Genomic DNA, 221043 nt, shown 5'->3' with positions numbered 1-221043 from the left:
TGCTTCCTTGACTTTCAGTCTGTTCTTCACAGCACGTCATGATTTGCTCTCACAGAGAGGTGTGAAATTATCCCTCCCAATCTGGCTGGTTAAGATCTGGGATAACCCTGAGTTATAATCCAAAAGGATGGGGCTTGGAGCAACTTGGTCTAGTGGAAGGTGTCCCTGCCCATAGTGGAGAAGTAGAGTATGGGCTTTAAGGTCCCTTCCAACCCAAACCACTCTGTGACTCTGCACTGGGAGTGCTGTGGATTCTCTGGAGGGACAAGAGGCCTTGCAGAGGGACCTGGATAGATGCACATCAGGCAATTGCCAGTGGCACAGAGTTACTAAATCCAGGTGCTGGATTCTGCGCCCAGGGTGGAGCAACGCCGAGCACGAGTGTAAGCTGGGAGAGGAGCGGCTGGGAGCAGCCCTGCTGAAAGGATCTGGGGGTGCTGGTTGGCAGCAGCTCAGTAGGAACCATCGCCAGGAGGGCAAATGGCATCCGGGGGGCACCGGACACAGCGTGGCCAGCGGGTCAGGAGAGGGGATGGTCCGGCTGTGCCCAGCACTGGGGCGGCCTCACCCACAGCGCTCCAGCATTAAAGATGATGGGAAGGTGCTTGAGTGTGTCCAGGAGAGGAGAACCACGCTGGTGCTGGGGCTGGAAGACGTGTCCTGGGAGGAGGCTGAGGGCTCTGGGTTTGTCTGGTTTGGAGAGAAGGAGGCTGAGGGACAGCCTTATCCCCCTCTGCAGCTTCCTGAGGAGGGGGCATGGAGAGGGAAGTGCCGATCTCACGGGAATGCTGATCTCAAAGCAGGGCCAGGGGAGGTTCAGGCCGGACATCAGGAAGTGTTTCTTTAAAGAGAAACTCTTTCTTTCTGTATAATCAAATACTGCACCAGGCTTCCTGGAGAGGTGGTTGATGCCCCAGACTGTCAGTGTCTAAGAGTCATTTGGGCAATGGTGTCACTCTAGGGCAGCCCTGAACTGGTCGGGCAGCTGGACCAGATGGTTGTCCTAAGTTCCTTCCAGCAGAACTGTTCTATTGTAACATGGAGGGTTTTGTTGGTTTTGGGGTTTAGTTTTATTTGCTTCTACAAAGAGATTGTAATTTATGGTTTGTTGTACAATACCACATTGTCACCCTTCTACTACAGAGGACAGTGAGTCCTTCATCTTCCAGCTTACCTGCTGTTTGCTAGTCATATCCGTGTTTACCGACACATCATTCTTAACCCAGGCTCTCTTTTATCCACATGAAGCAGGTGATGATTAGAAATAGCCGGGGATTTGCCAAAGGTAAATAGTGTCACTAATCTGACAACCTTTTTCAACAAAAGGATGTTTTCTGTCAGCATGAGGAGAGCAGTGGATGTCAGCAGCACCTTTGATGCTCTTTCCCACAATCTTCTCCAGGCTGGACAGGGATTTGAGCTGCCTGGTCTAGTGGAAGGTGTCCCCTGCCCATGGCAGGGGGTTGGAACAAGATGAGCTTCCAGCCCAAAGCATCCGGTGACTCCATGATTCTCCTGGACTGCCTGGGTGGGCTGTGAGACAGGTAATAATAAGCTGGCTCAGGCTGGGCTCAGAGGGTGCCAATTGATGGCTTTCACTCAGGTGTACTGGTTTGGGAAGCCTTCCTGGGTGGCATGAGAGTAGGAAAGGTGATGTCTTACGCAGAAGCCATCTTCTCCACTACCTGCTTTAAGGTGATGTTGGCTCTTCCACAGAGCAGTGAAATAACTGTTCTATCCAGACCCTTTTTCTTTGAAGAAAAACCATCCTAAAGAGCGCTTTCTTCAGTTTTAAGGCAGAACACAATCTCTACAAGGCTGCACGCTGTCGGATTGCACTGAGGATGCTGGCTTGGGCTCAGCAATGTGTTGCAACACCCTTCTCAATACAGTTCTAAGATCACACCTCTCTCAGCTTGGCCACATGGATGCTTTTGACAGAAATACCTCCACATGTTACATGGCCTGGCATTATCTAGTCCTGCTCTCCAGTCTTGTCTGTTCAACCCTTTCTCTCCACTATAGCACACTCCCCACCTCTCCCTTCATCCCTCAGGACCAGTCAGAGAGGAACTGATCATCCTCTTCTGGGGTGAAGTGAGCAATGCCATCATCAGCAAAGAGGGAGAATTTTGTCATGGAAACAGTGGTCAGGCATTGGAAGGAGCTGCCCAGGGAGGTTTGGAGTCCCCACTCCTGGAGGTGTTCAAGGAATGCCTGGATGTGGCACTCAGTGCTCTGGGCTGGTCACGAGGTGGGAATTGGTCACAGGCTGAACTCAATGGTCTTGGCGGTCTCTTCCAACCCAAATGCTTCTGGAATTCTGTGGCTCTGTGAAAAGTTAGCCTGTGCTGCTTGGGTGTGGGGTGATGCACAAATATGGGAAGTCCATGATGTTGTTGGAAAAGAAATGTACAGGATTTGCTTTCTGCCAGGATAGGCTGATGCAGCTCGTTCTTTCCGGATCAGGCTGTTTATATTTTCTGCCCTTTTCCTACACCATTCTTTCTTTTTTCCCCTAAACTACTGACCATCAGTGTTTAAAATGCAGGCTTTCCACGTGAAAGGCTCTTTTTGGGAAGCGGAACTTTCCATACTTCTCTTTTTCAGCCATGTGTGGAGAGGGTGCTCAGAAGGGAGACACACAACTGTTCTGGCAGAGCTCCATTTAACCATCTTCCTTACATGTGAAGATCCTAAAGCTCCATGTAAGTTTTACTGTTTCACTAAACAGTAGAGCAGTTCCCTGAGGGAATACAAGGGAGGAGTTACTGTAGGGTTATTTTATAAAATCTTTCCTAGACCTTACTTCTGTGCTCTCAGAGATGCTTTTGCATAGTGGTGCACTGTTGTTTATAGGAGGGGGAGAAGGTGGGTACATGCACGTGTATTTTTAGGAAGAATCATTGTGACAGGAATTTCTTGTCCAAAATTCTAATTTTTCTGAGGCAGACATAAATACTAGAATGTTGTGGATGTTCCACACTTAGAACCAGTGGTCTTCTGGCACAGTAAGGCCTTGGCTCTCTCTATTGGTTTTGCCTCTCTCTGTGCTGTATATGGTTTGTGGCTGGGATAGAGTTAATTTTCTTCACAGTGGCTGGTCTGGATCTGTGTTTGGATCAGCAATGGAAGCACAGGAATGTTGTAGCTGTTGCTGAGTGGTGCTTGCACAGCGTCAAGGTCTTTCCTGCTCCTCACCCTCCCCCATCAGCGAGGAGCTGGGGTGTGCAAGGAGCTGGGAGGGGACACAGCTGACCCCGACTGACCACAGAGGTCTCTCACACCATAGGACACCGTGCTCAGCAATAAAAGCTGGGGAGGAAGGAGGAAGGGGGGTATGCCCAAGTCACTGTTATGCATGATGGAGCCCAGCTTTCCTGGGGATGGCTGAACACCTGCCTGCAGTGGGAAGCAGGGAATGAATTCCTGTTGATTTGCTTGCACATGCAGGTCTTGCTTTACCTGTTAAACTGCCTTTATCGCAACCCACAAGTTTTTGCACTTCCACCTTCTGATTCTCCCATCCCGCTGCACGGCGCTGACCTCCCCCAGGGCCTGACCCCCAAGAGGAGGCAGAGGCAGGATGGAGTGACGAATGCAGCATCCCACCCCAGCTCACTAATCCTGCGTCACCTGGCTGACTTTCCCTGCCCCGGTCTCCGAGCAGCCCACCCCCACATGCAGACAAGTACTCGTGCCTGGCACCATTTATTTTTTTTGGCGTAACCAAAGCTGATGATTCGTGTACAACACCCCAGGAGAGAGCAATGAATCAATTGTAAAAGTGTAAAAAATGGGCTTTTGTGATCCGTGGGCTCTAGCAGCTCCTGAGCGAGAAATGGCACAGCTGACGTGTGTAATGTAACAGGAGAAAGAGGTCGCTGAAATGTGCCCCCCCTGCCAGCAGCAGCTGGTGCTATGCCAAGAGTAACCCTAGAAATTCTCCATAAAAGAGCACATTGACTCAGGTTCTACCAAGAAACTCAAGAAAAGCAACCCTACACCTTGCTAATCTCTGCATCTTGGTAAGCACTGAATTTGGGGCTGGTCTGGGGAAGCTGTGATTTAAAAAGAAATGCTGTGTATTTGGGTGCTCTGGAAATGTAGCAACGTAGGTGAAGGATCCCAGAGTGCTGAGGATTTGGCTGTTGGCGAGGTGCATTGGGCCAACAGCATAGGAGGTTTAGAAAGGTGGCACTGTGTGTGGAGAGGGAAAGGAGACCACCAGGAGGTGCATGGAACGTGGCATGGCTGTAAAAGACCAAAAGCAACAACTCAATCCCCCCCCAAATCCAGGCTGGGAGGTGTGGGTACACTTTTTGTTGCCCAAATGAGGAGAGCATTGGCTTCATCCTGGTATGGGGAGCAGGGAGATGATCCCACCTCCAGACCTGCAGGACAAATTCTGCTCTCCCAGGGCGAACTGCAGCCATCAAACCCCGTTTGTGAAGTGCTGGTGTACAGCAGCCTCAGTGGAATCTAAAATTCCTGCATAATACGAATTGTAACAGTTGTTAATAACACCAGAGACAAAGCATAAAATAATGCCCCTTTAGGGGCAAGAGTTCTCCCTCCCAAGGCCTGGATACAGCCAAGTCTGTTAAGCTCTTAACCTCCAGCTACAGTAATTGCATTTTTACCAAAAAGTTTGAAGTCTAAATTTAAGAGGAATTTTCCGTAGGTGAACTCCATTCCTGTTTGGCTGTTGTCCCTAATTTGCTCTTGCCAAATGTATCTGGCAAAGAATTCCTGTCCTGAGCAAGAAGCAGAGAAAAGGGACAGCAGGCACTGACCGTGGCCCCTGGTGATGTGATATTGTGCAGGATGACGAAGGTTCAATGCCCTCCACCAGCCCCCTGCCCGGATCCTGCCCGGATCCCGCCCCCAGCGCCTCCCTCCTGCAGCCAGGAGAGAAAGGAATCCCCACTAAGGAATCCCTGTTAAACCTTTCCTTCCCAACAAAGCTGCTGCAAATGCCATGTCCCGAGGCACCTTTTTACCTGTGTCCTGCCATACCAGCGATTTTCATGGCTTATTAATTAACTCCCACCCACTTCTGGGAACACCTGGCCACTCCCTTTGTCCTCACCTATCCCAGCCATTTATAGCAGTGAAGGGATGCTAGAAATAGAGACGTGGCCACGAAAAGTCAGAGGAGACAAACAGGCACTGGAGTCAATTTGCAAAGGAGATACTTCTCAGCTCGCAGCAGCATGAAAAGCCCTGGGTGCACTCCAAGGTAAGGGCAGAGGGAGCTGAGTGCTCAGGGTGCCGAATTAAAACTTGCTTTGCAGGAAGGTCTGGTTCAAAATTCCTGGAAGTTGTTAATAACCTATGGAGTTAGTTACAATTTGCTCCAGGGAAGGGAACATTTTGCCATTAATGTTTTTGCCTGTGTTCCAGATATCTTAATTTAAAAGAACCTTGTTAGTTTGATGCTGATGTCTGTTATTTTCGGCTTAAGCCAAAGGACCAAGAAGGGGGTCCCAAGCCTTAAAGCATCCATAGCTGTACCTCTAACAGAGGTAGTTTTCCATGTTTTCTTCCCAAAGGGGAGATAGCACAGGCTGGAAAGGCAAGTGGAACCTCTGGCACCAGCCCTGCCAAGTGCTCCATAGGGTTTTTGGCTTCTTAAGAGTTTTGTGTCTTAGCAGTCAGCTCCCAAGTGCTTCTCAAAAGTCTCCCAGGCTCGTTCAGGAAACTTCAGCACAACATTCAAGTTGGGGTTTTCTCTCTTGAGCTTTGCTTTGCCAGATCTTAAAGGTCTTTTCCAGCCTAAGCAATTTGATGATGCTGTTCAGGTCAGAGACTTGCAGTGTTGTGACAAAGGCAGGGTGTGATGCTGAGGGAACACAGCTTAAGGCTCTCACAGAGATGTGCCAGGGTGGTGGGTGCCTAGCAGGGGTGAAACCTCAGTGCAGGTTTGCAGACATAGAATCAGAATATTCTGAGCTGGAAGGGATCCACAGGGATCATCGAGTGCAACTCCTGGTCCTGCACAGGACAACCCCAAATATCACACCAAGTGTGTGATAACATTGTCCAAATGCTTCTTGAAATTCTCATAATTTCCATGACATGTATTTGAAGCATAGAGAGCCTGAAATGTAGTTGTTGTTCTCAGCAGACTTTCAAGCAGGCTTACTCATTCTGGAATGAGTACTGGAAGCAAGGTCTGGTAGCAAATCCCCCACTGGCCCTGTGCTGCTGTCTGGGAGAGCAGTCACACTGTGTTCAAAACAGGGTGTGTATGCTCCAGGTGAAGATCCTATATGCCTTCAATCAGTAAAAACCCTGAAACATTTCAAGAGCTCATTTGTTTCCAAGCACAAGATCTGCAGATCTTGCAGAAATGATGGAAGTTTGTTGTAAGAGGAGGGAAAGGTGCTCAGTTTGCTCCGTGAGAGGTTTGTTTGTTCAGCCCCCTTATTCCCACAGTGTGTGTGTGGATGTCACACTGGAGGCAGTGACAACTCTGCAAGCCCAGGGGGTGATGGGGACAGGAGCCCTGCAGTGGTCAGGCACAGACTCTGTGAGTGCACTGACCTGCACCCTGTGTACCTGCAACCCTCCTCTGCTCCCCCCGGTCTCTTTTTTCCCACACTCCTCCCTGGGGATCTCCTCAATCCCTGCCCTTGGCTCTTCCCCTGGACACCTTCCTCACTCACCTTTGCTGGGCTGAGGTGCAGCAGAGTTCCCTCCATGTCACCACTCCCTGCTTGCTCCCTGGGCTGGAAGGCAGATATCTTTCCATCCATCCATCCATCCATCCATCCATCCATCCATCCATCCATCCATCCATCCATCCATCCATCCCAGGCACAGGAACAAGCACCATGCCATGATAATGCATTGTTTGTCACCCCTGGGACAAGAAGCCTGCCATTTCTGCATGGAGACTGGCACCTCCATGGACCATGTCCTGCAGAGATCAGTCACTCTTGCTTCTTAAAACTGGCCGTGCCAGGCAGTAACCATAGTTTTGGCCTGGCTAATTCAAACCTTCATTGCTCCCTGTGTCTCCAGGGACAAAATCTGGCTGTTGTTTGCTTTGGGGCACATCCAGACAAAATGGGTCTACTGGGAGCATTCAGTTAAGCTGGAGATGAGCTCGGTGTGCTGAACGTGTCTGAGTATTTGGAGGCAGAATGGCACTGTGTAATCCTTTATTTGAGTAAACAACTATTAAAATATTGTGGGATGCCTTGAGGTAATAAGATGGAGAGGTCTGCAGAGCCTGTGTTCTTGCAGCAGCAGGGATTGATAGTTCTTCCAGAGCATATTGTGATCCACATCTGCCTTCAGGATGGCACTGGGTGTGTGTGATTTGTTTGCCCCATAACACATCACTCAGAGTTGCCATTTTGGGAACACTAAAGAAATAAATGGACTGTTACTGCACCCATTAAACTTGACAGAAAAGGTGCAGCAGGAGGATGTCAGCTTAGGAAGGACCTCCAGGCAGGCAGGGTGATGTGCTTTGGAAAACCATCACACCAGTGGCAGCTTCAGTTTAAATGAAAGACCAAGGAGATTGGTGGGGTCTGCATGTGGCCTGCTCGCTGCTCATGGGCTCCTCTGTCTTTCTTCTCCCATCTCATCTCCAAGGACCAGGGATTGTCCCACTCCCATCCCCCTAACAAGCCTGGGGCCAAAAAATGAGGAAATCCTGATGAAGTCTTGCCTGCAGGTCTGTCTTGAAACTCTTCATGCAGAAGCTGTGCTGCAAATTCCTGTCAGAGGTTGGTTCCACCTGTGGTTGAGGGTCTTCCGTGGCTTTGGGAAGGGCTCTTGGAGGAAGGCTTGAAGGCTTGCTTGTTCTCTTTGGAGAGTGGAAACCACAGGTGTGACTATACCATACTGTAAATTGGGATTATATCTTCTCAAAACAGTGTAAAGCCTGAGCCAGATCTGCTGCATTTTGGGCATTCTGCAAACATGGAATTCACCCAGGGTTAAAAATCTTCTACGATGAGAGAAATCAGATCAAACTTTGTGGTGAAAAATTCCTTTTTGGTGGGCATCAAACCTTCAAAAGATCCTCTCTGTGTCCCAGCTGGAGTGCACTGCTGATGATGATGGTACCATAGGATGGTTTGAGTTGGAAGAGACGTTAAAGACCATCCCATTCCAACCCCCAGCCATGTGCAGGGACACCTTTGATACATCATGGTTGCTTAATTAGTGCTGGAAAAGACTCTCACCTCATTATTATCCAGCCCTCCCATTTGAAAGGGGAGTGTAATAAATCCATTACAGGTGCTGTTGGGTAATTTGATTTTCTGTCCTGAAAAATCGTATTTATATTGAAAAACAACCTCAGTTTAGTGGGTTTTTTCCAATCCTCATCTTCTGGAGTGATGTGATTACAGGAGCTGCTCAGGTTTCTCACCAGGGAAGTCTTTATACCCCTACAAAGGGCTCGTTTTCTGGTGAATAATCTAGGAGTTTGAATAGTGAATAAGCTCTAAAGCCCCAGAAAACCAAAAGAAAAGCAAAACAAAAGGCAGCCAAGCAGAGCAGGAGACTGTGGGAGGAGCTGAGGCTCTGTCTGAAGCACACTGTGTCTTGCCAAAGGCCAAAATTAGGAGAGTAATAGTGAAAGTGCAATTTCTCACTGTCTTGCCTCTAATGCCAGAGCTGCTGACACAGTTTGTGGGGTCAAAGGTGGCTGCCACCACTGAGATGTAAAACTGTGCTCACAGTGATGAAAGTTCCCAAGGGCAAGATACAAAATGTGGTGGTTTGGGGAAGGACTATCGGATAAAAATTCACTGAGACTCTTCTTTTTTTGCAGGCATGTCAGGTGTCTCATCATTTTCAGCCTCTGCCTGGGACTTTCCTGCCTCTCAGGATTCTTCCATATGAAGAATAAGAATGACAGGTAAGTGAGGCAGAAGCAAGGTTGCAGAGCTTCGTGTGCGTGGAGCAGCTAGGATGTGACCTCTGACACCTGATTTATCTATCATGAGACTTGGGCTAATGCTTGAAGGGTGGTGGCCCAAAACCAGGTCCTAGTTTGGACCATAGTTTGTCCTAGTTTGGATGTGGTCCATGTTTGGGGAAGGAATTGAATTAGCCAAAGCACAGCCTCTTTGGGACAAAATCAGCAGTGTGGGGAAAAAAAAGGGGATTGAGCTGGAGTCTTCGGTAAGTGAGAATCTGGAGAAGGGGAAAACTGTCTGACATCCACACTGGAGGGTTGGGGCTGGTTTGGATGCAGCCTTGGACCAGCCTGTGGTATCAGAGGAGCGCCTGGGTTTGGCTTTGCCAGGTCTCAGAGATGGGATGCAGCACCAAAGAGTCTCTTTGCCCCATCTGTCATCTTCCTGCAGCATCTCAAAGAGCCCTGAGGAGCTGCTGATCCCTGCCATGCCGTGCCATGCCAAGACAAATGTCATGTTCCTCAAGACCCACAAGACAGCCAGCAGCACTGTGCTCAACATCATGTTCAGGTTTGCAGAGAGATACAACCTCACTGTCGCCCTCCCTGCTGACCAACTCTTCCACCTGGGATACCCGAGGACTTTCCTGGCCCACTTTGTGGAGGGTTTTGAAGCCATAGGCCAAAATTACAACATCATGTGCAACCACCTGCGGTTTAACCCCTTGGAGGTAAGAAAGAGCCGTGATGCCTGCGGAGAAACCTGGTTGAGACAGCAGGACTAACCTCTTCTCCCTCCCACAAATAGGTAAAAAAGGTGATGGCAGCCAACACCTTCTACTTCTCCATCCTGAGGAACCCCATTCCTCTGCTGGAATCTTCCTACATCTACTACAAGAACAATGTGCCTGCCTTCAGGAGCTCCAAGAACGTGAACGAGTTCCTGGCATCACCCACAAAGTACTACCACCCAGCGGATTACAGGGAAAGCATCTACGCCAGGAATATCATGTGGTTTGACTTTGGCTACAATAACAACGCGGAGGATGACACAAAGTACACCCAGGCTGTCCTGGAGGAGATTGAGCAGAACTTCCACCTCATCTTGATAGCAGACTACTTTGATGAGTCCATGATCCTCTTGAAGCATGCTTTGTGCTGGGATCTGGATGACGTGATTTACTTCAAGCTCAATTCCAGAAGCCAGGACACTGTCCAGACATTGACTCCAGAAAGTGAGGAGCAGATAAAAGCGTGGTGCTCGCTGGACTGGAAGCTCTACCTGCACTTCAACCAGAGCTTCTGGAGGAGAATTGAGGAGACCATAGGGCTCGAGGTGCTGGCAAAGGAGGTGGGTCACCTGCGGACCAGACAGAAGGAGCTCATGGAGACCTGTCTCTCAGAGCAGGAGGCAGTGAGGAAGGATCACATCAAAAACAAAGGTCTCCTGCCTTTCCAGTCAGGGGCTGCAAATATCCTGGGTTACAACCTCAAACAAGACTTGGACAACAGGACTCTGAGAATGTGCCAGAAAATGGTCATGCCAGAGCTCCAGTACACGTCCTACCTTTACACTGTCCAACACCCGCACAAGAAGAGGAAGGAGCTGGGATTGCCATTGCTGTGGACCAGCCTCCAGGAAAAGATGGCGCTCCCAGTGCCCAACTAGGACATGTGGCAACCCGTGTAGCTTCCCACCACTTGGCATCACCCCTTGTCTGACACGTAACTGACCCACAGGACTCTTGTGCATTTGGGGACCTTGAGCCAAAGGATTTGCATTGGCTGGATCCTGGGTGGTCCTGCCTGCCTGCTCCCAGCTGGAGAGAGCCAGGCTGGCTGCAGCTGGCCTAGACATTCCAGCCTCTTGATCATTAATCACGAGCATGATCATTTGCCTTCATTTGATTTTATTTGATATCCATGGTTACATCCAGTCTGGTCACAGCTCACTGGAGCAAGTCCTGACTTGGAGGGTTTAGGGGAGGGAAATCAGGGGAGCGTGACAAGAGGATGCAGTGCTCAAAGGAGCAGGAGAGACGGTGGGTGTCCCATCCAGCACCATCCACACTCGGTGAGGATAACCACCACACACTGCTGGGGCTGCCTTTGGCATGGGAGCCCCAAGCATCCTGCCCAAAGCCAGGCAGGCTGGCTGCCTTGCCCAATGGCATGTGACTTGTGCCTCTCACATGTGTCACCAGGTGAATGAGCCTCTGTCCCCTGTGGGCAAGATCCGTGCTCCCCTGAGAGGAGGTTTTGCTCTCGGGCAAGAGTCTCTGGGCATGGATGTTCCTTTGGGTGCAGCATCCCCGAAGCCCGTTATCAGCAGATGCCTTTTTGGGGCTCCCCTTGCTCTGTTGGCCAAACTCTCCAGCATGGATTAGGAGGGGATGGAGTGAGGCACAGCTTTGGGCACACCGGTGCCATCCAGGTCCCTGCTGCCGCCCTCACCAGCATGAGCAGGAGGAGATGCTGGCTCAGCTTTAAAACACTGGGTTTTTGTCAGTGTCAGTTGGCAGTGACAGGTGTGTTGGGAACACGTGACAAGCAGTGACACCAAATCCATTGGGCTTGGTGCTGCCATCCTCACAAACCTTCCTGGCACTGCCTCAGCAGCAGGGCCCTGGATGGCAAGAGGGGGAGCATGGATCTGGGGCCACTTGGCTGGCAGTGTTGCCTTGGAGGTGAAGCTGTGGGGCAGCAGCTCCAGCCGGGAAGCAGGAATGATGCTGTCAGGGGGAGAGGGGTGAGAACCAGAGCCAGGATTTCCCTCAGCTGTGTTTAGCAGCTGAGGCAGGGGTTAACCAGCCCAGGTGTCCAGCAGGATCAACACAGATTAACCGCACTTTCACGGTCCCCTGCTACAGGAACCCTCACGAAAATTAACCCAAGGCTTGAGAGGCTTTTGTAGCAGGCAGGCGGAGCTGCTGGAGCCACACGTGGTCCTTCCCGGGCCGTTCTGCAGTCTCCGCCTCAGTTTTCCCCTTGGAGCTTTTGATCCGTGACTTGCCGTGTGAATTTTGTCAAGCCCTTTTAGCTAAACTGATGACAGAGATGGACTATAGGTATAGAAATAGTTTCTTAGTAGCTGATCTATGTGCAGGTGGGGGTCCTGGGAAGGTTGGGGGTCCAGGGAAGTCTGGGAGTCCTGGGAGGGCTGGGGATCCTGGGAAGTTTGGGGATTCTGTGGTGCTGGGTGTCCTGATAGGGCTGGGGATCCAGGAAAGACTGGGGTCTTGGGAAAGCTGAAGATTCTGGAAAGGCTGAGAGGGCTGGGGGTGCATGGAAGGTTGGGGGTCCCGGGAGGGCTGGGACTCTCTGGACTACGGTCCCCAGGCTGGGGAGCTCACGGCCGGAGCACCTGCACAGGGAGGTCTGGCGTCTCCCAGCCTGCAGGAGGAGGGAAACTGAGGCAGGAGACGCAATCCCCACCCCATGGATCCCGTTGCTTCCCCTCCCGGGGGTCCGAGCAAAGTGGCTCGGCAGCCGCGGGTGCCCCGGCCCTATCCCGGCCCGGAACGGCGCCTTTGTGCCACGGGCGCCGCACCAGCGCCACTGCTGACTCAGGGATTTTTCCCGGGCACCGCCGTGGCAGCCCCGTGACCCATCGGAGGGGGGACCCTGCGAGGGGAGGGGGTGGCAGCGAAGCAGTGAGGCGACAGCTCTGCGGAAAGCCGGCAGCGGCGACAGCCGGCGTTACCCCGTGGTGGGGCCGAGGGACAGAGGGGACGCTCCAGCTGAGCACGAGCCGGTGAGTGCCTTCGCTTTCTCCGGGGGGTATTGAATCAGCAAAAGCTCCCGATGAAACCACAGGTGAGAGTGGCTTGTGGCTGCTCCAGCTGAGGCTGGAGTGGATGGCCATCTGCTTCTGTGGTGATAATGTCCAGGGAAATGTAGGGACATGTAAGCTGGGGACAGCTGACCGTGGTGTCACTCCTGTCCCTGAAGGAAAGGCATCTGGGGACAGCTCTCACCCATTGCCACAGGGACAGCCCCGCTGGGGACCTCACTGTCCGTGCTGTGCAGCTCCGGTTCCCCCCGCAGAGGAGGGGGAACAAGGGGCCAGCTGGGTCCATTGCACGGGAGGCACCAGAGGCACAGGAACCCTCCCTGACGCTCTCACGATGAGCCTGGGCTGCTCCGGGGGTCTCGTCTGTGGGCTCTGCCCTCCCAGTGCCTGCTGGAAGAGAGCATGGAGCTGCAGATCTCACCCTGCTCTTTGCTCACTGGCCTTGGTTTTCCAGACAAACATTTTAAATATCAAATTCATTTTATTTCTTTTTATTTTGGGGTCCCCAGGTCAGCCTCCTTGCTGGTACCCTATGCCCTGACCCACCTCTGAGCTGTGGTGACTTGCCAGCATACCTTCAGCCCCTCTCCACCCTAGCCCTGCCCCTCCACCCCTGCTCCCGGTGGGTTACCCAGACCCAAGTTAAACCCCAAACCCTTCCAAGGACAACGCAGTGCCCCTGGCCACGCCCAGCACCCAGTCCCCCCATCTTCATCAGCCCACCGCATCCTTCTGCTGCAGCTGCCATGGGCTCCCGGCACTTCCCCGCTCGGACCGTGCTCTTCGAGAAGGAATCCAACGGTGTCACGTACCGTGTGCCCGCCCTGCTCTACCTGCCCTGTGTGGCCAAGCTGCTGGCGTTTGCCGAGGAGCGGCTCAGTGCCGACGACGCCCACGCCAACCTGCTGGTGCTGCGCCGCGGCTCCATCTACGGCAGCTACGTGGAGGTGGGACTGGGGTGCACCCAGCGTGGGGACACGCTGCGCTGGGGACAGACCGGGGGGCCTGTGCCCATCACTTGTGTGTGGCATAGCCAGGCTCCTGCAGGCAGCCACGTGGGGAGGGGATCCTGGCATGGGTGAAGTGAGTCGCAGAGTCATGGATTGGTTTGGGTTGGAAGGGACCTCCAAGGTCATCTCATTCCATGTCTTGCCTTGGGCAGGGACACCTTCCATCATCCCAGGTTGCTCCAAGCCCCATCTGTCCTGGCTTGGAACACTCCCAGGGATGGGGCAGCCACAGCTGCTGTGGGCAAAAAAGTGGGATGGTCCTTAACCCTTTCATCCCTCTCTGTCCTCTCCTCCTCTTCCTCCTCCCTGTGCAGTGGGAAGACATGCGTGTGCTGGAGACGGCAACGCTGCAGCACCATCGGTCGATGAACCCCTGCCCAGTCTACGATGAGTTCACAGGCACCCTCTTCCTCTTCTTCATCACGGTGCTGGGCAGGACGCCCGAAGCCTACCAGATTGTCACTGGCCAGAATGTCACCCGCCTCTGCTGTGTGACCAGTGCTGACCAGGGCCTGAGCTGGAGCACAGCCACAGACCTGACGCAGCAGGTCATTGGTGCGACCATCAAAGGTACCCATCCACGGGGGGTGAGGCGAGGGGAGAGCAGCCAGCAAGGGGGTGGCCCTGTGTTTTGGCCTCCTGGAGCCACCAGTGGCATCTCTGGGGGTGACCTTGATGTAGGAATCCCACAAGCATCCAAAAGAGTGGAAGAGGACCTCAAGCAGAGGGCAGAAGGGATGGAGGGAGTATCCATATCACTTATTGGAGGGGGGGAGAAGATGGAGAGGCCCCATAGCCAGGGGTAGGAGCATGTGCGAGGACAACCAGGCAGCACTGGGCTCTGCTGCCCTCCCACCCCACCACTTAGCTTTGCTTGACTGAGAGGAAGCCGTGGGGACCCTTCCACATTGGGCATGGCAGGGCACCATGGTGGTCACTCTCTACCCCATCCCACCTTCACCCCATCCCATCTCCGCTCCCCAGACTGGGCGACGTTCGCGCTGGGCCCTGGGCACGGGATCCAGCTGCGCTCCGGCCGGCTGCTGGTGCCTGCCTACAGTTACCACATTGACTGCAAGGAGTGCTTTGGGCAGCTCTGCAAGACCACCCCACACTCCTTCGCTTTCTACAGCGATGACCACGGCCGCGGCTGGCGCTTCGGGGAGTTCATCCCCAACCTGCAGACGGGCGAGTGCCAGCTGGTCTCAGTGGACGAGGAGGATGGATCCAATGTCCTCTACTGCAACGCCCGCAGCCCCTTGGGCTTCAGGGTCCAGGCGCTCAGCACGGATGACGGGGCTGTCTTCCACAGGGGGCAGCTTGTCCAGCGGCTGGTCGAGCCCCCCCATGGCTGTCACGGCAGTGTCATTGGCTTCCCTGCACCATTCGTGTATGTCCCCTCCACCTCCCGGGACACTGGGATGCCCCTCAGGGGTTCACATCGCTGGCTACTCCCTGGGGCACTCCGGGGGTTTAGGCACCTGCCCACCCGATGGGCAGGAGGTGCTGAGCTGCCCACCAGCAACCACCATGAGCCAGATGGGCCCGATGAGGATTGTCCCACCCCTGGGCATCACGATGATGCCCACAATGTCACCATGGTCCAGGGGGACTCTGCAGCAACCCCCCCCAGCCCCACTCCCTTCTTCCAAGCACCAACCTGGATCCTCTACTCCCACCCCACCAGCTCCATGTCGCGGGTCAACATGGGGGTTCACCTGAGCACCTTCCCTAGGGACGCGGAGAGCTGGACAGAGCCCTGGGTCATCTACGAGGGTCCGAGCGCTTACTCGGACCTGGCTTACATGGAGCTGCCCTACAGGGACGCGCCGGTGGCCGGCGGCACTGCCATCGCCTTCGCCTGCCTCTATGAGAACGGGATGAGGTCACCCTACGAGCAGATCTCCTTCAGCATGTTCACGCTGCTCGACGTGCTCCAGAACATTCCCCTGACGGCCGCTGCTCCGCGGCGGGGCCGCAGCCCCGCGTGCCACAGGGGGAAGAGGAGGCGAAGGAGCTGCCTCATCTCCTAGAGCCCCCCAGCTCAGCTCCCCCCGTCCCCCCGGTGCTGGATCCTGGAGCATCAACCCACAGCCTGGGTCCTGCCACTGTCCAGCACGGCCACATCACACAGAGGTGTGTTACTGTCCCCAAACTGGGTTTTATCTCATTTTTATTGCTATTTTTTAAATTCCATATTGGTTGGGTGGGGAGGCTTTTGCCCCCAGCACCGCCCCAGACTCCTCTCCAAGTGAGAGCCACCTCTGGAAACAGATACTGGGGGGCAACAGCAGCAGTGCAGGGGGGACGCAGCCAGGGGTACCCTGAGCCATCCCTGTGTGCCAGGTGCTGGCTCAGGAGGACATGATGCTCCAGCTGTGCCATGCCTGGTACCAACACCCTGCTCTGAGGGCTTTCCTCCCCTCGTCATAAATAGGCTATATAAATATGTTATATGATGTTAAATTCCTTCTTTTTCATGAAAAGACTTTTTCTCAATGGTCTCTCTGAAGTCACTGTGAGGGTTTGGGCTGGTGGAGAGTTCTGTTCCTTCATTGTAGCTGGGATGGGGCTGGGTTTTCTATTTGGGCTGATGATAAAGAAATGTTTGTGTTGCATTACTTGTCTGTCTGGGCTTTTAGTCCTCTCTCTTTGTTATTTTCCTTTTCATTACTATTTATGATTATTATTTCAATTATTAAACTGTTCTTACGTCAACCCAGGAGATGTCTCACTTTTACCCCTCCAATTCTCTCCCCCTCCCACGGGCTGGGGGTGAGTGGCTGGGTGGTGCTCAGGTGCCAGCTGGGGTTCAGCCACCCCAATGGCCCAGTAACTGTTTAATCTGGTCGGGGATTTGGTTTTTTAATGTGCCATGGCCATCACTGCTCTCCTCTGACCACTGTCAGTCTGGGGGCAAATCCTCTCCCAGCATGGGCAGGCATACCTTGGGTCCTGTAAAGCTTATGGGGATGGGGTTGAGCACAGGAGGGGGGTCCTGCTCCTGGGAGTGAGCAGCAGCTGCTCCTGACACTTGTGTGTGGGTGAACTTTGGGGGGCTACACCTCAATTCCAGCTCTGCCTCCGCCAGCATGACTCCATCCAAGTGCCCCAGCTCAGCTCCTTTGGTCTCCCTCACCTCTCCTGCCCTGTGCAGGTGACAAACACCAGCTCAACTGCCCTAAGTGTGAACCAATTAACAACAGTGTCCAGCTCTTCAGTGTGTGACAGGACCATGCCTCATTTTGCACCAGGGTGAGTGGAAGCTGACAAGTGACAGACAACACAGAGAATAGAAATTTTCAGTTCCCTTGAATTTGCAAAACAGAACTTAAAGACTACCTAGCAAATTAGATAAAAGGGTGTAAAAGCAGACACACAGGATGCTAAAGGTAGCTGGAACCAGTGGAGAAACAGGTAATGAGGAACATAGTGACTTCTGTGTAAAGTTATGTAACAACAAACAACAGCTCCTGCCCTGAGAGAAGTTCAAGGCAAGGTCACAATATTGGGGCACTCAGTGAGTACAACCACCAGAGACCCCTTTAGACAACCCTCTAGGACCACAAAAGGACTTCCAGGAAGGGGTGGGGGCATCTAAATTAATTCTAGGAAAGTGATGTTTATGTATTTTCTAGGATGTCCCTTGTAGTGAGTATGTCTGATCGCGATGGAATGAACACCCTGTTGTGAAGTTTCACGACAAGCATTCAATTAGAGGGGATAGCCTGTGTGTGTCCAGCTCTGTGATAAACAATGCCTGCTTTCTAATGCTTCAAATTGTGTTACAAAATTGGTTCTCTGCCTCATTTCAGTATCACAACGAGTGGCTGAGGCAGCTGCTGGGCTCATGTCAGGATGCTGGAAGCCAGGTCCTCACCTCCATCCCTTACCAGGCCAGTTTCCAACCCCAAACAGCCGCCAGCCCCAAGGGAAGGGATATGGCCCCGGCCAGGGCATCTGCACAGGAGCAGCCCTTGGCACATCGGCCCCACACGCTGCTTCAGCACCTGGGGTGTCTGTCCCCACCGGGGCTCTGTCCATCTCTCACAGGGCTCTGCACCAGGCTGGCGTGACAGCGCCTGCCGTGCCCCCTCCACGGCGTGTGCCAGCAGCCAAGTGACCCCCGGGGTGACCCCTCCTCCGAGCAGCAGCCTCCTGGCACCACCACCAGGCCCTACTTCCCCTCGCAGAAGCCACAGAGGCAGCCGAGGCAGCCGTTGAGGATTTGGAGCAAGGCCAGCACCATCTCGGCCACGCTGATGAGCAGCAGGAGGGAGAACAGGACAACGTGCCAGCTCACGATGCCCTCAGGCTCCATGCAGATATTCCAGGTTCTCCGACTGTACAGGTAGTTCTCAGCCCTGTGTGACAGGAAGGGGAGAAGGTGCAGGATGCTGCCTGCAGCAGGTCCAGAATCCCATTGCTTTCTACCGTGCAGAATCCCCCAGACACCCCATCCTTCATCCCGAGGATGAGCAGGGTTAGGGGGGGGTGATGGAAATGGAAAGCACCATGTAGAAATCCGTGGCAGGTGAGGACTCCTTCAGCTACCTGGGTCTTGCATCAATCACCACCAGCAAGCGCCCACCCACCTCACCACGCTAATTAATGCACTTAATTAGCAATAAATTGATGAGGCAGCACAGGTGATTCAGCCCCTCACCTGGCATCAGGCCCCTCCTGGTCGATGGCATCCACGAAGGGGTAACCCCAGAGGGCTCCGTGCCTGAGGCCGAGCTCGGTGGTGTTGTAGAAGCAGAGGGGGCCGTTGGTCAGTCCCACCCCAGAGAGGACAAAGCAGGCGGCAGCACCCAGGAGCGCCAGCTTGGAGAGCACCACGGAGATGAACGCCTGCAGGGAGCACCCATGGGGGCACAGAAAGTCAGAGGGGCTCCAAAAAGCAGCTGCAGGTTGTCAGCAGAGTTTGGGAGGGGGGAAAACTCCACCCCCCAGCTGAGGCTGAGGATGGAGCCATCACTGGGCTGGGCAGAAGTGGGCAGGGGGAGGCAGTGACCTGCAGAGCCCATCCCAGCACTCACATGGAGCCCTGTCCTCTGGGGAGGTAGAACCCTGCCATGGCCCATCACAGGGCCATCGGAGAGCAGCACCCTGCCAGGACCTGCTGTGGGAGAGGGGGCCCCCACCACACCCCACCGTGGGACCATGAGAAAGGGGCCTACGACCCAACACAGGAGAGGGGAGACCTGTCACAATCCACCACAGGGCCGTGGGAGAGGAGGATCCCTGCCACATCCCACTGCAGGGCCATGGCAGAGGTGGGACACGGCCACATCCCTGCTTTGGTTGGGGATCCCAGTGCTGCCTTACGTTGTGGCGGGTGCCGCAGCCAGAGCATTGCCAGCCCAGTGCCGTGATGTGGGTCCCTGCCAGCAGCACCTGCAGGGACAAAAACACAGCTGAGGGACAAAGGGGAGCCACCTGCCCTGCTCCATCCCTCTGTCCCTGCTGCAGAGCCGGGAGGAAGGATGGGTACATCCCGCAGTACTCACGGCAATGCCGCTGCCCCAGACGCCCGGCACGGCCTTGGCCTGGCTGCTGATGTGTCCCTCCAGCAGGTACTTGGATGCTCCAGCAGGGAAGAGCAGCAGGATGCTGGCTGCCATGGAGAGCGTGCCCAGCACCAGCAGGCAGGGACCCACGATCCGGCTGCACTTCCCCACACACATGGCTGTCCTGCACAGGAATAGGGAGGAAGAGGAGGAGAGGAAAGGGCTGCGTTTGGCCCCGCAGCGCCCCAAGGCTTCCCCACCCCATGCCCATCTCACAGTTGTGGGTGGATGGGAGTTGCTGGGTTGTGCTTTTGGCTCTCAGCCCACCCCACTGGCACTGCCCCTACCTGAGGGCAATTTCCAATGGAAACTCTAATTGCCAAATGGGCAGTGGAGTTCCCACACCAAACCCCAAGATCTGTGCGACCGCAGGGTTGGCTCTTCCAAGATGTGTCCCAGCTCATGGCAGGGGGAGATGGTCTTTAAGGTCCCTTCCAACACAAATGAGTCTGAGGTTCTATGAAAATGTTACTGCAGGGAGACAACCACCCACCACGGCTCAGTTTGGCTTTCAGTTTCAACGAGCAGGAGGGAGCCAGGAATGAGGCAAAATCCTTGTACAAGGGCTCATGAGTATTCTATCAAATCCACAGTAATTCCATCCCTGTCACACACTAGTCCTACCATAGGTCTGAGTATGTTGAAATGAATTAAATTTAATTAAGAAAACATTATTACCTACCCTCCAGCATCTTATTAAGTTATGAGTTTATATAGAAAGCACCTGCCCATCCCCAGGTGATACCTTGTCCAAAATTGCTTCTCATCTGTACCTACAAGATCCTCATCTTGTACAGGATGCCCACTGGTCACTCTGGGACTGCTGGAAACCACATGGTTTGCTGTTGTCCTGCCTCCCAGGTGTTTTCTACCCTGAGTTCTTTTTGCTTGAAGTTGGGCTTACACATTTTCCCCTTTCCTGGTAGATCTCAACCCATTTTGCACAAGCTCCCTGAGGTCGAGCTGTTTCCTGCTCTGGCTGATTTTTTTCATGCTCACTCTGGCTTTGCAAAGCAGAAGCAGCTGTGGCACCACGTGGTTGTTTCCGTGGGAAGAGCTGCCTCAGCCCCCTCATGCAGGGCCTCAGTGCCGGGGAGGAGCGGCTGGGGCAGCACTTCCAGCCCTGGCACGGCCTGAGGGGCTGGGGGGCACCGGTCCAGTGGGGTCTGTTTGGGACCAGCCACGCCAGTCCCAGCAGGACACTGGGGAGGGCTGAGCATGGAGGAACAGGGCTGTGAGACCTGTGTGGGGAGGACACAAGCCAAGACACCTGAGGTGGAGCATCAGCTCCACCCATCCTGGAATTCTGCTTCTCTTGATTTCCATCCTCCCTGCCTTGGTTATAGGGAATTTAGGGGCTCTTGCCCCCAGGGAGGTCCTGCCTGCAGCCCAGGGATTGTGTGGGGTCGTTCCCCCCCACAGCCGTGAGTACCCAGTGCTGAGTCCCACCTTCCCAAACAGCTCCTGCTCCTCTGAGCTCACAGCCTGGGCTCTCCCCAGCCAGAGCCTTTCTGCACATCTCCCCTCAACCTCTCCAAGGACTCTCCTTCCCCTCCACTGCTGCCCTCTCCCTGGGGGTGGCAAGAGGATTCTTTCCCCCAGGAAGCTCCCAGGGCATGCTGTCCCCTCAAAACATTCCCCTGAGCAAGCAACTCCTCGGCCAGTCCAGACAAACCCCTGTGCAGGGGAGGCAAAGCCAAAGTGCAGCTGGTCCTGTCTCCATCAGGACCCTTGAAAGCAGGACTCCCTTCTGTCAGCACATCTCCATGACCAGAAGCACAGAGATTCCAGCAAAGCCCAGGGAATTCATCCTCCCCACTTCCCAGCTTACCTGGAGTGATGACAGGCAGAGCCAGCAGTGTCCACCCCTCAGACAAGCCCAGTCCTGGAGGCATCACCCATAGGTCACAATTTATGACTCCCCAGCGTGTGCTCCCCTCCCCTCCTCCCCCTCAAGGGCCACCCACCCAATCATGATCCTCCAGCTGCCCCATCCCAAGGAAGGATGACTGCCTGGATGAGCCAGCTCCTGCCAACGCTCTGGCTGCACTTCTGCCTTGTTCTTCCCCATTTCACAATTTACACTGGCAGAGTGCGCCAAAATAGGCACAAGCTCAGATTTTAGGGCTTCTACCACATCTGCACTAAATGCCTTAACCAGTGCCCGAGTAGTGAGCACCGTTGCTCCTGGAACAAACTGGGGTCAATATATTGGGATAATACTTCCCTCTCTCACTAATGCTTCAATTAAAGCTCCAGAATAAACATTCCCAGCTGTCAACTGGTTCCTACCTCCTGCCCTTTGCTTCCTCACAGGTGTCTCAGCTTTTCCTCAGGTGTCGAGTGCATCCCCACCAGGTGAGTATCTCATGCCTTAGTAATAAGATTGAGAGAGAAAGGTTATTTCTGGATATCTTAATTATTATCAGTCATCAGCATTTCCTATCTGCCATGGCTGGCAGTTAACGTGCAATGAGGAAACTCCTGTTCCCACAGAGAAGGTCAGGAACAGGCTCAGGAGAACATGAACGACCCCTGTGTCTGAGAACAGGAGTCAGGGAAGCTGTAGCACCAGAAAGTGGCAAAAATTGGGCAGTTTTGTTGGCAGAGGAGTTTCAGGTGGCACAAGCAAAGAGAAGAACAGCTCGTGGGCTGTGCAGGCAGAAGAAAGAACCTTCTCAAAGAAGAGTTTTAGAAGGTTCCTATTCCTCCTGTGTTCATCATGAGGACCTGAGGCTTGGGATGTGCCATGGCCATGAAGCCGTCGCGGTGCCCCGAGACAGCCGCGCTCTGACAGGGGAAGTACAGGCAGCATTTGGGGTGCTGCCTTTGGTGCCCTCCCCAGCCTGCTCTCCCCACTGTGACCCACACAAGCAGCATTTGCTGACATTGGCTTTTCCTGCTTTCAAATCAATGGGTATGGGACTGTCAAGGGGATAAATCCTGCTCTGGGAAGAAACAGAAGGTGGAGTCGGAGCCCTCCAGGAGGCACATGGGAAAAGATGAATGGGTGAGGCCGAGTTACAGCAGGCAATTCCATTCCTCTGGCAAAAAAAAACTGAGGAGCAGATTATCTGACAGGTCCTCTGAAAGGAAAATCAGAGTTGGCACCAGGAGAGGAATTCCTGTTTTAGTCACAGAATCTCAGACTAGTCTGAGGGGGAAGGCACCCAGCAGGATCATCGAGCCCAGCTCTGGAGTGGTCCATGCAGGGACTGAACCTGTGGCCTGAGCATCATCAACACCATCCTTAAGCACCTGAGTTAATCCTTAAATAAGACAAATTATTCTCTAAAATGAAGACAAAGACAATGCATGCAGGATAAGCACAGTACAAGTTCTCCTTCCTCTCTTTTTTTTGCTTTGAAAGAGGGAAAGCTGTTCTCTACTCTGCTGGAAGAAAATGTTTTGCAACCTCATCCTGTGCCTTTCCTACATCACAGCAAGCTGAGGTTCCCACTACACATGATCTGCTCCATCATCTCGCACAGAAAACCCCACGCCAGGAAGTGTGAAGCGTCAGGGTGACAGTCTCTTTCCAGGATTTCTGATCTCCTTATAAGACTAATTCTAACAGAAGGCTAATTTTAGCCCTGCACATGAGGAGCCGTGTGCCTGCCTTTCTCACACCAGAGCTCAACTGTGAAAGTATCAGCACAGCAATTATGGGCAAGGAACTTGCTGCCAAGTCACCCAGCCCTGCTGCAGCCCATGTAATGCAATTCCAGCCTGGCAAGGTCCTCCTGCTGATTCCTCACAGCTGAAGAAATGCCTTCAGTTCCTGCTCCCCTGCCCTTCTCTTCCCCAGACTCCTTTGGGGCTGGGAAAATTGCACAGCAGGCTGGGTTTCAAGAGTGGTTTGGCTTCAAGGAGAACCAGAGTTGAGTTTGAATTGGTGAGAAGGAACCATTCTGTGCCAAACAAGTCTCCACCTTGGGCCTGGCTGGAAGATGTTCAGCATGACTCTGGTCTCTTCCACTCCTCTCTGTAGCATCTGCACACTACTTCTGCCACTACTCAGCCAAGACTTCTCCAAAATCCCCTTAGACAAGCCCTGCAGGGTGTTTGTGGCTAGAACTGACTGATCAGGGAAGCACCAACGGGATGCTGGACAATATTCGCTTGAGGGCTGACAAACGTTACCTGAATTTACAGTTCAGACAAAGCAACCCCGTGAAAAGTTGGAAGTTTACAGAAAGCAAAAGCAAGTAAATGAAACCCAAGAGGTATTCTGAGTTGGAGGTATCCCTGTAGTTCCTTGACCTGCAGACTGATGGAAAGATTCCCGACTCAGTTGGAACTGGAAATATTTTCCTAGGCTGCGTGAAGAGTCCAGGGCTTTCCAGCTTCAAGGCAGGGGCTGAGTTCCACAGTTTCAGTGGAGATCCTACCTCAGGAACATGAGGATGACCCAAAACTGGTTTCTTAATTTCTGTTTCTCTGCTGCACCTGCCAAGTCCTTGTCCAGAAGGGGCTCTGCTCATTGCCATTTCATGCAAGGCCACGGCAGGAATGGCCCAAGGAGCCCAAAGACAACTGCAGAAGTCAGAGGCTCTGCCTTGACACCTGCACCAGGAGGATGCTGACAGTTCAGAACAGAAAGCCCCATTTTCCCTGCTCTTTCATCGGGAAGGATGGCAAATCCTAGCCCTGCCTCTCTTTATTAGTTTTCATACGGGCATTTTTCCTGTCAAGGTCCTGTAAGTTTGTCTCACTTCAAGATTTTGTATCGTCTAGAACAGCCTGAAGCTTTCTTGGGCAGTGCTGTCATCAACAGTTCCTTATCCTTCTACCCCAGTATCCTTAAGGAAAAACTCAGGAACTCCCCAGATAACACGGGGACAGACTTTCATTAGAACTAAACCAACAAACAGACCCCAACCGCAAAAAAACCAAGAGCTGAAGGAAGCTACTGAAAACAGTTTGTTTTATTTCCAGGATCAAATATTACAATAGGACATTTACATATATTTATAAAAAATGCAGCAGTTGTGTATATAGATCAGAGGTTTCCTTGAGTTTGGTCCCTCCCAGCACAGTGAGCTGAAAACTTTCAAATTAATCCTCTCCCTCCTCCCACGTGAAGTTGCCATCACTGAAGAAAGTGGCCATTGTGAAAAGCTGTCCCTTAGAAACTGGATGCTCCCCAGTTCCAGGAGACAGCCTCATTTTTAAAAAATCATCTGTCCTAAAGTCTGGTGTCTCTGAGTTGAGTTTCACCCAGATGTTTTTCATATAAATCTGGTCTATAAAATAGCACCTCATCCCCTGCTCCACACAGCTTCAGTTCCACACCGTCAGTTCGGGCACCATTTCACAAGCAGTTACAAAGTGACTTTTCTCTGCACTGCAGACACTCCCAGCCATCAGAGACAGCATCCAAATCCCGAATTTCTGCCCTCACTCCCAAGGTGCCCATGGAACACAGTGGATAACCCGAGGCAGGCTGAGGCACTCCTGTCAGGGGCAGCAGTCTCTGACTAAACCCCTGCGTGTGTAAATACATATGGCTCTGTTTGTTGGGAGTGCACAGACACGAGGAGATGGGAATAAAAGTCATCCCAGAAAGGGCATCCATTAACCTCACCAGCTCCAAAGCCAAACAGGCCCGTGGGAACTCCCCAGAGTGCAGCCAGCACAGGGCTCAGCATCAGTCTGTTCTGTCCTTGAGACAGGAGCTGCTCCGTTTATAGAAAATCTCTTGTGAAAATAAATAAACAGAAAGGGTGAGGGAGAGCAGAGGCTGGATTTGAGTCTATGGGAACAGCCAGACAAGGCACAGCCAGTCCTTAAGGGACAGCAAGCACTTCACCCACCTAAAGCACATCTCTGCCACCCCTTCTCCTCTTGGAACACCAGAGTTATCAACTTCACTAAACAGGGATTAAACCAGAAGAAAGCACTGACATTTAATACAAACTAAAAAGGAATAAAAATGAAGTGATAAGGCCCTGAAATGACACAGATCTTCCCACTCACACGGACATTCCTACACAGGTCCCTGCGTTTATAGTTCATTTTTATGGGGTTTACTGAAAAACCATCACATTTCAAGCATCTCTGCAGCATTTGCTACCTGACCAACAGCCCAAATGCTGCCCTGCCCCCAAAAGAAAAGTGATTTGAATGTAGCCCTTGTTGCTCCAGTTCCAGTGAAGAAGCTCGGTGCTCCCACAGGAACAGGAATTTGAAACTCAGCAAAGAGGCTGAGTTACTGAAACCTGCACCAAACCCAGTTTCTGCAAAGGTACAAACCACAGCACCAGTCCCAGGGCAAGCTGAGTGTACAAATTGGCTCTGAAGGACATGGACCCTGTGAAACACAAGCTGGACAAAGGAGAGGTGTCACCTCCCCCTGACAGTGAGGAAAAGGTCAGGGATCTCAGGGGAGAGCTAATGGAAAATTCCTGTTTAGATCTACCTAGGAATAATGGTACCTTTGGATGCCTTTTACAGACAGCTGTATTTTACAAGCTACCTGCACAAAGTGGACATCCCCCTAAGACTGGTGGTGTTAACTGAGCTGATTCACCAGGAAAAGCAACGCACTGCAGTCCATGAATGCCAGAAATCGTAAAAATCGCAGACCTTAGCTCAAAGCCTGAAGAAAATAACACAAGTATGGCCAGAAATGTTTGGCCCAGCCTTTACCTGCCCTTTTTAGGTCCATGGGGAATGCTGTGAGGTTGAAGCTGGTCAACCAGCCTGACTTAAGAGCAGGTAGCATCAGAAAGATCCAAAATCCTTCTGTGGGCCTCTGAAGTGGGAAGTAAATGTGTCAGCAGCACCTGGCAGGGAAAGCCAGTGCTTGTTCCACCTGCTGTTCCAGAATTGTGGCTGTGACTGGGACTGCTGGACATTACATCCCAAAATGAAGCCGTGCTGGATGAAGAGCACAGGCAAAGGGAACATCTCCACCAGCAGCAAGGAGCTCCAGCTTCAAACACGAGAGCCCTGACCAGTTCTGCACTCAGAAGAATCTCTGCTGCCTACATGCACTGCTGCTCCTCCAACCCCACCAGTCCTTGCAACACCACATGCAAATCCTGACCAAGTGACACCCACAGGAAGCCACAAACCACAGCCTTTGAAGGATTGGTTTCCTTTGTCCTTCATAGTTCAACACGTATTTCCCAATCCAATTTAACACATTTTTTCCAGCAAAGGCAATTTGAGCTTCAGATTTCACATCTAGAAGTGACTGTTTAAAGGCTCTTTCAACAGTGCCCAACCAGCCATCACCTTCACTGCTATGAGCTGTCCCAGGCAGGACTTGATTCATGTTTTCCATATTCCTCAGGCCAGCAAAACACATTCCTCCAAAGGGATGAAGAGCTGAAGAGGTTCTGTCCTGGTTGGTGTAGTTTCTCATCAGCTTTCAGCCCCCACAGCACAGCTGATGTGTGTCACAGCACTGGGTTGGTTTGGGTTGGGAAGGAGAGAGGGAGGAATGAACAAAGAGAAGAGCCACATGCAGGGATACATATTCCTTAAAAATTCTTTTCTCTGTCTCTTGCCCTCAAAGCAAAGCAAAAGTGATAGAAAAACCACACTGTGAGACAGAAACAAAAAAAAAAAACCACCTCAACCCAGGATCACAGTTTCCTGGAACAGAACAAACTACAAGAAAATGCAGTTTTCAATGTCAATGTTCAGCTTCCCATTCTTCTTTCCCCTGTTTGAGCAAATCCTGGTCTCATCACAGAGCTCAGCCCAGCCCCACGTACACGAGGAGGCCCAGGAGGGGCAGGGGAGGGAAGCTGCCAATAAACCACACCTGGGACTTGTTATTCCAACCAGACAGCTGGAGCTGCTTCAGGAAGCTTTAGGTCTGCATGGAAATGCGAGTTAGGAATCTGGATATCCAGGAACTCAAGGATCCTTCAGTCTAGAAGTGCCACTGCTGCTTCACAGGCCAGACACAAGACTCCCCCCCCCTTCCCCATGCTGGGAGCAGCCTCCACACCAGGGTGTCTTTACAAACCAAAGATGACATCTGGTGTCACATCAACCCCTGATCAGGAAACTGAGATGAGATTCTGCTTTCCTGACACTACATCCTGCAGCAGAAAGGGAAATCAATTTATACAATTGCATGATTACATGCCAAACCTCAATTATGAGCAGGAGACAGCTGTGAGCTGAAGTTTCCATGGGGAAGGCAAGACATTTTCTGTGATTTCTTGCATTTAAAGGTTCCAGATGAAATCAAAGGCAAAATATGGAATATGTAAATTTCTGACTACTGAAGTCTTTAACAAGGACAATCATCTGAGAGTGGCAGAAAAAGTCAGCGGTGATGCCAGGTCCCATGTGCCTTTCTCCTCAGTGACTGAAGAGCACATTAAACTGAGTTTTTAGCTGTAAATACACAAATCCACCACACTCTGCTGAGGGCTGTGCTAGTTAACTCCTGTCCCACTGGAACAGCTGCTGAAACACCAACTGACCAGCAGCTCCATGGCTAGAGAACACACTGGAAGAAAACCTGGGCACTGACTTCTGGTGCCAAGCTTCCAGAGCTGAAAGGAAAGCCTGCACCAAGGAGCAGCTGTCCATGCAGCCCTCCAAATTTAGAGATAAGTGACAGTAGATGAACATGGAAATAGAATAAAAATTGTCCCAGGGAATTCAAGCCACCAGGCTGGGAAGTGTTTTATGAAGCATAAACTGATGCTCAATGCAGTCAGTGCTGTAAAACGCCTGCAAAGCCAACCAAAAACCGACTCAAAACCAACCACTGTGCCAAGGAAAAAAAGCCAACTGCCTGTCAAGTACTCTGTGGCAGGTGTTTTCAGAGAATCCAAAGCCTTTACAGTACCCTTGTCATTTGCAAAATCCTGAGAGCAAGTAAGGAGACACTTTGAGGATGCTGGAAGAGAACATGGAAAACTCACCCACTCCCATGAAGGAGCTGGTTCTGCTCCAGCACTGGACTCAGCTTTGCCTCTGGGCCAAGCAGTCAATCCCATATGGAGCACAGTTGTCTTTCTGGGGGGTTGGATGTTTTTTTTTACTATGTCCACTGGCAATTTAAAGCAGGAGGAAAACATGCAGGCAATCTAGAAGCCTTTGAATGAGGTGGGGCAGAGTATTTTACCACAGCTCAACCCAACTCCTTTCCAAAACCAGAGCGCTGTATGAGAGAAGGCTGGAAGGTTAATGGAGACCTTTTGTGTAGGGAATCCAAACAAAGGAAAGAGTGTCCTGAAGGTTATGCTCTCTCCTTACAGAGAGATGCCTCAGTGCCTTACCACACGTTCTTTTCAAAAATAAATTAAACAAAACAGATTTAAGAATAGCAGCGAGAAGGGTTTGTGTATTATGGCCACTCCAAGCTCCAGCGTGCTGGATACACAGATCACTGTTTTACTTTATTCCAGGAAAGCAGAGGAAAGATGTTCTTCCCAATGCTCTCTGCAGCTGTGGAAGAAAATAAAACTCTGAGCACTCTCATTTGGTCACTAGAGCGGGAGAAGGGAGGGAGAGAGAGGAGGAGGGAGAAGGAAGGGCCAGTCAGCTGCCTGATTCCAGCACTGCAATCCCATGACCCTTAACTGCATATTTAACGACTCTTGTCCCAGGCAAAGAGGAGAGGGAGGAAGGCTGGGAGAACTCAGGCCACAGTGCTAATTCCTTTCCTGCACAAAGACAGTCTCTTGAGGACACAGGCCTGCCTCCTGTAACGTGATCTCATAGTCCAGGTGGGAGAGCTTCCTCCGGGGGAAGTTGGTGAGCAGTTCAAAGCGTTCGTTGGGGTATCCTTTTGACTGGACGTGTTTCACCAGTGCCTGCAGAGGAAGGAAGGTGTCCCAGAATGTCACAAGTGTCACAGAATTCAGAATGTAAAAACCAAAAAAATCCCGTTTTCCTTCAAAAAGGAAGTTTGCAATCACGGACGAAGAAGATTTTAAAATCTTTTTAAAGATTTTTAAACTCACAGACCCTCTTTTACTTCAACATCTAATTTGGCCCACACATGGGTATGGTTAATCACAAAAACTAATTACCAGTCATTCCTTACCTAAACTGATGCTTTACACACAAGGTAAACGACACATAAAACTAAACATACTAGTGCATTAATCCAAGACAGCTGAATTCCACACCACACATTCAAGTCTCAGTGAAACAGATCTGAAAAAAAAGCCTTAAATACCCCAAAATAGAAGCCTCCTCATTTGTTTATCAGATAGTGTCCCTACCCTAAAGCTAAAGGCCAACAAAGAAGCACTTTTGTGAGGTAGCACTGACCAAAATAAATGCAGTACTTTTACTCTTTTTTTTTTTTCTTTTCTTCAAAAAGTAGGAGAGTTTGGGGTTGTTTGATTTTAGTTTTTTAAAGATCTTTTCAATTCACTGGCTTCTCTGCCTACAGAAGCAACTGGGGCAGGATACAGAGCATTGGGATGAGGGATACACCAGCCTTACACCCCAAGCCATGTCAGGAAGAGCCCATGTCTGTGCTGTGGCAAGAGAGATTTCTTAAGTTCACCAGGAAATACAGCAGATGAGAACCTAAAGCACAAACAGAGAGGGGCAGAGAAGTGGGGATTGGCAGAAGAAAAGAGGGCACAGAAACAGAGCAAGATGTGGGCAGAAGGAGGAGTTGTAGTTTTTGTAAGAGAGGAAGAAAAGATAATTTGTATGTAATAAAGTGTGAAAAAAATCGGGGGGTCCTATCAATACTGTTCACATTGTTTTGGTGGGCAACTTATGCCAGTAACTCACAGCAAATCACAGCAACAAAGATGATCAAAATTCCTTTAGAAACCACTGAATTTAAATATTCAGTCAACTTTCCTGCCCACATCCCTCCCTGTCCCTTCACAGGCCAGTCTTTCCTGCACACCTGAAACACCTTTGGCAAACCAAAGGTATTCAGGATGTGGAGGAAGGGCTGAGCTGCTGAACAGAGTAAAGTCAACTTCATTTGCACACAGTGAGCACCTCCTTCCATAAAAAGGCAGTGAGGCAGTGTTGCCTTTGCCTTTTTTTTTTTGGCTTGAGGGGAAGAAAGGGCATCATGGTAATATTGGAAGCATAAGCACCTCTTGGAAATAACGTGTGTAAAGAAGCCAGTGCTTCATCAATAACAACACAACAATTAAAAATAAAGAATTTTTAAAACCAGTGTTGGGGAGCACCATCAGTTAAAACTGAAGTGCAACTGTCTCCTTAAGCAATTTCTTTTGCTAGTTCTGTCCAGCTTTGAAATGGAAGCTACTGAGTTAAAAAAATCACTATGGAAATGGTGCCCACAAAGAAACACCTGAGACTCAGCCTGGATCAGACTGAAAGGCTCCAGAAGATCACAAGAGATGAGCACAAATGCTGCCTGCTCAGCTCTGCAACCAAAAGATGTCTTTACCCACAAGCCTTGACACAGCTAAATTCCTCTGCTGACTGCAGAGCAGAAGGGAAATCATATGCTGAGATAAATTTCCTTTCACTTCCACAGTCCGTAAAAGGAGTCAAACCAAAAGTCAAACCAAAAGTCAGGATTATCAGGGATATTTCAGTATTACACTTATGTACTGCCTGACTGAATTGCTTAAGTATTCAAAAGTGCTACATGTTTAACAATACATGCACATTTATTGAACAAGCTGCATTCAGAAAGCAGTCAAGCTTTTTTTTCCTTTCACTTTCAAGCAGGAGAGTCAAGGATGAGAACATGAGCAGAGGATACTGTACATTCCTAGAGCTGCTGACTCATTTCTGTAAGAGATAGGACCCTTTTCTTCCAAATCTACACAAAATCCTTCTGTGAGGTGTGCTGTTGCCTTCCCTATGGCTCCAGCTATTAGATTGATTACATTTAAATGAGCTTAACTGGCCACTGTGTCCTGAAACCTCATGGCAAACAGGAACACAGTGACCTCTTTACACTCTGCTTCCAGGTAAGCACCTGCAAAATTTTGATGGAAATGCCATTCACATGGACTTCTCCAAGGTAAGGAGCCCAAAGCACAGTTGAGACGCACACCTGAGGCACAGTAATTAATTAATATTGTACTAAATTTGTTTTGGGACTCCTGAAGGGAGGGTGGAAGTATGATGGGAGAGACAGAGAATGAGAATGAAGACTTTTGCCTTTGATTTTACCATGGGAACCCACTGCTTTTAGAAACAAAGCCCCAAAAGTGAGAAAGCTGAGAGGTAATTTTATGGTAATTAACGATTAATGCAAAAGCCATTTAAGAATGGCAATGAGCAATGTGGGGATTAAGGAAGACACTGGAGTGTGCACAAAACCCAAGCTGCAATGGAGACACACAGAGGCAGTAGTTATCAGAGAGGAATGATGTGGAACACAGTGGAATGACAGGGCAAGCACTCTCTGGATACACCTCTCCCACTAGACCTGACTTCAACACTGTCAGTCCAGGTACAGAAATTTTCCAGTTTTGGCTTTCCTGTGCTCAGACAAGGATTCCCATTAACTCCACTCACCAGAAGTTTAGCTTGTTCAGGCAGTGAAACTTGTTCCCTCTTTCCATCTGGATACCTCAGCATCAGCTGTGCCTTTGGTCCTACACAAAGAAGTCACTACAAGTTAACAACAGGGCAGCTGAGCTCCTGTGTAGATTTTAGGTGGGACAGCACAGCAGGGTGAGGGACTGCAGACAAACACAAAGATCCAGTCTGTGAAGATAAATTTCTACCTCAATGCTTAAAATACACACATCAGGCTCAGGACTCTTCCAAAGCAGCAGTGACTGACAGCAGCCAGCGTGCCCAGAGCACACTGCACCTGAGTTACACCAGCGTGGACCTTACTCCTGGGCAAGACACGAGCTCAGGGACCAAGAGGGCTCTGAGGCTGGGGCACTGCTGTGCCAAAGGGGTGCTGCTGGTGAATCACTCACATGTCTGCTGGCAAGGAGGCAGGAAATCAGAAGGGATTTTTAAAAGAAGGGATGAAACCAGGCTTGGCAGCCTATAAAGAGTTTCAGGCAAAAAAGCCACAACAAAAGCCATAAAAAGCGAGCACTTACCATTCACGTCGAGGCCCCGGAACGTACTTTCAGGCTTGTCAGGTGACTCCTCCAGTGCCCCCGCATCGATGCAGGGCAGGACTCTGTGGTTTGATGCTGTCCCAGGCTCAGTCCTTGCAGAGGGCTCAGGCTGAGGCCTCCGGCTCTCCTCTTTTTTATACCCCAAGTCCTTGTGTGGAGACTTCCTCAGCTTGGCTGGAATCTCCGACTCCTCCTCCTCCTCGGATCCGCAAACAGAAATAAACTCTTCGCTTCCAGAAAAAAGCTCCGACTCCGACTCCTCGTCCGACCGGCTCTCCTGCTTGGCCTGCGAGGAATCAAAATGTGTCTCCTGGAGCGAGGCTCTGATGGCAGCTTCCAGCTGGCTGTCCTCACTGGCATCGATGAGACTCTCCTGTGGGATGCAGACAACACACATACATCACAACTGCTTTCAAATACGTACTGAAACCAAGAGGACATCAGTCTTCCAGAAGGGAAGCCACTAAACCTGTCAGGAACACACAGCAGGGAAAGCCAGGCATGCTGTAATTACTGAATGGCTTCTCCCTGGAGTTCTGCATGGAGTAATCCATTTTCCTTTCACACTGTGACTGCTAAATCCAAACCAAGTGCTGAAAGCACAAGCAGTGACCCTGCGAGAAGGCATTCCCTGGCACGCTGTGTTTTTGTGTGCCCTTGCACTAACTCATGGAGTCTGTGAGGGAAATTGGGAGAGCTGGATAAGCACAGGTGTTCCTTCAGGTGTCTCCCAAAGAGCCCCACACTTACTGAGCGGGAGCATTTCTGGGGAGGGCTGCTGGAATGGCCGTCCAGCTGGCCATGCTCACTCAGGAAGCCGGTCACTTGGTCCAAGAAGGAAGTCACATCCAACTGATGCCACTCCACGAGCTTCTGGCCTAGGGAACAAAAGGTGGCATCACAAAAGTTGGTCTCAAACAAAATTTCAGCAAAACACTGCAGTTTAGTGGTCAAACACACCAACTCACTGCTGCAAGAGTCCCTGTTTGAGGAACTGCAGCTTCCCACAGGCTACCAGCTGATGATTATGGAGCTTCCTCCTTCCATTCCCTTGAAAAGGGACAGACATAGACACAGACCCAGTTTATTTCCATTCTTTTCTTTTTATCCATGGGAACGTGAGCACAGAATGGTGAATTTGGCCTCAAACTGAATAATCACCAAACCACTGAGCTCATGAAGAAGCATTTCTCCATTCTTGCATAGCTGATTCTAACCCTTGGCAAACAGCATTTGTTCCCAGAAGTAAAGTGCTAAGGAGAGTATCCTAACTTCAGCTGCAACATTAAAAAATAGATGTATTTTTGGATGGTTTAAGTCAGCTACAAAGAGATCTCAGCTCTGATCACAGATCACAGTCAATCCTTAGAAGCAGGAGACCAGACCAGCATTATATAACCAGACAGCTGCATTATATGACGATAAAAGAAGCTGTTGGATACAAAAGAAAAAGCAACACCTTTAAAAAAGAGCTGGAGGGAGAGGGAGAAGTTTGATTGTTCAGGTAATAAAACAAACAAAACAAACAAAAACTTGAATTTGACTTAATTTCAAAATTAAGATGCAATTTAAAAAGTCACTGCTGAGCCTCACAAAGCTCTGTGGAAGGAGCAGAAAGCAGATTCATGTAGTGCTTACAAATATTGCAGTTGTTCATCACATGACTTCAAGAAGCTTTTGAAAGACTTAAAAAAAAGAATTCAGAGTTTTTCTACCAGATGGAACTATTTTCACTTTCTAAGCAAAATACTTGCTTAAGCTTCAAATACACAGAATTTCTGCAATTTTTGGGTGTTTTATTCCCTTAGTTCCTCTGGGAACATGCTGAGTCAGTCCTTCGGGTCTCGAAGAGATTCTTAAGCCAAATGTAACACAAACTGCAGTGGAAAGTATTCCAGCCTACAGCTGTCAGTCCTTCCCATGGGATAACTCCAGGTAACCAGCTGCCACTTGTCTTACCTGTCCTGGGATCCAGGATGGACACATAAGGGAAGTCTGCTAATTTATAAAACTGTATGTACCGCTGTCCTTCCTCGCTGTCATGGTACACCTACAAAATTGGGCAGATTAGTGGCTGCAGAGGGAACACAAACAAACTGAACCTTGAAAATGCCCAGTTTTTCTCTCTTCTACAGTATAAACTGCAAATGGTACATGCAGCTCTCAGTAACTCTGACAAGCTGGAAGAAAGCCTCCAGCTCTCCATGTATTAGAAGCTACGTGGTAACATCTTGTTGCACAAGTGCAAAGGCAGTTTATGCCTTCAAATGCATATCCACGAATTAAATCTCCATCCATAAACTACATACACTCCATGAAATACACCTTTGCTGGCAAATGTGCCGAGAGAATTCCATCTTTTTCAAAGAAATCCTTTTTTTTTTTCCCACTGTCCCATCTACCTAGGCACCAAGTTACCCACACATCCATCCCCAGGTAATTTCTCACCTGCCAAAAAATGAAGTGGTCCCGGATGATGTTCTTCACAGCCTCGTTGCTCCAGACGTCACGGTTGAGGCACTGGCAGGCGAAATCTTGCACGTTCTGAATGTTTATCATGAGCCATTTGTTCTGCATCTGACCACACTCCTTGGCCTGGAAGCAGAGGGAAAAGCTTGGTTAGGTCAGGCTGAAGGGCCAGACACCACCGATGCCAGCAATGATCAGAGATGGCTTCTACCACTGCCAGACCTTCCACCAAACCCCTTCGCAGTGAGGAGGATGGACAGAGCTAGTGAAAAGGCACCCACAAAACAGAAGGCAGGGCTGAAGGATCTGCTTTAAATGAGCCTGGTTGAATTACAGAATCACATCGATGAACAGAGCTGCTGGATTTCAACAAGCCAAGCACAGGGTGGGAAAAGCAACTCGGAGGGGGGACACACATGGCGATGTTGAATAAAGTATTTATTCAGGGAAAAGTGTAGTCAGTCCCACTGATCTGACAACAATGACCTGCTCAGTCTAAAGATAAACCCATGGATCATCTAGTTAAGTAGGCTGCATAATTGACAGAGGACTTGCATTGATTCAACAGGACCCCTTCTCTGCGTGTTTTCTTTTTCTCTCCAAGTTTTGAGTTACTCTGTGACTGTCCAACTGCCGAATTAGGCATCCTTTTTTGATGCTGCTTATCCAGACTGCAAGTGGGGAGGGAGAAAGGAAGGCGCAGGAAGAAATCTTACTGGTTTGAGTCACAAAGCTGGCACTGTCTGATTGCTTGGTTGCAAGTTAATGGTAGGAGTTTGATCAAGAATGTAATTCTGATCGCTGAACTGTCATACCTGTTGAAAAAAAGAGGGCTAGATCAACAGCAGGAATGCTCTTACCACCTGGAAAGACTGGAACTGGCACAGGAACTCTCTTAGCTTTAAAAAAAAAAAACCCTTGCAAGTTATGCTCACCATCCTGCTGGTAATCTGCTATTAAGGAATTCAAAGGACAAAAAATTCAGGGGAATCAGGATGTTATGCAAGATTTTGCTGTTTGGGCACTACTTTGTTCCCCAAACCAAAGTTTTTACTTTTGAGATGAATTTTAGCCAGTGCAATTTGGAAGAGTCTGCCTGTCCACTGTGTAACAGACAGATGTGAAACCCACACACTCAGCTTCACCAAGGCAAGAACCTCAGCCTACAAACTCGGTCTGCGTGGCCAAGTGCCCTGCAGAGGCAGCTCTTGTATTACTCAAAGGAAAAAAAATGAAGGTAGAAGCATGGAATAGTCCTGTTCTCACAAGAGGCCTCACACTAACTACTTACCACTAATTTACACTGCCAGAATCCAGTATTTGGTCACCAGGTGAGAAAAGTGGGGCAGGTGACACCTAAGTAACTGGCAAGGATCTTAAATACAGTCATCCTGCTTCTATTTAAAGGACTTGTTTTGAGCTAACTGTGCATTTTGAGAATTAATTCAAAGAAATCAGTTTGAGATGAGGCCTAGAGGTACTGCCCAAATTTAAAGGGAACAAAAATCCTTATGTTATTTAAGTCAGTTGGATTGCCTTAGTCCTGTGTTCTCATGTAGTCTGTCTGTTAAAAGAACACTCCCAGAAAAATGTAATTAGAAAGCTGAGAAGTGCATCTTGCTCTTCTACCCTCACTCTGTGTATCTTTCAGTATTAATGAAAACCTCTGGTCCTGCCTCTCCTCTGTCCAGCTAATGGCCTTGGAAGGATGCAAGCAGGAAATTCCACACAGAAAATTTGCAAAACTGAGTTTTCACCTGCAGAGCAGGCAGAACTTTTGCAACTACTTTTAGCTTCCTTCTAAAAACAAGCTTTGGGTTTAACATTTAAAAGGACACAGTTAAACTGCTGCTATCTCACACACACACAGAGCTCTGCTCTTACACAGCTCCAGGGATTCTTCTGAGGGGGTGGAAGGACAAGAGTGTGAGGAGAAGAAACACTGTGGGTTTAGAGATTATATGGGTGGGTCATTTTGGTTAAGTGACAAGACAACAAGGGAAGGCTCAAGAGCTGGCTTGTGTATCCCAAAAGCGGATGGATTTAGATTCTCTGCTTCCAACACCAAGTGCCCCCCCATTCCCCTCCTTCCTTGAGGTATAAAGGCCAGTGCCAGGCACTTACAGAGCCCACACACAGGGCAGTACAGAACAGCCACTCTCTGAGAGCAGAGCCAGTGGAGACCAGATGCAAAAACCAACCCAAACCAATCCAATGTGTCCTAAGTGTGTCTTTACCCTTTCTGCCCAGTCACATATTTCATCATTACAACTTAGGGCAGCAAACCAGCGATCTGGTGAGACAAGTCTTAGTTTATACTCAGTGCTGCATCTCCCTGTGTAACTCTGACTCTTGCACTACTAAAAATAAGTTTTCCTCTCATTTGACTTCTCTGAACATGACTTAAAAATGCTGGGGTGGTTCCTGCTGGCTCAGTTTTGTTGAAACACAATCCTTTCAAGGCAGCAGAGAAAAGAAGGAAGTGGAGCCAGCACCTTGTGACCCTCTGAACATGTGTGTGACTCAGTGTGGAAGACAACAGCTGACAGGGAGTCAGAGCAGGACACTATCAAACAAGAAATCTCCTGTGTGGGCCACACTTCCCCTTCCTACCTGGGGCAGGGCATAGATCCTTTCAGCACCCAGCCACTCCTGAGCCACAGCTGTACCTGCAGCTGTGCTGACCCAAACCAGGCTGGAAGCACCTTATGCACAGGTAATTGTTCCATTTGAATACAGTGACCAGATCAGCATCCAAATTATTGCTGCTTGTTAAGTAGAAACAAAAAAAACCCCTCAGTCTCAGCTGTAAACCAAGGAGCAGCTAGAAAAGGTTACTGTTAAATGGGGAAAAAAATCATACAGGCAGACTTGAAACTCTGCAACATGACATTCAGTCACTTCACTGAAACCCTACTGAGTGTTGAGCACAGAACTGCACACACCAGAACCATCTCCTCCAGCAGCAAGAACTGCAAACTCAGTCAATTTGGTGTGTAGCCCCCAAATTCAATCATCTCTCACATCACAGGCATGAAGAGAGAACACCTTGGAAGTTCTTGGAAGCAGTCTGAGATGAGAACAAAACCACACTGCTCTCTATCAGACATGTCTAGTGTGCAATTTATTTATTCTTCTTGAGTGATTTACTCCTAGCAGATCCCACATTAATGGGGGAACTCTAGTTTAGTCAATCATACCCTGAACTTTACAAGTACAGTGATCATAAGTTGTTCTGCATGTGAAGCACAATGCTTTTTCACATATAGCAAGTTAAAAAAACCCAAAGCAATGTCAGTCAACACTTGAAAATTTTTCTGCCATGAAGTTAACCTCACTTATTCCTACAGCTAGTATTACTGAGTTAAAATGAAACAGCAATTATTTGGGCCTTACTGGTAGCAGTTTCTTTGTAACTGAAGAAAAGTGAGGTTTCTTGGGGAAGACTAAAGATAATTACATGTACTTACTGTCAAAAACCAACCTTAAGGTACCCAAAGAGCAGCAACAGCTGATGAGTGACAAAGATGTCACCACTCCTGCCTATGAAGCCCTGAATTCTAAATGATTCTCTGATAAATGTACATGGCTCAACCCTGGCAGAGTGTTCCTGCACACCCCAACCTTGGAAAGAAAACCCCACTTTAGATCAAAGCTTAACTACAAGAGCATCACAATGACAGTGTTTAGTCTTTGATGCTGTGCAATGTGATGAGCATCTCTGATTTATCATATGGTTTATATACGTTTATCTCAGCATACAGAGAATGGAGAAGCCAACAGCAGCTTGCCAGAGATGGATTTTGAGAGACTGTGGTCACTGAGGCCTGACATTGTCCTAGGCTGAAGCAACAGAGCAGTAGAGCAGTGTGCAGTCAGAAAAGGTAAAATGCAAGGGGAAATGGTCAACACAGTGAGAAGGTGAAGAGTTGTACTGCAGTGAAGTTGAGGAGCATGAGTGTGAAATGAAGGGTATCCCATGGGACAAGGAACTGTACAAGAACACAGCAAGGTGAGTGCCAACACCTGGAAGCATACAGGTCTTCAGAGTGCAGGTACTGCACAGAACAGGGCAAGGTGAGTATAAACAAACCCCTTCCCCACCCCCAGCCCACCCCTTTTTAAAAATTATTTTTCCAGACTGAGTAAGAATGCAGAGACTTTAGGACAAACAAATCCATCAGTCAGTTATAGTTATGTCACTCTCTGACACTACTTTTGACTGTGACAGATGCCACAATCAACACTGCTCAAGTCTCCATATGTTTCCAGCAAGACCCAAGGAAAGACAAGCACCCATCTCAAATTCCACAGCAGAGCTCAGAGGGCACTTGCTGACTGTTCCTGGAGCAGCACTGGTTGTTGCCACGTGAATTCCCCTTACTGGTGCCTTTAACCACATGTTTGCTGGTCTCACCAACAGCTCTGGACCCCAGGCCCAGCAGTAGCATCAGCTGAAAACCTGACACACGTGTTTTAAAGTAAACCCTACACCACAGATCACAAGGCAGGGATACCTGAGCATCAACTGCTTCAGGCTGCTCCTCTGCTCCCACTGCACCAAGTTCCTTCCCAAGGTGGACGCTGCTCTTCTCTGCCAGCATCCTTTCACACCTGGAATTCTATTAAGGAGACTGTGGAGGGCACCCTCAGAACACAGGAATCAGTGACAAGGAAACTGATCCCCGGTGATTTGGGAAGCATAAAAAGAGAGATGAGGGTAATGGGATGAGAGCTGGAGACTCCATAAAGGCACACAGTGTTTCACCAAAACTCTCCAGCAGTGCTCTAGTACTTGTGCACAGCAGTCAAAAGGCACATGTGAAAACAAGGTAAATAATATTTTTGTTCAGCTTGTGCAGTCGGTTCTCCAGCATCTGTAGTGCACCATTTAATCATTAGTTTGCATTCTCATGCAGTAAAAATAATGATCATCACCATCATCAATCTTATCTATTCAAAGATGACCAGGAGAAAGCTCAGTAGTAACTGGAGCTTCTGAAGAATATCAGGAAATTATGGACTCAAAAGTTAAAAATATATACCAATCTGCATGTTCTGTAATCATTAGTTAAGTCATTGATCCCCATCATAACAATATAGGAATAGATCCACACATGCCTACACAGCCAGGGAAGGTGACACCTGAGATTGTTTAAAGCTGACAGTGTCCTGTATCTCTGGGATACTTTCCCTAGCACCACCAGAAGCAGAAGACAACCATTGTGATTTTATACAAGAGCAACACCTCCACTGAGGATGAAGTTGTGGCTTGATGGCAAAGCTGCATTCAAATACTTTTACTCACTCAGGTATCAGAAGCCCCTCAGCCATGTTAACTCCACCTGAGCTGCTCAGCAGGGCTGTGCTGCAAACCACACTGCCCCTTGCAAAGTCCTCCCTCCCTTATCCAAAGCAATCTTACTCCAGCTTTTCCTGTATCCTCTATGGAGACAGCTCAAGGGACGCAATCTTCCCATTCTGACCAGCCTCCCTTGCTCACTGAAGTCTCCCACCACGTGTGATTTGCCACACTGGTACTGAAACATAGAACAACGTGGTCTGCATGGTCAGCAGTTGGACTCGATGATCCTTGTGGGCCCATTCCAGGTGACACCATCATCAGTGAAGTCCTTCAATGTGTCACCAACATTCCCATATGCAGTCCATCAAATATTTATCACTGCCCAGTCTTTTGCAACCTTCTGATTGTCCGGCCATGGATCCATCCTGACACCCTCCCAAGCCACCCTATAAGGATCTGCACCCAAATGTGAGCCCTCACCGTTTCAAAGCTGCCTTTGTGCATCAGGTCAATGGGAGGTCTGAAGAGGTCTGCCAGCGTGGTCAGCTTCTTGTCCACTGCCCCTCCGTTCCGGAGCTCCTGCTCCTGCCGGACTGCACAGCCCCAAGAGGAAAGGGAGCAGAATTAGACTGAACATACTCACAAGGGGGATTTATTACTGGCTAAATGCTCAAACAAAGAACTTCTGGGGTGAAATTCCCTCGAGCTCCCAGGAGGTGTGGGGAGAAGAGGGCTAGAGCAGTTAGTGGGAGGAATATGAGCACAGATCCTAGGATCTCTCTTATGGAGTCACAGGGTTAGACCCCACAGAACAAGATTAGCTGGTGTGTAAGGGCAGAACCCCTTTGCCTCAGCTTTCTCATGTGCTTTCACTTTTAAACAACGTCTTAATAAACCTGAGGGGTCACATACCAGTATTTGAAAACAAATGAGCAAAAAAAAGCTGTGACTTGTCCCCAGTGATGCTTTTAAATGGGAAACTGAGCTAGACTGTAGCAATATAACTTTTAAAAGGAGTATTTCTATTGCAGTGTTTCCATTAGTTGACTGTGGGGCAATCCCACGGGAAAGAAAGAAATGAACGGATTTAGTTTACACGGAGAAATCTCTTTGGATGTTTCTTTTAAAGCATATCAATTCCATCTGAAATAATACAGAACACATTTCCTGCACAGACATGACCAGGGACAATAAAGGTAAGCCACAGCAGATATGTGATGTATTTTATAGAACCAGGTCAGCTGAAATGGGCAATAACTATCCCATGGCTAAAAATTTTCCAGTGTGGAAGGAGCTATCAATGGTCCAAAGCATAAAAACCACGCCTAAGCAGACACACAGGGAATAAAGCATCCCTGTGGAGCAGCCCTAGGAGCCAGGAGATAATCTGGAATTTCATGGCTAGGGCTGCTTTTCCAGACAGTGATGTCCACCTGTAAAGTTCTGCCAACAACCATGATAAAGTCTCACCAAAAACCCTCACACTGTATCTCTCACATGTTGGGCATCTCTAAATGTCTTAAGAGTGGACTCACAGGGTGGTATGGTTTGGAAAACACCCTAAAGATCACCCACTTCAGCCCCCTCCTGCCATGGGCTGGAACACCTTCTGCTAGACCAGGTTGGAAGATGGTGAGAAAAAAATTAAGGGTATTGATTCTGTACATCCATTCTGTACATTTTCATTTACACAGCTGCCAGTGATTTCAATACGTGGGGTGTTCACCATTATTGGAAAACCCTGACCAAACCTGTCAGGGCAAAGAAAGTAACTATCAACACACATTTTCAGTTTGGCAGCCAACCCCTAACTGTGTGGGAACATGGTCCATGGACCCCAGTAACCAGTGACAGGACGAGCAAACGGCCTCAGGTTGCACCAAGGGCGGCTGAGATTGGATATCAGGGAAAATTTCTTCATGGAAAGAGTTGTCCAGCCCTGGCACAGCTGCCCAGGGCAGCAGTGGAGTCCCCATTCCCAGAGGGGTTTGACAGACATGTGGATGTGGCACCTGGGGATGGGGGGCAGTGGTGGCCTCGGCAGTGCTGGGGGAATGGTTGGAGTCAGTCTCAGAGGACCTTTTCAACCTTACTGATTCTGTGGTTACACCTCTGGAACACTCCAGCAACATCAGCACAACAGCCATAAGTCAGCTGTGAAACACCTGGAGCTGTGCTGTCACAGAATCCCATGCTGTGACACTTCATGGATGAAATAACAGCCAGTGCTTTGGCATGTGGAGATTCTGTGTGTGAGCAGCCACGGGCAAGCAGCAATTAAAGCCGTGAGAGCCTCGTGTGTGGCCAAGAAGCCTCAGGGCTACTCAAATGGAATTCAGGTGCCAGAACATCCACTGCCTAGCCAAGAAATATTCAGTGGATAAATTTAATTTCTACTTGGGTGTTAAGATTCTTCCCCCTTTTTTGATCCCTCTAGAGCAGAAAAAGGGGTTTTTTAAGAATTAGCATGACAGTATTTAGCATGCCAAACCAGACAGAATATACTGTGATAATCATGATTCTATATTTCTAATAATGTACCTTGCTATAAAATAGGCAATTTAAAAATGTTTCAACAACTGAAAGCTGTCCTAGCCTATAACAGGAATGATTTCTCCATCTTATTTGCACTAAAAGGAAGAAAATAGAATATCAGGCTTACTGAGCTGTAGACACTTACTGGTTTCTGTCTGAAAATCCCGAAAGCCATCGAATATTGAGCGAGCAGGTCTGCGTCTTTTAGGAGCTTAAAAAAAAATTCAAGAATTATTTCAAAAGTATATTATCAAAATAAATACATATTAGTGCTTTCCATCACATGGGCAGGAAAACAGAATAGGAACCTGAAGCAGGGATGATGTGGGAGTAGAGGTCACTAGGAAGGGCTGGAGATGGATGGAAATAGGCAGGAGGTGGTTTGTAAATTCCATTTCCTAACATGTCCTCCCTCCAGCAAACCTTAGCCCAGAAACAAAACAGTATCAACAATACAGAGAGGCTTAAAACCCCTTCTGATGGGCTCACCAAGGCCCTTCAGCATGCAGTGGCAGTGCAGTCACAGCATCACCTTGTCACAATTCCAGTCAAGATTATACCTAAGGCCTTCAAGTGGATGAAAACCTTCAAAAGATTAAACCCCATGAGAAAATATTGTTTTTAATAAAAAAACACATTTGTTTTTTCCACAATGCATTTATATTCTTTTCTAAACTCTTATCCTGGTCCTGTCCAAACTTCTTGGCTGGACTGAACAGCCACACTCTTCCATTAGACCCAGTGTCACTGTTTGCAAGGAAACCTTCAGAACTGCTTATCTGCAGCTGGACAGAGACCACTATCAGAAATAGTACCCCCAAGTCCCACTGAAATCCTAAGGTACAGCACAACCACTGCACTTAGAAGGAAAACAACTGCCTGCCAAGATTATTCCAGCTACTTATCTCCTTTACTATCAACTGAAAGACAGAACTTTCAAAGCCCAATTGCTACAAGACATAATAAATAATAAACAAATTAAAGATAAATGCATAGTATACCCAGTGGAAATGTGATGATACAGACTATCATGGAAAAAGCAAGCAAGCCTGAACCAGGAAAGTGCTGGGGAATAACACCTCTCAACTCCAGGGAGTAAGATCTCCTTCACCCAGAGTGCTCAGGCACAAGCACAACCCTCTAAAGCCAACCTCAGAACAACTTAAACTCAGTTGGAATAGCAACTGAAGGACCACTTCAGCAAAAGCAGCATGTCCCTGCCAGGCTCAGCTCCAGCCTGGCAGCCCAGGTGAAGAGGCTCTCAGCAGTCCAGGAGAATCCTTTACACTGCATGATGGGATCCATGCATCCAGCAGGGCACAAATATACACGGTCACCTCTTCAACTGGAAAAAGCATGAGCTTATACAATCACCTCAGTATGACCCTTAGAAACTGCCACCTCCCCTGCACTAAGACTAGAGCTGAGACCAATTATCTCTTCAGGTTCAGCTGCTTTGTCAGGCTGCTCTGTGCCAGAAACACAAGTGGCATTGGTGGATCAGAGAGTGCCAGGAGGGTATCACTGCTCCAGGTCACCTAAGTGGTGGTCAGTGACAGTGTGACCGAGATCAGTGTGTAACCAGGTAGGTATAAGAAGGCCAAGCATTAGGGTCAGTAGATCTTAATCCTGGTAACCCACAGGAGTCAATAGATCTCTGTCAAAAACTCTGTTGGGCCACAGGAAAAAGTGCAGAGAGCTCCTCCATTTTCAGAGAGGCATTGGCAGGGCATCTTCCTCTGGATGCACATTTACTGCTGCAGAACTGCCCTCCTCTGCTGCTAAACACCTCACTTCCAAAATCCAGGTAGGATGGGAAGTGCAAGGACTAGATAAACACAGTATGTCTTTGTTTTTGTGTCACTGCATCTGATGGCTGAGACCTTCGAAGTCCAGCATCACTGTTGCTGACAAGGTGGCCTTTCAGCAGCAAGGAGAATCACATGAAGTGACATCAATGAAGCTCACAGAACTGCAAAAGCACTTCAGCGAAAGCAGATACTTTGTATGTCATTCCCTTTTTGCCCAAATGCAAATTAAGTGTGTATTTCAAACGTGGTACTTTATGCATCTCACATCAGTATGCAGAAGTGGAAGCTAAGTTAGTCCATTTCAGTGAGTCATATTCTAAGGAATAAACATATTCTGATGGGTCTGGGGACTGAAGCATATTAAAGGAGTCGAAATTTTCCAGCTCCCAAAACAGACAGGAAAAAAATTGCAACAAGGACTAAAACTAGAAAAGCTAATATTGCTGTCTGTGCTAAGTGCAAAAAGGCAAGTGGAGTGCACCTGTATTGCCTGGCATTGTGTGCTGCCCTCTGAACCACCCCTCAGCTTGTGCATCCTGGCTAAACACTGATCTGATGTTGAAAAACAGAATCAAGACAAAATCAGTTCTGGGCTAAGCCTGAAGCTTGGCCTCCTCCTTTCTAACACAGGAACTAAATGATAGAAAAGAGCATTTCCCACGGGTGTGAGACCACTGCAGTGATGAGCACTTGCATGGCCTTCCTTGGTGAAAAGGGCAAAGCTCTCAATCCATCTGACATGGCAAAAGCCAGCCCAGAAATGGCCTGGTCCACATGAGAAGGACAGAGATAAGAAAAGGAGCTGCATGGCACAGCTTAAAGAGCAAATTAAATTCCTGCTTGAGAAATGGAGAAGGTTATGAGCAACCACACAGTTCAGCCCTTCTTTCTGATCTGTTGTTTCCCTGAGATGCAGGCATTTGTCCTCTTCATTTTCACTCATCAGCCAAGGCTGCATCTTCCATCTCAGCACCTCGAACATTTCCACAGCAGTACCCCACAGTTCTGGGCCCCCAGAACGCAGATGTATACTTAATTAAGTTAATTGGCTGTCACCTCACAAAGTATCATGAAACAAGATTTAGCAAATCAGTACTCCTGGGAATGTAGCATCTCTCTTGTGTGAGGTTTTCAATACCACTGGTGTTACTTCCTCATATTCAGCAAGTTTTGATTTTCTTTTGTCACTTAGCTCATCTCAAGGTAAAAAAAACAGAAACAAAATAAGAACACAAGCCTACCTCCAAACAAGGGCTCAGGCTCTACTAAGATTTCCTGCTTTTGAGGAATTGGAGCTCGTACTTCATCCCTATCAAAGGAGAGGAAACAACAAAGAAAATATCAGAGACAATAATATTCCAAGTACTGTACAAACCACATCTCATTATGCTCCAAGGCTCCTGCAGCTTCAACCAGTTAAAGATGCTGCTGTACCAGTGCACAGAATGAAGAGGTTTGGGATTAAGTGGGACCTCGAGGGAGCATCTGTTCCCACTCATGGCACTGCTGCTGGACCTGATACCCTGTGCACTCAAGAGCTGGCATGGATGACCTTTGATAGAAGATTATGCAAACCCCTGAGTGACTTGATCCCAGGCTTTCTCCATCTACTATTTAAATGTTTTTTCTTCTTGAATAACTTTGTTAGAACTTGGAAAAGTTTCTAAAAACTTAGCAAAAGCTGCCAAATAATCCACTTGCCATCCTCCTTTCCTTGCTAGCTACATAGAAAAAAAAATTATCTTCCTTATTACCAGCTTTCATCTGTCAGAAGACTTTTTTGCTTCCACCTGAAAGTCACACCTCTTTTTTTTCCAGAGGAAGGAAAACAAGGTCAAGATGGCCATTTTCCCCCTTTCTGATGCAGTTCTTGGCTTACACGTGAGGGAGCTTACTTAGCTGGGCTCCCTCACATGTCAACAGCACAGTCAGTTATGCTTGCAGAGATTTACAGATAATCTGAAACCACAATTAGGAGAAGAAAGGAAATCACAAGCATCACTGTGACAATGGTGTGGTCACCTGGCCCACGGATCTGTGTGGAGAAGGGTTCATCCATTCCTACAGCCTGTCTATGAACTCCCTCTTCCCTCAGACTTCCAAGGTGTGAAGTGTGCACTTTGCAGCTCCTGACCGTGCAGGTTTCCAAAAGTACCTCGGCACATCAGCAGGATGCACTAACCTTGCCCTTAACTCCACAGCTTTGACTGCTCTGTGCAGCTAGTTACTCTCCATTTGCACATTTACTGTTCTCTCATCCCAGGAGGAACACTAAGCTGATCAGCACCTGGAGGGTGTTGAGTATAAAAAAGAAAGTATTCCAAGAAAAATCTGAAGTCGCTGATGTGTCAGAAGTTGCCTAGAAATAAGAACACTAACCTATATACCTATTTTAACTTTGTTACCTGTCAAAGGTTCAAGCAGGAAGGCACTTCACATCAGCTATAAAGGTTAGCAATAAAAGAATTGTTTAAATTTATACATGTGCTTCATGAAATATGAGGCAAGGATTTTCCTCTGTAAGTTAGTTGTCTTTTTCCTGGAGAGGAAGATTTTCCTAAGGACAAAAGCCTGGCTTATGTTAAATTTACCATATTTAATGAATGTGATTTATACCTCTCAAGATATTCCCTTTATCCCAAGCAGTCACATTAATAGGCAACACTGAGACTCTCTGCCATGCTTAAGTGGAAATTCTCTTCCCTTTACAGGCATCTGATGTTTGAGAGACTGATGAAGGTGTTGAAGTTGCTGATTCCTCTGCATACTGGTGTACAGGGCCTGGCCTAAACCACCACAATAAAACCCTCACAAGTCACACTCTTCTCCCAGGTAACAAGAGACAGGATGAGACAAAACGGCCTCAAGTTGTGCCAGGGGAGGTTTATGGTAGATATTATGGCAAATACCTTCACAGAAAGGGTTGTAAAGCACTGGCACAGGCTGCCCAGGGCAGTGGTGGAGTCACCATCCCTGGAGGTGTTCAAAAAACATGTGGATGTGGCATGTGGGGACATGGATTAGTGGTGAACGTGGTGGTGGTGCTGGGTTGATGGCTGGCCCTGATGATCTTAGAGGTCTTTTCCAACCTGAAATTCATGAATCTATGAAATGGGAGTAAGGTGGCTTCATTTATAAGAACCAAACAAAGAGAACTCTCTAACTGCCAAATTAGTGTAAAGCAAGATTGCTGAAGCAATTTAAAAATAAGACTCTCTTTTTACTGGATCCCCACTTTAATGACTCAGGCTTTGTTTGTAAAAAAAACCAGCAGGCTGAAATCTACAGAAAAATTCTGAAGTACATGCAAGAGACTCACTTCTGGTCTACAAGCCAGAACAACGCTGGAGCAACCAATTTAGCAAGATCAAAGCAGTGTGTATTGCTGTGAGTGCACAGTGACAACTGCCTGATTTGTTGTGCTTTCCACTGTGACATTTGTAGGACGGGCTGGTTTGCACAGCCGTGTGCCCGGGTACGTACTCGGGGTGCGGGCGAACAGCAGACACCGCCGCGGAGCTGGTGCTGGGCTCCTCTGCTATCCCTCCTCCATCCAGGAACATGGTGACAGCCATCTCCAGGTTGTTGTTGCATGCTTCAAGCATATGCTTCCCCACGCTTTCACTGGCACCTGGAATGCCAAAGGGAAATCACAGCGTTTTGACTGGAAGCGCCCACAACAGCTTTCCCTCTCAAAGCATTAATAATTAGGAGGAACAGTTCATCAGCTGCCATTTATCCCCGAAGCACAACTGCGAACGGAGACAAACATGCAGAGCTCAGGGGGAAGGGAATGCTTGCAGTCAGGACTGCCAGGCTTCTTCCTGCCAGCAACTGAAAACCTAGTGGAAACCATCTGAGGAGTTTCAGCATGATCTGGATTTTCTTCTAGAGGTCTGACACTTTCCTGGTACATGGACCTGTTGGAATGAGTCCAGAGGACACCACGAAGGTGCTGCGAGGGCTGAAGCTCCTCTGCTCTAAAGCCAGGCTGGGAGAGCTGGGGGTGTTCACCTGGAGAAGAGAAGGTTCTGGGGAGACCTTAGAGCCCCTTCCAGGGTCTAAAGGGGCTCCAAGAGAGCTGGAGAGGGACTGGGGACAAGGGATGGAGGGACAGGACAAGGGGGAATGGCTTCCCACTGCCAGAGGGCAGTGTTAGATGGGATCTTGGGGAGAAGTTCTTCCCTGTGAGGGTGGGGAGGCCCTGGCACAGGGTGCCCAGAGCAGCTGTGGCTGCTCCATGCCTGAAGTGTCCAAGGATAGACTTGGAGCAACTTGGGATAGTGGAAGGTGTCCCTGCCCATCACAGCAGGTAGAACAAGATGAGCTTTAAGGCCCCTTCCAAGCCAAACAATTCCACGATTCCATGCACTTTCCAAACACAAGCAGGCCTACACAAAGAAAAAAGAAAACCTGACTTAACATTTTAACAGGAAGAATATTGAATCAGCTGCTAAAGTTTTTTATGCACTTGTAACAGACATTTAGAGATGGAAGAAAAGACACCCTGATTTACTGATTCTGCTGAAAAGCAAAAACGAACCAGCAGAAGCTCAGTTTATGTAAGAAGGGGAAAAAAGCAGCCAAGAGGGAGAAAGTAGTACTTGTCTACAGAATTCTTTGTATAATGACTAACATTTATTCAAATCACATAATCATGGAATGGTTTGGCTTGGAAGGGAGCTTAAAGCTTATCCAGTTCCACCCCCTGCCAGGGGCAGGGACACCTTCCACTACCCCAGGTTGCTTCAGGCCCTGTCCAGACTGGCTTTGAACACCTAAAGTACAACTAATCCCAGTTTTTGATGTTGCTGCTCAAGATGAAGCAACAGTTCCTAACATCACCTGCAAGTCCCTCCTCAGAGGACGAGCCTCTACCTCCCAACTTCTCCTCAAAAACCATCCCATCAGCAAAAGCTCCCTCAGGAGAAGCAGCTCTCTTGCAACCCAATTCTTTACAGCACCTTCTCCATAGGTGGTGGACTGCCAAAGAGCTTATTTTCCTTTGGAAAGGCTGGTAGAGAGGAAGAGTGGCAAAATGCAGCTGAACCAGTCTGGGAGCAGCTTTGTGATCTGTAGTAATTCTTCCTAAGTTCACAGCAAGTCACCAAAACGATGAAAACACTTTGCCCAAAACCAGGCTCACAGATAACATCAGTCTGGGTAAAACATACTCAGATGTTTCCCAGATTTTCTGAGAAAGACTCGGGAAGCTCTGGTTTGAACAGAGAATACACTTTGAAACTGTGGAGATCACTCAGTTCTAAATAACCTGCACATCAAACTGCTGAGAAAGCCAAACTGACTGAGGGAACTGGTTTCCCAAAACACCCAACCTGCCACAACAAGCACACTGGGATGACAGTCAGCTGTATTTTAAGACCTTAACTGAGCTGAAGAAAGTGCAAAATAAAAACTAGTGACATCCCAAAAAACAATGAGAAGTTCAGGTTCTTCACTCAAACTATTTTTTGGCATTTTCAGCTCTTTTCAATGTTAACTGTAGCAATGAAACCACACCTGTGAGCCTAGAACACACACACACACCATTCTACACCTCACTGTAGAGTCATGCAAAGCCATTCATTTGCAAGAACAGGAAGAAAAATGATAATTCAACCCTCTGCTGTTATTTACAAAGACACTGACACAGAAAGTGCCTTCACTGGTCCATCATCATTCCTGAGGAAAGTGCCAGCATATCAAAGCTTTCAGTCCTTGTGCTGGAAAACAGAAAATTCTAAATATTTGTTAAGTTTCAAAGCAAATTTCACAGATATCCCATCATTTCCTTGAGGAAGACACGCAGGAGTTACATTCTCTTAGCAGTACTTTCCTGGATGAGAGCACCAAAGAAACCCAATTCTGCCACCAGGACCAAAGAAAAGCGTCAAGGACTATTTCTCCTCATCCCTCATGCTGGAGAGTATTCCCTCAGCCTTTCCCCCACAGACAGGAGTGATTGCATACACTTACAACTCTGAGAAGAAAAAGCTACTAACACAAAGCACTGAGCTGTGAGCACCTGTCACACCACACCAGCATCGGCCAGACAAGCTCCCTGACAACACAACCTTCAGATACAGCCTTCAACTCTGTTACAGGGAAAACCAAAACTTCCAAACTCCACTTAATGGTGGATGGGTGAAGCCCAGTAGGCTGTATTTTTCCATTTCTGAAAGCACAGAGGGGTTCTCTTATGTTGAGCACAAAACGTGTCTAAACATAAAAGGTGTCAGGAAGAGGAAACCAGCACAGCTCTGCCTGTTCTCGTTCAGGTTTTAGCAAATATCTCCCACATAGGCATGTATTACTGAAAATATATTTGCTGTGGGTTCTTTTGGTTCAAAGGGTTTACTCTACAAAGATTCTTTAGGAATAGCTGAGAGATCAATAATTTCCCTGCTTACATCCTGTTGTGGATTTGAGTGTGTCCAAGTACAGGGACACAACCTGAAACAGAGCTGGTCTGGACAACCGAATTAAAGCAGTTTCACTTCTCTTTGGCTGTAGAGTTAATACATCTTATTAAACACTCCTGCAGTATCTGACATACAAATCCATCAGCCAGGGGTAACTACGGTGAAGCAGATTAAACACAAAGTGGGTCAAGCGCTCCAAGTACACAACCTGAAGCAGGAGCTGTCACCTGACGCGAACTTCCACGGAAAAGCGACCTGCTCTCTGCGTTTGCGAACTCAATTCGCCGCAAGTCGCCCGTGCTATAGGATATTTCTGTTTTTCCAAAGGCGGGCTCGGGGTTCAGCTCCCGGGTCCCTGCCGGCCGTCAGCAGGAGCGGGAAGCGGCTCCCGGGGCGGAGCGCAGGCGGGAGGGAGGGGAAGAGGCAGGGAGGGAGCAGGACACGCACCCGCGCCACCGGGACAACCGAGAGGAACCGCCGCTCAAAAGGAGGCGAGCTCTCCGCCGCGCAGGGAGCGGGGCCGGGCCCGGGGCAGCCCCGCGGCGTTGGGCGGCCCCCGGGGCGCGCCCGCGGACAGGCCCTGGCACCGCCGGCGCCCAGCGGGGGGCGCTCCGGGGGCAGGGGCAGCGCGCCCGGAACCGCTCCGCCTCGGCCCGCACCTCCCGCCCCCGGCCCGCCGGCAGTGGGTGCCGGGCGGGACGCTCCCGAGGAAGCTCGGCGGCCCCGGCGCGCCCCGCGCCCCGAACCCACCGGTGATGGCGGTGAACTGCTGGACCAGCGCCCTCAGCGCCGCGGCGCCCGCCGAGCCCCCGGGCGCCGCCATCTTGCCGCCGCCGCACCACAACACACGCGCCGCCGGCCGGCGCGCGCTGCGCATGCGCGGGGCCCGCCCGCGCGCGCGCGCGCCCCTTCCCCCGCCCGCCGCCGCCGCGAGGGGGCGGGGTCTCGGTTGCCGTGGTAACGAGCCCCGCCCCTTCGGCCGCGCGGGAGGCGGGAGTTGCCGTGGCAACGCCCTCCTTTCCCCCCCGCCCCCCCGCCGCCTCAGCGGCTTTCCCTGGGAATCCTCCCGGTATTCCCGACCCGCCGCTCCAACGAGCACGGGCCTCAGCGGCCGGGCCGGCACTCGCAGGACACGCGCCCGGGATTCCCACGCGGATTTACTCCCTCACAGAGGCCCAGCGAGGCACAGCGAGGGGCCGGGCAGGCCGCGGGCCGAGTGCGGAACAGGTCCAGGTGCTGTGACCGGAGAGACGCCCAGGAATACCTCTGACCACCAGCACAGGCGCGGGTACCTGCTGGAGAGCAGCGCTGCGGGACCTGGGGGTCCTGATGGGCAACCAGCTGTCCCCGAGCCGGCAGTGTCCTGGGGGCCAGAAGGGCCAGTGGGATCCTGGAGGGCACTGGGAAGAGCACTGCCAGCAGGTCAGGGAGTGATCCTGTCCCTCTGTTCAGCCCTGTGGGGCACACCTGGAGTGCTGTGTCCAGCTCTGGGCTCCTAAGGAGAGGAGACACCTGGAGCTGCTGGAGCAGGGCCCGCAGAGGCTGCAGAGATGAGGAAGGGCCTGGAGCATCTCCGTGCCCAGCACAGGCTGAGGGAGCCGGGGCTGCTCAGCCTCGAGAGGAGCCCCAGCTGAGAGGGGCCCTCAGCCCTGGGTGGCCCTGGCTGCAGGGAGGGCTCAGGGCAGGGCCCGGGCTCTGCCCCGGGGCCCAGCAATGGCACCAGAGCAACGGGCAGGGACTGACCCCAGGAAGTTCCACCTGGATATGAGGAAGAACTTTCCTGGGCAGTGCCTGGGCCCTGAACAGATCCCAGAGAGGCTGTGGAGTCTCCCTCACTGGAGATATCCCAGAGTCTCCCTCACTGGAGATATGCCAGAGCCATATGGACACAATCTGTGCTGTGTGCTCTGGGACGGCCCTGCTGGAACAGGGAGGTGCCACCAGGTGACCACTGTGGTCCCTTCCAACCTGGCCCATCCTGGGATTCTGTGGGGCAGGACCTGAGGTGGTCAAGGAACAGCTTGTCACCCTGCCATCACTGTCACAAAGCCAGAAGAGGAAACGCCTAGATTTGTCCCCAGCCACCGTGCCAGGTGTTTCTGATCCCCAGGCCACCCAGAGAAATGGCAGGAAAGGAATGTTTTACTCCTTGCCTGTTTCCCGGCACAGCAGGAATGTGGCTGCCTTGCTGCTGAACACCTTGCCAGTAACACTTGTCAACTCTGTGAGTACCACAGAAAGCTGAGGTTCCCCTAGAATTCTAAACACTTAATACCTCACTGCTATGGAAACAGGTACATCTGTTCCCTTATTCCCTCCCTGCTTCCCAACCCCACACCAGCTCTGGTGCTCAGGCGAGCAACCAAGCCTGTGAAGTATTTGGGGTTTTGGCGCTTGCTTTGTTTTTCCTGGCAGCTGGATGAGTTGAACTTGTTCACAAACAGCACAAGTGAATCACCAGGGTGAAGGCAGGTGAGCAGCACTGAACCATTACACCAGCCCAGACACCCCAAATACAGGCTCCTGCTTCACTAACAGTAGTACAACAAAGCTGATTTCACCTGCTTCAAAGCTCCCAGACCACAGGGTCAGAAACAAGCTGTTGGAACAACCAAGATCCACTCAGCAGTGACCAAATCCCACCCTCTAACAATGAACATCTAAAATAGGCCAAATTACGCCTGGTGAGGAGTACTGTGCCATGGATATGGTGAGGAATGGGATCGTTTGGGGGACCTGAGGGATTGCAGCACTCCACCTCGGATAGGGCTGCTGCTGTAGGTGACAGGTTTTGTACACTTTGCAGTTAAGTTTGGGTTTTATCTAACAATTTTTAGTCCTGCTTTTTTTTGCATTCTGTTTAAAAACAATAACAATTCTTATGTAAGAGGCCCTTCTGACACAGACAACGTTCAGCGAGCTGGAAAACACAAATATCCCCCAAATCCTTTAACACACCCTCTGGTGCAGATACACACACCCCAAAAAACAGTTATGAGCTATCTCAACCTTTGAAAGGGCAGGTTTTGTAATTTTTGTTGTGATTTTCAGTGGAATCTCAGCAGCAGGATTTGCCATTGCTGTTAAGGGAGTAAGTCTGTGCAAGCACCCCCCTTACGGAACTCCTAACTGGGGTTAGTTCAGTGCATGTCCCAAGTCTTATATAAAAGAGGGACACAATCACACACTGAAAGGGAGAAGAATCCATGGAACAGCTTGTGGAGGAAAAGGGAATGAGGCTGGTGTGAAATGCAGCAATCCATGTACTGGGATGTGATTTCATGCCACTTGCACAAGGTGCAGTGCTGCCAGAAAGGGAAATGGCCCCTTCTCCCTCACCCTCTTCCCCCTTAATGCTTCCCCTACCCCTTTAACATCTGGAATTAATTCATGGGGAGTCCCCAGGTACCAAAGCTGTCTCTCAGGCATAAACTTAGAGAGTTTGGGCAGCAAATAAACACTCTCCTCATCTGCTTTGAAGAATGAGTTTGTTTTTTACAGGCTTACCCTGACTGGAGAGGCTGAAGGTCACCAGGATGGAAACAGACATTAGCTCTGCCTTAAAAAAAAACTTTAATTAATTTGTTTTGATGTCATGGGTAAGACAGAAAATAATCCCAACTGTGGTAAGGATTAAAGAAAAACAGATCCATATTGAAGGAAGGCTTCCAGAACAATGGCTGAGGCAGAAAATCGAAGGATTTGCCTCTGGTCACCTGCTGTAACTGTCTCAAAAAACATCTCTGAACAGAACATTTATTTGTGAGAAGCCCAACAATGATAGAGACACACAGCCTTCAGGGAAAAAGAAAACCCCAACAATTAATATTTTTGGCTCAGTGTGCTGGTCATGCTTTCCATAAAATTTGGTTTTTTAAAACTTAAACCATCAGAAGATGATAATGAAGAAACAAGTCTGTTAGGAATTTCCCAGAACAGAATTAAACTCACCCATGGGGTTCCAAAAATGGACAAAACTCAAACATTTGCTGACTTTGGTGACTAGCACACACCCTTCAGCACTGCAGCTGGCACTTGGCTCTATTTCAAACACAGACAGTGCAAAAGTAGCTCTGAAGAAGCAATGAAAAGCCAAAATATGGCTTCATAAAACAACAGATGAAACAATTAGCAGGAAAACTTCCTCTGCATAGTAGGATCTGGTTGCCTCTGGACCAGCCTCAACCTCCTACAGGCCTCAGCACCTCCACGTCTAAATTATAAAATTTTTTGAGTTATTTTAGTTTTAAACCCAACAGGAACAGTATTTGGTAGTGCCTCTAAAAAGGGAGGGGAACAGTTACAGCCAGGCAGGGCAGTTATGTCAATTTCTAATTACAGTTATGTCATTACTGACAATTCCAGTTGTCAGTTGCTTTTTTCCTTTCGTTTTAACTTTCTCCATCATAACTGACTTCTGGACTATTGCTGTAATCATACTCAAACCAGTTTGTGTATGAAAATTAAACAGCATTAAATACAATAACACAGTTGTACAAGAGTTAGGTTGCAGAACATTAACAATAAGAAAACAAAAGTCTCTTGTTCTTAACAACAGGGAAAATGGGATCTGCAGGAGGGATCTCTCTGAGTAGAGGTGAATGGGAGCCCACAGCCTTGGCATCCATGAAAGACCCTTGGCTTTGGCAGTGGAGAATGACCTGTTTCTTTCCTCTCTGTCCGAGGGAGGGGTTAGCATACGAGAGGCAAAGAGTGGCTGGCTGGTTACACTCGTGTTAATAGGTGTGCGAACAATGCAATTCCAGAAACAGCCTAAATTCCAGCAACATGCTTCAATTTACAGAACAGTGGTTGTGCTGAGGGAAGCTTCAACCTTGCAGCTGAAAGCCAGCTGGGAATACAGACTCATTTTTCACTTGTTTCCTCCACAGAATGTGCATCTTTTCCATTAAAGGCTTCGGATTCTCATTTTATGATCAGACCATCAGTTATCCTTGTTTTTCAACACTACCAGTATTCACACTCCAAACCATGTAAATGCAAGCTAGAAAATAAGAAATGCTCCGAGTCCTGCAAGAAGCGCTGCAAGTGCTAGAAAATAATATTCAGGAAAAGCACAATTAAAAAATATTACATTTTGGGGGTGTATGTTACTAAAACTTCTCAGAACTCAGAGCACTGCTGCCCAAAGTGGTTCCACTCCAAAGCAACAACTCAGAACTGCTTAGGGAAGCTTTGTCTAGCACAGGAGAACATCACCACATTCCCACTCCAGTTACCATTCCCACTCCACCACATGTCCATGGTTCTGTTGATCTACTCTGCAACAGGGCTTTTAAACATCTGCAGGATTGTCTTTTGCTTGTTCTTAGGCAGCGAACAAATATCATTTGTGTCACTGGTATTAACCACACAATTCAAAACCTTTCCTTCCTTGACGCTGGGGGATTTCACCCGGACCCTGGCGGGGGACTGCCAGTTTTCATTGCAGGAACCTTTCCGAGTCTTGTGGTGATTGGTTTCAGCCTGTGTTTTTGATCCCTTTGAGTCTTTTGCCACCTTGGAACTTCCTTTTCTGGCAGGACAGTCTTTCACAGACAGAGGTGGCTTGGTGCGAAGAAGATACTCGTCTGGAGAGCCCTTCTGTCGGTTAAGTGTCCTTTCCTCCTTGTTGAGCTCCTTCTGCAGCTGCAGAGCCAGAAGCCTGTCCTGCTCCTCCTGCCTGCGCCTTTCATAGAACTGCTGCTCAAAGGCTCTTTGTGTTTGCAAGTTAAAATCATTCATCTGCTCTCCTTGGTCTTCTACACTTTCTGAAAAGGTTCTTCTCCTCTTATCAAGAATGCCCAAGTCAATCGTGACATCAGCTGGGGCCTCCAGTAACTTCCTTTTGGGAATCTCCTTAGAGTTTTGTGGCCTCTCTGGTGTCTCTACATCTGAGTGTCCAGCCTCTTTCCCCAGATCATGCAATGCAGTCTGGCTGTCAGACATCACACAATTCATCCCTAACTCAACAGAGGTACAAGTTTCATCAGACTTTTCAAGGTTTATCCTTTGGACATGTGTTAAATTGCCACTGTCTGACTCAATTCCATCATCTTCTTCTTTGGATGTAGAAAGAACTGTTCTAGACCCTTCCCCTTTTATGGTCCCATGAAGTGCATCTGAAACTCCATCTTCTAAACTATTTGGTCCTGGTGTTTTTTCCTGCTTGACAGTGGCAGTTTCACCTGAAGCTGAGGCACTGAAATAGTTCATGCATGATTCCAAAAATGAATCCTTAGCACCGGAATCTTTATTTACACTGGTCAGCTGTGGAGACAGGGTTGGCATTTCCTCTTGCTCATCCTGCAGCGCAGAACTGCTGCCTTCATTGCTGTTGGTCTCCTGAAGAAAAGGGAGACACCACTAATAAAGTAAATTTATCAAAAGCCCATGGGTGTGAATAAATACCAAATTCACTTCTCCTGGCTGCATTGCCCCTGAGTGCTCTGGGATAGCAACTCAGATACTTCTCTTTTTAAAAAATACATAACTGTTTAATAATAATGAAAATACTTAAAATAACTGCAGCAGGCCAGCTAAAGGACTGAAACCACAACTGCAGCATTTTCCTCTTATCAGTGACTCAGACCAGCTGTGCAGGCCTGCTCATCTTCTTTAGAGGCATCACAGGAACGATGAGACAGACAGCCACGGAATGATGTAAATCAGGGTACACCCTCTTCCAGTAGGCTCCAGAACTGAGAAGCTTAATAAGGGCAATATAACCTGCCCAGTGCTGATGTGCAAGGGGAATAGAGGACTGGAATCCTACAGGCAAGGGGAAAATATCCCAATAATGACTAACTTTGAGATTTATTACAAAATTATTCCAGTTACCGCAGAGACAGAGTTGCTCCTGCCTCCTCCTGTGGTACTAGAGAACGATGCTGATCCCAACATACCATAATTCTTCGGAGACAGATACCTTAAAAGGAAAAAAAAGGACACCCCTTTAAACATTTTGTCCTTGAACTATCAGTTCTTTGCATTACTCAAGATCTTCAGGTTCATTCTGACAAACAAAAAACAACAAGAAGGGCAAGTGTTTCCCTTCTCCTCTTTTGAGGAAACATTTTAACCTTCAACACTTCACATTTGTCCCCAGTTATCTAGGGAAGATGGCCTACAGCATTCCAAAGAAGCAGATGGAGCAGAAGGACACTGAAACAGGCCAATAATTAAAGAAGAAACACTTGGCTGAATGCCTTACTTCTGAATGTCTCCAGAGTTGCTTGGTTTGTTCTTTGCCTTGCCCGAGTTCAGTGGGGATGTCTGAAGGGAGAGGCCGTGTGCTGGTGACGGGCTGCCAAGCACGTGTCCCTCGGAATCCTCGTTCTTCCACGACAAGTAAAAACAGCATTAGGTAAAACAAAACACAACACAAACTGCAGAAACCTCAGGGAACTACTTTGGTTTTGCTGCGGAATTAGTTACTTTTGTCCAAAGAACTCTAGAACTGTGAGTAATGGATGGTTATGGAAAAACACATGTTCCCTGTTCCATACACCTTCCTGGATCTAGCACTGAGGGACAGGAGGCTTTTCTCAAATAAGTACACAGGTTTCATCACTGGGCAGCAAAAATTCAACTAACCAAAACAAATTAATCAAACAAAAAAACCTCCAAAAGGTAAGGTACATATTTCCTGTACGTTCCTTTCTTCCAGTACAGGTTACAGATACTCATTTCTTCCAAAGAAGCATTTATAAAATTATGAGGAAAAGGAAGCATATAGCAGAAAATCAATGTTTTAAAATGTTTCACAATGGAAACATGCAGTACACATGCTGGATTTCAAGTGTGTATTACACAGGCTTCACCCTCCCACTGGTTTTTCAGAAATTAATGGTCAATCAAGGCTTTAAAGTACTTGGGGGCTGATGACAGCTTCCAACTACAACTAAAATAAATTTACATTATTCCAAATTTTAACATTTACTCTTAGAAATCCAAGTTGCTTGCACTATATTGACATTTGCTGCTGTCCCCCTCGATGCTAACTCACCAGACTGTTACTGAGCTGCCAGGCCAGCTCTTCATCTTGCTTCAGCTGCTTCTCCATCTCCTTCCGTCTCTCTTCTGCCAACTTGTGCTCCTCCTCCTCCTCTGCCAGCAGCCGCTGGATGTATTCCTCACTCGCCTTGTTCTCCTCCTGTTCGTGTGCTCGCCTTTCTGCCTCCACCTAAACCAGATGTTTTAAAAAATCCACCTGGTTACTACTGCAGGACCACACTTTACACCAGAACCTCTCAGCTGACACTCCTCAAACGTGAGCCATTCGCTGTTCACAAAAATTTAGCAGTATTTCATTGCACGAGTCTCAAAGGTGTAAGAATCACATGGATATTGTGTGTACAGCCTTGGGTTTGACCACAGTGACAAACCTTTTGGTTTCTGTCAGATTATACCATTAACCTTGCTCACCTGCAAGGCTAAACTCCATTAGTGTTAGTAACAAAAACTAAGATCTCCAAATACATGGATCTACAGAGAAACTGGGATTAGAATTCTTTCTAAGGCTGAATGCCAGCTATTCCACAGCATTTGCTCAACCTGCTTTTATCATTATATATCCCAAAGACAGCACATCTCCCTTCTAGAAGTCCTGCTCTCTTCAAACACACAAAACCCAAAGCAGCAGGCCAAGAATTTTAAATCTGCCTTCCTTACAGCAGACATGTGCTGAGAGATCAGTTACCAGCAACTCCACGAGGACAGCAAAGTACTTCAAGAATAAAGCTTTCTTTGGAAATTCCCCCCAGTCTTCTGCTTCATGTGCTCCTGTAACCACCAGCAAGGAGCTTTCAGGCAAAGGTGCATTCTCACATATTTGCCAACTCTAAATCTTAATACTACTATGTCTGAATTGGAAGAAGGATCCTTAAATAGGCAAAATTGGGAATTCTTTAAAATCTTTTATGATTTTCAAATGAGCACAGGTAACAGAGTGAACAAAGAAAGAAAATGCTGTATGTTCATTACTGAAGGTTATCTAATTGCAGCCTTTTACTTGGAGGGAAATCAAGGCAGCAGATATAAACCCAAAGCCCAAACAGTTCCAAATTTCTACATTTGCTACTTTCATGTACATTGACCGAGAGGTGAGGTAGGAGGTCACAGATCAAGAAAACTTGAGAAATGTCACCTCATGTCAAATACAAAGAAATCCCTCCCATCAATTTAATTCATGATTCAGGAGTGACCAGTAGGTTCTTGCAGCTGCAGTGCCCTTTTAAGTATCTTTATTATTAAATAACATTACAGCTGTTTGTGGGAACAATTCAAATAACTGGATACTAAGCATTTTTGCTTTTTAAATGTATTTTTAGACTTACCTTACTAATTTCTGCTTCATATTCCTGCCTCAGCTCCCCAGGCTTGCTCAGCTGGTGTTGTGGCTTGGGGACACAGACTAAGCAAGAGCAAGAAGAAGAAAAAACAAAGTCAACAAACACAAAGTCATGACAGTCAACCACAAAGGATTTTAACAACAACAAAGGATTTTAACTCCATACCCTGTCATGGAAATGATTTGACTTAAATCAAGCACTGTGATTAAAAAAAGGAAAGAATAAAGCAAAAAATACCAAGGAACAAAGTTTACACAGCAGAAAAGCACGGTGTTACAGTGGCAGGAACAGGAGGTGTTTTCCAAGCACTGTATATAAAGCAAATACAATGGAACAAGCTGCCCAGAGATGCTGTGGCTGCCCCATCCCTGGAAGCATCCAAAGCCAGGCTGGATGGAGCTTGGAGCATCCTGGTCCAGTGGAAGGTGTCCCTGCCCATGGCAGGGAGGTGGAATGGGATGATCTTTAAGGTCCCAAACCATTCCCTCATTCATTCTCTGTTGGTACATGGACCATAACTTGTGTCTTTCACTCTTTTTTATTAAAAATACCTCAGCACACTGCAAGTGAAACAAATTGCCCTACAGCCAACCTATCAAAAACCTCCCCCAAGGGAGCTTGTAACATAATAAACCCCAAAATCCTTCTTCAAAAAGTTAATCAGATTTCACTTCCTTCTCTCTGACACCACAATTTTCAGCTCAGAGATTCTTGTATTGACTGAACCCCTGGAATTTCAACCAAACTAATTAACACCTAAAAATCTTTTAATCACTTCATCTACTTGACAGCAATAAAGAAACCCACCCACAGACTCAAACACTCTGCTTGCACATGCTACAGCTGCAAATGAGCAATGAACAAGGCCAGGCAGCCACACACCAATACCTTGCACCAAAGGCATGAACAAATACCCATTGAAATGACCAGACAATGTAATTTTCATCCTCTGTACTACAAATGAAAGAGGCATTGCCCACCTCCTCCCTGCTCCTTTTGCAGGAGAGCTCTGTCTCTGCCTTGCCCAGCAGTAACGCAGCTGCCTCCCCACAGCTCCGTATTTCCCAACATCTGAAGTCCACCCACAGTAATTACCATGGCAAAGCAGAGACATCCCAGGACAAGTGACATTTCACTTACTCTCCTCATCCAAATCCTGTCCGTTAATCCTCCGCTCGCACGCCTCCGGGTAATTCTTCTGAATCTTCTCCCAGAGTTCCCAGTTGATAAGAGTATTTCTGCGGGCATTGTACCGTGCCCAGGAAGAGACTCGACGCCTACAAAAGGGGCAACAAAGACTGGCCTTTTCCACTGTCATCTGGAAGCAGGAATTACAGAGGGTATGGCTGCATGGCAGTGTGACAGGCTCCACAAAGATCTCCATGCAAATCTGGCAGAGGCAGTCGGATAAGGAAAGCGGGGCCTTGGATTTCGTCGACATATTGACCTGAGCTAGAGGAACAGCACTAGGACAACATCAGGGCCTGAAAGCAAAAAGAAACATTTATGTTCCTTATGGGAAGTAAAAAAAAAAGGAAAATACAAAATGTTTTACAGCTACTTTAAGAAAACATTCATGGATTTAGAAGCCTGCTTAAGTGGCTGCTTTTGCTCAGGACCTGAGAGATTCCTGAGGAAGAAGCAGATCTTTACAGAAGTCATGGAAAAACGACCAGGTTTTCCTACTGTAACAGGTGCTTTGGGGATAGCAAGGAGGTGGTAAGGAGAGAGGGGAAAGAAGGTGAGAGTTCTTCCAGCCACTTCTGTTACTCCCCTCTCCTCCCACCACTCCCTGTCTATGATATGCTGGATACGTTTTTCCAGTCGCTCATTTTTTCAGTATATCCACATCCTTTGAGAGCTGCTTTTGGCACAAGCTTGCTTCCAGCACATTCTGAATGTGAAATACATCAGAGAAGAGCAGCTTCTTTCCCATTCATTCGCTCGCTTAAGCTAGGACTATAAAGCTAAAATACCTTTTTTTCTTAAGATAAATTAAGAATTAAGACTTCAGCACCTTCCTGTATGACTTGAAACTGAGGGGGTCATCTGTCTCCTCACACGGTTTTTCCACTTGACCCAGCAATACTGTGGGAGAGAAAACAAAAGACACACATAACAAAAGAAGAAACCCACTGATTTTCAAGTTACAAGCTTCTTAAACAGGCAGCTTCAGAGACAGGAGGCCCTTGAAAGAAAAGCTGCCATTCCTCACAGAGAACTCGCCATGGAGACAAATACACGTTAAGGCGGGTTTTATTATTTCCGCTATTTTTATTGACAAAAAATAACCCCCAGGGCGTCGGCGCCCAGCGAAAAGCGACCCCTCGTGCCCCCCCGGCCCCCGTCACCCCCAGCCCCTGAGGGGTCCCAGCGAGGACTCGGCACCCACCACTCCGGTGCCCAGGAAAGGCCGCGGCTCCCGCAATGGCGGCCCCGCTCCGCCCCTCACTGAGGGGCCGTTCCCGCCGCCCGGCTGAGGGCTCCACCTCCTCCTCCTTTTTCTCCTCCTTCTCCTCTTCTCCTTCCTCCTCTTTCTCCTCCTTCTCCTCTTCTCCTTCCTCCTCTTTCTTCTCCTCCCCTTCTTCTATCTCCTCCTTCTCCTCTTCCACTTGGTCCGCCGAGGCTGCTGGGAGACAGAGGCCGCGGGCCCTCAGGGGGAAGGGAGGCTCGCCTGTTGTGACAGGACGAGCGGGAATGGCTTCCCACTGTCAGAGGGCAGGGTTAGGTGGGATGTTAGGAACAAATCCTTCCCTGTGAGGGTGGCGAGGCGCTGGCACAGGCTGCCCTGAGAAGCCGTGGCTGCCCCGTCCCCGGCAGTGCCCGGGGGGCCGGGCTTGGGGCCGGGGTTTGGTCGCTGGCTGCGGTCCCTGGCCGCGCTCACCTGGCCGCAGGAGCCCAGGGCACGTCCCGCCTCAGGTCCTCCTCCAGCATCTCCGCCTGCAGGTCAAACTCCTGCGCCAGGGTCTGCAGGCTGGAGTCCAGCTGTGCGAACCGAGCCTCCAGGGACAGCAGCCTGCTTTCTACTCTGGGCGGTGGAAAAGAAGAGTAAGGGAATTTCGGAGGGATCTGGGGCCTTTCTGCCGTGACGTTGCACTGCGAACAGCTCCAGACCTCGTTCTGAGGGTCTTCCCAGGCTTTGTGAGAACAAACACCACTAAAAGTCAAGGGGTTTTGTCACATCCCACGTTTTTTGGCCCTTTTCTGGTGCAGAGATCTTACAAACTCCAAATACAGCTGAAAAGTTAGCATGTAGATTTATCTGCAGCTCTCAGCTGTGCATTATTAGTGTCACAGTTTTTTCTCTAATACATTTTGAGGTGATTTATGCTTTTATTTGTAATGTTATGGTCTTTTGAACCATTTTCATTTAACATTGAGCATAACTTCTCGTTACTCCTCTGGTCAAAAATTAGGCAAAAAATAAACAAGCCACCGGCAGTGTTTTTCTCTCCCAGCAGCTCATCCTGCTCTGGTTTTCCTTTTAATAGGACTGTCCTTCCATGGAACAACTTTGATAAAAACTGTTTCATAGCTTGTATTTATTAACTGCTTTTTCATTATTTGGTACCTGTTGTATTTTTCCTTGTTTAAAATTGTAAATTATAAGGATGAGGTTTTGAGTTTTAAGCTACTCCTCTTTTGCTGAAGAAAACTGCCTGGTTTAAAAGAACTTGCTGTGTTGAGGCAAGGTACAAGGGAATGCAAGTATTTATGTTTTTACTTATCTCTCTCTTTCCTGGAGATACAGGGTGTTCTGGACTTCTCTCACTTTGGGTGGTTTTTGTAAAGACAGTTTTCTCCACATTTTCCTCAGTTACCTGATTGACATCAAGGCGTGTTCTTGAGAATCCTGAGGATCTCAAAGCTAATATAAATAATTCAAAGTTCCTTCCTAAATACTGAACAACTATCTCAGCACTATGTACTCAGTAGCGATTTACTAGTAGAACATTACCTGCTCCTTACAGAATTTGTGATTTTTCTTTTTATTTTACTGGCAGAACTGCCGGCTGTATCAGCTAACAATAACTACACCATCAGCAAATACTATTACAGAGAAGACCCTGCATATTTTTCTTTTTTCATCCCTAGTTCACTCCACTGCTTCTGTTATTATTATTATTGTATTGTTTTAATGTTCAGGGAATTGAGTTCTGAATTGTGACCTACTTGTGTTAAACACTCTGTTCATTGTCTTTGCCTTGTTTGTTGTGGCCCTATTACATGTATGTCTTTGACTAAACTTTTTCTAAGGACAAAATACACAGCAGCTTTCAGGTGGTGTCATTAAAAAATAAAAAGCCCAAACAAAACAAAACTCTTTAAACATTTTTCCGTTCTTTGACACATATCCCACAGTATTTTAAAGCCTGTTGTTATAAGAGACGGACCAAAAATGCCATTTTTTCCTATCAGCAGCTCCTCCCTCTCCCTCCCTGCCTCTACTCCTCCTTCCCCCTTCTCCAAACCAAACCCTACTTTGCATTCTGTCTGCAGCTGACCTGAATGAGGAGAAAATAAAAAGACATCAACAGTGGCATATTTTACTAAGCATCCCCGACCTTAATTCATTGTCTGACCGCTTGTGCAGATCCTTTGTCTAACGATTTTCTGTTGTTTCCTGAGGCTACGAGGCTTCCTCTGCAGCCTGGTGAAAGCTCGTCTTACTGCGGTGGGACTCCTCTTGCTTCAGCAAGAATTTTGGGACTAAAATAGAACTTTAATTGGAAAATTAAGATGGTGTCATGTACAAATGTAGGGAGTTCCGAAGAATTGGAAGGATTGATGTGTCATAATTGGATCGAATCTGTCAGCACAGAGAGAGCAAGTGCAGAAACTGAGGTGAGTTGGGGTTTGCTGTTGAATGAGTTTCAGAGCTGGGTTGTCAGATAATGAGTGACCTTGCCGATGAATTGCTTCGTGGTTTGCAGCTTTTTATCATGGTAAATAAGCTTCCTCATGGCCCAATTTCCAACTTCCTTCTCTACAAGTAAGAGTAAAGTTATCCAAGATCCTATCACTAATGCTGCTCTCAGTGCAGCAGTAGTTTCTCAGCAGCATTCAGTCCAACACTTTGCTATTTGACCAGTTTTGTCTCTCAAGCATTTTTGTGATTGCCTGTCCATATATTAATCTCCTGTATTTTTAAGCACCTGCAACAAAACATTTCAGCATTTGCTAATTTTGGATCTAAAAATGTCTGTTCAGTTATACCACAGTAGATCCATAACTGATCTCCCACAGCTGTTAATGAGTTCTGATAGACTGAGTGCTGCTGCCTCTTCATCTAAGTTTGGAATGAAAAGGGGAAGAATGGATTAAACCTCCTGCTTTCATTTCCATCATGACCTCTGAACACTTTTTCTTTTAGTGTAAGTGAAGTTACCACTAAGTCAGTGACCTCTAACTCTGACTAGTGTACACACAAACCACATCCCCATTCTTTACCAGCAAGCTTCTAAAATTCCCCTCTTGTTAGCACACAGAACTTACTTGGAAGCCATGCAGTAGAAGCTCCAGCATTCCCACTTCTCTGGAAGTGTGGTTCTATGTGAAACCTTATTTCTGCTATTCAGGCATTTACAGAAAATGACATTTTAGAGCTGTCACGTGGGTTTTGTTTTCCGGGCCAGTGCAGCACCCCACACTTCTCCAAGCTCTCCCCATTCACTCACTCCATGATATGTTAGAAACACACTTCTCCAAGCAGCTTCCCACTGAATTAATTTTCACTTTTTTTCTTTCAGGAGTGGTTCCATTGTTTCTCCCTCTGGTCAGGTCTCCAATAGCTACTTTTGTGTTCACCACTGTGTGAATCAGAGTCATAAAGGCTGTGGGTGAACCAACAGTATCCAGAGTATCTCGACAAGAGGAGCAGTTTCTTTCCAAGTCTGTCAGCTGTTAATCAACACATAATCATTCATTTCCTAAGCAGAAGTACTGCATCCCATCAGCTGTGATAGGGATCATTTTTACTGCAGGTAAACCACAGTAGTATGTATGACATCTGATTTGACTTTAAAATGTCTTGACACTGTTTGCACATATCATAGAGTTCCAGAATGGTTGGTGTTGGAAGGGACATTTAAGTCCACCTCATTCCACCCCCTGCCATGGGCAGGGACACCTTCCACTAGCCCAGGTTGCTCCAAGCCCTGTCCAACCTGGCCTTGGACACTTCCAGGGATCCAGGGGCAGCCACAGCTTCTCTGGGCACCCTGTGCCAGGGCCTCACCTCCCTCACAGTAACATGAAAACCCAGATGTGAAAATCCACAGAGGGGGGACAGTATCCTGCCTGTCTCTAACTGCTGAGAATTTCAGGCCCTTTTTTGACTCTTTTTCCTGAAGATCCATGCTCATATCTCTGTATCTGCTCTGAGCCAGCACCACTGGTGCCTGCTGCTGCACAGCCGAGCACCGACCAGTGCCAACAGGGGCAGCTGAGGCCGGATTATTTTACAGGAAGTCTGTGAACCTGCCAAGTGCAGGCTTTGGAAATGGAGGGTGAATCAGCATCACCTATGTCCCGATTCCCCAGTGATGATGATTTGCTTTCCTTAAACTTATAAGAAAGGTCCATTTTTGGTTTTCTTTTTGCTAATGATAACCACTTACTCCCTATCTTCGAACCCTCCAGACTGAGGCATGGTCTGAAAATCAGTTCACCTCAAATCTCCAATTGGAACAGCAAGCCCGGATTTCACAGAATCACAGAATATGCTGAGTTGGAAGGGATCCACAAGGATCCAACTCCTGGTGCTGCACAGACACCCCAGCAATCCCACCCTGTACCTGAGAGCATTGTCCAAATGCTTCTTGAGCTCTGACAGGTTTGGTGCTGTGACCACTGTCCTGTTCAGTGCCCAGCCACCCTCTGGGGGAAGAACCTTTTTCTAATACCCAATCTAAACCTCCCGTGGCACAACTTCAGGCCATTCTTTTGGGTCCTGTCACTGGGCACCACAGAGATCAGTGTCTGCCTCTCCTCCCTCCCTCATGAGAAAGTCATAAACCGCAATAAGGTCTCCCCTCAGTCTCCTCCAGGCTGAACAGACCAAGTGCCCTCATTGCCTGGTGACACTTCATGCAGCTGCAGGCTATGGGTGATGGAGCAACTGCCCAAATCCTGCAGCAAACAGCCAGGATAGCATCCATGGAATGAACACCACCATGGAGCTGATGGCTCTGTCCCTCTTTCCTCCCCCGTGAGTGAAGGAGAGATTAACCCTACTCATGAACTGCTCCCTCCCTGTATACACACAATGTCTATTTAAACCCTGTTGCCCACGAAGTTTCCAGGGAAGCACAGGTTTGCCTTGCTCAGGGATTGTCTGGTGTGGTGTCCCATGCCCCAGCCCTCTGCGCCCTCCCCGTCCCTTCGCGCGGTGCGAGCCCAGCCCCGGCAGGACCTGTTCAGTGTCTCATTCAGGGAGCGCAGGGAGATGCTGCCTTTCGCCATCTTCCAGGAGAACACCAACAGAAGAAATAAAAGCTGGAGCAGGGCTTGCTCCTGTCTCCTGAAGCCAGCAGCAACAGCAGGGACAGGGGATCCGAGTCCTGCAGGAGGTTGTTTGTTCCGAGGCTTTTTATAGCCTGTGTATCCAAATATAGGTCATGGATGCACCAACACACGTTCATGGACATATCACACACTGAATCACACAGTCTGACCTGACCCCTTCCTCTGCCCCACTGGTCCCATGTCTTCATAAATAAACTAATTCACAGGTAACACAAAAGGGAATAACTACACTTTCCTGCTTTTTTTTTTTTTTTTTGCTGTGTTTTGGCTTCAATTTGCTGTTGCACCCACCAGATCATGTCTTGGGCCAAAGTCTCCTGCTGGGAAAGGCTGTACAAGCAGATTGCCTTTGGTTTTTTTAATTAAAAAGGTACGAAGGCAATACCTGATTTGGATGAGAATGAGTTGTGTTTGGTTGGAGGGAGCTGCTTTGAGCAAAACCAAGACAGTTGGAATCTCTTCCACAAAGGGTGGAGAGAGGCAGCACAACCAGATAATGATTTTCTGGAGCTGGGCATGTAAAAAAAAAAGAGCTGTAAATTTTTCCATAATAATATGGGTCTGGTAACAGTCCATCTGGTGAAACACAGCAGCACAAACCCCCGTCAGTGCAGCAGGTCCTCAGCCAGCACAAGGAGTTCAGTTCTGTGACAGGATAAGGACAGCCTGGGAAAAATCTCTTTTTTTAAAATTATTTGCCCACTTTATGGGAAATCCAGCATGAACTGAACATGCATTGCCACTTAGGTCTTCCTACCTTCAGTTTGCAAGTGAAGGGAAGCTTCCAGCAAGCCAAGTTCTGCTCATTGTGTTTCATAGCTTTGGGAAGACAGGAAGTATTTGAGTACGGAGAAGCTGTGCCCTCAGCCCTTTGTATTCCCCCTGTGATGGGGGTACAATACACTTTTTGACACAGTTTTGTGTGAGTTTGGCACTATTAGAGCGAGTCTAAGGACAAGGGAGCAGCGAGAGAGAAAGCATTTATTAAGACACGTGTAATAGTTCTTTTTCCCTGGGATACACAACTAACTGACAGCTGACCCAGCAAACAGGTGTAACAGTTCCCCTGCTCCTTCCTTGGCTGCAGTGAAAAAATACAGTTGGCAACCACAGGGAAACTCATTTGATTACTTGTTAATTGATGCATCTCTAGTCTATGCAGCTGCTGACAGAGTGATGAAAACCAGATTCCACTATGACCAGTTTAAGCCAGCTGGGACACAGCTTCATGGGAAAAGCCACAGAGAGTACTGCAACAGCCCAAACCACATAGAGCTGGGCCAGTGACAGCCCTGCTACTGTTCAGCAGCCTCACTTAGCATTGTGGGTGTCTCCTTAGCACTAATTTCCTCCTCCACCCTTAATTATGTCCGCTTAGTCATGAACTAGTGTTACCCCTAAATAGAGAGACCCGTTTCACTTAAATTCAAGCAGCAAACTGCCAACCCTGCAAGAGACAGTGGCTGTGAACACGACAGCCAGAAAGAACCAGCACAAGGCCAGGGACATCACGAGTGCACAGCAAATCCCTTCCCCTTGACAGGGACCCAGAGGGGTTCACTGTCCAGTTCACTGTCAGTGCACGTAACTGGCTCCAAGAAGTGGTTTTGTCCCTCAGATTTCTGTAAACACCTGGGTGCCTTAAGGTTCTGGCAATGGATAGGCTGATACAGAGGTGGTCTGGTCAGCAACCAACACTCTCCTGGAGCCTTTGATCTCTGCACACGAGAGCCAGTTCACCTTCTCTCCGTGCTCAATGGTGAGCTTTGGCACAACTCCAGGGTGTTCATTTGAGGCTACTTTGTTGAGCTTCCCATCTTTTCCACTGGAAGCAGCTGCTTGGGCCTTCCTCCTGTGCAAAGATTTTGCTGGACTTTTCTGCTGCTTTCCGACGCTGCTGCTGACATCCCAGAGCAAGACTTTCCCGTCATTTCCTCCAGACAACAACCAGTATGCCTCTGGCATAAAGAGCACCTGTGAGACTCCCAAGCTGTGAGCCTGGAAGTCCAGCTCACGTTCAAACCTGACACCAGTGACTCGGAATATTCTGACTTTACCGTCTTGAGCTCCGCAGCCGAAGATGTTGCCGCAGGAGGCGACGGACAGGGAATGTGCGAGCGGCGGGTTGAAGAGCTGCCCGGCTGACTGTGGGCTCTCTTCCTCCATGTCACACTCCTGAAGGTTTGTGGTCCACAAGGGACGAGCTTTCTGCAGGTTCCACAGCATCACCTGGAAAAAAAACACAGGATGAATCAATAATTTCTGTGTTTTACATAAAATCGGACCTTTAGTACTAAAAATAGACAACCACACCTCTTGCCCTAGCAGAGCAAAGGCTGTGCATGACTCCAAGAGGTGTAAGGTGTGTGGTGAGGTTAAACTTGCCCTAATAAATGTAGCAAATCTTTCTGGCCTGCTTTCCAAACCCCAACCACCATACTCTGCAGTCAATGACTCAGACCTTTAGACCACGAAAGGGATGCAAACACTGCTTTAAAAGCTTTTGCCTTCACCTCAGCAGTAATAATCATGATGTACTGCACATCAATTTTTCAGAAGGAGGGACACGGAAATGCTAGGAGTGAATAGAGATCATTATCATTCTGGATTTCTGTCTCTGCTACTTGGCCTAAAATAGTCACTTCCAAGAACATGTCTGAAAAATGGGACAGCAAAAGGCAAACAGTAGTTGAGGCTGTTGTTTTTAAACAGGCATATTTGTATTTATTTTTATATCCAACGAGTAGATCTAGTTTGTGCTATGGAGTAAGGCATGCTTTACTTGCTGAGATGGGGCAGGTCGTGCTTTTAGACTTGGTCTTCCAACGCCAGCCCACCTCCAAGCCCCCAGCGAAGAATCCTTTGTCTCTCGTACTGCAGTTCAAGCATTACAGATTTATACCAATTAAAAATAATTCTCTCACGACTTTTGTTGGATCTGAATTGACAATGAGCATTCCCAAGGCCAACAGATCAAAAAGCACAAGTCAGTCTAATGCAACACTGGTGTACTGTTAACTTAATAAAGCTAAGCTTCAATTTGTTATTAATAAAAATATTCCTTCAGTAGCAATCACCAATAAGAAGTACAGGAGTCTTTAAATTTAGTTCACAAAAGAGCCTGGCACTGCATTTCTGGAATCCAAATCACAGTAAGACATCTGAAATACATTTTCTGTCACTTTCCTGTTTCAGTGTCTGCTGTCGCTGCTGCACTAAAACTACTTCCACAACAACTGTGATTTACTGTAAATCACTGGGTTATGCTTACAGAAAATACTCCTGTTTTCATCACAGACACAACAGCCTGATGAATCCATCAACTGCTGACAAGTTTTCTGCAAACTAACTATTTTCTGTCCTCATGGCATTTTCCCTGCTTCATCAGAACTCCTGAAAGAACTCCAGCAACCTAAATTTCAATTCTCCTCAGCCACGGCTTCCCAGAGGGCTTGACAAGCCCAGAACATGTTTTGATGCTCGTAGAGCTCATCACTTGTCCAAAGGTATGGTGCAGCACAGGGCTTCAGAGTTCTGCAGCTAAGCTCCCCTTAGGGAAATGATGTATCTTAAATGCAGCCTCAATGCAGAATGATGCTCTTTCCACTGTACAAAAACATACTAACGAAATCCTGTTTTGGGATATTGACTTTCACCTAAAAACCAACTTGCTGAGCTACAATAAATGAAACTAATACTAAAAAGTCACAAAAAATAATCATCTCACTTCTACTTAGTTGTACATAAACGTTTCCAATTCTGATAAGAAGTTTACAGCCACAAGCTTGTGTATCTGCATTTTAGGGACCAGAATTAAGCCAGCTGAGGCACTGAGTGTTTACTCCTCCCAGAAAGGATCTACCATCATGCTTTAACACAGAAAAATACAGTCTATACTAAATATCAGCATGTATTTGCTCTAATGGGTGTGAGATGTACTTTGGTTTCAAGAACACAGGGTGAAACTGCTCAACACTGTCACACGAACCACAGAAACCTTTGAGAAGTGACAGTTTTCAAATCAGGCTAAACCAGGAATGTGGTCAGACCTCAACCACGGGAAAGAAATTACTGAAAAATATCTGTTCTGGGTGGCCAGCTCTGGACTTGACTTAACTCCCAGCATGGTTCTTCTCAGAACCCAAAGGACAAAGTTTCCTCTTGATGAGGATAGAGAAGTGTAAAAGGCAAAGAACATTTCATGCTTCCAAGATATCAACAGAACAAAGGATAAATTATACAAATCACTTGTCCTCACAGTGATACATTCCATTTGGAAAGATACTGCCCTACCTGCCTGCCATGAGCGCTGTGCCTTGTCCTCACCATCCTTTGCATCTCGTCTGCAGCCACAACTGATCCCTAGGGACAGCTGCTGGTTTTGCTCAGTCCAACAAAGAGCTAATATGGCACGAGTGAGTTTTGCAGCATATTCTGATTTCCCCCCACCCTGCTTACTTTTGAATTATAAATGTTAAGGAAGATAAAAACAAGGGCAGAAGCTGCTCAGTAGAACATGGCACCAACAGCCTCAACACTTACTTTTTGGGCCAAAACTACTTCAGAATAGTGAGGGAGCTTTCTGGTGACTGCAGGCTGAGCACCTTCACACTCGGTGAAAGTCTGTGGGCGCCTCACTACACAGGTGGGTAATTACTGTTTCACTTCATTAATAGCTGTGCATATGTATGCAAATCACCTGCATGTCCAGTCCACAGGAAACCAGGCTTTGAGGCCGCTGAGGTCGGAAGGCAACAGACGAGCAGATGTTGGAGTGCCTCAAGGACCGGCTGACTTTCTTGCTTTCCAAGTCCAAAACCTTTATCGCCCCCGAGTCATCTGCCGCGGCCAGGAAGCTGTCGGTGTCGTTCACTGAGAGGCAGTTGATCTCCTCCTCGTTCACGTGGAAGCGCTCAAGGGGCTCCTGGAAGGAGCGGACATCCAGCACGCTGATGCTTTCTCCGTGGGAGGTGTACAGCGTGCTGGGGCGCCGGGCGGAGAACACCACCGAGGTCACGTCCTCCGCCTGCGGGAGCCGCAGCTGAGCCACGGGCGAGCCTCCCCCATCCCAGAGCGCCAGCTCGCCCCGCTCCGCGCCGGAGGCCACCAGCCCTTCTGCGCTCACGTTCAGGCACAGTACAGAGGAGGAATGTCCACCATTCCACTTGACTGCCATGCTTCAGGGACACCCCTGAAACGAACAAAAACAACTCCTGAACTGAGGTGGTTGTTGGTCTCATTACAGCAGAAACTTATCGAGGAACAAGAGCATCCTGCAAACTACTTGAAACTCCAGTGTCCAGTTAAAACAGGCACCTCGGCAGCTCAGGAGAGCTCAGGACCCAAGTGGAGCTTTCGCTCAAACAGTAAGGACACCGGGCACAACCACAGCACTGACCAGTCTTTTCCAACCTAAATGATACAGTGAGTCTCTTTTAAAGAAGTATTACTAATTTAAAACAGGTTGCAACACATTTAATTGGCTCTCAGAGCACACCCATGGCGCTCACCAAGCTTAACCTTCCCAGGCGCGACTGCCCACAGCAGCCTGCGTCACAGCACTGCTTAGGGAAGCACATCAGCAGAAAATTAAGTGAAGGGCGAAAAAAGGTAGCACAGAAGTGTTGGAGGGACTGGGACGCTGCGGGGCAAAGGAGAGAGGCGCACGGGGTTTGTGTGACAGCCCTGCAGCCGCTTCGCTGTCCTAAGGTCCGTGATTTATTTAACTATTAGGCAATAAACGGCTTGTTTCTGGTGTTTTTACCTTTCTTTTTTTTTTTTTTTTTTTTTTTTTTTACCATGTTATGTTTTCCATGTGACTTTTGTAGACCCAGCTCTAAAGAGCAGCCAGAGCCCATTCATTCCACCAGAGGAACTTCGGTCTTGGCGATTAAATAACAGTACAGAGAGGGCCGATACCTTCCCCGCAGCTCGCGTCGGGGCCGATTCGCGGCCGCCGGTCCCCGGGGGCCCGAGGTGAGTCGTTCCCTGCCAACCCCCGGGCCCTGCGGCAGCCGGGTCCCACCGCCCCCCGCCCCGGCAGGCCCGGTGCTGGGGCCGCCCCCCGGCCCGGCCCGCGGGGCGCGGCGCTGCCGGGGCCGTCCCGGGGGGGGTTCGGGAGGCCCGAGGGCCTCATCTCTCACCTCAGCTCCCCTCAGCTCCGCTCGGCGCCCCTCGCCTCCCCCGGGCTCCGCTCGGCTCCGCTCCGCCGCCCCCGCGCCTCGCCGGCCCCCCGCGCCCGCCGCGCACGCGCGGGGCGGTGCCCGCGGCCGAGATGGCGGCGCCGCGCGCCCCCGCGCCGTGAGGCCTCGGGCGGCCCCGGCGACACCGGGCGGGCGAGGGGAGCGCGGGGGGCGATGGCGGCGGGGCCCGGCCCCGGGCCCGGCCCCGGGGCGGCCGCGGCGTCCTGGGGAGGGCCGGGCTGGCGGTTGCCGGGGAGGGTGCTGGAGCTGGTGTTCTCGTACCTGGAGCTGCGGGAGCTGCGGAGCTGCGCGCTGGTCTGCAAGCTGTGGCACCGCGTCCTGCACGGCGACGAGAACAGCGAGGTGTGGCGCAGCCTGGCCGCCCGCTGCCTGGCCGAGGAGGCCCTGCGCACCGACATCCTCTGCAACGTGCCCACCTACAAGGGCAAGGTGAGGCCGGGACCCCCGATCCGCGGGGACACCCCCACCCCGCCGGGACACCCCTTCACCGCCCCCCCTGCCGCCTGGGGACACCCCCACAGCCCTCCGGCCCACCCGCCATTGGAAACGAAGGGGGCGGGAGGCTGAGAAACGTGACAGGGTTTTATCTCTTAGAACCACAATGGCTTGGGTTGGAAGGGACCTTAAAGCTGCCACGGGTAGGGATACCTCCCACTAGACCAGGCTGCTCCAAGCCCCGTCCATCTCCCCCACCCACCTTCTCTCGCCCAGGTCCGTGCCTTCCACCACGCGTTCAGCACCAACGACTGCTCCAGGAACGTGTACATCAAGAAGAACGGCTTCACGCTGCACCGCAACCCCATCGCGCAGAGCACGGACGGGGCGCGCACCAAGATCGGCTTCAGCGAGGGCCGGCACGCCTGGGAGGTGTGGTGGGAGGGCCCGCTGGGCACCGTGGCCGTCATCGGCATCGCCACGAAGCGCGCGGCCATGCAGTGCCAGGGCTACGTGGCCCTGCTGGGCAGCGACGACCAGAGTTGGGGCTGGAACCTGGTGGACAATAACTTGCTGCATAACGGGGAGGTGAACGGCAGCTTCCCCCAGTGCAATAACGCGCCCAAATACCAGGTGAGGGGGCTTGGCGTGGGCTGGGCGCTGCGCCGGGGCTAGGGGGTGCCGGCTGTTCCTCGCTGTCCCGGCTGGCTGATTAATTGCTCCTAAGTGACCCTCAAAGGTCTCTTTGCTTTCCCTGCAGAAGGCAAATGATTCCACCTTGTGAGCCTTCTCCCCCTTCGTTTACTGCTTCTGCAGGCTACACCTGTCTGGTGTTCAGTGCACCTGACCCTGTGTTGTTTCCACACTTTAATCTCAAACACTGAGTGTGAAACCTGTACTGTGGGTGTCTGCTTAGACATCGTGGTGCTTTTTGGAATAAAACCTGAAAAGACTGGTGTAGCTTTCTGAAGTAGCGACTTGCCCCACAGCAAGGTGAGTGTCTGAGGGCTTGTACCCCTTTGTTGTCTGGCAGGGTGAGCTGAAGTTAGTACTTAGGTGAGAGTCTTCCTGCAAAAACCTGCAGCAGTGCTGATTGCTGCTGCTTTGCTCACTGGCCACCTTCCCGTGGGTGACATCCCTTATTTGGAATCTGATGTCCAGATAACTTCAGGGTATTAAAGAGCAGATGCCACCCCACCTTTTTGTCCTTATAGAAGTGCTTGTCTTGTTGTTCTGCCTGCTCACACAACTGCCTTTTCACTGCTGGATTTGCTCGTGTTACAACTTAAACTGGATCGTTGTAATTTCCATCTCATATTCAGAGAATGGGTTGGAAGGGACTTTAAAGATCATCCCGTCCAACTCCCAGTGCTGTGGCTTTGTACTGGCTTATGTTTCACTTGTGGGTGAAGATCTGTGTAGTAACTTGTATCTGATATTCCTAAATTTTGTGTGAAAGTTCAAATCAGTGATCCTTTGGAGTTTATTAAGACATGTGCAGTGATCTGCTCGTAGAAAACGTACTTACAGGAAACACATGTGTGTGTTAGTGTTGGCTGGAAGAAATTCCCAGTGCTGGGGCTGGCTGGAGCAGAGTCAGGAGTTTGTGTGGCGCCTGCTGTGCTTGTGGCTGTCCTCTGAGACTTCCATTGATGTCTGAAATAATGTGTGCTAGATAAATGCAGGGAGCTCCGGGCCTGCCTGGATCCAAAACTCTTGCTGTGGTCAATGTTGGTTTCACTTGTATATGTGTGTGTATATATATATGTTAGAGTTTTCATTTTCATTTTGTACTGAAATTTCTTTTTGCCTTGGTGAGGGAACACCTCTGTCAGTGACAGCACCTGCATATTAGTCTGTTCTGGGATTTTTTTGTAGGTGGCACTTGCCTTTCTTAAGCAAATCCATTGTCTTTAAAAATGCTCCTCACAGAGCAGTTGCTGCTCAGCGACAGCAGCAGCTGAATGCAGAGTTCAGGTAACTTGGAGACCATTGCAAAGATTCCAAAGCTCTGCAGTGTTTCCAAAGCACACAGCACGTAGTGCCTGCTCTCAGTGGTCTCAGAGGTTCCTATGGGAAGGGCCATGTGTATTATCATAAATAGGTGCTGGATACAGGTGGATACTCTGCTTCAGAGGTACTCAGGATCATGGGGAAATTGAGAAATTCCCATCCTAAGAGCAATCAATTGTGAGACACAGGACAGCCTTGCTTTAAAATTCTCTGCTACATTATACTTTGCATTATTTTTGCCTCCATCTGAACATGCTGACTCTTTCTGTGTATTATTTTTACTCCCCCTCCTGTCTCTGTTTCCAGATAGGTGAAAGGATTCGAGTTATCCTGGACATGGAAGACAAAACATTAGCGTTTGAGAGGGGCTATGAGTTCTTGGGAGTTGCCTTCAGAGGACTGCCAAAAGTTTGCCTGTATCCAGCAGTGTCTGCTGTCTATGGTAACACAGAAGTGACTTTGGTCTACCTGGGAAAGCCTCTGGATGGATGACATGGATTGTTTTGTTGGGACGTCGAGATGTGGATGTTTGGGAGGAGAAATCTGCATGTTGGTTAGAGGGAAACGTGTATTAGAGGAAAAAAAACAACAAAAAAGTGTGTGTGTGTGTCCAAGAGCCATCGAGGGAACCACATGGAGTCTGGAAACAGAGGACCAGCCGTACTTCAGAAATTGTGTTACATTTCCTCTTTCTACCAGGCCAGAAAAATCCTCAGGGTTGCAGTTGGTTGAGTGGGAAGCTGACACATGCATGTTGCAACAGATTTTATTGCTAAAATGGCAGTGTGACCTCAAACATTTAAGAAAGGACTTGATACAAAAATGCTTGAGGAAATTACCCTGGGATTTGTACGTGGCGTGTTTTGTGAGAGACTCCCATTTCCAAACTGCTTGTTCCTTCCTTCCCTCCTTGGGGCCAGCGTGGGGGCTGGAGCAGAGCAGGGCTGCTGGGGGTAATTTACAGTTTCTGGTGTCCTGAGAGGCACAGGCTGTGCAACTGCCCTTCTCTGGTATAACCATACAACACGTGTGCAGCTATTTTTAAGTGTATTTTAAGGGTTGTATATAAAGAAAACGTTGAAAGAACAGCTAAAAGAAAGGGTTTGCTTTATTCTAACTGGGTACAGAATTTCTTAAAGGGAAAAATCCCCCCCCTCCCTGGCACCAGAATGCACACCTGGGACAGGGGTACAGCCTTCATGTCAGTGCAGTTCTGTTGTAATGTGTTTTGGGATGCTCTTGTGGAGTGCGGTGCTACTTTGGGTTGTTTCCTGTGAAAGTTTCCATGGCTTCAGTGACAGGTTTGTTCTCTGTAGGAAACAGAAACGTTTTCCCCACGAGTTTCCTTTCACCAGAACTTGCTCTCCCCTGGAGGAAGGAAGGCTGAGCACAGCACTGAGCTTGCCTTCCTTTCCACGTCAAAAACACCACCTTTTCAAAGCATTCTTACACTTGCTCATCACTGTTGTGAGTTGTCTCAAAATGATGTGGAAGGAGCATTGACCTTCTGCAACCAGACCTTACCTTCAGCTTCAGTGGCTTTATAAGGCTTTAAGGCTCGCCTGAACCTTTCTTAACTGAATCAAATCCCCCAGTACCCCAACATTCACCTGCCCAGGACTAGTAAAACTCTCACCAGCCCTTTGATGGGGATTCTGGATCACATTCAGTGTTTGTGCTCTTCACTGGTTTTCTCAAAGCCATGTACAGACCCCCCAGGCGTGTCCGTGTGCTGGCATGGGCAGGCTGGGAAGCTGCCAGGTGTAGTGAGGAGGGAATTCCTGGTGAAACCACTTTCCTGTGAGGCTGGAAGGTCTGTAGGGACCCCCAGGAGGGCCCTTTAACAGGGCAGGAAGGCTGTGAGCCCCACAGCTGGCTCGTGACTCTGGTTTTGTGCTGGTTGGTGTTTCCCAGAGCTGCCTGTGCTGTTTCAGAGCTGCTTTTCGGAGAGGGAGAAGGAAATATTTATACAACCTCTTTTTGCTTGGTTTTTTTTTTGTTTTGTTTTGTGCTAGAGAATGTGAGTTGCTTGGTATCAGACACTGGCAATTCTCTGAGCATGGAAGAAAGAGGAATCCCTCTTGGGCCGTTGTTCATCCCCCTCCCTGTTCCTCAAGGAGGTGAGTGAGGCTTTGCCTTGGAGTGCTTTTGGCCGGGTAGATCACCAGGTTCTGCCCTGGAACTGTGTAAGTTGTTACCATTTAAAGGATTTAAAAGTATTTATTTGTTTTGTGTGTTCATTGCTGAAAGGCAATTCAAGGTCTGTTCCTCCTGCTGCATCAGACAGAATGTGCTGTGAGCAATGGAGGTGTTTTTGGTGGTGCTGAGAACAGCCAAATAAAGGATGTGGGACGGGCATCCAAGTACCTCCCAGACAAATCTGTTACAGGCATTGATTGTACTGGACTGTAAAGTGTGTCTGCAGAGCAGAACCATGGGACATAGAGTTGGGGATAAAGGAAACTGCCCAGTTTAGGAAAATAAATAGTCCCCAGGATGAATGTATTCTCAGTGCAGTCCTGAAAGACGCAACCTCTGCGATTGCCCATGATCCAGTTAGAGGCAAGGAAACCCTGAGAATTCCGAGGAGTTTTAATCACAAATTCAGATTGATTCCCATTCTTCAGACTGCATCTTACCCTCTAAATAATTTCCCTCTAAATCAGAAATGCTGAAAGTTGAACATTCCTTAAGGGTGGGTTTGGGTGGACTCACTTATGTAAGATTATAACTTATTCCTGGAGACCAATGCTGGCTGTACAAAATATTAAAATAAACTCTGCTATCATTCAGAAGGATCTGTTGGTGTGGATTGTTGGAATGGCACCTGTGGAATCCCCCAGATGGGAAGGAGGGGGCTGCAGTTTGGTGCACCAAGAGGATGGAGGTGTTGGGCCTGTGTGATCTGCTGTGTGACTGCTGGGAAAGAGAGAGTCTGATGAGTGTGAAGGAGAGCTTGGAATCTCAGGGATCTGGTACCTGTGCTTGGGAAATTGCCTCCTCTGAAACGGGGATGCTCACTCATGACCGTGGGAGAGGCATTCCTGCCTGCTGGAGGCCTCTGGATTGGAGTTGGGGTGGAGTGGTCACTGCCCCACTGCTGCACCGAGGTGTCTCCTTCCTCCCTCAGCTTCCTGCTGTTTCCTTAGCTTTCCCTATGGAAGTCCAACATTTCATGGTGATTTTAGGAAGAAGTATTGTGGTTTTGAGCTCTGAGGCACTTTCCAAACTCTCTGCACCAAGGGTTTGCTTTTAAGCAGCAAATCTTGGCTGACACCTCCTTTAGGAACAGAGATGTTTGGTGCTGGCTCGCCAAGAAAGCAGAGTTGGTTTTTTAGCCTGAGGTACCTCAGGGTCAGCTGAGCAGTGTTTGGGATATTTTTCCTACCCTGACAAGGGATTTAAGGACTTTGGTCAGGGGGAACATTAAGTGTTCACAGCCCACAGTACAGAAATCAGTCTTGGCTTCAGAATCTTACAGGATTTTGGGATAAGTGAGCATTTTATCTGTCATTTTAATAAAATTCAGAACTCCTTGTGGTTTGAGTGTGCTGTGAAATCTATTGGGAGCTGAACACTCAGTCCTCTGTCCCTGTCATATCTCTGAGGAGGTGAGGAGCTCAATATGGTCACTAGTTTGGGGGCAGAGGCTGTTCTTGGCCTTGGTGGTGCCTTGTGCTGGCCCTAAGCCAGTTGTGGACTCCTCAGGTGCTGCTGACAAACAGATAAATCAAGATGGGGTGGGAAACTCCCTTTTGGAAAATGCTTTTATCCCAGTTGAAAGGCTGCAGCGAGTGTACATTTTTGGGAGCCCCATGTGCACCTTCCCCTGGCAAAGGCCACTCGGTCCTGTCCCTCCTGGCCACGTTTCAGGTGACAAACCCAGGCAGGAGCAGATGGCCCTGGAGCTGTGGCTGTGCTCTTCCCTGCCTGCCTCGGAATCCGACAGCGAGACATCCAACTTTTCTCCCTGCTTATTTCTGATCTACATTTCTAAATTCCCTGAGCACACGGGTGTGTTTCCAGATGGCTGCCTCTATGTTTTTTCCTCTTCCATTTTCACTGGGTTTGATGACAGCAGCGATGAGTTAAAATAACACTGGGCCTGGTCACAGTCTGATCGTGCAAAACTGGTTTTCTTAAAGTATTTGAGAGGTGAGTGGCCCTCAGTCATTCCTTAAGCTATGTATTTCCATGTGGATATTTCAGTTTTGGCATGTTATAAATAGCTCTTAGATGTGTAAGTGAAATTTTTTTCACTTACACGCAGTGAAATCTGCAGACAGAAAACAGCATTATTGAAATTGCACTGGGATCCTTTCTGCACTTACAAAGCAGGTTTTCAGGGGGTTGGCAGTGGACGTGTTGGACTCTGTAAGTGACAGTGGCCCACCTTGTGCTGGAGTGTGACTGAAAGAAAAACGAATGAAGCACTGAATGAGCACACAAAGCTTTTCCTGCAGTGCTGCTGGACCTACTAATTAATCCCTTAAGCAGGTGTTTTTCCTACTGCTGGATGATGCTGGGTGACTTCTGAAGGAACTCTCCCATCTCCCCACGAAAGGGCAAAGCTGTGGGAGCCTTAACTTGTGCTCAAACAAGTGCTGAGTACAATAAATCTTTTTAATGTGGAACCTTCTCCCTTAACAATTACTTCCCGTTCTTTTCAAAAACCAAACCAAACTAAAAACCCTCAACAGAAGTGGATGATGGACACAGAATTTCTAAAAGTTTGTTCCTTCATTTGAACCCTGCGTCCTGAAATAGGCTGAGCAAATACTTGCATTTCAGAAAATGTTTTTTAGTGACACCAAGCTGAGCCAAAGCTCCAAGATCACCTTAAAGGATTGGAAGGGATTTGAAAGGCTCAAACAAACTGTCAGGGTTGCTGTTCAAGGTCCACTTTTTCCCAGACTTGCTTTTCTTCCCCTCAGGTGTTCATGATAAGGAAATAGTGATATCAGCAAAAGATTATTTTTTAAAAATCAAAGTAATTGAAAAGGGATTGTGAAATAAAACTCACTCTATGTTACAAGTGTTGTTCATTCGTCTGCAATTTTACCAAGTCAGGAATTGAATGGATTTTGCCTTCATGCCTGCACTGGCAGCTGTGGTGTGAGCTACCTGCAGTGGTTTCATGTCTGCTTGATTTATTTTGTCTTTTTAATCCTGAGCTTCCCTTGCTTAGGAGAACTCAGCCATATCCCATCACATTTAAATAGCAATCTAAGAGAGCAAACTCTGCCAGCTCCAATATGTGGCTTTATAAAGTGCTGGACAAACCTGCCAGTAAGGAAATGGCTGTTGGCCAAAATGCTTTTTTATCGTATTCAAATACTGCAAGGGTTAACATTTTTCACAGAATCCCAGATTGGTTTGGTCTGGAAAGGACTCATCCAGTTCCACCTCCTGTCATGAGCAGGGATACCTTCCACTAGACCAGGCTGTACAGCCTTTGCCAGTTCCAAATCACCTTTTGGGTCTCTTTGATGGCTTTCTGTTTGTTTCTCTGTGCTCAGGTGCCAGAGGCCACTTTCCTCACGCCAGATCCCATCTGACATGGGGCACCTGAGCCCTTCTTGTGCAAGAGCAGAGCTGGACGGTGGGATCTTGCTTTGGAAGCAGCCAAAAGATTTTATCTCAGCTTCAGCATAAGATTGTATCTATTCCTGGAAAAATAATGGACGTGAGCAGAGCTGGATCAGAGTTGGAACATCAGTGGGACTCAGGAGAGTGTGCAGGATGGAAACCAGGTGGTTTTACGTGCCCACCTCACACCATGGTGCTGCACAGCTCTGGGATGTGCCTCTTTCCTGGCAGCGTGAGCTGCTCTTCCCGGCAGGAACGAGGAGAGCAGGAGGAGAGATCTGAGTATTGATCTGTGTGTGTGGCTGAACCTCCCCCTCCTGCACTCCTGTGCTGATTCAGGTCCCAGGCTGAGAGGTGGAACTGCTTTGAGCCTCTCCCAGGTGTGGCTGCAGGGATGGCATTTTGGACAGAGCAATGATGTCACCCGTGTTACAATGATGTCACGTGGTAGAGTTTGTTTCCAAAACCCACAGAAACATATCCTGGCAGTTCTCCTGTTTTCTTACCAAAGACCAAGGGATGTGTCCTAAGTGCAAGAGTGTGCTCCAACTCCAAACCCCAAAACCCACAGACAGGCTTTGTCCCTTGTCCCTCAGGTAGCGTGCTAGAAAGCAGGGATGCTGAGCCCCATGGCTGAAAACCTGGGAGAAGACGACTTTGTAGTGTGAATTTGCTTCCAGAAGATCTGCCTGCCAGCCCAGGCTGTGGCACAGGGATGTTGGCCCTTCTGGCCAGAGAGGAAGATGGGTGGGACATGCAAGGAGTTGAGAGAGTTTCACTTCCCTTGGTGCTCATCACAGAATTACTCACTCCTCTGAAGCAGAACAGCAGCAAGGGAGGGAGTTTGTGGGGCTGCAGATGGGAGTAGGTTTTTTTGTCACAATTTGCATTCCTGAATGATGTCACAGCGGTGACTTGTCCAAATCTTCTCCTTCTGGTGACTTACAGCCTCCAGCCTTGAGAGTTTTAGGCTAAAAACTGACAGAGAGGAGGTTTAGATTTGATATTAGGACAAAATTCTTCCCTCCTGGCACAGGGTGCCCAGAGAAGCTGTGGCTGCCCCATCCCTGGAAGTGTCCAAGGCCAGGTTGGACGGGGCTTGGAGCAACCTGGGCTAGTGGAAGGTGTCCCTGGCCACGGCAGGGGGTGGAATGGGATAGGCTTTAAGGTCCCTTCCAACCCAAACCATTGCATGATTCTATGATAAAAAACGTTGGTTAATGTGCTGGAGTAGATGGGTCAAGGGGGTTTATTGCTTTCAATGATTTATTTTATTGTACGGTACAAAAAAGGTCAATTTATCCCCACTTTTGGCAATCCTATGGGAAAAGTTCGGGCAGCTCCTTCAGGTCTAACTGCAACCAAAGTCCAAACTCGATGAAAGCAACCTGGTTGTGGGGCTTCCCAGCCCTTGAAGAGATCTAGGAGGAAAATCATGGAATCCCAGGATGGTTTGGGTTGGAAGGAACATCAAAGCCCATCTTGTTTCACCCCTTGCCAAGGGCAGAGACACCTTCCACTATCCCAGGCTGCTCCAAGCCCCGTCCAACCTGGCCTTGGACACTTCCAGGGATGGGGCAGCCACAACCACTCTTGGCAAAAGATCAGAGGCATTTTCTGGCTTTGGGCACCGGCTTCTCCTGCAGATGCTGTTCTCTAGAGCATCTTGGCTGTCTGGGATCATAAGGGAGTGGATGCACTTGGCTTCCAGTTGCTCAGAAAATACCAGGTGCTCCAGCACCCGACACATCCAGGCTCTGCTGTGGAGACCGTGTGATCCGGATGCTGTCCCGCTCTCCCGGGAGAAGATTCACCTCAGCCTCGTGGTGGTGGATCCCGAGGAGCCCTCAAATGCCAGCCTGGGAACGGCGGGTGTGTGACAGCTGCGAGCGGTGCCGGAGCCCGGCCGCAGGGCGGGAGCAGCGGGGAAATGAGATCCCTCCGGCAGCTTTCCCTCTCCAGCCGCTTCCTCCTCATTTACAGGCCGAGGAGGAAGAGCGGTGACCGCGGGTGGAGCTGCCTGGGCTGGAGCTCCCTGCGGGAAGGGAACCGGGTGGAGCCTCACCCGCAGCTTGGGGTCTGGGAAGGGGCTGTGGCCGAGCCACTGACCAGCTCCCCTCTTCCCTTCCTGCCCTGTGCTCTCAGGAACATGGGTTTGCTTCCCACTAAAACCTTTCTTCTGAGTCCCATAGAGGAAATGGGCACCTTTTGGGGACTGAGGGGTCACAGGTGGGCTCCTGACTGGTGTTAAGTCTTTGATCAAATGTCCTCCAAGCCCTAAGACATAATTTTCTCAATTTTTTTGCTGCAGTTCAGCTGGATCCCTGTAGGCTTGTTGCATGTTGTCAGTCTGGGGGTTATGGTCTCCCCCTCCTCCCCGATCTCCCACATCCCCAACTCCTCTGGTGTCAGCAGCCAGCACAATGCTGCAAGGGTGGGTGAGCAAGCCCAGGGCTCTGCTCAGAACAACCCAGAACTAATCCTGGCTTCAAAGAAGTCTTCTTTGAACCCTGCTATCCATCAGAAAACCTGTCAAGAGCTAGGAGATTCCTGACAGCTGGGAATATGTAGAAGAAATTCTTAGCTGTGATGGAGGTGAGGCCCTGGCACAGGGTGCCCAGAGAAGCTGTGGCTGCCCCTGGATCCCTGGAAGTGTCCAAGGCCAGGTTGGACGGGGCTTGGAGCAGCCTGGGCTAGTGGAAGGTCTCCCTGCCCATGGCACAGGGTGGAATGGGATGGGCTTTGAGGTCCCTTCCAACCCAAACCATTCCTGTGATTCTCTGGAATGGGGGAGAAAGACTGAGCTTGGCTGTGGCTAAATGTGTAATTGTGGAGAAGGAGGAGCCAGGAGTGTGGGCAGCTGCTGGAGTGGGAGCAGGAGTGGGGGAGTCGTCCCAGAGGAGGGTGCTGGGGCTCCAGGGGCTCCCAGACATACAAGTCACTGCAAAAACAGAGCCTGGAGCTTTAGTGACTGATGCAAGAGCTGGCACGTGCCTTTCCTTGGCCCCAGGAGCAGCAGCAGGGAGGTGGTTTGGCCACAGCTTGGGGGAAAAGATGGTTTTGAGGCTGACTATAAATCCTTGATTTTCATCCCTTGGTTTCCCCTGCAGGAGGTGCCCCGGGGGGAGCTGTGCTTCCTGCAGAGCTGCAGTCCTGCTGCAGCGCCAGGGCTCTGTGAGCCCACGCTCCTGGACAGCAAGGCACCCTCCTGGGATGGGCCTCATCCCCGGCTACCCCCTGGGGTTAAACTGCGTGGATTGCCATTGGGAAATTCTGCCAGATGAAACTCCAGAGCTCAAGTTTAAACTTCAGGCATTAAGCTATCCATTTTAGCTTTTCCCTTTTGCCCATAGAACAAATTCTGTTTTCTTTATTGTGTTCAGAATTCCTCTTAAATTAAAGGCAACTACTGCTGCTGGCAGCTCCTGAGATACAGGAGACCTCAAGCTTCCCTTGTTTTATCCAGAGCAGGTGATAAAATAAAACAAAACAAAATAAAAATAAAATAAAATAAAATAAAATAAAATAAAATAAAATAAAATAAAATAAAATAAAATAAAATAAAATAATGGTGCTTTGCACCATCATCCCTTGCAGAACCACTTGTTTAATTGTGGCTGGTTCTCCATCCCAGTGGGAGTCAAGGAGGCCCATGGAGAAACATTTCTGTTTCCCTTTTTCCCCACTCACCAGGTCCTGCTGCTATGTGAACCGTGAGTGACCCTTCTGGTGCTTCCACTCGGGAATAAATCACATTTCCTGCAGGAAAACACATGTTCAGCAATGGGGCTGCTGTTTCCCCTTTCCCAAAGGTCCTGTGCCTGGTGCACTCCAGGAGAAACTGGGAGCCTGCCCTCTTGTCACAACTTGGCTCTTGGGTTGTGTTTGACAATTTGAAGGTTGTTAAGGGAAAAAGATGGTTTCGAGGAAGAGGAGGTGGGAGGAACGGAAGAAGCTCACTGGATGTAAAACCATAAGGGGATTCCCAGTCGTCTCCTACAGCTGCAGGAATTGCAGCTGCACGTAGCCCCATCTACTCCAAGCAGCTGAATCTCCTTCAGTTTAACCCACCTGTGCCACTGAGCTGCACTGGAGCTTCCTGAAGAGCTGATCAGAGCAGCAGCTCTTGGCATCTCAATCCCTGTCGCTTCCCTGCGCTGATCTTAAAAAATAAATTACTCCCTCTCAAAGCACACATCAAATCCTTACCGAGAGGGCTGGTTGGGGGTTTGAGGGGAGGAAAAGGAGGGGACCAAGCAGCAGCTTCAGGACGTTTTCAGAACCATCCGGCTGCAGGATGTGGGGAAAGTGTGAAGAGCAGCAGCAGCACTGCTGCCGATGCCCCAGCGCGGAGCCGCGGGCTCAGCCCGAGAGTGGAGCTGCTTTCCAGGGACGTGGGGGTGGGGGAAACTGCGTGGGCTGGGCAGGGGCTCTGCCAGCCCATGGTGCTGCTGGGGAGGGAGCAGGGTTACACTGGCGTGGCTTTGGGGATGGGCTGGGGGCAAAGCAGGGAATGAAGCAGGTTGTTTCCTCTCCCAGCTCCTGCTGGGCTGCAGGAGGAAGCTGGTTTGACCCTCAGGGCATCACCTTGATGGTGGCACCACAAGAAGGAATCTCATCAGAAGGTCTCCCAGGAGCCTCCCGATCCAGAGAGCGGAGCTGAGGATGCCCAAGTTTTGCAGCTCCGCCAGCTCCTGTGTCTCCAAGCACCAGGTGGGGGGTTTGAGTGTGGGCTCGTGGCAGAGTTTGGGCTGAGGAGTTTGTGGTCATCAGCTGAGCTCAGCCTTTTGTGTGCCCTTGAGCAATGCCCATGGGAATTTTTGCCCTGCTGTGAGCTTCTGCCACTCCTGTTCGCTTCTCTCTTCTCCTTCTTGATTTTTATACGTCAAACTTCCTTGAAAATGGAGGAAATGAAACCACAGGGCTTTTTTGAGTGACATGGGAGAGGTCAGCCTCCTCCTAGAGAAGAAATGAAATTTAGGGGGAAGGCAAGAAAACCATCGCCCTGGCCATTTGTGCTGGTTTCGGGAGTTTGGGGGCCACGTGGTCTGGCAGGGAGGGGAGTGTCCCTTGGAGGGGGTCTTGGTGTGCTGCAGTGACACAGTTAATCTCCCAACTCTGCAAATATCCCACTGGCACCATGGAACACGTGGCATGTGGAGCATGGACCTGCTGATTCCAGACAGGGTCCTGCTGCAGGGCTGGTGCCTTTCTCCACAGCTTTCCCAGTAATAGATCTGGACAAAGTTTTCCTCCTCAGAGGCTGGACTTGCTGGGGACTTGGGGGTGTGTGAGACTTGGGGTGGGGAGATGGAGAGCAGGGGTAGATGGGGGTGAGGAGGGAGATGTCCCTCTTCATATTGCCTTGGAAATGTGGATCTTTGTTTCCTGGCAGCTGCAGGAAAAGCCATTTCCACTGACTTTCACACAGAGACTGGCACTCAGGAGGTCCCTGTGGTTGGTTCTGACTTGTGCCCTGGGTGCTGGGCTTGCTGAAGTTCTGAGCAGCCCCAGGACACCCAAAGATCTGGGGGCAGAGGGATAAGAGCTTCCTGAATCTCACTTAGACAATGTGAGGGACAGGCACTGGCATCCCAAAGTTGTTGGGGACTCAGCCCCTGGGACATGTCCAGCCTTGACTTGGGATGCAACAGGACATAACACAGAGCACCTTCTTCCCTCATGGGACGCACGTCCCCGGACTCCTGTCGAACCCCTGAGCTGGGCGCTGGAAGCAAGAGGGGTCTGGAGGGGCACAATGGGAATAGGGGCCACGCAGGGGTGGCATTTCTCCACCCCGCAGGATCGGTGGCATGGCTGTGCAGGACAGAACCACTCCCAGTCACCATCTCTGTGGCCTGAAACCCTGAGGAAGGGTTCTGCTGCTGGAGCTGTGCAGATGAGTCGCCGTGCAAGGCTTGTCCCCGGTGCTGGCTCGTCCCCAGGAGCGGCGTGACCCCGGTGGGGCTGGTTCCCCCCGTACCCCTCGCTGCCTGCGGGGCCCGGTGGTTCCTCCTTGCCGGGGAGCCGTGTGCGGGTGCAGGAGCCAGGCTGGGAGTGCTGAGATCAGTGAGCGAGAGCCGGGCCGCGCTCGCTGCCTCCATGTGACTGCAGTTTCCGTTGGCTCCTTCCGCAAAGGCTAAATTGGTGCTCGGCGAGAGGGCGGTGGCACACGGACCCCGCGGGTGGCACACGGACCCCGCGGGTGGCACACGGACCCCGCGGGTCACCCCTACCCCTGGCCCCAGGAGCCCCCTGAGCGCAGCTGAGGGGCCGCAGGATGGAGCGTGCCAAAGCCCACGCGGTGAGTGACTGCCCGCCGACACCTGTGCCGGGGGAAAACACCACGGGGGTTCCCTGTGCCAGTCTGGGGATCTGTGCTGGCTGTGCATCATTAATGCCCACGCTCGCAGAGCCGTGGCTGCGTGGGGCCATGCCGGGGCTGGTGTGAAGCGTGGGGAGCACCCCGGGAGCTCCCAGAGCAGCTCTTGGATGTGGGCTCGGGTGTAGCGCTGCGGGTGAGGGTTTCCTGCCGGGGGCTGCTGCCTCCCCTCCTGGCTGGGCAGGTGCTATCCCAGCAGCTCCAGGGAGCACTGGGAGGATGGAGGAGCTTCTGGTGTTGGAAGAAGCCAAGAAAGGCTGAGCTGGGTGAAGGAAAGTGGGAGTTTCTGCAGAGGGGTTCAGGAGCCAGGACCAAAACTGTTGTTCTTTGGGTGCAGTGAGGACAGAGCAGGGTCCCTCTCCTGCCACCGTGCCTGGGTATGAGGTGCTGCTGGACTCCAAGGACTTGAGACAGCCAAGGTGCTGTGTGTCAGCCGCAGCCTGGGGAAGGGGGATCCATCCTCTCCATCCCCCCCAGAGTAATAAATCCTGCTTTGATAAGGCACCAGCTCAACGCTTTGGCTGTCCCAAGGAAGGAGACAGCCCGGGACATGCCCTGCTCCCTCTGTGCTGCAAGGCTCTGGCTACCTGGGCTGCCCAAAATAACCCCGTTTCTCCTTCACGCAGTGGCAGTTGTGAAAGTGCCGCGTGCCAAACACTCGCCGAGCCCTCGCTGCTCATTTGCCTGCGTCTCAGCTTTTCCCCAGATGCAAATGCCGTCAGCTCCGCTTCCACCAGGTCAGTAATGGGGCAGCTCCTGCTGGAGAGCCTCTGCTTCCCTGGGAGGGCCCCCAGCAGGGATGGGCACTGGGGGGACTTGGTGGGGGGTGGGTTGGTGTCCCCTGGGGGAGTGTTTGGTGCCAAGAGGGGGCACAGGAGCCCTGCTGGGGGGACACCGTGCTCGAAGGATGCAGCTCAGTGGCCTTCACGAGCAGCTGTGCAGCACCGACGGTGCCTTCCCCCTGTGCGCTGCCCCAGGTGGGACTGAGCTGCCACCCCCGTCCCTGCTCCTCCCCTGCCCTCCAGGCTCAAACTGGGGGAGCCCCACGAGGGCTTCTGCTGGGGTGGGTGGGCTCGGTGCCAAAGCTCTGTGCTCTTTCTCTATGGACAGCTCATGGTGGCCCAGGTCACCTGGGCCTTTTGGGGTGAACAGTTTGCAGCTTCTGACCTCCTCACCTTTGCCTCCCTCTCCACAGGAGTGCCGCCACTGAGATGGAGGCCCCGCTCCCTGGTCTCTCCCTGCTTCTTCTCCTCCTGGCAGTGGGATGGGGAAGCAGGATGGACGCAGCCTGGGCACCATCTCCTGGGAGCTGTGAGCTCGTAAGTCCTCTCTTGGGAACCCTCACCCCTCTGAGTGCTTGGTCCTGCCTGGCAAAGCCCAGGCAACTCAGCATCTCCAGACCTTCTCCATCCCAGCTACTGGCTTGGAGTGGACTGGTGTGCCAAGGCCATAACCAGAGCCACCTCCTCCCCCCTTACTCTGCTCTCCAGACTTCTCTCTCTTCATCTCCTGCCTCCTCTGGTGGTGTTACATATTCTCCTCTTCCTTCAGGTGCAGAGCATCATGGACTGCACTGGGAGATGGCTGAGTTCCATCCCAGGAAACCTTCGAGGCGATACTGAGGAGCTGTTTCTTGATGACAACACTATCCAGGTCCTGGGCAATGCCTCTCTGCTCCTGTACCCTCAGCTCTGGCTTCTCAGCTTGACCAGGAACCGGCTGGAGCTCATTGAGCCCGGTGCCTTCCTCAGCAGCCAAGGCCTGCAGGCGCTCTCCTTGACAGACAACCTGCTCTTCACCAACTACTCGCTGACAGCAGCTGCTCTTTCTACTCTGCCCGCCTTGAGGACACTGGATCTGGCTGGAAACCAGCTCACCGAGGACATGGTGTCGGTTTTAGTCTCCAACCTCTCTTCCTTGGAGTCCCTGTCTGTGGCCAGGAACATCATCATGAGGCTGGACTCGTCCATCTTCACAAACCTGACACAGCTGCTGGAGCTGAACCTGGAGAAGAACTACATCTTCGAGATTGACAATGCTTTTGAAGGGCTACAGAGGCTGCAGAGGCTCAACATAGCTTACAACTACCTCCCATGTCTGGTGGGGTTCGGCCTGACCCAGCTCAGGGTGCTCAACATCAGCAACAACATCATTGAGTGGTTTCTGACCCTGGAAAGTGATGACCTCTTTGAGCTGGAGGTGCTGGACCTGTCCCACAACCGCCTCCTGTTCTTCCCTGTGCTGCCCCGGCAGAGCAAGCTGCACTCCTTGCTGCTGCAGGACAACAGGATGAGCTTCTACCAGCGCCTCCCCAACGGCACCTCCCTGGCCAACGTCACCGTGCAGTTCCTCATCATCGATGGCAACTCCACCAACATCACGACAGTCAGGCTCTGGGATGACCTCTGCCACAGCAACCTCTCCTCCTTGCACCTCCTGGACATGAGCCAGAACCAGGTCTGGGGCCTGCCAGATGATTTCCTGGCCCAGATGCCGTCCCTGACCCATCTGAAGCTCAACCAGAACTGCATGGAGGCATTTCACCTGTCAGAGGAGGACCCCTTGGCCATGCTGACAGAGCTGGACCTCAGCCAGAACCAGCTGGTGGAGCTGGGGGTGAAGGTGGGCACTGGGGACATCCTGCCCAACCTGCAGCTCTTCAACCTCAGCACCAACAGGCTGCAGGCGCTTCCTCCCGGGATTTTCACCCGCACCAGGAAGATCACTACCCTGGACCTCAGCCGCAACCGCGTTGCCCTCTGTCCCCAGCCAGGTGAGGCCGAGAGTCCCCCCTGTGTGGACATCAGGGGTGTGGAGACCTTGACCCATCTCTCCTTGGCCGGCTGTGGTCTGCCGGGGCTGGGCGGCCGCCCCTTCCAGGGGACATCGCTGATGCATCTGGACCTCTCTGACAACCGCCAGGCGCTGTCTGGGGACCGGGCGTGGCTGCAGGACCTTGTCCTGACACTGCAGGTGCTCTCTCTGAGGAACACCAGCCTCTCTTCCACCACCATGGACTTCTCTGCCCTGAACAGCCTCGTGTGCTTGGACCTTTCAGGGAATTCCTTGGCTGCGTTCCCCAGCTCGCTGGGCACCCTGAGGCTGCGGAGCCTGGACCTGCGGGACAACTGCCTCCCGGCGCTGCCGCCGGACGTGGCGCGGGTGCCTCTGGGGAGGAGCCTGCGGGAGCTCTACCTCAGCCGAAACCCCTACAACTGCTGCACGCTGGGCTGGTGGGACGCCCTGCAGCAGGCGGAGGGCCTGCACGTCCCCGACGGGCGGGAGGTGACCTGCAGCCACGGCTCCCGCGCGCTGAGCCCCGGCGCGCTGCCCGAGCCTGTCCTGCAGAGCTGCCGCTGGCAGACGGCCGACCTGGCGCTGCTCTACCTGGTGTTGGCTCTGCCCACCTGCCTGACGCTCCTGGTGGCCTTCGTTGTCATCTTCCTCATGCTCAAGGAGAAGCTGCTGAAAATGGTGAAAACCCGGTGTGGGGTGTCCAGCCCTTACTGATGGCTGAGGAGGAGGAAGGGCTCGGGAACGGTCAATACGAGTGGGTGGTCAGGAGTACAGGTGGTAACCCCTCTGAGGTGGTCAAGATGGAAAACTGATGGATGCAGGACAGGAGGTGCTGCCCTAATGGCACCCAAAGGGTGTGGGCCGTGTCTGGTGATGGAGCGCTGGGAATCCCCAAGGAACGTGTGTTCAGCAGAAACCTTCAGCTGGTGTTGGTGAGAGCTGAGTGGACACAACACCAAACACTCCTTGGCTAAAAGGACAGGTTGCCCAAAAAATCTGTAGCTTTGTGGAAGTGTTCAAGGCCAGGTTGGAGTGGGCTTGGAGCAATCTGGTCTAGAGGAAGGTGTCCCTGCCCATGCCAAGGGTTGCAACCAGATGGGTTTTTAAGGTCCCTTCCAACCCAGACCATTCTGGGATTCTGTGACTGTTTTCTCCAGCGCTGCTTTTTCCCCCCTTCAGGCAGTTCCCTTTATTTATTCCCACCTGTAGCCAACTCAAAATGTCCTCCAGATCTGCAACCAGCCTCTGCAAAGTGCCCCAGGCTGGAGCAAACATCACCTGGGCGCTGTGGAGAAGGGTCTCTGTAGCCACAGATTTCCACACTGCTCTTGCCGGCACTGCCAAACTTGCAGGCAGCCCTGGTCATGCACCATGTGCATATGCTGATAAGACAGGTGTTGTCAGCAGGGCTGAAAGACACATTTTGGGGTGTTGTTTCTTCACTAAGTCACAGTCTGGGTTAGAAAAGTCCATTAAAAACAGCCCAAGTTGCAACAAAGTGAAACATTGATTGAAAAGTAGGAGAGTAAATTATATCCCTCGGTGATATTTTATCATGGATTTATATTCCTCCAGTGACTGCTGCATTAAACATACAAAGGAAACAAGAGAAATCCTTCCTCCTTGTTGTGCAAGCCCCGCTCCCGCAGGCAGTCACTCCAGCAGTGCCCGGGAGTTTCCTCCACCCAGCTCTGCTCACAGCACGCTCTGGCTCTCTCAGAGCAGCAGGCACTACCTGGGGAAGTGCTGCTCTGTTCCTCGGGGGTCACTGAGGGGAAAGGAGAAGTGATGGTGGTTTGTGCTAACTCTGAAGCCCTGCTGAGAACTGGAGCACTGCTGGGATTTTTCTAGTGAAACACATTTAACGGGAACGGGGCACAGGGAAGTGTGCAGCAGAGCTGGAGGGGGAATTCTGGGGGCTTGTGCTGGCCAGGGTGTGGGCGGGCTCAGCCGGTGATGTGGGGTGTGCTGGGGACTCAAGCCCAGTGGAGTTGTCCTGGGAGGTGATGGAGATGTCCAAGGCTGGCGTGGGACTGGGAGGATGCTGGGGATGGTGCAGGCAGGGGCAGCCAAGGCTGGCAGCAGGGCAAACCCCTCCCAGGCACAGGTGTGGGACTGGGCTCATGGGGGAGCCTGGTGTGGCTGGTGGCTGTGCAAGGCTGGGAAATGGTGTGGGTCAGACCCTGCTAGGCCAGCTGGCAGCTCCACTGGGGCTGAGTGCAGTAAAGGTTCTGGAAACCCAGATGTCAGATCTGGCTCAGAAACAGCCACTTTCTGCCCCAATTTTAGACTGAAAGAGCCAAAACCAAACCAGGCCCCAACTGGGGAATCCCTCAGCCTCTTTCAGCCCTTCTTTTGCCCGTAAGCTGCACCCTGGGGGACAGCAGTGACCTATAAATAAACCCCTGCTCTGTCCCCTGGCTGCATCCCGGCGTCTCCCTGCTCCCTGCAAGCTCCCCTCTCCCTGGTGCTGGGCTTGGAGGGGGATGTGTGTCCTTCCCCACCACCACAGCCAATGCTGCTGCTGCTCCATCCAGCGTGGGGTGCAGGGTGCAGCCATGGGAGAACACACAGGGAGGAACCCGGGCACCTGGCACTTCCCAGGGCACAGATAAAAAGTGGGTGTTCTTAATTGTATGGAGCTGATGGGGATACTCAGCATTCCCTCATCATGGGGCCTGGAAAGCCACGGCTCGCCTGGAGCTGTGATGTGCATGGGATGTCGGGACAACAAGAGGAGATTCTGCTTTCTGAGTGGTGGGTGTCCTTACAGAGCTGCTCTCACCATCTTTGCAAGGCCATGGTGATCAGGGAAGGTCCTTGGTGACTGGAGAACCCAAGGGTCCCACCCAGCTTCAGTAATGGCCAAAAGGCCATCCCAGAGAGCAACAGGGCATCACCTTCATGTTGGGAAAACCATGGAATGAATGTTCATTGTTTGGAGCACAATTCTAGAAAAAGAGGGTGGCTGGAAGAAGTCAGCATGGACTGCTGAGGCTAAGTCATGCCTGCCCAACCTGCTTTCCTCTCAGGATGAAATGGATGGATCTGTAGGCAGGGGGAGAGTAGTGGATTCCATCTGCCTCAGCAAGGCTTTGGACAGTGTCCCACAACATTCTTCAGCCAAGTGCAGGTGTCACAGTCTGGATGGGTGGGCAGCCAGGCAGGTCAGGATCAGTGGGAGTGAAGTGCAGAGTTCTGTGGCTACTGGGATGTGCTCTACCAGGTGGCTGCTGAGGGGACTGTTTTGGGATCTGTGCCATTTCATGTCTTTATGCATGATCTAAAGGTGGCTGTGAAGTGCCTGCCTGTCAAGTTCACAGAGGATCCCAAACTGGGAAGACCAGTAGGGCTCCATGCTGAAGCTCTGGGGTGGGCTGGAGGAACGGGCCAGCAGGAACCTCATGATCCAGGCACCCATTTGGCCTCCCATAGCCCTCACTGGAGAGGAGGCCATGCCCGGGGCTGGGCACAGGCCACATGCTCTGAGAAGCTGAGGGCAGGCTGGCAGTGGAGGAGAGGTTCCCAGGGGCCCTCTCCCTCCCGAGTGGGAGATCTTTCTGTGTTGTTATGTTGCAATTGTTGAGGCAAGGCCTGTGCCAGACCCCTGCACACCCTTTCTGGTCCTGGGAGAGCTGAGTCAGCCTTGACATTTTTTAAATTTTGGCAAGTGAGGCCTCAGCTTCCATTTCTCTCTTGACTGGAGACCCCCTAGACCAAGCATGAGCTCCCTCATCCTCCCTAGCGATGGCAAAGCACTGTGGTTTAACTGGCACTTGTTCTGTGTTTCTCACAGCAGAGACTCTAGTTTTGGGGTGGAGGAGGAGAGCTCTTCCAGCTGCTCCTCTTAAGTTATGTCAGGCAGCAATTTGTTGAGGCCCCTCAATTTGGGATGAAGACTCATCTCATCCACAGCTTTCACAGCTGCCTGGGTTCAGAAAGCCAAAACCCAGGAAGCTTTTTGGAGTTGTAAAATTTCCCCAAGAATCCTAATCTTAGTCCTCCAGTTCTTACATGAGAGCAGGACTGATCTAGTACAGACCAGACAAGGTAGACAGCTGGATGAAAACCTTCAGTGGGGTGAGTTTGTCTTTACTCTAGAACCACCTCCAGACTTTGACCACTTCTACCCCTTTGGTTTTTTTGGATTCTTTAAGCACATTCTCCCAGAACGGAGCACTTATGAGGAAGCATCATCCAGGAGTGTAAGGATCCAACCATCCCATTGCAGCAGTTTGAAATCACTGTGTTTTCAAATGCACTTTCAAGACTAATTGATTTTCGAGATAGTCCTTTTCTTACATGTAAGGATTTATTTTTGTGTAAGCTAAAACTTACACTGGAGTGTAAGCATTTCTTCCTGGAGATTTAAGCATTTCTAGGGAAATGTGAGAGTAATATTCTCAATGCAGAGTTGATTTATCCAGAATGACTGATACACATTTAACTTCCCAGCAGGCAACAATAATCACCCTATTTGTACAGTACAGCTTTAACAGTGTCTTCAGGACATGAATATTTAATGCTTCATTTTCAGCCAAAGCTGACTGAAATGTAAAAAAATTCAGATTAAATAATTTAAAAATCTTTTACATAGGAAAAGACTAAAACCACCCAACAATTCCAGCTGCCCAGTTGCCATTTAATCAAGTCTGGGTTCTTAAACAAAGCTTACTTAAGCCTGGGATTGGTGTGGGCCCTCAGGTTCTCCTGAGCCAACATGCATCAGTTCTGTGAGGCAGAACGTGTATGATGACATTGTTCTCTCTGCTGCATGCTGAGATTTGTCTCTGAACTGCCCATCCAGGACATCTTTGTCTGGAATCAGATTTCTTCATCTGACTCAATGTCCCAGCCACAGGACTCCAGCTGCTCATCCTGTGGGAACTCCACCTCAACGTTGTAAATGAAGTCGGGGTCATCCTTCTTTTTCCTGTTCTTTTTGAAGAGCTCATCCATGATGCTCTTCCTTTTGGCTAGTTCCTCGTCATCCAGTTTGTTCATATCCTCCTCTGGATCAATGGTCTCTTCCTGCTGAAACTTTTGCAAGCTCTCAGCCAGGCTCTGTCCTTTCAAATGACCTCTCAGCAAACTGTAGAGCTTCTGGAGCTGACGCAGCGAGACCCCTTCCAGGTAGGCCTTGTGCCGAGGGTTGTTCTTCAGCTCCTCGGCAGCCCTGCTGCAGTCTGGGGAGAGCCAACACGGGCACCTGCAGCTGCAACAAACCTCTTCCCACAGACACATCTTCTCCCAAACCCTCCCCAGGGGTCTCTCCAAACCGTCCAGGCTCAGAGAACTCAGGTTGAGATGCTGCCTTGGCCTCCTTGGGAAGACAACATGACCCCAAAACAGCCCCTCCCTGCACGCTGCCAGGAGGGTACTCAGTGATTCCTAACAATGAGTTCCTCTCCATGGGTCTGGGGGGGACCAGACAGGAATGAATGCACCTCACCTGAGAACTTGGAGAAATTCCTGATGGGCATGATGCGCTGGCGAGTCTTATCCTGGCTGTTATCTTTGTAGATGAGGATGATGGATGGGGGCTGGAAGCAGACCCCGCACTTCTGAGCGCTGAAAGTCATTGTGGTGCCAGCTGTGGCTCCATCAGAGTCCTAAACAATGGCAACGCTCTCTGGAAGACCTGGAGAAAGGAAAACAAGTGGGAGAGTCTCTCAGTGCTGGTCTTTTTGTCAGGAGTAGGGTTCAGCAAAACCACAGACTCCCAGAGTGGTTTGGGTCAGAATGGACCTTAAAGCCCGTGGAAATGAATTATGAAATTAAATTAGAGGGGAGTTAAAAATCCAAAGCTGCTGCACATCCTGTTTCCCAGCTCAGTGGACAGCAATGAAGGCAGGTGTTACTTTTATTTTGGTTTTAAACAAAGTGAAAGTATGTCAAACATTAAGGTGATCTCCAACTGCCCTACAGACTGCAGTACAGCAAAGCAACGTATTTTACCCCAAAAAAATCAGTGTATTTCTCCAAAACAAGAAAACTCACATTAACGTTCAAAAGCTCCTTTGAGGCAGAATTGGAAACACTTCCTCCTTTGTAAAAAATCACATAGGAATGAGTTCAAACTCGCAGTAACGTCCTTAATAGTGAAAATTTCCAAGGCCAGGTTGCACGGGGCTTGGAGGAATGTGGTGTAGTGGAAGGTGTCCCTGCTCATGGCAGGGGTTAGAACGAGAAGAGCTTTAAGGTCCCTCTAACCCAAACCATTCCAGGCTTCTAGGAAGATGAGAAACAGAAACGCGAGCAGCTCTTTGGATCTACGGGAAAGAGCGTTTGGATCTCCTGGGAAGCCGGGCTGAGCCCTTCGCTGCCGGCGTGGCGGGCGGCTGCCAGCGCTTCTGCAGCGCAGCCCGGGGGTTCTATGGCCGCTCCAGCGCCCGCTGCCCTTCAGAGCCGCTCTTCCGCCGCACCTGCGGCCCGGGAGGCGCGGCCGAGGCCCCAACTGCCGGGTTGGTCCCTCCTGCCCTTCCCAGAATCCCAGAACGGGCCGGGCTGGAAGGGACCACAGGCGGGCAGCTGGTGGCACCTCCCTGCTCCAGCAGGGCCGTCCCAGAGCACACGGCACAGACTGGAATATCTCCAGTGAGGGAGACTCCACAGCCTCTCTGGGATCTGTTCAGGGCCCGGGCACTGCCCAGGAAAGTTCTTCCTCATGTCCAGGTAGAACTTCCTGGGCTCAATCCCTGCCCGTTGCTCTGGTGCCATTGCTGGTCCCCGGAGCAGAGCCCGGGCCCTGCCCTGAGCCCTCCCTGCAGCCAGGGCCACCCAGGGCTGAGGGCCCCTCTCATCTGGGGCTCCTCTCGAGGCTGAGCAGCCCCGGCTCCCTCAGCCTGTGCTGGGCACGGAGATGCTCCAGGCCCTTCCTCATCTCTGCGGGCCCCGCTCCCGCAGCTCCATATCCCTCTTGTACTCTCGCCCTATCCCCTCACCTCGGGCAGCGCAGAAAACCACTTCTTCCTCTTTTTCCTCCTCCTCCTCCTCCTGCTCCTCCCTCGGGCCGGGCCCGCCTCCCTGGGCGGTTGCCATGGCTACGGCGCCGCCGCCGAGTCCCAGCGGTAAAGGCCCCCTCGCTGAAGGCCCCTTTCGGGCTGCCCACGGTAACGCCTGAGGAACACGGCGCCGCGGAACAGCGGGCGGGCGGGCTCCGGGCGGTCAGGCGGCGCTGGGGACAGCCCGCGCGGGGCCGTGCGGAGCGGGCCGCCATGGCGGGCGGGCGGCGGGGGCCGACGCGGGTCGGGGCCGGGCTGGGCGCGCTGCTCTGCGCCCTCCGTGAGTGCCCGCGGGGGACTGGGCCCTCTGCTGTGGAGACAGGCTGGGAGAGCTGGGGGTGTTCCACCTGGAGAACAGAAGGTTTCAGGGAGACCCTAGAGTCCCTCCCAGTGCCTACAGGGGCTCCAGGAGAGCTGGAGAGGGACTTTGGACAAGGGCCTGGAGTGAGAGAACAAGCGGGAATGGCTTCCCACTGCAAGAGGGCAGGGTTGGGTGCGTTATTGGGTGGGAATTTTTCCTTGTGAGGGTGGTGAGGCCCTGGCACAGGTTGCCTAGAGAAGCTGTGTCTGGAAGCGTTCAAGAAGAGACCTGGAGCACCCTGGTCTTGGGGAAGGTGTCGGTGCCCAAAGCAGAGGGTTGGAACAAGAAGGACTTTAATGTCCCTTCCAACCCAAACCATCCCATGACTCTGGATTTGGGAAGTATGGCTCGGCCAGTGAACCAAGAAACCTCTTCTGCTCTTTGATCACAGTCAAATACTGTTTCCCTTCTGCTGGCAGAGGGTTGGCAGATGAGACATTCATGAGTTATAAAACTTCACTTGTTGAATTTGCCGGCGCCTGTGATCACTGTGCTGTTACACTGTTGGCTCTGTGTCACCTTAGATGTGCAGGCAGCCTGTCGGGACACCACTGTCACACAGGAGCTCCTGAAGGAGGGGTTTCACAGGTGAGTCCTCCCCCTGCCCTCCATCAGCTTAATGTGCCACGTGATTTTCTATGGGAAGAAGCTTCTCTTCCTTTCATGTGCAGCTGTATCACCTCCCTGAGGCGTGATCCCTGAGCATGTGTCAGGAATGTACTAACGGGATCAAGGGATTAACAATCTGTAGTGGAGGGAGAATAGGAGACCCCTTTCTAAAACTTGTGTGGAGGCCATTGGTAGTTCTGAGACTTTAACAAAGACGTGAAACTTCCTTTTGGCCATGGGCGTGGAGTTGGGGTGAGGAAGGCTCGACAGGGAAGTGTGATTGGGATTAGTCGCCCACAGTGTGAGAGCTGCCTCTCATCTCGTCTGAGAAATGTCTCTCGGGGGTCTTGTGCCAGCTTTTGAAGTGTGGGTATAAATGTTTTGCTCCTGTTCTTGTTTGGAGGGACCTGCTGGTGAAGGTAGAGCTCGGGGAGGATGCAGGAGGATGTGCAGTGGCAGCTAGAATGCATCTTCCACCGGGAATCTACGTGGATCCCTACGAGCTGGCAACGCTGCAGGAGCACAATCTGACAAAGGTAATGGCCCCAGTGCAGGGAGATCTGGCATCCACTCAGATAAGGACTCAGGGAGTTGTATTATCTGGTCATTATCTGGCTCGTTGTACCAAGGGGATTAATTCCTGGAAGGAGGTGCCAAGCAGGATCATCCTCCTGGTGTCTCCTTGTAGCTCAGCTCGCTCAGCATCCCCTGGCCCTGTGCTGCTGATATTCTCACACACAGGTGATGTGCCAGGGAGCTGCTGCTCCTCTCTTAGCCCCAGGTGAGCAGCTGTGGTAAAAGGGTAAAAGGAGAAGGTGGAAGGGAAACCCCCAAAGAGGTGCTGGTGAGCTGTAAGTCATGTCCTGTGTGTTTGGACTGAGCAGCTTCCCAGCTTCATTTTTATTCCAGCTTTCTGTGCTGCTTTCCAGTCTTTGCTTCACATTTTAGGTAGAGAGATGTGCAAAGGCTGTGGCTTTTATCTCCTTAGGTGCTTAATTTGGCTGAAACATGGATGCAAAGGCTGTGGGCAGCTCCTGCCCTTGGGATGCCTGCGGTGCAGGTCTGGCCTTGCTGACACACAGCACCTCTGTCTGGCACCTCACAGGTTTGGCTGTAGGCACAGTGACACTTTTCACACGTAGGAATCACTCATTGAAGACAGTCTTGAAAAGGTATTTTGGAACAGCTTAAAGCTGGAATTCCCAACTTGAGCATCCTGACCACAAAATCCAGCTCAGGTTAGAAAACAGAATGGGCGAAATGGTTCTCGATTTCCATCACAACCACACGTGTCTCTCTCCCTGCTTGCAGGCAGTGTTAATTCCTGATGTCATTGATGTGGAGGCTCCTGAGTACTTAGCCAGGACTCTTCTCCTGCTGCTCTTCCTGGAGCCGGACGCGCGCTGTTCCCGCTGCTTCCGAGCCGCTGTGCCCATGCACGCGCGGTACCACCGGCCGGCCGAGGGGACAGAGGAAGCCTTGGTTGTTCTGGAGAGCCCAGAGGTGCTGCTCTGCTGCTGCCACAGTGAGATCCTCATTGATGTTCTTGGGCAGTCCAGAGCTCGGAATGTGGTTGTGTCTGAGATGGAGCTCTTGGGAGTTGCATGAACATAAAGCGGAAAGCGTGGCCCTGATAAAGACCTCGTTGTCTTCCTCACTGAGTGGTGCTGCCTGGCCAAAGGCAGGGGGTTGTCAGAGCCTGCTCTGTGTTGTGCTGCTGCCATTGTAGCCCTGTGCTGCTTGGGCTCTTCCAGCTGGAGGACGTGGCAGTTGTCACGATCTGTGTTTGTCACGATCCCAGCAGGGCCTGGTTTACCAAAGGCCCCCTGCTCTGACTGCATTTCCCTTGGCAGCTGGAGCTGTGCAGGGTGTATTTAATAGCCACTGGTGTATTTAATAGCCACTGTCACCTGTTTAGAGTAATCAAAGTGTTCAGATGGTTTCTCACACTCTGTTGCTGCATTCCCTTTATATAAAGGGGGAATGTAGGAAGCTGTGCCTGAAGCTTGGAATGGTCAGAGTCTCAAACTGATGAAACAAGAACCTGATATCCACTGACAGTGAATGTTTCAAGTTATGTGAACAATGAAATCCTATATTTTTGGTACAAATTTTGAGTCCCTTCACAAAATCATTCCTGCCAACTCAAGCACACTAATGATTTTCAACTCCTTTTTCTTTACTTGTGTATCATTTGAGCAATGATTTTCTGGGATAAACACAGGGGCAGGCAGGACTACCCAGTCATTTAAAATAAGGATGTTAAATCTTCCTGGGTTTCTGCCACATTTACTACTTACAAGCAGGAAAACATTTATTATTAATGGAAAAGGATTTAAAGTATTGGAAGGGAGGTCTTTTATGTGCTGACAGGAGGCCAAGAAGAGAACTGGAAGAATGACTTACTTATTTGGGGAAAATTCTAGCTATGTGGCTAAAGTTGAGTGGTCTGCAGGCTAACCAGGAATTCTTTGCCCTGTTAAGGACAGAAGGGCCAGGTGAGATTCTTTCTTGGGTACCTGCTGTATCAGGAAGGGAAGAATTGCAAAGTTCACAGCAAGGACTGCCCAGCATCACTTTGACCATGCAGAGGTGTTTCACCACTCGGCTCCCAGGGAGTAGATTCTGTCGAGCTGTTGTGGTGGAAAAGATCCCTTATTTGGAAAAAAATCTTGGAGGCCAGGTTGCTTATCCTGCCTGGCTCCTGGTGATGCAGGAATGCCTTCCCTAGGTCACCTGTCTGCAGAATGCTGGGAACCTGCTGAAGTGGATGCTCCCTGCTCACCTGACGACACCGGTCCCTGTCAGTGGCACAGCACAAAACACAGACCTGTGAGTTCTCCTTCTGGTTCTTTTTAACAACTGCTGCCTTTTTTCTGTGATTAACACCTTTCACAGCACAGGAATTAATCAGTAAAAGACTAGCTGGGTGGTTCCCCCTTTGGCAGGCTCCCTTCTCCTTTCTGACTGGCTTTTAGTGGGGGTCATCCTGCCCTTCTGCTGTGTTTACAGTCACTCTGTGCTCTTCTGGCCCTTTAGTGTGGCTGCTCTCCTGACCTTTTTTTTTTCTTTCCCCTACTTGGAATCCTAGGATATAATTGGCACTGGTCAAATTAAGAAAAGTCTTCACAACCTTGGTGCTTTAGAGGAGTAGCAAGGTGGAAAATGATGATCTAACTAAAGTAATGGTAAAACTGCAAAGATTTAAGGAATAGCATCCTAATAAAAAAAGGCCACTCCTATTTGTTTGGTTGTTATCTGGTTGGGTGAGTATTTAGGAAAAGGTGAAGTTTCTTATTGTGTTCAAAACCAAGGAAAGTTGGGTCTTTAGTGTGGCCAGCAACTGCCTTTGATGCTCAAAAGTGCCACAGTAGTGTACAGATTCAGAAATTAGACTAATTCATATAATAAAATAATCTGTTGTTGTTGTGACACATTTGCCTTCCTATATTTAAGTACCTGCATGCCATTGGGACATCTGTAGCTCTTGTCCATAAATGTTTTGGAGCTTCCTGTATCCATGAAAAACCAAATAATTTTTCACTTTGGAGAAATCTGTCTCCTTAGTGATCTGAGCTCACTGTGGGAGCTGCTCTCCATGCAGTATTCCATACACACCCTCAGTGGCAAGGCTGGAGTAGGAGCAGAGATACAGGGATACAGATGGCAGCAGATGCATTTCCTGAGCTGTGCAGCACAGCAGGGGCTGGCACTGTGTTTGCTGTGACTTAAAGGGGGTGACCCATCCTGGTTCTGATACTGAATCTCAGAGGAAGCCTTAGCCAAGGGCTAATTAAATCAGGGTCTGGTTCCTAATCCTCTCAACTGCAGTAATAAAAACAAACAGCTGGTCAAATGTGTGTTATATATTTATTTTCCTTTGTAGGCATATGAGGAATTGATGCTGAGGGCTCCTGTGGGGCTCAGGGAGCACAGTTCCCTGGTGTGTGCCCTGACCCTGCTCACCACGGGGCTCTGCTCTGGCCTGATCCTCGCTGCTGCCTGCAAGTACGGACACTTCTCCCAGTGACCTGAGGAAATATGGAATATCTGACCTCCATCCAGCAAAACTGACTGGATGTTACACTGGATTCCTGAATGGATCCTACTCTACTGTTCTTTATGTCTTAGGGGGTGCAAGGATTATATTATAATGGATTGTAGTTCCTTTGGCTCATAATGCTTACAAATGCCTTCCACGTCCCAGGAGACATTTTGGATGTGTTGTCGATATTCAAAGCAGATGGAGGGTAGGAAAAAGCCTCAAAAAGCTGAAAGCACTGCTGTGGGCAACGAGGCAACAGTCAGGAGTGGCTTTGGAGCTCCTATTCCCTCCTGCTGGCCCAGAGTCTGCTTCCAGTACAGTGCTGCCTCTTGCAGAGTTGTTTGTATTTCTTGACTCAGGGATTGGTTATTAAGGGTATGAAAAACATTATTAAATCATTAAAGTCTCTGAAGTTTCAGCTTGTTGTGCAGGTGGGTTATGTATACATTTGCAAAGAGACATTCTGTGCATACCTTGGACAGGTCAATAATCTCTCCCATTCTAGTAACTGAGGGGTTGGCTGCTCTTGGTCAAATTAGAATCACAGAGTCATTAAGGTTGGAAAAGCCCTCTAGGGTCATTGAGTCCAACTCTTCCCCCAGCGCTGCCAAAGCCACTCCTAACCCATGTCCCCAAGTGCCACATCCACACATCTGTTAAATCCTCCAGGGATGGGGACTCCACCACTGCCCTGGGCAGCTGTGCCAGGGCTGGACAGCCCTTCCCAAGACGAACCTTTGCCAATATCCAGTTTAAATCTCCCCTGGCACAGCTTGAGGCTGTTTCCTCTTGTCCTGTCCCTTGTTTCCTGGAAGAAGAGCCCGACCCCCACCTGGCCACCCTCCTGTCAGGGAGTTGTGGAGAGAGAGAAGGGTCCCCTGAACCTCCTTTTCTCCAGGCTGAACAACTGGGCAGAGTTGAAAGTGTTCGAGAATATTTGAAATTTCACCCTATTCCATGAGTGGAAAGAGACCCCTTGGAAGATGAACGTGAGGGACAGGATAGTGACTAGAAGCAAGTATTTAGAAGATCTACATTCAGTCTCCAGGACAGCTGATAAATAGAAGGAAATGGGGAGGAAATTACCTAATGGAAGAGCCGAGAGGCTCTGGAGCGGCAGAGCTCGGGTACTGTCCGCAGTTGTCAGTAGGTGGCACTGGGAGCCCACGGTAACCCCCGTGTGGAGAAAATACATTCTATTCCCCACAAACTTCGAGTAAATTAGTCAAAGCAAGTAATTTGGGCGAGTGTGTTTGTGTGAGGGGTTGAATGAAAATTCCCTTCAAGGGCTCGGTGTGCAGCCTTTCATCGATGCCCAGCTGCAGCCTCAGGCTCCCTTGGGCATCTTTCTCCTGCTGGAATTCAACAGAGTGAATTCCTTGTGACTACTTCCACGGCAGGTTGGAAACAATCAAAGAGAGATTTGGGCTGTTTAACCCTGTCAGCACTGGGACCAGCACTGTAGCACTCGTCTCCTAGTGGGATTTTTAACTCCCAGAGCTGAGTTTGTTCCCGTGCTCTGTCTTACGTAGGTAGCTCCATGCTGTAGCCTGCCCCTTGGAATGGCAACATCCCTGATTGCCAGAGCTGAGTGACAGGACTTCATTGCTTGGTTTTTAACAGCAGGTAACACCTGAAAATCACAGGTTGAATCCCTCAGCTAAATCAATCTCCCTGACAAAACCTAGGGAAAGGGAATGGGAATAGGAATGTCTTCTGGGCAAATGAGGAAAATTATTTCAAGTGGAAAAAAAATGGAAGTAAAGTATATATCAAGATTCCCATCAATCAACTTTTCAACTGCACTTAAGTAATTGATTCTGATTACTGTAAACTATGAGAGGAGTGGCACAGCATCACAAGGGGTGGTTTTTGTTGTGACAAATATTTGCTGGTTTTAAATCCACAGCACTTGTATTACAAATACAGCAGACACATTTTTCCTTATAAGCTGTAAATAAGTCTGATAACTATAGCAGTGTTAATTACAAAGGAATTTGGTAGTGAATCTCTCTCTCAGAGCAGAAACTGCTGTCACTAAGCCAGCACAGAATTTAGCAGGTGTACCATGCAGGAGGATTCAAGTGCCAGCCCCAGAGGGATCACAAAGATCAGAGGAGGAGCTGTAAGGCTTGTGCAAAAATTCTGGCAGTTTTGGAGACAGGAATGAGGTGTTGAGGAGTTCTTGGCAAGAAAGCACCGCTACAAGGGTTGGACACAAACATATCCATCCTTAGTGTGTGTAAGGACTGAATGAGAGCACGGAAAGAAAAGGGGATGGGGTGTTAAAGGCCGTGTTGGGAATTAAGGCTTTCTGAATCACAAAGAAATGGACTTAACAAAAAAAAAAAAAAAACCAACAACAAAAAACTCCTCCTAGTTTATTTAAAAAGCTGTGCCTGGGGAGGGAGACAGAAGGATGGGGGGGGGGGGTCAGGATTCAGCAAATGGAGCTGGATCTGAGAGGGGTTGGAGTAGGAGGCCGAGGCAGCACGGAGAGGAGCCTCCCAGGGATGGGGAGAAGAGGTGAGGGAACGGCGAAGCCACAAACCTGCTGCGGATTCTCCAGGGGTGATGCAGAGGTGAGTTAGCAGCGGCTGAGCTGAGTCAGAAAGGGAAAATAGCGAGCAGGGAAAGAGAAGTGAAAGGACGGCTGTGCCCGCAGGGGGTCGGAGCCGAGCCACCTCAGCGCCACTTGGGAATACCGGTCCTGGAAAATGGGCAGCTCTGTAGGGACAAGTGTTCTGTGGCTCTGCAGAGGTCCTGTGGGGATTGAGGGAGCAGAGAGCCAACAGGTGTTGGCTGGAACCCACAAGCGGGGAATTCGGGTGTGCCTGGACCTGCAGGGAGGATTGAGGTGTCCACGGATCCGTTCCCCCAACACCTGGGGAAGAGGAGCTGCCTGCTGTGTGTCCTGCTCCTTCCGAAAGGAAAATCGGATGTTGCTTCAAACCCGGCTGGACGGAAGGAGGTGAGATCCAGCCCCCAGGGCAGGTGGAAGCTTGGAGAAGTCATGTGGAAGATTAAATGGATCACAGGAATTTTGGGGGAGAAGCCTTGAGGGCACGTACGCTGCTTCTCCAGGTGTGTTCCTACTGGATTCCTTGGAAGCTGCGAATCCAGCTGGGAGCTTGTGCCACTGGAAGTGGCAGCACGGAGAGCTGCTGGGTGTCCTGCTGCTGGGTGTCCTGCTGCTCTGTCCTGCTGCTCTGTCCTGCTGCTCTGTCCTGCTGCTCTGTCCTGCTGCTGTCACCAGTGACGTGACCCCCGCGCCAGATGGGCTCTGAGAGGGACCCAACAGGTTGGTGGCAGGAGGGTTAATTTTTTCTCTGCTGTATCCATAGACAAAACGAGCCCCTTCCAGTGCAAAGGAAGAGAGAGTGGAGCACAGAGGAGGAACATCAACAGTTTGCCCAGAGAAGCCGTGGCTGCCCCATCCCTGTAGTTATGTGTTAGGAAGTGTCCAAGGCCAACCTGGTCTGGTGGAAGGTGTCCCTGCCCATGGCAGGGGGTGGAAGGGGATGAGCTTTAAGGTCCTTTCCAACCCAGGCCATTCCATGACTCCACAAAGCCCCGTGGTGTTCGGATACCTGCACACTACTGGAGCAGGGTGGGCTGCACCTCCGTGAGCCAGGACAGACCTGGAGGAGACTCTCAGACACAGCAGGAAGCCCCCGTGTGGGGCTGAACTGGTTTTCCTCACAAAATAAACTCTCAGTTAAGCACCACAACACGGAAGTGAGGGCGGAGGAGAGCCAGTTTAGATGGATGCTGGATTTGATGCTGGGTTTTTTAGGGTGGTGGCCTTTACCCCCTGCAGCTGGTTGTTGTCCACAGCCAGAGAAAAATAGGAGATCCAAACAGCCTAGAAAAAGAGAAATGTTATCCATAAAATACATATTTTTATATAAAACACTATCTATTACATGCTATATAATATATAGAAGATATGTATTATATAATAAATGTTGCATTTATTATATGTAATACATTATGCATAACATTCATTGTATGTAATATATATTGTATACTATATGCTATATGTATACTGAATAAGTGCATTTTATATATACACTATATATTATTATATCACATATAATACACGATATACATAACATTTATTATAAAATGTTATATAAATATTATTTATGTATATCATATATATAATTTTTTACTGCTTTCAGGCTCTTTTATTTTTCTCTGACTCTGGCCCAGAGAAATATAAGTTTTTTTATATAAAAATAGATATAAATAAATAACCATCAATTCTAGATTTACCTTGTAAGGCGCGTCTCCCCGCAGCAAGGAGCGAACTACAACTCCCGTCATGCCCCGCGGCACGCACCTTCCGGCGCACGGCGGGCGGTGCCCCCGCGGCGGTGCCCCGCCCCGCCCCCGCCCCCGCGGGCTGTGGCCACGCGCGGCGGTTCCGCTTCCCCTCCGGCCCCGCCGCCGCCGCCGCCCCGCCGGGTCCCGGTCCCGCCGCTGCCCCGCTCCGTCCGTCCCTCCGTCCGTCCGCCGAGGCGGCGACGCCGCCCCACCCGGTGAGTCCGCTCACACCTGCCGGCCGCGCCCCCCTCCCCCCCCCCCCCCCCCCCGCCCTTTGTGCGGCCCCGGCCGGGCCGGGCCTGCGGCGGGCGCGCCCGGGGCGTGGATCGCCCCCCGCTGCTTCCCTCGCTCTCCCCCCGCTCCCTCCGGCCCGGCCCCGCTGCCCCTGCCCGCCGCGGCCCCGCGGCTCGGCCCCGCTTCCTGCGGGCCCCGGCGGGCTCCGCCTCGGCCCCCGCCTGCGGGAGCGCCGCGCCGGGCGCTGCGTTCCCCGGGCAGCGGGGCCGAGCCCCGGTGAGCGCGGGGGCAGCGCGGCTTCTGTGGCCGCCGTCATGAGGAAGTGCGGGAGAGCCGCGCACCGGGCCCCGCGGGCTGTCAGAGCCCCGCTGGCCCCGGCGGTTCGCGGCCCCGCTCTTTCCATCCCTCCGAAAAGCTGCTGCTCCCCGGGCCCCGCACCCGCCTGGTTTTACAGCTCCCTGTGTTTCTGCCTCGTTGCTGTGGCTGCTTTTTGTGTTTATCCCGTCAAAGGCAAGCAGGATGGGTTAGAATCACAGAAATACGGGATGGCTGGTGTTGGAAGGGACCTTTAAGCCCATCCTGTCCCACCCCCTTCTACTAGCCCAGGGTGCTCCAAGCTCCGTCCAGCCTGGCCTTGAACACTGCCAGGGATCCAGGGGCAGCCACAGCTTCTCTGGGCACCCTGTGCCAGGGCCTCACCTCCCTCACAGAGAACAATTTCTTGCTAATATCTGGTCTAAATGTGCTCTGAGTAGGTTAATGGCCGTGGGGAGTGAGGAGAGTAAAGTTGGATTTAGCCTGGTCCATATGGCAACTGCCCAAAGGCTGATTTGGGAGCAGAGAGTTCATCAGCTGCTTTCGAGGAGCAAGGCTGGGCTTTGCTGGAGACAAAATAAACCAGTTCACGAGCTGCCCTACAGCCAGTGGTGTCTGGATATGTAATATAAACATTGCTTTGGAGGTCCTGCAGCAATAGCAGTGTTTGGTGCAATTCAAACATGGTATATTGTGAAGTTTTTGTCATTTCTGTCTTTCTCTGGTTTTGCGTTTTTTTTGCTGTTTTTTTAATACTTCAGAAAGCAGGGCCTGCTCTAGAGAGTCTGGGATTTGCTTTGCAGTTGGAGCGTCCTCATAATGTGAGTCCTGGGGTGGTATCTCCCTGACAAAACCAGGGATTAGCTACTTTGTGCTTCAGTTTCTTCGTTTTAGAGACAAAAGTAATTAAACTTACAGGTATGTTGTGGAGGCAGGTTAAAGCATATGTTGCCAGGGAACTGGTTTGTCACTATAGACTGAAATAAAATAGGAGGAAAGTAGAAATACAAAAATGCAAAGTCATTGTTTTATGAGTTTTTGAGTAGAATCTTAGAGATAGTAGGAGCACTTTAAACAAAATGCTCTGGATAATGTATTTTAGAGGCAGGAAGCATCTCACTCTAAAGTTCACTGGTTGGGTATTGCACTTCTGGAGGCCAGAACAGAAATGCTTGAGGGAGAGTAACTTGGATTTTCTGTGCTAAGTTGCATATGGAATTGGGCTCATCTTTGTACAGATGCGGTTGTTAAAACAAAAATATCAGGCTGTTAACTGTGGAATATTGGCTCTGTCTGTATATTTTGCACTTTTTATCACCATGCAGCATATTCAGTGCATCTGAGGCTTGTGCTCTGCTGGGCAGCCGCTTGCCAGAGGCTGATTTAGTGGGATGAAATTTGTGCTGGGATACAGCTTGGACCTTTGGCTGACAGTGGGAGTTTATTCCCGAAGGCACCTGCTCATGCTCCGGGCTGGATGCTGGGGTAGGTGGGTGGATGCTTCAACCACATAAGGCAGCTCCACTCTTGGGCATATTTTAAATTAATCACCTTTTAAAATCCCAAGTGTGCTTGTGTTGTTGCTCAACATTTTGGTTGTGTTTAAAGGGGGAAATTGTTGAAGCAGCTTTGGTTTCAGAGTAACTTCAGAATTAAGGGTATTGGTTTTGTTCTTGTGACAGGAAAAGCCATAGGGACCCCAGTCTAGGTCTGTGTGTTTCTAATAAGATACTTCTGCTTCAGAGCCCTCTCATCTGTCTTGGGTTGGTTTTGTTTGGGTTTTTCCCCCTTTTATCTGTTTTCTGCATGAGGAGGTTTCTGGGCTCTGAGGTTTGTGCCAGTATTTTCTTGTTCCTCACAACACACACAGTTACTGACGTGTCTGTGAAGCAGCTCTTTGTTCTGTGAACAACCCCGAGTCACAGAGGCTGCTCTGGATGGCTCGGCCCAGGGACAGCACCAGCAGAGCTCCATGCCCTGGCTCACACACCGGGACATGGCTTTGGAAGGGAGCTGAGTCTCCAAGGCATCCATGGGGAGATGGAAGCAGAGGCCTGGTGATGGGGAGAGCAAGGGGAAGGAGGGGATGTGAGCAGCCACACACCATGGATTATGTTCATCCTGCTTGCTGCTGGCAGCTGGGAAAAGGCCAAAGTAAGGTGGTTGTGGAGCTTTCCCTTTTCCTAGAAACGTGATCGAAGCAAAGGCACTCCTTTGGGCTCGGATTGATTCAGCACGGCTGTACCATGCTCCATTTTCAGTTTCCATGCAGGCACCTCCCTCCGAAATCGAAATGAAATGTGGCTGTCTGGCCCCGGGCTTAGAGGGCACAGTGTCCTCTCGGAGGGGTTTTTGTACCTGTCGTGCCAGGGACTGAACCTTTGCAGGTGCCTTGAATGTTGCCACTGCCGAGGTTGCTACTTGCCCTCCCAGAGATAACCAGTCACTGGGTGCTAGGCTGGCTCCAAGAAAAGATAAAAGTCCACCTAATGCAGAGCTGGATTGGTTCTGCCTCTTGGCAAGGGCAGCTTGACCAGGAAACAGCCATGGAGGAGGCAGCATCTCCTCCCAGCTTTCAGGAGTAGGTGGGGAAGAGAGAAGGAGTCCAGAGCACTCACCTGGGGGCAAAGGACAAGAAAGCCTTGGGCAGGGCACTGGTTCATTTTAGCAAGGAAACACTGCAGTGTTCCCTGCAGGCATCAGGATTCTTATCATGCTGTGCTTTCCTGTGTCTTGAGCTTGATAAGACTTTAGAAAGCTCTTATTTGCAATTAAATGCAGGTGGTAAGAGGTAGTAGATGTTTTCAGGTGAGAAGAAATGTCCTAGTGACCTACCAGGTAATTTGCAGTGACCTGCAAATGGAGCTCAGCGGTTATGTTCAAACCTTACTTCACTCTTCAAGGTTTGTGAGAGCTCAGAGCATGATTTTACCTAAAGCTGTTAAAGTTGTTTCCTTTGAAGGGAAAATACACACTTCAGTATTTGTATTTTGACTGATGTAGTGGGCAGTGTCTGTCACTAAGAGCTGGAAATGCTGGTTTTGGTCCTAGCTCTCTACCTGACTTGCCAGCTTTTTAAGTGGGTCATTCTTAATGTTTTCTCAGCTTCTTTCTATTTTCTCAGCTGGAAATGGGGATTAACCAGGCTTTGAAAATGTCTCACCTGGCAGGCCGGGATGTAAGTGTTAAGAGGATGACTTAAAACTGAGTTTCAGTTTTTCTGTTGAGATAAGTTTTGACTAGATACACTGTGAATTCATAGCAGGAATTCCTCATGCTCTCTGAAGGTTACAGTACATTGAAATGCTCCAAAAAATTGGTGAGGCAGCTCTTTCCCTTCAGGCAAAACAAGTGGATTTTGAAATTCTCAGATGGATGTATCTAATTTCTGTTTGTGAATTTGAAAATGCTTTTAAAAAAATCTTCGCTTCAGCTGCTAATGATATATTGGTGCTTAAAATTGTTTGAATGAATGCACCTTACTAGGGAAAGACAGTACTTTTAACACTCATGGAAATACTGGGGGCTTTGTATAATTGATAGGTCATTGTTTCCCAAAAGATCTGAGCCCAGCAGTGGTGTTGGTGTAGCCCAAAGGTGAGTGATATTTGAGTCGTAGGTCAGGGCTGTTTGCTCAGCTAATTATCAGAAGTTGTTTTATATCTTTAGAGGAGTTATTTCGATAAGACAGGTTTAATTATTTTTAATTCTGTAGTTGGATTTAACTCAGAAGCAGCTGCAGGAAGGAGCCAACATACTGGGGCAGTGGTGAGTGTAATTTTAGTGGTGTTTAGTGTTCAGAGAGGGATTTAACATCGTGTGAATCACAGTGAGGGCAGGTGTAGTAAGGAATGGAAATACATTGAAAAATTTTTCCAGTTCAACTTCTACTTCCCCCCCCCCCCCTAAAGTTTTCTGCTTCCTGTTTAGGTGCTGGATGTTTAACTCAGCGTGTACCCACTGTCAGCTTTCCCACAGCTTCTTTAACGAGTAAAATTAGAGTTATCTGATAGCGTGGGGTTTATTTTAGAAATGGGATGTTTTCTATTCTACGTTGCATTAGTTTTTCACTTACAGTCATTTTAGAACTGCTTTAGCTAGCAGAGGTATCTCCTGGGCAAGAGCAAGAAAAAGCTGCTTCTGGAAGATGCTTTTTAAAATCGCCTTTGAATATTTAACCCATTTCCTTTTGAAAAGGTCTCCAGTAAAGTGAGAACCTGGAAGAATGACAGTATCTTTCCCCTAAGCCTGTCTACAGCAAAAGGCTGTTTAAAGGGATCTGGGGATTTGGGCTCCAGGCAGGACCTGGCTGGGCAGATTCCTGTGGAAATAGCTCATTGGCAGGGGCTTCAGCTTGTGAATTATCTGCTTCAGGGTGAAAAATAACCGGTTGTTTAGTAAGTTATGGTAATGTTTGAAAGTGAGCAACTTCTAAAATTCAAAACCATTACTTAAAAGGTAAACTTGGTATTTTATCCTTGTGTTAAATAAGCTGAGTGCTTGAGATTTTACTGGGACGTTAAATCCACCTGCTGGCAATAATTTCGACAAAACTGTGACCATAAAGTTGTTCCTTGGGGCCACCTGGGCAAGTGGCACCAGGCACAGTTTGCGTTTTGCCTTCCCCCAGCCTCAACCCAGTTGTTGCAGTCATCCCAATGTCCCTCTGTGGGTGTGGGGATCCAAGTCAGGGAATTGACTGCTGGAAAAGGAATCCCTGATGTTAAACTTGGCTTGCAAATGTTCCTGAGAGATCCGACACTAATGGTTTGTAACACTGGGAGTGTGTCTGGCTTTCTCCTCCTCCTGCCTTTTTCACGTGTTTGCTGAGCTTTTGGGAGTGCTGCTTCAGATCAAACACAAACACGAACAAGATCTCATGAAATACTGCCATCGTTTTCTGTGGTGTAGCAAATAGGTTTCTAATGTTGTTAAATGATTTTTTGCTTTGAAACAGCCTTTTATTTTTCAATGTGTGAAATGCTAGCTGTCACTATTACAGAAATAAATCATGTGAAATCTTTGATTTGTCAGAGCTGGGGCATTATCACCAAGTGTGAAACATTTTCTGCTTCTACCCCTGAGTGGAAAAAGCAAAGAGAAGAGTGAAGTCTGGGATTTTCAAAGCTATTTAGCAACAAGAACAGTTAATCTAATCTGATGCCAATGTGCTAAGGCTCTTTGATACCAATGTCCAAGCTTAGGAAGTAATTCTTTGTGGTAAACAGAGCCTTGACTCCTGCAGCCAGGAAATTCAGGCAAGTACCTCCTCCTGATTTTTGGGATGAGGCTATTTCACAGTAACCAAAGTATGTGTTGGCTGAGAACTCATTGCTTTTGTGATCGCTGCTTTTTCTTTTCAGCCCTTTTGGGATTTTATATATTTATGTATTTTTTTAGAGGGACTTGGTGTTGAGATTTTTAGATGTAGATTATTTTCCCAGGTAGCTGCTGGAAACGAAAAATAAAAATTCAGGATAGTTTAGTAGAGCTGGTTTGGGTGGTTTCTTTGCAAGCAGGGCTGTGTGTTTTAATGTGTGGCTGTGATGTCTTTTGTTTTCTTATTCATTAATAATTATTGCATTGTAAAATATTTTACTTCTGAGAGCCGTAAGTCTCATTGTACTTGGCTTGTTGTGTGTGCTGGAAAGTTTTTGCAGCACAAGGAAATGTACTCCTTCTTGGTAAACCTGGATGGAGTTCTGCTGTGGAAGAAGTTAAGAGAGAGTCCTGGTAAACCTATACATCCACATCAATCTGACTAGAACTTGGAGTATCTCCTATAATAAAGTTTTACTGTCTTAAAAAAAAATAGAAAGAAGGGTTAGGGAATAAACTGAAGGAATGAAGGGTAAGTGAAAATACTGGGATGAAATGGTTTTTAATTTGGTTTAATTCGTGGCAGTGATGACTTTGTTACTCTGGCAAAACAGAATTTTTACTAACACCATCAGGATTTAAATTACTTTTTTTTCATTCCCTCCTTGCTGCCTAAGAGTTACTTGTCAGACACATGAGTGGCACTGAGTTTTATCTTGTAACACTTTGGGCAGGGCTCCTTGGAGATCTTTCTTGCTCTGGGATTGAAGATCTTTGGCAGTAAGTCTTTGGCAGCACCTTTTTGCCTGGTTGTACTTGGCTAAGGGTCTGATGGTGGATGCACTTTACTTCCTCAGCACTTCCAAAGCCCATGGACCAAAGCAAGATGCCAGCTTTCTGAATTTAAACACGTCTGAGCTGGAGAAATCTTTGTTTCAGTGGTCTTGGTCAAGATAGGAAATAGATGTGACTTTCATTCCCTACTGCTCTGCTTTGCAAGAGTGGCTGTGTTTCCTGCGCTGCTGAAGCAGCTTTTGCTGCCCAACCTGGAAATGTTTTGTCAAATAATTTGTCAATAATCCTCAGTACTTGGATTATTGGACCTTTATTGTCCCTTTCTCTTGGTCATGTTTTTAATTTCCTAAATGAGATGTGGGTGGCCATCAGTGCTTTCCTCTGGTTGCTCGCTCGCTGCCTCTGCGCTCACACAAACCTGGTTGTAGAATCCCAGGATGGTTTGGGTTGGAAGAGACCTTAAAGCCCATCCAGTGCCACCCCCTGCCATGGGCAGGGACACCTTCCACTAGCCCAGGTTGCTCCCAGCCCTGTCCAACCTGGCCTTGGGCACTGCCAGGGATCCAGGGGCAGCCACAGCTGGTCAACAGTGGATGATGGGCCATTTCCCAGTGAGCAGAGTGGGATAGACTGGTGGCAAGGGGCTGCTCAGACTGATACCTGTGGGCTCTATCTTTGCTGCCAAATTTAATAGAGATGTTTATCTCTGTTTTACTCTATTGAAATGGCTTACTGAAATTTGCTTCCTGTTTTCTTAACAATTGAAAGGACCTGAGAAAATTTTCCTTTAGATGACAAACTCCTGGAAGGCTGACCACTTCTAAAGGTATGGCCTTCCTCTATGGTCACAGTAAAATTAATAGAGGAGAATAATTGTTTGGGTTTTTTTTTAATTATAAAAATAAAATATTTGGATTTTCATAAACACAAAAAGTGTAAGTCCTCCATGTTCATTTGTTGCAGCAGAAATGTCTTATGCCCTTGTTTCTGTGTTCACCCTCACTGGTAGCAGCTACTGGTATTGTGAATTAAAAAGAGGAAGGTTTAGAAGGCATCAAATTGTTGTGCTGGGTGATGTGAGTTGCCCGATGTGGTGACTGCAGTGTCATTGTGATGGATACTGGCTTAGTGGGAGGATGCTGTTAAATGGGTTTTTGGAGCTGGGATGTGGCCCAGGATTTGCTTGGGCTGCTGTTTGTGTTCTTCTGGCTGAAGGAATAGAATATGAGTGCCTCCCCTCACCCTCCTGTGATGAGGGCTCAGGGAGGCTGGAGGTGAAGGCAATGCTGAGATTTGTCTTCAGTTCTTGTGCTGATGGCACAGCACGAGCCACGTCTGATGTTTTTCTGTAATTATCACCATGCATCCCTTGCAGTGGAATTAGACCCCTCAGATAAGTGCTGTCTTTCTTATTTCTGTTAAAACAAATAGCTTTCATTTGGAATTGGGGTGGTGTGTGTGCATGAGGATGTCATGGACAGACCCCTCCGTGTGTCGTGGTTGAGTTTGTGTTTTGTGCATGTCAGACCTTGGTCTTGGAGGTCTGTTTTATGTGAGTTCAGTCTCACCCTCACAAACATCTTCATTGGCTTTATAATTGCACAGCTGTTACTGGGGCAAGGTAGAACCAGGTCTGACAACTGCATCCTTTTGGTGTGTAAATGCCTGAGCCTCCTGAAAATGCATTTTCTGGAGCTTTACTCTTGCTCTGTCATATTTCACTGAAATCTTCTAATTCTGCCTATAGGAATGCCATTCATGGTTTAATGAACAGGCACAGTCACCTGTGCTTATGTGTTAAACTCAGAATTTGTACAATATAAGTAGGTTTTTTCAAGCCCTTTGCAGCTTTCTAAGTGCAATACTATGTTTTGTCAACTCTTTCAATATTATTTTAACTTGACAGCTTCCTTTGGAAGCTCTTCAGATTCCCAGGGTGCTGGTTATCCTGCCTGGTTGTAGTTTTCACAGGCCTTTTGTCTATTCAGTTGGTAACTGTGTTCTTCATTTTGTATTTTTATTTTTTTAAGAAGTATTTCATTCTTGAGCTGTAAAATCAATTTTTGTGGCTGTGGTGCTGCAGCATCCTATATAAACAGCCATGGATAATAACTCCCTCAGAGTGTACTAATATTGGTGGGATGTATTAAATCACTCTGAAAATTCAGTTTGTTTAACCACTCAGAATTGGCATTTAAACCATTGTACATTTATTTAAATATCTATGTTTAGGGTATTTTTATAATTTGATTTGCCAGTTGTAAGCAGTGTATGGAGTGGTCATATTAACAAAAATGTTGGGGCTTTTCATATTTTTTCCCTACTTCCTGGCTCCTGTACTTGTCCTGTAGGCTTGGCAAAAATTAATCTCCACATCATCACAAGAATTATTTATATATTTTGAATTATGATATAGTTTCATGCTTTTTTAGCTGTTTAGTATATTTTGATTTGCAGCCTGTGCACCAGTTCTAGTTGGTTTGGATTAGTTTTCTTCGGCATTTTAGATGAAAATCTACTTGTGGGTGAGAAGAGTGAGAAAGGTAGTTTTAGTAGGAATGACTTAAAAAAGAAAAATTAGGAAGCTCGTTTAAAAACTCAATCTGGCAGCTAGCATTTTAAGTGGAAATTGTTATTTCCAGTGTCCAAATGAGCGCTCTCACTCCCTGAAAGGCATACAAGAACATTAGCCCAAATTTCAGGGAGTTTGCTGCATTAAGCTGTAAGTGAATGTGCTGCTTGTATGTGTACAAATAATTTTAAAGTAGAAAATCTGTAACAGCACAGAAGGAAAACTCGGGCAGTGTCACAACAGGAGTACTGGAGTGTGAACTGCGGCGAGTGGTTGCCAGAGCACCTCTGCCTTGCTCATCTTTCCCCTTTTTGAAGGAAAACATTATTACAGTGTTTGGTTTTTCTGTTGAGGAATCCAGGTCTAATGTTCAGAGCTGTATCTGAGTATTCAGGATAATTTGAGTTTGTGGCAGCTGTGCTTTGTACTTTGTACTGTTTATTTTGTCTTGAAATAATGGGGAAGGGGTTGCCTGGGGTGCTGCAGAATTGGTTGTATACTTCATCTAGATACTTCACCTTTCCTAATAGACCTAAATATGCCAGGAAAAAATAAAATGAGGGCTTGTGTCCTTGTATAAAATCTTTAAAACTTCAAACCTCACCAGTGAAGTTCTCTCTGAATGTGACAGTCCTGAAACACTCGTGCAGGTGCTGTGGCAGAAGTGTGAGCGAGGTTCTGCAGCTGAGCTCTGTGAGTATTTTACTAAGATCTGATTTCATCCTGAGCAGCTGTTGGCAGGGAAATATTGGGGTGACCCTTCCTGAGCTTGTTGCTTTCTCTTTTAATTAAAAGATTCCACTGGGAATAATGCATCCCACTCTGGAGTCTTCAGCAGAAGAAATGTGGACCTGTTAAAGTAAGTCCAGAGGAGGCTGTGGAGATGCTCTGAGAGCTGGAGCTTCTCTACTCTGGACACAAGCTGGGAGAGCTGGGGGTCTCCAGCCTGGAGAAGAGAAGGCTCCACGGAAGACCTTCCAGTGTCTAAAAGGGAATTATAAAAAAGAAGGAGAGACTTTTTACACAGGCAGATTGCAGTAATACAACAGGGAATGGTTTTACAATAAAAGGGGAGAGATTTAGATGGGATATTGGGAAGAAATTCTTGCCTGGGAGGGTGGGGAGGCCCTGGCACGGGTTGCTCAGAGAAGCTGTGGCTGCCCCATCCCTGGATGGGGCAGGAGCAACTGGGTTGGATGGGGCTTGGAGCAACCTGGGCTAGTGGAAGGTGTTCCTGCCCATGGCAGGGGGTGGAATGAGATGAGCTTTAAGGTCCCTTCCACAAACAGCTTTCCCAGCTATCAGCAGTGAACTTCGTGGTGCAGAAGTGGGATGCTGCAGGGAACCCTACTCCTGCAGAAGTTTCCATGTTTGGAGAAGTCAGTGTAGTCTGTTGTGGCACAAATGGAATATAACTCTCCCAGTAGAAATTGTCTAATTTCTGTGTAGTGCTGCTGGAATACGCTTGGGAAATGAGCTGTGTCCACTGAAGCCATCTCTGGGGGGGATTTGTTTTTGCTGTGCTCACGTGCTTTTGGTATTCACAGCTCCTGCATTTGATTTCTTGGAGCCTTTGCTCTCTCTGGCCGAATTTGTGTCTGGTGTGGGTATGAGAAAGGAAGCATCTTGAGCTTGGGTTATGCAGGGGTTTCAACAAACTGGTGAACCTTTCCCAGGGGCTGTGACTGTCTGGTTGGCAGCTGTACTGGTGTCCCCTGGGATTTCCCCCTGTGGCATTTTGTGGCAGGTTGGCACTCCTGTAAGAAGAATCAAGGGTTTGGCCCCAGGGCTGCTCAGCCAAGCTGAAGTTTCCACCATCCACTGTGGTAACAGTGGTTGGAGCAAGCCTTGGGCAGCCACTAGAGAGAAACAAAGAGCTCTATTCTGAGTGCCCATGAAAAAGAGAGCTCTTCTGGAGGGAGACATTTCATCTTTCCCCTTTGTCTTTTCCCTTATTATTCCTTTTTCCCTTAGCTGACATCTGGCAGCTCTACCAGAATGATGAGGGAGTGCCAAGATCCCTTAACCTTAATTCTTTCTGGTTTTGCCACCTTCACATACACTTTGTATTACCTCTTCTCTTTCCAGTTACCTCTAATCTGGATGGGGAAGCCATGGCCTTGTCTGACCATTGCCCAGTAATATTTCTGGAGTTAAAAAAAAAAGGTTAAAAAAGCGCTTTCATTCTGTGTTGAGGTTACTGGTGACCCTTCTGCACTTTGCCAGCAGCCTGAGGCTTTTAGAGCTCTCTTGGCATGGTGAATCTCCAGGTTAAAGAGCTGGGAATGCTGTTATTAACACAGAAATGCACCAAGCTCTACAGGTGCCTCGTGCAGGGCAGCCTTTAGTCAAATAACTTTTGCTCTGGAATTCGTGGTCCCTCCCTGCCTGTAAATGTCAGCTTTAATTAAGAGAGAATCTCAACAATGAGATGTAGACTTTTTTCTTTCTTTTTTTTTTTTTTTTAAATTTTCTTGTAAACTTTCCCTACTTGCCCTTTTCCCTATTCCCCTTTGATGTTTAGAAAACCTCAGCTATAAAAATAAAGGCAGAAAAGTGTCTGCTAGGTGGTGAAATATGAGTAAGCACAAACACCTCGACTCAAGGATTTGCATGCGCTGTGCCCGCCGCCAGCTGCCTTGTCTGCCTTTAGTTGACTCAGGATTTTCAGGAGGCAGAACAAGGATAATTTCCTTGTTCAGTGCTGAACAGGCTGGTTCAAACACCCTGGAGCACGTATTATCATTATGCATCTTTGCACAGTGGTTCCTTGAAGGAAAACTCTGGCTGCGGGCTGGATAAAGCGGAGCGTGGCCTAAATTTGGTGGGTAGGCAGCAACTCCCCAGCCCCGTGGCAGAGGGTGGGAATGGATCCTTTGGGTCCCTTTGGATTTCATTCCTCCTCCACCACGCTCCTTAGACCTCTGTGTTCCTGCAAGGGCTGCCTCAGAGAAAGGTGGGAATGGGCATCTGTGTCCATTAGCTCATCCCTCTGCCTTGTTTCCGTGTGCTGCTGTCATCAGCTGCCTTCCAAAGTGAGTTTTTCCTGCCAAACTTAAGGGAAATGGGAAATCAAGGCAGTTGGGAAGTCACTTCTGAGGTCCATCCGGTACTGTCATCTGTGGTGTTTGAGGTGTTTCAGAGGGGATAAAGCAGAGAAGAGGTTCCTGGTTTGCTGGTGGCAAAATGCCACCACAGTTCAGCAGAACCACATTATTTCATGAAGCAGAAGTGACGACTCGGGTGGGCGTTGAGTGCTCTGTAGGGTTCAAGGGACAAAGCGCAGATGAATCGCAACTTACAGGTGGCCCCAGTATTCAGTGAGCTAAATATTGTTAATTTGCTTAAATTTTCTATTACTAATGGGCTTTTACCAGGACTCTTGCACATCTTGGCAGTAGTCTGGGCCTACTCAGATTTTCCCCCTTAATTTTTTTCAGTCACGATCTTCCTCAAAAGACTGAGATCCCTTTTGATTTCAAAAATGACATTTTTGCAGCCCAGTTGCTCATTTTCAGTGCAAGACTTTGCACATCTGCTCAGTGCCTTACACAGCCGATAATTGCTCCAGGTTGTAATGGACTTTGGCAACGGGTTTGAAGAATATTTTCCTTTAGGGACCCTTAGGAACCCTTTCAAATACCCCTCAATAGGATATTTGTCTTGTGTAACTCAGTTCATGGTAAGCACATCTATTACAGTTTGGGCTATTCCTTCTTCTGTGCTAAAGATAATTTCCTCTCTGCTTTTTTTATTCCTTCCATTCAACTGTGATTTTTATCTTCTTTTTTCCCCCAAATCTCTTTATCACTTGGCAATTAAACAACAGTTATTTGTGCTGTGTTTCCCTTCTATTTGTGTGACTCAGCAAAAATCTTAAGGAAATTAAGGGATTGGAAAAAGACAAATTGGAAAGAATTTAGCTGGGTATGTTCTATGTGTCATCCCGTCCGATTTTGCCAAATCAGGCTGAGGTTCTCCTTCCTCCTTGTTAAGAGTGGGAATGTTATGTTTTCCCTCTGTCACCTGTAGCAGTAAAGGGAAGATGATAAGGAGGGACCTGACCTGCTTGTAAACTTCATGGTGGTTGCTTTGGTTGCTGTGTCCCTTTGTAAATCTTAATGACAAATTGGTTGGGCTCAGATCTCTTTTAGTTCTGGATTTCTTTTTCAGCTGTTCTCTCAACTGCATCATTTGAAGGGTGAGTCTCTTGCCTGTTTGTGATTGTAAATTAGGGAATCTCAGCTTGTTTGGAATATTCTAGGTTAGCGTAGGTTCCTCTGCGGTCCCCATTAAGAAAAGCTAAATAAAAATCACTTGATTTTCACCGGTGTGTGGTTTGGCATTGACCAAATCCTCTTTTCTGAGACCCCCTAAAGCTGGATGGAGAGGTTCCAGCACGTCCTGTGGAGATTGGTACCTGCCTTTCCAGAGGTGGGATGGCTCCGAGGGCATTGGAGCATCCGCAGGTGTTTCCAATAACCGTAGGTGGAACAGATTATCCCGCTGGCTCTTCCTGGCCACTATCACAGTTACTCTTGTCCGTGCTTTTGCACGAGTCCTCTCTTGGCAAGCAGAAGATCTGGGACTGCATTTGCCAAGTCTGCAAGAAAGCAATTCATTGTCTGCCACTGCTGGGTTTTTTTGCACAGTTTTCTCAGTTGAAATGATGAGATAAGTATTTTCGGTCTCGGAAGGTAGTCTCATTCTGTTCCAAAAACCTCCTTTTTGGATCTGATTAAATAAATCTCGTGGATCCAAATGCTTCAAGTTGGAAAGCTAGGCATCCCAAAAGACTTGTTTTGTTTTTCCTGGAGAAGACAGTCTGAGATGTGCTGGTTTTGTGAATTTTTCTGCAGCAGTGAAATAATTTGAAGCTGTTGAGCTGCTGAACTAAGAGGCTGTTAGTGATGGGGCAGGAAGCTGTGGCTAGGTAGCACCATCTGAATAAAAACTTGTCAGAAAGCTGCTTTCTGCTAATCCCTGGGAGGAAGTGAGCTATAATCAGCACTAAGTGAGCTAATCACAGGAAATCTATTGCTCAACAGGAGCCTTTGAAAAAAAAAGGAGGGGGCAGGGAGAAAAGAAGAATACCCATGGAGACTTTTCATTCTGCTTTTGGCCTCCAAAATCTGTTCAATCTAAGAAAATGGAATATCTGATGAAGTGAACAGCCCTCCAATCTCCACTTAAAAACTGCACCTCTTTCCCAGAACTATGAAACCTCAAGTCTCATCTCTTCCAGTATGGTGATTTTTCAGGTATTAAGAGGCGGCGGTGTGGGGAGGCTGTGTATAAGCAAACTACCAAACCCACTGCAGGCCTGGGGGCAATGGGAATGAGTCTCCGGGCATTTTCAGCAAGGATTTTTATAATATGAAGCAAGAGTGGGACATGACTATCTTAAATCTGCCTTGTCGCATCAGTCTTTTCTTGCAGCATCACAGAGTAGCTTTTGTATTGTTCTTACTGGCTCTGTGCTCTTTTTCACGTGACATCTTCTGCCTTGGAGGTTTGTTTCCCGGACATCTCCTTTGCTCTTTTCCTCTGCTCTGGCCCTGGCTGTTCCGGATGCAGTGACAAGCGTTGCCAGTGGCCCCATAAGGCTCCCCGGGAAGTGGTGAAGCTGCTGCCTGGAGATGCTGCGGTGGTAACTCACTCTTCTCAGCCCTGGTGTCCTCTGCAGGGACTGCACCCACCAGCAGCCCTTCCTGCGGTTTTGGCCTGTTTTCTTTTCTTCAGTTCCTTCTGTCAGACCACAGACAGTTTTGCTGTGTTGCCTTCAAGCTGTGTCCATGGCCCAAATGTTTCGTAGTTCAGGTATTGTCCCAAAAGTACCCTGCAGCTGTAGTGGCACATCAGAAGCAAAGTGGTTGTGTTCCTTAATGCCTTGCTGCTAGCCTCAAATTTGTTACTCCTCTTTTTTGGTCAGCCCTGCCAAATGGACTTAAATGTGACGTTTGTGCTGCTCCTTCTGTGTTGTGCTGCTGATAGTAAATGAGCTGAGTAATTTTTACCTGCAGTGAAGAGCTGAGTTCAGTTGGCAGCTCGCTGAGGCTCCTGTCACAGATTTATTTGATGTACTTCACTGATTCAGTTCTGGCTCCTCAGAGATCAGTGGCAGTGTGTAAAGCACAGCACTGTGTGCCAGGAGCAGGAATTTAGGGACACGTTATCAAGCTGCTCTGAGCTGGATGTGTTTTGTTTTGGTTTCTTTTTCCAAGCAGTAGTCCAATGTAGCTTTGAATCATATCCCAGGCAATGAAGTACAGGTGCAGCCTAGACTGCTCAAATACATTAATTTGAACATCTTAAGAAGACAAATTCAGGTCACTGTGATGTGAGAACTTTCTACACCAGCTGTTTGGTTTGACACACGGTACCATCGTCCTACCCCTGCTCAGGGCTTTATGAGGCTCATGTGTGTGCAGTGTAATCGGGATTTAAAACTGAATCTGCTCAAATACAAGTGCTCCAGAGAAAATGTGAGCATGCACGATAGAAGATAGCAGAATGATTGACTTCTATTTTATTTTATTTTATTTCCTTTCATCCTTTTATTCCTTTTTTTCCCTTTTATTTCCTTTCCTTGTCTGGAAACAAGTTTGAGAGGAGAAATGTTTGTCCTTTTCTAGAAGTCAGAGGAGCTGAAGAGCAATGCAGAGCTTCAGCTGGGCTGGGAGTGCGTGTCAGGCTCCATCCCTGTCACGAGGGAGCCGGGGCCAGCACAAGAGCCGTGCTTAGGAAGTCCTTCAGGAAGCAGCCCAGCTTTATCCTCACACAAGGGGAACTGGGGGGGACAAACAACAAAAAAGGGCAAGTCAAAGCCAAAGCACTCAGACTAACATGCTGCAGCAGTGTGTGTTTGTCAGCTTTCTGAAAGCACTGCCCAGGCCTTGCTTCAGCTTTTACTCATTGTTGGGGTTACGTTTCTCTGGGTGTTTTCCCACCAGTGGCAGTGACAGGAATGGCTGTGCCTCTCTTGTGACCTGGCTATGACCGTGGGTTCTCGGGCCCTTTCCATCCCCAAAAGAGGAGCTAGTGAGCAGCAGGATGTAGATTGTAAAAATGAAACTCGGCACATGTGAACGTGGTGGGCAGGCCTGTTCAGGGGCTGGGAGGACAGGAGGTGGGTTAAGCTACCCCAGGAGATCCCTGTGCATGGCTTGCCTCAGCCTCTCTGGGCAAAGGTGGAAAGGTTAATGGTGCTGAGTTAATGATCTGAGAGATCATTTCCAAGCTAAATGATTTGATGGGAGAGAGGAGTTGCAGTTGTGAGGAACCTGGTTCCAGGTCTCCCAGCACTGGTGGTGGGGGATTTAGGACACCCAGGCCCTGCTGGACACTCGCTTCTGCCTCTGCAGAAGAGCACGTTTGTTCTTTGGCTGTTTAGGATGGACAGAGCACTTGATTTTCACTGCCCCAGTGCTGGGCAAGAAACCTTTGTCAAAAGGAAGGGACAGCAGCTGGGAGGAGTGTCATGTACTGGGGATGAGGACTGAGAATCAGAGCTCTGGGGTCACAGCACTGGCACCTGTGAATGTGTTTTGTGGGTTAAACAACAGAACTGTGGGGAGAAAAGCTTTCAGCTCTTCTTGTGTCTGTTTTGTTGGGAGTGTGATGGGCTGCAGTTGTGTCCTGTGGTGGGACTGAACCTGTCTGAAGGCTGTAGTTAAGTGTTATTTTCAGCTTCTCAGCTCATCTCTGTGGTTCAGTCCACTGCTTTCTAATTCTTGTATTAAGTGTAGTGTGAGTAGTGATTGTGGGGGAGCTGCTGATGTGCTTGAATACGTTATTATTACTGGTATTTCCTTCACTGGCAAAGATGAAAGTGAATCCCTCTTCCGTGTATTACCTTTAGCATACTTTTGTGAGGCTGCTCAAACTCAGGCGAACTATTTTGGTAAATGTCTTTCAGCCAAGCTAAAAAACCCTACCATTACTTGTGTTGTCTGATTGTGTCAGAGAAATACGAACCTGACATCCCCTTTGCTGGGTTACAGACTCCCGGCAGGCACTGAAAAAAAATTCCCCATGTCTTTGCAATTCCCTGCACAAGGAATGAATCAGCAGGGCAGGCACGTGGGTAATGGTGCAGGAGTGATTCCATCTGGCTGCTGTGATCTGAACATGCTCCTTCTCCTCTTTGGGGGCTGAGAGAGCAGAAGCAGAACTTTTTATTTTCCTTTTTTAAAATCCCTGCTCCAGTCATTGCCCATAATGCCAAACCTCCGTAGCCATTTCCAAATACTTCCTGACACTGTGGAAACTTTCCTTGCACGATGAAGGCAGGATAAGGATAAAGGAGAGGGGAACTGCTCTGTTCTTTGGCTGAGTGCAGAAGAGAGAGAGCTATTTGGATTTGAACCTGTACAAAATGATAGATTTTTCACTTCTGATGACGACTGAAGGATCAGAACTGTGCTTCGTGACATGCTTGGTGTGAGTGGAGCTGTTGTCATTTATTTAAATGATGAATTCAAAGCTGCTGTGCTTTGAAATGGGCTTTTGTGCAAACTAGGTTTGAATTCAGCACTTTATTTTAACAATGATCTTTGAAACAGCCACTCAGAAATTCTGCCATGTGTTGTTAAATAAATCACAGTTTAAATTTTTCCTTAAAGCCAAGGTTTTCCTAGACCACAAATGCAATGAGCTGGAAGGATTTTGGTGCTGGAGCCAGTCCCCGAGGTGGGAAGCTGATGCCTGAGCTCTTTCTGTCTCTCCAGTTTGCTCCACCAGCCCCACAGGTTGTTTTCCTGCTGTGGAGCTCCTGGGCTGTACTTTGAGCGAGGTCAAGGATCTCTGTGAATGCTTTGAACAGTCAGCAGCTGCAGCTCTGAGGGTTCTGCTCAGATGCTGCTACACCAGCATCTCTTGTCCACCAGTTCCTTGAAGTGCCTGGTTTTCTTTTGAAATAGATTTGGATTTCCATATCCTTCCTTCCAACTGTTACTTCACAGTCTCTTCTCTGGAGCACATGAGATACTAAGGAATAATTTGTTTTGGATCAAGACTGAGTATGTAATGAGCTGCTTGAGTCACTGAAAATGAAGGATTTTTACTAGAGTGAGAATTTTATTTTAAAATTACATCAGCAGAAGTGCAGTTGCTTGGGTTTTTTTAGTGTGGGGGGGTTGGTTTTTTTTAATTTGTAGCCTGAATACCACATGACAGTGTTGTTAATTTAGTGACTGGCCTCTCTAAGGGAGTGTGTGGGGAATTACTGTGGGTTTGGAGGGCCAAGTCTGTTCTTGTCCAGTTTCAGGTGCAGGTGAGTTGTTTATCCTTACATCCTGCTCTTGCTCTTATCAGACAGCTCAGAAAAACTGCACAGATGGAGGAAGTAATAGGGTTTGCTTTAGAAAAGTACAAAAGGCTACTCATGATGTTGCTTTCTTTGCACAGTGTATCATTTTGGCTTTCAAGTTAACGTGATGCACTTATTTACCTGCTATGGTTTATTTAGCTGTCTGGTTGCATTTGTTGCAAAGAAGGAATGTGTTTGTTTAACCTGTCTGTCCCTGTTTGGATACCTAAGGATCCTATATCCACCCCTTTTCTGAGGTTTGATGAACAGAAGGGACACAGATTATGGTCCCCTGTACTACCATCACTCCAAACCCAACTTCAATATTTATCTGTATATATGAATATACCTGTATAGGAATATATACATGTATATGAGTATATCAGTTTGATTTGGTGAATCTATTGTATCTATATGTTTATAAGGCAAATACCTTATTTGATTTATACATCTCAAATGGGTGGCATGTACTTCCTGCGGTGTCTGGTATGGGAAGCATTTGGAGTTAAAATCCCTGTGGGTTGGCTGCTCAGGTCTGCTGTTGGGTTGCAGGATACTTAACTTTTGTCCCCCATATTACAGTGCAGGTATTGGAAGACAAGGCAGTCTTGCAGATGCCTTGCAACATCTGAAAGAGCAATCAGTAAGTGGATTTGGAAGAGTGTTGGGAATCACTCTCTTGATTCACAGCTGCATCCCTGCAGCCTCATTCAGGTGTCAGGTCTGTTTATAATTCCATCATCAGAGAAGGGCTCCAAGGCAGGGCCATATAGGTGGGTGCTGCACAGCTTGGAGTGCTCTTCCTCCTGGCCTCCAGGTCATGGAGCAACCAGCACATGTCCAGTTTCTACTGCACTGCCAGAACGTTGTGCTGCTTGTGCCATTGATGGTGTTTTACACAAATTACGTTCTTTCATGGGCATTTATGGGGATAATTAATGTTAATCGCCCTTGAGCTCCACAACATAAACCAGAGTGCTGCTCCAGTCCAGGCTGCTGGCCTGACTCGTGTCCCTCTGGTGGGGTTTGGCAGCATTCACCCACCCTGTGGAATGCCAGGGAACGACAGCCCACGTTGTTTTAGTTCTGCTGCTGGGCAGGATGCAGGTGTTGTGTTGCTGGGAGCACAATAATTGAGAGGGGATTGCACTCCTTGTCGTGGCTCTTGTGAATGACACTGATAAGGTGAGACATGCCTTGAGATGTGATGGGAAGCTGGTGGGTGCCAGGAAGCCATTCATTTCCCAAACTGTTGTGAGAGGAGGAGGAGGTCAACACAGATGTGTTGGCTTCTGTTCCAAGGAGGTGGCTTGTCATTTGAGTGAACAGAGGACTCGAGGGTACATTTGTTACTGTTACCTGTCATTGAGAGGTAGTTTCTGTACATCTTTCTTTGTACTCTTTACTTGTAGCAGGGAGGCTGCCTGTTTCCTGGGGATCAGAGAAAAATCTCCAAAATACTACGAGGAGGGAGGAAATGCTAGCAGAGATCTTTTTGAATGGGGAATGTGTCACGTAGATGTTTTATTGTGCTGTGGTTGTAGCTGTAGCAGCTGTTTGTCCTTGTTTTCGCTCATGTTTTCGTTGAGGATTCAGAGAGGATTGTGGTGATGCTATATGTTATTTTCTGCAAGTGGAGAAAGTTTGGCACTAAGTGGGGAAGCAACGCAAGCCTCATTCAGAAGTGGAGAGCATCCTGTGGATCTCAGTGCTGTGCTCTCGAATGCAGGCTGTGTGATTTGGGTAGAGATGCTCTGAGTGCGACTTAATGTGGATGGTGTGCTGAGTTATGGCTTACAAACATAAGCTGTTCCTTTGTCCCCAAGATCTTGTCTGATAAATGACAAGAAGGAAAGCATCTAAGGCTTTTAAAGCTGTTTGGTACTAGAGCATGAAGCTTTTTGGACTAGAACTACCCCTAAAGGATGTTGTACTAAGGCCCTTTGTGTGAACAGAGAACCAGATCTGGGAATTGTTCATTTGGTCTGGATTACTTTTATCACTGGAAATGTTTATTGCTCCATCCCACAAATGCTGCTGCTGGCACAAATGAATGGGTGGCCCAGAAGTGGGAACGAGGAAGGGATTTGCTTCCTTTGGTGGAGGCGTCAGTGTCTGCGTTCCTCAGAGTTGAATTCACGCCTCCTTCCCCTCTGCCAGCAGAAGGAATGGTATGTTCATGTATTCCATGCTCTTTTCCTGTGCTCTAATCCCATTTCTCTTCCAGGGCTTCCCCCTAGCTATTGAGAACCATGTCTGACAACGGAGAACTGGAAGACAAGCCCCCCGCCCCTCCCGTCCGGATGAGCAGTGCTATCTTCAGTGCAGGGGGCAAAGATCAGTTGGTGACCAACCACAGCTATAAACCCCTGCCCTCTGTCCCAGAAGAGAGGAAACCCAGGTATAAAATCATCTCCATATTCTATAGCAATGAAAAAGGTAAGATGCTTCCTTTTTTCCACTTGCATTCCTTTTACTCTCCTTTTGGTAGTGCTTTAGATGTCAGAGTCCAGCCTGTCCAAGTGTAGGGGATTGGAAAACCACCCCCTGTTTGCTGCCCAGTTTGAAGTAATGCATTTCCAAACAACCCTAATCAATGTTTGGCATTCCTGGGGATTGTGTTACTTAAATGCAGATTTCCAGTTTAAACTGGGCACCCAGCTGGTTTGGAGGTTACTTCATGTTGATGATCATTTATGTGGCACCTTGAGGAGAAAAAAAAGTCAGTAGAGAAATAGTGGTGAAGGTGCAGTTGCATGAGGGAAAACTCAGAGAAGTTACATCTTTTTGTCTGTGATACTGCACTGTTAGGATTGATTACTAGTGGAGATAAACCTGGGTTGCTGTAAAAAAGATTATTTCTGAGAAAAAAAATGCTATAATGAATACTAGACTGTATTTGTGTGTTGTTTGTCCTCTTTTCTGTATGGGGAATGCATGTACAGCAGTGGAGCCCTTCATCCTGGCTCTCCAGAATGTGTGTCCACGTACAACAAAATAATGCACAGATAGAAATACCTTCTAACATCTGTGGTGGTAAAACTGCACAGGGACTTAAGCCTGACCTGAATCTGCTAAGCATTTTATTAATCTACTAGTTAACATGGCTTTTAATATGCACCTTGGAGAAGACCCTGCTGCTCTTGATGCCTTCCTAGTTGTGCTCTTGGCTCCCTGTGCCTTGCTGCTGGTGTGCTGGGCAGGACTGGTTCAGTCATGCCGACACAAGTTTGGTTGTTAGAAGAAATTTTGCTCCTCTGGTTGATTATTCTGTTGGCTGAGTGTTTTCCCCAGGGCTGGTTTTTGCTCTCACTCAGCTGTGTGAGCAGCTCTGCAGCCATGCCTCTCCCTGGAGATCAAATCCAGAGAGACAGGCTTCCTTCTGTTCCTGAGATCTGGCTTTCTGCTCTCAACAGTAGGTGTGTTTCTCTTTTTGGAGGATGGAAGAATTTGGCCAGTATAGCTTTTGGAGGCAGAATAGTTATTTCACAAGGTCATTTATTGTGAAATAGCCTGTCTGTGGCTAGGCTATGGCAGTAGCTGTGGTGGTCTTTCTACTGACATGGCTGAGCCCTAAAGACCAGAGTCTGTAAGGAGAACATAAGAAGCTACTACAGGTTGGTGGCAGTACTCCAAGAGAGACTCCAGCCCTCCGAGGGTGCTGAATTTGGGTGCTGAGGGTGGCAGATGTGGGTGCTGTCAGCTCAGTGTAGTGCTGTGTGTCTGGAGGAAGTTCTGCCTTAGCCCTTCAATGCTGCAGAAATGGTGTTCTACCATTTTGTTGTTGATCCCACAAGGAAATACCCAGAATTTGTCTTGGTGAGTTCTGCAAGGAAATCTTATGGAAGGATCAAATCTGTCCCTCTTCAGGCAAGGAGAACAGTTTAGGAGCTGGGATGGCACTTGTCTTTATGCTGTTTCACTGGTGGTTCATCAGAGCATTTGAGCCCCTTTACAGACAGGGATATAATGAAGTAGAACATAAACCCCACGTGAAGGAAGGTTTTCCTTGCTCTGAATTAGTAACAAATGGATTATGAATGCACGTGGGTGCAAGTACAGCTGGTGAGCTTTGTGACATTCCATGACACCTTTTTTTCTCCGTGGACATTTTCTCTTTTCATTTTGATGGTGGGTTTGTTTGTTGCTGGAATGGGGAGGTGGTTGAAGAATTATCTAAAGTTGCATTGGCTCATTTGAAGTTTCTTTGGAGTCCTTTGATGCTTATTCAGACCACTCTAGATATTGACATGTACCTAATTTAGGGAAATTAATCTGCCTATTTGTTCAGCATCTACCTTCTGGTACTTAGCGTTGCGAATTAAAAATAGAAGAAAGAATTTCTGCTGAGAAAAGTAGATTTTAGAGGAAATGGGTGTCAGTTTGTGTTTTCTAGATGTTAAAAAGTAATTCGAGTAATGTCCTCCTGAAAAAAAGCAGGCTTTCCTGCATGGCAAGGTATTAGGAAAAATGGAAATTGAATTACCTAACTTAAGGAAACTATCTGAAAATTGTATTTTTTTAATTTGGAAGGAACTTTTCTATTGGATGAGCTGCAGCAAGGCTAATGTAAATATCCAAAGAAGGGATTTTGGCCCTCAAGTCTGCAAAACTGGCTGTCAAATGTAAGCAGAACAGAAGTGGGCACAGTGTCTTTCTGGCACTCACACAATAGTCAGATGTTAGTTGTTTTGTTCATTAGCATGGCTGGGACGCACCCTCCCCAGAAATGCCCATTTAAATCCTTTTATTCTTTAAGTTAATCTGCTGGGAAGCTTTACAGAAATACTAACTTTCTGCTCAGATTTAGAAAATACATCGGGACTAGATGCAAAATAATCTGTCAGCCTGGGGTAGAAGTTTTGTCATGGGAAAAATGTCTCCAGGCAGCACGTAAGTTAACAAATCAGTACAAAAATGTTCAGTTTTCCTTTTCAGAAAATGAAAAAATCCTTGCCATTATCCAGAAATGTTGTTTGGCTTTGTCTGCATGTCTCTGTCCATATGATTTTGCAAGGTCCCTCCTGGCCAGATTCATCTGCTCCTGGATCCTCCCTTGGGAGGTTCTTGTGCTTTGGGGGACTTGCAGATGAAGAGGTTTAGCAATCACACAGTTTCTGTCCCAAGTCTGAGCTAGTTCTGTGCTGAAATAATCATAAGGGTTGGAAGGGATTATTTAACCACCAGTCATGGAGGGTTTTTTCCCCCTGGTTCCATTGTTTAGGATAAATGAAGTGATAGTCATCTTCTTACTAGAGTACTTTATTGCCATGAATTTTCTTGGCTTGACTTCTGAAGTCTAAGGAACCTCTGCGTGGTTTTGGAAAGCTTTAAAATAGTCCCCTAAAACGAGAAATGTTTGTCTTTGAGCAGAAAGGATTGAAGGAGGTGCTGAGGGCATCACCCAGATCCTGCGTGTCACGTGCTCAGGGCACATTTTGGTGTGGTTTCAGCTGGGGCTCAGCAACTCCAGGTGCACATCTGGAGTCAGCTGCCTGCTACCTCCAGCTGTTGGGAAACAGCTGTGTTTCTTGCCTTGTGTATGGAATTTGGCTGGGGGGAAGTGAGGGCAGCCTGAGGATGGATTTGCCCTGGGAAGTACCGAGGCTGGCACCTTGCTGAGTGCCTGGGGCTTCATTTGGGGAAGAGTCCGGTTGTATTTGAGGCACCTTCTTAATCAGACAGAGCATTTCTCCAGCTCACCAAATCCTTCCAAAGGACCTGTGTGTCTTCCCCTCTTGGGAACGGGGGGACTATGCTGCTGTCTCTTCAGGGCCTAGGGGCAAATTCTGGGTCCCATGACCAATAATGAAATGGTAAAACACCCATTTCTGGGATTGAAGGGCTAAGGCAGAACTTCCTCCAGACACACAGCACTACACTGAGCTGACAGCACCCAGACCTGCCACCTTCAGCACCCAAATTCAGCACCCCCAGAGGGCTGGAGTCTCTCTTGGGGTGCTGCCACTAACCTGAAGTAGCTTCTCATGTTCTCCTTACAGACTTTGCTCTTTGGGGCTCACCCACGTCAGTAGAAAGACCACCATGTGCAGTTTGAAAGGGGCATTGCCTTTCACTGAAGGGATTCCCATCTCAATCCGGAGCCCGAGCCAGGGGCTGGAGTCAGCGTGGCCTCACCGTGGCCTTGTTCTCGGAGCTCGAGGATGTCCTGCCAGCTCATGACTCACCGGGCTTGCCTCTGGCTGGGGCTGTTTGTTTGAAGTGCTGCACTGCTGTTCCTGTGGGCAGAGCAATGGGTTTTAGTCTCCTTGCCTTGCCTACTCATGGGATCTGTGTATTTTTGGAAGGAGTGGGTTTATTTACCCAGCACGTGCTGGAGGGCTTGAGCACCGGCTCCTGTTCGCTGCATGTCAAGTGCTCCCAAACAGGAGCCTTCCTGAGGAATACAACTTTATATATATATATATATAACTGTACATATATATGTTTCCCCTTGCTTCCACATAAAAAACTGCAAGAAATAGGGCAGAATTGGTGCTTTCCTTGGTTTTCACAGCAGCGAGTTTCTCCTGTGCTGTGACTGAGCGCTGTTAATGAAACGTCTGACAGCCCTTTGGCTTTTTGGCTCTGCCCTGTGCAGCCATATTAAAGATATCCTGTTTATAACAGCCGTGTCTTTCCACGGCATTGTTCAGCTGCAGGCAGCCCACATGGCTTTTCATTTGGGAGTATTGTCCTCGATCCCCGTCCTTCCCTTCCCGCCAGCCTGAGGGGATTTCAGACGGATTCCTGGCTCTGAGCAGCACCATCTTTGCTTGCCTCGTAGTAACCAAGAGGGTGGTGCTGCTTTACCTGCTTTTTCCATACTGAAACAAGAGGACTTTTAAGGTGAATTTAAAAGCCAAGCAGAAAAATAAAAGAAAAACTAAAAAAAAACCAAAACCCCGAGCCGCCCCCTGAAAACTCCCAAAACAAACAAACAAAAATCCGAAGCCCCAGGTGTTAGAAAATATCAATTCAATTGAATCTACGTTGGATTGTGCATGTGATCCTTTTAATTATCTGTTCCTGCTTCTGGTACTTATTATGCTTTCCCCTCCCTTTTAATTTAAATTAGGTAATTGCTCTGAGGCTATAAACTCTTATCTTCATCACAGGAAGTCCTAGTTTGCATTAATTACCTTGAATTGAAGCAGTGAGTCAACTGAGTTTTAAGTGTCTTTAGGGTGAACTTGAGGTTGGAATGAAGTTGTCTTTTCTGCTGTTCTTAATCTATATTAAAATGTCCTTTTTTGCATTATAAACATTTAATATATTTAGATTTCATGTGCTCAGCAGAGCACTCTGGTGCTCTTAATCTCTTATTTTCTTGCTGCCATAATATAAATTATTTGAATGGAACAAGGTGTTGGTTCTTGGAATCACAGAATCCCATCACGGCTGGGGTTGGAAGGGACCTTAAAGCCCACCCCTGCCATGGGCAGGGACACCTTCCACCATCCCATGTTGCTCCAAGTCCTGTTCAACCTGGCCTGGAACACTTCCAGGGATGGGGCAGCCACAGCTTCTCTGGGCAACCTGTGCCAGGGCCTCCCCACCATCACAGCCAAGAATTTCTTTCTGACATTGAGATCTTTGACTGTCTTTTTCAGGAAGCAAGAAGAAGGAAAAGGAAAGGCCAGAAATCTCCCCACCATCAGATTTTGAGCATACCATCCATGTTGGCTTTGATGCTGTTACTGGAGAGTTCACTGTGAGTATTCCTGCCTTGGAGCACCTCAGGAAACACCACGGGTCAGGGCTGCAGCAAAGCCAAGGCAGAGCTTTAGAATAAAGGGCGAGTTAGTCTTTGTTTCTACCAAAGAACTGTTTTTCCTGTGTGTTTGTACAGCACACTGTGACCTGTTAGTGCTTCTGCAGTGCCACTGTCACATCTGATGCTTTGTGTCACCTGGGAGAGGCCTCCCTAACAAACCCTCTTCAGTTTGCTGTCTTTAGTGGGTAACACTGGAGCTGTTGAGTGTTTCTGTATTCCCACCTCTCACATCTGGCCCAGCACACCTGGAAGAGTTGTGTCAGCACTGTGATCTGTGTTTTCACCTTTGGCTCCCCATCCTACTTGCTTGTGTGCTTAAGGCTGTGCATGTTATGCTTTTATAGAGGGAAGAAATTTGGTTTGCTTTTTAAAAACCTTTAGAGTCTAAAAAGGATGCTTAAAATCCCCTGTTTTTTCAGGGAATGCCAGAACAATGGGCTCGGTTGCTTCAGACCTCAAATATCACCAAGCTAGAACAGAAGAAAAACCCCCAGGCGGTACTAGATGTGCTGAAATTCTACGACTCCAAAGACACAGCAAAACAGAAATATCTGAGTTTTTCTGCTCCAGGTGAGAGCCAAGTGTGCAAGACACTGGAGTTGGGTATTTGGAGCACAGTCTTCCTCTCTGTCAGAATGATAAATAAGATTCAAGTGCTAAAATCAAGGTGCATTTCAATGAGGCACAAATATACAAAGATGGATTGAAAACTGCCTGGAAACTGGCGTTGTCCAGTTAATTTCCTGTTTTAAGTGGAGAGGGGAAGAAAGGGAGCTGGATCATTCAGAATAGCAGCCAAAATGAACTTGAATGGGCTGTGTTTATCAAGCTGGGGCTCTGGGACTGGGATGAACTGGTTTCATGCTGGAGACCTTGCTCCTCACAGCTGTCTCTGAACTTGATGTCACCAGCTGGTGACATCAGCCATGCAGAATAATTTGTGACTCCTAGATGGGGGCCTGTGTTGGGGGGCTGAGAGAAGGACTGTCCCACAAACAGGTGCAGTTTTACCTACTTTTCTTCCAAATTCTTTCTGCAAGTAGCTGAGTAGTAAGGCTTTGTAATGTTTTTACCCTGTACTCTACAAAGTTCTCTTTTTATTATTTTTTTTTTCTGATTATTTTATGTATTCTGCTATTTGTCCTGTTTAGAAAAAGACGGTTTCCCTTCAGGAACGCCAACGGTGAGTGTGTTTGCTATTATTTGGATATTCTGTGATGCATACGAGTTCAGGTCTTCTCTACTTGTTATATCCCAAATCTTGAAGTATTAAACTGTATAAAGATAAAAAGTATAAAAATTAGGAATTTTTTTTGTGGAATAAAAACATAAATTCGGGTGGTCAATGGCGTATTTCACTGGAGCAACAGTGTTTGAGTCTCATAGTAAAATGTAATAACTTACGGTTAGGCTGAGGGGTTTAAGTTATTCTGACATCAGTAAGAATTCTTTTATCTTAATGTGAAGAAAAAACCTTAAGTCTTTAATAGTGGGGGAGACAATTTGTTTATCTGTCTTTTTTAAACTTTGGTAAAAATGCAGACCAATGCCAAAGGTTCAGAACCATCAACAGCTGTGGTAGATGATGATGAGGATGATGAAGAGGCTCCTCCTCCTGTGATTGCTCCACGGCCAGATCACACAAAATCGGTGAGCAGCTGTAAAAACTGACAGACCTGCACTTCTCAGCATTGCAGAACTTCTGCTTTTTAGGGAGGTGTTTAATTTGGGCAACAAGCTGCTGTAAGGTTCTAGGGGAAACTTCTGTTGTTTGAATTTGCTAAGAAAATACCTCATTTCTGAATATCAGTTGGATTAGAAATCCTGTAGTTTATAGAATCATAGGATCATTTAGGTTGGAAAAGACCTCTCAGATCATTGAAATTTGTTGATTTCTTTGTCAGCTTGTGTTGAAGACATCCAGTTATGCTTATCCTTCAACCCAACATGTGAGGAGGAGGCTTTTTATTCCTAAATAAAACCTGTAAGCAGCTTGTGTAACTTTGCACAGCACAGTGATCCAGGTGTAATGTATTTGCTTTGTGGTATTTGATTGGATTGCAGTGTGGTAGCCTCTCCAGGTACACCACCTAAACCCCAACCAATGCAAATTTTAGATATGAAAGCTTATTTCACTCACACAGTCATCAGCACTACAGGAACAGTGAAATGCTTGAGAAGTTGTTCATGAAGTTTTAGGGTAGCCCTCATCTACACACCTTGGATCCATGGTGCCCCAGGGATCCCACTTACTCCAGCTCCTTCTTTTGGCTGTGGGAGCTGTACATTTTGCCTCTCTGTTGCCCACTTCTCCCAGGTGTGCAAATGTGAATGATGTTTATTTATCTAGGGACATTGCTTTAATAATTTCCCACTCTTGGGGGATTTAGACATCTAAAAGGTGAGAGGTCCACAGCTGGATATTTCTAGAGTAGCTGTGTATGTCTGTGAACAGCTCAGGAGGAAATTAAATAAAGCTCCAAGAAATTAAATCCCTTAAAAAAACCCTTAAATTGGGGACAACTGGGAAATAATTTAGAATCACATCCTTCTTTTCATGGCAATCACAAATCTTTTGCCTTTAGATCTTAGTATAAGTTGATCTCACTATTAAATAGTGGTTTCTGCTCTGTTAACTAGTATGGCTTATAAAGAATAAGCAGATAAAAAACTGAGAAACCCACTGTGCAATCTGTTCAGGAGGTGCCTGGGTCTCTTTCAGAGGTCAGTAATGTTGCCAGCATCTTGATTTATGCAACTTTAATGTGTCTCAGGTCTAATTTCTGCCTCATACTCGTTGTAAAACGATGCTTGGGGATCTTTGCAGAACTGTGGTGGGTTTCATCTGAAGGTCAGTGATGGCAGAGCAGGTGCTCAGGTCTCTGGTGTCCCTTACAGATTTACACCCGCTCTGTCATTGATCCCATCCCTGCCCCAGCCGGCGACACCTGTGCCGACAGCGCCTCGAAAGCGGGGGATAAGCAGAAAAAGAAAACCAAGATGTCAGATGAAGACATCATGGAAAAACTACGTAGGTGCCTTCATCTCAGATAAACAAAGGCTTTAGGGCTGGGGGAGGACTGTATTCCAGTTTTGCCCCTCACCCTTGCTTTGTGTGCAGTGCTTGGGTAGCTTTGTGTCCAGCAGCAGCTGAGAGCTCTGCATTGGCTCGGGTGGTTGGGAATGCTTGGAGCCCTGTGGGGTGGAAAACTGTGATAGAAAAGGTTTGGGTTTGTGTCATATGTGCACATCACAGTATCACAACTGAACTTTAATCAAACCATAGCAACACAAACCAGTTTCTGCTGTTGCTTGTTCCACAGCCATCTCGATGATGACTTGTCACCCTGTTGATGCTCCCATGCAGCTTTGGCTGTTGGTGCACCAGCTTTGCTACTTGAGCTGACCCACTCTCAGGTGTATCTTGGCCAGGCCAGCCCTGCTATGGGGGGACAGTGGGATTGGATTGACTTTTTGATTGGTTTTTTTTTGTATTTTTAGGCACTATTGTAAGCATAGGAGATCCCAAGAAAAAATACACCAGATATGAAAAAATTGGGCAGGGGTAAGTATTGACTCCAACTTTTATTCCCAGTGTTAGCAGCAGGGTGCTGTTCTCTGCCTCACACCACTTACTGTGCAGGCAGAGACATTGGCTTCCATTCAGCAGTGATAAATCACAGAATCCCACCCTAGATAGGGTGGGAAGGGACCTTAAGGACCATTCCTTAAAGTTCCACTCCCTGCCATGGGAGGACCTACTCCTCTTAGACCTTCCACTAGCCCAGGTTGCTCCAAACCCCATCCAACCTGGCCTTGAACACTTCCAGGGATGGGGCAGCCATGACCTCTCTGGGCAATGAACAGTAAAGTAAATAAACAGTGAAGGTGTCACACAGTGGTGGAAATTTTGAATTGAAAACTGAAGCAATTTTGTGTTTGTGGCTTGGCTGTCACGTTTATGTCACTACTCAGGGAGATGCAACTTGCTGTAACATTTTTCTTTCTCTTCACAGGGCTTCAGGTACAGTTTTCACAGCTATTGATGTGGCAACAGGGCAGGAGGTAAGATTCCTGTGTTCATTTTTTGTTTAAATGTTCTTCTGTAGGTGGTTTGAATGATTTGACTGATTTCCTTCAGTGGCTCTCATCGCTGCTATCAACCTCTCAGATCTGTTTGTCATAGTCATTTGTAACAGTGTGTGCCTTGTTCTACAGTAATCAGATGATGAAAGCTAAAAATAGAGATTTGTCTTTCCAGTGAAAAGCAGAGGGAGTGAGGTGTTCCAGATGTGAGTTTGGAAAATGGTTTATCCTTCAAGAATTGCAGGCATTGGTGTCTTGTGTTTTGAGAAATAAAATTTTGTTCAGCCTTTGCACACTTGGCTGTGTCTGTCTCTAGGGTAGCAGCTTGTCTTGTGTGATGCCCTGTTGTAGTCAGAATGTCTTCTCCATATCCTGCTCTTTGCTTTATCCCTTGGTTTCTCCAATGAAATTGGTGGCATCAGCAATGCTCTGCGTGCTTGTCATCAAGTGGCTGTGTCTTGGGGGACAACCCAGAGGGCTTCTGGGACTCGAATTTTAGGAATTACTTGTCTCTATTTAACATTAGATTTCCTTAATTTTCTTTCAATGCTTTTCTTTCTTTCCTAAATTTTCTATTCAATATCCTCAAGCAGGCATTCCTTAGGTCACTGATAAGTAAATGTCCTTTCAGCAGTAACCACATTCAGCAGTCCTGCAGTGGAACACCATATCTTGATAAAACATGAGCCTTGCCATCATCTCAGTATATGTCTCTTAGTTTGCTCTCTACACACTGCAGTATTTCATGTCCTCTTACTGACTGCAGAGTGAATTTTGGGGTCCAGGGCCTTTCTTTGACCTCCTCTGCACTTTGCCATGCAGTTGATGGTTTGTAGCCTTCATGCAGTGCTGGGGTTTCCTCTGCTTAATGCCTGAGGATAGAGTTAGGTCTGTTCATCAGTAAGAGGAACACTCCTCTTAGAGCTACACAGTGACAGGACAGAGGGAACAGACAAAAATTGCCATAAGGGAAATTCGAGTTAGATATTAGAAATGGTTTCCCTCCCAGGCAGGATGATCAGGCATGACACAGGAGCTCAAGAGGGGTTGTGGAATATCTGCTCATTGAGGTCTCCATTCCCAACTCCCAAAAGACCCTCAGCAACCTGCTGCACCTCCAATCACAGTTATTTTGTCACTCTGTGCTACAGAGTGATGAGAATTTCTTCCTTTAATGTCCTTGGCAATATAATAACAATCATTTCTGCAGGATGGTGTTGGTTCTTGTGTTTGGTTTTGGAGTCATGGGCAGGTTGTCTTGCAGAACTCCAAACTGCCTCCTCAGAGTGTTGAAGTTAACAGAGCTGGGACAATTCTTCTCCGTTGTAAACTGTAGTATTTGTCCTTGTTAGCTTCTTTCCTGGATAAGGTGGGCCTTTATCTTCCCTTTTCTCTCTGGGATAGTTCATTGAATTAATGGCTTTGAGAGGAATTCTTTCTGCCTCCCAGCATTTCTTATACCCAAACACCAATTTGGTCAGAATAGAGAGCAACAAATTGCCTCACCTTGCATTGGAAGGCTCAAATTTTCTCTCTGAGTTGCTACAGGATTCCTTCTGCCTTTTCACTGTACTAAGAGTGACTGAAAGGTTTGGGTACTGAGGTTTGAGATTGCTGTTTTATTTTGCCCTATTCAGGTGGCTATTAAACAGATCAATTTGCAGAAACAGCCCAAGAAGGAGCTGATAATTAATGAGATCTTGGTAATGAAGGAGCTAAAGAACCCCAACATAGTCAACTTCCTGGACAGGTAAATGCAGCCAGCTGGCTGATTCCTCATCCCAAGGGTTACAGGAGGTTATCCCTTACACAGACCTGCTCTTCCTCTACCTAAGGGTCTTGGAAGCAAATGAGGCTGTCTGTAGACTGTCACCCTGATGGCAACAGGGACATGCTTTTGGGTTTTCTCTTTGTAGTTACCTCGTAGGGGATGAATTGTTTGTGGTGATGGAGTATCTGGCTGGAGGCTCTCTAACAGATGTGGTCACAGAGACGTGTATGGATGAAGCACAGATTGCTGCTGTCTGCAGAGAGGTGAGTGTGGAGGTGCTGGGTTGAGGAATGAAGGGTGCTCTCTATTCCCCTAATTTTTATTTTAGGTGTTAGCACTGATTGCCACAATTACTGCTGAAGCCATTGAGTAAAGAATGAATGGTACCATGAGCAGAAATCAGTATTAAAATTGCAGAAAATAACAAAATTAGTTTAACTCAGAAAACTGGGGTTTTGCAAGTTGTAAACCAAAAGAGCTACAGAGGTGTTTGAAGTGGGTGTTTGGGAATGTTTGGTGATGGAGCAAATAAAGTCTGTGGATTTGGTACCTGGGGTGCCTGTCCTGCTGACACTGTGAACAGAAAGATACGAATAATGTGGATTATTATTAACAGAATAATATGAATAAAGTTCAGGGAGGAGCAATAGAGAAGTTTAGCAGCTGGAAGGAATGGCTTTTCTAACTTGGACTAACAAAGAACATTCAGAGGCACGAAGAAAAATAAATCTGCATATTCATGTATGGATAATGTACAAAGGAGGAGGAAAAAAAAGAAAAATAAAAACTCCTGAAAGCTTTGAAGTGTTTTCCAGAAGGAAGAAGGGGAACTGTGTTTGCTCACAGTGTGAAAGTGGATCTGCTGAAACAGGAGTACATTAAGAAACACGTACTAAAATAAAGATGAACTGAATGCAGACTATCCCTTTCCCACTTCAGTCATTCCCATAGTGTGTGACATCTGTAGTTCTGTGCCAGTTAAGCTTTCTTGATGGATTTCTCAGGAAAATGATGCTCCAGAAGGTTGTAGTTGGAATAACGGGGAGGTTGCAGTAAGATTTCAAATGAAAGTGTTAAAAGCAGCTGATCTCACAGCTTATCAGTGGTTTCTGCCCTGAGCAAGTGCCAATATCCAGCTCAGGCTTGATTTTTATCGTGGCAGAAGGAGAACTGTGATATCTGCTGTGCAGGAGAAAGGGAGGCTTTTAAAAAGCCCATCTGACTCCATCAGCATGACGAGTGTTGTTGTGACTCACCCCAAGGGAGGGGAGGGAAAGCAAACTTGCACAGTAACATGTATGGACAGGGAATGGTTTCCAGAGAAACCAGAGCTGGGAGCAGAGAACCAAAAGAGTAACTATTTAGTGTGACAGTCATGAACTTTTCTGAGGGAGAAATCAAATACTGAACTATTGTACTTCATCAAAACTCTGCTGCCCAGTGTTTTAGATACATTTAATTTTGCAAATCAGTGTTGCTTTGCTAAAGCAAACCAAGATAAAAAAAGCTCAGTGGGGACATCTGGGCCAGGCTGCAAATGGCAAATGTTCTGCTTAGATGGAAAGAGAAAAATGTGGCTTTTTTTCTTTTGCCTTTTATTCTCAAATAACAAAAGTAAATTTCATTATGGTTTTGGGCAGAAACTTAGTGTGAAAGGTTTTCATCTGAAAACAATACAAACCAGTATTAGTGCCTTTCAGAATGAAGATGTTTTACAGCCTTCACTGTAGAAGTTGTGTGGATGTTGGGCATGAAGCCTCACCAATTCCTCTTGTTGAGACCTCAGCCTAAAAAGCTCTCACTTAATCCTTTATGGTTCCACTGTCAAATCTGTGGGATGTACCAAAATTAACCTCAGGGATTTCTGAGAGCATCTTGGGTGATGAGGAGTTTAAGGAAGCATTTGTTAAGATAGGGAAACTCCATGGTGAAATAATCTTTGACCTTCTGAAATCCAGAGTGGATTTTTTTTAGCCCAAGAGCTTCCTCTGCTGGTTATCTTCAATAATACTGTTCTATTCTTGCACTCAGAGCTGGCTGAGGGTGTGAACACGGCTTTGAATTTGTATTCACATACAGCAGTTGTGTTTCTGGATGCTGAATGTTGGTTTTTCTCTCCTGTCCAGTGCTTGCAAGCTCTTGAGTTCCTCCATGCCAACCAGGTCATCCACAGGGACATAAAGAGTGACAACGTGCTGTTAGGAATGGATGGATCAGTTAAACTAAGTGAGTAGCAGACAATTGTTTCATGTTCTGTTTTCCCTTTTCCACGAGTCTCTGGCTCTGAGTGTGTAAATTGGTAGAAGGAGAATTGGCAGGGAAATTGGAGGTGGATTTGTATTGGCTACAAGTAATAGAAATCAATTCTGTTATAAAATGTGTGTTGGACAGCAGGTGCTGATACTCTGAGGGCCCCCCAGACTGGGGCTGTGAACGTGTTGGCCAGGCAGGATGTTGAAGCAAACCTGTGGCCCCGTGAATACGTTGGTAAATAGGAAGGAACTGGCACAGACAGTGAAGCAAAATGGGAATGATTGCAAGAGCAAAGTTGCAGCAAACTGCAGTGGCTTTGTTAGGGTGCTGTGACTTGATGTTAATGCTTTGCCCCATTCATTAAAAGGCCACCAGCAAGAAAATTGGGCATTATTGGTCATTTATTGAAGTCTGAAGTCTGGATATAAGAATATCCTGTACCTTTTCTTGGACTGGAAGTGTAACACTTTCATTAATATAATCATGACAAACCAAACTGCTTGCTTTTCAGGAAATCGTTATGCATGCATGGGCTTGTGCTGTAAATCCTTTTCTGGTGTGTGTAAATAAAAATGGTGTGAAAGCACTGGTAGCTGTCAGGACTGTTGAGAATGAGGTGTATTATCTGCCTTTCTGCTATGTAGGCATGTACAAAGCGTGTAACAATCAAAGAGTTAAGGCAAAAAAGTGTGAAGTAAAAAGTGGTTTTAGTAGGAATTTGAAGTGCCATGAAAATGTGTCTTAGCAATATTCCTTATTCTAGATGGTTTGCAGTCTCATTTCATTTATGAGATGGAGTGTGAGGAAAGATTACAAGCAACCTGATTTGGTACGAGCAACAGTACCAGCACTGTTGGATGCGCTGCTCGCTTGCCCAGGGAGTTTTTTTTTAAGGATGTGATGTGTCTGTGCACAAGCTGTGGATTCAGAGGCTGAAGAGAAGAGGACAGTTACAGCAGAGGATGTGGCCAAGAAGAGTTAGCTGGAAAAGGATCAAAATTGCAAAGGAGGTGTCAAAGCAAAGTGGCCAAAGGACAGAGTGAGCAGCTGAGCCAAAATCATCACCCCAGCAGATCGGGGGAGGATGAGGAGGAAGGAGACACAGAGGACAGGAGTCAGCTGCAAAAATGCCCTGTATGAAGGGGAGGTGGTGTAATCAGGGCTGGGCAAGCTCTTCTGGGGCTGTGTGATCACACTGCTTTAGCAAAAGTTTAGAGTGGGGGAAGCTGCACCTTCTTTTTGAACTCTTCTCCTTCTCTGAGGGAGTCTGGTGACAGGACAGGTCTCACCACTGCAGCTACACATGCTGCTGGTGGGTGAAACTGGGCCTTTTTCTTCTGTGCTGGTGGCTGCTGCTGGAGGCCTGGCTGGGAGGTCAGGAGAACACACTGCAGCTGGACTGATTGTGCAAATGGGCCGTGCTGGGAGGTGACTGTGACACCTTGATAAGGCCAAAAAGTTCAGGAGGAACTTGGTGACTCCTATAGGTTTGATTTTTGTTTGGTTTTGGTTTGTTTGTTTTTTTTTAAGGCAGCATTTTGACTGTCAGGGTGGGGTAGTTCTTTATTAAATGGTCTTGGTACAACTTGGCACTTCCATGACTTGGCTCTTTCCTTAGCCCTGCTTGGCATAACACTTCCAAAATCACCCCGGAATTTAAATTTCTCTCTCTCTTCTCTCCTTCTCTCTCTCTCTTTCTCTAACTTAGTGTCAATGATAAAGTAATATCTGTCTCCTGCCTTAACTGTGTTCTTATTGATGCTTTTCATGCCTGGGAAGTGGGAGTGCTGCAGCTGGATAAAGTAACATGATGGGACATGCATTGCTGCTGCACCTGAAGGCTATAGGAATAGGTGACTTTTCTCGTTTTCTTGAGTGTGGTTGTTCTCTTTGGTAGTTACCTTGTGGAAAGGTTTGTTTGTCCAGGTTCCTGCTGCTGAGTGGGGTTAGCACTGCACTTCCCTGGAGCCTTGTTTCCATGTCTGTCAGCTGTAGTACCTGTATAGATGGCCAAAGTGCTGTGAAATGTTGACCTCAGTAGCTGCACAAGTACAAGCTGTTTAGCAGGGCAGAAGCCATGGATTGTGGATGTATTTCTTCTAGTTCAGGCTGTAAAACACACCACGTGCAGAACACTCTCTGCCTGTGCTCTGCCTGAGTGCTTATTTTGGCTGTGACCATTCTGGGTACTCTTGAAGGAAGGACTGAGCAAAACACCATTCTTCTACAGGGTAATTCTTGTAACCAGAGGGCAAAAGCTTTGTCTTCACTCCATGGAATTCTGCCTTGCTTAAGCACCTTCAGGTTTTGTATCTTCATTGCACGTTGGCTTTTTTAATACGGAGAATGTTGTGGGGGAGGAAAGAAGAAACTGCCCCCAAGCCCCTCTCAATGAAATATATGTGTAGCAATAGAGAAGTCTTCTGGGAAAGCCACTTCTTGGCATGCACCAGTTTAACCTCTTCAACTTGTGTTGTCCTGCAGCCGACTTTGGGTTCTGTGCCCAGATCACCCCCGAGCAGAGCAAGCGCAGCACCATGGTGGGAACTCCGTACTGGATGGCTCCTGAGGTGGTCACACGGAAAGCCTACGGCCCCAAAGTGGACATCTGGTCCCTGGGCATCATGGCTATCGAGATGGTGGAAGGAGAGCCCCCGTACCTCAACGAGAACCCCCTGAGGGTAAGAAGCCCTGGTGTTGCTGGGACTGGGTGTTCACCACTGTCAGTAATTGTTCATTGATTGTGTCTGCATTAAAAGGAAAATGAAATGAAAAAACCAACAAGCTTCAGCAGTACAAGAAAATTCCTCCAGAGGAAGAAAGCTGTCTTGAATTTGCAGTCAGCCTTACCCTGACTCCCCATCCTTGGAAGTGTCCAAGGCCAGGTTGGATGGGACTTGGAATAACCTGGGATAGTGGAAGGTGTCCCTGCCCAAGGCAGGGAGTGGAACAGGATGGGCTTTAAGGTCCCCTTTCAACCTAAACCAGTCTGGGATTCTGTGATGGTACTTAGAAGATTTGCCTCTCTGTAACTGAAACACAGGACTTTGACCTCAGGCCTCTGTGACAGTTTAGGGAAAGTAAATCCATGATGTTATGGAAAGTGCTGCTGTGTCACAACCTGATACTTTCTTTGCTAGGGTCAGTATCTGTTGCCATAAGATCTTGGAATATTATTTTGCTACTAGCAAGAATAGGTCATGACTGCCTACACTTGTGGCATTTTTACAGTTCCGTCCTCTGAAGTTGAGGAGAAGTAGGCTGCAGAGCCCTCTCATCTGAGGGCTTGCCACCAGGCAGGTCAGTTTGGCATCTTTTAAAGCTTGGTTTTGGTTATACCTTATTCTTCATTTTACAGGCTTTATATTTGATAGCAACTAATGGCACCCCAGAACTCCAGAACCCCGAGAAACTGTCCCCGATATTCCGGGATTTCTTGAACCGATGTTTGGAGATGGATGTGGAGAAAAGAGGATCAGCCAAAGAATTGCTACAGGTGAGACTCAGCTTTTCTCACAGTGTGAGGTCCAGAAGGCAGAGTCAGGTCAACCACACCATAGGACTGGCACCCTTGCTTTTTTTCTGTGTTTTCTCCTGTGAACTGTAGTGAGAGCGGTTGGTAGGAGAGATCTATAACACACTCCAAAGTTGTTCCATCATAATCTGTGCCTTCACTCTGCCACTGCCAAAGTTTAGGAACTCCCTTCAGGAGGTGGCCATTGATAGCATTTGCACTGCTTTTCATACTTACACTTGTGAATGTCCCCCTCAGAACTCCAGATAAAATAACCTGCTGGTCCGACATCTGTGTTCAAGCCTTGAAAAGAAAAGTTTCCCTTCTCCCCAGGGTTCTGCCCTGCGAGCTGAGCAGCTGGAGCAGTGTCCTTGCCATTGTGCCACTGTTTCTCCTTCTAGTTTTGATTTTGAATACTTTCTGTGCACTGGGAAAAAGCTGGTTTGTTAAATGGGATCTGCTTGTAGGCAGCATTGTGTGAAGGAGTGAGAGAATCACTGACGCTGTTCCTGGGGAGAGCAGTAGAAGATCTGAGGCAGATGATGCAGAGGCTTTCCCAGTAAAGCCAGCTGCTGCTTCTTATCTTTCTCTGACTATTTCTTGTTTAGATCTTTGTTTTGCTCACTGCAAGTGCAGCTTCAATACTCACCTTTTCCAAAAACAGTGAGATGTTCCAGGAGAAACTCCATAGGGCAAGGCAGTGTGAGCCCAGCCAGCTTGGGATCATTTTGTCCTTGTAGCCATCAGGAGAAACACATGAAACAAGTCAGCAGTTCAAATGCAGAGTCATTCCTGCTTAGCTCTGTGGAGACATGAATCCTGCTGGAAATCAAACCTTTAAAAGCCTATCTTTCACTGATTCCTCATGTTTGTGTCTTCCTGGCAGCATCCTTTCTTGAAACTGGCCAAACCTCTGTCCAGCTTGACGCCACTGATCCTGGCAGCCAAAGAAGCAATGAAGAGTAACCGCTAACATCCTGCCACAGCCTTCTTCCTTTTTTGTTTGTTTGTATTTTACAAATCTTTATAATATATGAAATTGTTACACTTCGGGGGGGAGGGAGAAGGGGTTTTTGTGGGGGTGGGAAACATCTGCAAAAGGGAAGAAACTCTCATCCAGAAGACACCCAAAATACATCGTGGCGACTCTATATAGATCCCTGTCTGGGGTCCAGAAGGAATTGAGGGCTGAATTATTGGCCTTTGTGGGGTTTTTTTATTCTGATTTTTGTTTCCCAGACAGCCCAGAAATGCCACTTGCTGTGCCCGGGGCTTTAAGGGGTTTTAACGACTTCGCTGTAACAGCTCCCGTTGTACCCTCTGGGTACTTTCAATACTTGAATGACAGATTCAAGCTTTCAGAGAGCAGTACTAATTTTACCTGCTGATCTCTTTGACTCTCCTCTTCCTCCCCTCTACCTGCAATCCCTGTGGGAAGCTCCCAGTGACCAGATTCACGGCAGGTGTGGCGAATGTGAAGGTACATCTTGCCCCTCATTGCTTTTTTGGATTAGCTGTCGCTGTACTGTAGAATCAACAACTCTGTTACTTAAGGAATCATAAGGTATGGGGATGGTTTTCACTTTTTAAAATGAGTAAGGAGAGAGAGGGGGAAGAGAAGTGTTCAGCTGTTTCTCATGCCTGTGCTCTGTGGACATTTTTTTAAAATCAAAAACGTGGCCTCTTTGTAGAACCTAATGATCAGTCAAGTCTTTGGATGTGGGTTATGGATGTGTAGGTTGGGGTCAGATACTTTATTTATGATCAAATGATCAGTTCTAGTCAGGGCAAGAAAAAATTCCAGCTGTCTTCCTGTCTGCTCTTTTTTCCCCTGTTAGACTTGCTGGCCAGAAGCTTGAGGGATAACGTGCTTGGTGCAGTGGGTGGTTCACAAACATGTATCTGTGCTCTGACTTGGGCTTTGGAAGTTATGCTGGTGCCTTTGACTTTTTTTATTTTACGTTTCCCTTCTTTGTATCAAATACATTTTTGTATATGTTGTAATTTCCCCCCCCTTCCCTCCTGCCAAGCAAATAATGCATCAACCTATGGAGTTGTCAGAGTTTAAAGTATTAGAGCTATTTTTTTCCAGTTTTGTATGTGCTCCATTTGTACTAATGAAACCAGAAGAACAAATAACCAGATCTGAGGACACTGACGATACAGGATTTTGGAAATGTGATCTGAAGAGAAGATGATGAACACCTGGACATGCCAAAGTTGTGAGATGAAGCAGAGGGGAAGCAGTGCTGTCAGACCATCGTGGGGCCTGTTGGACTGACTGGTGTCACACTGATCCTTGGCACCAAGGGCATTGTACCAGCCAGGATGGCTGCAGCCAACCCTTCAACACAACAAGAAGTGCCTCCTTCTGAAGGACAGCGACATCCTGAGCAGTTCAGTTCTTGGGGTGTTGCCAGGGGTGAGTTTAGCAGAGCCTGTGCCCCTTCTAGTGCTACAGTCTATGCATTTCAACCTCCCCAAAAGTGTTTAAGGAAGAGCCAAGTAGTACCAATGTGCCAAATGAGTCTGTGAAAGAACAGCCATGACTTTAGTGGGATTGTATTGCATTCCCAGCGGGGCAGGGCCTGGGACAGACAGAGCTATTGGTTGGGTGTGGACAGAGGACCCTGAATAAAAATTTTTGCACACTTTCCCAAACATTGCTGGCAGGGGATAGAAGTAATTTTCAGAGAATTTCAGTATCTATATAGAGAGAATGACATTTTGGGGACTGGTAGCCAAGGTATGACAGAACAAACTTCCAGGTGAGAGTGGCCAGGCAGGACAGCAGAGGCAGTTTGGGGGGATAGTGGAGGGGAGCAGGGCTGGGGTCTCACAGCTCCTGGGGATCGTGTGGGGCCACCAGGGTGCCTTGTTGGGCAGGTTCAGCTTGTGTTCTGCTCCTGGGTCATGGTTAAAATCTGTGTTGGGTGAATTACCTTAACTGCTCCTCACAGGGATAAATCTCTCTAGCTGCAAGTGTATGAACAGTTATGGCTTAAAATTTTAAATCCAAGGAAGTGTCTCATTCCAGGTAAGGAAATCCAAGTGCATTTCCCTGGAAAAATAGTTTGTTATGAGCCATGGACACTGTAATCACCCTGGTTTGAGTGTGTCCTGGCTCCCTGGTCAAATGGAGCAGTGAGGAGGCTTGGCTGAGGAAAAAACCTGTTGTACCAGTGGTTTGTCCATTGCTGGCAATGGACTTGGTGAAACTCCTTGTGCCAGAGTTAAACTGGGAGCTTTTCTTTCTTTCATCTTTTTGTTTTGTTGGGTTTTTTTTTTAATGGCACAATCTAGATAAATTTAGCTGGTTTTAATAGAAAACAAGAAATCATAAGTAATTTTAACTTATTAGTTCACTTCTATTGGTGTATGAGAACGGTTTAAAACATCTGTTGCAAAATTTGTCCAATTTAGTCTGCTTAGGAGACGATTTCTGAAGATTCAGCCATCCTAATGCACAAAACTTGGCCCAATCCCGAAATTCCCAAATTGTGTGTGTGACCTGGGTGTTCAGCTCCGAGGCTGGGAAGTGCCAGCATCTCCCTGTCCCCACGCAGCTGCTCCATGAGGTGGTTTCCGTGGGGATCAGGGGTGGGGCTGGCAGGAGAGGAGAGGCAGGAGAAGGTTTTTGTGCTGTGCTTTTGTGTCTGGAGGGTCGGGCATCGCTTTTTTGAGGGTGAGAAGCTCCGAGCTGTGGGTTTTCCCTGGTGGGAGCAGAGTGGAGTCCTTGAGTGGGTGCAGGGCTGTCAGCTCTGCTGTGTCACTGGGGCAGGTGGAGACCAGCCAGAGCTTGAGGAAAGGATGAGAAGGGACAAGTTGCATCCGAATTTGGGGATTCCTGTGCATCCCTCTTGGGTGCCCGCCCAAGATCCTGAGTGGGGGTCAGCCGTGCACGTGATCCCTGTGAAGTGTCAGTGGCTGAGGTGCAGGTGTGCAGGGAATGTGAGATTCCTGGGGTGTTGTTACCATTGAACAAACCAGAGTTCTCGTTAAAAACAGCCATGGGAATGTGCACTTTGCCCTGCCTTAGGTGTTAATGAGACTAATTGGAGCCTTCCCCCCTGGCTCTCCGTGCAGGGAGGTGCAAAGGTTTGGCTACAGCAGATGGGTTCCATTGTCAGAGGGGCTGGGGAGGGAGCAAAAATGTGATTAAGGGTCTCTGCAGCTGGAATTGAGTCAATAAATCTCTCTGGTCTGTTTTTCCCTCTGTTCCTTATGCTGTTGATGGGAATGGAAGTAGGTGCAAGCTTTCTTTATATTTTTTTAACTGTCTTCAGATGTTAATGTTGCCTTTTGTGTAATTTAATCCCATTATGTTATTTAATTGTTACTGCAATATTAACTACTGTATTTGTTGACTTTGTTTAATAACTGTTCTTTCAGGGCTAGAAATAAACTTTTAAAAAACATTTGGGGTTTTTCCCCCCTTTTCCCTGTCATGAGTTTATACCTTTGAAGACAAGAGTATCTGAGAGTTCACGTGTCGGTGTTTTACTGAGATTAACAGAATGTATTTGTAATTAAGCTTTTTAGGAATGCTTTAATGATGGTGGATATAATTTTATGCTATACCAGCCTGTTTCTTGTAAAGTTTTATTATTCATCAGTGTCAGTACCAGCCTTGGGATCACCACAAGCTTTCCTTGCTGCTGTGCACTGCTGGCGGATGGCTGTGCCTCCCAAAAAGCCTCTGGATCGCTGATGGGAGGAGAGCAGCTCTGGAACACCCTTTTCACCCACTGTGAGAGCGAGATCCCTCACTCTCCATGCCAAGGGAGCAGAGCAAACACCAGCCTGGCCCATCCCAGCTGCATCTTCCACCATCCACTCACCAGTACTGGGGTGGCACTGACGGGCCAGTGAATCTGGTGATGATCCAGGAGCTGTTCCAACAGCTCTGCTTTATTGCACCATGGGTCCAGTATCCACTATCCTGCTTATAAAGGTTATGGCACAGGATCCATGGGAGCTGCTGAGCTGTCCTGCTGCCTGCTGGGAAGATCTGGCTCCTGGGTTTGCAGCGTCGCCGCTGACCAGCGTTTGACCATGGCAGTGAGGGCACTGGGTGCCAACAGCTCTCCGAGGACTTGGGATGAGATCCATGGTGCCTCTTGGCCTCCAAGGCTGCAGAGAGCCACTTCTGTTTTCCAGTGAACCTACGAAAAGGCTGTGGGATATTGGCCTGCCAGTCCAGCTAAAGCCAAGGACAAGGAGGGGTCAGTTGGTTCCGGGTGACGTTTCTGCCTCAGTCGTGAATGGTGAGGACTCGCCGTGCCCTGTGTTCCCTGTCTGCTACTGGGAAATGGGCTCTTCCCCTTTCTTGCATGTTGCACAGGCTTTGCTCATACTCTGACAAAGGGAAATGAAGAAACCACTCGTGCCCAGCAGCTGCTGCACCCAGACATGAGAATGTTGGTTTGCATGGAGCCTGTCTCTTCAGGGTTATCAGTTTGTTGTAGTATCTTTGTCTTTACATGTAATCGACCCTTTGTGCATTTAAACTGGTGATTTGGCATTTAATTTCTGGGGGAAGAGGGGCAGGAGGAGAAGGTGCTCAGTAGAACTCAGGATTTATCAGGATTTTGGTACTTGAAGGAGAGCAGGGCTTTGGCTGATTTTGGCTTGCACGGCTGAAAGTTGCAAGTCCTGGATAAATCCTCCAAAGACTTGTGTGAACTTGCTCATCCCTTGCATGTACCTACCCAAGACTAAACCCAAGGGCAGCCCCATTTTTTGAGATCAGTTTATTCAAGATTGGGTATTTAAAATGCAGTAAATTTGGGGGCAGCAGTTTGTCCCTTTCAGGGCTGCTGTTTGGCTGCAGTGAGTTCCTGCAAAGCTGAGCACAGCTGTTTGGACTGCTGGTGAAAACCAGGGTGGGTGAAAAATGAGGATCCTCATTTAGCAGAGGGTGTTTTCACAGTGGTGCCTGAGGAGCACTGTTGGGTTTCAGTGCAGTTCCCGTGGCTCCTGTGCTGGTGCATGGTGGTGTCTGTAGATCCCTGCTTCCAGGGATTTGTACAGCTGCGTTTTCCCCTTTTTTTACAGAACTTGCATTTTGCTCTCAAGGTTATTTTTAATAAAAACAGCTGTCCTCAGTCACGTGAGAAAGCGATGTGAAAGTTTGCTGAGCTCGGCCAAACTCTGGGTGTTGCTCTCCAGATGTGTGGAGGAAGCAGGTTCTTCCAAGAGCTGTTTTCCCTACTGTGAATCCAGCCTAAGGAAAGATTTCTTTTCCTTGAGGGAGGGAAATACCACCAAGTGAGAACAATGACTTTCTGTGAGTTCTCTACCTGCAGCCTGTCAGGAGGGAGCAGGGCAGCACCGACACAGCTCCTTGTGCTTTTCCCAGCTGGTGTCTGCAGTGGGAATGTCCTCCAGCACATCATCACTTAAAATCGTGGAATTGGTAAGGTTGGGAAGGACCTTTAAGATCATCAAGTCCAATCCATCAAGATGTCAAATCCCAGCTGAGCTGAGTGTTGAAACAGCCCGTAGGGACCAATGGGTTGGGTTTTTTAGTGGGATTTTCCCAGTGGGAAGTTAGGGGTTGCTCATTCTCTTTCAGACATGTAACAGGCCCCCAGACTTGTGCTTTGGAGCTGTGTTGAGTCAGTGCAGAGGAGGCTGGGATGGGAAGAGCAGACAGTCTGTGTTAAGGCACAGATGGCTCAATGCACAGGCTGCAGGTCCTGGTGTTTCCTGGAGGGTTGTGAGCAGTGGATCCAGCTTGGTACAGCTGTGGATCAGCGCTGAGGGCACTGATGGGACTCAGGGCAGCTCCTTGGAATGGTCTGGAGGGGAGACATGCCCACACCTTCCTCAGGACAGATGCCTCCTGCAGCTCCTTGAGCTTTCTAGAGTCAAGGATGACCCATCTTTGTTATTTTTTCCTCTCAGTGAATGCTTATTCTAAGGATTCAGGTCTTTTCACAAAGCACAATTAACTCTTGGATTTCCTGGAACCCTTTTCCCTGCTTGACCACGAAGGGAAACCTGCCCTGGGTTCTTGCTGCCTTGTGACAGCAGCTGGGAACAGCTTCTGGAAAGCTCTAATCCACCCCCTGCCCGCTGAAACCCCCCTTAAATAACCTTGTAACTCTTTTGTTCTGTAGCTGTTGCCTCTTGGAGGGTGAAAATAGCGAGGGAGCTCAGCTCTTGTGACCCTTCAGTGTTTTTGGGGAGTGTTTATTTTGCTGAACTCTGGAAGTGCCAACTTGTTCCTGTCCTGTGGCTAAACCCCCCCCCCCACTTAAAGATCTGCATTTTAAGCCCTGAAAGTGGGTTTGGTTTAGAGAGACACTGATGTTCCAGCTACAAAAAAGGGGGTTTTGGTGGGAATATTGGGATTTTTAGATCGTTTTTGTTCCTAGAAGAGCAGGCCTGCAAAGCTGTGTGGAGGCTGCTGTCAGCACTAACACAAATGAGGGAACGAGCCCCTGGCATTGTTTAATCCCATAGTTCTCCTTGGAATCAACAGCTCCCAGCTCCTCTCTCCAGCCTGGGTTAAATGTCCCACAACTGCAGGATCTGCCATGGGCAGAATTACAAGCAATGAGTGGGAAATAGCTTTTAAACCTTAGAACATTTATTTCCTAAGGCCCAACCCTTACAATGCTTGAAAGGAAGGGAAAAATCCATTTCTGGGGAGAGGAAAAGATGCTGGAATGTCTTTCCCAGTTTTACCAGTCTGTGTCCTGTAATCTGGTGGCTCTCTTCCAGGGGCTGGATTTGGGCTGGGTCCTCATGAGGTTTTATTTCTAAAGAGAAAAGTCTGCTGGTTTCTCTACTCCTGAGAAACACAGAAGGAGGTGAAAAGAAATGAGGTGGATTGTGATGTCAAGTATTTTATGGTTGGTTCTGCAGTGATGAGTAGCTTTGGCCAGCACTTTGTTGCTGCCAGAGGTCAATTTTCACGAGGACAAAATTACTCATTTATGAGACTCTTCCAGAATGTTTCATCATCTGTTATTCAAGCGAAGTCATTTGTTCATTTGAGGTGAAAGATGGGTGCTTGTCCTGTCAGCTGCAGGGAGAATTGGGGTGAAAAGAGTTAAACTGGCGAGGTTCTGAGGCAGGCTGACCAAAAGCAGGGCAGTCTAGGGGGGGAGGAGAGGAGGGCTTGGGTGATGGGTGATTGGCAGCGTGGTCCCTCTCCTTGCCCAGACCTCCCATGGTTTGCAAAGCAAGCCCTGTGAGTCCCAGGGACCCTTCCCAAAACCACTCTGGGGTGGGCACTTGGGGATGGAAAGGAGAGGAGGGGAAGGCAGATGAGAGGAGGGATGGTGGTGCAGGGGGAGATGCTGAGCTGTGGCCTTCACAGACATCCCCACGATCTCGTGTTTCTTCTCTGCTGTCCAAGGCTGTGGGGGGAGAGGCTCCAATCCATTTGGAGCATCTGCTTCTGCTTTTCATGGCTTGGGCTGCATTGCTGGAGTGAGCTTGAACTGTATGAAGAGCCTCATCCCTGCTCAAGTGGTGTGCTTCAAACCTGTGTTTCCTGGTAATTTCTTATATAAATGGCATGGGGGGGAAATAAAATGGCCCAAATCAAAGCTGTGGGCTCTTTGTGTGTGATGGGGCACTGAGAGGAGCTGGGTAGAGGAGCTGCCTGCCCTGGGGGTGCAGGAGAGCCCCTTCTGCCTGAAGGGATGGGAAATGGGAGCTCAGGGTGGTGGTGGCACTTCTGCAGAGCAGGGAAATGACTCAGAAGATGCATCATGGATTGTTTACCATGGATTCCCAGAGTGGTTTGGGTTGGAAGGGGCCTTAAACCGCTCTCTTTCCACCCCCTCCACGGGCAGGGACACCTTCCACCAGCCCAGGTTGCTCTAAGCCCTGTCCTGCCTGGCCTTGGACACTTCCAGGGATGAAGCAACCACAGGCATTGGAGCCAAGCAGAAAGAAAATGAAGTTTTTTGTTCCTTCTGGAAGAGCTGTCAGCTCGGGGGGGCTGCTGTGGGCTCCAGCTGTGGCTGCTGGGGCTGGGGGCTCAGTGCCTGGTGGAGAGAACACCGGGATTTGCTGGGACAAACACCTTGGTGGCTGCTGCAGCTGCTGTGAGTCCGGCAGCTCCCCGTGGCACCGGCATTGCCCCGCGGGGGCCACACGTGCGGCCTTTCCCAGGCCTGTTGGGCTGTGCCACGTTTGCTTAGGCTTGGCTTTATAAAGAGCAGGTGCAGGAGCTTCCTCTGCTCTGTCCCAGGTTTGGTCCAGACTCTGCCCCCAGCACAGCCTTCACTATGGATGGCTTGAATGTCTCCATTGCTTTTTTTTTCCTGGTTGTTGGGGTGTGCCAGGTGCTCAGGTGGCTTTCCAAGAGGCTTCTGTCCCCCGGAACACACGGCTGCCTTGCCAGGGAATTTGCTGGCTCGTTCCAGTTGTGCATGAGCTGCCTCGAGCTGAGGATGCTGATGGATATTGGCCCCTGGGGTGGTGGCTTTGGCCTGGACGTGGTCCTGACGCTGCTCTTCCTCCTCTCCGCTGTCCACGGCGCCTCTTTTGACGGAGCATCCGCCAACCCCACCGTGTCTCTCCAGGAGTTCCTGCTCCTCGAGTCCAGCCTGGCAGCCACGGCAGCCAAGCTGCTGGCCCAGGGTGTGGGCACAGGGATGGGCTGGGCTCTCACCCGGCTCTACTGGTCCTGGGAGCTGTCACAGCTGCACTTCATCCAGAACCTGATCGCGCCGGAGTGCAGCTCCTCCATCCACGCCTCCCTGCCCCACGCTGCCTTCGTGGAAGGCTCCTGCTCCTTCCTGTTCCACCTTGTCCTGCTCAAGGTGCGACAGAGTCACCCCCTGTGCCGGGTCCCTGTGCTGGCAGTGACTGTCACCTTCCTGACCTACACAGGTGAGCAGCACCGGCATTTCTTTTTCTGAGTCGTTTGGAAAAGTACCTCATTTGTGGGGGAGGAACAGCCCCTTTTTCATCTTCCAGGGCTGGAGAGGTAGGGATTAACAAGGCTCCTGAGGTGTTTGTTTTCTGTTCTTTTGGGGAATATTCATTGTGGGATGAAGATGGCACTTTAGGGTCTCTGGGCTGCAGGTGAATGTCGGCTCACAGCCGTAGCTCAAGACCGGGATCACTTCCCTGGAATGTCCCCTACTGCAATCCCTCGGTCCTGCACTGAGCTTTTCCGCTTCCCGCAAAGCACAGGACGATGAGGGTGGGATTTCCCCGGTCCAAGAGCTGCCCCAGGCAGGCAGAAGGGGTCATAGCCCTCCATCAGTGTTCCAAAGGATGTGGTGGGACTGTTGGCCACGTTTCTCTTCCCACACAGCTGGACCGTTCACGGGGGCCATCTTCAACCCTGCCCTGGCCACAGCCACCACCTTCCACTGCTCGGGGAACAGCCTCTGGGACTACATCCAGGTTTACTGGCTGGGGCCCCTCGCAGGTGAGATCTTCCCAGGGGGCAGGAGCTGGGATGGGGGCAAGGCAGAAGTGCTCAGTGTAACATGGACTGTTCTGGCAAAGGGCTGAACTTGGGGTTGCCAGTGGCAAGTGTCATTTTTCATCCTGCCTCACTGTCTCTGGGGTCATCTCTTTGCTATCCAATGTTTTTAAAACACACCTTCTGCACAGTACAGGGGCAGAAATCTCCCTGAAGCCAAAGTCCAGGGGAGGTTTAGCGAAGGGCAATGGCAGGCTGAGTTATGCTTTGGGGCTGTCCTCAGCTCCAGGATGGTCATGGGGAGCTGGATGTGTGCTGAGAGAGGAGACAAGTCCCTGAGGGTGGAGCCAGGTGGGGGTCGGGCTCTGCTGCCAGAGAACAGCGATGGAACAAGAGGAAACGGCCTCAAGCTGCCCCAGGGGAAGTTTGGGTTGGATATTGGGAAAATGTCTTCCCTGAAGGGTGGTCAGGCACTGGCACACTCTGCTGAAGGCAGTGGTGGAGACACCATCCCTGCAGGGGTTTAAAAGCCACGTGGATGTGGCACTTGGGGACATGATTAATGGACTCTTGGCAGCACTGAGGGAATGGCAGGACTCGAAGGGCTCAGAGGGCTTTTCCAACCTTAATGATTCTCTGCCAGAAAACCACTGGGGTGGTTGATGGCCCTTTTGGGTCAAAACAAGCCTTGTTTATTATGTTAAGGACACAGTGGTTAAATTCCCCTTAAAGCAGCACAGCGAGGGTCCCTCAGCTCTTGGTGGGGACTTCAGTGGGGCTGAGCTGCCTTTTGGTCGTGGTGAAGGGTGTGACAAGGAGCCAAAACCTCTTCTGAGCCGTGGGGAGGGTGGAGATGCTCGACACAGCGCTCGGAGTGGGTCTGTGCTCTCATTCCAGGGATGCTCGCTGCCCTCCTGCTCTTCCAGGGCAACATCCCACGCCTCTTCCAGAAAAACCTCCTCTACAGCCAGAAGAGCAAATACAAGGTGCCCAAGGCAAAGGTGGAGAGTGACAAACCCCAGCAGAAGAGGAAAGCGGGGAAGAGCAACTCGGAGCCCCGTGCCTGAGCCCAGGGGTCCTGGCTGCCCTTTTCCTGGGAAAGGGTTTCCCAGTGTGGAGGATTTTGCTGCTTGTTCAGTCCTTAAAGCATCACAAAGGAAGCCCTTGCAGGATGCCTGAGCCCCCGAGCTCCTTTGGGAATTTTGGGAGAACCTGAAATATTCCAGGCCCACATTGCTGCCTCAGAGAGAAAACTCTGAACACTTCTGCACAAATTGCTGGTTGTCTTGTGCTGCTGGGGATCTCATGGAAAGGTGGGGCCATTCCACGGGCAGGCTTGAGCAACTGGGGGTTATTGCATCGTGCAACGCCTGAAATAACCCCACTGGGTCTCTTGCAGCCCTAAAAACAAAGTATAAACCAGTGATTGCCGGACACTTGGGATGGGAAGGAAACAGGCTTTGAGCTTTCGAGTTATTAATGGATACTGGTTAAAAATTGGTGGGGTTTGAGTTAAACTTGACCTGAAGTCCCTGAATTGCACAGGCTGAACCTGGCAAGTCTTGCAGAGGAATTAAAAATGTTCCAAGGCAAGAGAGTTCACTGGCCACGGGAGACCCTGCTCCTGTGGGGATGTGCTTAGCCTGGGTTTTGGTGCTGTAAAGCATCAAGAAATGGTGCACAAAGGGTCTGTGGTTAGGAAAAAAAGAAAGAGACCCAGGCAGCTGCTGTGGTTGAGCAAGTGGATCCCTGGGCTCTGCTCTGGATACTCCTAACCGTAAAATTACTGTTTGTGGAAAAAAAAATAATAAAAATAAACGCTGTGGTTGGCATTTGAGTGAGTGATGTCCTTCCTGTAAGGAAAGGGAGGGAGTGTGGGGGGAAACACCTGCTGGGAACAGGGATATCCCCGAGCTGTGCTGGGGCCAGGGCACCCCAGGGGAGCCGCACGCTGGGCGCTCCTCAGGGAAGAGCACAGGATGTTGTGATGCTCTGGCTGTTCTGCCCTGGGTCATCTTGGCAGGAGCTTGAGCAGGAATGACCTGCTCCTATTTCCTGAGGTGCAAACAGGGAATAAGGAAGTGGCACCCAATTAAAACCCGGAGTGGAGGTGTCAGATGCAGGTTTGGTACCCAGTGTCCAGCCCTGCTCCTCCCTGCGCTCTGCTGTGTCCATGGAGGACAACCCCAGGGTGCTGCACGGCCTCTGGGCTGCCCATCCCAGTTGATTTCCTCTGGGATTGCCCTTTGGAGGGATGTGCAGGTCCCCCAGGAACCCCAGACCTCTGAACCCATGAGCCCACCCCACATCCCAACAGGAGAAATGAGGGAGGGGACCAACACAGCAATACACGGATGTGCCTCAGAGATGAAACTTCACACAGCACCCCAAAACCATGGAGCAAACTCCCCAAATGGTGCCCTCTCCTTGTCCCTTGGCACTGCCCCAGGAAGGGCACTGGGAGCACAGTCTGGCTTTTTTCCTGGCTAAACTGAACAAGAGACCTTTGGGTGGAAACCGAAACCTTTGAGGCTCTTTGCACCTGTCCCAGGGAGAGCCTGAGATGCTCAGATCCCCTGGGCAATTTTTCTGGAACCTCTTTTGGTTTGGAAACCGTGCTGAAAAGACAGAGATGAGGCCTCCATTCCTCCCAGCTGATTTGCTGGCTCTGCTTTTGATTAAGGAGAAGTGCAGGATGAGAAAAGTCAGGCTGAGTTGCCCTCCACGAGCCATTCCTGTGGATCTTTCCCCGGGTAGAGTGTAGGATACTTGTGGGTTGGGATATCTGGCTGCAGAGAGGCTCATGAGGTGTCTCCCTGTCACACAGGGGTGGAACTTGAGTCTGACACTGCAGTGTCTGTGTCAGCTCCAGAGCAGGATGCTGATCCTATAAATGCAGCATCCAAAGGCAGCCTGTAACCACAGAGTCAGGGCAAACAAATGCTGGGGCTCCCTATTTTCCAGTTTGGTGGGGTTGGTTTTTTTTGCTTGGTTGCTTGGTTGGGTTTTTTTTTTTTTTTGGTGTTTTTGTTGTTGTTGTTTGGGTTTTTTTGGGAGTTGGTTTGGGGTTTTGTTTATTTTTTTTTCTTTTCCTTTTCAGGACATTTTCAGACGTTTGGGGTGTGCTTCTGTGGCTTTTGGGAAGGTCATCTACAGGGCAGACTGATGTAAATAAGGGGAATTTAAGGAGTGACAGTGAATGTTGTTATTTTTAATTAAGAGGCTGCTTTTCCAGCACGGTAACGGAGCAGGGGGGAGGTGCAGCTGCACAGACAGACAGACCCATTGCCAAGCTGTAAGTCAAACTCCACAGCTCTGATTTACAGCTTGGCCCTGTTCTGTTGCAGCCTCTGGTGCGGGGCCGAGGATTTGGGCTGCCCTCCTGGATCTGCTCCTCGCTGCTGGGGCCGGTGCTGTGCTGAGGCTTCAGCTGCTGACTGGGGGGGATTTCCCTCTGGAAAAGTCCTGTGGAGCCCCTGCTCCAGCCCGTCCTGCTCCCGCAGAGCGCAGAGCTTGTGCTCAGGGGTGCACGGACAGAGGTGACCGGGCTGCCGTGGGCAGCACCCCCAGCCCGCCGGTGCCCCCCCGGTGCCCCCCGGCCGGGAGGGCTGAGCCCCGCTGTGCCCAGCAGGGGCGGATGGAGAAGGATGCCCGGAGGGGCCAGGGGGGCTCAGTTTCGGGTGGCCTCCTCGGAAGGGGCACGGTCCGCCCGGGGGGTCTCGGGGGGCTGCGGGGGGAACTGCTTCTTGTACAGGAGGCTGCTGTACTGCAGCTCCGGCGTCACCAGCCGCCGGCACGTCCGCTCCAGCTCCCGATCCAAGCCCTCCTTGAGGTTATAGCCCAGGATCCTGGCCGCGCCGTGCTGCAGCGGCCGCAGGGAAGAGTCCTTGATGTCCTTGGGGGCCACGCTGCCCGTGCCCTGCAGACAGGTCCTGGCCAGCTCCGCCCGCCGCTCCCGCAGCGCCCGCACCTCCCGCCGCATGCGCTCCCGGCCGATGTCCCGCTCGATCCTTTCCCAGAAGGTCCTGTTGAAGTGGGTGTAGATTTCCCAGTCCAGCCTGTTCCAGGCCTTTAGCTTCTCCACGACGCTGTCCGGGAGGGGGGACTTGGTGCTGCTGTCCCTGGAGTTGAGCGGGAAGGAGATGACGCTGTCCAGGTCCCAGCACAGCATCTCCTTCAGCAGCACCATGGACTCGTCAAAGTACTCGGAGATGAGCAGAAAGTCGAAGGACGCCTCGATGGCTTTCAGCATGAGCTGCACACGCTCAGGGGACACCTCTCCGTCGGGGTTGAAGCCGAAATCGAAGGTCATGAGGTTCCTGGCGTAGTGGCGGTCGCCGCTGGCGGGGTTGTAGTAGCGGTGGGGCTGGCTGAGGAACTCCTCCAGGCTGCGGACGCGCGAGAAGGCCGATGCTCCCTTGTAGTACACGAAGGAGGACTCCATCAGCTGCACGGGGTTCCTCAGGATGGAGAAGTAGACGGCGGAGCTGGGCACCACTTTCTGCACCTGCGGAGGAGAAGGAGGAGGGTTTAAAGGTGGGGTAGGGAGAAGGGATCCTCTCGCCCACAGTGCTGGTGAGCAGAGGCACCCGCTGGGGCTGGAGATGGTGGGTGCTGGGGAGGATTTCAGGGTGCAGCTCATCAAAGGAGCTGTGGGGAGCTTCAGAAGAGTCACACAGGGAGAGCAGTGACCAGAGCTCCCCACAGTGGGCTGCCACAGCTGCGTGGCCGGGCTGGGATGGAGATACTGCCCATCTCCTTCCCTTTCCCCGTGCCCACCTGTCCTCAGGTGGCATCCAGAGGGGTGGATGCTGAGCACAGCTGACCTGACCCGGTGCACTTTGGCTGTTCTCCTCTTGCAGCTGGTCCCCTCTGGACCTGTCCAGGGAGCAGGACATGTCCCAGGGCCCACCAGACAAGAAAGAGATGAGAGTTGCTGCCTGCTACAGATGCCGTCTCCCATATTGCCATGGGTCACAGCAAAGGGATTCATCAAACCTGCTCACAGAAGCTCTCAGGAGATGCCAATGACATTCCAGGTACCTGTGGGCAATCCTGGCTCTCTTTAGTTCATCCCTGCAGAGTTTATGTGCTCGACAGGTGCCCCTCCTTGTGCCCCATGAGCCCCTCTCCCCCTGCCCCGCTCGTCCCTCCGAAGGGTTTGCCCGTACCTCCGGCTGCAGGAACCGCATGTGGTGGCAGAGGATGTTGAAGCGCCGGGGGCTCTGTGGGGAGAAGCCCTGCACGAACCTGGCCAAGAAGTGGTGTGGGTAGTAGAGCTGGAAGCCCCCGCCAAGGGGGAAGGCAAAGGTGAGGTTGTGCATCTCCCCGAAGCGGAACAGGATGTTCATGACAGTGCTGCTGGCACTCTTGTGGACTTTCAGGAAAACAATGTCAGTCTTGGGCTTGCATGTCTTCCCTTGAGAGGTGACCCCTGTGGCCTGCTGACCTTCTCCAGGTGTCACCTCCTGGACCTTAAAGGCTTCTGTCCAGTTTGGGGAAAATCCTGTCTCCAGGTCTGTTTTGTAAGAACCCTCTGCCTGCAGAGGTTGAGCTGAGTTTGGGACGGACTGTGTAAATGAGGCTGTGTAAATGACAGGCTCAGTCTGGCTCTGTACCTCCACCTGTGCCATTCCAGGTGGGGACATTGCCCTCTGCTTCTCCGTGGTCAGCCTGTTTGCAAAGACAATGAACTTGCTGGTGACAGCTTCTGCCAATACTGCGGCGATCCTCCCGGGAGGGCTTGGAGAAGGACTTTCTCTGGCTGCTTTTTCCAGGCCTGGAAGCTGGGGTTTCAGCTCCATGGCTGACAGATGGGCTTTCACCTTCTCCCTGCTCTCCTCAGGCTGCTGCATCTGGTGCTCCCCTTGGCTGCTTTCTGGAGGGGTCTCCTGGCTGAAGTACAGGTGCATCCTGAAAACATCCTCAGTTGGAGTAGGGTCTGGCACAGCTTCCCTCTGCCCCTGTGGGGAGTCCTCCTCCCACAGCAGGTTGGGGCTGTGGAGGGCAGAACTCAGCTTGTGGCCCGTGGTCTGCTGCAGGCCACGCTCCAGCTCACACTGGCAGCTCCTGTGACAGGGAGGACACAATAGTCAGCTGCAGGAGGTGGGAGGACAGTGCAGAGGCAGCTCCTCTGCAGCCCACAGAGCCCCCTGACCCCCCCCCCCCAAAGGCACCCCAGAACGTGTTTCCCTCTTTTCTTGGGGTGGGTGGCATTGCTGATGGGTGTAGGGGCTTCACTGCTGCCCTGGAAGGTGGGAGTGGGTGCAAGAACTCGGGCTTGATCATCTTGGGGGTCCTTTACAACCTTAACGATTCTATGAGGAAGAGAAGGACAGGGCAGCAGTGATGTAGCAGTGTCTCTGTCTTCCTGGAGCATGATGGGCTGGTGGAAGGGGCAGAGCAAGAGGAGGCAAGGAGAGAGAAGAGCTGGTAGCCTGCAGAAGAGCTGGAGGAACAATTGCAGATAACCCCAGACTGGGCTCAAAGGCTGTGGGGTTTTGTGGTGAGCCAGGACAAAGCCCAGAGCAGCCTTGTCTGACCCCAGGGTGGGCTCAGCTCTGGCCAGGGCATGGGGGTGAGATGTGGGACCCCCAGAGGATCCTCTGTCACCTGGATTTTCTTCCCTGTCTAAGGAAGACCCTGCTGGGTGGTTTTCAGGAGGGCGGTTCTGAGCCCACCTCAGTGGCCAGTGAAAGCCTGGAGGATGAGCTCCAGATTTATAATTCTGCTCAGGACCTACCCAGGAGACTGCAGCTTCTCCACAAACTGAAGTGTGACCAGGAGGAGGATGAGGAGGCTGAAGGAGATCCAGAGCCGACCTGGCTGGCACCTGTAGATTGCACTCAGCTTCCTGCAAGGAAACAGACATTTGAGACCATTGGTGGGGAGAAGCAGCCAAGCCCATTGGTGTGTGTGAGGCAGGAGGGAAAGGCGCCTTGAGACTTTTTTATTATCTTTATTTAAGATAAGGTCACATTTTCAGGGTCAGAAATGATGCAGAGGCAGTGATAACCAAGGAACCTCCGAGGCAGTGCCCGAGCAGTGCAGCCTCGTGGAAATTTCCAGATGGGCCACAGATATTGTGCTGAAAAGCAAACAGTGATAACCACTGGCTCCCTTGGCTGCTCAGGGACGCAGCCTGAGCTCCCCCCAGGCAGCAGGAGCAGGGCACTGCCTGTGTGTTCCCTGCCCTGCCTGGCCTAGAAGGATCAGGATCCTGTCTTTATCAACACAGACAAGAAAACTCTTTTTTCCTGCTCTCCCCACTCTCTGCTGTTGGACTGCCATCTGCACAGGCTCCACCTGGGGCTGCAGATGTGATGCCACCATGGGGGCCCCAGCAGTGCCTGGATTTTAGTCTGATTTTGGCCACATCTACAACAGCAGTGTGATTTCTTCAGGCCATCAGAATTGTGCTGTCAGGGTTTGGGTTGTGTATGGCGATATTTAAGCCATAGAAATGCTGCCACAGGACTCCTACTGTTTGTAGGGCTTGCTGCAAATCCTTGTGGAGCTTGATTGTAGCTTTAATCATCAGTGAATCGGTCGAGGGACTAAATTTCCTGGAACAAATGATTTGTTTGTATTTTATTTTTTCACAGAAAGGTTGTCCAGTCCCAGCAGACGTGGCACTTGGAATCATGGGTTGGTGGTGGCCTTGGCAGTGCTGGGGGAAAGATTGGACTCGATGATTTTAGAGGGCTTTTCCAACCTGAATGGTTCCATTATTCTGCTGGTTTTCCCCCAGGGAGCTCATTGTTGCATAACAGGACATGATTTGTACTGAGGATCTGGTTAAACCCTCTGGGACTGGGCTCTGCTGTGGGGGAAGTCCAGGCTGCCAGCCCCACGTGGCTGCTCTCCCCTCTCAGGGAGGGAGAGTCACCCACAGCAAGGATCTAAATGGGAGGAATTAATGAGAGCAGAAATTTGGGCAGAGCCTGCTTGGAAGCCGCATTCCAGCAGCCAACCCAGCTTTGTTGGCATTGCTGGCTTCCTGCAGTGGTCAGCTTTGGGCCAGGACAGTGGGACTGGGACTGCACAGACCTGCTTGTCCCAGAGCTTCTTCATCTCCGTGGTGCTTTATCTCCTACTCCAGGCAGTCCTGTGACACGTGGGAGCAGAACTGGCTTGGTGAGGCAGCAGTGACACAAACGTGGGCTGTCCAAAGGGGTCACGTGCATCCCACTGGTACAGGTCAGGAATTTAGGTTTGCTATTGAGAAACTGGATTTCTTCCAGGAAAATCATCAGCTGTCATGATGAAGTAGTGGTTTGATAAGGACAGCACTGCTTGCAGTGGTTGGACACTCATGGACACGGTTCTGCCCTGCCCCCAGTAATGTCCCTTTACTGAGCTGAAACTCTCAGCTCCTCCCAGGAGGATTTTAGTGCATAAAGTACTCGGGGCTGGAAAAGCTGGAAGTTGTTAGGCTGTGGCAGTACTACTGAGGATTCAAAAGGTGTCATTACTGCCTATCAGCATCGCAGCATCCCCAATCCCCATGGCAACCTGGCGGGATCCATGCTCTCTGCTGCTTGAGCAGCACACTGCCGAGCTCAGGTGAGACGGGGAGGTGGCAAATGCGTGTGTGGGTCACTGCCTGGCCATGCCAGCAGCACAAGGAGACCCTTGTGAGGTCAGAGATAAACAGATGTGACAAATAACGGAGCAGAAAAATGCCAAATGCTTAAACAGAGCTTAAAATGCCAAGAGGTGTTAAAGAGGGAGGGTTGTAGCAGAGACCCGAGGCTGCCCCAGAGCTGGTGTGAGGAAGAGGCTTGTTGAAATAACTCCACGTGGAAGATCAGAGAGACCACAGAGGGAGAAGGCAGTGAGGGAGGAGCTGCTCCAGAATGAAGTGATTCCTCTGCATCTGGTTGGAGACTCGATCCAACTCTCCCATCACTCGAGGCAAGGCTGATCATAATTCTGTCTGGCTGACCGTGGAAAGACAAGCAGCAAGAAGGGAATGAAGAGCTGCACCACTGTGGTATTTAGTGATACACACAAACTCTTGGGGGGATCTGCAGGAGCACACAGTAACAAAGGCAGAATGGTGGAAAACTTCCTCTCAGGCAGTGCTGGGGGGCAGCACCCTCTGCCACCCCCATATCTGTATTTGGTGCAGATATAATTCTGGGCTTGCTTCCTCAGAGGTCCTAAACTTTCAGCCTGGGAGAATCTGTGAAAGATCCAGGTCCTTTGGCTCTTTTGTGGTGGCTGTTGTGTTGGTGGAACACCCAGCTGAGAACGCACAACTCGTGTCAGGCTGCTTGGGGCTGACCAGGCTGGCACAAAGCCAGAGCCTTTCCTTCCCTCCTCTGGGCTGGCTCTCGTGGGATACATGGACATCAAGGAGGGTGTGCTGAGAAAGTGGCAGTGCTAAAATTTGCACTGAAGATGCCAAGAAGTTGCACTGAAGGCAGCAAAACATTGAATTGATGGCACATGGTGCATAAGCAGCCCTTGTCTTGGTGGCTGGAGCAGGTAGGTAAGATGTAACTGAGCAACAAACCTTCCCAAGGCTCAGCTGCCTTCCGTGGGTAACCCCTGCACAGCCTCCTCTCCATTTCCACACTGGGATGGGATCAGGGCCGTGTGTGTCTTCGGGCAGAGTTAAACACCTGAGACCAGAGCACCAGGAAGGTGTCCAGGATGCACTTGGAGCCCTGCAGGGCAGGTTGGGCTGCGAGAGCCCAGCTCCTGCAGAGTCTTTGGAGATGCCTCCATCTGCAGGCAGGCTACAGCTGAAGAGCCCCCTCAGACCAGAGCCCGTGTGCTGTCACTTCCAGCAGTGACAAACAGGGCTGGATGCAGCACCCCAAAGATGCCTTTGGCTGCAAGGGCTCAGAGGAAGAGCCAGAGCAGCTGGACCCTCCTATGCTGGCTCAAGGAATTTAATCCCAACCTGAACTGATGTCGAATCTTTGCAAGGGATGGTGCCCCCACTGTGTCTCGGTGCCAGCCCCAGCAGGGGAGAGGTTGCCTGGGGTGCTGCTTGGCAGCAAGTGCCACTTGTTCTCAGCGGGACTGCAGATTTCCCTTCTGTTATTCCCCCCCTGCTCCAAGCAGAGCTTCCCTCCAACCCGTGCCCCTTCCCTGTCCAACACAGAAACAAATGCCCCAGCCAGGATGGGTCTGTGGCTGGAAGTTTCCAGGCCCTCGGGGTCCCAGCTGGCTGTGGGTGCTGCGGGAGGTGCTGAGGCTGAGCTCACTGGGCAGGTGAGTGGCAGAAAAAGATTTTCTTGTTTTGCTATGCCCAGATATTCTCCAGGCAGTGTGCAAAGTTGCACAAGGAATTAATGTACACAATACATACACCAGCTACAGCCTGCTCTGTCTGACCAGTCACTGGAGCCATTTTTTTGGCAGCAAATGAGAAAGTGGGCAAAATGATCAGCAGGATGCTCACGTAGCACAGCAAGGGCACAATGGCACTGCCTGTCTGTGTCGGTGCCTACCCTACCCTTGACAGCTGGGTTGGGAATAACCCTGAGCCTTCTCACACTGCAGCTGTCCCTCAGCCAAAGGGCTCTGCTGCAGGGTCAAGCCTTGCCCTTCCCTCATCCCTCCTGTCCAAACCAGAGACTGTGGAAGAGGGCACCTTACCCTCGCTCACTCACTGGGGTGGCCATGTGAAAGACTTGCACAGAGACACGTTCCTGATCCACACCTGCTCCTCTGGTGATCCCTCATCTGGGGCACTGCAGGAGGGACCAGCATCCTATTGCCCTGCCAAGGTTTGTGCCACTCTCCTTCCTTTGTGGCTTTACAAAAGCTGTTTTCCAGCTGCCCTTGGAGCGTCACCAGACGGGAAAAGCCCCATCACCCCAGACTGCCCTGCACTGATGTGGAGCAGAAATGCTGCCCTGCCCATTCCCATCAGCACTGTGTTTCCCAACACAGAGGGATCTGCAAGGACATCACCTCCGGGTAGGATGGGAAGAGAATTTTACTTAGGGAAATAGTATTTTACTTAAGACATAAAAAGGTTCCACTTACGTGATCAAATACCTTCTGAATTTCAGCATGGTGAGCTGGAGCCTTTGCTGGGGAGCAGGTGGTTATCATCCGCCCAGGAGACTGGAAAGCAAACACCTGAAGCCTGGACTGTGTGCTGCAGCAAGCGGCCCCTCCCCAGCAGGGGCACTGGGACGGTGATCCTGTCAGACCTTCCCACCAGAGCCCTGTGCCTGCCCCAGGGAGTGCCCGGCCTCTGACAGGGTGAGCGGCACCTTCACCCCTGCCAGGCACTGCCACGTCACGCAGAGCGGTGACCAGCCTGTCCAGGGTCCCCGCCCCACTCCTTGGTTTCACCCATGGCTGTTGGCGTTACACTTTGATCCCTTCCTTTCTCATGTCCTGATTTTGCCTCTTGGCAAAGCTGGGGGCAGAGTTGCCTCTGACTCGTGACTGCCGAGCTCTTGGTAACCCCAATGTCTCCGGGTCGGTGCTGCTGAGGCTCTGTGATGGCTGGGTCACCCCTGCATGGCGGGGAGCTTGTCCTCTCCAACGTGGCCTGGCTCCATCCACGCTGGGCTGGACGTGTGGCAGTGCCCAGCTCTCTCCTTTGCTGGCTTGGGGGGCCACGGGGGGGCCAGTCTGAGGATGGCACATGCAAGACATCAATGTGTTAAGTGGTGTCTGGAGCAGTGAATGTGATGGGGGGAAGCAAAGTCCTCAACCCCCCATGCTGGGACTGTGCTGTGCCAGGATGACCAGCACAGGACAGCCGTGCTAGGAAGTCAACTGGCTTCCAGTCCCAGTGGGAAGGTGGTCACTGGGTCTGCTTCTTGTTGGCTGGTGGACAGCATAAGACAACTGACACTGAACCGTGCCATAAATCAAGTCCCTCCTGAGGGAGAGAATTTGCTAAAAGTCCTCGCAAGGAGTTTCAAAGATAAACCGAGACTTTTCCTTGAGTTTCAGTGCTGTCAGATAGTTGTTTATTAAGTCTTATCAGAGGAACAGAGCTACTAGCGTGACCCAGGTTCAGCATAGAGCACAGAAAAGCAGGAGTGAAGGCTCTCTATCAAGATTTACACAGCCTTTTAAAGATAATTTAACCAATAGTTACTAAAAACGTACATTATTTTCACTTTCCCACCAATTATTCAGTAACACGACCAGGAGCTGGGGAATTCTCTATCCAGCCATTCCAAACTACTTTTATTGCAGAACATGGAGTAGTAGAAGAAGGAGAAGAAGGTTTAGAGAACAACAACAATCCTCCATTTTGATATTTTTTACTCTTATCTATGTACTACAAACAGAAGCCAAAAACCTCTAAATTTTTCACCCTGTGACAATCTTACATAGTAGTCTATCACCTAATTCACACCACTGCATTTTCTAGTTCTTGTCTGACTGTTGGTCATTTTTTCCAAGGTTGGAGGCTAAAACAATGCTGTTTAGGGAGGTAAGAACCCTTAAAAACAGGCAGAGAAATATTCTCGGCACTCTGGGTTCCTACAGACAACTCAAAGGAGGACAGGCAGGCTGCCCTCCACGATGGAGGTCCTTTGGCCACATCCTTGCCCTTCAAGGCTCATTGCAGCATCCTGCACAGCATCAGCCATGCCCTTGTGTGACCAGGGGCCCAGGCAGTTTGGCAGGGACCATGTGCTTCTCCTGTTTGGGCACAGACTCCTGGGGTGGTGTGGAGGTGGAGAGGGTGGCCGGGATGTGGGACACGAGGGCCAGTGGCTCAAGCTGTGCTACACACAGTCTGCAGGACCAGGTGCAGAGGAGAGGATTCTGGCCATGTGTGCTTTCCCTTGACCCGTGCCCACAGGACTCAGGAAGTACATAAAGGGTGGATAAGTCACTTCCATGCTGGACCTCGGCTCTCTGGAGGGACAGCAGGGCCCAGCTCCCTCCTTCCCTGTTGCTGGCAGGGAGGCAGCCGTTCCCCTCACCCTGGTACGGGCAGGTGCTGCCTCTCCCCGTCCACCTCATCAAAACCACAAGTTTGCTGTGGGGCTCTCATGTTCTCCACCCATCCTGGGCTCCAGCTCTCTGCCCAGGCTGGCAGCTTCCCTGGAAGTCTGGGGCTGCCTGAGAGCCATGCAAGAGCTTGCAGGGATCAAATCCTCTCTGATGCAGGGACTGAGGGTCAGGGCTTCTCCCCTGTGCTTCCCTCTGCACAGCCACGCTCCGTGCAATCCAAGCTGGGTAAGCCTGCTTGGAGTGGATGGCTGAGGGGTCTGTGAGCATCCCCCATGCAGGATCTCCAGGGAACATCCTATTGCTGCAGGGCATGGGGCACCTTTGCTTGGGAGCATCCAGAGGCTCATCAGCATGAGGGTGTCCAGACAGGCTTGATCTTGCTCCTCTTTGGTTGTTTCCTCTGGCTTGATGGTCGCTGGTGGGATTTGCCACTGCTCAGCTCGCTTGTTTCCTTAAGGACAAACCTGTTTGTTCACAGTGACACCATGGAGGTCTGGTTTCCATATGTAATCCTGCTCAAGATATCCTCTACTCCTGTCTGCAGCCTCTCCTTGGGCATGACTTGAAGCCCCTGTGGAGGAAAAACTCAAAAGGCAAAGTTGTGTGTTCCTGCAGGAATGTGGTGATGGGAAGGATGGTGTGTGCTCTCCACTCCCTGTGTGCTGCCTGTGCCAGAGGCTGCAGCTGAGGGGCTTCAGTAGCTCTCTTGGGATCCTGCTGCTACCTCGCACCTGCATCCTACAGAGGCTGTGCTGGACTGTGACCTGGGCAGGACCAGTGTCCGAGGGCTTCGGTGGGGATGTCGCTCCTCTGGGACTACACCTGGTGGTCTCTTTCCTCCCACAGATGCTGGAGTGGGGGTCAGGACACAGGCAGGTAAATGCACCTTTGCAGTTGTGTCTCTTGAGAAGTAAAGGTGCCCTTGTAGGAGGTATTGGGCACCTCCTTAGGTGGCTGCACGTTCACTGCTGACCTCAGCAAAAGGCAGCTGAGGGGCCCCAAAGACTCCAGTCCCTTCCTGTCCCCTGTCCCTGTGCAAGACAATGAGCAAGGACATGGCCTCAAGATCCTCAGGATCTTGCCACTCTCATGCAATGGCTTTCCTGCTTGGCCTGTCCACAGGCCCAGAGGAACTGCTGGTGGGTTTTTCCCAGGATTGCTGGACAAGCTGCACCTGGAGAGCAGCCATCTCTGGTGCACTTGTACGTGGGGTTGAGGTGAAGAGGAGCACATGGGAAGGTGCCTCTCTGGTGAAGAGGAAAGGAGACCTGGGAATGTGATTGCCCCTCCAGTGAGGAGGAGAGCAGACCTGTGAGCCAGATTTCCAGCCCTGGGCTGGACCACCAATGAGTGGTACAAGGGAGAGCCCTGGGGTTTGTAAGGGCTTGAGCCTCGCTGTAACCTTGGCCAGCTATTGGCCTCCCTTCATCCTCACCTTATTCCATTTCCTGCTGGATGGGGAGCACCCCAGCATAAAAACAGCCTGGCAGAGAGCTGTGTGTGGGTTTCTGTTTGGGCTTGCTGAAGGCAGATTCTGTTTGCTATCAACAACACTCCCTGCTGAGCCCCAAGGTGTGAACAGCCGCCTGCAGGTGGGTGGCAAAATAGGGCTCCTGGCAAGGGTGACAGGGACCTTCCAGGCAGGAGTAGGGGAGCTTTGTTCTCCTGAGAGAGCTTCTTTGTTCTCCTGAGAGAGCTCGGATGGCAGGGCAGAAGTGAGGAGCAGGAGAAAAGCCACTGTTGCTGCCTGGGACAATTCCTTGGCTAAGGAGGAGTCTGACATCCTTGTGAGGGTTGGCAAAGGGAGGCAGCTGCAGCCTGGAGGGTGCAGACAGCCAGGGAGGTGTCTTTGTCAGGAGAAGAGTCTGGGATCCTGGGAGAGATGAAACTGCTGCAGGGCTTTGCCAACTGGGACAATTCCTGGGAATTTCCTGGGTCTGGAGTGGCCTGCAGAGGTTTCCTTAGCAGGGAGTGGAGAATGATGGAGCTCCTGCTGGAAACATCTCCTTGCTTCTGAAGTCAAAGCAGAACATCTGCAAAATAAACAAAAACGTCAGAAAGAAGGAGTCAATGCTGCATAAGTGAACCCATTAGCTGGAGCAATACAGAAAAGTCATATTCAGGGTTAAAATTATCCTGGCAAGGTCCAGGAGTCAAAATGCTACTCATGAGCTCACGTTAGAGGGGCCTGGAAGACCTCGTGGCAGTGCTGTGATGCTGGAGCAGACTCCAAAGAACCCTGGCTGGTACAAGGGGACGAGGAGCCATCCCACAGGGCAGTACCAGGGTGGCACTGGCTGCACCCACAGTGAGAGTCCAGGCACCTGAGCCCAGGTCTCTTGGCTCTGCACTTGTCCCTTTGCCTCCTGCAGGCAGCCAGAGTTTGAGGACCTGGAAGGAGGTTGTTGCCACTGGGATGAGACAGGGAATGAATGCTTGATGTGGGACTGGGTTCTGTTCCTCCCTGTGGATGACCACAAGGACCCTGCTCACATTGCTTAGCTATGTCTTTTCCCTGTATTTAATTCTTTAATTTTTCTTTTTATATTTATATTGTGTTTGTGTGTTTGCACGTGCACTTTGCTTCAAGAAGGATTTATCTCCATCGTTTTCTGCCAACATGTGGTCACTTTGGCCACACCATTTGTACCCTGGCTCCCTGGCAGGGAGGTTGCTGGATCTCAAAGAGGGATGAAAAGACATGAGGACTATGTGTGCCTTCCCAGCAGGAGCCAGCTGGCAGTCCCAGATGCAGGGACGGATTGAGGAAGCTGAGTTCTGGGACACCCCAATTTCCTAGGTCTGTAGCTATTCCCACAAAACTCCTAATGGAGAGAAACTTGAGAGAGGGACGAGCTGTCCCCTCGCTGCCAGCAAACCCTTTGTGCAGCTTTTCTGTTTGCTTTTCAGACCAGTTTCCAGACAGACCTGTTCACAGACCGACCCATGATAATTGCTGGATGACTCTCTCCAGGGTTTCCAGCACTCTGCCTTATCAGCAACGTGCAAGTTTGCATTCCAAGTTGTTCTCCAATCTATCAGCCCATGGGACTCCCCTTCCGCTGCTGGGCAGCCGCGCTCCATCAGCACCCACCTAAATTGATCTTTAGTTAATTTTACACTTAGCAGAGAGAGCGAGGCATGCCCATTTCCCATTAACTCCAACAGCTCTCCTGGACACTGAAGTGAGCCTGGCTTGCAGGGGCCATGCCCATCAATACCAGCTCTCTGAAAGGATGCTCAGGGAGCAAATGCATCCAGCTGGGAATTTGGGAGCAAAGCGTGGTGGGAGCTGAGTGCAGTGGCTGCTGGGCTGTGAGAAACCCCACCACCCCAGGGACCTTGTCCCAGAGACAAGGCAGGGATTGTGCCAGCACCGGGCAGGGCTCCTCTTGGGTGGGAAGGCTGATAAGCATGGCTTTAGGCAAGGAGTGCGTTGTTGCTCTGGCTGTATGGTTTTGGCTGGAGTTGGGATTGGGACTTTGGCCCTAATCATACTTCTATTTGTTCTTTAATCTCAGTCACCTTATCAGAAACCTTTGAACAACCAAACACATCTCTGCTCACCTGGGGAACAGGCTTTGCTGTTTCTTTTCGGTTGGTTTTGTTTGTTTGCCAGAGACCTCCAAGAGATTAAGTGATCCCTCACAAACCTGGGCTTCGCCTTGAAGCCTCTGGAGGCTGCAGCAGTTGGGTGCTGAAAGATATCTATATTTTAGGGTGACTGACATTAGACCAGATCCCTCAGGGCCTCGTAGGATCCAGGATTTGAACCATTCCTGAGACTATCCATGTCTTTTTCTCCAAAGAAGTTCCATGTTACTGGGAGGACTTGCTGGTCTGTCTGCAGAAGAAGAAATGGAAGTGGGCATCCCAACCACATGGTGCCATGGGCTCTCCTCAGCACAGGTGGGATGAGCCTCCCCTTGTCATTAAGTTTTGTCTAGTTTTGGGCTGTTCAGAACAAGAGAGACCTGGAGCACCCGAAATGGGTCCGATGGAGCATGACAAAAATGCTGAAGGGCTTGGAGCATCTCCGTGCCCAGGAAACGCTGAGGGAGCTGGGGCTGTTCAGCCTCGAGAGGAGCCCCAGCAGAGAGGGGCCCTCAGCCCTGGGTGTCCCTGTGTCATGGGTTAGCAAGCATAGTCCTGGAAGTGATGTTCTTGCAAAGGGGTGCTTACAGCTTCCTCTGTGACCTGACAGAACCTATCAGCTGGCCAGTTTGAATATGGACAATTCTTTGAGCCGCCTAAAGTTGTGACCGCCTCTGTGATCCACACTTAAGAATCGGAAACTCCGAGGCAGAGCCTCTCTCTCTCTCTCGTTTCTGGTGCTTGGACAGGTGGCTGCGGGGCCCATGCGGGGGCTGGGCCACGGCCATCCTGAAGCCATGGGCCTGTTCCAGCCGTGGAACCCCCCCCACTGCCTTGCTGTGGGCAGCCGGAGCGGCTCGGCTCTCCCCCCCACACCCTCTCCACTGTGGCCAAGATTGAGCTACAGCTGCACTGCTGTCCGGCAGAGGTCAGGTGGCCAACAGCAATAAGCCACATTCCAGCTGCAAGGCCAGGGTGAGATTAACCCTTTTAGTGCTGTGAAGAGCTGAAAACCTGAGGGAAGAGAGAGAGGAGATGCTTAAAGCTGAAAGTCTGTTGTAAAGCTATGATATATCAGAGTATGCCGCTGTAATTTCATGAAGATATGGGGGGTGGAGTGTTCAGCTCATACTTGTGATCTCAGCACCTGTGCTGAGATAAGCAGATGCTGACGCAGCTGTAATTTCATGAGGAGTTTGAACAGGGAGAGATGGAAGCGATGAGGACTTTTGCTCCACATGGGAAAGGAGAAAACCTCAGTTCCTAGAAATGCTCCCAGAGATAGTTCTAAAGACGAAGATGAGGGAGACCCTTTGCTCCCAGGGAAGGAGAAGGGCCTCTGTTCTTAGAGGTGAAATGCTCCCAGAGATGAATGAAGAGAACTTTTTTTTCTGAGCGGCTCAACCTTAAAATTGTACCCCAAAAAAACTTCAAGAATGGACCCTCAAAAGCAGTTGCGGGAAAAGCTGCAAGTTGGGGGAAGGGACTCACATGTGAGCAGAGAGACTCCTCTTCCTAAATGGACTGAACAAGGTTATTATGGAAGTGGTAAACAGACTGAACATCTGAAGGGTTGTCTTTTTACATTGTCAGTGGGAGAAGGGAGGAGGGAGGAGAAGAGTTCTGAAGGTGTGGTACGATTTTTTTTCTTCTTTTAGGTCTGTTAATAAACTTTTTTATACTCTTTCAAGATTGGTGCCTGCTTTGCATTTCTCCTAATTCTCATTCACAGAAGGTAAACAGTAATGAGTATCTTGGACCAAACCACTACACTAAATTGGTGTTTCTGCCCGGTTACAAACCCAACCTGCTACACCCTGGCTGCAGGGAGGGCTCAGGGCAGGGCCTGGGCTCTGCCCCGGGGCCCAGCAATGGCACCAGAGCAATGGGCAGGGACTGATCCCAGAAGTTCCACCTGGACATGAGGAAGAACTTTCCTGGGCAGTGCCCAGGCCCTGAGCAGATCCCAGAGAGGCTGTGGAGTCTCCCTCACTGGAGATATGCCAGAGCCATATGGACACAATCTGTGCTGTGTGCTCTGAGACGGCCCTGCTGGAGCAGTGAGGTGGCACCAGGTGACCACTGTGGTCCCTTCCAGCCTGGCCCATCCCGGGATTCTGTGGGGCAGCTCCCATGGGTGAATTCCATGCAGTTACGTTTGCTCCCATTGCCTCCTGTCACAGGGCACTGTTGAGAAGAGCCTGGTTTCCTGCCTTCATTCCCTCCCATCAGATGTTTATACGTATCTACAAAGTCCCTCCAAGACTACTCTGCTCCGGGATGAGCAGCTCCAGCTCTCTCAGCCGCTTCTCACATGAAGGATGCTTCAGACCCTCACCACTTTCACAGCCTTGCACTGGGCTGGCTCCAGCCACTGCATCTCTCTTGTACTGGGGAGCCCAGAGCTGGACCCAGCACTGCAGGTGTGGTCTCACCAGTACTGAACAGAGTGGGAAAGGAGGCTGCTGGAGCCTGGGAAGCTGCGTTTGGCCTGGGGATGGCCAAGGATGTCTTTAGGACTCTCCATGGCCAGCGGGAGCCGTGTGCTGCATCTGACCCCGAGGAGTGGGAAGTGGGAAGTGCTGGGTCCAGCCCCAGCTTTGACTCAGCCAGTGCTTGGTGCCCACAGCAACATAGTGGAAATGGTTTTCAGGAGAAGCCTGGAGAGAAAAGCTGTATTGATCGAGGGAAACTGGGTGGAGCAGGTGTTTACAGAGCAAATGCCTTTTGAAACATATCAGCAAGCAAACAGGGCGGGGACTTCTCTGGCTGATGCCGCCTCCTATTTATGGAAAGTGTGACATGATGTCCAGATAAATGGGATGCCTCACCTGGCGGAAAAAACAATAAAACAGTGAAATCTAGGAGAGATTTTATGGTTTCTAGGAAAGTTCAGCATTGCCATGTGTGTACTGAACAGTTGCCCCTGTCACTACAAGAAGGACATTGAGGGGCTGTGGCATGTCCAGAGAAGGGAATGGAGCTGCAGAAGGGGCTGGAGCACCAGGAGCAGCTGAGGGAGCTGGGGGAGCTCAGCCTGGAGAAGAGACCTCTCTCTCCACAACTTCTTGACAGGAGGGGGCAGGCAGGTGAGAGTCGGGCTCTGCTCCCAAGGAAGAAGGGACAGGATGAGAAGAAACATCTTCAAGTTGTGCCAGGGGAGGTTCAGGTTGGGTATCAGGGAAAATTTCTTCACAGAAAAGGTTGTCAAGCATTGGCACAGCCTGCCCAAGGCAATGGTGGACTCACCACTCCTGGAGGGATTTAAAAGTCGTGTGGATGTGGCACGTGGGGACATGGGTTAATGGTGGCCTTGACAGTGCTGGGGGAACGGGTGGTCTCGATCTTAGAGGGTTTTTCCAACCTTAATGATTCCTTGATTCTATGTGTGAGTTACCCCGGCCTCATCTTGCACTGAGGGGTGTTCCTGGCCTATGGAAGGAAGCTGAGGGTCCTCACCTGAAGAGGATGGCTGACATGGGCTGCTCCACAGGTACTCCAAGGGGAGCATCCCTTGCACACCTGCCCTGCTGACTGAGATGGCTTTGCAGGGTCATGACACAAATGGTTTGCTCTCCTCTCTCTGAGTCCCATCTCTGCACAAGTGAGCCCCTGTTCAGTCAGAGGAAGGACACTGGAGCCTCCTCCTCATACACTGAGAGCCTCATGAGAGGCTCTCAATGTCAGATCTCCTGGGAATTTGTCTATGGAATCCCATCAACAGGTGGAGTAGTGCTAGTATCCTTGAAGGACTTGGAGATGGAATAGCACCCACCAGGGAAAGGGAAAAAACAGTGCTGGGAAAACTACTATCCAGAGAGCTGGGAGTCTTGGGTGGGATGGAAGACCTGTGTAAGTCAAAGGGAAGATGGAAAACATCAGGACAAACCAGCAGAGCATAAGCAGTCCAGGATGTTCCTGGAATGTGTGGATGAAAATGTCCTTCTCCAAGGAATACAGGAGATAGAGGAGCCAACAAGGAGAGATGCTGTGCTGGATCTTGTTCTCACCAACAAGGAGGAGCTGACTTGGAATGTGAAGCTCCAGGGCAGCCTGGGTGCCATGACCATGAAAGGTTCAAAATCCCTAGGGAATCCCAGAATTCCAAAATCCCAGAATGGTTTGGGTGGAAAGGGACCTTAAAGCTCATCTTGTTTCACCCCTTGACATGGAGAGGGACACTTTCCAAGAGACCAGGCTCCCAGGCAAAAAATCCAGGAGGTCTCTGTGGATGAACAAGGAGGTGCTAGAGAATTTCAAACACAAGAAGGAAGCCTGCAGAGGGTGGAAGCAAAGACAAGTAGCTTGGGAGGAATACAGAGAAATTGTCCGAGCAGGTTAGGAAAGCTAAAGCACTGAGAGATTTAAACTTGGCCAAGGACATCAAGGGCAACAAGAAAAGCTTCTATAGGTAAGTTGGAGATAAAAGTAAGATTAGACAAAATGTGGGCCATCTCTGGAAGGAAATGGGAGAGCTGGTTTCCTGGGACATAGAGAAGGCTGAGGTACTCAATGACTTTTTCACCTCAATTTTCACTGGCAAGTGCTCCAGCCACAGTGCCTGAGTCACGGGAGGCAAGGGCAAGGCCTGGGAGAATGAAGATCCACCTCCTGTAGGAGAAGGTCAGGTTTGAGGCCATCTTAGGAACATGAAGGTGCACATGGAGCCTGTAAACACCAACATCCTGGTGAGGATCCATTACAGATTCAGCCTCTTGATCCATCCCGGCTGACTCCTGGCTCTCATGAGGGATGAGCTGATGCCACCCAGTGATACAGACACAGCACCAGTATGTGCCCAAGGCAGGGATTCTGCTGAGAGCCCTGCCAGGGCTGGATCTGCCTCTAGGTACCAGAAAACTGCTCACAAACCTCCTGCCTGCTGCCGTCCTGGAGAGCCGGGAAGGGCAGAAAGGGCCATCTTGATTCCTGGCACAGCCTGGGGCCTCCAACAGGAGGGTGCTGCTCAGGGGGAGCCGCTGGCCAGTACCAAAGAGCCACCTCCCCCTTGCCAGGGTTTTCCCACCTACACCTCCATGAGATCTCCATCTGTCTCCAAGGCAGAAGGCACCGTGAGGCCGTGGTCACCCTGAGCACCCCGTGCTCGGCTGCCCTGGATGGGGCAGACTCAGCCCCCAACACTCTTGACACTGATATTTTCAGGCTATTCCTGGGAAACAAGGTCTGCCAAGGCAGCAGGGAGGGGTGGGCAGAAGCTCAGCCTGTTCCAGGAGCTCTGCAGCCACCTGGGTCGTGGAAGGGGATGGAGCAGGGTGGCAGTGAGGACCTGGCATCCTTTGGGATGCACCCTTTGGACCCTGCACAGCTCTTGGGGTGTCCCAGAGTGGGGAAGGGCTCTGGGCTGCTTCAGAGGAGACCCCCTGAATATGAGGCACATGCCAGCTGGGGCTCTCTTGTCCTGAGGAGCCCAGCACCAGACACAACATCCCGGGGGTGGCCTCCTCAGTGCTGATCCCCTCCTTTATCTGCTGCCAATCTCCTTTTCAGTGCCTCAGCCACCCGATCCCTGCACACAGCAACCTTCCCAGGAGGAATTAGAAACATCAGGAGTAGCTCCATCCCAGGCCATGGGAGGCAGCCCCTGGGATGAGGATGCTGGAGCCCAGGATGAGCTCAGGATGAGAGCAGAGGACACGGTGCCTGTGCCCTGGGACACTGGGTGCTGCCCTGGCAGCATGGCATGGCCTCTGCTTGTCCCCAGGGCACGGCCCCGTTCCATCCAGGCAGGGCCTGGCTGCCAGCAGCTCTGTCTGCTGCCCTGGCTCAGCAGAGGAGGACAGAGCCAGTCACAAGTGGGGTCTCAGGAAGTGGAACTTGCTTGCAGGTTCCTGAGCTTGCTCAGCGGGGTGTGCCGCTTTACTCCGAGCTGCACCACGGAGCCGTCCTGTCCGGCAGCTTTCAGGTCGATGTGCTCGTTCTCCGCTTTCCCGCCTTCCTGGACGGAGAACCGCAGGATGCGGAGGCTCAGAGCGCGGCCGGCTGAGCCGCGGGGTCCCGCTCGGGCCGGACACCGCCCGCCCCGTCCTCGGCCGGCCCCGCTCCTGCTCCCCCCGGCCGGGACACGGAGGGGCGGCCGCTGCTCCCGTCCCTCCCCTCCTCCCTCCGGCTCCTCCCGCTCCTCTCCCGCCTCACTTTGGGCTTCTCCTCCGACATGGCCGGGGGTCACCGGGGGCTCGCGCTGCGGGGCGCGGCCGGCGGCCAAGGGGCGCTGAGCCGCACGGGGGCGCTGTGCGCCGGCGCGGGAGCGGCGTGAGGGGAGCGCCCGGGACAGCCCTGGACAGCCCTGGACAGCCCTGGACAGCCCCAGGACAGCCCCAGGACAGCCCTGGACAGCCCAGGACAGCCCCCGGACAGCCCCTGGACAGCCCCTGGACAGCCCCTGGACAGCCCCAGGACAGCCCCAGGACAGCCCCTGGACAGCCCCTGGACACCCCCTGGACAGCCCCTGGACAGCCCCAGGACAGCCCCTGGACAGCCCAGGACAGCCCGGGACAGCCCCAGGACAGCCCCTGGACAGCCCAGGACAGCCCCTGGACACCCCCTGGACAGCCCCAGGACAGCTCCTGGACAGCCCCTGGACAGCCCCTGGACAGCCCCTGGACACCCTGGAACAGCCTCCGAACACCCCGGGAGCCCTGTCTGAGCACCCCCGAGACACCCCGGAACAGCCGGTGCTGGGGTGTTCGGATCCCCTGAAGGGGAGAAGAGGCAAGTTTGCCTCAATCCACAGTTGCGGAAAGAATTCGATTGTAAACATACCCAAAAGCGAGATTAAAACACAAACGAGGTTAAACGTTGGGATCCAAAGTGATATTTCAGCTTTTTTTCCCCTTAAAAAAAAAATTTTTTTTTCCATAAAAGAGAAAAGAAAGAAGATTGAAAAGTGGGAAAATGCCAAGAATAATGACGTGAAGCACAGGAAAGGGGTTACCGCCACCATGGGTCCAGCGCTGGCTTATAGGGTGCAATGGGCCTTTCCCCGGCAAAGTCCCTGCGACAGCTGCCCAGCGAGGGAGCAGAGCCAGGCAGCAGCACCAGCGCTGTGGGAAGGCACGAGCAGCCTCACAGGAGCAGCCGGGCAGCCGCGGGCAGCACACGCAGCGAAGGCTCCCACGCTCAGTAGGTTTAGCAGCTGCAGCTTCTGTGGCAGGCTAGGCACTTCATGATAGGGTTTTGAGAGTGGCAACGCCATGTCCACCTCAAAGCAACAGCACGTCCGTGGGCAGATTCATCTTTGCTGCCTTCAGGTTCATTGGCTGCTCGTTGGAATCCAGCTGAAGTTCGCCTGACCTATCAAAAAATTTATTGTTTGCTTTTCTCACGTATCAAAGCTTTGCTGCTTGGTCTCCCGATGTATCAACTACAAGCTCTCTTCGTCACTTCAAACAGGGTTTCTTTTCCAAAATAAAGCAGGAACTAAAGTTTTTGTTAGAGGCAGTTTAAAACTTTAATTTTCAAACTTCAATCTTCGAAGAGGCAATGAAGACACATTCCTTACTCTTTACTCGTTCACTACATGGGGCCAGGTGAGAGGAGGCAGCAGGGCAGGAGGTCGGTGCTGCCGGAGGTGCCCCTGAGGGTAGGAGTGGAAAGGGCTCCGGACTTCTTCAGAGGAGACCCCCTAAATGTGAGGTCCATCCCGCCTGAGTCCACTTCTCTCACAGGCAGCGCTTTCAGCGGGTGGCTGTGCCAGGGCTGCCTCCTGCAGCCTGGAGGGCCTCCTTGGGGTCGAAGACTTTCCCAGCACAGCGGTGTTGTGGGGCCAGGAGAGAGGAGGTTCTGCCCCAAACCTCCGTCTCAGCCTGTCCTCACCCTGGCCGTGAGGAAAGCAGATACTGGTCCCTTCAGAGTATGCTCAGAGTCTTATCGGATTTTCCCTTTTCCATTCCCTTTCCTGGCTGCATCCCCTCAGAGATGAGCAAAGTGGCACAGAAGCAACCAAGAATGGCCCCTCTCTTCCACTTCCAACATCCACATTCCTCCACTCCAGCAGTTCTTCAGCCAGAGTGATACTACTAAAGTATCAAATAGCACATCCTGGGAGCTCCAAGAAACATGAATGGTGGCTCTACAAAACCGCATGGCCTTAGATTATCTGCTGGCAAGCCAAAGAAAAATGTGTGCTATTATAGGACAGGAATGTTGACCTTACATCAGTGATGGGTTTGAAATCCAACAGTTGGGAATCACCTCAGTAGAAAGAGCAGTAGAAGGGCAGCAGAAAGAAGAAAATTCTTCTTGGTGGGAGTGGCTTACCATGGCTGCCAAATTGGAGACTGCTAGGAAATGCATTTGTGGCAGTCACCGTTTCGTGGTTTGGCTAAAAGCCAGGCACCCACGAGAATCGTAACAAAGGGTTCATGAGCTGAGATAAGGATTAGGAGAAAAACACCTTAAGGGCAAAACAGGTTCAAAACTTAAATGGTATAAAGAAAATTTATTATTAAGAGGGTCAGAGGAGGATAATGAGGAATAAAACAAGCCTTTTGAACACCTTTTTCCCCCCAGTCCCTCCCTCCTTCCCACCAACAGTGCAGGGAGACAGGGCACGAGAGTTTTGGTCAGTTTCTCACTCAGAAAATCTTTCTTCAGTTCGCTTAGGGAAAGGAATTTCTTTTTCTGCTGTGCTGTGGGGTCCTTCCCACAGGAGACAGTTCTCTGTGACCTTTTCTAGCGTGGCTCTAATTTTCACAAAGAGCAGTCCTGCCCAACCTGCTGTAACGTGAGTGCCTCCCGTGGGCAAGGCAGTCTTCCCAAAACTGCATAGCGTGGGTCATTTAGTTCATGGGGTGGAGTCTTTGAAGGATAAGCTGTTCTGGTTTTGAAGCAAAAGCTCTCTATCTCTGGAAGCAATGCTCTTCTCTCTCGGCTCGAATTTCCCACTGGATTACAGCTTTTTAGCATCCACCTGCTCTGGCATGAGCGCTTTTTCTCACGGGCTGTGAGTGGATCTCTGCGAGCTGTGCCGAGATGGCGCCGGCCGCACGGTGCCGGCCGCTGGCCGCTCCCGGCCCCGGGAGGGCCCTGGCCCACGCGCCTGCCCACCCCTCCGAAGAAGAAGGACTGCGTGCGTTCTTGTCCTTCCTCGATGTGTCATCCCAGAGGTGTTACCAACGTCTCTAATTAGGCCAGCAACATGTCCATCGTCAGAGCCTGCCGGGATTGGCTCTGCTGGACAGAGCAGAAGCTTCGAGCAGCTTCTCTCTCAGAAGCTGCCTCTGGGGCTTCCCCCGCCCACCAAAAATAAACCCCAGACTGTTTTAAACTAACACACACCTTAAGCACTGTATTGTGTGTACTCGCTTGTATTCAATGTTACGGCTGTTGTAACACTGTGCTGGAAAATGAAGTATGGAGACCTGTCTAAAAGAGAGTGTCAAGGAAAAGGGGGACTTGATAAATACCACAGAGAACAGAAGTTTTCAGGTCCCCTGAAGTCGCTGAACAGAGCTCTAAGACTAACTAGCAAAAAAGATGAAAGGATGTAAAGGTATGCACAAAGGAGGATAAACGTGGCTGGAACCAGTGGAGAAACAGATAAAGAGGACTACTGAGGGGTTTTTTCAAGTTAGGTAACAAAAAGCAACAGTGCATGCCCAAAGAAAAAGATCAAAGAAAGGTCACCTGTAATATTGAAGCACTCGGTGAATGTGACCACCAGACACCCCTTATGACGACCTTCAGGACCAAAAAAGGACTTCCAGTAGAAGGCAAATGCATGCAAATTAGTTCTGGGAAAGTGGTGTTTGTGTATTAGCTGGGAGGCACATTGTGATGGATAGGTGTGATCGGGACGGAATAACAACGGACCCTGTTATGAAGTTTCACCACAGACGTCAGATTAAAGGAGATATTATTCCGTGTGTCCGGCGCTAATAAAGAATGCCTGCTTTCTAATGCTTGAAATGAATAAAACAGTGTATTTACAACTAATTTAACTACCAGTATCCTACTCTCTACCTAAGTTCCTATGACTAAATGGTTTCCATCCCACAGCTCCCACTCTCTCAGTCTTGCGGTGACGAGCAAGCAGGCAGAAGAAACCAGGCGAAGTTCTTCTCAGCATCCTGGTTCACTTCAGAAAGGCCATCGAAGCTGCCAATCCGGGGGGAGCACGGTGGGACGGCGCCCGTTGTCCCCTCCGCCCAGCGCTTCCCGTTCGCTCAGCGGCCACCTGCTCTCCTGCTGCCCGTTTCTGTCCAGCTCCTGCAGCTCTCTCCGGGCCCGCTGGCGGGGCACAGGGCTCGGCGGCCGATCCCCAGCAGCCAATCTTCGGCGCCGGCCACCTCCAGCAGCTGCCTCCTGCTGCTGCTCCTGCTGCTGCCGCTGCCGCCACCGCGCCACGAAGGGATGGAGGCGGCGGCGCCGCGGGGCCAGCGCGGCACGGTTGTCCCGGCCCTGCAGCAGGCGGATGGCCCCAATGGGCTCTCGGCAGATGGGGCAGGTGGCAGCGGCGTCGGGGGCAGCCCGGGGCTGGATGCAGGCGTGGCAGAACACGTGTCCGCAGGGCTCCAGGGCAGCGGGGCTTTGGAGGGGATCCACGCAGATGCGGCAGATCCTGACGGCTCGCGGCGCTGCTGGCTCTTGCCGGGCCTCCTCCATTGCTGCTCCCTCCTCCTGGCCTCCTCTCAGCTGCTGCTGGCAGGACTCGAAGGCTTGGCTTCCACTGGTGGCACTCAGATCTTCCTCGGCCTCCCGTGGGACTCACAAGCTCCTCGGTCACTGGCAGCACCCAGACGCTCCTTGGTCACTTCGCAGGACTCAAAGGCTCCTCACTCGCTGGCAGCACTGAGAAGCTCCTCAGACACTGGCAGCGCTCAGAAGCTCCTCGGCTGCCAGTGTGTCACAGGCTGAGTGCTGTGGCACTACCCAGCGCTGGTGGCCACAGTTACCTACCCACTGCAGGTGAGGTCATAGTGATCATGACTGGTGACATCACAGGGCTCTAAGGGCACGCCCAGGAGCTCCCCCATCCACAGAGATGGACCCTGTGGCACAAAGCCGACCTGGCAGTGGGCTCAGTGCTCACCCAGCTGTCTTCCAGGCGGTCTCTGCTGGGGTGGGGCTGTGCCAGTCACACTCGCCAGGACCTGCTCTGCAGAGCTGCTTTCCATGGTGTGTCCTGGTGCCTGGGGCTGCACCTCCCCAGGGGCAGGACCCTGCATAGCCCTTGGTTGAACTTCAGGAGGTTCCATCAGCCCATTTCTCCAGCTTGTTGAGGTCCTTGTGGGCGCAGAGTCATCCTCTGGTGTCTCTGCAGCTCCTCCCACTGTAGGAAATTCAGCAAACTTGCTGAGGGTGCCCTGGGCCCCATTATTCAGGCCACTAGCAAGAAGGAAGTCCCAGTACTGGTGCCTGGGCTACACTTGTCAGACACTGAAATATTATCGTTTATGGATTAAACATTTGCATGAAGGACTTTAAAAACTGTATTACAAAAGCTGCAGAGAAGACTACCATAGCCTGAATGGGGCTCTGAGAGGCCCATCACCACTCAGGGCTGGGGAGATTCACAAAGCACAAGCTTAACACCTCCAAGGTGGAGACCACAGCCCCAGGCCTATCAGCTGCCAGGCTGGCACAGACCCTGCACCAAAGGGTGGAGGGAGAGAGGCTTTGGATGGGTGTTGGAAAAGCCTCTGGGCAGAGGCGCAGTGAGTGCCCGTCCTCCCCTGCGCAGAGGAGCCCAGCTGAGGGGCCCCTTCACCGGGGAAAAGCCGCAGCCATGGGAAGGACAGCAGGGGGGCTGTCATGGCCCATCAAAGGCCCCCCAAAGGGGCCCTCAGACCCTACAGCAGAGATGATGCAACAAATCCCCAGTGTTGCAAGGGACAGCGTCAAACTGGCCCCTGCAAGGGAGGCACGTGGGCATTCCCACCTGGCCCAAAGTGGGCATTAATCCCTGGGATTCTGTACTCTGCGGCGTGTGGCAGCGTGGTGCAGCGTGGCGCAGTGTGGCGTGGCACGGCGGCCGGGGACCCTCAGCACCAAGGAGAGCAGATGGAAGGGAGCAACGAGACGTCATTGGGAGTCTCGGAAGAGCGATACGCTTCCTTAGCCCTGTCACCTCTCTCCCTGTTCCCCCCCACCCTTTTAATATTATATAAAATACATCCATTGTTTGGCACCAACATCTAACCTCGTTTGATTTTAATCTCATTTTTGGATATATTTTGAACATTTCAAGTTCTTTCTGGTCTATACGCAGAGACATAATTTTTCGTTGCTCTTCTGGGTCTAAACTGGATCGTAACAACACTGCTGATGGTCAGCCTCCACCTCAGCTTCACGCTGCTGATCAACACCCTCTACTTAAAAACCCGGAGTATCAACAGTTAAAATCACTTCCTCACAGGGCAGAGCCTATTTGCAAAGTTCCACCTTCCCCAAGCCACCTGCTTTCTCCGAGCTCATGAGAAATGTCTGGCTGATCATTTATCAGCCCCAGTGAGCATTTCCCCCTTCAAATACAGCAGCCTTGGAATACAACATAGAATCTGTTCAATTGTTTGCCTCTTCTTCCACTTTTCCTGAAAATACCATTGTAGCCCTCCACACCGAAAGCACTGCAAGACACTGAGGTTGTTTGGCAGAGACTCTCCAGCTCCAGGCACCTCCAGGGCCCTGCTGCTGCTGCCACCATCCCTGCCAGCACAGCCCCGCTGTGCAGGGAATGGAAGAGGCTGTGATGACAACAGGCCACCCCTGCAGCACAGTTCTCCACCTGCAGCCTGTGGTCACAGCTCCGTCTGTCCCAGGGATTTCACCTCTCAGAGTGTTGGCTCTTTGTCCCACCTTTCCTAGCACACGGTTGGTATTGGCCCAGTGCCAGCTTTTTGTGGCCTTTTTGTGCAGGGCTGTTGAACTCTTCTGTGGCTCAAAGCCAAGCTCCCTGTTACATCTCATTAACCCCTTCTTTCCAAGTTCCCTTGTGCACCCTCCTCGTGCGCATTGCAGGTGCTGGGGCACTGTCCCACTCCTCAGCTGTGGTGTCCCCATCGCTATCTGCTCCCCCACCCCAGTCAGGACAGCTTTCCATCCTGGCAGCCTTGCAAAGGACCAGTTAATCCTCATGAAGGGACTTCTTAGGTGCCAGGCTCCGCTCTTGGTTACGCTGCAGATGCTTCTTCCCAGACCTGAGCAGGCACCTTGGCCACGCAAGGACACAGCTTCACCTCCGTGCCATGGCCCAGCCAAGACAGAGGGTTGATCAGCTCTGCAGTGCCTCAGCCACCCGGTCCCTGCACACAGCAACCTTCCCAGGAGGAATTAGAAACATCAGGAGTAGCTCCATCCCAGGCCATGGGAGGCAGCCCCTGGGATGAGGATGCTGGAGCCCAGGATGAGCTCAGGATGAGAGCAGAGGACACGGTGCCTGTGCCCTGGGACACTGGGTGCTGCCCTGGCAGCATGGCATGGCCTCTGCTTGTCCCCAGGGCACGGCCCCGTTCCATCCAGGCAGGGCCTGGCTGCCAGCAGCTCTGTCTGCTGCCCTGGCTCAGCAGAGGAGGACAGAGCCAGTCACAAGTGGGGTCTCAGGAAGTGGAACTTGCTTGCAGGTTCCTGAGCTTGCTCAGCGGGGTGTGCCGCTTTACTCCGAGCTGCACCACGGAGCCGTCCTGTCCGGCAGCTTTCAGGTCGATGTGCTCGTTCTCCGCTTTCCCGCCTTCCTGGACGGAGAACCGCAGGATGCGGAGGCTCAGAGCGCGGCCGGCTGAGCCGCGGGGTCCCGCTCGGGCCGGACACCGCCCGCCCCGTCCTCGTCCGGCCCCGCTCCTGCTCCCCCCGGCCGGGACACGGAGGGGCGGCCGCTGCTCCCGTCCCTCCCCTCCTCCCTCCGGCTCCTCCCGCTCCTCTCCCGCCTCACTTTGGGCTTCTCCTCCGACATGGCCGGGGGTCACCGGGGGCTCGCGCTGCGGGGCGCGGCCGGCGGCCAAGGGGCGCTGAGCCGCACGGGGGCGCTGTGCGCCGGCGCGGGAGCGGCGTGAGGGGAGCGCCCGGGACAGCCCTGGACAGCCCAGGACAGCCCAGGACAGCCCCTGGACAGCCCGGGACAGCCCTGGACAGCCCTGGACAGCCCGGGACAGCCCCTGGACAGCCCGGGACAGCCCAGGACAGCCCCTGGACAGCCCCAGGACAGCCCCAGGACAGCCCCAGGACAGCCCTGGACAGCCCCAGGACAGCCCTGGACAGCCCGGGACAGCCCAGGACAGCACCTGGACAGCCCGGGACACCCCCTGGACAGCCCTGGACAGCCCCAGGACAGCCCCAGGACAGCCCTGGACAGCCCAGGACAGCCCCAGGACAGCCCCAGGACAGCTCTGGACAGCCCTGGACAGCCCAGGACAGCCCCAGGACAGCCCCAGGACAGCCCCAGGACAGCCCCAGGACAGCCCTGGACAGCCCCTGGACAGCCCCTGGACAGCCCCAGGACAGCCCCTGGACAGCCCAGGACAGCCCAGGACAGCCCAGGACAGCCCCTGGACAGCCCAGGACAGCCCAGGACAGCCCTGGACAGCCCCTGGACAGCCCTTGGACAGCCCCTGGACAGCCCTGGACAGCCCAGGACAGCTCCTGGACACCCTGGAACAGCCTCCGGACACCCCGGGAGCCCTGTCTGAGCACCCCCGAGACACCCCGGAACAGCCGGTGCTGGGGTGTTCGGATCCCCTGAAGGGGAGAAGAGGCAAGTTTGCCTCAATCCACAGTTGCGGAAAGAATTCGATTGTAAACATACCCAAAAGCGAGATTAAAACACAAACGAGGTTAAACGTTGGGATCCAAAGTGATATTTCAGCTTTTTTTCCCCTTAAATTTTTTTTTTTTTTTTTTCCATAAAAGAGAAAAGAAAGAAGATTGTAAAGTGGGAAAATGCCAAGAATAATGACGTGAAGCACAGGAAAGGGGTTACCGCCACCATGGGTCCAGCGCTGGCTTATAGGGTGCAATGGGCCTTTCCCCGGCAAAGTCCCTGCGACAGCTGCCCAGCGAGGGAGCAGAGCCAGGCAGCAGCACCAGCGCTGTGGGAAGGCACGAGCAGCCTCACAGGAGCAGCCGGGCAGCCGCGGGCAGCACACGCAGCGAAGGCTCCCACGCTCAGTAGGTTTAGCAGCTGCAGCTTCTGTGGCAGGCTAGGCACTTCATGATAGGGTTTTGAGAGTGGCAACGCCATGTCCACCTCAAAGCAACAGCACGTCCGTGGGCAGATTCATCTTTGCTGCCTTCAGGTTCATTGGCTGCTCGTTGGAATCCAGCTGAAGTTCGCCTGACCTATCAAAAAATTTATTGTTTGCTTTTCTCACGTATCAAAGCTTTGCTGCTTGGTCTCCCGATGTATCAACTACAAGCTCTCTTCGTCACTTCAAACAGGGTTTCTTTTCCAAAATAAAGCAGGAACTAAAGTTTTTGTTAGAGGCAGTTTAAAACTTTAATTTTCAAACTTCAATCTTCGAAGAGGCAATGAAGACACATTCCTTACTCTTTACTCGTTCACTACATGGGGCCAGGTGAGAGGAGGCAGCAGGGCAGGAGGTCGGTGCTGCCAGAGGTGCCCCTGAGGGTAGGAGTGGAAAGGGCTCCGGACTTCTTCAGAGGAGACCCCCTAAATGTGAGGTCCATCCTGCCTGAGTCCACTTCTCTCACAGGCAGCGCTTTCAGCGGGTGGCTGTGCCAGGGCTGCCTCCTGCAGCCTGGAGGGCCTCCTTGGGGTCGAAGACTTTCCCAGCACAGCGGTGTTGTGGGGCCAGGAGAGAGGAGGTTCTGCCCCAAACCTCCGTCTCAGCCTGTCCTCACCCTGGCCGTGAGGAAAGCAGATACTGGTCCCTTCAGAGTATGCTCAGAGTCTTATGGGATTTTCCCTTTTCCATTCCCTTTCCTGGCTGCATCCCCTCAGAGATGAGCAAAGTGGCACAGAAGCAACCAAGAATGGCCCCTCTCTTCCACTTCCAACATCCACATTCCTCCACTCCAGCAGTTCTTCAGCCAGAGTGATACTACTAAAGTATCAAATAGCACATCCTGGGAGCTCCAAGAAACATGAATGGTGGCTCTACAAAACTGCACGGCCTTAGATTATCTGCTGGCAAGCCAAAGAAAAATGTGTGCTATTATAGGACAGGAATGTTGACCTTACATCAGTGATGGGTTTGAAATCCAACAGTCGGGAATCACCTCAGTAGAAAGAGCAGTAGAAGGGCAGCAGAAAGAAGAAAATTCTTCTTGGTGGGAGTGGCTTACCATGGCTGCCAAATTGGAGACTGCTAGGAAATGCATTTGTGGCAGTCACCGTGTCATGGTTTGGCTAAAAGCCAGGCACCCACGAGAATCGTAACAAAGGGTTCATGAGCTGAGATAAGGATTAGGAGAAAAACACCTTAAGGGCAAAACAGGTTCAAAACTTAAATGGTATAAAGAAAATTTATTATTAAGAGGGTCAGAGGAGGATAATGAGGAATAAAACAAGCCTTTTGAACACCTTTTTCCCCCCAGTCCCTCCCTCCTTCCCACCAACAGTGCAGGGAGACAGGGCACGAGAGTTTTGGTCAGTTTCTCACTCAGAAAATCTTTCTTCAGTTCGCTTAGGGAAAGGAATTTCTTTTTCTGCTGTGCTGTGGGGTCCTTCCCACGGGAGACAGTTCTCTGTGACCTTTTCTAGCGTGGCCCTAATTTTCACAAAGAGCAGTCCTGCCCAACCTGCTGTAACGTGAGTGCCTCCCGCGGGCAAAGCAGTCTTCCCAAAACTGCATAGCGTGGGTCATTTAGTTCATGGGGTGGAGTCTTTGAAGGATAAGCTGTTCTGGTTTTGAAGCAAAAGCTCTCTTTCTCTATCTCTGGAAGCAATGCTCTTCTCTCTCGGCTCGAATTTCCCACTGGATTACAGCTTTTTAGCATCCACCTGCTCCGGCGTGAGCGCTTTTTCTCACGGGCTGTGAGTGGATCTCTGCGAGCTGTGCCGAGATGGCGCCGGCCGCACGGTGCCGGCCGCTGGCCGCTCCCGGCCCCGGGAGGGCCCTGGCCCACGCGCCTCCCCACCCCTCCGAAGAAGAAGGACTGCGTGCGTTCTTGTCCTTCCTCGATGTGTCATCCCAGAGGTGTTACCAACGTCTCTAATTAGGCCAGCAACATGTCCATCGTCAGAGCCTTCCGGGATTGGCTCTGCTGGACAGAGCAGAAGCTTCGAGCAGCTTCTCTCTCAGAAGCTGCCTCTGGGGCTTCCCCCGCCCACCAAAAATAAACCCCAGACTGTTTTAAACTAACACACACCTTAAGCACTGTATTGTGTGTACTCGCTTGTATTCAATGTTACGGCTGTTGTAACACTGTGCTGGAAAATGAAGTATGGAGACCTGTCTAAAAGAGAGTGTCAAGGAAAAGGGGGACTTGATAAATACCACAGAGAACAGAAGTTTTCAGGTCCCCTGAAGTCGCTGAACAGAGCTCTAAGACTAACTAGCAAAAAAGATGAAAGGATGTAAAGGTATGCACAAAGGAGGATAAACGTGGCTGGAACCAGTGGAGAAACAGATAAAGAGGACTACTGAGGGGTTTTTTCAAGTTAGGTAACAAAAAGCAACAGTGCATGCCCAAAGAAAAAGATCAAAGAAAGGTCACCTGTAATATTGAAGCACTCGGTGAATGTGACCACCAGACACCCCTTATGACGACCTTCAGGACCAAAAAAGGACTTCCAGTAGAAGGCAAATGCATGCAAATTAGTTCTGGGAAAGTGGTGTTTGTGTATTAGCTGGGAGGCACATTGTGATGGATAGGTGTGATCGGGACGGAATAACAACGGACCCTGTTATGAAGTTTCACCACAGACGTCAGATTAAAGGAGATATTATTCCGTGTGTCCGGCGCTAATAAAGAATGCCTGCTTTCTAATGCTTGAAATGAATAAAACAGTGTATTTACAACTAATTTAACTACCAGTATCCTACTCTCTACCTAAGTTCCTATGACTAAATGGTTTCCATCCCACAGCTCCCACTCTCTCAGTCTTGCGGTGACGAGCAAGCAGGCAGAAGAAACCAGGCGAAGTTCTTCTCAGCATCCTGGTTCACTTCAGAAAGGCCATCGAAGCTGCCAATCCGGGGGGAGCACGGTGGGACGGCGCCCGTTGTCCCCTCCGCCCAGCGCTTCCCGTTCGCTCAGCGGCCACCTGCTCTCCTGCTGCCCGTTTCTGTCCAGCTCCTGCAGCTCTCTCCGGGCCCGCTGGCGGGGCACAGGGCTCGGCGGCCGATCCCCAGCAGCCAATCTTCGGCGCCGGCCACCTCCAGCAGCTGCCTCCTGCTGCTGCTCCTGCTGCTGCCGCTGCCGCCACCGCGCCACGAAGGGATGGAGGCGGCGGCGCCGCGGGGCCAGCGCGGCACGGTTGTCCCGGCCCTGCAGCAGGCGGATGGCCCCAATGGGCTCTCGGCAGATGGGGCAGGTGGCAGCGGCGTCGGGGGCAGCCCGGGGCTGGATGCAGGCGTGGCAGAACACGTGTCCGCAGGGCTCCAGGGCAGCGGGGCTTTGGAGGGGATCCACGCAGATGCGGCAGATCCTGACGGCTCGCGGCGCTGCTGGCTCTTGCCGGGCCTCCTCCATTGCTGCTCCCTCCTCCTGGCCTCCTCTCAGCTGCTGCTGGCAGGACTCGAAGGCTTGGCTTCCACTGGTGGCACTCAGATCTTCCTCGGCCTCCCGTGGGACTCACAAGCTCCTCGGTCACTGGCAGCACCCAGACGCTCCTTGGTCACTTCGCAGGACTCAAAGGCTCCTCACTCGCTGGCAGCACTGAGAAGCTCCTCAGACACTGGCAGCGCTCGGAAGCTCCTCGGCTGCCAGTGTGTCACAGGCTGAGTGCTGTGGCACTACCCAGCGCTGGTGGCCACAGTTACCTACCCACTGCAGGTGAGGTCATAGTGATCATGACTGGTGACATCACAGGGCTCTAAGGGCACGCCCAGGAGCTCCCCCATCCACAGAGATGGACCCTGTGGCACAAAGCCGACCTGGCAGTGGGCTCAGTGCTCACCCAGCTGCCTTCCAGGCGGTCTCTGCTGGGGTGGGGCTGTGCCAGTCACACTCGCCAGGACCTGCTCTGCAGAGCTGCTTTCCATGGTGTGTCCTGGTGCCTGGGGCTGCACCTCCCCAGGGGCAGGACCCTGCATAGCCCTTGGTTGAACTTCAGGAGGTTCCATCAGCCCATTTCTCCAGCTTGTTGAGGTCCTTGTGGGCGCAGAGTCATCCTCTGGTGTCTCTGCAGCTCCTCCCACTGTAGGAAATTCAGCAAACTTGCTGAGGGTGCCCTGGGCCCCATTATTCAGGCCACTAGCAAGAAGGAAGTCCCAGTACTGGTGCCTGGGCTACACTTGTCAGACACTGAAATATTATCGTTTATGGATTAAACATTTGCATGAAGGACTTTAAAAACTGTATTACAAAAGCTGCAGAGAAGACTACCATAGCCTGAATGGGGCTCTGAGAGGCCCATCACCACTCAGGGCTGGGGAGATTCACAAAGCACAAGCTTAACACCTCCAAGGTGGAGACCACAGCCCCAGGCCTATCAGCTGCCAGGCTGGCACAGACCCTGCACCAAAGGGTGGAGGGAGAGAGGCTTTGGATGGGTGTTGGAAAAGCCTCTGGGCAGAGGCGCAGTGAGTGCCCGTCCTCCCCTGCGCAGAGGAGCCCAGCTGAGGGGCCCCTTCACCGGGGAAAAGCCGCAGCCATGGGAAGGACAGCAGGGGGGCTGTCATGGCCCATCAAAGGCCCCCCAAAGGGGCCCTCAGACCCTACAGCAGAGATGATGCAACAAATCCCCAGTGTTGCAAGGGACAGCGTCAAACTGGCCCCTGCAAGGGAGGCACGTGGGCATTCCCACCTGGCCCAAAGTGGGCATTAATCCCTGGGATTCTGTACTCTGCGGCGTGTGGCAGCGTGGTGCAGCGTGGCGCAGTGTGGCGTGGCACGGCGGCCGGGGACCCTCAGCACCAAGGAGAGCAGATGGAAGGGAGCAACGAGACGTCATTGGGAGTCTCGGAAGAGCGATACGCTTCCTTAGCCCTGTCACCTCTCTCCCTGTTCCCCCCCACCCTTTTAATATTATATAAAATACATCCATTGTTTGGCACCAACATCTAACCTCGTTTGGTTTTAACCTCATTTTTGGATATATTTTGAACATTTCAAGTTCTTTCTGGTCTATACGCAGAGACATAATTTTTCTTTGCTCTTCTGGGTCTAAACTGGATCGTAACAACACTGCTGATGATCAGCCTCCACCTCAGCTTCACGCTGTTGATCAACACCCTCTACTTAAAAACCCGGAGTATCAACAGTTAAAATCACTTCCTCACAGGGCAGAGCCTATTTGCAAAGTTCCACCTTCCCCAAGCCTCCTGCTTTCTCCGAGCTCATGAGAAATGTCTGGGTGATCATTTATCAGCCCCAGTGAGCATTTTCCCCTTCAAATACAGCAGCTTTGGAAGACAACATAGAATCTGTTCAATTGTTTGCCTCTTCCTCCACTTTTCCTGAAAATACCATTGTAGCCCTCCACACCGAAAGCACTGCAAGTCACTGAGGTTGTTTGGCAGAGACTCTCCAGCTCCAGACACCTCCAGGGCCCTGCTGCTGCTGCCACCATCCCTGCCACCACAGCCCCGCTGTGCAGGGAATGGAAGAGGCTGTGATGACAACAGGCCACCCCTGCAGCACAGTTCTCCACCTGCAGCCTGTGGTCACAGCTCCGTCTGTCCCAGGGATTTCACCTCTCAGAGTGTTGGCTCTTTGTCCCACCTTTCCTAGCACACGGTTGGTATTGGCCCAGTGCCAGCTTTTTGTGGCCTTTTTGTGCAGGGCTGTTGAACTCTTCTGTGGCTCAAAGCCAAGCTCCCTGTTACATCTCATTAACCCCTTCTTTCCAAGTTCCCTTGTGCACCCTCCTCGTGCGCATTGCAGGTGCTGGGGCACTGTCCCACTCCTCAGCTGTGGTGTCCCCATCGCTATCTGCTCCCCCACCCCAGTCAGGACAGCTTTCCATCCTGGCAGCCTTGCAAAGGACCAGTTAATCCTCATGAAGGGACTTCTTAGGTGCCAGGCTCCGCTCTTGGTTACGCTGCAGATGCTTCTTCCCAGACCTGAGCAGGCACCTTGGCCACGCAAGGACACAGCTTCACCTCCGTGCCATGGCCCAGCCAAGACAAAGGGTTGATCAGCTCTGCAGTGCCTCAGCCACCCGATCCCTGCACACAGCAACCTTCCCAGGAGGAATTAGAAACATCAGGAGTAGCTCCATCCCAGGCCATGGGAGGCAGCCCCTGGGATGAGGATGCTGGAGCCCAGGATGAGCTCAGGATGAGAGCAGAGGACACGGTGCCTGTGCCCTGGGACACTGGGTGCTGCCCTGGCAGCATGGCATGGCCTCTGCTTGTCCCCAGGGCACGGCCCCGTTCCATCCAGGCAGGGCCTGGCTGCCAGCAGCTCTGTCTGCTGCCCTGGCTCAGCAGAGGAGGACAGAGCCAGTCACAAGTGGGGTCTCAGGAAGTGGAACTTGCTTGCAGGTTCCTGAGCTTGCTCAGCGGGGTGTGCCGCTTTACTCCGAGCTGCACCACGGAGCCGTCCTGTCCGGCAGCTTTCAGGTCGATGTGCTCGTTCTCCGCTTTCCCGCCTTCCTGGACGGAGAACCGCAGGATGCGGAGGCTCAGAGCGCGGCCGGCTGAGCCGCGGGGTCCCGCTCGGGCCGGACACCGCCCGCCCCGTCCTCGTCCGGCCCCGCTCCTGCTCCCCCCGGCCGGGACACGGAGGGGCGGCCGCTGCTCCCGTCCCTCCCCTCCTCCCTCCGGCTCCTCCCGCTCCTCTCCCGCCTCACTTTGGGCTTCTCCTCCGACATGGCCGGGGGTCACCGGGGGCTCGCGCTGCGGGGCGCGGCCGGCGGCCAAGGGGCGCTGAGCCGCACGGGGGCGCTGTGCGCCGGCGCGGGAGCGGCGTGAGGGGAGCGCCCGGGACAGCCCTGGACAGCCCAGGACAGCCCAGGACAGCCCCTGGACAGCCCTGGACAGTCCAGGACAGCCCCAGGACAGCCCCTGGACAGCCCCTGGACAGCCCTGGACAGCCCGGGACAGCCCCTGGACAGCCCGGGACACCCCCTGGACAGCCCCTGGACAGTCCAGGACAGCCCTGGACAGCCCTGGACAGCCCCTGGACAGCCCTGGACAGCCCCAGGACAGCCCTGGACAGCCCCTGGACAGCCCTGGACAGCCCGGGACAGCCCCTGGACAGCCCCAGGATAGCCCTGGACAGCCCCTGGACAGCCCCAGGACAGCCCCAGGACAGCCCTGGACAGCCCTGGACAGCCCCAGGACAGCCCCTGGACAGCCCCTGGACAGCCCCTGGACAGCCCAGGACAGCCCCAGGACAGCCCCAGGACAGCCCCAGGACAGCCCCAGGACAGCCCCTGGACAGCCCCTGGACAGCCCAGGACAGCCCAGGACAGCCCTGGACAGCCCTGGACAGCCCTGGACATTCCCTGAACAGCCCCTGGGCAGCCCTGGACACCCCCTGGACAGCCCCAGGACAGCCCAGGACAGCCCCTGGACAGCCCCAGGACAGCCCTTGGACAGCCCTGGACAGCCCAGGACAGCCCTGGACACCCCCTGGACAGCCCAGGACAGCCCGGGACAGCCCCAGGACAGCCCCTGGACAGCCCAGGACAGCCCCTGGACACCCCCTGGACAGCCCCAGGACAGCTCCTGGACAGCCCCTGGACAGCCCCTGGACAGCCCCTGGACACCCTGGAACAGCCTCCGAACACCCCGGGAGCCCTGTCTGAGCACCCCCGAGACACCCCGGAACAGCCGGTGCTGGGGTGTTCGGATCCCCTGAAGGGGAGAAGAGGCAAGTTTGCCTCAATCCACAGTTGCGGAAAGAATTCGATTGTAAACATACCCAAAAGCGAGATTAAAACACAAACGAGGTTAAACGTTGGGATCCAAAGTGATATTTCAGCTTTTTTTCCCCTTAAAAAATTTTTTTTTTTTTCCATAAAAGAGAAAAGAAAGAAGATTGAAAAGTGGGAAAATGCCAAGAATAATGACGTGAAGCACAGGAAAGGGGTTACCGCCACCATGGGTCCAGCGCTGGCTTATAGGGTGCAATGGGCCTTTCCCCGGCAAAGTCCCTGCGACAGCTGCCCAGCGAGGGAGCAGAGCCAGGCAGCAGCACCAGCGCTGTGGGAAGGCACGAGCAGCCTCACAGGAGCAGCCGGGCAGCCGCGGGCAGCACACGCAGCGAAGGCTCCCACGCTCAGTAGGTTTAGCAGCTGCAGCTTCTGTGGCAGGCTAGGCACTTCATGATAGGGTTTTGAGAGTGGCAACGCCATGTCCACCTCAAAGCAACAGCACGTCCGTGGCAGATTCATCTTTGCTGCCTTCAGGTTCATTGGCTGCTCGTTGGAATCCAGCTGAAGTTCGCCTGACCTATCAAAAAATTTATTGTTTGCTTTTCTCACGTATCAAAGCTTTGCTGCTTGGTCTCCCGATGTATCAACTACAAGCTCTCTTCGTCACTTCAAACAGGGTTTCTTTTCCAAAATAAAGCAGGAACTAAAGTTTTTGTTAGAGGCAGTTTAAAACTTTAATTTTCAAACTTCAATCTTCGAAGAGGCAATGAAGACACATCCCTTACTCTTTACTCGTTCACTACATGGGGCCAGGTGAGAGGAGGCAGCAGGGCAGGAGGTCGGTGCTGCCGGAGGTGCCCCTGAGGGTAGGAGTGGAAAGGGCTCCGGACTTCTTCAGAGGAGACCCCCTAAATGTGAGGTCCATCCCGCCTGAGTCCACTTCTCTCACAGGCAGCGCTTTCAGCGGGTGGCTGTGCCAGGGCTGCCTCCTGCAGCCTGGAGGGCCTCCTTGGGGTCGAAGACTTTCCCAGCACAGCGGTGTTGTGGGGCCAGGAGAGAGGAGGTTCTGCCCCAAACCTCCGTCTCAGCTTGTCCTCACCCTGGCCGTGAGGAAAGCAGATACTGGTCCCTTCAGAGTATGCTCAGAGTCTTATGGGATTTTCCCTTTTCCATTCCCTTTCCTGGCTGCATCCCCTCAGAGATGAGCAAAGTGGCACAGAAGCAACCAAGAATGGCCCCTCTCTTCCACTTCCAACATCCACATTCCTCCACTCCAGCAGTTCTTCAGCCATAGTGATACTACTAAAGTATCAAATAGCACATCCTGGGAGCTCCAAGAAACATGAATGGTGGCTCTACAAAACCGCACGGCCTTAGATTATCTGCTGGCAAGCCAAAGAAAAATGTGTGCTATTATAGGACAGGAATGTTGACCTTACATCAGTGATGGGTTTGAAATCCAACAGTCGGGAATCACCTCAGTAGAAAGAGCAGTAGAAGGGCAGCAGAAAGAAGAAAATTCTTCTTGGTGGGAGTGGCTTACCATGGCTGCCAAATTGGAGACTGCTAGGAAATGCATTTGTGGCAGTCACCGTGTCGTGGTTTGGCTAAAAGCCAGGCACCCACGAGAATCGTAACAAAGGGTTCATGAGCTGAGATAAGGATTAGGAGAAAAACACCTTAAGGGCAAAACAGGTTCAAAACTTAAATGGTATAAAGAAAATTTATTATTAAGAGGGTCAGAGGAGGATAATGAGGAATAAAACAAGCCTTTTGAACACCTTTTTCCCCCCAGTCCCTCCCTCCTTCCCACCAACAGTGCAGGGAGACAAGGCACGAGAGTTTTGGTCAGTTTCTCACTCAGAAAATCTTTCTTCAGTTCGCTTAGGGAAAGGAATTTCTTTTTCTGCTGTGCTGTGAGGTCCTTCCCACAGGAGACAGTTCTCTGTGACCTTTTCTAGCGTGGCCCTAATTTTCACAAAGAGCAGTCCTGCCCAACCTGCTGTAACGTGAGTGCCTCCCATGGGCAAAGCAGTCTTCCCAAAACTGCATAGCGTGGGTCATTTAGTTCATGGGGTGGAGTCTTTGAAGGATAAGCTGTTCTGGTTTTGAAGCAAAAGCTCTCTTTCTCTATCTCTGGAAGCAATGCTCTTCTCTCTCGGCTCGAATTTCCCACTGGATTACAGCTTTTTAGCATCCACCTGCTCCGGCGTGAGCGCTTTTTCTCACGGGCTGTGAGTGGATCTCTGCGAGCTGTGCCGAGATGGCGCCGGCCGCACGGTGCCGGCCGCTGGCCGCTCCCGGCCCCGGGAGGGCCCTGGCCCACGCGCCTGCCCACCCCTCCGAAGAAGAAGGACTGCGTGCGTTCTTGTCCTTCCTCGATGTGTCATCCCAGAGGTGTTACCAACGTCTCTAATTAGGCCAGCAACATGTCCATCGTCAGAGCCTGCCGGGATTGGCTCTGCTGGACAGAGCAGAAGCTTCGAGCAGCTTCTCTCTCAGAAGCTGCCTCTGGGGCTTCCCCTGCCCACCAAAAATAAACCCCAGACTGTTTTAAACTAACACACACCTTAATCACTCTATTGTGTGTACTTGCTTGTATTCAATGTTATGGTTGTAACACTGTGCTGGAAAATGAAGTATGGAGACCTGTCTAAAAGAGAGTGTCAAGAAAAAGGGGGACTTGATAAATACCACAGAGAACAGAAATTTTCAGGTCCCCTGAAGTCGCTGAACAGAGCTCTAAGACTAGCAAAAAAGATGAAAGGATGTAAAGGTATGCAGAAAGGAGGATAAATGTAGCTGGAACCAGTGGAGAAACAGATAAAGAGGACTACTGAGGGGTTTTTTCAAGTTAGGTAACAACAAAAAGCAACAGTGCATGCCCAAAGAAAAAGTTCAAAGAAAGGTCACCTGTAATATTGAAGCACTCGGTGAATGTGACCACCAGACACCCCTTATGACGACCTTCAGGACCAAAAAAGGACTTCCAGTAGAAGCCAAATGCATGCAAATTAGTTCTGGGAAAGTGGTGTTTGTGTATTAGCTGGGAGGCACATTGTGATGGATAGGTGTGATCGGGACGGAATAACAACGGACCCTGTTATGAAGTTTCACCACAGACGTCAGATTAAAGGAGATATTATTCCGTGTGTCCGGCGCTAATAAAGAATGCCTGCTTTCTAATGCTTGAAATGAATAAAACAGTGTATTTACAACTAATTTAACTACCAGTATCCTACTCTCTACCTAAGTTCCTATGACTAAATGGTTTCCATCCCACAGCTCCCACTCTCTCAGTCTTGCGGTGACGAGCAAGCAGGCAGAAGAAACCAGGCGAAGTTCTTCTCAGCATCCTGGTTCACTTCAGAAAGGCCATCGAAGCTGCCAATCCGGGGGGAGCACGGTGGGACGGCGCCCGTTGTCCCCTCCGCCCAGCGCTTCCCGTTCGCTCAGCGGCCACCTGCTCTCCTGCTGCCCGTTTCTGTCCAGCTCCTGCAGCTCTCTCCGGGCCCGCTGGCGGGGCACAGGGCTCGGCGGCCGATCCCCAGCAGCCAATCTTCGGCGCCGGCCACCTCCAGCAGCTGCCTCCTGCTGCTGCTCCTGCTGCTGCCGCTGCCGCCACCGCGCCACGAAGGGATGGAGGCGGCGGCGCCGCGGGGCCAGCGCGGCACGGTTGTCCCGGCCCTGCAGCAGGCGGATGGCCCCAATGGGCTCTCGGCAGATGGGGCAGGTGGCAGCGGCGTCGGGGGCAGCCCGGGGCTGGATGCAGGCGTGGCAGAACACGTGTCCGCAGGGCTCCAGGGCAGCGGGGCTTTGGAGGGGATCCACGCAGATGCGGCAGATCCTGACGGCTCGCGGCGCTGCTGGCTCTTGCCGGGCCTCCTCCATTGCTGCTCCCTCCTCCTGGCCTCCTCTCAGCTGCTGCTGGCAGGACTCGAAGGCTTGGCTTCCACTGGTGGCACTCAGATCTTCCTCGGCCTCCCGTGGGACGCACAAGCTCCTCGGTCACTGGCAGCACCCAGAGGCTCCTTGGTCGCTGGCGGCACTGAGAAGCTCCTCAGACACTGGCAGCGCTCGGAAGCTCCTCGGCTGCCAGTGTGTCACAGGCTGAGTGCTGTGGCACTACCCAGCGCTGGTGGCCACAGTTACCTACCCACTGCAGGTGAGGTCATAGTGATCATGACTGCTGACATCACAGGGCTCTAAGGGCACGCCCAGGAGCTCCCCCATCCACAGAGATGGACCCTGTGGCACAAAGCCGACCTGGCAGTGGGCTCAGTGCTCACCCAGCTGCCTTCCAGGCGGTCTCTGCTGGGGTGGGGCTGTGCCAGTCACACTCGCCAGGACCTGCTCTGCAGAGCTGCTTTCCATGGTGTGTCCTGGTGCCTGGGGCTGCACCTCCCCAGGGGCAGGACCCTGCATAGCCCTTGGTTGAACTTCAGGAGGTTCCATCAGCCCATTTCTCCAGCTTGTTGAGGTCCTTGTGGGCACAGAGTCATCCTCTGGTGTCTCTGCAGCTCCTCCCACTGTAGGAAATTCAGCAAACTTGCTGAGGGTGCCCTGGGCCCCATTATTCAGGCCACTAGCAAGAAGGAAGTCCCAGTACTGGTGCCTGGGCTACACTTGTCAGACACTGAAATATTATCGTTTATGGCTTAAACATTTGCATGAAGGACTTTAAAAACTGTATTACAAAAGCTGCAGAGAAGACTACCATACGCTGAATGGGGCTCTGAGAGGCCCATCACCACTCAGGGCTGGGGAGATTCACAAAGCACAAGCTTAACACCTCCAAGGTGGAGACCACAGCCCCAGGCCTATCAGCTGCCAGGCTGGCACAGACCCTGCACCAAAGGGAGGAGGGATAGAGGCTTTGGATGGGTGTTGGAAAAGCCTCTGGGCAGAGGCGCAGTGAGTGCCCGTCCTCCCCTGCGCAGAGGAGCCCAGCTGAGGGGCCCCTTCACCGGGGAAAAGCCGCAGCCATGGGAAGGACAGCAGGGGGGCTGTCATGGCCCATCAAAGGCCCCCCAAAGGGGCCCTCAGACCCTACAGCAGAGATGATGCAACAAATCCCCAGTGTTGCAAGGGACAGCGTCAAACTGGCCCCTGCAAGGGAGGCACGTGGGCATTCCCACCTGGCCCAAAGTGGGCATTAATCCCTGGGATTCTGTACTCTGCGGCGTGTGGCAGCGTGGTGCAGCGTGGCGCAGTGTGGCGTGGCACGGCGGCCGGGGACCCTCAGCACCAAGGAGAGCAGATGGAAGGGAGCAACGAGACGTCATTGGGAGTCTCGGAAGAGCGATACGCTTCCTAACCCTGTCACCTCTCTCCCTGTTCCCCCCCCCCCTTTTACTATTAAATAAAATACATCCATTGTTTGGCACCAACATCTACCCTCGTTGGGTTTTAATCTCATTTTTGGATATATTTTGAACATTTCAAGTTCTTTCTGGTCTATACGCAGAGACATAATTTTTCTTTGCTCTTCTGGGTCTAGACTGGATCGTAACAACACTGCTGATGATCAGCCTCCACCTCAGCTTCACGCTGTTGATCAACACCCTCTACTTAAAAACCCGGAGTGTCAACAGTTAAAATCACTTCCTCACAGGGCAGAGCCTATTTGCAAAGTTCCACCTTCCCCAAGCCTCCTGCTTTCTCCGAGCTCATGAGAAATGTCTGGGTGATCATTTATCAGCCCCAGTGAGCATTTTCCCCTTCAAATACAGCAGCTTTGGAATACAACATAGAATCTGTTCAATTGTTTGCCTCTGTTGCAGAATTATTGAGGGATCAGTGACATGGATCATTGATAGAATTATGGGATCAATAAAAGAACTGTAGCAAGAGCCTGCAAGCAAAAGGCCTGTGTGAGAAAGACTCTCCATGAGAAAATTCTTGTGTGAGAAAAGGCTTGGGAAACAAGAAGGGACTTTTGAGAAAGTACAGCTGTATAGATAAGACCGGGAGAGAAGGGAGGTGAACTCTGAATTCTTTTAATCATAACATGACTGTAGAAGCTTGCCAATGTAAGTCCAATTATGTAGAAGCAGAAATTCGCTTTGGTAAGTTTTAAGCCACTTACCAGCTAACAAGCTGGTATACCATATACGTGCCTCTGGATTGCTAATAAACGCAGTTTGCTTTTATCAACCACATCGGTTTTCGACTGCAATTTTCTCCCCCCGCCTGAGCCACCGGGCCTTTCTTTTTTTTACTTTCCAACATGCCTCTTCCTCCACTTTTCCTGAAAATACCATTGTAGCACTCCACACCGAAAGCACTGCAAGACACTGAGGTTGTTTGGCAGAGACTCTCCAGCTCCAGGCACCTCCAGGGCCCTGCTGCTGCTGCCACCATCCCTGCCAGCACAGCCCCGCTGTGCAGGGAATGGAAGAGGCTGTGATGACAACAGGCCACCCCTGCAGCACAGTTATCCACCTGCAGCTGGGAGGCCTGCGGTCACAGCGCTGCTCCTAAGTACCGCTGTCAACAAATTCCACCAGTTCAAGGATTTCTGTAGGATTTTGCAGCGCTGAGAAGTTGATCTCGTCTGGATTCTGTGCTGGGGAATTGCTCTCCATGTTTTCGTCGCTGGCCACGGGGTCCCCGCGGGCCCCGCACGGGCGCCGGCTCCATTCAGCGCCTCTCTGTGTGCGGAGCGCCGAGAAAGAGAAACCGCTGCCGCCGCCTCTGCCCTTCTGCTCGCAGCAGAAGCTGAAAGTGGCTGAGCAGGCAGAGGTCACGGCGAGCTGTGCCGAGATGGCGCCGGCCGCACGGTGCCGGCCGCTGGCCGCTCCCGGCCCCGGGAGGGCCCTGGCCCACGCGCCTGCCCACCCCTCCGAAGAAGAAGGACTGCGTGCGTTCTTGTCCTTCCTCGATGTGTCATCCCAGAGGTGTTACCAACGTCTCTAATTAGGCCAGCAACATGTCCATCGTCAGAGCCTGCCGGGATTGGCTCTGCTGGACAGAGCAGAAGCTTCGAGCAGCTTCTCTCTCAGAAGCTGCCTCTGGGGCTTCCCCCGCCCACCAAAAATAAACCCCAGACTGTTTTAAACTAACACACACCTTAAGCACTGTATTGTGTGTACTCGCTTGTATTCAATGTTATGGTTGTAACACTGTGCTGGAAAATGAAGTATGGAGACCTGTCTAAAAGAGAGTGTCAAGGAAAAGGGGGACTTGATAAATACCACAGAGAACAGAAATTTTCAGGTCCCCTGAAGTTGCTGAACAGAGCTCTAAGACTAACTAGCAAAAAAGATGAAAGGATGTAAAGGTATGCAGAAAGGAGGATAAACGTAGCTGGAACCAGTGGAGAAACAGATAAAGAGGACTACTGAGGGGTTTTTTCAAGTTAGGTAACAACAAAAAGCAACAGTGCATGCCCAAAGAAAAAGTTCAAAGAAAGATCACCTGTAATATTGAAGCACTCGGTGAATGTGACCACCAGACACCCCTTATGACGAACTCCAGGACCAAAAAAGGACTTCCAGTAGAAGGCAAATGCATGCAAATTAGTTCTGGGAAAGTGGTGTTTGTGTATTAGCTGGGAGGCACATTGTGATGGATAGGTGTGATCGGGATGGAATAACAACGGACCCTGTTATGAAGTTTCACCACAGACGTCAGATTAAAGGAGATATTATTCCGTGTGTCCGACGCTAATAAAGAATGCCTGCTTTCAATGCTTGAAATGAATAAAACAGTGTATTTACAACTAATTTCGCTATCAATATCCTACTCTCTACCTAAGTTCCTACGACTATATGCTTTCCCTCTCACAGCTCCCACTCCCTCAGTCTTGCGGTGACGAGCAAGCAGGCAGAAGAAACCAGGCGAAGTTCTTCTCAGCATCCTGGTTCGCTTCAGAAAGGCCATCGAAGCTGCCAATCCGGGGGGAGCACGGTGGGACGGCGCCCGTTGTCCCCTCCGCCCAGCGCTTCCCGTTCGCTCAGCGGCCACCTGCTCTCCTGCTGCCCGTTTCTGTCCAGCTCCTGCAGCTCTCTCCGGGCCCGCTGGCGGGGCACAGGGCTCGGCGGCCGATCCCCAGCAGCCAATCTTCGGCGCCGGCCACCTCCAGCAGCTGCCTCCTGCTGCTGCTCCTGCTGCTGCCGCTGCCGCCACCGCGCCACGAAGGGATGGAGGCGGCGGCGCCGCGGGGCCAGCGCGGCACGGTTGTCCCGGCCCTGCAGCAGGCGGATGGCCCCAATGGGCTCTCGGCAGATGGGGCAGGTGGCAGCGGCGTCGGGGGCAGCCCGGGGCTGGATGCAGGCGTGGCAGAACACGTGTCCGCAGGGCTCCAGGGCAGCGGGGCTTTGGAGGGGATCCACGCAGATGCGGCAGATCCTGACGGCTCGCGGCGCTGCTGGCTCTTGCCGGGCCTCCTCCATTGCTGCTCCCTCCTCCCGGCCTCCTCTCAGCTGCTGCTGGCAGGACTCGAAGGCTTGGCTTCCACTGGTGGCACTCAGATCTTCCTCGGCCTCTCGTGGGACGCACAAGCTCCTCGGTCACTGGCAGCACCCAGACGCTCCTTGGTCGCTTGGCAGGACTCAAAGGCTCCTCACTCGCTGGCAGCACTGAGAAGCTCCTCAGACACTGGCAGCGCTCGGAAGCTCCTCGGCTGCCAGTGTGTCACAGGCTGAGTGCTGTGGCACTACCCAGCGCTGGTGGCCACAGTTACCTACCCACTGCAGGTGAGGTCATAGTGATCATGACTGCTGACATCACAGGGCTCTAAGGGCACGCCCAGGAGCTCCCCCATCCACAGAGATGGACCCTGTGGCACAAAGCCGACCTGGCAGTGGGCTCAGTGCTCACCCAGCTGCCTTCCAGGCGGTCTCTGCTGGGGTGGGGCTGTGCCAGTCACACTCGCCAGGACCTGCTCTGCAGAGCTGCTTTCCATGGTGTGTCCTGGTGCCTGGGGCTGCACCTCCCCAGGGGCAGGACCCTGCATAGCCCTTGGTTGAACTTCAGGAGGTTCCATCAGCCCATTTCTCCAGCTTGTTGAGGTCCTTGTGGGCGCAGAGTCATCCTCTGGTGTCTCTGCAGCTCCTCCCACTGTAGGAAATTCAGCAAACTTGCTGAGGGTGCCCTGGGCCCCATTATTCAGGCCACTAGCAAGAAGGAAGTCCCAGTACTGGTGCCTGGGCTACATTTGTCAGACACTAAAATATTATCGTTTATGGATTAAACATTTGCATGAAGGACTTTAAAAACTGTATTACAAAAGCTGCAGAGAAGACTACCATACGCTGAATGGGGCTCTGAGAGGCCCATCACCACTCAGGGCTGGGGAGATTCACAAAGCACAAGCTTAACACCTCCAAGGTGGAGACCACAGCCCCAGGCCTATCAGCTGCCAGGCTGGCACAGACCCTGCACCAAAGGGAGGAGGGAGAGAGGCTTTGGATGGGTGTTGGAAAAGCCTCTGGGCAGAGGCGCAGTGAGTGCCCGTCCTCCCCTGCGCAGAGGAGCCCAGCTGAGGGGCCCCTTCACCGGGGAAAAGCCGCAGCCATGGGAAGGACAGCAGGGGGGCTGTCATGGCCCATCAAAGGCCCCCCAAAGGGGCCCTCAGACCCTACAGCAGAGATGATGCAACAAATCCCCAGTGTTGCAAGGGACAGCGTCAAACTGGCCCCTGCAAGGGAGGCACGTGGGCATTCCCACCTGGCCCAAAGTGGGCATTAATCCCTGGGATTCTGTACTCTGCGGCGTGTGGCAGCGTGGTGCAGCGTGGCGCAGTGTGGCGTGGCACGGCGGCCGGGGACCCTCAGCACCAAGGAGAGCAGATGGAAGGGAGCAACGAGACGTCATTGGGAGTCTCGGAAGAGCGATACGCTTCCTTAGCCCTGTCACCTCTCTCCCTGTTCCCCGCCCCCCCTTTTACTATTAAATAAAATACATCCCTTTTTTGGCACCAACATCTGACCTCGTTGGGGTTTTAATCTCAGTTTTGGATATATTTTGAACATTTCAAGTTCTTTCTGGTCTATACGCAGAGACATAATTTTTCGTTGCTCTTCTGGGTCTAGACTGGATCGTAACAACACTGCTGATGGTCAGCCTCCACCTCAGCTTCACGCTGCTGATCAACACCCTCTACTTAAAAACCCGGAGTATCAACAGTTAAAATCACTTCCTCACAGGGCAGAGCCCATTTGCAAAGTTCCACCTTCCCCAAGCCTCCTGCTTTCTCCGAGCTCATGAGAAATGTCTGGGTGATCATTTATCAGCCCCAGTGAGCATTTTCCCCTTCAAATACAGCAGCTTTGGAAGACAACATAGAATCTGTTCAATTGTTTGCCTCTTCCTCCACTTTTCCTGAAAATACCATTGTAGCCCTCCACACCGAAAGCACTGCAAGACACTGAGGTTGTTTGGCAGAGACTCTCCAGCTCCAGACACCTCCAGGGCCCTGCTGCTGCTGCCACCATCCCTGCCACCACAGCCCCGCTGTGCAGGGAATGGAAGAGGCTGTGATGACAACAGGCCACCCCTGCAGCACAGTTCTCCACCTGCAGCCTCTGGTCACAGCTCCGTCTGTCCCAGGGATTTCACCTCTCAGAGTGTTGGCTCTTTGTCCCACCTTTCCTAGCACACCGTTGGTATTGGCCCAGTGCCAGCTTTTTGTGGCCTTTTTGTGCAGGGCTGTTGAACTCTTCTGTGGCTCAAAGCCAAGCTCCCTGTTACATCTCATTAACCCCTTCTTTCCAAGTTCCCTTGTGCACCCTCCTAGTGCGCATTGCAGGTGCTGGGGCACTGTCCCACTCCTCAGCTGTGGTGTCCCCATCGCTATCTGCTCCCCCACCCCAGTCAGGACAGCTTTCCATCCTGGCAGCCTTGCAAAGGACCAGTTAATCCTCATGAAGGGACTTCTTAGGTGCCAGGCTCCGCTCTTGGTTATGCTGCAGATGCTTCTTCCCAGACCTGAGCAGGCACCTTGGCCACGCAAGGACACAGCTTCACCTCCGTGCCATGGCCCAGCCAAGACAAAGGGTTGATCAGCTCTGCAGTGCCTCAGCCACCCGATCCCTGCACACAGCAACCTTCACAGGAGGAATTAGAAACATCAGGAGTAGCTCCATCCCAGGCCATGGGAGGCAGCCCCTGGGATGAGGATGCTGGAGCCCAGGATGAGCTCAGGATGAGAGCAGAGGACACGGTGCCTGTGCCCTGGGACACTGGGTGCTGCCCTGGCAGCATGGCATGGCCTCTGCTTGTCCCCAGGGCACGGCCCCGTTCCATCCAGGCAGGGCCTGGCTGCCAGCAGCTCTGTCTGCTGCCCTGGCTCAGCAGAGGAGGACAGAGCCAGTCACAAGTGGGGTCTCAGGAAGTGGAACTTGCTTGCAGGGGTCCCCCATCCCTGGTGGGTTTGGAGGCACCACCCCTTAGTGCTGGGAGCGGGGCCAGTGGAAACGCTCAGGGAACCCAAAATGGTTATGCTGGTCCCAGTCCCAGGGCAGGATGGGGCCCGGAGCCTGGTGCAGCCCAGCAGGGGAAAGGCAGCTCCAAAGGCTTTAGCACCAGCTGTCCCTGGCCATTGCTGGCTCTCAAACAAAGCCCCCACAGCTTCCCCCGTACCTTTGGTTGGCCCACTTCGGGCCAGTGCATGCAGGAAAGCCCAGGGCACAACCGGGACCCTTATCAGCACTTTCCCTTCTCTTTACAAGGCTCCACAGTTCATCTCCATGCACAAGGAGATTCAGGCCAAACGGGGATGGATCTCTGAATCATCATCTCCCTGCCGTGCATGCGCGGAGACGCCGCTGGCAGCACCAGAACGCAGCCCCTGCCCGGACAGCCCGGCTGCCTCGGACAGAAGGTGGGAGAGCAGCCACCACGAGAGCTTGGCAGAGTCCATCCCTTTGTTCCTCCCACCCGAGTCTCTTCTGGCAGCAGTCAGAGACAGTCTGAATTAAAAGCCACCTGCAAGTCCTGCCCTTGGAGCGTCCTGGCAGCAGCCAGGGCCTGGCACGGTGCAGCCCGGGCAGCGGCAGCAGCGAGGGCTCCCGGCCACCTCAGCTCCTCAGGGGCAGCTGGAGCAGCTTGTGCTGAGCTCCACGGGCCCGGCCGTGCAGAGGGAGTGTTTTATCTGAGCCCACGGCAGCCTGGGGAGTGTCCCCTCCTGGCAGGAGCCACAGGCAGCTTTCCTCGGCCCAGACTCTCCCAGGCCCTGCACAGGGGCCTGCGGGTGCCCCACAGCCAGTCCTGGGCAGGCACCGGACCCCGCCAGAGCAGGCAGCTCCATCCTCCTTCCCCACCCCAGCTCCCCACCCCAGCTCCGTCTGAGCCCCCAGGCCACCCCAGTACATGAGGGCTCTCTCCTAGAGGTGCCAGGGCACAACAGGCCAAAAGCTCTTGCCAGGACACCCAGCTCCTTCCTTAGAGAGCAGCCTTACTTCCAGCCCAAGCTCTTCCTTACACGTGAACATCTCTGGGAACACACTCCTCCTTTCAAGCCCAGCAAGAGCCTGAGGCAGTGCCCATGACCACACCACACTTCTAGGTGAGGAAGAAATTAAAACTCAAGACCTTTACTGCTTGTCCCTGCAGGGGTCATCAAAGCAGCGTGGAAATCCAGGTATTTGCCCAGGGAACAGGCACAATAAAGTATTTCCTGCTGAGAGTTACTTTTTGTAGGAAAAAAAGCCCCTGAGATTTGTGTTTTCTATCCTCAGTTGCAATGGAGGAATCTTGACATGTTTTAAGGGCAAGAAGATTAATTTTGGGGCCTTGGAAACCTGCAAAGATTAATTTTGGGCCTTTCCTACTTTTTGTAGGAAAAAAAGCCCCTGAGATTTGTGTTTTCTATCCTCAGTTGCAATGGAGGAATCTTGACATGTTTTAAGGGCAAGAAGATTAATTCTGGGGCCTTGGAAACCTGCAAAGGGGATAAAGTTCACAGACAGCCTCACTTCATACCTTTGCTTTTCCAGGTCTTTTGTGGCCTGGCTCCTTCACCACCACCATCTTCATCCCAAGAAGGAAGGAATTTTAAGTCAAATCCCCACAGGAAGTCCTTCAGGTCTGAGTTGTGCTGGTCCCACCAGCTTCGTGGTCTGGTCCCTGGAGCTCCCACAAGAGAGTGTGTGACACCCTCAACTATGAATGAAAAGCTGATGCTCTGCTCCTACAACTGCTCCATCGCACACATAATGAACCCGAAAGGTAAGGGTGGCCTGTCCTCCTGTCTCCAGCAGGACTGGACTCGAAGCTCTCCTACAAGGGGCATTGGTTCTTTGTTGACCCAGTGACTGCTGATGGATCAATTTATTTATTTATCTATTTAATGATTTACTAATTTTTGAGGCTTTTTCATGCGATGGTGCTGCTTTAGGGGAGTTCACGGCTCAAGGTGTCAATGGGGAGTGTCTGCTCAAGCAGGAGCTGCAGGTCAGGCTCCAGCTGAGGCTCCCAAGCTCCCTGCTTGGTTCTCCTGGCATCGAGGCTGCCAATAAACCACATTCCCATCCCTTCCTGCCTTCAGGACAGCGTTGACACAGAGGGTATCCAGGGCTTGGACATTGGCCAAGTCACTGTCATCTTTTCCCAGACCAACCGAGCTCCACTGTATGATATTGTCATTGTTTATGGTTAATTAATCCATTAGCCATATGGTTCATTAATTAACTATAAACCACTGTTTATGGTTGATTACCATATCCAACTCCAGTAATTGACCTAACTGGGGTGTCAGTGCCCTGTAAGGCACTGTGGGTCAGTTGAGGGGCGATGAGGTGAGCCTCAGGGGGAGCCTGGCCCCGGTGGCCACGGTGAGCTCCTGCGGGTGCCAAAGAGGAGGTGGAGGTGCACAGTGCTCCACTGTGATCTCGCCACGGGCAGAGGGAGGTCGTGGCACCTGGGGGGGCTGCAGAGCCAGCTCTGGCCATTGTGTTTGAGCAAGGGGTGTGCAAACAGCACTACGTGCCGGGCCAAGGCTGCTGCTGCCATTTCTTGTTGGCAGCAGAGGGTCAGAGGTTCAGAGGGACAAATTCGGGTCCAGAGTCTATGTGTGAGGAGAGCTGTAACTCATCAGAGTCATGACAGGCGCTGGGGACTGAGAGCTGTGGCCTCAGGAGCAGAGTGGGTGCTCTATGTAGGGCTCTGGGGTCGGAGGGGAAGAGTAGATTGAGGTGGATGTTGTGAGGAAGAGGAGCACAATCTGCTCTTTCCTTCCCGCATGTTTGCCCACACACACTCTGCCCCTGCACCAGGTCCGTGGCTGCCTTCATTCCTTCCTCCTGCCCTGTCTCCCCTGATGTCCCTTCTCACCTGGCTCTTTGGCCTGGAGAGATCTCTGTCTTGCCATGGAGTCTTGAGGGCACGTTTGTCCCACAGGAACTGAACAGAGTCCTACAGAAAGCCAAGGAGCAGAAGAAGGTGGGGGTGGAGTCCCTGATATGCTGTGGGTTCAGTGAGGGGGATGGGGTGCACTGGGGCTGTGTGTGAAGGTATATCCCCCACACCGCACCCCACAGCTGCATAAATGGTCCAAATACCAGGTCTTGGCAGATGTTAAAACATCCCCTTCTCTGAAAATGCTGTCGAGGCTGAGGCAGCAGCAGCAGGGCTGGGGTAGGGGTGTTTGCTGAGCAAGCAGCTGCAGATTGCACAGATGGGACTCATTAGGCTCCAGGTGGGTTGAACTTTGTTCCAGGAATCACCTATTACAACTTGTGCTCCCCTCACCTCTGCTGCCTTGGCTTTGGATCCTTTTCTCTGCCATGGGCCAGGGGAATGATCTTCCTCTGGGCCATTTATCATGGAATCACAGAATGGTTTGGGTTGGAAGAGGCCTTAAAGCTCATCCCATTCCACCCCCTGCCATGGGCAGGGACACCTTCCACTAGCCCAGGGTGCTCCAAGCCCCATCCAACCTGGCCTTGGACACTGCCAGGGATGGGGCAACCACAGCTTCCCTGGGATAAGTTTTATTTCTCTCTTTGCTGCCTCATTTGCTTTCCTCACAGTTATCTTCTGTATCTTCTGCAATACCCTGACCTGGGGCAGCTGGCAGGACTGCTCAGAGGGGCTTCTGTCCCACCAGACATGGAGTTGGGTGGAGCCAATGCATTTTTTGGTGCCTGTCCCTGGGATGCTGTAAGGAGGCAAGAGCTGATATTTAGGAAAACGACTAATTCCCTGCACAACCAGGCTGGGGAAGTGCAGATGGCACACAGCGTGGATCAAAGCAAGAGGTGTGTGCGGGCATGGAGGGCATGTTACTGCTGCTGGCACAGATCATGAGACATCCTTCCCCTGTCAGATCCACGTGGAGATACTCACCCAGCAAAGCTCAGCTGGGAAGGAGGGAAGAATGGAGCAGAAACTGTTGCAAACAATCAGCTGGGACACCACATCCCTAAAGGAGCTGTCTCCCTTTCCCATCAGTTGATCCCATCTTCGAAAAGGCAATTTCTGAGTAAGGGGAATGCAGGTCCAGGCTGGGGAGAAGTGAGGAGATGAGGAACTGAGCCCCAGGAGAGAGAGAATGGAGCACTCCAGGCTGTTTGGCATTGAAAGGGGAAAAAGGGGAAGCCACAGGCCTACACATGGTTTAAAGTGTCTTAGGATGAATGACAGATATGAAGGCAGCTCACAAGGAGTGGAAGAACTCTCTGGGTGTCTGTGTAGCTGCGGTGGTTTCCACCAGCCTTGCAGAGTCTGCAGACCATCTCTGAGGAGTGGGCTGTGTGCTCCCATGCGTGGTAGTAGCTCCAGGGAGGGTTGGGCATGATGCCCCTCCAGAACCGCCCCTGCACCCCAGGGAATGGATATCACTGTTCAGAGACCTTTGGACCACTGTCCTTCTGTTGGTGCAGGAGGTGTCTCTTTCCAGATGTTCCTCAGCCAGTCTGGGAGAATTATTTTCCTTTGGACAACTAACACCAGGAGATAGTGCAAAAAACCGTTCTCCACCTTTACATTGCTCCTTAACCTTAGCTAATCTTACAGATCATGACCTGCTAGATGTCCCCTGCCTTCCCTTTCACTGTCAAAGTCTCTGAGTAGGAGGTGCATGAACATGAGAGTTTGAAAACTGTGAACTGAGTAAGGGATGAGTTAAAGAAAAAAGAAAGAAAAGGGGATAGTTCCTCAAACTGGGAACCCAAACTGGGAATCTTGCCATGTGTTAGAGCTCAAAGAGCAGCCCCGGGTCCAGCTGTACATGCTGTTCCTGGGGCAGGGCTGTGTCTTGTGCCCAAGAACTGGAGTTCCTGTCTTGGGTCAGCCAAGAAGATTGCAGATGCAGGAAAATGACTTGAGCAGACCCAGCACCCCACTGAAATCCTTCAGGAGATGATGATGTCCAAGGTTTGGGTTGGGATACTGCTCCCTGGTTTGTCCCCTCAAGCCAAGACCCTGAGTGCTGCCAGGAGCTGGAACAGGAGCTGGCCACAGTCCCGAACTCCAGGTGCCCCAGCTGGGGACAATGTCCCTGCCACGGGACTCTGGCCACAGCACATCCTCTGTGTTCTCCCAGTGCCCTTTCTGCTTACACCTCTTTTATTTTTGGTCGGTCACCTGTGACCAGGAGAAACTGCACCGTGGCTGCTGGACAATTGAGCAGCCTGTACTTTGGCATTTGTGAGCACAGCAGACAAAACCCTGAACTGCTCCAGGTGCCTATGTCTCTCCTTAAAACCAGGACAGCTCAACTTGCAGTCAATCCTTTAATTCAGCTTGGATTGCTGAAGGTGGGAATAACCTCTGAGCCACCACCTGTGCCCTTTAACATGAGATACTCCATGCTACCCCTGCTGTAAGCACCCTCTGAAGCTGTCCACACCCTGGAATGAGAGAGGCAGCTGAGTTTAACTTTTAGGGGCTAAACCAATGCAACCTGCTGCCTTCTTTGTCTTCTCTAGTTGATTAAGTCCTCTGTCACAGCCAGAGCCTGCAAGAGTTGCTAATGGAAATATTATGCTAATGAGAAAAAAGCTGATGGGTCTTTTGGTGTAAAGCTCTCCCCCGGGGAAGCTGTTTGCTGCTGTGCTCTGAAAATCTGTGCTGGAATCCCTCGTGGTAGACAAGGAAGGACACAGAGGTTGGTGGCTCCAACTTCCCTGAAGCCTGCTGTCATTTCACAAGTCTGGTGACCTTGACTAAAGGCCCGGTCTTTTCTTGGGGATTTCCCACCTCAGAGAATGTGCAAAAGAAACAAAAATCTTGTTTGTAACAGGATCTTCACAAAGCGTTTCCTGCTGTTTGTTCATGTTATGTCTCCATGGCCTGTTTATGAGGATGGTGTTGATGTCAGCACGGGGCTGAGGGACTCCTGTGAGAGCCAGGAGAAATGTTTGGTTTGATGGAAAAATCCTACTGCTGCATACAAGAAACCATGGCCCAGGATAAAATGGGATGGAAATGGACTGAGGTATGGGATCAAAGCCCTACAAAGAGTTGGGGTCTTGTTTCCCCATTCCTTGGTCTGACCAGGGGAGAGCTTTGTGCTTTTGCCTGCGTGCCAGGGTACCGCAAGGGCTGACTGCTCCCAAAGGAATGGGGACCCCAGCCTGATCCTTGTCCTCCACAGTCTCCATCCAAGGTGAGCAGGATTGGCCCTGGACAACAGCTGGGCTCAGCTCAGAGTCCAGATCTCCTGGGAATCTGGTGGTGACGAGGAAGATCTGAGGCTGGGATCAGATCTGGGGACAGATCTGAGTTGGAGACAGCCTGGGGACCACCAGGCAGGTCCAAGGTCTGGCTGAGGAGTGGCATCTGTCTGTGGGTTGGGATCAGGACCAAGAGGGCCATGGCCAGGCAAGGGCAGAGCTGTGGTGGAGCTGGGGACTGGTGCTTCTCTAGCATTGCTCAGACACGAATGATCAGCTGAGCATGAACAGGCTCCTGGAAGATTTTAGTGGAGGTCCCCAGTGAGGCTGGAAATGAGGGAGGATGGGGTTGTAGGAGCAGGTGATGCCTTTTGGTAAGGGATGTCTCTTGCACATGACCAGTGTTTCTCCAAGGCTCATTCCCTCTCTCTGCCCCCGGCACGTGGCCCTGGCACTCTCTGGCTGTGGTGTCCCTCCAGGTTCTGCCTGGCAGAGGTGTGGCAGGACCTGCTGAGTGCAGTGGATGACAGGAGGAGGAGGATGGTGGTCAGAGGTGTGCAGGTGGAAGAGCAGAGCCTCTGGTGAAGGGGGGAACAACAGACGTCAGATCAGGTCTTGCAAGGCTGTGGAGACGGCCGGGCTGAGACTCTCAGTGCCTGGCAGTGAGCAGACTCCCCAAAAGGAATTCATTTTCCCTTCCCACTGCAATTCAAAGGGAATTGTGGTGGAATGAAGCCATTTCTCCCCATACCTTGCCTAGAACATAACTGATCATTACTGATCATTGATCGCTGTACAACAACGAGAGAGGTTCTGGACTCCCCATCCCTGGAAGTGTCCTAAGCCAGGTTGGACAGGGCTTGGAGCAACTTGGGATAGTGGCAATGGTCCCTGTCAGTGGCAGGAGGGTTGGATTAGATGAGCTTTAAGTTCCCTTCCAACCCCAGCCACTCTGGGATTCTATGATTACACCTACAGAGTACAGCCACGTCCCTCCACCTTGCGCAACTTTTAACAAAGCATCTGAAGCAAGAATTTTTCTGGTTCCTTCCTTATTCTTGCAACAGTTTTCAGAAGCTGTTAGAGCCATGTCACACTTTAGCTGGGCTTTGCCATCACATTCCCCGGTGTCACAGCACCCACATGAGCAGAGGGTGGGGACAAGGACCCAGTGGATGATGCTGGGGGGCTCTGGGAGGGCGCTGCTGCATCCTCCTGTCCACCCCAGCCCAGAGCTCCCTCACTGAGACCAGCCCCAGCCAGACCTGTGTCCTGAAGCCCCCTCATCTCTGCCTATGTTTTCTGCTCCTTTATCCCTGCAGCTGGAAATGCAATGAGGATTAAAATGCCACGGGAGTCTAAAAGTCCTCAGGAGGGGGTTTGAAATCTGCTCAGCTGGGCCTTTTGCTCCCTCCACCCCCCTTCTCATCCCAGACCTCTTAACAGTCCCAAGACTTTTATTATTTTCCACATTGCAAAACAGTAATTACTGGAAAGGATGAGGTTGTTTGAGAGCCAGGGTCCAGCCGTGCCTCAAGACTGTGCCAGCCCCGGGTGGCCCAGGAGTGAGGACGGGAGGAGCCACCCCCCTTGGATTTTATCTTGATGAGAACATCTTGACCGGCCAGCAGGAAACAAATTCCTCTGTCTCTTAGGAGTGAGAGGGGGCACCAAAATGTCAAGTGTGCCTGTGGGCTCCTCAGCGATCCCTGGGCAGGGCAGGTGTTTCTCTGGTGGTGTGGTGGTCACCAGAGGTGGTAGGGAGGAGATGCCCTCCCAGGTCCTGGGGCCAGTATTTGCTCACTGGTGTCATACTCAGCTCTTGACCTCTAAAGGGTGAGATGTTTGCACGGCTCGTGACAGATCTGTCTTTGAAAATCTCAAGAGCAGAAGGGAAATTAATTTAACTAGAGTTCAAAGGGTCTCCAATAAAGACTAAGCCTTGCTGTTATTCTGAAGTGTTATTTCCATTAATTCCCTTTTAATGCTGCTTTAAAACTACAGAGTGGAAGGGAATGTTGGCCAACAGATTTTTCTGTGGTTTCAAAACAACCACTATTAATCAGCAGGGAATTATATTGGCTGTAAGAGTGTTTAAATGGGAAGGTGGCTTCAACCAGGACACATGTAGCAGCGTGTAGTTATGGTGACAGATTAAAAATTAGCTATTGTGAAGCTTCCCGCACGGACAGGGGCTTGGAATTAATGATTACCATAAATTAACTAACTGGAAAGGGGTTGAACAGCAAGTGGTAGAGTTCAGCTTGACCCACTGGTGAGCTGACCCTTTTCCCGTTCATTTGATGCCCAAATCTCATTTCTGGCCAGAGCAGCTCTCCAGCAGCTCCAATGCTTGGGTGCAGTGGTGGGTGGCCGTGCCAGCCCAGCTGGGCTGCCTGGGGACTGTGGAGGGTGAGAAGAGGTTCAGTCCCTGCGCTCTGGGTCAGATCTAGCAGAGAGAGCTGCTCCAGCAGATGCTCCAGCCCCACGTCTGGTACTGCTGGTGCTGCTCCGGGAAGCCGGTTCCCAAGTTTTCCCTTCTTGGTGTCTCCCCTTGCCTTCTCCTTTGTGTCCTTCTGGCTGCTGGCCTCTTCTGCCTGCTCCACCTGCAGCTCCATGCCCACAGCAAAGCCACTTGCAAAGTGACCCTTTGTCCAGCAAAATCCACAGCATCACTCTGCAACAGGCTCAGAGCTGCTCCCCTGGCTGCATCTGCCAGGACCTGCTCCAGTGATGTCCCCCTGCCCCTTTGGCACCCAGCTGGGTGTCCCCTTGTGGCGGTGGAGTGGCAGTGGTTCACCTTGTGCTCCTCCACTCTTCCTCCCCTCTCACTACAAGGTCTTCTTGACCAGCTCTGCCACAGCCGTGCCTCTGTCCCCATCCCAGAGCCCTGGGCTCTGCCACTGCAGGGGAACATCCCTGGATGTGTACACGGTGTCTCATGAGAGCCACAGCTCCCTGCTTCTGGAAATGAGCCACTTTTTCTCCTGTTCTCAGCTAGCCACATCTCTGGGATGGTCCAGCATCTCGTTGTGGGAACATGCCCCCGTGGAAACTGTCTGGTGTGTCCCAGGGAGCTGGACACAGCCACTTTGTGGACAGAAGTGTTGTGCAACTGCCTGGTGCATGCCCTGGCGTTGGACCTGGGGTCCTGCAGGAGAGGAGCAGAGGGTGCTACAGCCACACATGGCAGCTGGCACTCCTGCCATTTCTTTCCCAGATAGCAGTATTTACCAGTTTGTTCCCACAGATTTTGGAAAATATACAGGAGGCAGGGCTGAGTTATCAGGCTCTCTTTGCAAGAGTGTCTTCAGCAGGAATTCACCACCTTCCCTTCCAAAATCTTTTCAGGAATATCACAGTTCCTGGTGTTGCACAGAGTTGCTGGTAATCCTGTTAACCTTTGGGTTAATTAAGCAAACAGGGATCCTTGTTTAGGAGGAATGGCACTAATTGCATGTCTGAGAGGGTGAGTTTTGCCTGGACCGCTGGCTGGTGGAGCAGAAACCACTGCTGACTTCAGCAAGGGGGCTGGGGAGTTAAAGGGGGCCTGCTTGGGCAAGGAGGTCAAGAAAACCTGTTTCCTCAGCACTGCTGGGCCAGCTGGTGTTTGCTGGAGTGGGGGATGTGCATGGGGACGATGTGGGGCTGTGGCACCGTCCTGCAGAGCTGCCGTGCAAGGCACGGAGGGTCGAGCTGCTGGCACCTGGCTGTTGAGCTGCCATTAGTTTCCGACCTAAAAATGCAAATCTGTAATGGTATGAGCTGGTAAGCAGCTCTGGACAAGAGGCCCCAGTCTGCAGCTGGGCTTAGTACTCCAAGCTGGGAAAAGCGGCTTAAAATCGACAGAGAGCTCTTTGTTTGCCATGTGTGGTTTAGAAATTAGGCAATACTTAGAAGCAAATATTGGTTCAAACAACATCAGCTCCAACTCTCCAGTGGCCAGTTTGGCTCATCCCAGGTAGAAAACAGCATTTTGCAACACAGTCAAAACCTGACACCGAATAGTTCTCCTAACCAGTGGGGAAACAGGTTTGTGGCATTTCCTGAAAAATAAACTAAGCACAGTGACTCTGCAGTTGGAGCATAGCACCAAAATTGACACATAGGTCCAAAGAGGGCCTGCAAGCCTGTTTCTGGAAAGCCAGCCACAGCTCTCCAGGGATCTGTCAGGCCTTGGGAGTCACGGGGAATGCCAGGCTGGTCCCAGTCCATCATCAGCCAAGGCCATGCTCTCAGAGCTGGAACTCCCACAGTGGCTTACAGCTGCTGCAAGGCCCATGCTGACCTGGGCTCCAGGGCATGCGTGACTCCCTCTTCCAGGAGAGGCTTGGCATCAGGCAAGAAGGCTGGGATTTCCCCCAGGTTCTTACACAGGCAAGGTAAACCAGTTCTGCAGAAGCCTGCTGACTTCTCCCTGCCCCTCCTGGCTACCTGAACACTGAATTCCAGAACGGTTTGGGTTTGAAATTACTGTTAAAGCCCATCCCATTCCACCCCCTGCCATAGGCAGGGACACCTTCCACTAGCCCAGGTTCCTCCAAGCTCCATCCAACCTGGCCTTGGACACTTCCAGGGATGGGGCAGCCACAGCTTTTCTGGGCATCCTGTGCCAGGGCCTCACCACCCTCACAGAGAAGAATTTCTTCCCAAGATCCCATCTAACCCTGCCCTCTGGCAGTGAGAAGCCATTTCCCCTTGCCTTGTCACTTCATGTCCTTGTCCAAAGTCCCTCTCCCGCTCTCTTGGAGTCCCTTGAGGCACTGGAAGGGGCTCTAAGGTCTCCCCAGAGCCTTCTCTTCTCTAGTCCTGCTGCCCACACTGCTTTGGATGAGGCCCAGCAGACACCTGGCTGCAATTGCACAGTGCCAGCTCATGTCCAGTATACCACCCATGAGTTCCCCAAATCCTCCTCCACAGGGATGCTCCTCATCCATTCAGGACCCAGCATCACCATCTCCCATCTCTTGAGACAGGCACCTTTGCCACTTGAGTCCAGCCTCAGCTTCTGTCCCACCATTGCTATCGACAGAAGGTGATCTGGGAAAATGTGTTCCCACCAGGCTGCTCTTCCTGCCTTCACCTGCCTTCACATGTGGGGCCAGGACAGGACAGGAACTTGAGCCCAGCTTTCGTGGTTGACCACGCTGACATCCTTGTCATGGGCAAGCTCCAGCCTTCTCCAAGCCACAAACTGGAAATTCCTATTTCTATAGGAAAACAAGTTAACTCCATGGAGAAGCCCAAACTCCTGGTGAGTGTGTATTGCCCTCTTCCCTCAGGCCACCCCACCTCGAGGTTCAGTTGATTCCCCTTTGGTTTTATCTTCCATTTTCAGGGCATTTTCTCCTTAGTTGCTCAAGGTGAGCTGGGTTTTCATCACAACTGCCAGCCCTAGGAACAACATTAGCTCCAAAGGCTTCCACAGTTGCATAGGAGCACCTCTATGGAAATAACTGCTCCAAAGAGCTGGGTGAGATACCTGTGATGGTGTGGTGCCTTGATCGCAGCTTTCCCTATTTCCCTCTTTTTTGATGTTTTCCAGAGCTCTGCACACCACTGGGCTCGGCTCCAGCCCTGTTCAGCTGCCTTGGCTCCGGGATGAGCTGTGCTGTGGGCAGCAGGCAGCCAACTCTGTGGTAAAGCCAAGCCTTCTCCCACACACCCATGCCAGCTCTAACTTTATCCCAGCTGCACCCACTGTCCTTTCCTTAGGACACAACCAAAACTCCAGTGCAGCCTCATCTCAACCACAAACCGCAGCACACACACACAGCCTTGCAGTAATGAGGGAGATGTGGAAATAAACAGTATTATTTTACCTTGTGTTTCACTTGGCATTGTTCTTTCCCCGGGGTTCAGCTGTGTTTATGCATCACCAATGACCCGTGGTTGGGCAGAGGGTGTATTAATTTGTATTTCTTCATCATTCATGTAATTTTTAGCAGCATCCTCTTTTGGAAAACACAACGGCCGGGATGTGCGGTGTTGCAATGCAACGAACTTGGGATGTGTGACAATAATTCGGGTCGTTCTATGAAGATGGAAGGGTTGATGTTTCTGGGTAACTGGGACAAAGTCTGAGGGGCACTGACTTAGCTCTGTCCTTTCTGGTAAAGCTGCTCCTGCTCACAGGAGCCAGAGCATGGAGCTCTTGCCTTGAAAGGTGACAAAAATTTCCAGTGTGACTAAAAGTTGGCCTTTGCTGTTGAATCTCAGCTTAGTCAGCCAGACACAGGCATTTGGGAATGGGACCAACCGTGCACCCAGGCAGCAAGGTATGGGTCTGACCAGAACCTGTAGAGGTGGGTACGTGTACTTAGTGAGAGACAGGACCCACTGTGTGACTAAATGTGCATTTTCTAACACAAAATTTGGCAAAGCAGGTGTCTGATGGATGTTCAGAGGACGAAGTTGACTGCACCATGCAGTTCACTCCTCCTGGACTCCAAAAAGAATGGCTTTTTGCAGCTGGAGGCCACCCAGGACACTTTTCCTTTTCCATCCACAGCTTCCTGTGGTGGGCTGTACTCCTCAGAAAGAACCACCTTGGAGACCTGTTGGGTCCTTTGGAGATCAAGGCCTGAGCCCTCAGCCCAGGTGGCCTAGAGGACACAGGCCTGACCTGCTCTGCTTCTGCCATGGGGTACCTCCAAGGAAAGCCGTGTGTTGGAAGAGCTTCTCCTCCGCTGGCTTGGCCACAGGAGGCAAAGCTGTCAAAGGAGCATCCACAAGAGGGATGCACACCAGGAGTGGAGTGGAATCCATCATGGAGAGAGGTAGGATTCGCTAGCACCAAAAGGAGGTGTAGAAGCAGCTCTGCATGTGGCTGGTGATGTTCCAGATGACTAGTGGCTGGACATCTGGAAATGCAGGAGGTCGCTGGAGTACAAGAGGTATTGCAATCCAAGCCTCTTCCTTCACCCCTGGATTTGCCCTCATGCCATCTGGGAGAGCAAGGGAAAGAGATGTGAAGTGAAAATCACCCATCCCATCAGCACATCACAGCCATCCCCTCAGCACATAGAGAAGGCATTGGGATGCAAGCATGATGTGAGAAGGGAGAGAAGAGCGGTGAGTGGTCCATGGAAGAGGTCTGGGAACCATGTGCAGAAGGCAAAGATAATTTGGGCTCTTCCAGAAACTGTTCTTTTGTTATTTGAGTGGATCCTTTATGTTTTCCAAGCTGTCTTCTGCATCTTTCCCCTTTGTCTGTCATGTGGTAAAAGTATCTTTATCTGGCTAGCGCTGTAACTACTTGTGGAGTCAATATGTCCAAGCATTTCCACCAATATTTATGTGCTCAGGTGTCTTTGTTGTTTCAGCAGCAACTACAATTTCTCATTTTGGAACAAATCAGCAAAAGGCTCTGGAAGAACCACAAGGGACAGTCTCCTGCAAGCCCTTGTGCCTCTTCTTGCATGGATGGGGATGTTGCTAAGGCTGCCATGAGTGAGGCAGGGATCAGTGAGACCCACAGGAAGCTGGGGATGGATTTCAGTGGCATCTACCTGTCTCAGGTGGAAGAAGAGCTTGGAAGGCCACAGCTTGCTGGAGTAAATATGGATGGGAGATCTTTTAAAAGGAGAGGCTTGAGGTGGGAGAAAGTCAGTCCCCCTCCAGCTGCAGACACTCTCGACACAAGACAGTCTGCTCTTGTGGGAAAGCAGGGGATGAAGGGATGAGAAATAGGAACCAGCCGTGCTGAAGGAAGTGCTGCAGATGATGCTGAAATAACCAGCGTGGCCAGAAGTGCCTCCCACTCATCACAGGCAGGACAGGATCCCCGTGCCACAGTGGAGGTGGTCATTGCCTGAGCGCCTCCACCTCCCCTGGGTCACTTTCTAGAGCCAAATCCTTGAGCTGGCACTGGGCTCCCACCTGTACTGAAGCCACTCTGGGCACTGCCACCCATGTGCAGGTCACTGTGCTCTGAGCCTGCTGGGAGAAGGGACAAGAGCTAACCCAGGTGCTTCCAGTCAACCTCCATCTGTGTACAGAGTGAAGGCTATAGGAGAGGAGGGACCTGTGCAGGGGATCCAGGAGATCCTCCCTCCAAGGGAGGCTCGTGCTCTTGAAAGCAAGCCTGGGAGCTGGACCTCCTGGCTGGGCTTCCAACAGCAAACCTGTAGCTTCTGTCGGGTGGACAGGGTGAGTGGACCAGCCCTAGCAGTGGTCTAGGGATGCTGTTAGGGCTCAAGGGCTGGCTG

At 50.5% G+C, this 221043-nt stretch overlaps 12 protein-coding genes across 22 annotated transcripts; 7 read left to right on the top strand and 5 right to left on the bottom strand.

Annotated features, from left to right (window-relative positions):
* The first annotated feature begins 5114 nt into the window (after nt 1-5114).
* On the top strand, nt 5115-11994 carry GAL3ST2 (galactose-3-O-sulfotransferase 2). 2 transcript variants are annotated; one of them, XM_069023873.1, is made up of 4 exons: nt 5115-5242; nt 8801-8887; nt 9339-9618; nt 9696-11994. In XM_069023873.1, the coding sequence occupies exons 1-4, from the start codon at nt 5217-5219 to the stop codon at nt 10554-10556; spliced, it is 1254 nt and encodes a 417-aa protein (XP_068879974.1). In that variant the 5' UTR covers nt 5115-5216; the 3' UTR covers nt 10557-11994. The 2 variants fall into 2 exon arrangements, with proteins under 2 accessions (XP_068879974.1, XP_068879973.1); XM_069023872.1 differs by lacking the exon at nt 5115-5242 and having other exon boundaries at nt 8739-8887.
* A 469-nt stretch (nt 11995-12463) lies between these two features.
* Nucleotides 12464-16408, top strand: NEU4 (neuraminidase 4). Of its 2 annotated transcripts, none has more exons than XM_069023871.1 (4): nt 12464-12641; nt 13190-13627; nt 14005-14260; nt 14675-16408. In XM_069023871.1, exons 2-4 carry the CDS (start codon nt 13427-13429, stop codon nt 15721-15723), a joined length of 1506 nt encoding a protein of 501 aa, XP_068879972.1. In that variant the 5' UTR covers nt 12464-12641; nt 13190-13426; the 3' UTR covers nt 15724-16408. The 2 variants fall into 2 exon arrangements, with proteins under 2 accessions (XP_068879972.1, XP_068879971.1); XM_069023870.1 differs by having other exon boundaries at nt 12560-12641; nt 13422-13627.
* Nucleotides 16409-17255: 847 nt separating this feature from the next.
* Nucleotides 17256-51704, bottom strand: UBXN7 (UBX domain protein 7). Of its 8 annotated transcripts, none has more exons than XM_069023862.1 (13): nt 51578-51704; nt 47889-48036; nt 45647-45714; nt 42740-42805; nt 40540-40652; nt 34734-34880; nt 34245-34335; nt 33036-33163; nt 32265-32658; nt 31720-31799; nt 26847-29054; nt 21556-21636; nt 19372-19387 (listed from the first exon to the last, which is right to left on the bottom strand). In XM_069023862.1, exons 1-11 carry the CDS (start codon nt 51702-51704, stop codon nt 28893-28895), a joined length of 1524 nt encoding a protein of 507 aa, XP_068879963.1. In that variant the 3' UTR covers nt 19372-19387; nt 21556-21636; nt 26847-28892. The 8 variants fall into 8 exon arrangements, with proteins under 8 accessions (XP_068879966.1, XP_068879968.1, XP_068879967.1 ...); XM_069023861.1 differs by lacking the exon at nt 19372-19387 and adding an exon at nt 21089-21148; XM_069023863.1 differs by lacking the exons at nt 19372-19387; nt 21556-21636 and adding an exon at nt 22511-26677.
* A 2679-nt stretch (nt 51705-54383) lies between these two features.
* Nucleotides 54384-62713, bottom strand: RNF168 (ring finger protein 168). Its single transcript, XM_069024579.1, has 8 exons — nt 62573-62713; nt 62198-62268; nt 61321-61664; nt 60166-60242; nt 58836-59012; nt 58041-58165; nt 57668-57755; nt 54384-57172 (listed from the first exon to the last, which is right to left on the bottom strand). Exons 3-8 carry the CDS (start codon nt 61619-61621, stop codon nt 56105-56107), a joined length of 1836 nt encoding a protein of 611 aa, XP_068880680.1. The 5' UTR covers nt 61622-61664; nt 62198-62268; nt 62573-62713; the 3' UTR covers nt 54384-56104.
* A 5957-nt stretch (nt 62714-68670) lies between these two features.
* WDR53 (WD repeat domain 53) lies at nt 68671-73933 on the bottom strand. 2 transcript variants are annotated; one of them, XM_069024132.1, is made up of 3 exons: nt 73851-73933; nt 72407-72898; nt 68671-69936 (listed from the first exon to the last, which is right to left on the bottom strand). In XM_069024132.1, the coding sequence occupies exons 2-3, from the start codon at nt 72881-72883 to the stop codon at nt 69349-69351; spliced, it is 1065 nt and encodes a 354-aa protein (XP_068880233.1). In that variant the 5' UTR covers nt 72884-72898; nt 73851-73933; the 3' UTR covers nt 68671-69348. The 2 variants fall into 2 exon arrangements, with proteins under 2 accessions (XP_068880233.1, XP_068880234.1); XM_069024133.1 differs by lacking the exons at nt 72407-72898; nt 73851-73933 and adding an exon at nt 72250-72378.
* A 115-nt stretch (nt 73934-74048) lies between these two features.
* FBXO45 (F-box protein 45) lies at nt 74049-79156 on the top strand. Its single transcript, XM_069024134.1, has 3 exons — nt 74049-74339; nt 74622-74978; nt 76665-79156. The coding sequence occupies exons 1-3, from the start codon at nt 74064-74066 to the stop codon at nt 76848-76850; spliced, it is 819 nt and encodes a 272-aa protein (XP_068880235.1). The 5' UTR covers nt 74049-74063; the 3' UTR covers nt 76851-79156.
* An 8968-nt stretch (nt 79157-88124) lies between these two features.
* Nucleotides 88125-92738, top strand: NRROS (negative regulator of reactive oxygen species). Its single transcript, XM_069024308.1, has 4 exons — nt 88125-88251; nt 88956-89066; nt 89525-89648; nt 89881-92738. Exons 3-4 carry the CDS (start codon nt 89541-89543, stop codon nt 91837-91839), a joined length of 2067 nt encoding a protein of 688 aa, XP_068880409.1. The 5' UTR covers nt 88125-88251; nt 88956-89066; nt 89525-89540; the 3' UTR covers nt 91840-92738.
* A 2665-nt stretch (nt 92739-95403) lies between these two features.
* On the bottom strand, nt 95404-98166 carry CEP19 (centrosomal protein 19). Its single transcript, XM_069024497.1, is given in 3 exon segments — nt 95404-96311; nt 96578-96766; nt 98070-98166. Coding segments are annotated over 3 exon segments (648 nt in total). The 3' UTR covers nt 95404-95949.
* Nucleotides 98167-98312: 146 nt separating this feature from the next.
* PIGX (phosphatidylinositol glycan anchor biosynthesis class X) lies at nt 98313-103562 on the top strand. Its single transcript, XM_069024496.1, has 6 exons — nt 98313-98409; nt 99015-99078; nt 99503-99635; nt 100411-100624; nt 101831-101931; nt 102986-103562. The coding sequence occupies exons 1-6, from the start codon at nt 98343-98345 to the stop codon at nt 103127-103129; spliced, it is 723 nt and encodes a 240-aa protein (XP_068880597.1). The 5' UTR covers nt 98313-98342; the 3' UTR covers nt 103130-103562.
* A 3988-nt stretch (nt 103563-107550) lies between these two features.
* On the top strand, nt 107551-153983 carry PAK2 (p21 (RAC1) activated kinase 2). Its single transcript, XM_069024976.1, has 15 exons — nt 107551-107688; nt 128246-128457; nt 133632-133732; nt 134215-134365; nt 134947-134978; nt 135338-135445; nt 136694-136826; nt 137297-137360; nt 137812-137860; nt 139519-139631; nt 139798-139915; nt 141779-141878; nt 144390-144586; nt 145264-145401; nt 146306-153983. Exons 2-15 carry the CDS (start codon nt 128271-128273, stop codon nt 146390-146392), a joined length of 1578 nt encoding a protein of 525 aa, XP_068881077.1. The 5' UTR covers nt 107551-107688; nt 128246-128270; the 3' UTR covers nt 146393-153983.
* Nucleotides 153984-154336: 353 nt separating this feature from the next.
* Nucleotides 154337-157634, top strand: LOC138114955 (aquaporin-12-like). Its single transcript, XM_069024977.1, is given in 6 exon segments — nt 154337-154426; nt 154428-154502; nt 154504-154603; nt 154606-155277; nt 155708-155824; nt 156719-157634. Coding segments are annotated over 6 exon segments (1224 nt in total). The 3' UTR covers nt 156889-157634.
* A 1857-nt stretch (nt 157635-159491) lies between these two features.
* Nucleotides 159492-168815, bottom strand: LOC138114843 (galactose-3-O-sulfotransferase 2-like). The gene is made up of 4 exons (XM_069024797.1): nt 168745-168815; nt 162564-162674; nt 160993-161890; nt 159492-160328 (listed from the first exon to the last, which is right to left on the bottom strand). The coding sequence occupies exons 1-4, from the start codon at nt 168813-168815 to the stop codon at nt 159492-159494; spliced, it is 1917 nt and encodes a 638-aa protein (XP_068880898.1).
* Nucleotides 168816-221043: the final 52228 nt, after the last annotated feature.

The sequence above is a fragment of the Aphelocoma coerulescens genome, chromosome 9, assembly GCF_041296385.1.
Source record: "Aphelocoma coerulescens isolate FSJ_1873_10779 chromosome 9, UR_Acoe_1.0, whole genome shotgun sequence".
In the NCBI taxonomy this organism is placed as follows: domain Eukaryota; kingdom Metazoa; phylum Chordata; class Aves; order Passeriformes; family Corvidae; genus Aphelocoma; species Aphelocoma coerulescens.
This window is presented reverse-complemented; position numbering and strand designations above follow the sequence as displayed.

Excerpts from the sequence above, each read along its gene's own strand:
- GAL3ST2 (XM_069023872.1), top strand. The coding sequence starts at position 8,739 with ATGTGGTGGTTTGGGGAAGGACTATCGGATAAAAATTCACTGAGACTC. Across the intron at positions 8,888-9,338 it reads ATGAAGAATAAGAATGACAG|CATCTCAAAGAGCCCTGAGG; the intron begins GTAAGTGAGGCA and ends ATCTTCCTGCAG. Across the intron at positions 9,619-9,695 it reads TGCGGTTTAACCCCTTGGAG|GTAAAAAAGGTGATGGCAGC; the intron begins GTAAGAAAGAGC and ends TCCCACAAATAG.
- NEU4 (XM_069023871.1), top strand. The coding sequence starts at position 13,427 with ATGGGCTCCCGGCACTTCCCCGCTCGGACCGTGCTCTTCGAGAAGGAA. Across the intron at positions 13,628-14,004 it reads TCTACGGCAGCTACGTGGAG|TGGGAAGACATGCGTGTGCT; the intron begins GTGGGACTGGGG and ends CTCCCTGTGCAG. Across the intron at positions 14,261-14,674 it reads CATTGGTGCGACCATCAAAG|ACTGGGCGACGTTCGCGCTG; the intron begins GTACCCATCCAC and ends TCCGCTCCCCAG.
- UBXN7 (XM_069023862.1), bottom strand. The coding sequence starts at position 51,704 with ATGCGCAGCGCGCGCCGGCCGGCGGCGCGTGTGTTGTGGTGCGGCGGC. Across the intron at positions 45,715-47,888 it reads GCTGTTCGCCCGCACCCCGA|GGATGAAGTACGAGCTCCAA; the intron begins GTACGTACCCGG and ends CTCCTTTGATAG. Across the intron at positions 31,800-32,264 it reads CCGGGGCCTCGACGTGAATG|GACCAAAGGCACAGCTGATG; the intron begins GTAAGTGCTCGC and ends TTCTTTGTGTAG.
- RNF168 (XM_069024579.1), bottom strand. The coding sequence starts at position 61,621 with ATGTCGACGAAATCCAAGGCCCCGCTTTCCTTATCCGACTGCCTCTGC. Across the intron at positions 57,756-58,040 it reads AACTCTGGAGACATTCAGAA|GTATCTGTCTCCGAAGAATT; the intron begins GTAAGGCATTCA and ends TTTCCTTTTAAG. Across the intron at positions 57,173-57,667 it reads GGAGCAACTCTGTCTCTGCG|GAGACCAACAGCAATGAAGG; the intron begins GTAACTGGAATA and ends CCTTTTCTTCAG.
- WDR53 (XM_069024132.1), bottom strand. The coding sequence starts at position 72,883 with ATGGCAGTCAAGTGGAATGGTGGACATTCCTCCTCTGTACTGTGCCTG. Across the intron at positions 69,937-72,406 it reads CCTGTGGACTGGACATGCAG|GTGATGCTGTGGAACCTGCA; the intron begins GTGATTTGCATA and ends TTTTTTTTCCAG.
- FBXO45 (XM_069024134.1), top strand. The coding sequence starts at position 74,064 with ATGGCGGCGGGGCCCGGCCCCGGGCCCGGCCCCGGGGCGGCCGCGGCG. Across the intron at positions 74,340-74,621 it reads TGCCCACCTACAAGGGCAAG|GTCCGTGCCTTCCACCACGC; the intron begins GTGAGGCCGGGA and ends TCTCTCGCCCAG. Across the intron at positions 74,979-76,664 it reads ATAACGCGCCCAAATACCAG|ATAGGTGAAAGGATTCGAGT; the intron begins GTGAGGGGGCTT and ends CTCTGTTTCCAG.
- NRROS (XM_069024308.1), top strand. The coding sequence starts at position 89,541 with ATGGAGGCCCCGCTCCCTGGTCTCTCCCTGCTTCTTCTCCTCCTGGCA. Across the intron at positions 89,649-89,880 it reads CTCCTGGGAGCTGTGAGCTC|GTGCAGAGCATCATGGACTG; the intron begins GTAAGTCCTCTC and ends CTCTTCCTTCAG.
- PIGX (XM_069024496.1), top strand. The coding sequence starts at position 98,343 with ATGGCGGGCGGGCGGCGGGGGCCGACGCGGGTCGGGGCCGGGCTGGGC. Across the intron at positions 99,079-99,502 it reads CTGAAGGAGGGGTTTCACAG|GGACCTGCTGGTGAAGGTAG; the intron begins GTGAGTCCTCCC and ends TCTTGTTTGGAG. Across the intron at positions 100,625-101,830 it reads GCTGCTCTGCTGCTGCCACA|GTCACCTGTCTGCAGAATGC; the intron begins GTGAGATCCTCA and ends TGCCTTCCCTAG.
- PAK2 (XM_069024976.1), top strand. The coding sequence starts at position 128,271 with ATGTCTGACAACGGAGAACTGGAAGACAAGCCCCCCGCCCCTCCCGTC. Across the intron at positions 136,827-137,296 it reads AGACATCATGGAAAAACTAC|GCACTATTGTAAGCATAGGA; the intron begins GTAGGTGCCTTC and ends TTGTATTTTTAG. Across the intron at positions 141,879-144,389 it reads GGATGGATCAGTTAAACTAA|CCGACTTTGGGTTCTGTGCC; the intron begins GTGAGTAGCAGA and ends GTTGTCCTGCAG.
- LOC138114843 (XM_069024797.1), bottom strand. The coding sequence starts at position 168,815 with ATGAGAGCCCCACAGCAAACTTGTGGTTTTGATGAGGTGGACGGGGAG. Across the intron at positions 161,891-162,563 it reads GAGAAGCTGCAGTCTCCTGG|GAGCTGCCAGTGTGAGCTGG; the intron begins GTAGGTCCTGAG and ends TCCCTGTCACAG. Across the intron at positions 160,329-160,992 it reads TGCGGTTCCTGCAGCCGGAG|GTGCAGAAAGTGGTGCCCAG; the intron begins GTACGGGCAAAC and ends TCTCCTCCGCAG.